This window comes from Geotrypetes seraphini, chromosome 1 (genome assembly GCF_902459505.1).
Source record: "Geotrypetes seraphini chromosome 1, aGeoSer1.1, whole genome shotgun sequence".
Classification (NCBI taxonomy): Eukaryota; Metazoa; Chordata; class Amphibia; order Gymnophiona; family Dermophiidae; genus Geotrypetes; species Geotrypetes seraphini.
Genome location: NC_047084.1, coordinates 217,450,720 through 217,739,077, shown reverse-complemented (window position 1 = coordinate 217,739,077; position 288,358 = coordinate 217,450,720). Strand labels below are relative to the sequence as shown.

General features: G+C 42.3%; 1 protein-coding gene across 2 annotated transcripts; it reads right to left on the bottom strand.

Moving 5' to 3' along the window:
* Window positions 1-125,566: 125,566 nt before the first annotated feature.
* Window positions 125,567-285,271, bottom strand: GABRA4 (gamma-aminobutyric acid type A receptor subunit alpha4). Of its 2 annotated transcripts, none has more exons than XM_033921157.1 (9): window positions 285,246-285,271; window positions 284,872-284,990; window positions 251,682-251,749; window positions 228,141-228,361; window positions 227,947-228,029; window positions 220,458-220,601; window positions 217,504-217,656; window positions 206,762-207,021; window positions 125,567-126,118 (listed from the first exon to the last, which is right to left on the bottom strand). In XM_033921157.1, exons 1-9 carry the CDS (start codon window positions 285,269-285,271, stop codon window positions 125,567-125,569), a joined length of 1,626 nt encoding a protein of 541 aa, XP_033777048.1. The 2 variants fall into 2 exon arrangements, with proteins under 2 accessions (XP_033777048.1, XP_033776218.1); XM_033920327.1 differs by having other exon boundaries at window positions 285,178-285,263.
* Window positions 285,272-288,358: the final 3,087 nt, after the last annotated feature.

The window sequence follows — 288,358 nt, the reverse complement described above, 5'->3', positions numbered from 1 at the left end:
CCTTGCGCCTTTCTTGAAGATGGGCGTGACATTTGCTATTTTCCAATCCTCCGGGATCTCTCCGGTTTTTAAGGATAGGTTGCATATCTGTCGAAGTGGCTCCGCTATTACGTCTTTTAGTTCCTTGAGTACCCTTGGGTGAATGCCATCCGGACCCGGCGATTTGTCGCTCTTTAGTCTGTCAATCTGCTTGAGTACATCCTCTTGGCTTACCTCTAAATCGACCAGCTTATCGTCTTGGTCTCCTATTACGATCTCCTCGGGTTCCGGAATGTTGGTTATATTCTCCATCGTGAAGACTGACGTGAAGAACTCATTTAACCTGTCAGCTATCTCTTTCTCTTCTTTTACAACTCCCTTTCGGTCTCCATCGTCCAATGGTCCCACTTCTTCTCTCGCCGGTTGCTTCCCCTTGACGTATCTGAAGAACGACTTGAAGTTTGTTGCTTCCTTTGCCAGTCTCTCTTCGTATTCTCTTTTTGCTTTTCTAACCACTCGGTGACACTCTTTCTGGTGTTCTTTGTGCCCTTTTTGGTTCTCCTCTGTTTGGTCCTTTTTCCATTTTCTGAACGATGCTTTCTTGTCGCTTATCGCCTTCTTCACTGCACTTGTTATCCACACTGGGTTTTTTGTTCTATTTTTTTTTGCACCCTTTTCTGAACTTGGGGATGCATATGCTTTGTGCTTCGTGCACAGTCTCCTTGAGTAAGGTCCAGGCTTTTTCTACGGATTCCGTCTTCCCTATGTTGCCTTTGAGCTTCTTTCCCACCATTTTTCTCATGGCATCATAATTTCCTTTTTTGAAGTTGAGTGCCGTCGTTGTGGTTCTTTTCCCCTTTGATGATCCAATTTCAAGCTTGCACTGGATCATGTTGTGATCGCTGTTACCTAGTGGGGGTAATACCGCCACCTCCTTTGCTGGCCCCCCTAGTCCATTGAAGATTAGGTCAAGAGTGGCATCGCCCTGTGTTGGTTCCGTGACCAGCTGCTCCATGAAACAGTCCCTCGTGACTTCTATGAATTTTGTCTCTCTTGCGCAGTTTGAGTGCCCAATACTCCAGTCTATCCCAGGATGGTAGAAGTCCCCCATCACCACCACATTTCCGCTTCTGCATACCTGTTTCAGTTCAGCCTCCATCTCCTGGTCGATTTCTTCCGGTTGTCCAGGTGGGCGGTAGTTCAGACCCAGTTTAATGTCTGCTCCTGCTCCTCCCTGTAGCTTAACCCATAGTGATTCCAGGCCATCTGCCCGTACTGTTGTTTCCGTCCTGGCTGATGGTATGGAGTCTTTTATGTACAGCGCTATTCCTCCACCCTTTTTATGTGTCCTGTCTCTCCTGTATAGTTTGTACCCTGGTATGGCCACATCCCATTGATTGTCCTCGGTCCACCACGTTTCTGTGACTCCAATTATGTCTAGGTCCTTATTGCTGGCTGTGATTTCCGGTTCTCCCATTTTGGCCCTCAGGCTCCTAGCATTTGTGTATAGGCAGTTTATGACCCAGTTTTTTGTCCTCTCTCTTTGTTTCCCTTGTGCTTTGGTATTCCTGCAGTTTCCCTCATGGTTTGCCAGCCCCTGAGCTTCGTCCTCCTCCTGTTGTGTGTGTGTGACGTCCCCTGCCTGTTTCCCCTGCGCCTCCTGCTCTCCTAATTCCCACTCAGTCCTGGGCTCTTTTTCACAATGACTTTGCCCCTCTGTTTCCTGTTGTTCTGTGTTGGTGCGGCTTACCTGGTCCATTTGTGCCCTCGATCCCTGCAATGCGTCTTTAGGTCCTTTTTCAACCCATACACCCTCAGACCCGAGTCCTCTTTTACAATGTCCCAGTTCAGTATCTTTGTCAGGTACTGATGTCGAATGTGTCGAGGTCAGGTCGACTATCGGCTTTCCCCTTCTTCTCAGTTTAAAGCCAAGTCTATGACGTTCTGGACGTTGCGTGCCAGCATCCTCGTCCCAGCTGTGCTAAGGTGCAGTCCATCTCTTCTGTAGAGCTTGTTCTTCCCCAAGAAGGTAGTCCAGTTCCTAACAAAGTGGAAGCCCTCCTCCTCGCACCATCTCCTCAGCCAAAAGTTAATTGATTGTAGTTCGCTCTGTCTCTTTGTGTCCGCTCTCGGTACTGGCAAGATCTCTGAGAAGGCTATCTTCCTTGTCCTTAGTCTCAGTTTCCTCCCCAGGGTCCTGAACTGGTCAGTTAGTGTAGTCCTGTTGAAGTTTCTCCTGCTGATGTCGTTGGTTCCGATGTGGATCACTACTGCTGTCTCCTCCGTCTCGGCTCCCTCCAGGATCCTCTCGATATTGTTGATGATGTCTTTTGTTCTTGCCCCCGGGAGACATGTTACCAGTCTGTCCTCTCTCCCTCCGGCTATGTGACTGTCTACTCCTCTCAGGATTGAGTCCCCGACCACGATAGCCGATCTCCCCTTCTTCAACTGTCTCTCTGGTCTCAGATCTGTGTCATATGTGTAGTCCGTTTGTCCGTCCTCTGGGCTCTGCTGTGTCTCCGCCCCTGGTCTCAGGTCTTCGTCATCTGCGCAGTTCGCTAGTCCTTTCTCCTGGCTCTGATGGATCTCCTCCTCCTCTGCCTGCCCAGGTCCTCCGCAAGGTCCTAGTTCCATGGTGTCTGGTGATTCCTGTCGTCCAACTGTCGGTTCCCTCCTGGTGTGTTGGTGGTCCTGTGCCTCTACCATCTTGCAGGCCTCCTCAATGAATTTCTCAAGCTCCCTAACTTGTTCTGCGATGTGGCTTTCTCTGGCGGTGTCCACGGTTGTCCAACACTGTTCTTCCAGGGTGCACAGTCCCTCCAGTTCTTGTACTCGAACCTGCAGTCTCCCGACCTCCTTCTTCAGGCTATCCAGTTCCTGACATCGATTGCAAATGTATACCTGCCTCCCGGAGGGGAGGTAGTCATACATATGGCACTCGATGCAGAAAACTGGGTAGCTCCCCTGGGTTCCTGTAGCCTCCATTCCTGTAGCCTCGGTGATTTGGGAGCGGTGCCTGACGTGCAGTTATCTGAAAAAGTAGAGAGAGAGAAAGAGTGATAAGAGGAGAATAGAATTTTTTTTTTTTTTTTTAGGTTAGAAGTTATTGAGGTTAGAAGTTAGAAGTTGGATTTAGATTTGCTGCTGGGCTGCCTGGGCTCCTTCTCAGGCTTCCTTCGCAAAGGCGCTCTCGATAAGGCGAGCGCCTTTGCCGCTCGCCTTCGCTGCGCGCCGAACGGCTGGGCGCCGTTGGCTCCCTTCTACTTAAAGGGGAGCCCGGGCGCCGATGCGACCTGTGATGCGACGGGGGGGGGGGGGCGGAGCTAACTCTCGCCGCGACCCCGGGTCTTTCTGCCTGCTTCCTGCCCTCGCTGTCTCTCCTGCTATCTCCGGCCCCTGCCCTGCAACAGCCGAACCTGCAGAAAAAAGAAAAAAGAAACGCAAGGCAAAAACCGCTGAGGTCTGCCTCGTACCCTGGCTTCCCTTCTACTTAAAGGGGAGCCCGGGCGCCGATGCGACCTGTGACGCGACGGGGGGGCGGAGCTAACTCTCGCCGCGACCCCGGATCTTTCTGCCTGCTTCCTGCCCTCGCTGTCTCTCCTGCTATCTCCGGCCCCTGCCCTGCAACAGCCGAACCTGCAGAAAAAAGAAAAAAGAAACGCAAGGCAAAAACCGCTGAGGTCTGCCTCGTGCCCTGGCTTCCCTTCTACTTAAAGGGGAGCCCGGGCGCCGATGCGACCTGTGACGTGACGGGGGGGCGGAGCTAACTCTCGCCGCGACCCCTGGTCTTTCTGCCTGCTTCCTGCCCTCGCTGTCTCTCCTGCTATCTCCGGCCCCTGCCCTGCAACAGCCGAACCTGCAGAAAAAAGAAAAAAGAAACGCAAGGCAAAAACCGCTGAGGTCTGCCTCGTGCCCTGGCTTCCCTTCTACTTAAAGGGGAGCCCGGGTGCCGATGTGACCTGTGACGCGATGGGGGGGGGGGCGGAGCTAACTCTCACCGCGACCCCGGGTCTTTCTGCCTGCTTCCTGCCCTCGCTGTCTCTCCTGCTATCTCCGGCCCCTGCCCTGCAACAGCCGAACCTGCAGAAAAAAGAAAAAAGATACGCAAGGCAAAAACCGCTGAGGTCTGCCTCATGCCCTGGCTTCCCTTCTACTTAAAGGGGAGCCCGGGCGCCGATACGACCTGTGACGCGACGGGGGGGGCGGAGCTAACTCTCGCCGCGACCCCGGGTCTTTCTGCCTGCTTCCTGCCCTCGCTGTCTCTCCTGCTATCTCCGGCCCCTGCCCTGCAACAGCCGAACCTGCAGAAAAAAGAAAAAAGAAACGCAAGGCAAAAACCGCTGAGGTCTGCCTCGTGCCCTGGCTTCCCTTCTACTTAAAGGGGAGCCCGGGCGCCGATGCGACCTGTGACGTGACGGGGGGGCGGAGCTAACTCTCGCCGCGACCCCGGGTCTTTCTGCCTGCTTCCTGCCCTCGCTGTCTCTCCTGCATACACTAAAGGAAAAAGAAAAACCTTTAGGCAACATTTAACCATTCTAGCCCACATAATTGGGACTTTCTTATGCCATATGAGCATTAGGAAACAATGCTTTCAAAAAAGGAACTTCAATCCAATAGGGCAGGGGTGCCCACACTTTTTGGGCTTGCGAGCTACTTTTAAAATGACCAAGTCAAAATAATCTACCAACAATAAAATTTTAAAAAACAGAAATCACACTGTACGCAGAGAAAATGTTAATTATCATTTGTATTTGTTTTTTGTTTTTTTTCAGAGGTTAAGGCAGATGACTTTAAAATATGCAATGTCACCTCAGTAACAACTACACAAAATTAGACAAATATGCCCCCTCCCCTTTTACTAAACCGGGATAGCGGTTTTTAGCACAGGGAGCTGCACAGAATGCCCTGCACTGCTCCTGACACTCATAGGCTCCCAGTGCTATAAACCGCTATTGCGATTTAGTAAAAGGGGGCCATAGTTCAAAATCTAAACAGCAGATATAAATTCGGACACATTTTGATCACTAAATTTAAAATAAAATCATTTTTTCTACCTTTGCTTTCTGGAGATATCATGAGTCTCAGGTTACACGTCCTTTTTCTGTAAATCTAATATTTCTTTCTCTCTGTCTTTCTTTCTCTCTCCCCCCTGCCCCCTCTTTATTTCTGTCTTTCTTTCTCTCTCCTCATGCCTGTCTTTCTTTCTCTCTTCCCCTGCCTATCTTTCTATCTCTCTGCCTCTGCCCCCCAAGCCGATTTGTGCCAATTTCTCCACTTCCCCAATTCTTTCTCTCTCCCTGCCACCACCACCCTCTCCCTCTAAGCCACCACGCCGATTTCTCCCTACTTCCCTGAGCCAGGCCTGGTACGTACAAGCGCCGGGCCCACAATCCTTCACCTCTGACGTCAATTCAGACGTCGGAGAGGAAGTTTTAGGCCAGTCAGGCAGCGATTGGCTGGCCCAGAACTTCCTCTCCGATGTCAGAATTGATGTCGGAGGTGAAGGCTTGTGGGTCCGGCACTTGTACGCACCTGGCCTGGCTTGGGGAAGCAGGGAGAAATCGGCGTGGTGACTTTGCGATCTACTGGTTGATCGCGATCGACCATTTGGGCACCCCTGCAATAGGGTATCTGCAAAACATGCAAAGATGCTTAAAGTCACATTTATCATCAACCACTATACATTTTCTGAAACTGTCTGAAGTATAGGTTTATTCTGAAGAAATAACTCCAAATGGGAGGGGTCCACAAAGATATATTTATTATTTACATATGAAGTCAAACATTTACAACAGAATCTAAGAAAAAAGAAGCTCCTACTGCCAAAGTCTTAGGGCTTTTATAAAGCCACGTTAGCGGCTTTATTGCACACACCTTTTTAGCGCGCACTAACCCCCGCACTAGGCGAAAAACTACCACCTGCTCAAGAGGAGGCGGTAGCGGCTAGCGTGGCCGGCAAATTAGCGCATGCTATTACACGTGTTAAACCGCTAACGAGGCTTTGTAAAAGGAGCCCTTAGACTTAAGCTGCAGGAAATTGCTTCTTATGAAATTGTGCCTGTTTGGCTACATCTGGAAATATTGTTAATTACTGGCCACAAAACAAAGCCTGATTCTTGGCAAAATACAATTTCCAAAATAGTTTTCTTTTCCACCTCTGTCTGAAAAGTAACCAATGAAGCTATATAATCTTTAGAAGATTTCAGAAATTGAGAAATATTAAAACTATCCAGAGACACTAATTGATCCATTCCTCCCTCTTCAGCTATACTTTTGAAGCCTCTAGAAACATAATAGATATAAATATCTGCCTGAGAATACTACTGCAACTATTATTTCTATAGTGCTACCAGACATATGCAGAGCTGAACAGAGTCACAAAGACAGTTCTGCTTGAAAGAGCTTACAATCTAAACAGACAAGACAGACAAACAGGATGTCGTGGATACATGAATATTGAATAACCTCTCTCATATACATTTTCATAAGCTCCAGTGGAGCTAAATAATGGGAGATAAGAAAATTTAAAAACCTGAGGTTTCTAGCCCTCATAAGGTTTTCTGTTTGTTTATTTTTTTCTAGTTGAAGATGTAATGATGTACTATCTTTAATATTTGAAACTGCTGACATTTGCAAATTAGAAATAGACTGGATAAATTAGATTCTTCTATCGTCAATTAAAGTTAATTGAGATTCATGTTCAGTCACTTTAGTTGTAAAGTCAGATGAAAACTGACATAACTTAGAAACGGTACCTTGCAACAAAACTTCTATGTGATTTGCCACTAGCCAAATATCTTGTATGGTGATTGCTTTATCCATAGAAATGGGACCAAAATCAGTCCCAGAATTCATCTGTACAGGCACAGGAAGTGGGGTGCCAGATAGTCCTTTGCTCTACTCCAAGAGCTCTGAAGTTGAACCCAAACCAGTTAATTGTTGGGGAGATTAGCCTTTCCCCTTCATGGTCTCACACTCATGCATCCCTATAAACGTTCCTGGTTGAGGAGACTGAGACAGTTCACCAGAGGATAAAGAAGCAGAGTGAATAGATGTACTCACATTACCAATATTAGAAGTTGTCACAAGGGGAACAAAATGTCGATCTACAGGGCCCTTTAAAGAAGTAGCTGGTACCACCTTTGCCTTTTTCTTCCCCATTCCAATTGGAAGCTATAATTCCCTGCCCCTGTCTTCTGCATTATATCATCTTTATGGGAGCAAGTTCATAATAGCAAGTGAAATATGAGAAAAACAAAAAAAATATATTTTGCTAAAAGCAACATAGATACTTATATGCCTTTATAAAAAAAAATAAAAACCATACAATCATGGGCAATAGAATGTTGTCATGTTTGGGGGCCCCAGGAGCTCTGTCCTGGCCCCAGCAGAATGCTGCAGCACCTCTCATGAACTTCTGACTCACCTACCCACCCTCCTCCCGGTACTGTAGTTTTAAATCTTTGGGCAGCCGCTACACAGTGTCAAGGAGCAGGCCTGCCCCGGAAGTAGAGTGAAGGGTTCTGTGACAGGCTTGCTCACTGGCGCTGCACAGCAGCTGCCTGAAGATTTAAGGTAGAATGCTGGGAGGTGGGCGGGCAGGTGAACACCAATTTGGGGGAGGCCATGGCCCCTGTGTCCTCCCCTGTTCTGATGCCTATACATACAGTGAGCCCCAGAATCACAAAAAAAAAAAAATGTACTCCCAGAAATGTAAACCTGCTCCAAAGTTATACATGCAAGTACTGAACGTATTCTATGGGAATAATTTTGTAACGGGGCACCTAGATTGATCAGGTAGGAAGGTTCCTATTATAGGAATGGGCAGCTATTTCAAATGAATTGTTGCTCTCTAGAAGAAGAGTATGCATTATAGGGAAAATTCTTTAAATGCTGTCAAAGATTAGGCACTGATATCCCCCCCCCCCCCTTTACAAAACCGCAATAGTGTTTTTTATTGCAGGTTGAATGCTTTGCGCTGCTCCCGATACTCATAGGATCTCTGAGTGTTGGGAGCAGTGCAGATCATTCAGCGCACTGGCCTGCACTAAAATCCACTATTGCGGTTTTATAAAAGGTGGATGGGGGAGGGGGGAGGCGTAATTTGGCACCAACACTTTTCTATAATGAGTGCTCTGGGATGAGAATTCTTTAGAGAATAGCCAGTGGCGTACCTAGGGTATGTGGCACCCGGGGCCCATCATTTTTTGACACCCCCCCCCCCCTCATGTAAAATTTTTTTTTTTTTTTTTTTGCAATAACCATGAAATGGAATAAATGGTCAGAATAGAAACAGGCAGTGAAAATTTTCTTTTTTTTTTTTTTTTTTTTTTCCAAAGTATTTTTATTGAGAATGGCAAAAGGTCCAGACAAGCAACCATGGTCTGTACAGAAACTTATACATTATCAAAAAGAACACAGAATGAGAGTAACAGCAACAACAAGCATGAACAAGCCTCTCCCAAGAGAAAATTGCCAATGAGAGGCATAGCAATACACAACAAAAGGCCAAAACTTGGGGCAAGCAAACAAATCCCACCCCAGAACCCACAAGAATAATAAGCCGGACTAGACCCTCAGCCATATTTTATAATGAAAAAAACCCCCACAAGCAACAACACCCAGACCGCTCACCAGACACACCAATCCGCACAACAAGCACCCAAGAAACACCCAGCCACCACCCAGACAAAACTACCAGACACACCTACCCCACCAAGCCCAGACCCAACCCCCCCTCCCCAGAGAGTGCAAGCGCAAAGTGGACCGTGAAAAGGGCAGCTGCAGAAGTGGAAAGCCCCAGATAAGTAGGTTAGCTAAAGAAAGCCCACAGATAGAAGAAATCAGGATAACAGAAGTTCCAACAAATGCTCCCACAGAAAATTTTCTTTTATTGAACCTCATTTATGTAACCATTATTCCAAACATAACATAACATAAATTATGTCTGAATTGTCATGACATCAGAAGTACATATGGAGTAGTTGCAGGTGATGCTTGGGACAGTTCTGATTATGTTAGTTTGGTTTTATGTGTTTTTTTAATAGAAGGGTTTTTATTTCTTTTTTTAAGGTTTTGTAGTTTGTGGTCGAGGTCAATAGGTTGTAGAGTTGGGGGTCAAGTGTTGCAGCTCGAATGGCTAGGAGGTTGTCGAACAGTTTTTTTCTTTTGACGTTTTTGGTTGGAGGGTGTGTGAATGGTGCGTGAGTTCTCCTATGTCTGTTTGAAGTGGATTGAATTATTTAGCTGAAGAAATTAGTTACCCCCCCCCATTCCACACACATTAATTCTCTTCCATTTTTGTTCCCATTATAAAAAAACACTGATAAGTTCCCAGGAAAAAAATACATTAAAATAAGAAGTGAAAACAAAGGCCCCTACAGATGAGAACATAACATAAGAATAGCCTAACTGGGTCACACCAATGGTCCATCATGCCCAGTAGCCCATTCTCATGGTAGCCAATAGTGCTGCCCGATTCAGAGAAAAATATTTCATTCGATCCGATTCACCCTGTTGAATCGATTTTTCGATTAGATTCACTGTTAATGACACCGCTTTTTAAGTTTAAACAAAGTATAACAATAAATTTCACAACAACAATAAATTTCACAAAGTACTTAAAAAAAAAAATCACATTTTTCCATTAAAGCAGTTCTGGAGACATTTGCTTGAACAGTCTTTTTTCCCAGTCCATAAGCAAGCAATATGAAAAAGATTTCCTTAATTATCTACTCAAACATTTTTGCTATTTACTTTCATTGTACCTATACTATTATTCAGTAGAAAAAATGGACTTAACTGTGCAGGAAATGAATCTCCTCATACACCCACCATATAGTGCAAAAATGTGCAAAGGTCTGTTTTTTTCTTTCGATCACTACATAGCCTAATGCCACACAAGCAGCGCTGTTACAAACATATTCTGAAGGTCAATGCTAAGGTTGACAAAGTTTCCTTCCTTGGACCAGAAGGAGATACTGACAAACCACTGGAAGAGATTCTAAAACAACTACCCAGAAATAACACCCAAAGACCCACTCAGTGTGTGAACCAGTTGAGTGGAGTGGACTAACTGGGGGTGGAAATGGGCCCAGAGTTTGCTCAGCAGAATTTCCCAGACTACCTCTTCCTCTCAACACACTGACATGCTACCACCACCACCAACACTAGGAACACCTCACCGAGTATGCCAGCAATGCTTATAAACTTTATAAAACACATTATTATATTTTCTTATAAAGCATATATTTTAACTGAACTCAGCCTTGCCATTCACAAAAATAGAAAAGTTCCCATTTCAAGCTGTCTCATGTACACTTTTCAAATCTAACATATTGTAATCACAAAACAGAAAATAAAATTATTTTTTCTACCTTTTGTTCTCTGATCAATATTCAAATCTTGTTGGTCCCAGGCTCTTGTTGTCTTGCTTGCCAGGGTCTCCTTTCTCCGTGCTAACCATCCGTCTGCCATCTCTGTTCTCCCCTTCCGTTTCCCTTCCCTCTCCCGGAGATCTGGCATCTTTCCTTTTTTTTGTCTCCATCCACAGATTCACCTTTTCTCAACTCCCCACCACCCCAGGATCCACCATCTCTCCCTTTCTGTTCCCAACTATCCTCCTATCCAGTATCTCTATCCCCCCTCCACACCATCCCCTGTTTCCAAGTTCTCTCCCTTTCTGTTCCTTCCCTCCCTAAATCCCATTATGCACCATCTCTCTCCCACTCCTCTGTTTTTAGACCCATTATTTCTAACCCCCAAAGTCTGGCATATGCATGTATCTTTGAACCCCCCCTTCCCTCTCTCCCTCTGTGTACTTTTACACCAGGACCCCCCTCCCCCGAAGGTCTGTCCCCCCTCCGAAGGGCTACACCCCACCCCTGAAGACCTGCACCCCCCCGAAGGACTTTCCCTCCCACCCGAAGGTCTGTCCCCCTCTGAAGGCCTAAACCCCACCCCTGAAGGACTGCACCCCCCCCCCCGAAGGCCTGCACTCCCTTGAAGGTCTGCACCCCCCCGAAGGCCTGTCCCCCCCTTGAAGGCCTGTCCCACCCCCTTGTAGGCCTGTCCCCCCTTTAAGGCCTGCCTGCCTGCCTTTCCCCCCCTTGAAGGCCTGTCTCCCCCTTGAAGGCCTGCACCCCCCTTGAAGGCCTGCCCCCCCCCTTGAAGGCCTGTCCCCCCCCCCCTTGTAGGCCTGTCCCCCCCCTTGTAGGCCTGTCCCCCCCCTTGTAGGCCTGTCCCCCCCCCTTGTAGGCCTGTCCCCCCCTTGAAGGCCTGCCTGCCTTTCCCCCCTTGAAGGTCTGCACCCCCCCAAAGGCCTACACCCCCCCCCGAAGGTCTGCACCCCCCTGAAGGCCTGCCTGCCCCCCTTGAAGGCCTGCACCCCTTGAATGTCTGCACCCCCCCCCGAAGGCCTGTCCCCCCTTGAAGGCCTGCCTGCCTGCCTGTCACCCCCCTCCCCCTTGAAAGCCTGCTTGCCTGCCCGCCCGCCCCACCCTGAAGGCCTGATGCCCCGACCCACCCCGAAGGACCGCTCGCCCCCCTGGCCTCCCCGCACCACCTATGAACAGCCGCAGCAGGATCGCGAAGTCAGCGTCGGGTACCAGCCCTAAGGGGGTGTTCCCGGCCTTGCCGTTCAGTCCCCCGCCACCCCCGAAGGACCGCTCGCCCCCCTGGCCTCCCCGCACCACCTATGAACAGCCGCAGCAGGATCGCGAAGTCAGCGTCAGCGATCCCTGCTGCTTCCTGCGCCACGGTCCCGCCCCTCCTCTGACGTCAGAGGAGGGGCGGGATCGCGTCGTAGGAAGCAGCGCAGGGATGCTGACGCTGACTTCGCGATCCTGCTGCGGCTGTTCATAGGTGGTGCGGGGAGGCCAGGGGGGCGAGCGGTCCTTCGGGGGTGGCAGGGGACTGAACGGCAAGGCCGGGAACACCCCCTTAGGGCTGGTACCCGGGGCGGCCCGCCCCCCCCGCCCCCCCCTAGGTACGCCGCTGAGAATAGCATTGGGAGCTGATTCTGCACTGAGTTTTGGGCACAAGTACTTATGCTAGCTGAAACCTGATATAAATCGAGGCATGTATGTTGGGCACAGATCTCCACACCATTCTGTAAACACTGCACAAATGTTTTGTGAATGCCCCTGACCTGCCTATGCCTCTCCCATGGCCATACCCTCTTCTGGGTTGCATGCAATACAGTTTAGAAAACCATTGTTGCAAAATAGCATGCAGCCAGATAAGCACCCAATTCATAATTTGCACCAATTAAGTGCTTGTTAACTCCAATAATTAAACCATTGGAGCTTATTAACTAATTATTTTGGGTGCCCATCTGGCATATCCATCCAAATTTGAGTGCTTTATAGAATTCAGGCGTATGTACACACCAGGATCCCATATACTAAAGGGAGCTAAAATTTGCTGTTAACACAGATTAGCAGTCAAAAGTTGCAAAATTAGCAAGCCAATGTGTGCAGGATCTGACTGAAACAGCCTAAAGAATGGCAAGTCAAATACAAAGCACTGATAAGGAAGGCAAAAAGAGACCTTGAAAAGAAGATTGCACTGGAGACAAAAACATACAATAACATTTTTTTTAAGCTATATTGGAAGCAAGAAGACAGCAAAAGAATCAGTTGGACCGCTAGGTGACCGAGGGATTAAAGGGGCACTCAGGGAAGACAAGGTCATTGCAGAGAGATTAAATTATTTTTTTGCTTCAGTTTTCACAGAGGAAATTGTGTGGGAGATAATGGTGCCGGTTTTCAATGCTGGTGAGTTAAAGAAACTGAAACATATCTCTAACACTGGAAGATTAAATTGGGCAGTTTGACAAATTGAAGAGTAGAAAATGGTCTGGACCAGATGGTATACATCCCAGAGTACTGATAGAATTGAAAACTGAAATCACAGACCTATTAATAGTAATTTGTAATGTATCTTTAAATTCCATCATGGTACCAAAAGACTGGATGATGGCCAATATAACACCAATTTTTTAAAAGGACTCCAGAGGTGATCCAGGAAATTATAGGCTGGTGAGTTTGGTGCTGGGCAAAAATAAAGAACAAAATTACAGAGCATATACAGTACATAAGCATGGATTAATTAGACAAATTTGACATTAATTTAGTCAAGGGAAATCTTGCCTCACCAATCTACTGCATTTCTTTGAATGAATGAATAAAAATGTGGATAAAGGTGACCCAGTCAATATTGTGTATCTGGGTTTTCAAAAAGTATTTGACAAAGTATCTAATGAAAGACTTCTGAGGAATCTAGAAAGTAATGGGAAAGGAGGTAATCTCCTATTATGGATTAAGCACTGGTTCAAAGAGAGAAAACAGAATAGGGTTAAATGATCAATTCTCAATGGAGAAGGGTAAATAGTGGAGTTCCCCTGGAGTTTGTTCTGGGACCACTACCTTTTACATATTTATAAACGATCTAGAGATGGGAATAACTAGTGAGGTAATTAAATTTGCTGATGACACAAAATTGTTCAAAGTTGTTAAATTGCAAGAGGATTGTGAATAATTGCAAGAGGACTTTGGGAGACTGGGCATCAAAGTGGTAGATGATGTTTAATGTGAGTAGGTGCAAAGTGATGCATGAGGTAAAGAGGAACCCAAACTATACAGTAGCTTTGTGATGTGGGGTTCTACTTTAAGAGTCGCCGCCCAGGAAGAGGATCTAGGTGTCCTTGTTGAGGATACAATACATTGAAACCCTCAGCTCAGTGTGTGGTGGTGGCTAAGAAAGCAAATAAAATGTTAAGAATTATCAGGAAAGGAATGGAAAACAAAGATGAAAATGTTATTATTGCCTTGTATCACTCCATGGTGTGGCTGAACCTCAAATACTATGTGCAATTCTGGTTGCCACTTCTCAAAAATTAAATAGCAGAAGTAGAAAAGGTACAGAAAAAGGTGACAAAAATGAGGAGAGGCAAAGCAGCTAAGGCTCTTCAGCCTGGAGATGAGACAGCTCAGGGAAGATATGATAGAAGTCTATAAAGAGTGCAGTGGAATGAGTAGATGTTAATCGCTTGTTTAACTCTTTCCCCAAAAATACTCGGACTAGGTGACATGTGATGAAGATACTAAGTAGGATATTTAAATCAAACCAGGGAAAATATTTCTTCACTCAGTATTTAATTAAACTCTGGAATTCATTGCTAGAGAATATGGTGAAAGCAGTTAGCTTAGCAGGGTTTAAGAAAGGTTTGGATAATTTCCTAAAAGCAAAAGTCCATAGGTCCTTATTAAGATAGACTTGGAAAAAGTATCTGCTTATTCCTAGGATAAGCAGCATAAAATTGATTTTATTCTTTGGAATCATGCCAGAAATGTGTTACCTGTGTTGGCTACTGTTCAAAATAGGATACTGGGCTTGATAGACCTTCAGTCTGTCCCATTATGTTGGTTGTTCAGTTGTGGGCTAACATTACAATTAGAGATAGTAATCAGAAATGGAGGGGAAGGGGGGAGAGAAGGAGGAGATGGTGCTCAAGGATGGGTGGGGAAGGGAAATGATGGAAGAAATGCTGTTTGGGATAGATGGGAATATGGGAGAAGAAAGAGGGAGGAGATAGTATATATGTATGGAGGGGGGAGTGGAAGGGAAGAAGTAGGAAGGAGATGGTACATATGGATGGATGGGAAGGGAAAGTAGATAGATTTGAGAAGAAAGCAGAAAAATGAAAGAAAGTTGAATGTTAAAAGTGAATGACAAAGATTGATGTAGGGCAGAAAGTGAAGCAGTTAAACACAGTTAAAAGCCCAAACAGAATGAAGTACAACCAGAGATTGGGATAAGATGATTAGAAAAATAAAATCACAGTGTATACGGGCAAGGGGTCTTGGCTATGGCCCTTGGTGGCCAAACATCTGGGCTCAGACACCAGACAATAAAGATAGGAAAATGATTTCATTTTCAATTTAATGATTGAAATGCATCAGTTTTGAGAATTTACATCTGCTGTCTATATTTTGCACTTTTCAGGAAAAAAATCATTTCTTTCTATTTCTCTGGTGTTGTACTGCATGCAGAGCCTGACATCTTAGGGTTTAATTTTGTGTATATTAGTAGTTTTAGTTTGTGGTCCTATATTTGCATAAGGTAGCAGTCTATCCAAAAAAGCACTTTCATTACTACCCTCCCTGTTTCTAGAAGAAAATGCATAATACAGTGAGACCTTAATTACCATCAATAACATTTCCTGGATGTCCTCAGCAGTTTGAAATTGAAGGTAATTTCTGGGCAAAGAAATCAAGTGGTTCTAAAATGATGTACAAATCTTGGAAGCCACTTTGAAATTTGCTTGAAAAGAAACCAAGTAAAATGTAAAGACTTCAGAGGTACAAATCATGTTTTATGAAGATCTGAAATTATGCACATATAATTGCACTGGAAAACTGCTTCCTTTGGTCTTGTTTTAGTTATACCTCCATATGTGAAATTTATACTTAAATTGGTCCTGAAAGGATGGTACATTTGATTGCTGAAATCTGATTCGAAATTCATCTTTATTGCATGTCCTTCATCAATGTCCACTTTACTAATCTGAACTGAACCAATAACCTGTAGCAATGTTCCCTCTAAGCCAGGAAAGCAGATGTGCAAGTCATGATGTGTTCTGAGCAGCAGGTGATTTGGTCTGGGCTGACGCATTGTGGTGGTGGTGGGAGTGCAAGACAAGCAATTTTTGAAAATTGTGCTACATTTTATATTAAAAAATCAAGAAGTTAGATTTCTATTGAACAGGAAAGAAAATATAAAGCTGTACATAAATATATGTATACTCATATACATATTAAAACAATATTAAAAAGTAACAAATAGCGTTCTCAGCCATTGGTTGACCTTGCCTGGGTTATAGTGCCCAGGCAAGGCCAACCAATGGCTGAGAATGCTGTCTGGTAGCATCACAAAGGGGGCGGGATAGAGCCAGATCGGGAGGGTGTTTCTTAAAAGATGCTGTCGCCGTTCCCGCTGGCTTCTTAGCTTTTTTCTTGGCCGTGGGAGTGGACCAGCAGCCGCGCTGAAGTGAAGATCCCAGGAGGTTCCGGACCTGGCCAGCTGTGCACCCCCTAGGGTATGCACCTGGGGTGGTCCACCCCCCTCCCTGCCCCATCCTTGGTATGCCACTGCACTGGAGGAAAGAGATTCATGGTTGCCAGAGGATGTGGTAAGAATGGTTAATGAGGTTGTTTTTTAAAAAAAGTTTGTAGAAGTTCCTGGAGGAAAAAGCCACTGCTTGCCCTGGTTCGGTAGCATGGAATGTTGCTATTCCTTAGGTTTATGCCAGATACTGGGGACTTGGATTGGCAACTGTGCTAATGGGCTACTGGGCTTGATGGAGTATTAGTTTGACCCAGTAAAGCTATTCTTATGTTCTTATATTCTTTGTCAGTTCCTCTCAACCCATTTCTGGCCTGAAATAGTTAGCAGAAAAGGAAGGTCTTTACTGCCTTCCGGAAGGTTGTCAGGGAGTTCAGGGATTTGATTTGCATAGGCAGATGATTCCACAGCTTAGGGAGGAAATGGCTATTGGAGCATGTATGTGTAGTTTCCAGTTCAAGGGATCTTCCTGGGGGACATGCTGAGCCGTTTTTCCAATTCAGAGTGGAGGGGACAGTTGGGCATTTAGGGGTTTAATTTGGCAGCTACGTAGTAGGGTGCTTTGTGGTGAAGGTTTTTATGGGCTAATACAAGGCCCTTGAAGGCACAGCGCTTGTTGATAGGTAGTCGGGGCACTGCACATAGTGCAGGTGAGGCAAGGTCGTGGAAGCTGAGGTTTTTTAAGAGGCAGATCACCACATTCTGTACTCACTGTAGATGGTTCAGGTTTTATGCAGTGAGGCCATTGAAGAGTGTATTGCGATATTCCAAACGCAACAGCACATAGACGTAGAGGAGCTGGGCAAAGTCTGTTTCAGAGTGATAAGGGCAGATCTTCCATATTTGGCACAGGTAACAGATGAGGTGGGATGATATGGGCAGAGAGAAATGGCTGTCCAGTATCATACCAAAGCTGCGGACATGATCTTTGGCTGTTATAGTAGTTGATTCCCAGGATAGTGATGAATGGGTGAAACTTGAGCTCTGCTTCCTAACCCAGAGGAAGTGTTGAGTTGAAGTTTATTGTGAGTCATCCAGTCTTTCATGTTTGTGTAGCCTGGTGAGTTGGGTAGCCCTATCCCTATCCAGAGGAAGGAGCAATTGGATATCATCAGCATACTTCCACAAGTCACAGAAGCACCTACCTATGAAAAGACAGTACCAAAAACACTGAAGTGACCATTAGAACATCAATAAACCTATTGGAAAACAAAATAAAACAGATTAAAACCGATCAATCCTATAGTCAAGGCTAACAGAAAATCATTTCTCTTTCAGACATGCAGAACGCAGATCTTCACTCAGTTTAGAATAACTAACCACAATATAAAAATAGAAATAACAATTAAACTGAACCCTTAAAAAGCTAGACTCTTCATACAGTGTAACACCAGAGAAAGACCAACATATTCCAAGCACTACATTACAAATTAACAAATGCAAATAAAACAAAACATATAAAATGATTCCATTTTATTGGACACTATGGGGCTCATAATTGACAGAGAAAAACGTCCAAAAACCGACCTAAGTCGGCACTTGGACGAACATTTTTCAAAAACGTCCAAGTGCCGATAATAAAAATGGGTTTTAGACGTATTTCTAAACAACCTAGGCCTTCATTTGGGAGGCATGTCGAGGGTGGGAGTTGGGCGGGACATGGGCCGGCTTAGACTTAGTCGTACAGCATGTATAACCGAAAAGTTTACAACAGAGCCTAGACGTAACTTGGACGCTGTGACTTAGACCATGTAAAACATGGTCTAAGTCACAAAAACCCACCTAAAGTCACCAGATAAGCACTGAAAACACATAAAACAGATCCCCACACACTACTCCAGTGATCACCAACCCCCCCCAACCCCCATAAAATTTTAATCATAACTTTAAAATTCAGCCTCCTGACCATCATCACCTGGCCACCTGGCATAGGAAAGCCTAGTCGTCCAGCCCAGAGGCAGCTTAAGTCGTCTTGGAAGTGGGTTAAGGACCCATAGAGAGGAGGACCCATTCCCATAAGCCCCTGTAATCACTGCATTGATACTTAAACATGTGCACTCCCCTATACACCCCCAAAACCCTTTTGTATTGGCATATAAGTGGCTCCTACAGCCATAAGGGCTATTGGGGTGGTAGATAAGTGGGTCTAGGGGATTCTGGAGGTGGTTTGGGGGGCTCACCGTAACCTATAAGGGAGCTGTAGAGAGAAGAAGACATGGCACCCTTTTTGTGAAGTTCACAGCAGTGCCCTGTAAGGTACCCCACTATTTAGGTGGCATGTCTGGGTGTGCAGTCCATCACTTGGCAGAATCCTCCCACGTCCAAAGGGTAATAGTAAACAGTCCCCCTCCAAAACGTCAGCAGTGACGAGTGGAGTACCTCAGGGCTCCGTCTTAGGGCCGATTCTATTCAATTTATTCATAGGAGATTTGACCCAAGGGCTTAGAGGAAAAGTATCACTGTTTGCCGACGACGCCAAACTATGCAACATAGTAGACAAAAGCAGTGTGCCTGACTTTAAGACGCAGGACCTACGGCAGCTGGAACAGTGGTCATCAACTTGGCAGCTAGGCTTCAATGCTAAAAAATGTAAAGTAATGCACCTAGGCAAAAAAAATCCACACAGAACTTACACACTAAATGGTGAAACCTTGACCAGGACCACGGTGGAACGGGATTTAGGAGTGATCATTAGCAATGATATGAAGGCTGCCAATCATGTGGAGAAGGCTTCGTCCAAGGCAAGACAAATGATGGGCTGCATCCGTAGGGGTTTTGTCAGCAGAAAACCTGAAGTCATAATGTCACTATACAGATCCATGGTGAGACCTCATCTCAAGTATTGTGTTCAATTCTGGAGACCACACTACCGGAAAGATGTGTTGAGAATTGAGTCGGTTCAGCGAATGGCTACCAGGATGGTCTTGGGGCTCAGGGATCTCACGTATGAAGAAAGGCTAAAAAAACTGTGGATGTACTCACTGGAGGAGCGAAGAGAGAGGGGGGACATGATTGAGACCTTTAAGTATATCACGGGGCGTATAGAGGTGAAAGATGATATCTTCAGTCTTACAGGGCCCTCGGTAACCAGAGGACACTCGCTGAAAATCAGGGGAGTGAAATTTCAAGGTGATGCTAGAAAGTACTTCTTCACCGAAAGGGTGGTCGATCATTGGAACGAGCTGCCTCAGCAGGTGATTGAGGCCAACAGCGTGTCAGATTTTAAGAGAAAATGGGATATTCACGTGGGATCTATAGGGGAGTAAAAGTCGGGGAGTGAGTCATTGGTATGGGCAGACTCGATGGGCTATGGCCCTTTTCTGCCGTCAATTTCTATGTTTCTATGTCCAACAGGGCTTGTTCTAGACATTTTGGACTTGGACGGAAAGTTGGACGAAAATGTGGTATAAAGATAGATGATTTAGTGGCTTGGACGATCAGATCGGCAGGACATATAATTAGACGATTTTCAAAACGAAAAAAAAGTTGGATGTATCTTTCGAAAATATGTCTTAAGCTTTTTATTTACTTTGGATGACTTGCAAGATGGACGTAAATGGACTTAGACGTCCCTTTCGATTATGCCCCTCCACACTGCTATTATGATATGTTGTCCTGACTTAAGGAAGGATGTTTTAGTCTCTAAAGTTAGTCAAAAAGGTATTAAGATTAATCCAATAAAAAGTTAATACCTTATTTCCATTGTCTACATATTTTCACTTATTGTTTATTAACAAAGCTATCACACTACTTTATTTTAAACTAAAATTTAAATTATTTTTCTCTATCTTTATTGTCTGGCTATTTACTTTTTTCAATTGTGTTGGTACCAGTCTCTGGTTTCCAGCATCTCCCTTCTCACTTTTCCCCCTTTCGATCATTTCTCTCCTGTCTCCTCCCCCTCCCCCCCCCCCAACATCAACCCTCTCTCCCCTGTTCTATCTAGAATCTGTCTTCCCTACTTCCATACATTTGTCCACCTCTCTCTCTCTCCCCCATCCATATCTTCCTTATGTCTGTCTACCATCCAGTGTCAGCAACCACTCTTGTCTCTTCCCCACTTCCCACTTCTATACAGCATCTTTTGTGCCTCCTTTCTCCCTTCTCTGTGTTCTTTTTTCCAAAGATTGTAATTCTTGCCCATTTTCCCATTTGTTTGAAGTAAGTCTGTATGTCATATCATTTGTTGTACTAATATATCCTGGTATTGTTTAGCATTACTAATTTTTAATTTGATTTTATGATATTATCATTGTACATCGCCTAGAAGTTTGATTAGATGGTATAAGAAATTTTAAAGAAACTTGAAACTTTCCATCCAGCATCCACCCTTCCCCTTCCATCATCTCCCACCTCTTGTCTCTTCCCCACACCTCTATCTCTCTACACTCTCTGTCTCTCTAACCCCTTCTATAAAGCATCTGCTCCCTCTCTCTGTTTCCGTCAGTATCTCCTCGTGTCTCCCCCTTCCATACAGCATCAGCCCCTCTCTCTTGCCATCCAGTGTCTTCCTCTCTCTCACCTTCTCCCCCTTTCATCAGATCTTCCTCCTGCCTCTTTCCTAACTGACACCCCAGCTACTGCTGCTTCTTGTGCTGCACACCAAGAGCAACATTTCCCTTCCCATCTCCCATGGCCACCCCAGAACAGCCTACCTCATTCTCCTGTAGGGTCACGCCCCTCCAACATCCTCTTCAGGTTCCGAGTCAGAGCCAGCAGCTGATCATACTGAGGCTGCGAGTGTGGCCTGGCAGGATAACGAGTCAGCCTATTTTGCCACTGCTGCTGCTCATTTAGAGAAGCAGTGCTGGTGGGAGGGAGGGAGGGAGGAAAATACTGTTCCTGCTGCGAGGCTGTGCAGGGTCTTCAAAAGAGGTGCATGGCCATGCAGCTGTGCAGCTTAGAGCGAACATTGACCTGTAGGTAATCTATTTTATTCAAATTTGGGAGGCACCAGAAGAAAATTTGTTCTCACCTTAGTAGTATTCTATGTTTGAAGTTAGGTTATGCAACAACCGAGATTTCCCAGTACAGATCACGTGCACTCTACCATGTCTAGCAAGGTATTCTGATTATGTAGAATACAGATGGTTTGTAAAGTTAATGGATTCGCTTCTTTTTTTTTTTCTTTCAATTGAAATGACTAATGCTGAATTCAGAACTATAATCGAATTTCTGGTAACACTTTAAAATCAGGGTCATTAAATGCTTATAACAAAGGCTAGCCTGCCAGAAGCAGATCTTTTGTAAAAGAGCACTTGAAGAAACCCTGGTGTGTTTTTGATAGCAATAAACAACTGAGACAATTCATATTCTAGGATCCTCTGGAACTGGAACTGTGACAACAAAAATGGATGCCATTTACTGCAATACACATTTTTCCATTAGCAACTGAAAATTATGATCTTGTGTTTGACAGGCGGTATATCAAGCCTAATAAACCAAACTAAATAAAAACCTTAAACACCCATTCATAAAAACTACAAAATGATTCACTGAATTGCTGAGGGGTCAATATTCTGCCAACTTGGTCATTGAATTAAGTTAAACACTGGTACCGGCATATAACTTAAGCTCCATATTCTATGTTATTATGGAGGCTACTTACAGAATAGTGTATAAATGCCTCCTGCTGGCACTTATGCAGGTAAGTTTATACGTACTTGTGTAAGTGCTATGAGGGGCTGCTGAAAAGTTCTCAGCCCAACTAAGAAGAAAATGATATGGAGCCGTTAAACTTACAAGTCATTCTACACTTTCCTTGACACTTTTCATTTAAACCATAAATCAAAACTTCCCAAATAAATGTTATAAAAAGAGAGAGAAAAGACCTTGGTACCTGCTACTGTCTTTCAAAGAACAATCTATGGCTTTAGAACAGTGTTTTTCAACCGCTGTTCCGCGGCACACTAGTGTGCCGCGAGATGTTGCCTGGTGTGCCGCAGGGCCGCCGGGCCCGGAGCTGACAGGGGGCCCGAGGCAGGGGCGCCAGTAGCTCGCCAAGGCAAAGTGAGTCGATCACCCAGGACTCACTTTGTCTTGGCGATCTAATCTATCGAGCCGATAAGTCTTCTTCTCCCCGACGTCAATTCTGCAGTCGGAGAGGAAGTTCGGGCCAGCCAATCGCTGCCTGGCTGGGCGGAACTTCCTCTCCGATTGCAGAATTGACGTCAGGGAGAGCATGCGTCGGCGTCGGCTTTGGGCCCTGTTATCCATTGGTGGGTCCTGTTCCCCGATGGCAGCGGCAGTGGCAGTGGCTTGGGGAACGGCAGGGAGAAAGAAAGAAAGGGGGCAGGCAGGGAAACAGAAGGAAAGAAGAGAAACAGAAAAAAAGAAAGAAAGGTCAGGGAGAGAGGAAGAAAAAGTTGGGGGAGGTGTGGAGGAGAGAAAGCATACAGGCTGATAGAAGGGAAGAAAGATGCACAGTCAGAAGAAGAAAGTGCAACCAGAAATCACCAGACAAGGTAGGAAAAATGATTTTATTTTAAATTTAGCAAAGTGGAGGCAGTATTACCACAGTTTTCAAAGGAATTTGCCCAAATAACTTAATAGTTAACTGGGTAAATTCCCAGAGATGAAAACTTCCCTTCACTTACTATGCACAGTTCTGAATTTATATCTGCTGTCTATATTTTACAATATGGTCACCTTTTACTAAACCGCAATAGTGGTTTTTAGCGCAGGGAGCCTATGAGCGTCAAGAGCAGCGCTGGGCATTCAGCGCAGCTCCCTGCGCTAAAAACTGCTATTGTGGTTTAATAAAAAGGATGGAGGGTATATTTGTCTATTTTTGTATGCTATAAAAACCAAATACAGAGAGAGACTGAGAGCTGTTGACGAAGAGCTACGTGTGTGTCTTTCTTCGATTCCAGCCAGAATATCAGCTTTGTGTTCAGCCAAACAGGCCCAGGTTTCGCACTGAATAAAGTATTTTATAATTTTTCACTATTCTGTTTACTTAATATTTCATAATAAAGTAATTATAAAATACTTTATTTGTGTTTATTTGATTCCTATTCAAGAGAATTACTTTATATATAGTCAATATAGGCACAGAGTTAAATTTTTTAACATTTTCTAATGGTGGTGTGCCTCGTGATTTTTTTCATGAAACAAGTGTGCCTTTGCCCAAAAAAGGTTGAAAAACACTGCTTTAGAACATCTTATATAGCCAAAGAAGATAAGCAGGAGGCTATGTGCTAAGTTATTATACACATTATTATATAGATTGTTCTGGATCAAACTTGTTGAAAAAGAATCCACATAACATGATTCTGTTTGGTGCAGGTTTCTTTTTTTTATGACCACTAATGTTCTGAAGCCACAAATTCTTTCACAGCGGGGGATGATACTGAAGACTTTTTCCTCTGTTTTTCACTATTTGGGATGTTTTCTATACCATTCTCCCAAGGGAGCTCAACACAGCTTATATTGATTTATTCAGGTACTCAATCATTTTTCCCTGTCTGTCCTGGTGGGCTCACAATCTATGTGGGGGTAATGAAGGGATTAAGTGACTTGCCCAGAATCACAAGTAGCAGAATGGACTTGAACCTACAACCTCAGGGTGTTGAGGCTATGAGGGGCATAATCAAAAAGAACGTCTAAGTCCCCTTTTGGCCTAAGTCAGTACACGCTGAAGTTGGCAGCAGGGAAATTTCCATTATCAATAAAATTGTACAAATTGAGGGTTTTTTCTGAGAATGGCCTACCTCCACATTCGGTAATCTACTCACCCAGACTGCCACAACATCTATATGTACAACACATTGCCAAACATAAAATTGCCCAAGTCTCAAATGCCCAAATGCTGACCTTTTAGGCGAAGGAGGGGCTAATCCTTCGCCTAAAAGCAGGATTCTGTAACCGGCATCTGTCAAAAACCAAGTCTGGTTACAGTAACTGTGTCCCCCCCCCCCTATACCGTATTGATCGTGGCAGGAGAGATGCCTAATCTCTCCTGCTACGATCACGATCCCACCCCCCCGAACGGCTGCAAACTGTCAGGAGGGATCCCAAGCCTTCCTGCTGACACCCCACCCCCCCATGAATACTGGCAGGAGGGAGGCCAGGCTTACACCCCGACACCCCCCTGAACCCCGATCTGGCAGGAGGGAATCCAAGCCTTCCTGCAAGAAGGTAAACCCCCAAACTCCCTGAACCCCAAACCGGCAGGATGGATCCCAAGCCCTCTTTCCAGAAGGCGCAACTCCCAGACTCCCCAACGTGTCCCGGACCCCCTCCCCCAACTAACCTTATCAGCCACTGACCAACTATATTGCATATATGGGCCCATGTGCCTAAGGCCCTGCCCAGAGGAGGGGTCTTAGGCAACTGGCCCAATTCTCATTGGCCCAGTTGGCTAAGTCCACTCCTATAGGGGGCCTTAGATGCCTAGGCCGGTCAAGCTCTAGGTCCCTCCCCGGTTCATACCGGTACCACCCCGCTGCCAGTTGGAAGACGGCGGGCCTGACGGACGACCAAAGGACCCATTCGGCTGGCCATCTGATAAGGTTAGTTGGGGAGGGGGGTCCGGGGTGCGTTGGAGGTTCAGAGGGGTGCACCTTCTGGCAGGAGGGCTTGGACTCCCTCCTGCCAGATCGGGGTTCAGGGGGGTGTCAGGGTGTAAGCCTGCCGGTTTGGGGTTTGGGGGGCTGTCGGGGGTGCACCTTCGGTAAGAGGGCCTGGCCTCCCTCCTGCTGGTATTTGCGGGGGTGGGGTGTTGGCAGGAGGACTTGGGATCCCGCCTGCCAGTTTGCTGCAGTTCGGGGGGGGGAAGGCGATCGCAGCCGGAAAGACTAGGTCTCTATTCTGCCGTGATCATTGCGGTGGGGGGGGGGGGGGGCAGGTTGCCAGGGCTGCTGAGCTGATTATGGCAGCCACGATCAGCTCAACGGCCCCTATTCGGAATTTATTCCTGTTTGGACTTGGTCTAAGACAAAACATATAAGTTTAGACTAAGCAATCTCATTAAACTTTTGGTTATACTTGCAGTACAACTAAGTCTAAGTCGGCCCACCTCCTGCCCACCTCCCACCCTTTACCCTCCTCCAAAAACTCCTCTTTTCGCTCTAGGCGTTCAGAGGCAGGGTAAAGGCCTAAGTTGGTTTTAGATGTGTCTAAAACCAGCTTTGATTATCGGTACTTGGATGATCTGTCTTTCTGATCGTCCAAGTACTAATTTAGGCCACTTTTTGAATGTTTATTATTATTATTATTATTATGAGCCCCTATAGCTTTAACCACTGCACCACATTTTCTGGTTTGGTACTCATTATTTATGCCTAGATGACTTTGGTCAGTGGCTAGCCATTGTGGATATCCATTGGGAGATAGCCGGTTATCTCCCACTAAATATCTGCAGTTAGGCAGTACAATGTTATTTAACCCGGCAGAGGCTGTTACAATAATTTTGACTACTGACCAGTATGTGTTTATTTAGTGAGATTTTTTTAACTGCCTTTATGAAGAGATTCACCTAAGGTGGCTTACATTGAATAGTAGTCACATACTCTAAGCATTTTCCCTATCTGTTCTTGTGGGATCACAATTTAACTATGGTACATGGGGCAAAGGAGGGTTAAGTGACTTACCAGGGTCACAAAGATAAGCACTGGAATTGAACCCACAATCTCAGGGTACTGAGGCAGCAGTTCTAACCACTAGGCCACTCTTGTACTTACATTTACATTTACTTTTGAATATCACTGGATTTATCCCTCTACCCTCCCCTGCCTTCCCTCTTCACCCCCGCAACCCCCTCTGAAAATTCTTAAGATTTATTTTAAGTGTGAGTGTTTCTTTCCTCTTGAAATTACTGTAGTTCCTTTCTTATTTTTTATGGGGCTCATAATGGAAATGGAAATACGTCTAAAAACCGGCCTAAAGCGGCACTTGGACAATCAGTAAAGCAAGTCGTCCTAGTGCCGATAATCAAACTGGGTTTTAGACGTATTTAAAAACACCTTAGGCCTCTTCAGTGCATTTTAGGAGGAGTGGTGAGGGTGGGATGTGTGTGGGACATGGGCCGACTTAGACTTAGTTGTACTGCAAGTATCACCGAAAGTTTAACGAGGCTGCCTAGACAGAACTTAAACGTAGCAATTTAGGCGAATGAAAACCAGGTCTAAGTGCACAGAATTTACCCAAAGTGACCGGATAACCACTGTATAGACAAAGTACAGACCCACACACACTCCCCTAGTGATCACTGACCCCCCCTCCCCCCACAGAGCCATAAAAATTGGAATAAAAACTTTAACCTGCCTCCAGAACATCAGCACCTGGTATAGGAAAGCCTAGTAGAGCTGCACACAAGTGTCTTAAATAGCCGGGGGGGGGGCTAGTGAACCATAGAGAGGAGGGCCAAGCCCATAAGCCACTCTAACCCCTGCATTCATGGTAAAGCATGTACACCCCCCAAAAAAAACCCTACTGTACTGCCATATAGGTGGTACCTGCAGCCATAAGGGCTATTGGGGTAATAGACAGGTGGGTCTAGTAAGTTTTGGAGGTGACTTGGGGGGTGCTCACCATGACCTATAAGGGAGTTGTGGTGAGATGTTTATGTGGCACCCTTTTGGTGAAGTTTGCTGCAGTGCTGTGTAAGGTGCCCTACTACAGTGTTGCCATGTCTGGGTGTCCACTGCATCACTTTGCTGGTCCTTCCCACATCCAAAAGGTCTTTTTCTAGGCATTTTAGACTTGGATTAATTTTTGGACGAGAATGGGGTATAAAGATAGACGACTTAGCGGTCTGGCCGATCAAATGGCTGGACGTATAGTTAGACAATTTTCTTTCTTTTTTTTGTTAATCTTTATTCATTTCTAAAACTCACAATAAGTGTAATATATAATAAAATCATTTATACTTTAACTTCACTTAATATATCATCAAATTCTAACTCGTATCAAATATCCCCCCTCCCTTATACCCAACAGTTATTCATAAGCAAAAGAAATTATAAATTATTCCCACCCCCCCGCCCCACCCTGGACGTGTATGAACAAAAGGGAAAAAATTAATATTTATTCTATGCAGTAATTTCAATCTTTACAGTATCTTGTTAATGGCTCCCAAATAACCTGAAATGTCTTAAAATTTCCCTGCTGCATGGCAATTATCCTTTCCATTTTGAATATGTGAAACAAAGAGTTCCACCAAAAGCTATAATTCAGCCTATCCCAATTTTTCCAATTATTCATAATCTGTTGTATGGCAACCCCTGTCATAATGAGTAGAAGCTTATTGTTATTTAAGGGGGGAGGGGGTGGGCATTTTAGATTATAATTGAAACAAATCATTTTCATAAATAAATAAGGGAGGGGGATAATATTTTATATTATGATGATCAATTATAGGATTTCAAGTATATTTAAATGCTTAATTGATAAATGTCAATATTGTACTTGATTTAAGATTTGAAATGAATAAAGATTTAAAAAAAAAAAAAAAGATGTTATGGAGAGATTTATTGCAATACAGCGGGGATGTTTCAGGAAATTTCAAGATGTGTGGAAGCCATTAACAAAATATTGTACTGTTTAGATGAAATTGTTTCCCTTAAATTTACAAGTTCAATAGTGAGGGGGGGAGGGGGGTTATTTTACTATTACATATTCTGTAAGATATTTGATTATATGGTAGGAAAGGGTGGGAAGAGGGGGGGGGGTGATAAGAGTTTATGTTTTGTACCAATGATGATTATTAAGTGATATTAAGTGATGTTAATTTGTTAATTTGTTTGAACATATGTCACACTTATTGTAAGTTTGAAAATGAATAAAGAATTAAAAAAAAAGAAGATGTTATTGGATGAAAGCGGTAAACGTACTTTGGATGATGTTATTTCAAATGATAAGCTGCTTGATTTTTCACAATTGCAACATGAACTTGGTCTTAATAAATCACAAAATTATAAGATGGTTGCAGTTGAAGCAGGCCATTCAGGTTGGGTTCCCTGAATGGAAAAATCTCAGTAATCAGTATAGTTTGCCGCTCTTAGTTAGACAATTTAAAAAAATATATATATATTTTGGACGTAATTTTTGAGAATGGACTTAAGACACTGCTGACTTTGGGCGACTAGCGACTTAGTCCCAAAATGGAGTTAGACGTTTCTTTTGATTATGCACCTCCACTTGTTTTAGGGCTCCTTTTACTAAGCTGCAATAGCGGTTTTAGCGCGCGCTGAATTGCCGCACGTGCTAGACCTTAACGCCAGCATTGAGCTGGCGTTAGTTCTGGCTGTGGCGTGCAGGTTTAGTGCGCGCTAAAATCCTGTGTGCGCTAAAAATGCAATCGTGGCTTAGTAAAAGGAGCCCTTAGTGCTGAAAAGCGCTTTGATCTGCCATTAAGAAAAGGCAGTCTAATAATAATAATTTAGGCAAGCACATTTTCAGCATGTCAAATGAAGGTATTAGTGGGCATGTCAAAATGCAGCAATTTGGTATGTAATTTACAGTACCGTATTTTCGCGGATATAACTCGCGCGTTATACGCGTTTTTACCTACCGCGCATACCCCTCGCGCGTTATACGCGTGAGCGCGGTATACAAAAGTTTTTCTACATAGTTCCCACCCCGCCCGACGCCCGATTCACCCCCCCCCCAGCAGGACCGCTCGCACCCCCACCCCGAACGACCGCTCGCACGCGCTCCCACCCGCACCCGCGATCGGAGCAAGAGGGAGCCCAAGCCCTCTTGCCCGGCCGACTCCCCGACAATATCGGGCCAGGAGGGAGCCCAAACCCTCCTGGCCACGGCGACCCCCTACCCCCACCCCGCACTACATTACGGGCAGGAGGGATCCCAGGCCCTCCTGCCCTCGACGCAAACCCCCCTCCCTCCCTCCAACGACCGCCCCCCCCAAGAACCTCCGACCGCCCCCCCAGCCGACCCGCGACCCCCCAGGCCGACCCCCACGACACCCCCACCCCCCTTCCCCGTACCTTTGCTAGTTGGCCGGACAGACGGGAGCCAAACCCGCCTGTCCGGCAGGCAGCCAACGACGGAATGAGGCCGGATTGGCCCATCCGTCCCAAAGCTCCGCCTACTGGTGGGGCCTAAGGCGCGTGGGCCAATCAGAATAGGCCCTGGAGCCTTAGGTCCCACCTGGGGGTGTGGCCTGAGGCACATGGGCCCAACCCGACCATGTGCCTCAGGCCGCGCCCCCAGGTGGGACCTAAGGCTCCAGGGCCTATTCTGATTGGCCCACGCGCCTTAGGCCCCACCAGTAGGCGGAGCTTTGGGACGGATGGGCCAATCCGGCCTCATTCCGTCGTTGGCTGCCTGCCGGACAGGCGGGTTTGGCTCCCGTCTGTCCGGCCAACTAGCAAAGGTACGGGGAAGGGGGGTGGGGGTGTCGTGGGGGTCGGCCAGGGGGGTCGCGGGTCGGCTGGGGGGGCGGTCGGAGGTTCTTGGGGGGGGCGGTCGTTGGAGGGAGGGAGGGGGGTTTGCGTCGAGGGCAGGAGGGCCTGGGATCCCTCCTGCCCGTAATGTAGTGCGGGGTGGGGGTAGGGGGTCGCCGTGGCCAGGAGGGTTTGGGCTCCCTCCTGGCCCGATATTGTCGGGGAGTCGGCCGGGCAAGAGGGCTTGGGCTCCCTCTTGCTCCGATCGCGGGTGCGGGTGGGAGCGCGTGCGAGCGGTCATTCGGGGTGGGGGTGCGAGCGGTCCTGCTGGGGGGGTGAATCGGGCGTCGGGCGTGGTGGGGGTAGGGGGTCGCCGTGGCCAGGAGGGTTTGGGCTCCCTTCTGGCCCGATATTGTCGGGGAGTCGGCGGTCCTTCGGGGTGGGGGTGCGAGTGGTCCTGCCGGGGGGGGGGGGCAGGGCAGGGCGGGTAAACGGAGAGTCGGGACAGCGCACGGAGAGTCGGGGAGGGCGAAAGGAGAGTCGGGGTGGCCAGAGGAGAGTCGGGGCGGGCGAAAGGAGAGTCGGGGTGGCCAGAGGAGAGTCGGGGCGGGCGAAAGGACAGTCGGGCAGCATGCGCGTTATACCCGTGAGCGCGGTATACAAAAGTTTTTATACATAATATTGTGGTTTCTGCGCGCTATACCCGTGTGCGCGTTTTACACGGGTGCGCGTTATATCCGCGAAAATACGGTAATCAGTCAGTGTTGGTCTCACCCAGGCTTTGCCCATGGTTTTCCCCTCATGTGGACATCCTCTCTACATTTATGCAATAAGGGAGCAGCACATGTCATCAGGTAGCACTTATGTGCATAAATATACACTTATCTTCATAAGTGCTAGTATTCTATAAATGTATGTGCACAAACCCACATATAAATGTAGGCACCACATTATAGAATGAGAGGGTTAGGGGACTTTGTTATTTGTATAAAATAGTCATATTAAATAGGTGTTTTTCTAGACTCATCATATCAAGGCCCTACTCAAAAAATAATAATCCCTACAGTTACATAGGACACAGGACAGCTATCCTTTCTCCTACATTCGGTAGTTTAAAACGTTGCTGAAATAATCATTTACCATGTTTTGTTTTTTGTTTTTTTTAAATAAACTTTGTAAAGGGACTTTTCCTTTTCCTTTTTAAGAATCATGGGACTTCATGAAGACCTAACCGAAGGGGGAGTTTTCAACATGGGCTACTGTAAATCAGGTTATTTAACCACAAGTTGAATTATTTTAGCATAGGGTCCCATTTATAACCAGACTTAATAATAATAATAACTTTATTTTTGTATACCGCCATACCCCGAAGAGTTCTAGGCGGTTCACATTAGTTAGACAGAGATTACAAGTGGCCCAAACTGATCATTTTCCCCTCATTTTAAATATATATATTGGAAAAAATAACTGTACATTTAATAAGAATTAAAGCATGGGCTTGATATGCCGCCAGAGCTTGCGTGGATATGATAAACTGAAAGCTATGCCATTGGTAGTTTCGCTACCAGCAGAGTCTCCCAAGGTGGTCAAGTTTCAGTGGAGATGTCAGACTAACTATGTACCATCCATCTGGGCATCAACAGATGGGCAGTATTGGAGGCGGAAGATCTCATTTGATGCGACAGCGGCAAATTTATACTGCATAGAAGAAAGGCCTGACAATCTACTGTATTATTACTTTTACTACTAATAATAATTTCTATAGTGATACCAGGCATATAGAAACTAGAAACATGATGGCAGATAAAGGCCATATGCCCATCAGCAGTAACCATTATCTCTTCTTCTCTCTAAAACATTCCACTTGCCTATCCCATTCTTTCTTAAATTCAGACAGTCTCTGTCTCCACCACCTCTTCCCAGAGACTGTTCCACACATTTACCACCCTTTTCTGTAAAAAAGTATTTTCTTAGATTACTCCATATGTAGCACGGTATACCATACATGGAAGAGACAGTCTCTGCTCAAAAGAGATGACAGACAAACTAGACAAAAAGGTGCATCTATAAACAGTACTCAGGTGGGAAATTACAGAGGGAGTGATAAGACAGATAGGGTGCTTATGGTGGGCTGGAGTTAGGAATTGAAAACAGCATAAAAAGTGGGCTTTGAGCATAGATTTGAATATTGCCAGAGAAAGATCCTGACGTACCAAATCAGGCAGTTTGTTCCAGGTGTATGGTGCAGCAAGGGAGAAGGGATGGAGTCTGGAGTTGGCCCTAGAATAGAATGGAATTAATAACTCAGAAATAGTCAACTTCCCACTAATAATTTACAATAAACACATTCACAAAGGTCATGTAGAAGGTATGAAAAACTAAAACAGAGTCAGAAGGGGTTCTACCGGAAGGAAAATCCTCAGACAAAACCCTAGAATAGAATGTTATAGATAAGAGGGACCCAATGAGCTGAGTTCCCAAGGAGGAGTATAGGAAGAGAGGAGAGATTCTAAGGAGCTGCAGGTTAGTAGGTTAGCTGTAGGTTAGCTATAGGTTAGTAAGAGGAATTTGAATTGTATGTGGAAATGGATAGGGAGCCAATGAAGTGACTTGAGAGGGGTTGTGTGGGAATAGCGGCATTGGCAGAATATGAGGCATGTAGCAGAGTTCTGGATGGATTGAAGGGGAGAGAGATGGTTTAGCAGAAGACCAGTGAGAAGCAGGTTGCAATAGTCTAGGCAAGAAGTGATGAGAGGTTTTTTTGGGGGGTTTAAAATCTCATTTCAGAAACAGATTGAGCACTAGAGTGTACAGCAAAATACATAGTATTGATTTTCACTGGAAGACAACCATTTAGAACCCCTGAGGAAGGCTATATTAGGTCTCTTGTCATCTTATACTTGTGAAGTACAGTACATATACCCCCCTCTCTTTTACAAAACTGCAATAACGTTTTTTAACACAGGCTGGCATGCTCAATGCTCTGCACCGATCCAGACACTCATAGAGTTCCTATGAGTGTCGGAAGCAGCGTAGAGCATTCAGCGCACATGCCTCAGCTAAAAAACACCATTGTGTTTTTGTAAAAGGGGAGGGAGGGGCTAGTGAGGATTGTAGATTTTTACCATATTTTTAATAAAGATATTTTTGCCCAGATTATCCTGTTCCACTTTTTATTTTGTTTTATCTCTGTTTTTTTATGAAACATTGTGGTTTCTTTATTGTTTGTACCAGGAAGTAAATTGATCAGGAAAGAAAAATCTTACATATCCTTACCTTCCAGTATATTCTGTTTCACTTTAAGCTGTAGAATCTACCGATATTATTCTGCAAACATTGAACATAATGCTCTATTAATGCTTTTATTTATGCAATTTTCAAATATTACAAGTTAACAAGTCTGACCTCGATTCCGGGGAAAATGGTGGAAGCGCTGATAAAAGACAGCATCGATGAGAATTTTGAAAGAAATAAACTTCTAACCACAAGTCAACATGGCTTCTGCAAGGGGAGATTGTGCCTAATGAACTTACTGCACTTCTTTGAAGGAATTAACAAACGGATAGACAAAGGGGACCCCATAGACATCGTATATTTAGATTTCCAGAAAGCCTTTGACAAGGTACCCCATGAACGCCTACTTCGGAAACTGAAGAACCATGGGGTGGAAGGAGACGTACACAGATGGATCAGAAATTGGTTGGCGGGGAGGAAGCAGAGGGTAGGAGTGAAAGGCCACTACTTAGACTGGAGGAGGGTCACGAGTGGTGTTCCCCAGGGGTCGGTGCTCGGACCGCTGCTATTCAATATATTCATAAATGATATAGAAACAGGGATGAAGTGCAAAATAATAAAATTTGCAGACAACACCAAACTATTTAGTGCTGCTCGGACTAAAGAGGACTGCAAAGAATTACAAAGGGACCTGAACAAGCTAGGGGAATGGGTGACGAGATGGCAGATGAAGTTCAATGTAGAGAAATGTAAAGTATTGCATGTGGGAAGCAGAAACCCGAGGTACAGCTATACGATAGGAGGGATGTTATTGACTGAGAGTACCCAAGAACGGGACTTGGGGGTAATAGTGGACAAGACAATGAAGCGTGTGAAGCACAGTGCGTAGCGGCCACTAAGAGAGCGAATAGAATGCTGGTAATAATCAAGAAAGGTATTACAACCAGAACAAAAGAAGTTATCCTGCCATTGTATCGGATGATGGTGCGTCCGCATTGGAGTACTGTGTCCAATACTGGTCGCCGTACCTTAAGAAGGATATGGCGATACTCGAGAGGGTTCAGAGGAGAGCGACATGTTTGATAAAGGGTATGGAAAACCTTTCATACACTGGGAGACTGGAGAAACTGGGGCTCTTTTCCCTGGAGAAGAGGAGAATTAGAGGGGATATGATAGAGACTTACAAGATCATGAAGGGCATAGAGAGAGTGGAGAGGGACAGATTCTTCAAACTTTCGAAAACTACAAGAACAAGAGGGCATTCAGAAAAGTTGAAAGGGGACAGATTCAAAATGAATGCTAGGAAGTTCTTCTTTACCCAACGTGTGGTGGACACCTGGAATGAGCTTCCAGAGGGCGTGATAGGACAGAATACGGTATTAGGGTTTAAGAAGGAATTGGATAATTTTCTGAAGGAAAAGGGGATAGAGGGGTATAGATAGAGGATTACTACAGGTCCTGGACCTGTTGGGCCACCGCGCGAGTGGACTGCTGGGCACGATGGACCTCTGGTCTGACCTAGCAGAGGCACTTCTTATGTTCTTATGTACTTGTTGAAGAAAATAAAGTTACACTTAGGGCTCCTGCCAGCTGTGCTAGCTGCTACCGCCTCCTCTTGAGCAGGCGGTAGTTTTTAGGCTAGCGCGGGGGTTAGCGTGTGATGAAACATCGCACGCGCTGAAGCCGCTAATGTGGCTTCGTAAAAGGAGCCCTTGTCCGTCAGCAATCAAGACAGGAAAACAGATAGCAATAACTCAACAGTCAGCAGCAGCAAAACAATGAGATTGTAGAAAAGGCGTCAGCCACAAAATAGCCCTTAATTGACAACATGGAATAAATTAGGTAAATAAACCAAATCATAACTCTATTTAAACCCCAATTCAAGGAAAATTAAATAAAGAGAGGCAAGATTACAGAAATCATGGAGGACTAAAATTATAAAGTAAAAAGAAGATAAAATTATTATATCGGACTAAACAGGATTTACTTTTCTATGCAACATTCATATCACCATCTGAGGAAATGGATATTTCTATAGGAGCTGATAGTTGCCTCAAGGAAATTCTTTAAATATTCTGGGTCTAGAAATATATAAGTTCTGTCAGACATTTTAACATCTTAAAAATTTAATAAAGCCTGCACCTTGATCATCTTCTCCACAGTGTCTTTGGTTTTATCAGACATTTTAACAATACATTTACATGGTAATTGCAGGAAAAAAAGTCCCTTTGATGTCCAACACATAAGATTTAAAGGCCAAAAAAGCCTTTCTTCGCAGTTGTGTGATTCTACAAAGGTCAGGAAAAATCATCACTGAATGTCCCAGAAACTGAACATCTTTAAATAAAAAATGCATCCGAAGAATCCAATTCCTATCATATTCCAACGCAAAAGATGCAATGAGGGTAGCTGTAGTCACTACCGATCTAGAATCTTCAAGGAAGACAATAAGATCAAAACTGATTCCCTTGTCTGTTCTTGTGCTAAATTAACCAGAGGACTTCCTGAGTTCACATAAAAGGTTTTTGTAATTGGAGGTATTGACACCAACTGTATTTGCAAAATTTCCCTTAGATACTTCTTTAGCATTGCAGTTGTTGAATTTTCCATAGTCCCCTAAGTTTAACCTATGTTCATAATTTCCCAGTCTCTCCAATTTTTTGATGAATATTTATATTATTCTTGACCAACTCCAATTGGTTAGATTGTACTGTCTCAAATATTCCCTCCATATGTCGAATGCTCTATTAAGGTTTAAAAAATAAACCATAGAGTAAAGCCCAGTGTTTAAATAATAGCCTTACCTTCTAGAATATGAATCTTTCCTGGAAATAAAAATGACAAAATGTGTACAACAGTAGAAAGCTATATATTTATAGAAGGCATGAGCAGTGCATTTTTTAAAATTGTTTATGGTACATCACAGCATTTTCAGCAGAAATGTATTCAACATTATTTTTAGCACATGCCAATCTAGCAAGAACAAATTCACTGGGAAGAACTGAAATTTCAGCTCTGTGATAGCAAGCTTGGGTCTTGGCTTGTTTTGTTCTGTTTTGCTTCTGACAGAAATGTCATTCTTAAGAAATAACAGTGTTTGTAGCTATTATAGGATAATGTTAGTTTTATTCTTAGCTTACGCTTTTATTGAACACTGTGCAAGAGAAAAGTTGGTCTTTATGGCTTGCAGTTATATGTTTAGAAAAAAAAAATTAAGGCCTCCTGTTACAAAACTGCGATAGCAGTTTCTAGCACAGGGAGCTATGCTGAATGGCCCACGTTGCTCCTGACGCTCATTGAGTTCTTATGAGCGTCGGGAGCAGCGCAGGCCATTCAGCGCAGCTCCCCATGCTAGAAACTGCTATCGCAGTTTCTTAAAAGAGGGAGTAAGTTTCACATAATAATGTTTTTCTTTTAAAGAAGATCCAGCTTGATTTTCAGCCAGTGGTGTGCTTTTACCATGTAGCCCACCACTGGCGCTGAACCAGAATATTCAATGCTGAACCATTTCTGGCAAACGACATTGAATATCCAGTTTTATGTCTGGCTGCTAGCTGAAAACCAGTTAAACCAATATTCGGTGCTAACCTGCTATCGGCTAGCACATAAAGATAGGACAGCTATTTATGTGGTCCTAATTATGCACTAACCTTGCCCAGCTGACACTGAATATCAGCTCCTAAGTGTGACACACTTCTAAAAGAGAGCCAGATCCAGGTTATGTGCTAACCACAAATATTCAGCAAGGATAACTTATTATTTGTGATTTAACCAGTCACTGGCCATGGCTAACTGGTTATATTGCTTTGAATATTGAGCCCATAATTTTTGTGGGGGGTTTTAAAATCTAAAAATAGAGGCAACTCTGATAAGAACATAAGAAAAGCTATACTGTGTCAGACCAATGGTCCATCTAACTCAGTATCCTGTCTTTATTGTGGCCAATCCAGGTCATAAGTAGCTGACAAAAATCCAAATAGAAGCAACATTCCATGCTACCAATCCAGGGCAAGCAGTGGCATCCCCCATAGTCACTCTCAATAGCAGACTATGGATTTTTTTTCTCCAGGAACGTGTCCAAACCTTTTTTAAAACCAGCTATATTAACCACTCTTACCACAACCGCTGGCAAAGCATTCATGACCATAACTATTCTCTGAGTGAAAAAATATTTCCCTGTAACTGAGTGTAATTTTTGATAGAGTAAAAATTTGATCCACTTATACTCGTTCTACACCACTCAGGATTTTGTAAACTTCAATCACATCTCCCTTCAGCTGTCTCTTTTCCAAGCTGAAGAGCCCTAACCTCATTAGTTTTTCCTCATATGAAAGGAGGTTCATCCTCTTTATCATCTTGGTTGCTCTTCTTTGATCCTTTTCTAGTTCTATAATCTTTTTTGAGATATGGCAACCAAAACTTAACACATTACTTAAGGTGAGGTCGCACCATGGAACAATACAGAGATATTATAATATTCTTAGTCAAGTTTACCATCCCTTTTCTAATTCATACATCTTATTTGCTTTTTTTGGCCACCATCACACATTGGGCGGAAGGTTTCATTGTATTGTCTACAATTACACCCAGATCTTTCACTTGGGCACAGACCCTCTGTTTTCTGTTCGATAACAAATGAACATTGCCTCCTGTCCCATGGCTCTTTAATTTTCTCAAAAGCCTCTCATGAGGAACATTGTCAAAAGCTTTCTGAAAATCTAGATACACTACATCAACCAGCTCATATTTATCCACATGTTTATTTACACCTTTAAAGAAGTTAAGCAAATTGGTGAGGCAAGACCTCCCTTGGCTGAACCCAGGCTGACTCTGTCCTGTTAAATCATGTTTATCTGTATTCCACAATTTTATTTTTTATAATTGTTTCCACTATTTTGCCCAACACTGAAGTCAAACTTACCAGTCTGTAATTTCCCAGATCTACCCTGGAACTTTTTATTTATGTATTTATTTATTTAACAATTTTATAACATTTCCATTTACACATAGGAAACAGGATAGACAGTTCAAAGGGAAAATATATTGATATTCTTATAGCAATAGATAATGCCTACTAGCTCACATCTTAAATTTATCAATGGAGGGTATGCTTAGAAATGTAATATCTCAGACATCTAGGCCCAGATTCTCTAAAAGTGCGTCCCGATTTTAGGCAGCTGTAGGCGTCCAACAGCTGTCTAATCAGCCAATCGGGATGCACGTTTTTAAAAAAAACAAAATGCTCCCCCAGGCAGGCCGCCTATATTGAAGGCGAGGCCCTGATTCTGTATAGGACGCCCGGGAGAGGCGTCCTATTCAGAATCGGCCTAAACTAAACCCCGATTCTGTAACCGGCGTCCATGTTACAGACGCGGGTTAGAGAATCGGGTTAGATTAGACACGGCCCGCTACACTTATCGCGGCAAGGAATCTCTCTGCCGCTATAAGTATAGCGGGCCGCGGCCTGTCCGATCGGATGCCCCTCCCCCCCCGACCGACCGCCCCCCCCGACACTACCGACCGCCCCCCCCCGACACTACCGACCGCCCCCCCCCCCGACACTACTGCCCCCCCCCGACACTACTGATGCTGGCAGGAGAGTGTCCAATCCCTCCTGCCCGAAGACGGCACATCCCCCCCCCTCCTGCCCGAAGATGGCACATCCCCCCCCTCCTGCCCGAAGACTGAACACCACCCCCCGGCGCTACCGATGCTGGCAGGAGAGTGCCCAATCCCTCCTGCCCGAAGACGGCACACCCCCCCCTCCTGCCCGAAGACTGCACACCACCCCCCGGCGCTAACAACCCCCAAACTAACCTGTTCTTCGGGCCAGACGGTTCTTTCCCGTCTAGCCGGTAAGCCCGCCTCGTCGAAATGAGGCGGGCTCGCCCCTTCCCGGCCCATCCCTCCGAAGCCTAAGGCCTGATTGGCCCAGGCTCTAGAAGCCTGGACCAATCAGGCCTTAGGCATAGCGGGTCCGCCCATCCCCACTTGGCCAATCAGACCTTAGATTTAGTGGGGATGGGCGGACCCGCTATGCCTAAGGCCTGATTGGTCCAGGCTTCTAGAGCCTGGGCCAATCAGGCCTTAGGCTTCGGCGGGATGGGCCGGGAAGGGGCGAGCCCGCCTCATTTCGACGAGGCGGGCTTACCGGTTAGACGGGAAAGAACCGTCTGGCCCGAAGAACAGGTTAGTTTGGGGGTTGTTAGCGCCGGGGGGTGGTGTGCAGTCTTCGGGCAGGAGGGGGGGGGTGCGCCGTCTTCGGGCAGGAGGGGGGTGCGCTGTCTTCGGGCAGGAGGGATTGGGCACTCTCCTGCCAGCATCGGTAGTGTCGGGGTGGGAGGGAGATCGGTAATGTCGGGGGGGGGGAGGGGGGATCCGATCGGACAGGCCGCGGCCCGCTATACTTATAGCGGCAGAGAGATCCCTTGCCGCGATAAGTATAGCAGCTGCGTCTACTTACAATGTAGACCAGCATTTTGCTGGCCTACATTTTTAAGGTTTCTTCCTCTACTAGGGAGACGCGTAGGGCCACCTAGGTTCGCCTAAGGCCCTTAGGCGAGCTTAGGCGTCTTGCGGGTCTCCCTAGGCTCCCGGAGGTGCCTTCAGGCCTGCCTGGGGAGCATTTTTTTTTTTTAAACGTGCATCCCGATTGGCTGATTAGACAGCTGTAAGACGCCTACAGCTGCCTAAAATCGGGACGCACTTTTTGAGAATCTGGGCCCTACTGTCTCTAAGCAAGTATGGGAAAAATTTGAAAATGTGGACTCAAATTTACCCCCCTTTTACAAAACTGCGGAAGCAAATTTGATCCTGTTATGATCCTGTTTCCCTATAGAAAAAGATATGGGTAACACGATGTTCAAAATTAAGTTTGTATGGCAGAACTATTCCTTTTAAGTGCTAGAAATAGCTATTGCTTTAACTACATTTCAAACATTCTAGCAAAACTATCAAAAAAATCTTTATTTCAATTTTAGAGTTTCCATCAAAAATTATATATACATATACCGGTATATAATCAGATCATAGGACCTCTAATGATCTATATATTATTCCAGGTCTGTATCCTGAATTGAGTGTTGTAATCATATATGCTCAAATCCTCCTACCAACCTCTTAAATCAATTATCCACAAGTGCTGAAACTTACTGCAAAAAAACCCTTTCAAAATAATTCAATATATATAACAAAAGCAGAACATGCCAGACGACCGTGGTGTTATTTAATAAACACTTTTAGGGAAAAAAGGCATCACTTATCTTGGGTGGAACCAACCACCACCAATGCTAGTATGTTGGATACAAACTCCCAACGCCTGCCGGTGTGGGCATTTAAATCCTAAATGGATCTTCTAATTGCTCATTTAAAGGCTTCAATATTGCAACCATCAGAGCTGCTGATGTAGTCTGTACTCCACCCAACACCATGCTATTGATATACTCTGCATTTGATAAGACAATGGAATGGGAGTATATTTACAATACTGGGGGGGGGTAATTATAGGAGCCTATTTTATAAAGGTACCTAGGTATTTCTTTTTTGACTTTTCATATAGGTGTCCTGTTATAAAACCTCTTTAAATTATTCAACTTATAATTCTGTGAAATAGGTGCTAACATTTTTATGTTAGTTACAAATGTAAATGTTAGAATATTATCATATAGGTGAAGGTTATCATGCCGCTGTACCGGGCCGTAGTGCGCCCCCCTCCTGGAGTACTATGTCCAACACTGGTCGCCGTACATGAAAAAGGACATAGTACTACTCGAAAGGGTCTAGAGAAGAGCAACAAAAATGGTTAAGGGCCTGGAGGAGTTGCTGTACAATGAGAGGCTAGAGAAACTGGGCCTTTTCTCCCTTGAAAAGAGGAGACTGAAAGGGGATATGATCAAAACATTCAAGATATTGAAGGGAATTGACTTAGAGAAAGAGAGATTGTTCACCCTCTCCAAGGGGGAGAGAATGAGAGGGCACTCTCTAAAGTTAAAAGGGAACAGACTCCGTACAAACGTAAGGAAGTTCTTTTTCACCCAGAGAGTGGTAGAAATCTGGAACACTCTTCCAGAGGCTGTTATAGGGGAAAGCACCCTTCAGGGATTCAAGAAAGGGTTAGATAAGTTCCTGCTGGACCAGAATATATGTAGATAAGAATAGACTCAAATAGGGCACTGGTCTTTTACCAAGGGCCACCGAGTAAGTGGACTGCTGGGCACGATGGACCACTGGTTTGACCCAGCAGTGGTAAATCTTATGTTCTTATGTGTGTGCCCATAGTTTCTCATACATGCTGGATATGCACCTATAGGTATGTGCTGTTCTGTAAATACATCAATATCTGCAAGAGTTCATAGTCCACTTTTATTTGATATATTGCCCATCAATTTAAATATATAAACAGTATACAATTATAATAAAAGAAGGGAGAGAGGTAAGTTGACCTTTCTCAGCAGACTCTAAACAAGCATTGTTAACGACAGGAGGTTCAACAACTCTGACAACTGTGCTGACGTTTGTCAGTAGGTTTCACTACAGTAGAATTGCACACAAGGATGCACATTGTCTTCTATGAAAGACATCAGCAAATAGACATGAGCTTTGATGCTCAGTTTGACTCTTCACATAAAATTCTAATGGTGAGGTTGGCAGCAAATTTTGAAGCCACTGAAATGATGTCAACATACCAAAAGTTGGAATTAGGATGGTCTTGCCATGACTTCTGTTATGCAGCTAAAGTTGAGAAAGAACTACACTGCCAATGTGGGAGGTGTTGATTAGCATGACTGGCATGCTGGAAAATACAGAATTCAAATCCGGGCTGTGCCCATTCATTCTCTCAATATGACAGTGATGAATGCTTGATGCTTATGTAGGATCATACATAAAAAGAATCCCACGAACCAGAAGGATTTCAAGAAGCATAGTGACATCATACCTCAGTGTAAGCTTATCAAATAAATGTGAGAAACTCTCAATTACCAGATCACCAATAATGTTCAATGACATTAGATTTGATAGATTTTTGTCATCTGATATGTCAGCATGATAACATAAAACATAATCTAAAACTCACTTCTATACTGCAAATACCGCTAAGTTCTACGTGGTTCACATAAGATAGAGAATACAGATGAATACAGCAACAAGATATCTAATTTCCAAAAGATTAAATGAAAAGATGTGTTTTAAAGCACATCGAAACTGTTGGTAAGAGTTAGAAGATATAAATAAGTAATTCAGATCCTTAACCCATAAAGCCGCTTGAAAAGACAACAGATGTTCCTGAAATTTTTTTAATTTACAGCCCTTAACAGATGGAAAAGAGAATAGCACATGAGATTTCCTAGAATGTTTGGAGTAGGTGATGATAAAGGATTTCATGAGATGTTCTGGGATGAGACCTGCCAATACCTTAGAACAAATACATCCAAACTTAAACTTAAGCTGCGCATCGAACGTCAACCAATGAAATTGATGATAGAAAAAGGTAACATGATCCTACTTCTTCAAGTCATAAATCAATCTAGCCGCTGTGTTCGTTGAAGGTTTTCTGGGGCTCCAGCAAGGTGCACAATATTGCTAAGTTGGCTAAAAAGATGCCAGTGTGAATTTTGAAATGGAAGATCTTTTGTTTTTCTGTTTTAAAATGCAATCTCACTTTCTGCCCATCTTGCATCTATTCCTACCACATACTGAAACCTTGAACTGGCCAATTGTCAAAAGGCCTCATATATGACATATTATAATTCAATAACTTGACATCTTGAAAGTTGCATGACTGGTTCTTGGTGATACTGTTGTCATAGTTAATAAAAGCATGAATACATTTAATTTTTCTTCAGTATACAATTTAGTACTTAATGGGTTAAGCAGAAATCTTTGTAAAATCCAGGTAGGAAAAAAAGAAGATTTTTAGATATAATATAATACAGTAGCATTAACTACTTTGTAAACAGCATCTGTTGTGCAATAGTTGAAAAAAGATTTTCCTGACAAACACACTTTTTATCATGGAAAAGAATTATTGGAAGGTGATGTTTGTACCAGCATTTGCACAAGCTTACTATGTACTGTGCATGCTAATTTCTTGCCCCAAGGACATCTATGAATTCCCAGAACAGCTGGTGCCACTGTTTTACGGTAGACTGCAGAACAAGAATAATCCCTTCAAATGTGAATCACTCACTTCAATAAACCATTTAGAATTTAGTTTGAATGTGATTCCTGCGGTTAATGGTTTTACTGGAATTCAACTACTTACTACTAGTAGTTGAAAGACATGGGGGAAGCCACTGCTTGCCTTGGATCAGTAGCATGGAATGTTGCTACTGTGTGGGTTTGGCCAGGTACTAGTGACCTAGATTGGCCACCGTGAGAACTGGCTACTGGGCTTGATGGACCATTGGTATGACCCAGTAAGGCTATTTTTATGTTCTTATTATTTCTTTCTTCAATACACACATTATCCGGTCTTTTTATATGATCCTCAGAGGGCTTAAAAGACCCTTATGGTTTATGTGAATCAAGTCACAAAACCCAATCGTCATAGGATCAATAATTTCTACTATTTTATATTTTTATATGTTTTTTGTGACTTTTGTAGTTTTTTAACTTGTAATAACTTTTTTCATATTTATATAAGTTAGCTTAGTATTAGCAGCCAATATTAGGGAGTGCCTCCACCAACACGCACATGTTTCAAGATAACTTTTCATCAGGTTTGAGGCTCTCGTATTAAATCTAAAAACAAATACAAAAATATTTCATCTTAGCCAGTGATAATAACTATAATTTAATTTTAACTATGTTTCATACATACTAACAAGGAACTCTCACCTATTATTTATCGTGTATTAACTTAAATTATAGTAAACTTACTATCATGCTTCAAAGAAACCGCTCCTCTCCATGAAGTATCATGTTATAATGGCGTCTGTTGACAGTTCTGGTTAAAACAAAAACTTCAAACCAAAACTAAGGGCTCCTTTTATCAAGCTGCGGTAGGCGATTAACCGCCTGCCGCACTAGTCGCTAACGCCTCCATTGACGAGGCGTTAGTTTTTTGGTGTGCCGCGGGGGTTAGCGTGTGATGAAATGTCCGACACGCTAACTCCCGCGCACCTTGATAAAAGGAGCCCTAATTGTCTGATAGGAGCGGTTACCCCCTGAAGGACAGATGGGAACTGACCAATACGGTCATAAATACAATTAGACTACTCACTATTTTAATTTGTGGAAACCCAATATTCAAAACGGCTATTCCTGTTTATTGCCAAAGAAACCTAACTCAAACCAAAGACATCCAATCAATTTCTTCATTCAGATCATTAAGAGCCAAAGTATTCAAGGAATAAATCCATTTTTGTTCTTTAGTATTTAAAGCTTTTTTGTAATTTCCATCCATTCATTTCTACAGCACTGCTAGCCTTATTTATATATATATTTATTTATTTATTTAAGGTATTTATATACTGCTTATCAAAATTATCTAAGAGATTTACTGTTAGGTGCTCAAGCATTACATATGCAGCACTGTACATTAAAAAATTCAAGAGACAGTCCCTGCTCAGTAGAGCTTACAAGTAGGTGGTTAAGGAGCTTCTCAGGCATGGGCACTTTATAAGCGAGTAGAGGTTTGGAGTTAAAAACAACCTTGAAAATGTGGAGTAGCCTGGATTTGAATACTACCAGGGATGGAGCTTGATTTACTGACTCAGGCAATCTGTTCCAGGCATATGGTGCAACAAGAAAGAATAAACGTAGCCTGGAGTTGGTAGTAGAGGAGAAGGGTACAGATAAGAGAGACTTGCCTGATGAGCTGAGTTCCCGGGGAGTACTTGTGACCTGGAAGCATGCTGTAGCCATGTTTGATTCACACGCTTTCTGCTTGTGTCCACACAAGCATTTATAAGAAGACTGAACAGCTATTATAGACTCTTGATGAAGGCAGGATTGCCGAAACACTACCAGTGTTGAGTCCACTTGTTTGATACAATGCTATTCTCCAATAAAGTATACTTTGGATTAACCCATCACTGAATGTTCAACATCCTTTGCCTCACGACTTCCCTTTTTCTGGATTTGCCTTTGCCGTCATTAAGATCTATACCTGGCTCTCTTTTTAAGATTTTTGTTTTGGCCTGTGTTATCGGCAGTTGGACGTCATGTCGATTTAGGATGTCCAAGTGCTGAATTAGGTGGGATTTGGACATCTGGATGTTTTGATTATGAGCCCCATAGTTTCTGGAGTGTTTTAAAAGAGAAATATTGCTCCCTTTCCATCCATCATGTGTCCCAACCATTTAAGTCTTAGAGCAGATTCAATTCCAGGCTGGAAGTCTACATGAGTTATCCACAAAGGCAAAAAGGATGACATTAAAGGGTTACCACTTATCCTATGACATAAACTCCTCCAACTACCCCTCAAATATTTCCACTCTATCCCCCTAATTCTATATATGGCAATCACTCCCAAATTGCATGTACAGATTGATTGCTTAATGAGCCAATTAGCACTGATATTTAGGCACTAGCAATCAATTATTGGAGCTAATTGGCAGTAATTGAAATTTATTTGCACATCTTTATAGTCATTATTCTATAAAGACGTGCATGTCAATTTTTCTGTGTGGATCTGATGAGGGGGCGTGGCCATGGGATGACATTCCTGGAATTTGCACACACTGTTACAGAATAAGGCTGATCCATGCCTAATTTAGGCATGAAGATTAACATTGGGTTTCACTTGGTATAAATCTTTGTGCCTAAAATTTGGCATGGATCCTAGTGCCGAATGCTATCCTATATATAGAACCCAACTCAGAGTGCGCTTTATAGAATAGTACTTACTGCTGATTTTTTCAGCACCATATACAGAATCTAGCCCTATAGGTCCATTAAAGTGGTCTCCAAAATATAATGCTTTTGCTTGCAGTATGTAGGATCCAGCCAATGGAACTAAAATGAGTGTTCCAGCTCATTCGATGTAAAAACAGAAATGTGTCTGAACCAGCCTCTAAGAAAAGGACAAGCACCCCACCCTATAGGGGGCAGCAGCGACAAAAGGGCAGAGGCCGTTGCCAGGGGGGGGGGGGGACAGAAAAGGGCAGGGCTGGTGAGATGTTCGAGGGTGAGTCGGCATCTTCCTTTGCTACCTGTTCCGGATGGGGAGTCAGGGCTCAGGCCGTGGAGTTGGGCTGCACGACAGAGAGTGTAGGGAGCCACATGGTTGGGATATCAGAGGAGAGAGGATGCGCTCAGTGCTGAAGCACTGGGGATCCAGTGAGTGCACAGGGTGTGCAAGGCAAGAGTGCTGCAGTGAGACCGGAGGCAGGTGAGAGAAACAGCACTCTGGAGGATAGACAGGGAGGTCCAGGCCTCGGAATTGGCTTCAGTGGCTGGGGAAAGGCTCTGCGGTACCCTGGTTTGAAATGACTTCTTGGGACCTGTTATGGGTTTTGACATACATTCAGGTTTTGAAATACAATCAGACTGGGTTCAGCCTTCATTGGAGTTGCTTATTGGGAGGGAAGGAACAGAAATGTTTTAAATGAATCGTATCCTTATTTCCAATAAGAAAGAGTGGTCAGTTGAGTTTTCCCTATGGAATCCAAATGAATTGTTTTAAGTAAAGCATGGGATGTGCTCATAAGAATGGCAGTCTTCCATTTTACTGCTGAATGAATAGTGGGCACTGTGCTTGGGAGTCGGTGCTTTTGGGGAAAGGGAGTAAAGATAGGTCTGATTAACCTGATTTGGGCATGGGGGGGGGAGGGGTGATGGCTAGAAAGGGATGGAACAAATCTGAGAGAACGAATGAAGCCTGCAAGGGATGTACTTTTAGACCAGTGTAGCTCAGACAATGTGCTATGGTGCGATCTTGCCACGAGCAATGGAGATTGGTTAGGACCACATGGGATCTTTAGGAAGAATGGATAAGGGTTTAAGTGGATGGGCCTGTAGGCCGTTATCTGCCAACATGTTTCTATGGAGGTGCCAGAGTACATAGTTGGAGTGGTTAACGCCGTTGGTGTAAGGAAGGTTTGGACAAGTTCCTGGAGGAAAAGTCCATAGTTTGCTATGGGGGAACCTACTGCTTGCCCTAGATCATGGAACATTGCTACTCCTTGGCTATTGGCCAGGAACTAATGACCTGGACTGTTCACTGTAAGAATGGGCTACTGAGCTGGATGAACTATTGATCTGACCCAGTAAGGCTATTCTTATGTTCTGGGGTGGAGACAGATTGTGTGGAATCTCCTTTGGGAGAGGAACAGATAATGGTGGATAATGGTTACAGCAATGGGCAGACTGGAGAAACCATTTGCTTTAGCAGCCATCATGTTGCCATATGGTGATAGCAGGCTTCTCTGTGGGCTCTGCATCGGGGTTTGGGCAGCCACGTGCATTGGCTCGGAGTATGCTGCACAGCTCACGTTCGCCAAAAACTTGGTGCTATTAGGACTTCAGGTAGGCTCTGGTACCCATAGGACTTACGGTAGTCAATAGGCTCCATAGTTTTCTAGCTACGCTATTGAGCAATTATTGTGTGTTAGCAGCATAGCTGGATTACAGTAGCTATCTTACAAATAGGATGGTTGGGATTGCACCTTTAACATGGGGGACATAAAGATGGTAACTTTAATATTGGGAATATAAGCCGGTACCAGGCTTTACATTTGAATCACATATTGTAATGGTATAACACTGGAGAAACAGGATAGACCGCTGTGTAATTAGATGCCGTTATTTCCTATTTACTATATGGGAAATAATTTTCTGGTATTTATTATTGCGGATTAACAGTTGTGCAGTCGAAAGGATGAGTGATTTCACTGATGGGCAGGTAGACTCACCATGGCTAATAACTGAGTTACCATAGAGGTGGATTAGGTTGCTTAGCGTCTTTCTGAAGTCCAAACCACATCTACCTAAAACCCAAATAATGCTCACCAGCTACTCTTGACACTGCTCATAGGAACTAATCTGACAATTACTATGCAGCTTCATATGATTACAGGTCCCAGGCTCACAGCAGTTCAAGGGGCTATTCGGCTGGCAATTTTACGGACAGTCCATGGATCATACACTGCAATACAGCTCAGGTAAGTGGCAAAACTAATAAAGAAATGTGTTAGCATGGGAACCCATGGCATCTTTCTTGGTAGGGGAGAGTCCAGACTGTTGGGATGATGATTTTGCCTGTGGTTTGTTGCCAAATGGGTATGCTGCCAGTTTATTTTCAGGGGTCTTTTATAAAAAGTTAAGTGGGATTCTTGTAGGATTGCTTTGGCTAGGTAAAACTGATAGAATTGCCTTAGTATCTACAAAACCCACAATCATCAAGCCTTCATCTTGCGTCGGGGTGTGTATTGAATCCTTTCTGAGCTCAAGAAAATCTGCCAGATTGGCTGATATTGGGGGGTCATCTCATGTCCCCATTGGGTCTGGGCTGTATTTCGAGTGTTGGGGTGACTATAATAGATAAAGAATGGCATTCTTTTCTACCTGGAATACGTTAAAATTTGTGTCGGTCCCTGTGGCAGGGCTCTAGGATGCAAGTTGGCAGCTAGGGCATACCTTTTGGTCAGCTGGCGGCCATATACGTCCCATTATGCCTCACTGCCAGGTCATGACAGGCTTCACTGCAAAATGGCACTTACCATGTGAAGGAAGGTATAGGAGGTTTTCTTCTTCTGGCTCACTGATGGCAGAAGTGTGACCCCCTTTTCGTTTCTTGTCAGAGGCCAGCCCAAACCCCTGCAGGCTGTCAAGGCACAATCTGCTTGGGGATGCCTTCAACATTAGATGACTGGTGTCAGGACAAACTCCAATCGCTGTTATGTAGTTGGTTTAATATATAGCGCCCTGCTTCAGCATCAGTTGGCCCAGTTTGGCACCTGTCGGTTAGCCTTCTGGATCAGGTTTTAATAGATATCCATTGGGTATCATTCAGGGTGATGACTTCAACTGCAGGATAGGGGTAGTTAATATCAAGGGCAGCAGTTGGTTTGGGTTCTGCTCTTGGTTGAAGATCAGGAGTTAGGGGAATTTGATTCTGTTCGCTCAGGAGGTCCAGAGAACACTATTCAAGCTGAGGTTCCGCTCTTGGTGGAAGATCAAGGGAGTAGTGGAATTTGATTCTGTTCAATCAGGAGGTACAAAGAACACTATTTTGGGTGGGGACTGGGTCCTGTGCAACCTACCTGGGGACACTTGCTCCTCTTCCATCTCCATCCCTCTGGTAGTGGCAGGTGTTCTCGGGACGTTGGACTTGCTTTTGCTGGAAGTTAAGCATGGGTTTGGTCAGGGGTCCTCAGGAAGTTTGACTTGCTCTTGCAGGAGGTTAAGCACAGGCTAGCATACTTCATGTGTCTTAACAGTTTTACCTCGCAAGGTTTTTCTTTTCTCCACGACCCCTTATCAAGCCCTTATGGGATGCGTCTCTGGTCTCACAGGTAATTGACTTTGGCTCCCATTTTCTTCATGGCATGCTGAACGACCATTCCTCCAGACCTCGTGGCTCACTCTCATCTTATGTGGCCTCGCTACCTTTCAAGCGATTCAGGTCTCAACCAATTTTCTCTTGCCGGGGGTGTGTTTCGCTATAGCTGTTAATTCGCCCAATGTCTTTCCCCCTCTGCTAACATCAAGTGGCATTTGTGAGTTCTGTTTGTTTACTTGCGGCATACGTCAGGTCTCAACCGTTTGTCCTTTTCCTTGCAGGTTTTTTCTTTCTTCATCCTCGATGTCAGCTACATTTCATTACCACCTTGATGGGCGATGCAATTGTAGTTGTTTGATACCTGAAACGTGCCATTAAGTGAGACCCTCGGTGTCCATGGGAAATTTATTTTCTTTTCCCTACACTTAGACTTGGTTGTACCAGCTTAATCTCTCAGTTTCAGCCTGCAGGAAAGGTAAGAGGTTGGGTCCATTACTCAGCAGCGTCTCAGAGGTAAGAATAAGATTATGAGGTGAGGGTTCAGGCAACTGGGGGGGGGGCGCCCTAATATGGGGGTTGGCATGGACAAGGGGTGGACATTAAAGGGATAGATGTGTGGACAAGGGGTGGACATGGATAAGGGGGGACATCAAAGGGGTAGATGTGTGAGTTTGGATATGCTATCAGTACTTGTCTCCAAGGCCAAACTGTGTAGTAGGGGCCGCAGCCGTATGCCTGGTGGGGCCCGAGATAAGCAAGGTTTCGTTATCTCGTGTTGTGGCGGAAGAAATCATAGTGGGGTCATAGGCACAGTATACAGATAAGAAAGAACTCTGCGTTACAGTTGTTGATAGCAAAAGATGTGGGGGCATTATAGCCTTGTAGAAGCAAGTGAGGTAAACACTCAGAAGCTTGCTTGTCTCCCGGCTTGGACGGCGGGGAGGCCGTGTGACATGACTTCAACAACCGACAGGTGGATGGCCCCTCCTTGAACGGGAGGGGGAGAAGGCGGGGCAGCTTGAATGGCTCTCCCACAAGAACAACGAGGCTGAGCAGGACACGGATTGGGTGTAAGGACTGACATGTAGCAATATGATGTGCTTATGGTATATATGTAAAATGTTCAGGCGAATCAATATGATGATATTATACATTTGTATCTAAATTGTGCATGGTGAAAGTTTGGTATGTTGGTATTTGCTGTTTGTAGATGATGTTGTAGTAGGCATTTATGGCTGCGGCCATTAATAAATCCACATATTGTCGAAGAACAGCGTGTCTGGGTAGTACTTGCAAGGTATTAGGAGTGGGGTGGGAGGCAACAAGTGCTGAGTGCCAATTTTGATGCATCCCACAGCTAAATTATATATCCTCAAAAGTTTTAGTCTCCAACCTCCCTTTAATTTAGGTAGCATCAATGTCTGCCCACAGGAATTTTCAAAGGGTACTATAAAGTGACAAAATCCCTGTATCGTACATAAAGTGATAAAGACTGAAAGAGACAGAACCAGTGAGGGACAATCAGGGTATAATATTCTGCCTGAGAGAGGTATCAGAAGAGTCTCCCTGTTCAATCATTGTTTTTCAATAAAGGCTTTTGGTTATCCTAATAGAGATCACTAGGGTCAGCTCTCAGTTAACTTCCAAATAGTGAATTGCTTCTTTCGCCTCCTGCAGTGAAAAATACTCCATTCATTCTCTATGCATATATGCAAAGGCAAGGCTTCAGTTTTAAATATATTCAATGTGAGTCCTGGTATGAACTCAGATTCATAGAAGATTGTAACACCTGTGCCTTTGTAGGATTTGTAAGTAAAAGTAAGATATTGCCCACAAATCTAAGGCCTTAATAGGCCATCTCACCATTGCACTCCTGTGGTGGTGACATCCTCCTTCAATCTAGCTAAAAATGACTCCAGAAACAAAAGGTATAATAGTGGGGATAAGGGACAATCTTGTCTTGTTCTCCTGCACAAACAAAAAGGAAGCATTGCTACCTCATTCACCAATACAGCCACAGTTTGGCCATTGTATAAAGTCCGAATGGCTGCCATGCAGAAACCCTGAAAACATCAATTCTTCCATGACGGGGACAAGATAAGACCACTCAACTTGGTCAAAAGCATTTTATGAATCAAAGCTGATAGCTAAGGCTGGTAATGATTTCTGATGCCAGCTCTCAGAGCTAAGAATAGCTTTTGTATTTTAACTACAGCCTGGCAGCCTTTGACAAATTCCACCTGTTCTTCTCCACTAAAGTTCTAGCCAACAATTTCAAATCAACATTAATCAGCAAAATAGGCCTGTGAAGTTCTAGTATAAGAAGATCTTTGCCAGGGTTTTGGTAATAAGGGGTTTAGAGCATGATTAGAGTGCAAAGGAAATGACCCTCTGTAATGGCCTGAGTGTAATAAGCTCAAGTTGGCCAATTTGTGATTGTAACAATTTGAAAAATCTGCTGCTAAGCCCGTTTAGGCCTGGGAATTTGCACAGTTTTAAATATGCTAAGGTTTGTTGGACTTCCTCACCAGAAATGGGCTCATTCAATTGCGCACACTCCTCATAAGAACATAAGAGTTGCCAACCTGGGACAGCCCGAAGGTTCATCAAGCCCAGTATCCTGTTTACAAATGTAGCCAACCCAAGTCAAAAGTAACTGGCAAGATCCCAAAGAGTAAAACATTTTATATGCTGCTTATTCTATAAATAAGCAGTGGATTTCCCAAAGTCAATAATGGCTTATGGCCCTTTTTGTTTTAGGAAATTATCTAAACCTTTTTTAAACACTGCTAAGCTAACTGCTTTCATCACATTCTCTGGCAATGAATTCCAAAGTTTAATTACACTCTGATTGAAGAAATATTTTCTTTAATTTCTTTTTTTTATTTTTAAATAAATCTTCATTCATTTTTAAAACTTTCAACAAGTGTAACATAAGATACAATCATTACATCCTTTAACATCACTTCATTTACCATCAAATTCTAACTCACATCAAATATCACCCTCCCTTATACCCAACAATTGTTCTTAAGCATAAGAAATCATAAATTATTCCCTCCCCCCTCCCCACCCTGGACGTGTATGAACAAAGGAAGAAAATAATATTAATTCTGTACAATATTTTGTTTATGGCTCCCAAACATCCCTAAATTTCTTAAAATGCTCCTGCTGTATAGCTATTACCCATTCCATTTTAAAGATTTGGCATAACGAATTCCACCAAAAATTATAATTAAGCCGATCCCAATTTTTCCAATTTTTCAGAATTTGCTGTATGGCAACTCCTGTCATGATGAGCAAAAGTTTATTATTATTAGATGATATTTTGACTCTTGGCTCTCATGGACATACCAAACAATCAGTGGCGTACCAAGGGGGGAGGTCAGGGGGGCGGTCCGCCCCGGGTGCACACTCCAAGGGGGTGCACAGCTGGCTGGGTCCGGAAGCTCCTGCGCTGCTGAAAACGGCACCTCAGCGCGACTACCGTATTTATTCCAGAGCAGAGTCAGCAGCCGCACTGAAAGGCACGAAGGTCCCGCGATGATTACTTTTGCTGCCACTGCTTTGGAAAAGGTAAGTGACATCAGAGGGGGGTGGACCAGCAGCCGCAGTCATTGCGGGACCTTGCCTCTGCCGGCCCAGCCCCCCTCCGATGTCATTCACCTCTTCCGAAGCAGCAGCAGTAAAAGTAATCATTGCGGGACCTTGCTGATTTCGATGGAGAGAGAAAGAAGTATAGCAGAGTGGTGGAAGGAGAAAAAGGGAGTCAGGGTGGTATGGAAGCATGGTGAAGGGTAAGAAAGGGAGTCAGGGTGGTATGGAAGCATGGTGAAGGGTGAGAAAGGTGGTCAGGGTAGTATGGAAGCATGGTGAAGGGTGAGAAAGGGGGTTAGGGTGGTATGGAAGCATGTGAAGGGTAAGAAAGGTGGTCAGGGTGGTATGGAAGTGTGGTAAAGGGTGAGAAAGGTGGGAAAGGTGGTTTGGAAGCATGGTGAAGGGTGAGAAAGGGGTCAGGGTGGTATGGAAGCATTGTGAAGGGTGAGAAAGGGGGTCAGGGTGGTATGGAAGCATGGTGAAGGGTGAGAAAGGGGGGCTGTGTAGTATGGAAGCATGGTGAAGGGTGAGAAAGGGGAGCAGAGTGGTATGGAAGCACGGTGAAGGGTGAGAAAGGAGGTCAGAGTGGTATTGAAGCGTGGTGAAAGGTGAGAAAGGGGGTCAGGGTGGTATGGAAGCATGGTGAAGGGTGAGAAAGGTGGGAAAGGTGGTTTGGAAGCATGGTGAAGGGTGAGAAAGGGGTCAGGGTGGTATGGAAGCATTGTGAAGGGTGAGAAAGGGGGCAGATGCTGATGGAAGTGGAGGGAAGGGAGAGGAGAGAATGAAATGCCAGACCATGGAGGTATGGGAGAGATGGAAGGAGGAAGCATAAAGTTTCTGGAAAGTGAACAGGAGAGAAAATGCCATATAGAAGGGGCAGAGAGAGGGTAGACCGTGGATGAAAGGAAGAGAATGACAAGAAGATGAGGAAAGCAGAAACCAGAGAAGACAAGGTAGAAAAAAAATAATATTTTTTTTTTGCTTTAGGGGAGATGCATTGCTGTTTTTGTGGTGTTACATTGTATCAAGTTTTATTCAAGTTTTATTTATATTTGATTAATCGCTTAATTAAAATTATTTCTAAGCAAATTACAATGTATGAGTAAACATAATACTAAAATAGTAAATAACATGAAATAATATAAAATTAACAATTTATACAGTAAGTAAAAAAACAACATGATACTAAATAGGAAATAACATATGAAATATTATAAAATTATAAAATAATAAAATTGAGAAATTTACTTAACAAATATATAGTAGACTAATAAGTTATAAGTAATGTAAAAGATATTTACATGTAAGAGGAGCTCATAAGTAATTCAGAAGTTAAACATTAAAGGCATCCTTGAATAAAAAACATTTTAGATTCTTTTTAAAGTCCCTTAAATTATTTACTTCTCTTAACTGTAAGGGTAAAGAGTTCCAAAGTTGCGGCGCTGATACAGAGAACATATCTTGACTGCGGGTTCCAATAATTTTTAAAGAGGGAATCGTTAGAAGTTTATGGTTATTTGAACGTAATGGACATGAGGTATTATATGGAATAAGTAGTTTATTTATAAATTGAGGTTCATTAGTGCTGAGGGTTTTGAATGTTAATAATAGGATTTTATAAGTAATCCGATGATTTATGGGGAGCCAGTGTGATTTAATCAGAAAGGGAGTGACATGATCATATTTTTTTCCTTTGTATGCAGCGTTCAGCTTCTTGGTGCTTCAGTTTAATCTTTGTCTATGTATTTTTATTCTCTCTCCCCATTTACAAAACAGTAGAGCATTTTTTAGCGTTGGCATCTGAGCTGTTACCACCATGGCTAAAAACCACACTACAGTTTTGTAAAAGGGGGAGGGGTTAGTTTGTGATTACATACTAGGTGAAGGTGTTTTCTGTGTTCTGTGTGTTTGAAAAGACATGGTTTCCTGTTAGGATTGACTGTGTAGGATTGATCTGTACTAGTCTGGCTTGTTTAGTTTTACAATGGGTTTATTGACGTACTGCTCACTGCAGTATGTAAGATGCCGCCTTTTCCTAGGTACACTCTTGTGTGATGTGTGTGGATTGTTACTAAAAATCATGTTTTTCATACAGATGGGGGGAGGGGGTTGTCAAAAAATGATGGGCCCCGAGGTGCCACATATGCTAGGTACACCACTGCAAACAATACAGTGTCATATGATAATGCCACCGGTTTTTACAGTAGACTAATCACTTGGCTCCAAATGGATTTCCAAAAACTAAGTATAAATGTCCCAGCTTCGAGATTACAGTGCCAACATCTATTAGACTTAGAGTTATCTTATTTCTGTAAACAAACTGGGGTCCAGACTGCTCTATGTAACAAAAAAAACAAGTTTGTCTCATAAATGCCGACGCCGTACATTTCATCCTCCAAGCCCAAATTTGTGGCCATTGAGACACAGTAATTTAATGCTTTATCTCAATGTTCCAAATGTCATGCAGACCAGTCTTTGGTTTCTTATTTAAAAATCCAGATATTAATTTATGCCACTGAATGGCCTGGTGTCACAGGAAGTCCACCTGAAAAGATAAGACCGGTAAACTATGCTGATTAGTTAGATTTTTCCATTCAGGGAACCCTTTCTGAATGACCTGCTTCAATTGTAACCATCTATAATTTTGTGATTTGTTAAGACCAAATTTGTGTTGCAATTGTGAAAAGTCAAGCAGCTTACCATCTGATATAACATCTTCCAAAGTACGTATACCTGCCTTCATCCAGTGTTTCCAGAAGACCTTAAACCCACCAATTTGAATCTTGGAGTTCAGCCAGAGGGACTGACATGTGGATTTATGGATTGGAATAGTTGTTAAATTATTGCCATGTGTCTAATAAAATTCTATTGTCATTGTACAATCTACTACTTAGCAGCTTCATTGCATGCCTCCTAGACCTAATATTTTTGGAACAAGTAAACAAGTGATTCACATCTAACCATTCCACTCCACTCAGTATTTTATAGACCTCTATCATCTCTTCCTTGAGCTGTCTCTTGTCCAGGCTAGCCACCTTAGCCTTTCCTCATAGGGAAGTCATCCCATCCCTTTTATCATTTTTGCTGCCCTTCTCTGTACCTTTTCAAATACTGCTATATGTTTTTGAGATGTGGTGACCAGGATTATATACAGTATGTGAGATGTGACTGCATCATAGAGCAATGGAAGAGCATTATAATGTTCTTATCTTTATTTTCCATTCCATTCCTGATAATTCCCAACATTCTATTTGCTTTCTTACCTTCGGTTGCACACTGAGCTGAGAGTTTCAACTTATCCTAAACAATGACACTTAAATCCTTTTTCTGGACAGTGATTCCTAATATGGAGCCCTTTATCATGTAACTGCAGTTCAGGTTCCTCTTTCCCACAGATATTACTGTGCACTTGTTCACATTAAACATCACCTGCCATTTTGATGCCCAGTCTCCCAGACACGCAAGGTCCTCTTGCAATTTTTCACAGTCTTCTTGCGATTTAACAACTTTAAACAGTCATCAGCAAATTTAATATCCTAGTAGTTATTCCCATCTCAAGATCATTTACAAGGGTGTCTTCAAAAAGTTTCAGTACTTTTATTTAATTATTTTTATTTATCCCTCCCCCCCTTTTACAAAACCGTGGAAGCAGTTTTTAGCTCAGGCCAGCATGCTGAATGTTCTGCGTTGCTCCCAACCCTCAAAGAGTACCTATGAGCATTGGGAGCAGCGCAGAGCATTTCGCGTTCTGGCCTGCACTACAAAACGCTTCCACGGTTTTGTAAAATGGGGTGGGGGGTGTTAGTAATTTCAATTATATATATCTAGTAAAGATATAGAAGAAATAAATAACATTGGTGAAACATATTTTACAAGAAATATTATAAATAGAAAGAAACTAATTCTAAAGTCCACTTCAAGGAGAGATTTGCGAGGATAAACTAAAAGTAAATAATTGCTGATGGAAATCCAGTTGGCATTCTAACTATAAACATTGAGATCCATTTTCTGTTTTAATTACACTTTTTTTTTCATATTCCAATAGAAATTTCTCCAAATGAGAATGATCAAAAAATATGAATTGTTTACCCTGATAATATAAAATACATCTACAGGGAAAATGCAGGAAAAAAGTTGTTCCAATAGCCAAAACCCTGGATTTCAGGGCCAAGAACTGTTTCCTACATTCCTGAGTAGCTTTTGTTACATTTGGAAAAATGTGAATTGGCAGCCGGCAAAAAACCAAGGGCTCCTTTTACGAACGTGTGCTAGCATTTTTAGCGTACGCACCAGATTAGCGTGTGCTATAGCGTGTGCTAGCCGAAAAACTACCGCCTGCTCAAGAGGAGGCGGTAGTGGCTAGCGCATGCGATATTTTAGCGTGTGCTATTCCACGCATTAAGGCCCTAATGCACCTTTGTAAAAGGAGCCCCAAGTTTTTTTTTATTTTAAAATAATTCTTTAAAACTAGCAATTTATCTCTTTCTGACAAGAGAGTTACCAACAAAGTTGAATGAGCGGAAATTATATCTTGAGTATCCTCTAAGAAGGCAGTGCTAATGCTAGGGTTACATCCACCGCTCCTCTAGCTGACATTGCTAGTGAGATGACAGGTACATAATCTTCTGAAATACAATGACGCAGATATTTTCCAGTTTTAAAATTTCCCTAAAATATTTTCTAAGCAATATTTCAGCTGAAAATAAAGGTGAACAAGGAAACCAACCAGCAACACAGGACAACCAATACTCCAGGCGAAAAGAGACAACTTTCCTATTTAGTCAGGGTTTGTAGCAAGTGAACAAGTGGGTGTGTTTTTTTGGCATCATCCATGTGCCTAACGCTTACAAAATGCATCATAAGAACATAAGAACATTAGCATTACCTGACCTGTAAGTTCTCCACCACCTAAATTGTTTATGCCCTAATCCTGAAGTACCCTGTATAGTAACCCTCTATCTATACTCTGTAATCCCTTTCTCCTTCAGGAAGTCATCCAATCCCTTTTTGAAACCCAATATTGTACTCTGTCCTATCACCTCTCCTGAAAGCGCATTCCAGGTGTCCATGTGATTTCTGGTTCCTCCCAGTGCATACCTATTTTCCACCTTGAGCATGGTCTTTTTTTCTGCTGTGTTTCTGTGCGTGTCATACTGCAAATGTGCATTTCCATTTTCCCTTTACAGAATACCACTTAGCATTCCCAGTTTTTGGTGCCCAGATGGTGTTTTGGGGAGCAGCATTAGTGGCTAAAATTATCCCTTAAAGTGGTTCAAATTAAAAGTACTTATGTTTTTATTATCCTGTTGTTGCCCACATAAGTGCTTCTGAATATTGTACTCCATCTTATTTCAGTTTTTCAAATGTTCTAATATGCTGTTTAAAGTGTATGGTATTTTGTCATATTATTATTATTACTATAATTTGCTTATCCCCAAGTTTATTTCACTGTTCTAATTGTGTGCATATGTTATGATAATAGTTGTCCTTGGGTAACTATCTTCATAAAGGCAATTAAAAGATCTTAAAATAAAATATGGCATATGTGACATTTAAAAAAAAAACACATTTTAGGGGAAAAAAATCACTTACAAAAGAATAAGGTGCTGGGTTACAAGAATTCTGTTGAAAACATATTCAGTTGAATATGAGATAAGATGCAAATAAGCCAAAGTGAGCATGGTTTATATATAACAGAATAAATGTGAAATAATTCATTGACCCAAAATCACTTTAGAAGTGTTTAGTTGAAGCAGAGGAATAGAATAGTAAAATAATTGAATTTTCTATATTTCTTTTGGAGAGCATGGTAAAAAAGATGGGTGACTTTGTTAGATTAAAGTATACTATACCCCATAGAAAGTGAGCTTATATGCTGCTAGTGGTATGCAAATGCTTTTATTTGTTGTACAAGTTAAAAGGTTGAACTTCAGACTGTGCAAACATTATTTTGCATATGGTCAGCTGATTAGGGTTTTATATGTTGTTCCTAAGAGTATGTCAGTATTATGTACATTCTTATTTTTTCCACACTATATTTGCCTTACTAATGTCTACCATGTTACAATTTCTTATGCTCTGTCTGCTACACAATATTTGTCGTTCCATGTGCTAGGTTTTATCATGCTACGTGTCATGCTTGTAATACTATGTTTGCCATGGTGTGTTTTGCTATACTATGCTCACCATGCCGTGTTTTGTCATATTATGTTTTACCATGCTTTGTTAATTATGTTTTGCCATCCCAAGACTTGGCAGATCACTTTATCCAGAAAATTGCCTTGATATAATAATAATAATTTTATTTTTGTATACCGCCATACCCAGGGAGTTCTAGGCGGTTCACAGCATTTAATCAAAAAAATACAAACACTGAGATCATTGTGGTTAGCAGGTTAGGGTGTACAATATAAGAAGAGGAATAGGAAGTGGTTACAGGTCATAAGTGGAAGGGTATAACAGTAGTAAAGAGGAGAGGAAGAAAAAGATAGTAGTAGTAGTAGTAAGATGCATTAAGAGTTCAATCTGTGGAATAATTGTGTTTTGAGCTGCTTTCTGAAGTCAAGATAGGAGGGGGCATTAAGCACAATGCGGGCGAGCCATGGATTCAGTTTAGCTGCCTGAAAAGAGAAGGTTTTGTCAAGGAACCTTTTGAAGTGACATAGTTTTTTTTAATGAGGGAAAGGCAAACAGGTGAATTATGCGGGAGCTCTTATTGTTGTAGTTTAGATTGAAATGTGGGTTAAGATAACTCAGTGACATACTAAATAATGTTTTGTAGCAGATGCATGAGAACTTGAGCAGGACTCTGGATTCAAATGGTAACCAGTGTAGTTTAAGGTAGAAAGGGGTGACGTGTTCCCATTTGTTCAAGCCAGAGATGAGGCAGAACAGCGGTATTCTGAACCAGCTTCAGTTTCCTGATGGTTTTCTTAAAGGCACCCAGGTATATAATATTACAGTAGTCCAGGATGCTAAGAATGGAGGATTGTACTAACAGACGAAAAGAGGTGTCGTCGAAGTATTTTTTTATGGTGCGGAGTTTCCAGAGCACCAAGATGCTTTTCTTAAATACTAGATCAGAGTGTTTCTCCAGAGTAAGATGTTTGTTATTAAACTTCTTTTAATATTTAAAACCTTCTCACTTACTATTATTTTTTAATTTTTTTTAATCAGCAATTTTAAATAATCCCCATTTCTTTTTTCTCAACTTCTCTCAATATGACTTTCTAAACCCCCAACCCTAATGTTTTTTCCTCTGTCATATTTTCACTTTCTTCTCCTCTGAGAAACGCAATATGTAACTTTAACCTACTTTATCCCTTCCCATTGTTTCTCAAGTTTGTCAGTATTGTCTGTCCGAAATTTTTATGTACCTCTTTTAAAACTATGTATAGCATTTCTTTTTAATTGTTGCTCGCTTAGTACAAAATAGGCGATTTATCAAAATCAATAAAACTTGAAACTTGAACTTGAAACTTTGTCTAAAGTGACTCCTAGAATTTTTAATGTTTGTTCCAGACAATAGTCCGACCCATTAATATGTATTGTGGTGTCCTTGATTTTTTTGTTGGGTGTTGCCAGGAAGAATTTAGTTTTTTTCTGAGTTTAACTTTAATCTAAAAGCTAGCATTCAGAGTTCTATCTGATTAAGGGTAATTGATAGAGAGTTTAGAAATTCTGGTGTAAAGCAAGTTAGCGGGATGACTATAGTAATGTCTTCAGCGTAAATGAAGAATTTGAGCTTTAAACTCTGCAAAAGATTACCCAAGGAGACAAGATAGATATTGAACAGGGTGGGGGACAGGGGGGGAGCTCTGTGGAACCCCACAAGAGTTGTCCCAGCTATAAGAGAAAGTGTCGTTCTTAAACACCTTATATGATCTATTTCCCAGAAACCCACGGAACCAGTTGAGGATGTAGCCTGAGATACCGATGTCTGCCAGACAGTCCAGGAGAATAGTGTGGTCAACCAGATCAAATGCACTACTCAGGTCAAGTTGCAAGATCAGAGTACTTGAGCCCTGGCTAAAGAGTGAGTGCAAGTAGTCGAGCAATGAGGCTATAATGGTTTCGGTACTGTGGCCTGAGCAAAAGCCCGATTGATTGTCATGTAAAATGTTGAATTTTTCCAAATATGTGGTGAGTTCAGCATTTACCACCCCGTCTGCTATTTTGGTAACCAGTGGGATACTAGCGATAAGCCTGTAATTAGATGGGACATTGGATGGTTCTTTTGCAATTTTTTAAATTGGAGTAATCATAGTGTGACCTTGTTCTGCCGGGAACTTTCCTGAGGATAATAAAAAGTTAACCCATGTCGACAATTTGACTTTAAAGTTGATCGGGGCACTCTAATCCTAAAAAATATGCCTTGTAGTGATAGCTCACCAGAGAGCTCAAATTTCATCTCTTTCAGCTCCTTCACTAACTTTAGTGTTCCATCCCTAACTGAAATCCAAACTATCCAAACTCTAAACATGTCAGATTTCATACCGCCTTTTCTGATAAAAAGGTACTTCACTATCTTTGGTCCTTTCATCCAAAGTTTGATATCAATGATTTTCTACAGGGACATTGCCAAGAGCATGGAAATCAGCTTACATTAGACCCGTCAAGAAGGACTCTTCAGCAAATTCAGATGATTGCTCCAATTATCACCCAATTGCCAACATTCCATTTCTAGCAAAATTAATTGAAAAGATAGTGTTCAATCAACTAACTCCCTTCTTTGAGCAGACTAATGCCATGCGTCCCAACCAAATCGATTTCAGACCACACCATTCCACTGAGTTCTCGCTCTTAGTTCTTGTAACCTCTATTAGGAATTTTTTGAATCAAAGGAAATCAATCCTTCTAATATCAATGGACTTGACAGCTGCATTCGACACAATTGAACATTCATTACTTTTACAAAGACTCAAAGCTTTAGGAATCACAAGTACAGCTCTTGATTGGTTTAAGTCATACTTTTCTAATAGGTAATACAAGGTTTATGTTCCAAACTCGGCATCAGATTCCTATATATAGGACTTAGAGGTTCCATAAGGCTTCATTCTGTCTCCAGTGTTGTTCAACATTTTCCTTGCCCCCATTCTGACAATTAACATAGTAAATGATAACATAGTAAATGACAGCAGATAAAGACCTGTATGGTCCATCCAGTCTACCCATAAGTTATACCCATTAAAAAATACACGATTAGATTAACTTGTCTCTTCTTTGATATTTCTGGGCTATAGACTGTAAAGTCTGGTATTGTCCTAGGTTCCAAATGCTGAAGTTGCCATGCAAGCTCACTCCAGCCTATCCAACCATCCTGTTGTTTGCAGGATATATACTGTAAAGTCTGGCCAGTAACAACTTCATGTTCCAAATTAGTGGAGTTCCCATTGATGCCCACCCCAGCCCATCTTACATTGAATCACCATATATGGGACACACGCTCATAGGAATTCTATGAGCATCAGAGTTGTTACCACCATGGCTGATGCTAAAGACTATGCTACGTTTTTGTAAAAGAAGTGTGTGTGTGTGGGGGGGAGGGGTTAGGCAACTAATACAGAATCCAGAAAACAATTTTTTTGGGTAATACAATCCAAAAATCATTTAAATAATTACCTATAAATTCTTATATATCCAAGTTTCCAAGTTTATTATACACTTGATATACCACAATCAGAAAACATCTATGTGGTTTACATAAAATCACTATATATAAAAATAATTAAGATAGAACTACAATTTCAAAAGTAAAAGAAAGAGAAAAAAATACAATAAAATTATAAACAAAAACTGATTATATGCTTGTTATATTTTATTTTTTATCAAAGTCCGATCTGTCTCTTGTAACCTTAAGATTTCATTGGTCATATGCATTTGTGAAGAGGAAAGTTGTTAGTAATGTTTTAAAGCGTTCAAGATTGTAATGTATTTGAACGTGATTTGGAAGAGCATTCCAAAGTTGAGGAATGATAGCTGAAAAACGATCGATCTCTAGTAGATGAGTAAACTATTTGTCTAATTGATGGAATTACTAAAAGATTTTCCTTTGATGAATGTAATGAACATGTTGTCGAGTAAGGTGCTAGGTATTTGTCCAAATATAGTGGTGATCATGTATGGCGATATGGCATGTTTTAAAAGCTAAAAACTTGATTTTATATGTTAAGAAATGTTTTATCGGTAGCCAATATGCCAATTCCAACAACAGTGTTACATTACATGATCAAATTTCTTTATTAGCAACTTCCCAGCTTTGGCTTTAGGGAAATAATCTTGCCTCAAAATTTCCCTTTTTTGATTCTTTGTTTACTGGTAGTCCTTCAGGGAAGCAAAACTCAGAAAGTTTGAAAACTGGCACTTCTCCATTAGTTCCAGAGGCAGAACCAGATGAGGAACATGAGATTAACCCTCCCTTCCCGAGATTACTCTCTGTTCCCACCATTTATCAGCAGTCCAACATAGACCTAAGAGATTTCCCAGATCTTATAGGCTTGAGCACCCCAACCTTGGGTTCTACTATGTTTCCAGAACAAAAGATGAATGAGAAAGATCATGAAACAAAATTGGTTCATAATTATTGTTTAATGTCATGGTACTGGAAACACCTCACAGGTGAGAGTGTCTAAGAACTACTGACATATCATTCTCTCTGATTACATCATCTAGTGGTTCAAGGTCAGTAACCACCTGGAAAATTCCTACCCATCAATTCACACTTGAAAAATTATCATCTAGGCCAATTCCACCCCTCCCCTCCCCTAACTAGTTCCCAACCATCCATGATGGACAGTTCCCCTCCATGACAGTATTATCCATTAAATCAAATATCCAATAATAATAATAAAAAGATTCCACAAAAGAAAAATTAACTTACCACTCAGGGTCTTCCTCTAACCATTACACTTGGGTGTCACATATATTTGGGGTCTCCCCTCCAACATTCTGGGGTTGTGTAGGGAACAGTGTGGTCACATGACAAGGAGTCCCTGATGCATCTAGAGCAGTAGGGAGCAGAACAGGAGTTGGGTTTTTTTTTTTTGTTTTTTGGGGGGCGGGGGTCTGTCTGGGAGGAAAATGTTCAGGTGGGAATTGACCTAGATAATTATCCAGGTGCAAATTTGTGGGTGGAAATTTTCTGTTGAGAATTTTCCAGGTGGTCTACTGACCTGATACCCCACTGATATGCAGTGGCAGTGAGCAGTGCCACTGAATATGGGAGCTAACTACACTATCCAAGTCCTGACAGTAGAAGGACAGAACAGGGACTGAGCTGGGGAGGAGCAGGGAGCTGTGCTGGTATTGGCAATATTCAGTATTGATGCCCATCTGCTACATGCCCTGACAGAAGTGCACAAAATGTTCTTCCCTCCCTTTGTGTAGTTAATTATGTGGGTGCCAGGACTGAATGTTAGCTGGCACCTGCATAACTTCCAGATAGTTGCATGCATCTCGCACTGTTTTTCTCTCCCTCCAATATGACCCAGTTCCCCTCCCCAACAAGACAAGGTCTCCCCACCCCCACTCACCTCATCGCCACAAGCTCTGTCTCCGACCCCACTCCATCCATGCAAGCTCAGTCCCCAACCTGTCTGATCCCATCCACACAAGCCTCAAATAGTTATGATTTTATGTTGAACTTTTATTTTATTAAAGTATAAAAAGAAACAATATTCTGTACAATTGTCATTTTATAAATCACAAAAAATACAGAGCAAGGATCAACAAAATCCTTGTCTACCCTCCCCCTCACAAATATCCTCCACTATAGAGAAAACTGAACAAGCTAAATTACTACATAGAATACTACACAGAATGCTACATAGAAAAATCAAGCTGACCAAATTCTTCAGTCACACATGACAGGAATAGTGCTAGGGGAGTGCAACTAGGGCAACTGCCTCCTTGTCAGAGAGAGCCATAAGCTAGTTGGAAGCTAAAGAAGCACAGCCTGGGCTTTGCGGTCCCCAGTTATGTCTAACTCTAGCAGGATACATATTTGAAATCTGATATATTCTAATCACAAAATAGAAAATAAAATTATTTTTTCTACCTCGTGTTGTCTCATTGTTTTGTTGTCTTTTTGTTGTTCTTCAAATCATGTTGATCTCAGGCTCTGGTCTCTGTTTTCTTTTGATTTCTCTTAACTCACTTGCCAGGATCTCCTGACCAATTGACATTTCTTCTTTTTCCATGTTCACCATGTATCTTCTATCTCTGTGTATGTACAGTATTGTTCCCTATGTTCAGCTTCTCCCTTCTCTGTCTCCTATATGTCCCTTTCTAGTATTTCCCCTGTGTCCATTTCCCTGCCTTCATCATCAAGTTTCAAGTTTTAATAAAATTTGATGGATCGCTTAATTGTAATACAAAATGATGAACAAATCTAAAAACACGTAGTACATTTCTCAGTACGGGGAGACAACATTATTAACATAAGTCAGACAATAAAACAAAACAGATCAAAAAGGAAAATGGGTGAGGAACTACAATATTTGACAGTAAAGAAGACGAATAGGGGTAAAACGATAGGGGGGGTGGGAAGACCACAAGTAGGTCTTGTAAAAATTAAAATAGTAATAAAATTCCAAAAGAAAAATTAGCAATTAAAAGCATCTTTAAAAAGAAAGCATTTCAATTTGCTTTTGAATCTGTCTATAAGACATTCTTCCCTTATATATATGGAGAGGGAATTCCACAGTTGTGGAGCAATGACAGAGAAAATGTATTGCCTACGGTATTAATGGATTTCAAAGAAGGGATTACCGGCAAGTGTTGGCTTTCAGATCTAAGTGATCTAACAGGAGTATAAGGTATTAAAACTCACTCAATAAAGGCCAGGGTTTTATGGAGAATTGATTTGAAGGTTAATAGACAGATCTTGTAGGTTATTCGGTGAGCTATTGAGAGTCAGTGAGATTTCTCGAGAAGTTGAGTAACGTGATCAAATTTCTTTGCTTTCCATAAGGGTTTAATTGAGGTGTTTTGAATGAGCTGTCACCGTCTGATCTCCTTCAGGAGGATTCCTATGAACAAGGCATTGCAGTGAACAAGGCATTGCAGGATTCTTGAAACAACCAACGAGTGAATTAATATATTAAGGGATTTGGGTTCCAACCATTTAGATACTGATCGAATATGTCTCAGTCTGAAAAATGTGGATTTAATTACACTGCTAATGTGTTCATGAAAAGATAATTTCTGATTGAAAATGACCCCCAGTATCTTGATGGAGGTAACAGTTTGAAGAGTGGTACCAACTAAAGTAATAGGATTGACGAGATTAATTCCATCTTTCCAAGGAAAAAGCATTGCGTTAGTTTTCTTGACATTGAGTGCTAACCTATTAGTGTCAAAGCAATGATGATTTTGACTGAGTTTTTCGTTAATGGAATGGATTTCTTCGGGGTTATTGGGATCGAGAGGATGAAGAAGTTGTATGTCACCTGCATAGGCAAATGCACTGAAACCTATGGACTGACAGAGGGGCATCAGAGGGGCAAGGAAATTATTAAATAAGAGGGATGAAAGAATCGAGCCTTGGGGGATGCTGAAATTAGTAAAGAAAGTTTCTGAGATAGAATTATTATATGAGACTGTGGAAGAATGGTCGGTGAAATACGAGCGGAACCATGCCAGCACTTGATCTGTAATCCCGATTGCCTCAAGTCGTCCAAGAAGAAGTTTGTGATCTATAGTGTCAAATGCAGATGAGAGATCGAGTGATATTAAGAGGATGGAATTGTGATGATCTAAAAGATAGTGAATGACTGTTGTCATGCCTATTAATGAGTGCTCCATCGAGTGATGTTGTCTGAAGCCTGTCTGGTTAGGATGTAGAATGTTTGTTTTTCAATAAATTCAGAAATTTGGGAGAAAATTATTTTTTCTGTTAATTTAGCCAAAAATGGAATATTGGTTATGGGCCTGTAGTTTGATTTGTCCTTTGAGCTGATTTTATGATTTTTGATAATTGGCCTGATGGTAGAAACTGATCCCTTCCCCCTGTGTTATCATTCCTTTATATCCCTATGCCCCCTAAGTCCAGCATCTTCCTTCTGTGTTTTTATCCTCCCTATTTCTAGATATATTCTCTCTGTGTCCATATATCCTCTCTTGTCTGGCATTACCCCTCTTTGTCCATGGTGATCATGGATGGGAGCATAGGAACGGTGATAAAAAGGGGAATGCTGCATGTGTGTGATACCCATGCAGTATTCCCCTTTTTGTCCCTGTTCCTATGCTCCAATCCATGACCATCATCTTCCCTCTTTTTGTATATCTCCCTATGTCCAGCTTCTCCCCTCTCTTACTCCCTGACATCAATGTGTCTCTCACTCTCTCTTTCCTCCCTCCCTCAGCTATGTTCAATATTTCACTCACTCTTCCATCATCCCCTTGGTTCAACTTTTCTTTTACCCTTCTCTCTCCTCCCTGCAGGTCCTGCACCTCTCTCCTTTTCCTCTAGCCCCCTTCCCATTGGTCCAACACCTCTACTTTCTCCCTTAAGTGCCCAGGTGTTGGTCTTACACCTGTCTCTTCCCTCCAGCTCCAGTCCCCCCACCACATGGGCCCAGCACCTCTTTCCCTTCCCCCCAATCCCCAGACAAGATCCAACACCTATCTCCCATCACTTCAGCTCCAGATCTGGAGCCAGCCAGTCCAAGCCAGTCCAAGCTCCAGCAGTCCAAGCAACCCTCTCCCCCCTTCATGGGTACAGCAGCAGCCCCCACACAATCAGGGATGCAACAACCTCCACCCTCTCAATCTCAGGTCCAGCAGCCTCCTTCTTTCCCTTGCATTCTTGGGTCCTGCAATAGCAGCGAACCCTGCCCCCTTTAAAAGTGACCAAAAACTCCCCTGTGACTCCCCTACCGGGTTGGCCACTTTGTGCCTCCCGTCCCAGGCCTTCCAGTGTTTAAGAAGCTTCAGTGATCGAAGAAGCAATGTCACAGGCCTGCTCCTGGGCCCGTTTTTATTTTTAGCACTGATCAGTTAAGTGCCACTGAAAATTAGAGGTTAGACCTGAATAGGCTATTTAATTGACCAGGAACTATTTCTAGCCAGTTAAACTACTTTGAATATCAACCTCTTAGTCATTCATCCTTAGTAAATTTTCAGAGGTCAATTTACAAGTGTAACTCTAAAGTGAATCTTAGTGGGATGATTCTCTAAATGGCGCCGGTAGGTGCCCAAACTCAGCAAAAAATGCCATTGAAACAACATTTTTAACTGGCGCCTATAAAATCAGCACCAGAATCACACCACCATAGGCTCTTTAGGCCGCTTAATGCCACTGTGGGCGTGGCTAATGCTGAAAGTGGCAGTAGCCTAAAGCACCTACAGAGGTGCAGGAGTGTGACTGGCAGAGCAACAACAGAGCATGCTGGAAAATGGCTCCACATGCTTCCCCTTTGTTTTTACTGCTAATACCGCTGCTGCTCTGCTGCTGAACATGAAATGCTGTAAGAAGATGATTGGGAGAGAAGGGGGAAGAAAGAAAAGGGGTGACACTGGATGTTGGGGGGAAGAGACAGAGACAAAGGAGACAAAAGAGGGAGAGAGATAAGAGAGATTGAGAAATGAGATGGTGCTGGTTGGGGGAAAAGAGACTGTTGATGGGGGTGATAGAGACAGCAGGATACTGGATGGGATAGCAGAGAGAGAGAGAGAGAGAGACGGATTAATGCTGGATGGGGAGAAAGAGAGTGATGCTTGGAGAGAGATACAAAGTGATGCAGACAACAGCTTAATTATTATTTGTTTCCTCACACTGGGCACTATATATTACTTTCTTGTGCTAGTCTGTGTTATGTTTTGCTGCTAACAATGCCTTCTATGCCTTAATAGCGCGCTAATGTGCTTTTCTCCTTGGAGATAACATTAAGGGCAATAAAAATGAGAAAGAATTAGATTTAAAGTACTACCTGGATAAATCAAAAGGAGCATTACACTGTTAACTTTCAGGTAGATAGGTAAGCAAGTTTGTGCATTTGTTGACACAATTAAAGGGTCTAAGGAATAAAATCTCCATAGCAAGAAGTTTATATATGTATACTCTTTCCAGATCTCACAAGGGATGGGCTCCCTCTACTGGGGCATGCTCAGTACAAGCCTGGCTAGATCATTGAATGCCTTCAGTACAAGAAAGTTGTCAGGGTGACCAGTGGCAGGGGTTAGTTCAGCATTTTTAATATAAACAAAGCATGAAACAGACTGTTTATTCACACCTTCAGTGACTGACATAAAATTCATATTGCATTTTTCTCTAGATACAGCCTTTAAAAAGAACGAGGCAGATAAGGATTTTTTAATATCCAGTATAGTACGAGAGGCATTACAGATAATTCCCTTACATGTTCTGCATTTTTAGCAAATTGTCTTATGTAAATCTCACAGATTACTGTGAATGGAAATAAGGAATAGGACTATGCAACTCACAAATGATGGGGAAAGGAAAGGTAATATGAAAGACCTAATTTTCCTGACAATGCAGTAGTTTTTTAAGATACCCACTTGCTTCTGAAGATTAACAGAAACATCTAAAATTCCATTTCATGCCAAAAATTTGGAAGACTAAGGCCTCCTTTTACGAAACTACAATAGCAGTTAGTAGCGTAGGGAGCCACGCTGAATGGCTCGTGTTGCTCCCGAAGCTCATTTGAGTTCCTATGAGCATCGGGAGCAGCGCGGGCCATTCAGCGCAGCTCCCCACGCTAGAAACTGCTATTGAAGTTTTGTAAAAGAGGGGGTGAGCCTTTCAAGCTATGGTGTGGACCTGTGGTAGGATGTTGTGCAGCAGAGTGTATGCATTCCCACCTGTAACAAAGTCCTAGGCAACGTGTCCACAAAATCTCTGAGGAATACTATGCTTTAAAGTTTGGTTATTACATGAAAGGAGAAAATATAATAACAATGTTTGAGCTGGGTGAATATATGTATTGTGCATCAAAAATGTCCACTTCCTCTGAGCAACAGACATTATACATGGGCATTGTCATTATGCAGTTCTTGGTGGTCTGGTGCTGGCTGCTGCTCCAAATCATAAATAGGTATGCTGTATCATCATCTGGGTATCACAACATCGTCCACATCCAGGAGGAGTGGGAGATTGAAGGGCCATTACTCAGAAATCAAGCTTAGTAAGATTGGGAAGGCACTGTCACTACTACCCTTAATCTAATATGACATCAGCTTCAATAGGACTCATGATATCAGAATAAACCATATAAAACAAAATGTGCATAACAATAATACATAAAAGCAAAAGAAAATAAACAAAAACATCAATCATAGATATATCTGAAAAAAATTCATTTAGCTATACTACATATGATGTTTAATTGATTTATGCTGTTAGGTAGCTTCCTCTCTAGGGGAATAAATTAATAGAACTATTGTTCATTAATGCTAAATGTACAGTAACTAAAATAAAGAAATAAAACAATCCTCATTCCCTATATTCCATATAACCGAAGAATCTAAAGATTGCGTAAGGTTGCAGGAGAAAGGCAAACAAAGCAAGTAATATAAACCTTAACACTGACACAATAATGTCTAAACAAACAAAAAAAAAGAATAATAAAAACTCTTAACTAAAACAAGTGTTAATGTAGTGTGTTTGGAAATATACCTTATCAGAAATGCATAACCTACTTATAGATGTCTAAACTAAAAAAAAGGAATAACAACACTCTCAACTAAAGCTAACCTACTATTGAAAAAATGTCAAACATGAAAAAATTGAACAAAATGCATTGAGTATAATGAGATTCAGTCCGTCATAAATCATTCATTAAAAATTTCTATAGGAGCAGGCTTAAAGTCTCTATGGTGCCACAAGACTGCAGTATTTCAGGCTTAGAACGGTGCAGACCTGGTTGACTGCAAACATTATCAGGTCATGCTCATAGGCTAAAATGGAAGTCCAGAGAAACACATTATATATTTTGCATTGCACTGTCCATTTCAGAAACCTCCAGATGGCTGGGTTAAAGCTCTGGTATTGGAACTCTTCCTTCAGAGCACTTCCCTTTACTTCAGCCAGGCAACAAGAAATGGATGGAAAGAATCCATGGAGATTAGAGATAGTCAGGGTGCAAAAACAGGAGTCCAAAAAGGATGAAAGATGCAGTCAGGCAAAGCATAAACTAACATTGCATAAGTCCATAACGAGGCTAAAATGCAAATCAACAAGTTCACATTTGCAAAGGAAAAAAAACCAGAAAACAAATCAAACCAAAACTTGTAAAGTCCAGTCTCTTGAATTTTATAGCAGGCCGACAATCACGGTGGCAATAATAAATCAGGCAATCAGTCTTTTAATGCTGGCAAACGTAGAAAAGCCAAGGTGCGTTGAGCCAATCCTCGTTAGGCTGCAGGACTCAGCCATGGACAGGCATTCCAGAAATCAAGCACTTGTTAAGTCTCTTTCTTCACAGTACAGGTTTCTTTATGTGGAGAAACTCATCTTCCGCCTACATTTTCTTGCAGGTCTTACTCCTGATTCTCCTCTGATTCGTCCTCACACTCCACTGTTTACTCTTCTCCATTGAGAAAAATGACCATTTAACCCTACCCTCTGTTTTCTATCTGATAACCAAATCTTAATCCACAACTGAACTTTGCACCTATCCCATGACTCTTTAATTTTCTCAGGAGTCTCTCATGAGGAACTTTATCAAAAGCTTTCTGAGAATCTAGATACACTATATCAACCAGTTCACCTTTTTCCACATGTTTGTTCACACCTAAATGCTATTTTATAAGTACACACTAAACTGTTATAGTGCATAATTGTGAGGGGTGGAGTCATAGATGGGGCACCCACTTTTCTCCATTATCTGGCATAAATGTCTGTGCCCACATTTAGGTATGCCACCATCAACTTCGAGGGACATGGAAACTTTTGATGGCCTTTGCTTATTTTTATATGACCAAGGTTTTTGATACTTATTTGGTCTCTGGACATCAAAAAAATGCTACAAAGGAAAACAGGTTTGAGGTAAAAATTTCCTAACGCTTCCAACACTTGCATCCACTGAATGTGTAACAAATAAATAATTAAATATTAACTAATAAATAGTGAAAGCAGGGCCCCCAGTGTGAGGCAATAAGCGCTACAGAATGGGTCAAAAAAAACCCATGCAATAGCTTAAACAAGCCAAGGCGAAGACCCCGTATTTTCAGCCGCGCACCATCATTGGAGCTCTGCTTATGTGCTCATAAAGTGTAATAATCCTTGTGGTAACATCTTTACCTGGAACTTTTAATGTGAAACTCATTGTAGTAACTCTTAGGGCTCCTTTTACTAAGCTGTAGTGGTTTTAGCACGCGCTAGACCTTAACACCAGTATTGAGCTGGCGTTAGTTCTAGCTGCATAGCACGGGTTTAGCACATGCTAAAATCCTGCGTGCATTAAAAACACTATCGCAGCTTAGTAAAAGGAGCCCTTAGAGTACCCCTCTGCTCTCTGGGCTAAAATGTCTGTGTTAACATCTGAAGCTGCTTTCTTTTTAAAGATGCTTTTGATTGCTAGTTTTTTTTAGTCAGAACACACTTTTTAATTCCAGCTAGATTTCTCCCTATTGTTTTATCCATATTTGTCTCATTTACTATCATATATTGTATTTCCTCCCTCACTTCCCTTTCAGTTATGTTTATGTTTGGTGATTTGTCTATGTTATTGATACTGTCTCCCCGAATTTGGTGATGTATTTTTTAAAATTATTATTTGTTCATCACTTTGTATTAAGATTAAGCGAGTCATTTATGATCACCTCAACTTTCCTTTTTGGTGGGCGAATTTATGCTCCAGCTATAGGTATGAAAAAATGAATGCTGATATGTTGGGGCATAGTAATTCGTTTGCAGATCATCCAGAACGCATCAATTAAACTTAGTATGAAAGCCAAGAAATTTGATCATGTGACTCCTCTACTTAAAAAAGCACACTGGCTTCCTGTCGTACATCGCATAATGTACAAATTAAGTTTGCTTACCTTTAAATCTCTGATATATAAAACCCCGGCTTTCATTTACAAATTTTTGATTCCTTATACTTCATCCAGATTACTGAGGTCTAATGACCAACATTTATTAATCATCCCCTCCCTTAAAATTATTAATACATGACGGCACTTCATCTTTTCCGTTACAGCTTTTCAGACTTGGAATTCCCTTCCAATTTATTTAAGAGAGGAAAAAAATTTGGAGATATTTAAGAGCAAACTCAAAAGCTTTCTTTTTAAAGATGCATTTAATGACTAAAAGAACTATCTAGGAGTTTCATTTTATCTTTATATCTTTTGAGATTCTTTGTTCTTTCCCTTTCTATTGTTTTTAACCTTAAATGTCTTTTCTTTTATTAAGCAGATTGTATTTCTTTTCCCATTCTTTCCTCATGTTTTATTATGTGTATAAAATTAGTCTTTATTATAAGATTTAGATTTTTGTTAGTTATGTTTGTCCCCCCAAGTTTGTGATTTTATTGATTTGTTCATCACTTAGAATTTGGAATAAGCGATTAATCAAATTTTATAATAAACTTGATAAACTGGTTTGGGGCCCATTGACATCTTTTATTACTTCACTATAGTCGGGTTTTTTTTGTCTTTAATTTTTGGTTTATTCCTATTCACATCCAGAGTGGGTGGGAGTAGGATGGGATTACATTACTATTTTAAATAAGGGAAGATTATTGAAAGAATATATGTATTGGTGTTTTTATTAATTAATCAGTGGGTGGGTGGGTGGGATGTTTACCTGTAAGATGAATGTACTTTTCTTGATTTATTATATGTTTATAAATCTGTGTATTGCACTGTTAATATTTGGAAAATCAATAAAGAATAAAAAAAAAAGATTAAGCGAGTCATCAAATTGTAGAGCTCCTTTTACAAAGCTGCGTTAGGGCTTTAACGCGCGGAATAGCATGCACTACAATGCCGTGCACGCTAGACGCTAATGCCAGCATTGAGCTGGCATTAGTTCTAGCTATGTAGCGCGGGCTTAGCGTGCACTCATCTGCTGCATGCGCTAAAAACGCTAGCGCACCTTAGTAAAAGGAACCCTTAATAAAACTTGAAACTTTTCAGCACCCTCTCCTAATACAGGCTAGAATGTACTCGGGTTTTTTCTAACATCTTTGGGTGCTGGGATTGGGCAGTGTTCACTGGGGGAGTAAGGGTCTCAGAAATATGGTGGGCATTCTAAAGAAGACTAGGAAGAGAGTGACAGAGTAGTAAGAGAAGTGGTACATTCCAGCGTTTAACTTATCGTAATTTTTGTTCCACGGGGAGTGTTTTATTAGAGTTTATTGGATAAAACCGAAAAATCATCAGCTTGGCTATGCTCCCAAACAGTAAGGGAGAGTCATAGTGGAGAAAAGCCTTATAGCCTTCTTAAAGGTAGTGTCCAATGTCAATTGTGAAATCTGACCAATGTCTGGCGTAACTCTGCATCAGAACCCTGGAAGTGTGTAGCATAGTAGTTAGAGCTACAGCCTCAATACCCTGAGGTTGTGGGTTCAAATCTCATGCTGCTCCTTGTGAATCTGGGCAAGTCACTTAGAGCTCCTTTTATCAAGCTGAAGTAGGCGTTTAATGCGCGGAATACCGCGCGTTCAACCGCCTGTCGTGCTAGTCGCTAACGCCTCCATTGATAAGGCGTTAGTTTTTTGGTGTGCTTCGGGGGTTAGCGCGTGATGAAATGTCCGACACGCTAACCCCCATAGTGCACCTTGATAAAAGGAGCCCTTAATCCCCCATTGCCCCAGGTACATTTGAATGTGGCCCTATCACAACATATAGGGGAAAATGCTTAAGCACCTGAATGTAAACCACTTAACCCCCTCTTTTACTAAACTGTGCTAGCAGTTTTTAGCACAGAGAGCCATGTTGAATGGCCCGCACTGCTCCCTAGCGTCTCTATGAGAGTTGGGAGCAGCGTGGGCCATTTAGTGCGGCTCACCGCGCTAAAAACTGAAGAGGCCCTTAGGCTATAAGTGATATATAAATAAATGAACCTATTATTCTAATATTTATATATAATACAAGCTGAATATCTTCAAATAAACAGTGCTGCAATCCTGTGATAGTAGCGGGGTTATCTATGCCATTAGTTGTCCCTGTAATTTACTCTACATAGGGCAGACTTCTAGACAAATTAAAACTAGAGTTATTGAACACAGGTCTTGTTTGACCCGTGCTAAAATTGAGGCACCAATGGTGCAGCACTGTTTAGACACCAACCATAAATTTGCTGAAATGCGCTGCTGGATTATAGAAAAGTTATATCCTTCAAATAAGGGGGGTGATTTTAAAACGTACCTCCGACAAAGAGAACAAAAATGGATATTCAGATTGAAAACATACACTCCATACGGTCTGAATGTCAGGATTGAATGGCGCGCGTTTTTTTGAAAGAAACCCGGAAGTCATACTGATTGGTTATGTCTCTGTGCGTCTGGGTTGTTGATTGGTGTGGTGCTATCCGGTGTTCTCTTTATAACCCCAGTAGTACGCCGAGCCGCCATTTCGCTGAAAGAAAATCATTGAAGCAGTGGCTCACAAGTAAAAGTAAGGAATGCTTACATTTTAGGTTTGCATGAAATGTTTCTGTAAACCAATGGATATATTTTTTGTCCTTTTTTTAGATAATCCCCTGATGCAGCCGTAGGGCGAAACAGGGCCTGTTGGGATTTCTACGTGAATCAGTTTGAAGCGGAATTATGGGATTTCTACGTGAATCAGTTTGAAGCAGAATTATTCACGATACCGCACTAGAACCTTTGAATGACTCCTGCGGTGATTTTGCACTATAAAAATAAGATAAGTGCTCACTTTTCTAAGAAACTTATAAAATCCTTTAAAAAAATGATAATAAATAGGTAAAAAGTATAGTGAAATTATAAAAAAATAAACGGTAGAATATAAGACCAAGGATGTATTTCTCTATGACAGTATTTTTACTGGCATAGTTAGTTTCTCAGTTTTGAGAAACACTGAGGTCTTTTACCGTTTACAGAAAGTGAAAAGAGTACTATACTTGTTTTTTGACAGTATAATTATTTGAATACCTATTATTCTAATAACATACTTTAGGACATCTGTATATATAGTCCAGCTTAAGTGGACAGATCTGAATATTTGTACTTTCTGCTTCTATTTTAACCCCATGTCTTGATTGTCTCTCAGAATGCCTCTTCCTAAATAAATTAAGATGCCTGACAAGAAGTTATGTGTTCACCACTTATCTCTGATGTTTTTTGTAGAAGTCAGTTCAAATATCAACCTTTCTTTTTTCTTTAATTGCTATACAACTTGACCTTCCAGTTTTGACCTTTTTTTTATTCCTTTCAGACTTACGCATTCACGTGATAGAGAAGCTTTCAGACTGTCTGGAAGATGGTATAAATTCACTTTTAAAAATAAATTTCTACAAGCTGAATATCTTACAAAATATATATAAATTCACTTTTAACATATGAAAAGATATAAATTTATCAAGTAAGCATAATGCACCCTTGTATTATGTGAGCTAGCAGTTTGTTTTAAAAGGACAATTTTTAAAGCAATTTACTTGGGTAAAGAACATATTACCAGGGCAAATTAATTGTCAGAAAACTGCCTCTCCTCAGTATGGCTGATGCCATGCACATTGTTTTATAATATTTGTAATTGATGGTGGTGGTGCTGATGGTGGTGGTTATATAGTTATATGTCAGATATCAGTAGCATTCAGTCAGGGTCTTCAGGGGATTCACCCCACCCCCTAAAGGTCCTGAGGGCACTGCTTTGAATTTTATTGGTTGAGCAGGCAACAGGCAGATATTGCTCAGCCATTCAAATTCAGATCACTACTATCAGGGCTTTGGAGGGTGGGGGGGGGGGGGGGAGGGGGAAGGGGTCAGAGAGTCCCCATCCAAAGAGTCCTGCTTTTTTATTTTTTTGTTTGATGTTGTTTGACTGCCTATTCAACAAACCTCACTGCATCAAGCAAAAAGTAAAAAAAAATAAAAGCAGGGCTGTAGAGATAGTAGGGACAGCGGGGCTCAGGGCGATGACACTGCTGCTACCGCCAGCGAATCCAGCAAGGGTGAGGCCCTAAAGCACCGCACCGGTGGGCCCCCTGACCATTTTGGGCCCTAGGCCTGTGCCTACTGGGCAGACCCTTTAATCTGGCCATGACCTCCAAAAGTCTCATTAATTTGATTGAAATACGGCCAGATTCTAGAACAAATGTTAAAAATAGAGTTGTTCTTTGCATAATAACACTGAGTGAGGACTCCAGGAACACTGTAAAATTTAACTGAGAGGCTTCTTTATGTTGGTCACTTTGGCCTTGATTCTCAAAATGGCACTGGAATTGGCCGGTATCTGAAAAAACAGCGCCAGTCACACATCACTCAAACTACAGTGTCATTTTGAGAATCGCGGTCTGCATCAAAGATAGGCACTGGAAATGTAGGCCTATATTTCCAATACCTATCTTCAATGTAGAATCAAGCTTAGTGATCCCGAATGTCAACCCCGCCCATAACCACATTTGGCATTGCTAAGCATCTGTGTAGACACGATTCAGGCGCCTTTTTTTGTAGGCACCTCACGGCACCTACTTTTTTTTCTTAATTAATTTTTAATTGTGTTTTAATGGCATGGTCAATTAACCTCAACAAACAAAAATTGACCCTTAATACTCACAGACCCGAAAGTCAACCAAGACAGGAACAATTAAAACACTTAGGTGCCATCCAGGCACCTACCAACACCTTCCAAATGGCGCTGTTTTGAGAATCTGGGTCTTCCAGGATATCTCTGGTTATTAGATATCAAGTATTGTGCTCCATAAGGCTAGACCACCCTTATTGTGCTCTGAATAAGGGTGGTCTAGCCACAGTTGGAATCCTGAGAACCTGTAGGAAATATTTCTTTACAATTTCCATTGGTGTAATTAATGGAGATTTATGAAAATTTAAACACATAAAATTATTCTTCCATAGCTGATGTTCCATATATTCAGTTTTCTTATAAGTATGTACTTTTGTCCTTTAATAGAGATTTGTTAACCGTTTGCATCACTTTTTCCTCTAATGAGGCTAACCTACCTGGCTATCATGAGAACCTAATAATGAAGCTATATAAGAAGCAAAAGTGCTATTCAAGGCCTGTATCACTGCCCAAATGTAAATCATTGTCATGAAAGAAGGTTTTACTAATTCCTGCAATGCCAACTTTGGCTGCAAAAATTCCCCAGGCAAAGCATGGTGTAGATAGTGGCAGGGGAGAGCCCTCTGTCAGGGAAGATGTGGCCACAGCAAATCCCCTGTGGTGCAACCTGTTGATTGCAAAGGCGTCATCCTTTTAACAGAGCTCAGAGAGGAACCATTGCTGCTGCTGCCAGCATTAAACAGCTGGATTGAAGAAGGGAGAAAAAATTCACACTCTATTCTTTTCCCCCATTCAAGGACAAAATTGGATATCTTTAGCTAAAACTTGACTCTCAAGGGATAGAGCTACCGACGGGTGAATTCATGCACATGCCATCTTGGACCCAGCTCTCATAAACCATTTATAAGGTAGACTTGGGGAAAGTCACTGCTTAGTCTTGCTACATTTTGGTCCTGCCAGGTATTTGTAAATTTTGGTTTGGCCCAAGATGACTATTTTTATGTTCTTAATATAAATCTTTTGGCACTTTAATCTACAGAGACAGTCCTTTTATATAGTAAAGTGGCAGTAGTTACTTCCCAAAAGTTTCTTTATTATTATTAAGGATAACAGTTAAACAATTTTGTGCAAGCCAAGCACTTTACTGATCATATGGCAGAAACCCAATTGCCATGGACATCCCCAACTACAGATCATAGGAACAACACTATGGCCTACATATATAATACTTTGTCTCTGGTGAAACTGAGCTATTTTGGGAAAGAGATCATAGAAAATTATCATGTTTGATATCAAATGAAACAAAAAGTGTCAAGAAAAGTGGGGAATAACTTGTAAGTTTCATGGTTCCATATCATTCTCTTATTGGGTTTGGTTGAAAACTTTTCAGCTGCCCCCCATAGGAGTCTAACAGCTAATTAATTTTTTAATTGTTTTTTTAATTATGCTTTCAATTATTAGCACCATTTTAAAAAATTAAGTTAGGTGCTTAGATCAGTAAGCACTCTGATCTAGGTGCCTAACTTAATCAGTGCCTACATGCTTATCAGTTTGGAACCTGCTAGGAACCATCTCACATAGGTCCTTGAAATTCTCGATCTGCTTTAACTCTTGATACTTGTATTCTCCCCTTTAAACCAGCCTACATTTTTTACTATAAGAATCATTGGATAAGTGCTAAGTATAAAACTTACATTTAATGGTAATTAAAATCTGCTCTATCTTCCAGCACACCTTAATAAGAGTCTGCTATGTCAAATAAAAAAAAAAAATGCACATTATTAAATTAGTTTCTGCTTTATCCAGCAGCATTTGAAATCTTGCTATTTCCAAAGTATCATAGGTGACTAGGCAACAGAAGGAGATTATTGAAAAAATTTTGAGGAGAACCCTTAAGTCTTGCAGGGACCACATTTCTGCAAGCACCAGTCTGTAGAGGTTAATACCTTGCTGAAGTCCAGGTTTCATATTTAGGGCTCCTTTTAGCGCACGCACCGGATTAGCACACACTAACTGAAAAACTACCGCCTGCTCAAGAGGAGGCGGTAGCGGCTAGCACGTGCGGCATTTTAACGCACGCTATTCCGCGCGTTAAGGCCCTAACGCGCCTTCGTAAAAGAAGCCCTTGGTGTTCCATATATACTTTCAAGTAATAGGTATGTGAACATGACAGGGCTCATTTGATAATTACCCGTTACTATTTTAAAACCTACAGAAAGCAGAGCAGCCAGACCATAGAAGGCAGAGTATAGTCAGAGAATGGACACAGCAGAATGGGAAGCAGACAGAGAGTGGGCGTATATGTCTAAAAACCTGCCCAAATTGGCACTTGGATGACCTAAAAGACAGGTCATCGAATCAAAATGGGTTTTTAGATGTATACAGAGACTTTTAGGTCTCTGAATCCATTGTGCACCCAGAGCTGAAAGGAGCATTTTGAAGAAGTGGTTAGGGTGGGATGTGGGCAGGTTGTGAGCCGACCTAGATTTAATCGTACTGCAGGGATAATCGAATGTTTGACGAGACTGCCTAGAAGGAAATTATACGTTGTGACTTAGGTGATCTAAAAACAGGTCTAAATGCCCAGAAGGTATCCAAAGTGACCTTATAACCATTGCAGACACGAAGTACATACCCCCCCCACACACACTCTCCCAGTGATCACTGCCCCCCCCACCACCACCATAAAAATCAGAATAAAAATATACATACCTGCCTCCAGATCATCAGCACCTGGTATAGGAATGCCTAGTAAAGCTGCACAGAGGTGGATTAAATAGTCTGGGAGGTGGGGGTGGATCCAAGAGTTACCTGTTTAATGGTGATATTCAGTCCACTAACCAAGTAGCTACATAAAAGTTTTCATACTGAGATAGAGCTAGTATCCTTTTTCCAACGGTGACCAATCTAGGTCACAAGTACCTGGCAAGATCCCAAGAGTAAAATAGATTTTATGTTGCTTATCCTAGAAATAAGTAGTGGATTTTTCCATCTTCAAATTATCCAAACTTTTTTTAGACCCTGCTGTCTTAATTGTATCCAGTTGAAACTAGAAAGGCAAAATATCACAAAAGACAACAAAACAAAAAGTGAACTTTTAAGTAAAAAAAGTTTTTTAATCCCCTCCATTACAAAGCCACGCTAGCGTTTTTAGCGCCGGCTGCCACGGTAACAGCTCTGATGCTCAGTGAAACAATAATAATAAAAACTGTTTGGTTTACGAAACAAAGATGGAATAACCAATTGATGTTCAGAGTGACCAGAGATCTTGACCAGTGACTTTTTCTGGACCAGATGCATATTTTTGATAGAAGTACTTCCCTCTGCATTTAAAGGAATCATTTTGGAGAGATTTTTAGGTCAGGGAAGTAAAATGGAAAGCTTATGAGGTGTCACTGAAAAGTTCTTAGCCCATGCATCAACGTTATGGCAGTCTCCATTGAGGACTATACACCTTGTCCAGCAATTTTCTGCTTCTTTTGTTCTATATTTTTCCAAGAGAGCAAAAAAAAGTGTAAAATCACTGGATTTGAAGGGGCATAATCAAAAGAAACATCTAAGTCTGTTTTTGGCCTAAGTCACTAGTCACCCAAAGTCGGCTAAGTAAAATGTCCATTCCTGAAAAATGCATCCAAAATATATATATTTTTTTTAAATCATCTAGTTGGACGACCAGCCTTTGATCATCCAGACCACTAAGTCATCTATCGTTTTACCCCATTCTCATCCAAAAATTTGTCCAAGTCAAAAACGCCCCGAACAAGACCTTTTGGACATGGGCGGGGTCAGCAAAGTGATGGACTGGACTAGTGAGGTACCAGACAAGTGGGGTACCTTACAGGGCACTGCTGTGAACTTCACAAAAAGGGTACCACATAAACATCTCACCATAAACACCCCCAGAACCTACTAGACATAACTGTCTACCACCCCAAAAGCCACTTATATGGCAGTACAAAAGGGTTGGGGGGTACACATGTTTCACCATAAATGCAGTGATTAGAGTGGCTTATGGGCCTGGGTTCTCCTCTCCATGGTTCACTAACCCACTCCCAAGACCACTTAAGCCATCTCTGTGCAGCTCTACTAGGCTTTCCTATGCCAACTGCCAGGTTCTGGAGGCAGATATGTAAAGTTGTTATTATGATTTTTATGGGCGTTCAGTGATCACTGGGGCAGTGTGTGGGGGTCTGAACTTTGTGTCTGCAGTGGTTATCTGGTCACTTTGGATACTTTCTGTGGACTTAGACCTGGTTTTAGATGGCTTAAGTCACAACATCCAAGTTCCGTCTAGGCAGTGTTGTAAAACTTTTGGTTATACATGCAGTACGACTAAGTCTAGGACGGCCCACGTCCCGTCCAAATCCCGCCCTCAACACTCCTCCTGAAACACCCCTTTTAGCTCTGGGCGTTAAGCAGCACTTTGAAGCTTAAGTCATTTTTAGATACGTCTAAAACCCGGTTCAATTATCGTCACTTGGGACGACTTGTGTTACTGATCGTCCAAATGCTGATTTAGGCCAGTTTTTAGATGTATTTCTGTTTCAATTATGAGCCCCTAAGTATATAGCCCTCGATGGAGACTGCCGTAACTTTGTTGGTTAGGCTGAGAACCTTTCAGTGACTCCACTTAAATATTGAAAATGTGAAGTTTCAAATAGAAAGTATGCATTTGATGGAAATTTTTCAAGGAAAAAAATACCTGCAGACTTTGTTCCAATGTTGAGAGTTTCCAAATTGCCCCATAAAACACATGAATCGCTGATGACTGCCATCACCTATAAATATTATTGTAACCTCAAAAAGTCCAGGTTTTATAACAAACTGATATAGCAAGAGCTCTGTGAAAGCACCATTTGCAGTTTCTACATCTTTTATTGGGTTAAAATAAAAATAGTGCATGTGTATTGAAGTCACACCACTTCCATAGTCAAACTGGATTGCCTACTTGAGAAACAGTTCCATTCCGGTTAAACTCATTATTCTTATGATGGTTCAATAAAAGGTACAACAATCAACTACAATGTATTATAAGAAAAAATATTTTTAGAAACCTGCTTATAAAGAAAACCATTAGGCATTGAAATGTGACTTCTATCTACAACTGTCAGTCTCATTAGGTCAACAACATTAACACTGGTTTAGTATCTTCATTTGTATTTAAATGAAGAAGCAAGGGCTTTGGTTTTCTTTGTGTATGTATTCTTTCCCTGGTGCCTAGGCAACAAGTATTGTGTCGACTCATGCAAATATTGCTAAAATTTGCTGGAAGTTCATGCATAATCAAATGTGTGATGGGTGCATCATGTTCTTTTAACTGCCCTTCCACACTATGACAATACATATTTGCTTAAATAAGCTAGATAGGAAACATAAAAGATGTTTAGTTCTGTGCTTTATTTTTTGAAAATGAGTCCTAGATATAATGAGCATACCTTGATGCACAGCTGTATGCTCAAAATGTGAATGCATTGGTTGGTTGCTTCTGTATGGTGGATTTAATACAGAAATGGCAATTGGAACAAGATAAATTATTATTTTATTAAAATAATATGTATGCTGTCCTCCTGTGTTTATTAAGTAACCCCCTCCTTTATTAACGCGTAACACAGGTTTTAGCGCCCGCAGTGGTGGTAACTGCTCCAACACGCATAGAATTCCTATGAGCATCAGAGCAGTTACCACCACTGCTGGTGCTAAAACCCACGCTACGCAATAGTAAAGGGGGAGGGGGTAAATGATTACAGGACGGGGGATGATGATTAAATATTTGTAAGGCTAAGTTGAAAACTTGTGAAAATTATGTGCAGGCTTCTTGCCTTCTTTATAAATAACCCAAGAAAATTCCATTATAAGAATTTAAGCTCCATTGAGATTTTTTAATCAAATTAAGTTATCTGATTAGATTTGAGATCAATGGGATCGCCTTGAAGCATTGGATGTAGGCAGGAATTCGGACATTGGATGATGTTATATCTAATGAGAAACTGCTTGATTTTTCACAGCTGCAACAATCATTTGGTATTTTAAAGACTCAATATTATAGGTGGTTGCAGTTGAAGCTGGCTATTCAAAGTGGGTTCCCTGAATGGAAGAACTTGAAAACTTATTATAGCTTGCAGATCCTTTGTTACCAGACAGATTTAGTAGGGCATCAGGCCGCCTAGTGGTACAATTTGATTTCTGAATTTTTAAATAAGAAGCCAAAAAATAGTCTTAGAGATATTTGAAGTATCGAGATAAAACATAGTAACATAGTAACAGAGTAGATGACGGCAGATAAAGACCCAAATGGTCCATCCAGTCTGCCCAACCTGATTCAATTTAAATTTTTTTAAATTTTTCTTCTTTAGCTATTTCTGGGCAAGAATCCAAAGCTCTACCCGGTACTGTGCTTGGGTTCCTACTGCCAAAATCTCCGTTAAAACCTACTGCAGCCCATCTACACCCTACCAGCCATTGAAGCCCTCCCCACCCCATCCCCCACCAAATGGCCATATACAGACAAAGACCGTGAAAGTCTGCCCAGTACTGACCTTAGTTCAATTTTTAATATTATTTTCTGTGTTCATCCCACAATTATTAATACAATTGTATTGTATTAATAATTGAGATGAGGATGGGAGAAAATGATTGTTTAATGTAATAATTGTATAGTTAATAGTGTGTTTTATGTAATATTTCTGATTTATCAATTGTATTGCACTATCAAAGTTTGAAAATTAATAAAGATTTAAAAAAAGAATTGGTGTATGTTTTAACTTTGGCTTTTCCATTTAGATTAATCTTATGTTTTGGAAGACCACTATAATCATACTATTGCTGTCTGTGTAGCTTAATCCAATAGTTTCTAGAAGTCCAGTGCAGACTGCTGTTTTGGGCTAGTTTTTATTAACCATTCTTTTTGCAACTAGGGATTTTCTGTGCTTGCTAGGAATGTTATGTATGTAATGAATTCACATTAAATTGATTTTACACATGGAAAATTCCCACATTAATATGCATAAGATTGATTTATACACATTAAAACATTTTAATAGCTTTAATTGAATGTTACATTAATTTCTGAAACACACTGAAAATGATGTCAAAACATTGGCCTAGAAAATAACATCACAAAAACAATGAAACATAAACCAACATATTTTTAGGTGCACAATACCCCCCCCCCACACACACCCACCCACACACCCACCCATCCAGTTTGCATACCCCACTGTTAAATTCCATTAACATTTTTATCTCTACCATTACCTCCTTATCAGAGGTAATGGTAGAGATAAATGTTAAGATAAATGATTAGAGATAAATGATAGACATGGTACTCCTATATTTATCCTTTCTCCTTGGAACTTCATATCTCATTCTTTCCTGTGTAAAAGTATAATTTCTGTTGAATATAAATATTAAAAAGTTACTGATATGTGGTAATATAACGAACGTCAAAACATTTGTCTAAGTTTGATTGGGATGTACAGTGCTAGATGCCCAAAGTCAGCAGTGGAAAAATGCCCATTCTCGAAAAATATGTCTAAAATATACAGTAAAACCTTGGATTGCATGTAACTTGGAAGATCTCTCCACAGGCCTTTCTAACCTAATGGGAACCTTAAAACCCATTCTGAATCTGTTGACAAAACTGCTGTGGACTGGCACATTCAGGTAAAAATCCTATATGAAGGCCTAGTTCCAGTCAAAGAGATCAAATACTATTTCTACAAATATTCCTCCTCCTAGTTTACCAATGGCTTAGGAAGTTTTTTTTATTTAAAAAAAAAAAAAAGAGAACTAAGGAAAGTGGAAAGTATATGGTACAAATCCAGGCTTAACAATGACAGGTCCATATGGAAGGAATGGCATGAAGAATATAAAAATCTACCATGGAGTCTAAAAAGATATACTACTCCCGACAACTATTAAGACCCCAATAGATCAAAAAACCTTTTTAAACTAACAAAAAAGATAATCCTCTAGAGTAACAATATGGCATTGAGAAAGCAAACAAAATTGGAGACAGCCTTTGCTGCAGCTGGTGGAGGAGCAAAGAGACCCAAACAGGATCCACCGACTCCATCAAAAGTACCGTTACCGCTAGAGCAAGGAGAGAATAGTGATCTGGTTATGGTGGAGTTGAAGAAAATACAAGGCTTGATACAGGGGAATATAATAATAATAATAATAACTTTATTCTTATATACCGCCAACAATCTTGCGACTTCTAGGCGGTTTACAACGAAGAGAAACTGTACAGACAGCGACTTACAGAGTATAGCTGAGAACATCTGATAGTAACAACAGTGATAATAATAGCAACAGCTTTTATATAGAAAAACTTACCTCAATTCAAACAGAGGTTTACAACCTATCACATAAGTTATCGGTTTGCTGTACTCAAAAGGATCAACTTGAGCAGAGAGTGTCAGGAATTGAAGATGATTTGAATATCTCACCCTCTCCATGAGTCCAACACTTTCTGCCTCCTGCACACTTTCTCTCTCTGTGCTTGCCTCTTCCCTCGAGTGGCATCCATCCTTCCCACCCCCCCAACCGAACATTCTCTCTTCCCATGCACCATCTCACCCTCCCCTCCAGTGTATAGCACCTTTCTTTTCCCTCCCTGTCTGCCAGGTCCATCAGCACCTCTTCTCCCTTCCTTTTACCTCCCCCTATCCAGCAGTACCCCTTCCCTCCTCTCCCTATCTAGCAGTACCCCTTCTCCCTTCCCTGCTCCTCCTGTCCAGCAATACCCCTTCTCCCTTCCTCCCTCAGAGTACTTCTACACCAGGGCCCCCTCCCCCTCAGACCTTCCCCCTGAAGGCTTTCATAGTTTCATAGTTTATTTAAAATTTGATTCCCCCCTTGAAGGCCTGCATGTTCCCCCTTCTTTGCAGTATTCTCCAGCTTTTCCCCAGCCTTCCGCTCTTACCTTAAGATAGTTACAGTAGCCTGTAGAGAGGATCGCCGGTGCTGTAGAGATCATTGCAGGCTGCCATCAGCCTCTGCAGCACATTCCCTCTGCCATGCTCCCACTCCTCCTATGTCATCAGAGGCAGGATCACGGCAGAGGGAATGTGCTGCTGAGGATGATGGCAGCCTGCAAGGATCACTACAGCACCGGTGATCCTCTCTGCAGGCTGCCATAATCATCTTAAGGTAAGAGCAGGTCAGCGGGAGGCAAGGGGAGAAGCCAGAGGATCCTGAAAAGAGTAGGCAGCACTTGTACAGACCGCGGGCCACAAAATTGTACCTAGCAGGCCATGAGTTTGAGACCACTGCTGTAGAGGAATTATGAGAAGAAATTAATGTGGCAAATTCAGTAGGGATGTCAGAAGAGGTCCGGGATAACACAAGGGGATGTAAGGGTTATCAGGGGTATTGGTGTAGGGCTCATTGGCTCAGCTGATCCTGGTAAGGGGGAATCCCCATCAGCTGACATCCCCAACATCCCTGTGACATCCCAGACCTCTCCCGACATCCCCTTGACATTCCAGACCTCTCCCGATATCCCATAACATCCCCTTGACATCTAGAGGAAGGTTACTAAACTGCTTGGTGGTCTTCATCATAAGGCATATGGAGACAAACTTAAATATCTCAATATGCATGCTTTAGAGGACAGGCGGAAGAGGGGAGATATGATAGAGATGTTTAAATATCTACAGGTTGTTGTTTTAGTTTTTTGTTTTAGTTTTTTTTGCTCTTTGGGTGGTGGAAGATAGTCATGACCACTGGGGGAGTAAAGGGGGGTGGTGGTCATGCCTTAAATCCTCCAGTGGTCTTCTTATCAGTTTGGGCACCTTTGTGGAACTTAGACGCAGCTCAAACTAGTGTAACTGCCAGTGTCTAAGTTCCCTCTAGGAAAGCTTTGATTATGGATAGGGCATGTCCAGGTTGAAGTCCACCTGATTCCAACCCATAACACATCTTCCAACATGCCCCTTTGATCTCTGGATACACATCAGCTTAGAAGTGCTGATGCACGTCCAGAAAGTTGGTTTTGATTACCAGCATTTGGACGTCCCTGCTATTAGGACGTCCAAGTGATGACTTAGGCTGGTTTTTGGATGTTTTGAAATTTTGATTATGAGCCCCATAGCCTTCATACCCTGGATGGTACCAACACTCTTTTAACTCTTCCAGTACCATCCTCCATCCCCAGATGGTAATCAAATGAAAACATTAAAAGAAAACATGCAGACAATTTTTATTTTGTTAGCTTCTAACATCCTTCTGAAAATAGGTATCCAGTGCCTCTCTTTAAATGTACAGCCTTGCTGAATCATATACTCCACTTGCAAGACATTCCTTCTCAAAAGTTCTATAGGAAACATTTCTAAGCATGCTTCTTTTCCAACATTAACTCTGTGTAATAGGCAGTTTCTTCCACACCTTCCCCTCCTTGGGGGATTTACTTTTATATGCTGACTAGCAAGGTTTTGGAAAGTGTCTGCCCTGTGACACACCCACTGATAACCCAGGTTTCCCTACTCTAGGCTTTCCCATACACTGAGAGGTATTGGAACTCCCTTGTCTCCTCCCTCCCTATGGGATTCCAGCCAAGGATTTCCTCCCTTCCCATGACTTCAAAACAATCTTAAACTTCCTTGGTCGGCCTTTAGCTGATTCCACTTATGAAATCCTTGCCAGATTTTCCACCCCAAAGTTTCCATTAAAGGCCACTGTTTATCCTGTCTATCAGTAAGAACATAAGAACAACCATACTGGGTTAAACCAATGGCCCATCTAGCCAAGACTCCTACTTCCAACAGTGGCCAATCCAGGTCACAATATCTGGCAGAAATCCAAATAGTAGAATCATTCCAAGCTACTGATCCAAGCTAAGTAAAGGCTTCCCTCATGTCTATCTCTATAGCAGACTATGGCCTTTTCCTTCAGTAACGTGCCCAAACCTTTCTTAAACCCAGTTACACTAACTGATGTTACCCAGTGGCATAGTAAGGGGGTGCAAGGGGACGGTCGACCCCAAGCGCAGTCCTGGTAGGGACGCCAGTACCTGTCCTCCTTACCCCCCCCCACCATGTGCATATGCCCCTTCCCTTCCCTCATATCTCTTTAATTTTCCCACAACGAGCAGCATTATGAACTTTCTGCCCACGTTGGTGTCGCCTCTTTCTGATATCACTTCTGGGTCCCATGCCTAGAAAGTGACATCAGAGGGATAGCCGACATGACACAGACGGCAAGTTTGTGAGGTTGTTTGTGCCTGGAAAATTAAAGAGGTATGGGGAAGGGAAGGGCAGCGTGCACGTGGCGGGGATCAGGAAGGAGGGGGGAATGGAGAAGGGCCACTTGCCCTTGCTATGCCATTACTGTTACCACATCTTCTAGCAATGAGCTCCAGAGCTTAACTATTTTTTAGAGTAAAAAAATATTTCCTTCTATTTGTTTCAAAAGTTTTCCCATATAATTTCATTGAGTGTCCCCTGGTTTTTGTTCTTTTGGAAAGGGTAAAAAATTGATTCACTCTTACCCATTATACACTACTCAGAATTCTGTAGACCTCAATCATATCCCCCTCAGACAGCTCGCTCATCACAGTATCTATATATTTCTCTCTCTCTGAATCTATGCTTATATCATTCTGTTTTAGTAATAAGGCAAGCACAATTGTAGCAAAGTCTAATTTATGTTAGAATTCTAGCCAGGGAACTAAATAAGAGGAACATCATTCCCTTTATTTGAGTATTAGTAGTACCATAAATAGAATAATTGAGGTTTGTACACTGAGGGCTGTTGTTCCTTAGGTGAACTCCCCTACCCTCAACTGCTGATATATTATAAATACATTAGCCCAAAATAGGATTTAAAAAAAATGGTGGGCTTCTTTGCTAGAATGTACTGCATTTCAGACTGATCTAATCTCTGTCATGTCCTTTTAGAATGGGTTCAATAGGAAAAAAAAAGTTCAGCTGTTGCAAGATCACCATTCTTCATAAAACCCCTAGGCACTGGTGCTTTTATGGTAAATAAAGTTGATTATGTTCAGGTCTATCAATCTTATTCACAGCTGCAGTGCTCGGCAATATTTCCCAGTTGTAAGATAATGCAACAGTGATTGATAATGGTTATAACCACGGTCATTCATTTGAAACAAAGAGAAACCAACAAATACACAGAAGAAACAGTAGAAAATGGTAATGGTTTAAGAACATAAGCAATGCCTCCGCTGGGTCAGACCTGAGGTCCATCGTGCCCAGCAGTCCGTTCAAGCGGTGGCCCAACAGGTCCAGGACCTGTGCAGTAATCCTTTATCTATACCCTTCTATCCCCTTTTCCAGCAGGAAATTGTCCAATCCTTTCTTGAACCCCAGTACCGTACTCTGCCCTATTACGTCCTCTGGAAGCGCATTCTAGGTGTCCATCACACGTTGGGTAAAGAAGAACTTCCGTTTATTTACCAAAACAAGATTTTAGATGTTGTTTGAAGAGGAGGAGCCTAGTGGTTAAAGCACCAGGCTGACAAAAAGGGGAGAGCAGTTCAAACCCCACTGCTGCTCCTTATGATTTTAGGCAAATCATTTAACCCCCTAATACATGTTTACTAAGTTTTTTGTTTAAAAACAACAACAAAAAAAAAAAACAGGTTGTGCAGTACAAACCTTGCACTAGCTGCATAGGGACAGATTCTGTATAGGATGCCCAGTCTCAGTAGCCACCTAAGTGGCTTTTGTAAATCACACACGTGTGTCCTATAGAGAATCTTGTCTGTCCTCATGGACAGACACCTAAGCCCACCTAATAACCCTATTCTCTAACTGGCATCCATGTCACAGGTGCCAGTTAGAGAACTGGGTTACCGCTGAGTTTATCGTGGCAAGGGATCTCCCTGCCACGATATGTATAGCAGTAATCCTTCCCCTCCCCTATGAAGACTACTTGCAGGAGGGATTCCCAGTTCCTCCTGCCAGAGCCCTCCCCCCCCCCCCCCCCCCCGAACATCACTGGCTACTGCCGGAACACCCCTCTCCTCTGTACATTATAACAGTATCAAGACTTTACTAAGTGCCTTGAAGTATGATTATGGCTGGGAGGTGATCGGAGACTTCAAAATGGGGGCATTCCTAATGGGTCTCCAGGGCGATTTACCAAATTTCCCTGCTATCTCTGCCTTTTGGACAGTAGGGACACAAAGGCACGCTACCAAAGGCAGGACTGGCTTCAGTGAACTGAGTTATTTGTGGGGAGAAACTACATCAAATGGGAACCACCGGTGGATCCTAATAAAGTGCTGAATAAACCACTGTACATCAAATTAGGCCTAAAGAAACAATTTGTGAGAGTTACATTACATTACAGATTTCTATTCCGCCATTACCTTTTGGTTCAAAGAGGATTACAAAAAGAGTCATGGAAGAAGGGTTACAACGTTAGATCAGAGAAGGTTTCCAAGAGAGGGAAAAGTAGGATCTGGGGTTAGGGAGGGGATGGTAAGAGGAGGGTTAAGCTTTATCATGGTATTAAGCTTTATTAAGGGATTTCTAGAAGAGTATAGTTTTTATTTCCTTTCTGAACATCTTGTAGTCTGGGGTTGTTGTCAATAGGTTGGAGACTTGGTTGTCTATCTTCGCTGCCTGAGTGGCCAGTAGTCCGTTGTATAGTTTTTTCCGTTTTACTTCTTTGATTGGGAGGTAAGTGAATGGGGTGTGTGTTTTTCTATGCCTGGTAGAGGTGGTTTGGATGAGGCGGTCATTTAGGTAGGTTGGGCTGTCTTCATTTATAGTTTTAAATAGTATTCAGTAGAATTTAAATTGTATTCTTTCCTGGATTGGAAGCCAATGAGAATTGATGAATGCCTCAGTAATGTGATCATGTTTTTTCAATGAATAGAGTTCTAGATAAAGAGTTGGCAGCCTTCAAGTACCTTCAAGACACCTTCTCTAATCTGTCTGAGGTACAAGTCAAAGCTTGTGTCTTCATCAGAGCACACATAAAGAAGATCCTGGAGTGCAAGGAATTGTCCAAGAAGCTAACAAGGAAGGAGAAAGTGGCTTGGAACAGCCTTGTTGCAGTTGGTCAGAGCTTCCTGGGCAATCACAAGGCCAAAAACTGGTTGAGAATCTGGTAAAGAATTGTAGTAAAATGGGCTGTAGGAGGTCTCTCAAAGCCCATATCTTTGATACTTATCTTGAGACATTCAAGGAGAACATGGGAACATACTCAGAGGAGTAAGGTGAGTGCTGCCACCAATATATACTGAACTTCAAACACCACTACCAAGAACAATATAATGAGAGCAAGATGGGAGACTACATCTGGGGGATGATTTGTGAAAGTGACGTACAATATAATTGCAAATCTTGAAAAACTACTTGCTTCTAAATCTTCTGTGGTCATCTTTATATAACTTCAATATAAATACATGTTAATTATTACATTACATTACTTTAGTGATTTCTATTCCACCATTACCTTGCGGTTTAAGGCGGATTACATCCAAACTAAAACAAAAATTACATTCAAAATTTGAAGGAAAAGAATAAGTGATGACATAGAATTTTTAAGGTAATATATATTGGGTAAAGAGTTACCAAAGGGAAGTGGAGGTCTTTAGGAGATAAGAATAGGTTGAAATTATGGATTTTTGATAACGTTTGGTAGATAAAAGTGTATTAGAGAGATCTAAGGGTAAATAGAGTGTTGGATATTGGGTTAGGATTGGTTGTACTGGATAGGTTTTATGTGTTTTTTGAAGAGTATGGTTTTAATATCTCTCCTGAAGGCTTTGTAGTCTGTAGTCAAAGATAACAGAGTGGTGATTTGTCTGTCCAGTTTAGCTGCTTTGGAGGCTATTAGGTTATCATAAAGTTTTTTTCATTTGACATCTTTGGATGATGGGTGAGTGAATAGTGAGTGGGATCTTCTGTGTCTGATTGAGGAGGATTGATTTAGTTGGTTATTCCAGTAGGTTGGGCTTTCTCCGGTGAGAGCCTTGTAAAGTAAGCAGTAGAATTTGAAGTGCACTCTCGCTTCTATTGGAAGCCAGTGCGAGTCATGGTTATGCCTCTGTGATATGGTCATATTTTTTTAGGAAATAGACAAGTCTCAGGGCTGTATTCTGTATTGTCTGCAATTGCTTCATCATGGTCGCAGGACAAGGTAGGTATAGTATGTTGCAGTGGTCTATCATCCCAAGGATAAGAGATTGTACCAATAGAAGAAATTGCTTCTTTTCGAAGAATGTTCGGATTTTTCTTAGATTTCTCATGGTCATAAACGATGCTTATGATTCATATGTTGCTTTTTATGACTTTATAAGAATGAAAAATTTGCATTTTCACATTTTAAATAAGGTAAATTGCAAAATTTGATCATCCTGGTCACAAAAGCAAAGTTTTATGGAAATAACAGACATTTTCTATACTTTATAGGCATGAGCCATTAGGAAATTACACTTACTTCCCAGGAACAAAAATCATGTTGCATAGTGTAATCTTCTGATTCCATATGAGCTATCTCATTCTTTGAAATCAGCCAATTTAAACCCATTGACAAGCTTTCTCTGTTTAGTTAAAGCACATTCAAAAATGTCTGCAGAACTGTATTTAGTTGCTAGGCTCCAACTCTGTGGAATTCTCTGATGACTAAGTTGCTAGCAAATTTGACATAATTTGTTTTCTGTGCCAAGGTAAAAGCTTGGCTATTTATGCAGGCTTTTAATACATAGCAAGATGTGTGTTTCTTGCCAAAATAAAACTTGGCTATCTATGTATGATTTTATGCATAGTGAGACCACTTGCAGTTGTTGAGGCAAATTGTTTTCTCCATTTGTATAACTTATTTAAGAATTTATAAACCACACTATCCTACAAAATCTAGGTGGTATTCAATGTCAATATACATAAAATAAAACATAAATGGATAGTTATGGATAGTTTCTTGTAGGTATTTATTTTTTTCAGAATATTTGGTGGTGGGGGAATAATTGCTCATTAATGTTTGTAAGTTTAAGTGCTTTCTTGTGCACACTTATAGTTTGGAAATTTGATAAAGATTTTTTTTTAAAAAAACCCAACAAACCAACAACTATACAAAATCAAACAAAATATATAGTAAATCATGGCAATATTTCTAATAACCTTTATAGAAACATAGCAAGAGTGACAAATGAAGGCAAATAAAGGCCTTATGGCCTATCTAGTCAGCCTAACCATGCCATTTACTATCCCCTTCTCTCTCTTAGAGATCCAACTTACTTGCCCCAAGCTGTTTTCAGAGCTCTAGGCTTGTTACACTTCCAAAAGCTTGCATAAAGAGATGTGCTTTCAACAATTTTCTAAACTTCCCCACAGCGGTGTGCTGGTTTGAAAGACATTTTTTCGAGAGGCTCCTCACTTAATACTTCTGGTGTTTCTACACTTATTTATCATAATAGTGCCAAAACATAGCCGTGTTGAGTCTTTATATTTGTGTCATGTAAAGAAATAAACATTATCAATGATGACTTTGCCCACTATTAACTTAGTCAGCCAATACTGAATGTTTGTTTAGCTGGTTAACGGCCTCTTTTACGAATCCTAATAGCATGGGACGATGCGGTAAATGTTCCGACACCCATAGGAATTGAATGGGTGTTGAAGTATTTGCCGCATGGCACTCCCTAAAGGCACTTTGTAAAAGGGAGGGGGGGGGGCTCTAATTTAGCACCAGCAAAACAAACAAACAAACAATTAAAAAAACCAGATATTCAATGCTGGTCACTGGAAATGGCCAGGCATTGAATATACATGCTTGTCAGCATCAACTGTGACACTTATGTGGGCTGCTTTCTGCTAACTGAATATCAATCCCATTCCATCTGCTATTCCGGGGGCAAGAAAAATTGGGGGCAAGGAAAATTGTGTGTACTTTAAAAATGTCATGAATACATGCAGATTTTTTTTTTTTTTAATTTAAACATGTTCTCAGGAACTAGGGAAGAGCAAGGAAAAACATTTTGGTTATTTCTTTTCAGATTTTTTTCCCAAGGTTTTGGATTTTTTTAAAAAAACTTTGTTGTATATATTCATTTTAGCAATTTTAGGATACCCATCACACAGGGGATACTTAATAACTAGACTTGTCATCAAGGACAATGCAATACAATGTAACAAACCAAAGAAAGCCCTCAGTGTTTCTTAATTCAAATACAATGTAGCATGTAGCACTAAAAAAACACAATGTATTTGAATACATTGTATTAGAATTATGTATTTGAATACATTGTATTAGAATACATTGTATTTGAATACATTGTATTAGAATTAAGAATCACTGAGGGCTTTCTTTGGTTTGTTACATTGTATTGCATTGTCCTTGATGACAAGTCTAGTTATTAAGTATCCCCTGTGTGTTGGGTATCCTAAAAAATTTTTAGTTTGTTACAAATGTGATTTTAGCCAGAGACAGGAGGAAAATTGACATCAAGACTTTTTTAATATATATAAATCTTTATTAATTTTCTATACTTACAATTGACTTCAAGACAGCACTCACAATCGATCAAAGAAATGCTAGAAAAAATTTCTCCCACCCTAATTCAAGAATAAAAACAAAGTGCATTACTTAATACATACAATTAAAATCATAAACAGCACTTTCATTTGGTCAATGAATACAATGAAATATAATTCCCCCCTCCCTCCCACCCACACTCCCTGGATGTGTGAATCAAATAGGGAAAAAAGGGGGGAATAATCCAGCTAATCAGTGTTAATAAAATTTGTCAATGGACCACACATTAATTTAAATAGCTTATTATTACACTAAATTTCTGAATTCATTTTCTCATATTTATAACATAAACAAAGAATCCCACCAAAAGGAGAAATTAAGTCTATCCCAATCTTTCCAGTTCTTGGTAACCAGTCATTATGGAAATCTGAATAGAGATATTATTTTTATGCAAGAAACATGATGGAAAAACTAACAAAAATATAAGTACCTGATTCAAAGACATTGACTAATGGCTGTGCAGTAACTTTTGTCAATGCCACAGATGAAAACCAATTTCTTTAGCTTTCAGCTGACTAATATACTAAACAGCAACTTGTCAATAATATTATTATACAGGTAGTCTTTTGGGCTTTTATGTAATGAATCAGAAAACCTATTTGTCATTCATCAAAATAGAAATGGAATTATCTCTTGTCACATAAAGTTGCCTGTTGGTAGATCACCTAGAAGCTGATGTGCTAACACTTGAAAAAAAATTGTTGATTAGTGATCTTTTTGCAAGAAATCTGGCTCCAAAGTTCGAATGACTACTTGCTCACCTGAAAGCTGTATCTACATTTTGCCTCAATTTTCTCACATGCTCTAAGCTGTAAGATGACCATCTATTAAAGAAAATGTCAGTCCTAATGGTGAAAATTCTTCCAATCAATAAACACTTAAATAACTCTTGTGTTATATGGGAGTTCATATTCCACCATTTCAAATGAAATTGGTAGGAGTGGTACTCTTCATTATTCCCTTCACATCTCTTATACTAGGGGTGTCCAATGTCGGTCCTCGAGGGCCGCAATCCAGTTGGGTTTTCAGGATTTCCCCAATGAATATGCATTGAAAGCAGTGCATGCACACAGATCTCATGCATATTCATTGGGGAAATCCTGAAAACCCGACTGGATTGCGGCCCTCGAGGACCGACATTGGACACCCCTGTCTTATACCATAACTTAATTTTATTTATAGCTTATTTATAATTTTTCAATTATTTTTTTATCTTATCAAGTCTTTTAAAATTGAACGTATCTTTAATCCTTATGGGTTACCCTTCCCGACACGTTTCGTTTGTCTTTATCAAGGTCGGGGGAACTAAGGATAAGTGAAAGCTTGTTCCATTTCCTACTGCCAGAATCTAGGAGTTTGTGTGTATAATACACCCTCTTTGTTCACAGTTCACACTCTTTTCTCCCTAAGCCATGTACACAAACTGCTGGACATGCTTAAACTATTTTGCAAATGTACTCTGTTAGGAAAGGGTGCATATTATGTACACATAGCATGAACTTTTTAAGAAGAGGGTATATTATTAACCATATTTGTTGGAAACAAAACAATGAAAATCCACATGAAATACCACAAAAATACCCTTGGTCCCATCCCTATTGTATACCTAGTGGAACATGTAACAAGGTGCCCTGGTTATAGAGCACCAGTTATGTTAGGAGTTTGCTCTCTGCCTCAGTTAAGTTTTTCTCTCTCATGGCTGCCATACATTAAATTTCATCTGACATTTGGATGCTCAGTCTTCCAATTTCCTAAGGTCTGTCTGCTTCTACTCTCTCTGGAAGTTACACTCCTTATGCTCATAATTTGACCACTCTGCTTTCAGACTGGCACAATCTCTGCTTCTTAGCTTCTTGATTACTGTAACATCATTTTTATACTGGTCTAAAAGGTAATGTACAAAGATTGTGATTGATTCAGAACACAGCTCTCAGGTTAATTTTTAACCTGAAAAAAAAAAATCAGATTATATAACTCCATTTTATAGGAAACTAGCTGATGCCCCGGCGTTGCACGGGTATTTAATTATAGCAATAACACAGTAAATGGATTCAAAAAAAGATACTTTATAGTGGTGAATGAAATTATTTTTTTACAGCTTTATAAAAAGTACAATATTCAAATTATAAAGTGAAATATTTGACAAAATGAGTAAAATACAACTAACACAAAACTTGATTATAAACAACATTTTTAGTTTCACCTCCAGGAGCAAGAATATATAAATTCTTGGGTGAACCCACCCTTGACCAAGCAACATAGAGTTGTCCATGGGAAAAACAGGGGGATCTTAAATCCACTCCACAGTATGTAATAGTCTGTCCCTGTGATTTGTTGATTGTGATAGAGAATGCAAGTCTCACTGGAATTTGCAATCTCTTAAACTGAAAAGGAAGATATGTTGGAATAAGTGGAAAAGTTGCAGTATTGATTTAAACAACTCAATATGTGGAAACTCAGGTTGAAAAGAAACTCCATGCAGTTTTTTCCCGGTTCAGAATGGAACCTGTGTTCCTAGTTCAGCATATGTGAGTACTCATGTAATGTAATAACATTATGAACTGGGGTGCATGAAGGAAACAGTTACAAACACAGTTAGAACATACAAACTCTATATGTATGGTGTCCGTGGTAGAATAGAAACGATGTCCCTAATGGTTATAGTTTCATAGAAAGTGTTTTATAGTTGGAATTACTGTGAGAATGGCAGCTTTTTACATCCTTTCCATTGACATGAATGGGTGAAATCTCATTTTCTGTTTGTAGCTCCGCACACGTGTGCAGGTGGGCCGCGAGACCCCCAGAACATATCACCCCAGGTAGTTGGAATTACTGTGAGAATGGCAGCTTTTTACATTTTTTCCATTGACATGAATGGGTGAAATCTGATTTTATGTTTGTAGCTCCGCCCATGTGTGCAGGTGGGCCGTGAGACCCCCAGAACATATCACCCCAGGTAGTGAGGGATCAGCATACCAAGTTTCGTTCAAATCGGTCAAGCCGTTTTTGAATTACTGTGAGAATGGCAGCTTTTTACATTTTTTCCATTGACATGAATGGGTGAAATCTAATGTTCTGTTTGTAGCTCCACCCAGGTGTGCAGGAGGGCCGCGAGACCCCCAGAACATATCACCCCAGGTAGTTGGAATTACTGTGAGAATGGCAGCTTTTTACATTTTTTCCATTGACATAAATGGGAGAAATCTGATTTTCTGTTTTTAGCTCCGCCCACGTGTGCAGGTGGGCCACGAGACCCCCAGAACATATCACCCCAGGTAGTGAGGGATCTGCATACCAAGTTTCGTTCAAATCGGTCAAGCCGTTTTTGAATTACAGTGAGAATGGCAGCTTTTTACATTTTTTCCATTGACATGAATGGGTGAAATCTGATGTTCTGTTTGTAGCTCCGCCCATGTGTGCAGGTGGGCCGCGAGACCCCCAGAACATATCACCCCAGGTAGTGAGGGATCTGCATACCAAGTTTCGTTCAAATCGGTCAAGCCGTTTTTGAATTACTGTGAGAATGGCAGCTTTTTACATTTTTTCCATTGACATGAATGGGTGAAATCTGATTTTATGTTTGTATCTCCGCCCACGTGTGCAGGTGGGCCGCGAGACCCCCAGAACATATCACCCCAGGTAGTGAGGGATCTGCATACCAAGTTTCGTTCAAATCGGTCAAGCCGTTTTTGCGTGATCGCGGCACATACATACATACACACATACATACCTCCGATTTAATATATATAGATTACATTGGCTTCCGATAGAGGCTAGGGTTATATTTAAGTTTGGATTACTTTGTTACAAGGTGTTTGGTCTTACAGCAAATTACATAAAAGACTATTTTGAATTGGTAATATCAAAACGGTCCCATTTTCTATCTTATTTCATGTTCCCTGCTGTAAAGGACTATCGATATAAAAATTATTTTTGATAGATTACTTTCAAATCAGGCTGTAATCAGGGACAAGGAATTTAGTCAACTATTAGCTAATGCTACATTCAAAACAACTAACAGATTTCTGAACCAACTTAAAAGTTGTAATTCAGTTGAGAGAAAGGGTCTCAGAGATCCTGCAACGTTCAATAATTGAACGCCTGGAAGGTAAAGCAGGTAGGATTTTCTTTCATTGACCCTGTACTCTCACTCATAATTCACGTCATCGCCCTGAAGAGGCACTTTTCTTCATAAAATTAAAAGATAAGTGCTCCATTCATTCATTCTTTCAAGTGCTCTATTTTTGCATCTATTTTAGTCATAATCAATAAGCCTTAAATTATGAGTGAGAGTACAGGGTCGATGAAAGAAAATCCTACCTGCATTACCTTCCAGGCGTTCAATTATTGAACGTTTGCAGGATCTCTGAGACCCTTTCTCTCAACTGAATTACAACTTTTAAGTTGGTTCAGAAACCTGTTCGTTGTTTTGAATGTTTATTCACTGAGGTTTCTGTAAGCCTTAGTTAGTATTAAGCCTTAGTTAGTATTAGCCTTAGTTAGTATTAGCTAATGCTACATCATACAAACATTTCAGGAAATTTCTATAATACACAATTATGACATATTAATTTGCTTTTCTAGTTCCTGAGATTGTTTCAGAATCTTAAAGCTGTGAACCGCCTTGAACTTTATTAGGTTACTAGTGTTTTAGCCCGTTACATTTGTTACAGTAACGGGTGCTAGAATAGCTCCACCTATACCCTGACCCTGACTCTGACCCCACCCATGCCCCACCTTTATCTTGCCCAGACCCTGCCTCCCATTGATCCCAGTCCCACCACCTCACCTTTCACCATTTCCTTTGTACCCTTTTGACCCTCCTGACAGGGTCTTTACTTATCCAAGGCGGCAGCAGCAGTCCTGACGTACCAACCTTTCCTCCCTCAGTGCCCCAAAGCAGCAGTGGTCCTACCATTTCCATCTCTCCCTTTCCCCCTTTCACACCCTTTACCATCTCTCTCTGACCCTGTTTCACCTCTTTTGTCATCTTTCCCTTTCCTGTCCCCCTCTGTCCTTCCCCAAGACCATCTCTCTCTCCTGCCCCCTCCACACTCTCTGAAGTCTATCTCTCCCTATCCCCTACCATCTCTCCTGATCCCCCTAGTAGCCCCTCTGTCCTTCTCATCCATCTGTTTCTGTCTCTCTCTCTCCTCACCTCCTGCCTCTGCAGAGCTCTCGCAGCTCCTCCTCATCCTCCTCCAGCCAGGCTTCAGCCATCTTCCACCGCAGCCTGCAGCCGCTGACAGCCGCCATGGCTTTCAGCTGCTGACAGATGCCGCTGTGGCCTGCAGCTGCCGACAGCTGCCGCGGCCGACATCTGCCTCGGGGGATTCTCGCGCATGCGCACTCCTACCTGCAGTGCCCTACAGCGCACGGAAAATGGGAGCACGCAGGTGGGAATGCGCATGCGCACTTAGGGCTTTATTATATTAGATTGTTTGGCCGTGCAGTCTAGTGAAGATGCAGTTTTGCATGGAATTTAAAATAAAAATACTGAAGATACAAAGATGTTTGTTTGTTAGGTCTTCTCACCAGTCAGCATTCACTCATGTGAAATTTGATTATTTTGCAGTTCAAAGCATTCATCTGTTAATGATTTGTTGGTCTACAGATAGCCTGATCTAAGGTTTGCAGTTGAACTGCATCGCAGCTCCTCCTCGTCCTCCTCCAGCCAGGCTTCAGCCATCTTCCACCAAGGCCTGCAGCCGCTGACAGCCGCAGACAGCTGCGGCGGCCGACATCTGCCTCGGGGGATTCTCGCACATGTGCACGCCTACCTGTGGTGCCCTACAGTGCATGGAAAATGGGAACACGCAGGTGGGAGTGCGCATGCGCGCTTAGGGCTTTATTATATTAGATGCGGTATACAAATGATAATGTAATGCAATGTTTTTGCAACTTTGAACAGTTTAGTGTTATCTGCAAATTTAATCACCTAACTTGCTGTTTCAATTTCCCGATCATATAAATTTATTTGTTCAATTTTCTGTATTGTTCTCCCCAGGGCACTCAGAATGGTTTACATGAATTTATTCAGATACTCAAGCATTTTTCCCTGTCTCTCCTGGTGGACTCACAATCTATCTAATGCACTTGGGGTAATAAGGGGGATTAAGTGATTTGCCCAAAGTCACTAAGAGCAGCATGGGCTTGAACCCACAACCTCAGGATGCTGAGGCTGTAGCTTTAACCGCTGTGCCACACACTGCACCACACTTGTGACTTTGGAAGAGACAGGAAATAGGATTTGATATACTGCCTTTCTATGGTTATGACCAAAGTGGTTTGCATATTATCTGCAGGGCTTTGCCCAGAGTCAGAAGGAGCTACAATGGAAATTGAACCTTGTTCCCTGGTCTCTGGACTAACCTTTAAACTACTCCTCCAGTGTAGAGACACTGTTCTGCCAAAAATCTGCTCACAAACACGTCACGCATGCTATATGTGAAATAAGTTTTATAACAGCTGAGTCAGCAGATTAACCATTCCCCTTAACTGTATCCATGTCATCCTGTTTATCTTGTCTGTTTAAATTGTAAGCTCTTTCGAGCAGGAACTGTCTTCTATGTGACTGTATAGTGCTGCATATGTCTGGTAGCACTATAGAAATAATTAATAGTAGTAGTAGTAGTAGTAGTATAACAAACACTGTTATGCATATAATCTAACATACACAACCGGAATTCTCTTTACAAAATTACCTCCAGAGACTCAGCATCACATGGAAGCCCATTAGAACATACTTTGATGCAAGGCATTAGCAGGTCTAATACATAAATATATTTTGGACTAATTTACTAGTTCAAAATATTTTAGACAATCCCATGCGCTATTCACTTTTCTATCCATTAATGGCAAGTGGCATCTTGGGACAAGGAATTGAATTGCTTATTTATGTCTTCTGACACCTATCAACAATTTAGGGGTACAGATAAGAGTAGACGTGGGTTATAGGGATAGGAATAGAGGTAGGTTATAGAAATAGTCAGGGACCACTGCTCAGGCAATGGGCCTGATGGGCCGCCACGGGAGAGGACCACTGGACGAGATGGACCTCTGGTCTGCCTCAGCGGAGGCAACTTCTTATGTTCTTATATCATTTGGATAATAGACACATTCCATCCATTTTTTTGCCTTTCTGTAAACCACATAGAACTTAATGGTATTGCGGTATAGAAGTGAGTTTTTATGTTATGTTATGTCATTGTCTAAAGCCTTATTCAGAAGAATGGTTTCTTATAATTCTCCTAGTGCTAGTAAACCTTATGGTGAACTGTTTAAATAAGGCTGATAAAGAAACCATTCAACAATATTTGATTCTCTTGCCTACATACAATATCTGCCTGAAGCTGTTACATTTGAACATGTGTGTTTTTTTCAAATCAGCCTGGTGTGTTTTATATGATCTAAATGCCTCTTCTATCAAACTGCGCTAGCATGTTTTAGCACAGAGAGCCGCGCTGAATGGCCTGCGCTGCTCCCGAACCTCATAGGAACTCTATGAGCTTTGGAAGCAGTGTGGGCCATTCACCGCGGCTCACCGTGCTACAAACTACTAGCTCAGTTTGATAGAAAAGGCCCTAAGTATTATTAAAATATATGGTACACATGCACAGTCAAATATTTCAAAGTGACACAGCTCTAACAATTGAAGACGCCATGAAGAATTTGCTGAGAAAATGTGACAGTAATAGCATTTAATGCATTATTTGTTAAATTAATACTTTATGTCCTTAGGCTACTAAAATATTATATTTCCAAAGCTGAAAAATGTATTCAAGTTTGATTTAATATAGCTGTAATAACTGCATGCCTAGAGGCTGCCCCCAAATCAGTAAACAGTTTTGGTATGAGATTGTTCACAGTAGCATAAGAACATAAGAATAGCCTTACTGGGTCAGACCAATGGTCCATCAATGCCCAGTAGCCCATTCTCATGGTGGCCAATCCAGGTCACTAGTACCTGGCCAAAACCCAAGGTGTAGCAATATTCCATGCTACCAATACAGGGCAAGAAATGGCTTCTCCCATGTCTTTCTCAATAACAGACTATGGACTTTTCCTCAAGGAACTTGTCCAAATCTTTCTTAAAACCAGCTACATGAAGGATCCAAGATGGCTGCTGCATAGATATGCTGAGAAGTACGCACCTGAACTGCTCTATTCTTGGTTCATTTTTTCCTCGATAGTGGCTTGTGTAGCTTGAAATTTTCTCAGGGATGCTGAAAAGAAGAGGCAGGAGTGCTGCTGGTGCCTCGCGGCACTCCAGAGTGCCAACTTTTGGCAACATCAAAGAATTAGTTAGCACAGTGGATGCAGGGAGTTGCAGCGATGACGTTGGAGGTCAGTCCGTTGAGGGTACCGGGGCTTGGTGAGACTGGAGCTGCTCCTCTTGGGCCAAATACCATCTTAGCCCTGAAGTGTGAGCGCCATCCCTTCAGCCTCAGATTACTAGTTCTCCAAGGGGTGAGGAAACCCTGGATTTTAGGGAGGTCTTTTCTCCTGAGACAGCCAGCATTACAATGAAGAGCATGGAGGCAGAGCTCCCTATTCAGGGAATCTCTGCAGCAGAATCAGGGATTCGTTCAGTGACGGGAGGTAGAATAGGCCAGACGGAGCAATCCCAAGAAACTTCTCCTGAGGGTGAGCATTTCTACACTCAACAAAAACAGAATTTTGGGAAAAACCCTCTCAAGTGACCCTGGAGTCCTTATGGGATTTGGTGGCAAATTTTGCTAAGACCATTAGCCCCAATTTCCAATATATAGAAGGTAAATTGATTCAACATACTAAGGAGCTTAAAGATTTAAAGGACGACCTGACTGTTTCTAAATCTTCAGTTCAAAAGCTTGACCAAGACTTATTATCTTCTAAACAATTTCAAGAGTCCATAATTAAAGACAACGTGAACCTTAGAAGGAAAGTAGAAATGCTTGAGAATAACTCATGAAATAACTCCTAGGGAGATGCTTAGGAGATACTTTCTGCAAGTCCCGGAGGATACTTTGCTTCCATTTTATCAAGTGTTCTACCTACCAAATAAGAATGGGGCTCAGCAACAGTTAAAAGTATCTGATCGAGCATCATTGAACATATCAGAAATTTTGGAAACGTCAGACAAGGATATAGTAACAGCTTCCACATTGATTTTAACTGTAGATCTTTCAATTGTTAAAGTATGGTTATTGAGACTTTTCTTTAAAAATAAACAGAAAGTTTCTTGGATGTAAAATTCAAATGTTCCCTGATCTCTCAAGAGAGGCACAAAAATGTCATCGAGAATTTCTTCTTCTCAGACCAGGGGTCATTTCATTGGAAGCTACATTCTATTTAAGACATCCTTGTAAGTGCATTATTTGCTATCGCTCAGTTAAATATATTTTATTTGAACCTCAACAGTTAACTGCTTTTTTGGCCTTGTCCCAACTGGATGGGGAGAAATCAAGTGATCTATAGTTTAATATGCACTCCTACCTCAGTCCTATGGTTTATAGCATATCTTAAATATATAGATTTATATTTTCTTTTGTCTTGCTTATGTGAAGACTTGGATCCTAATATAGAGGACTTGAGCTGAGTTAGTCAATTAGGATTGTTAAGGTGTAATAAGCTTTATACTTTAACGAAAGTAATATCTTGTCTAACCAACTTTCTGTACAAGTGTATACTTGGTTATGTAATTTAAAAACTAATAAATAAATAATAAAAATAAAAAACAGCTACACTATCCGCTCTTACCACATCCTCTGGCAACGTGTTCAAGAGCTTAACTATTCTCTGAGTGAAAAAAAATTCCTCCTATTGGTTTTAAAAGTATTTCCCGCCAGTTTCATCGAGTGTCCTCTAGTCTTTGTAATTTTGGATGGAGTGAAAAATTGATCCACTTGTACCAGTTCTACTCCACTCAGGATTTTGTAGACTTCAATCATATTTCCCCTCAGCTGTCTCTTTTCCAAGCTGAAGAGCCTTAATCATTTTAGTCTTTCCTCATATGAGAGGAGTTCCATCTCTTTACCATCTTGGTTGCTCTGTCCATCATAAAATACAGTAAAACCTTTGTTTGCGAGCATAATTCATTCCGGAAGCATGCTTGTAATCCAAAGCACTCATATATCAAAGCGAATTTCCCCATAGGAAATAATGGAAATTCAGACGATTCGTTCCACAACCCAAAAACTTTAATACAAAAAATACTATACGACCTTGCTCATTTAACGTCATTGCAACGTCAAAGAGAGATGAACTATCAGCTCAGTTGTGATGATGTGACGCATGTATACTGTATGTACTCGTATTGCAAGACCTTGCTTGTATATCAAGTTAAAATTTAATAAATTTTTTGCATGTCTTGCAAAACATTTGCAAACCAAGTTACCTCAAATCCAAGGTTTTATTGTAATTAGGATTTGATCTCTTTTGAAAAATAGTTGAATATTAAGTCAACATGAAGGTCCCTAAATTAAAATCATTTCAGGGTTGTTGTTGTTGTTTTTTAGCTCAGGTTGCATCAAAATGAATTGAAAGATATTCATTGAAATGTAATTCCATTACAATGAAAATCATATCACAAGTTTGGCTACATTGTACATATGGATCTCTCCTGATGGTAGTATAAAAACAAGGCCTAGCAGTAAGAGACGCAGGGAATGTTAAGACTTCAAACGAAAATGTTTATAAGCCTCAATAAAATAGTTTAAGCAACTGTTTTGGGTTTGTTTTATTTTTGGTGGTGGTGGTGGGAGGGTCATTGTACAAAGGAGTTCAATTACAGTACATGGCTCAATTGACTTCCCTACAATTGAGCTCGACATGCATTCTATTTCAGATTAAAGCCCATTGGAGAAAATGTCTGAAATGTAAATAGAACGTTGGTTAACCACTTTTTTTCTGAAGGCTTGAATGATAAATGTTCTCTTGGTAAGAGTTCTGCTTTCAAGTAATGAAAGTTTGCTCTCATTTATGACCACTTTAGAAGTCCAATTGTCATTCTGACTCCAGAGAATACTGAAAAAGGTATAATTTCACTGAAAGCTTTCCATTCAAACTTTTAAACTTATAGGCCAAGACCTGAATTTTGCTTTTTGAAAAACCCCTCATCGTCCTTTAGTATAAATGCAAGTTGATTACTTTGAAACTGTGGAGCTCTAATGAGGATAGTGACCTTGTTAAACGTAATGTTCCTTGAGGCTGAAAAATAAAGTCATAATTCCAAATTAAATCAGAAATAAATTGCATGAAGAAGCATAAAATGGGTAATGAGAATCCATTTGTCTAGTGTACACATTTTCAGTAGTTGAATCATATGCAGCTGATATAAGCATATATGGAGAATGATTTTCAAAATACTTATATTTGAAATTTTATTTCCCAGAGGAAGTGCAACTTACTGTTTTTACTTATGTCAGGGCTCCTTTTACAAAGCTATATTAGGCTTTTTTGATCACCAGCCGTGCTCCAGTGCTCATAGAATTCCTATGAGGGTTGGAGCTAATACCATCATGGCCGGCGATAAAAAAAAGTCTAACGCAGCTTTGTTAAAGGGGGGGTGGGGGTGGTAATTTTTATATATGAATTTTATATTTTGTATTTATTTTTAATTGTTTTACAGTATATTGGTAATTCATCTTGAATGACTTCTGCCAAGAGGGTATATAATGTTTGTTTTTTGGGGGGAGGAGTTTACATATAAATAAATATTGATGAAAATGCATTCAACCACATGTTCTGAGTCTCTGACCAAATTCCTTGGCAGAGAGGAGATATGATAGAAATGTTTAAATACCTATGTCGCATAAATATACATGAGGTGAGTTTCAATTCAAAGGAAACTCCAGAGTGAGAGGATATAGAATGAAGTTAAGAGGTTATAGACTCAGGAGTAATCTATATAAGGAAATACTTTTTTTATAGAAAGGGTGGTAGATGCATGGAATAGTCTTCTGGTGGAGGTGGTAGAGAAAAAGACTATGTCTGAATTCAAGAAAGCATGGGACAGGTACATGGGATCTCTTAGTGAGAGGAGGAGATAGTGGATGATGTGCATGAGCAGACTAGAAGGGACATTTGGCCTTTATCTGTCATCATGTTTAAATGCCTCCCCTCTTATTAATGCCCAATCCTTTCTATACAAATGCCTGCGTAATATAAAGTATCCCAGTGGTGAGCCTCACTGAACCACATCTCCATGCTTCCAGCAGAGATGTTAAGGTATTTGTGCCCTACCATGTAAATCGGGAAAGGCTGGATACCAGGAAAAACAATAGTTCTGTTGTTGTTTCTTCAGTGTTAAACTAGTCTCTCTCTTCTTGGGACTTTTCTGTACCCTGTTTGACCTCTTCCCCTGAGCATCACAGATTAAGAATCCCTGCTCCACTTTTCATTGGCTACTGATACAGGTTACGATTACCATTCTGGATATTAAAGGGCCCAATATCATGTTGCCAAAGCCAAATAAAGATCCCATGTTGGTTTCAAATTACAGGCCTATTTCTTTGATCAATGTAGATGGCACACTTATGGCTAAGTTCTTGGCTTTGCGCTTGGCTAAGGCTCTCCCTTATGCTATCGGTATACCAAACAGGGTTCGTTGCTCAAAGACATTCTTCAAATAACTCCAGACTTGCTTTTCATATGTTAAATTTAACAAAAGCCATGGAAGATCTGGCCTTCTCTGTATCTTTGGATGCAGAGAAGGCCTTTGATCGTGTTAAGTGGACCTTCATGTATCAAGCAATGGATTGGTTTGGTATTGGTTCTGGATTTATACATATGATTCAAACCTTGTATAGTTCCCCTTCTGCCAGATTATATATTAATAATACTTTTTCAGAAGTTAGACGAGGGTGTCCATTATCTCCTTTACTGTTTGATATTGTTCTGGAATCCTTGCTATTGGCTATTCAACTAGGCAAAGGAGATTCAAGGTATTCCTTATACAGGTCATGAATATAAGGTCTCTGCATATGCAGATGATATTTTGCTTCATTTGAGGAATCCTTGAACTACCATTTCACATTTACTTGATTTGATTGACAGATTTGAGAAATTTTCTGGATATAAAATAAATTGGAGTAAATCGGAGGTTCTTCCGCTAAATGTACACTGTCCAAAAGGATTATTTGATACATTCCCTTTTCTTTGGAAAGAATAGGGTATAAAATATTTAGGTATTTGGATTCAAAAAAACTCTGGAAGAAATGATGAAAGTAAATGAAAAATCTTTACTGCTGAAGGTCACAGAAATCTATGAGCAATGGAAACTTTTACATCTGTCTTGGTGGGGGAGAGTTCAAACGGTTAAGATGATGATTTTGCCTATGGTTTCCTACCAAATGGGTATGTTACCAGTTTATTTAAAGGGGTATTTTTATAAGAAGTTAAATAGTATTTTTACTAAATTTATTTGGCTGGGTAAAACTGTTTGAATTGCTTTAGTATCTTTACAAAAACCAATTGCGGCAGGTGGGGTAAATTTCCCAAATTTTTATAGGTAACGTCAGGCCTATATACTGTGTCAGGGTATGTATTGAATCCTTCCTGAGCTCATGGAACAACTCCCTGATTGGTTGTATTTAGAGTGGAAACTTATGTCCCCATTACAATTGTTTCATGTGTTGAGTATCAAGTTACCCAGATATGTTAAGGACAATAGTATTTTATTGGACACCTGGAAAACCTTGAAATTTATTAACAAATTAACAGATATTCCAATAGAGAAATCCACTTATCAACCCTTATGGCTAAACTCCAAGATTTAAATTGGCGAGTCTGGGATCTTCTGGAAGCAATGGATGCAGGCAGGTATACGTACATTGGATGATGTTTTATCAAATGGGAAAATGCTTGATTTTTCACGACTGCAACAATCTTTCGGTATTTCAAAGTCTCAAAATTATAAGTGGTTGCAGTTGAAGTAGGCCATTCAGAAGGGGTTCCCTGATCGGCGATATCTAAAAAATCATTATAGCTTGCAGGTCCTATGCTTCCAAACAGATTTGCTAGGACAGGCCGCCCAGTGGTATAAATTAATATCTGAATTCTTGAATAAAAAACCATAATCTAGGGCTTCTTTTACTAAGCTGCGCTAGCATTTTTATGGCACGCTGCAGATTAGCACGCGCTGCCCCCACGCTACGCGAAAAATCTAACACCAGCTCAATGGAGGCATTAGCATTTAGCGCACGCGGCATTGCTGTGCACGCTAAGCATGCGCTAAAATCACTAGTGCAGCCCCTAATCTTAGAGACATTTGGAGCATTGAGATAAAGCAGAATATTTCTGCATCTCAATGGCTACAAATTTGGACTTGGAGGATGAGATGTACAACGTCAGCATCTATGAGACAAACATGTATTTTTTTTTTGTTACATAGAAGTTTCTGGACCCCTGTTAGTTTACAAAATGTAGATAGTTCTAAATCTAATAGATGCTGGCACTATCATCTGGACATAGGGACATTGGATCATTTGTTGTTCTATTGTCCTTTGATACTCAACTTTTGGTAGTCAATATGGGGACAGATTAATAACATACTGGAATCATCAATCCCATTGACATATGAGGTAGTCATATGTGGAACATTATTGATATTAAGCCTCCCTTGGAACACTATAAATGCTGGCTTTTCCTAATTATGACCGGGATAGCCATGCAGATGGTAACTCGTAATTTTCCTTTTTGGTGGGCGAATTTATACTCAAGCTATAGGTATGAGAAAATGAATGCTGAGATGTTGGGGCATAGCAATTTATTTAAATGGTCTGGGGCCCATTGATGTCTTTTATTACTTCATTATAGTTGTCTTTTGCCTTTAATGTTTGTTTATTTCCACATACATCCAGGACAGGGTGGGAGGGTGGAAGGGGGGATTATCTCTTTTGTTTATTCTTTGATTGAATGTATTGGAAGTAGAGAATGACACGGTGACAAAATTCATCACAGTTCCCATCCCCAGGAATAACCAAGGGAAATAATCCCATGTCATTTTCTAGTGTCTGTTTCAACCTCAGTCCTTCTACACCAGCATTCTTCAAAGCAAAGCTTGCGGGTCGGTGGTTGTGGCCATTCATACTCTGATTCTTCCCTCTCTCCTTAAAGAATGACATGAAAATGGTTTCCCGCGGTTATCCACGGGGACGGGAACGGTGATGAATTTTGTCACCATGTCATTCTCTAATTAGAAGGGTGGGAGGGTTACTATTTCTGCATTGTTATTGATTGACTATAAGTTCTTAATTTGATTATTAATGTATGTATAATTTCCTGCACTTTGTATTAGCCTTGAAAACTTTAATAATTATTTTTTTTAAGTTTTATTTTTCGATATAGTCCCCTGATAGTTCCATACACTTCAACCACTTTTCCTGCAATGACTTTATCCCCTGTTTAACCTTCAAACCAGGACATCACAGCTTCCTTGATGTCTATATCACTTGAAAACTGCTGTCCACGGAGAGATTTCTTCAAAACTCAGAACAGGAAATAATCTGAGGGGGGCCAGATCAGGACTGTAGGGTGGATAGTTCAGTTGCTGAAACCCACATTCTGTGATTGTTGTGACATGTATACCGGCGCATTGTCGTGAAAAAGCAACACACCTACTGTGAGTTTTCCTCATCTTTTCTCACTGATTTACTCACACAAAGCAATCATTATATTGGCGTAACTTTCCCCAATTGTAGTTGTCTTGTGTGGCACAAACTCCAGAAGCAAAAGTCCATCATCCCAGAAGACAGTTGCCATGACTTTGCCTTCATATTTTTTTTTCTTGAGCTTTTTATGGGTGGGAAATGACTTGTGCTTCCACTGCATTGATGCCATTCTGGACTCGGGATCTCTGTGATAGACTCAAGTCTCATCTCCAGTCACCAAATGATAATAAAATTAACTTGGTCTTCATAGAACATCTCCAAGTTCTCCTGAAAGCACTGGGTCTCATGCTCTTCTGATATGGCATCGTTATTCTTGGAACCCATCTTGCACTAACCTTGGACATGCGCAGCTTTTCATTAATTATTTTCTAAACTGCCTGCCAAGATGCCCATTTCTTCAGCTATTCAGAAAACCTTAATTCATCTGACAAAATTAAATCCTCAACTTTCTTGCACATTTCTGTGGAAGTTGCTTCCACAGGCTATCTAGTGTGAAGCCCATCTTCAATGGACTCTCTACTCCAGGGCCGCCATCAGGGCAGTACCACCAGTCCTGCATTCAGGGGCCCGGAGCTGACAGGGGGCCCGGGCTCCCCCAGGGTTCTAGGCCACAGTCTAGGGGGAGGGGCGGTCCGCCCCACGTGGACAGGAGAGAGCTGGAAGGGGGACCCGCGGAGTTCAATACATCTCGAGCCGCGAGGCTCGTCTTCTGTTCCTGCCTGCCCTGCCGCTCACATATAGCCGAGCGCAAGTGTTCCCTGATGTCAGTACTAACGTCGGAGGGAGGGCTTAAGCAAAGTTTGCCCTCCGACGTCAGCGCTGACATCTGAGAATACTTCCGGTCGGCTATTTGTGCTCGGTAGGGCAAGCAGGAAACAGAAGACAAGCCTCGCGGCTTGAGCTTCGTTTTGCTGAGAAAGTTGCAAAGATGGGCTGGGAGGCAAACGCGGAACACAAAAGGGGGGAGGGAGTGCGTTTTGGACACAAGGCATGAACTTGGGAGACAGGAAGGGAGGGAAAGAGATGCTGAGGTGGGGGAGGGAATGGGTTTTTGGACACAGAAGGCATGGACTTGGGAGAGAGGAAGGGAGGGAAAGAGATGCTGAGGTGGGGGAGGGAATGGGTTTTTGGACACAGAAGGCATGGACTTGGGAGACAGGAAGGGAGGGAAAGAGATGCTGAGGTGGGGGAGAGAATGGGTTTTTGGACACAGAAGGCATGGACTTGGGAGAGAGGAAGGGAGGGAAAGAGATGCTGAGGTGGGGGAGGGAATGAGTTTTTGGACACAGAAGGCATGGACTTGGGAGAGAGGAAGGGAGGGAAAGAGATGGTTGTGTACACGGGGAATAGAAGAAAGGAGAATTTTTGGTCATAGGGAGGGAGTGAGGTACAGATAGTGGCATACCAGGGTGGGGGGGGGGGCGGTCCACCCCAGCTGGCCACCCTCCAGTTTTCTCCCTAGGCCGGCAAACTGCGGCTCTTTAGCCACTTGAGTGCCACCGCCGCCATCGGGAACAGGCCGGCACCAAGTTCTCCCTGCTTTTCCCTGTGGGGCTGGCCAACTCTCACCACTCTCGTCAATTCTGACATCGGAGAGGACGTTCTGGGCCAGCCAATCGCTGCCTGGCTGGCATAGAACGTCCTCTCCGACGTTAAAATTGACGTCGGGTGGTGAGAGTTGGTCGGCCCCGTGGGGAAGAGAAGCAGGGCGAACTCGGCGCCGGCCTGTTCCCGATTGGAGCAGTGGCAGCCTATTCCCCAGTGGCGATGGCAGCATTTTCCCAATGGTGGTGGCATAGGGGAGGGCAGGGAGAAAGAAAGAAAGGAGGGACAGGAAGCCAGAAAGAAAGAAAGGGGGCAGGGTGAAACAAAGAAAAAGGGGGCTCGGAAAGAGAGAGAGAGAAAGACAGACATACAGAACGAAAGAGGGTGTGGAGAGAGAAAGAAGGGGGCAGGATGAGAGAGAGAAAAACAGACATATAGAAAGAAAGGAGGTACGGAGAGCGAGAAAAAGAAAGAAGGGGCAGGGTGAAACAAAGAAAAAGTTTGGGGAGGGAATGAGGTTTGAAGGAGAGGAAGCATACAGGAGGCTGAAAGAAGGGAAGAAATATAAGAAATATTGGATGCACAGTCAGAAGAATAAAGTGCAACCAGAGACTGATGAAATTACCAAAGGTAGGAAAAATGGTTTTATTTTCAATTTAGTGATCAAAATGTGTCTGCTTTGAGAATTTATATATGCTGTCTATATTTTGCACTATGGCCCCCTTTTACTAAACTGCAATAGCGTTTTTTAACGCAGGGAGCCTATGAGCGTTGAGAGCAGCGTTGGGCATTCAGCGCAGCTCCCTGCGCTAAAAACCGCTATCACGTTTTAGTAAAAATGGAGGGGGAATATTTGTCTATTTTTGTATAGTTGTTACTGAGGTGACATTGTATAAAGTCATCTGCCTTGACCTCTTTGAAAACCCGCGGAATATAAATGATAATTAACATTTTCTCTGCGTACAGCGTGCTTTGTGTTTTTAAAATTTTATTGTTGGTAGATCATTTTGACTTGGCCACAAAGGTAAGGGGGGAGGGAGGGAGGGGAACTGCTGAAAGACATCTAGTAATCCTTGAAGGCTTGACTGTGCAGGGAATTATTTTTGTAAAATTATGTTTTGTTATGTGACTGGCATTATTTAGACTTTAATTTATTTGAATGAATAGAATGAAAATGATATAAATTACTTGCTTGTTTTTATGTGCGTGTGCTGAAGGAAAGTGGAGAGAGAGTGGGCTGAGGACGCTGAAGGGAAATGGGGAAGAGAGAATGGGGAGAAGACGCTGATTTATAAATTGACAATTGTACAGAATATTGTTTCTTTTTAATATTCATCCATAGCTGCATGTTAATGATGTGCTCATATGCACTTTCATCATAACATATACATCATCATTAACATGCAGCTGTGGATGTGTAAGGACAGGCCGAGGAGGATGGATGGGAAGGAAGGAAGGTGCACATATCAACATATCGTACATTTTTAACATGCATGATGCAGCTATAGGCAAGCAGAGGAGGATGGGATCATACAGATGTGTATGTTCAGATATGCGCTCAGATGTGTAGTTTTTTCTGATATATTTATTAAGCTTACAGTATTTATAAAAACACATTTAATACTTGTTACAAAAAATATTGTGCAATTGTGATCTACTTCTGGCCTACAAAGGTCAAAAGAAATCCTTAACTGAGATTTTACATTCAAAAGTGAATTATAGCTACTAGCACTATTATTTATTAGTTATTTATTATGCAGATGTTTGTTAGTTTGTTATTAGTTCAGTATTAGACATATGTTAGTTTAGAATAGATAGGTATAGATTAGTTTAGTTTAGGTTAGGTTAGTGCCCTGCTGAAAGAGTCTACCTTGACGTGGTTGCAGGCTTACAAATCTTTTGGTCAAAGAGTGCGTCAACAGTGAAAAGTATGTGTGCATTCGGCCCATGGAAAAAGGGGGGGGGGGGGGGGGGGAAGGGGTGCGTGGGGGGCCCAATAGGATTGCTCAGTAAGGGGCCCAGAAATTTCTGATGGCGGCCCTGCTCTACCCCACTTAAACTGCTTCCTCCAAAATTTTACTTTTGTATGATGATGGGACAGACGCACCATAAACTTTAGTCATGTGTTCATGGATCTCCTTTGGCTTTTTCCTTTCTTTTGTGAGAAATTTTATCACTAAATGGTGCTCTAAATCTAGTAGTTTCTTGATTTGCATGAGGACTCTCCTGACATCCTTTCTCTTGAAATGGTAGATTTGCACTGAGCAGCAACTGTGCATGAATAACATTAAGATATGTCACAACATGCACAGACTTGTTTCAACACACTTGCTACTTTCTTTCATACTTAGGTAGGTAAATTATTGAACAAGAATAAGCATAGCACAAAGATGTTCAACACTACAATCCCACCACTAAGGAATTGGCTAACACGCCTGATCCCTGGGATAAGGAGACTGATAGAGTAAAAAAGGCTTTTAAATAATGGACATCAATATGAGCCCTTGATGAATCAACGTAAACCTCTGGCTCAGGCGATATCTCAAAGGTGACCAGCACCAGACCGTAGTCTAAATGAGAATTGCCTCATACATCATGTAGTCCATAAATAAACTGATAAACGTGTGGGTAAAATCACACTCCCAATGAAAAATCAGACTTATACACCAAGGAAAAGGGGTGGTAAAGGCACAATACATACATACACTCCCTGAAGATCAACCTAATGAATAAATAATTAGATAAATAAACTAATACAATATCAGTTTATTTATGGACTACATGATGTATGAGGCAATTCTCATTTAGACTATGGTCTGGTGCTGGTCACCTTTGAGATATCGCCTGAGCCAGAGGTTTACGTTGATTCATCAAGGGCTCATACTGATGTCCACTATTTAAAAGCCTTTTTTACTCTATCAGACTCCTTATCCTAGGGATCAGGCGTGTTAGCCAATTCATTAGTGTTGTTATTTCTAGGATAGTATTGGCTAGTATCCAAAAGGGTTACATTATTGTGCTGCAACACTACAATCAACATTTCTTCAGATGTCAAGTGATATATGCTCTTGTGCTCTGTCAAGCTATTTTAGATCTGTTTTCAGATGCTAGCTTTATCATTGTATTTCATCTCCTGTCAACAAATTACAATTTTTTTTAAATGTGAACATGTTTTTTTTTCAATCAGCCGTGGACAGCAGCAGACGCTGTTCATCAGAGCTGCAGTTCATTAGAGCATGTGTTGAAAGGTTCATGGAAATTGCAAATATTGATTTATAACAAGACTCCTGAGGCAGGCCCTAATGGGCCGAAACACGATCGTGTCAAGTCCATCACAATAAAAGAGACTGAACACAAATTGGTCACCTTTGTTGTTGTATTTGCTGTCAATTATATTTGGCCATGTGTCAACTGGCTATTATTTCTGATTGGGCCAGGTCAGGGCCTTAGGTGCCTGGCCCAATCAAGCACTAAGGCCCACCATTCGGAGGATGGTAGGCCTGCCGGGTAGATGGGCTTGGGACCCGTCTGTCCATCCAACTGACTGCTACTTTCAGCGATTAAGGCTTTAGGTCCAAAGGGGACTTAGACCTTTTTTTATTATTATTATGCTCCTCCAGGGATCTTCAAATTGGAAAAGAGACAGCTGAGGGGAGATATGATTGAAGTCTATAAAATCCTAAGTGATGTGGAATGTGTACAAATGAATCAATTTTTTACTCCATCAAAAATTACAAAGACTAGGAGACACTCGATGAAGTTACAGAGAAATACTTTGAAAACAAAGAGGAGAAAGTTGTGTTTTTTTCTATTTCTGAATGAACAGTTAAGCTTTGGAACTCGTTGTCAGAGTATGTGGAAATAGCAGTAAGCATTTCTAGGATTGAAAAAGGGTTTGATAAGTTCCTGGAGAAAAAGTCCATTATCTGCTATTGAAATAGATATGGGGGAGCTGAGCTTGATAACATGGGATATTGCTACTATTTTGGTTTCTGCCAGGTACTTTTGACCTTATTTGGCCATTATAGAAACAGGACACCAGGCTAGATGGTCCACTGGTCTAACTCAGTATGGTTATTTTTATGATCTTACCAGCCAGCTTAAATATACTCCTATTTTTTTTTTTCCAACATCATTTCAGAATATTTGTTCAATCATTTGTTAACTATTGGATTGTTCATTGTTTTTGGAAATTTCTGTTAAATTGTTGAGATAACTTTGTCTAATATAAAATAGAGCAGTGAGACTATTTTTTACAAGTTCAAGTTTTGATCATGCCATGCCACTGTTTATAGAGCTTCACTGGCTCCCAGTGTTGTCTTCTGTTCAAAACATTGAATGGAGATATTCCTGAGAGTTTATTACAATATGTTAACATTTTAGGAGGGAGCTTGAGACATTGTAGTTCTGATCAACTGCTATTAACTTTCCCATCTATGGATGGGTGTGAGGTATAATCTGGTACATCAAAACTCCTATTATTACCAAGTAATGCAAAGATGGAATTCTCTCCCATTAGCTATTCAATAACTTCCCATGCTGTCTCTTGTAAAAGGCTAAAGTGTTGGTTATTTAAAAAAATTCTTTCAGAAGGTTAGCTTCAAGACTTTTTATGATATTTTTTGTTTAGTGAATTAATTTTGAATCATGGTTGTACATTTGAATTATGTATGAGCTGCTAGGTTTAATATTGTAACTTGCTATGAATTTCAGTTGGGAAGATTTGGCGGGATATAAAAACATAGCATAGCATTGCATCATACTGTGATTATTATGAGAAATAGCAGAGCTGATATTCAGTGGCCTGGCCACTACATAATAAATAAATAAATTATTTATTCATTATGTTCAGTATTCAGTGACCCTATCTGTTTAGATAGGACCACTAAATATGAGATCCTAAACATAAAAAGTCAAAGATCAGTATTTAGATAGAGAAATTAATATTTAGAAGCTCCTATGTAGTTACCAGGGAAAGCCAACCACAGAAGTGCTTCGTTGTTTTTTTTTCACACATAGAGGGCCAGATTACTGCTACTACTACTACTACTACTACTATTTATAATTTCTTTAGAGCTGAAAGACATACACAGTGCTGTGCATTTAACATACAATAAATGGTTCCTGCTCAGAAGAGCTTATAATCTAATTTGGACAGACAGGACATCTCAGGGTTGGGGAGATTCTGGTAGACGATATGATACAGTGGGTATAGGTATCTGACAGCAGTGAATGGTAGTTAAGAGTTGAAAACAGTTTCAAAAAAGTGGACTTTTAGCTTGGATTTGAGACAGAGCATGACGTGTTGATTCAGGCAGCCTGTTCCAGGCACCTGGCGCTGCAAGAAAGAAGGGGGGGCTTACCTGATAAACGGAATACATAAGGAGGGGCATAGGCGAAGATTATGTAAAACGTGCTCAAAAATGGGTGCAAGAAAAGATCAGTGCTGGGCACACTCACTTTAAAGAATCATATTTAGCACTGATTCCTCCAACCAAACTTTAAGTGCCATACTTACTCTTGCTGAAACCTGATGGAAATGCTGGCATCAAAGTTATGTGTGCTGAGACAGCATTTTGTAACAATGTGTGCAACTTTATTGAACACCTCTGTTAAGCCCTTGTGCCTTTCATGGATACACTCTGATTTAAGTTACACACTATGGGCTGGATTCTGTATAGGATGTCCAGTCTCAGAAGCCACCTAAGCGGCTTTTGGGAATCACACATGGACATCCTATATAGAATCACATCTGTCCTTACTGACAGACGCCTAAGCCCACCTAACCCCACAATACTCTAACCAGCATCCATGTGTCAAGCGCTGGTTAGAGAATCGGGTTGCCGCTGGGGGTGGGGGGGCATGAGGGATCTGGCCAATTGGAATCTTAGGCCACTCCCAACACATCCCAGAATGCACTGGGAAAGAGGCCTAAGATTCTGGTTCACACAGGTGCCTAAGACCCCTCCTATCATAATTGGCTTAGGGCTCCTTTTACTAAGCTGCGATAGCGGTTTTAGCGCACGCTAGATGCTAACGCCAGCATTGAGCTGGCATTAGTTCTAGCCGCATAGCGCGGGTTTAGCACGCGCTAAAATTCTGCACGCGCTAAAAACGTTATCACAGCTTAGTAAAAGGAGCCCTTAGACTAGGTGCCTATCTGAAAGCGGTAGACACCTACCGAGCCAAGTACCTACTACCCAATTAATTTTAATTTAAGCCAATTAGACTTGTAATCAAACCAATTAAATAATTAAGTTGTGCGCCTAGATCAGCTAGCGCTGGCTCCTATAGGGCAGGCCACTTTTTAGCACATCTTCTGTAAGAGTTGTGCACACATCGTTGTAAGTGTCCTACCATTCAAAATGTAGTTACAATTAAGCCCCGATGCATATTTTCGTTTTTAGGCTAAGCATGGACACGACTCTCTATACTTCATGTGCCACATCATTAAAGTGCCTCGACAATTGTCTTACTACTGTACTTAGATCGAATACATGTATAGAAACTGTCTCACTACCATATGAGGATTGTGCCCATCTAGTCACCAACCAGACAGGCCTCCTGCTAACCTGACATCTAGGGCTCCTTTTACAAAGGTGCGTTAGGGACTTAACGCACAGAATAGCGCGCGCTAAATTGCCACACGCGCTAGACCTTAACGCCAGCATTGAGCTGGCGTTAGTTCCAGAATCGTAGCCCGGGTTTAGCACACCCTAAAATGCTGTGTGCGCTAAAAACGCCAGCAAAAGGAGCCCCTAGCCTCTTCTGAGTGTAGCTATGTCTCATTATTATATGAAGAATGTGCCTACCTTGTCGCTAACCGCTATTATGTTAACTTTTATTATGTATGTAAACCTGTAACCCGTTCTAGGCTCTTTTGGGAGGATGGGCTAGAAAATCAATAAAATGAAATAAAAAGGCCCCTGTGACAGTCATGCATGCCGCTAACAGTAGTCATCTTCATACTTGCTTGCCTGACCTTTGGCCTGCCCATGTTCCTCCCTTGGGGAAACCCCTCTAACAGTTATGTGCTGCGCAATTTGAGTCTATAAATACTGAATAGGTGTGATCCTGCCATTTATTTATATATTTAGGTATTTATATACCGCCTATCAAGGTTATCTAGGCGGTTTACAATCAGGTACTCATGCATTTTTCCCTATCTGTCCCAGTGGACTCACAATCTATCTAACGTACCTGGAGCAATGGAGGATTGAGCGACTTTCCCAGGGTAAGTATACACTTAACCGTATGAATGGCAATATTCTATAAATTTACATGCACAATTGGTCGGTAAATTTAAGTGGCTTATTATAGAATGAGGACAATAATGCTTGTATCTTATAAAATTACCACTGCATAAAAGTACATGCAATGGCATGCACACACGTGAATACTTTTACTGTAGGCATTGTCATGGGCATTTGTTCTGGGATCGAGTTTTGGAGTGGAATGGATGGAGGTACAATTAATGTACGCACTTCATAAATGTAAGTAATCACACATATTATAAGTATGCACTTTTACACCTTCTTCCAAGCAGATGTAATAAATGTGTGCAACTATATTTTACCCATAATTTCTCAAGGATTTGTGTTAGTATATTATAAACTCTATACAACAAAGAAAAATCTCACATAAAAAAAATAATAATAATAAATATTTGAATAAATTGCTCAGTGTACTATACTTATTCAAATATTTATTATTATTTTTTTATTTTGATGTGAGATTTTTCTTTGTTGTATGGAGTATTTAAACTGAAAAATCTAAAATTATTGTGTAGATATTTTTTCTCCTATTTTTGTATTTTTTCAGTATATCATAAAGATACATTAGCTCAGTTGTTACCTCTAAGCTGAGAAGGAGCCCTCCACCTGCCAGTGTGTGTGTGTTGTGGGGAGGTGCTTCAATATTATGTTTTCAATTGTTAGGAAAATCCTCCAGAAACCCCAGTCCCAAAGAAAGCAGCCCTATTGTACAATCAAAGCATTCCCAGTTAGGGACCATCAATGAAAGGAATCCTCTAATAACAACAGACCAGGTCAATATATTCACAATGATAGTTTACCATGTAAGGAGATCCTGAGTCCCCATGTTCAGTGGCAGGAAGAATGTAAGGCACTTTGCTACTATCATGTATTGTGCCATCCTGAGTACTTAACTCCTTAATGCTTCTTCCATTCAAGGCTGATTCTTTCCCCTCAGCCTCTCCTTTCACAGATAAGTTGAGTTGGTGCTCATTCCATCTCAAGACATCCATCTCTCCGAAGAAAACAATAAGGGACTAAAAACTAAAATTAATGACTCTTTTCCTACTTTCTAGCTAAAACTCCCCCACTTAGAACTACTGTCTCCTCTCAGGCAGTTTCCCGCCACCTTGGAAAATAGTGAGCATCTGCCCAATTCTGAAAAAGCCATCACTTGATCCCTCAGACTCAGCCAATTACCATCCTGTCTCAAACTTGTTTCATGTCTAAAATCCTAGAAAAGATAGTCTTCACTCAACTCTCCTCCTTCTATGATAAATTATCTGCCCTGCACCTCAGACAGGATTCAGAACCTAACATAGCACAGTAACTTTGATAACATCCTGAGAGGTATATTCACACCTTGACATACCAATCATATTGCACTGGCAGTCTCACTTGACTTAAGTGCTACCTTTGATCTGATAGACCATCAATTTCTCCTGCATCATTTGCAAATATTGGGATTATCAGGGCTGTCCTAGATTGAATCTTTTCTCACTAACAGGGTCTTTAAGGTAAGCAGCTCCATCTCTGTCACCTAACCACCCATTAAACTGTGGATTACCACAAGGCTCCATTCTCTTTCCTCTCCTGTTCAACCTTTTCATAAGTCCCCTCTCATCACTAATCCAAGCACAAGAAATCTCAGCTCATTCTTTATGCAGATGACATTCTCCTGATCTTCTCATTGAACCCTTCAGTCCCATCAATGTTCACTTTACAAAATTGCTTAGACCTGGTTGCAAATTGGCTGTCACAAAACAGATTGATATTAAATAAAGAAAAGACGGTCACATGTTGGATCACTGAATTCCCCAAACCCCATGACCCTCTTCCTCTTTTTGGAAATAAGATCATTCCAGTCAACAGCTTCCATTACTTGAGTAATAATAATAATAATAACAGTTTATATACCGCAATACCATGAAGTTCTATACGGTTTACAAAAGATTAAGCAAGGTACAAATTGATTGAACTTAAAAGGGGAGGAAGAAAGAGAGTTGGTAACTTGAGAGTTGTGCTTGGATTAGTTCTGGACTCCCAACTTTCTTTTCGCCCTCAAATCTCAGCCCTTACCAAATTGAGTTTTCTGATCTTCTGCCAGCTCCTCTCTACTTGCCACCTATTCAATCATTACAATTTCTTGTTCTTTGTCTCTAAACTGGACTACTGTAATACCATTTACATGAGGCTCCCAGATTACATCATACAAAGACTACAAACTCTACAAAATGTGGCAATTAGATTGCTTTGTAAAGCTGATAGGCATGATAAAGTCTTCAGTCTTCTAAAATCTCACCGTTGGCTCCTGATTAAACAGAGAATCAAGTACAAGTTCTCCTTCTGATGTTCAAAGCTGATCGTTTCAGAACCCCAGAGTACCTAGTCTTGTCTCACCATCCCCCCCCCCCAATCCAGTCTGGCTCCTACCCTGCCTGAATGACTCCCACCTAATCCTACCTGGCTCACAACAAGCACAACTGAAGTGCACATTTCATTGAGCTTCATACTTTACCGAACCATCTGCCTGGAATAGTCTACCCTCACTATCCGCAACATATTCCTTCTCTCAAGGTATATACAAATGCTCTCAAGTATGGATATTCACTCAAGCCTTCTCATCCACATAACCAGTAGCATAGCGAGGGTGAGAGTCATCCAGGGTGGTGGCACCTCTCTCCCACCCTCTTCTCTGCCTCCTTATCTGCTCCTTCCTTGCCCCCTTCTGCCGTTCATGCACATGGATGCCCCTTCCCCTTACCTCTTTAACATTCACAGCACGAGCAGCAACCCTCAAGCTGCTGCTCACACCAGCATTGGCTCTTCCACTGATGTCACTTCTAGGCACGGGTCTAGGAAGTGACTTCAGAGGAAGAGCTGACACTAGCATGAGCAGCAGGTTGGGGTTGCTGCTCATTCCGCAAATGTTAAAAGGTAGTGGAGGATGGGTGCCGGCGCCCCAACTAAGACTGCGCCCGGGGCAGACTGCATCCCCCCTACTATGCCACTGCACATAACATAGGTAAGTGGAACATTGTTCCTTCTGAGCTGAGTGGGAGTTCTCCATTTACAGTCATGCCAGTGGGTAGTGCTGTTTCACCATTATATTTTCAGTAGTGAGGGACAGACAAGTTCTGCAGGACTCCAGGAACCTGCCTTTCCATAGAGATTGAAAACACAAAGAACCAACCCCTACTGGTAGCAATGCAGTTGAAAGATACCTGCTCAGCTTAGAGGGAACAGTGATTGTAGACACCTGCCTTACAAAGAAATATACGTTATCATTACTTCCAGGCCACCCATGAAGTTATTGTCCTCCTAATGTTTGTCTTTTACTCCACATTATGTGCTGAACAAATTGATATCCTCCTTTCTTAATGTCATACTGGCATCCATTCTTTGAATGTCCTCCAAATTTACTGTCTTTCACTCCACTTTAGATGCTGAGCAAGTGATACTCTACTTTTTCTATCTATATATTGTTGAAAGTTGTTAGATTGTAAACTGCTTAGATCTGTCAGGTACAGAAGTCGTTGCTATAGCAAAATGTTAAATAAATAAAATTGTGTCATTAAGGAGTCATTTTACTAAGCTGTGGTGATAGTTCACATTTACCACAGCTAAAACAGTCTTACATCACAACATGATCAGTTGTCCTTAGGTAAGTTCCCAATTGGTACAAGCTATTCATGTGCTAAATAATATGCTAAATTTATGCAAACATGGGTCATGTCTGGGGCAGAGAATGAGTGTTCTATTACTAATCAGTAAGTGCATCAGCATTGCTGCATGCTTTATTGTTGCAAATCTCAATGTGAGCCCTTTCCATCTATAAATAGAGATGTCGGTAAGTGCTCCCAGGTAATTTTTTTTTAAATGTTGACGTTAGTGTAAGGTCATTTATTCCAAAAAAAGATAAAATCATCCATTTTACAGCTGCAATTAAAAAAAAATGGCCTTAGCGTGTGGGATAAAGCCATGCAAGGGCACACTAACACCAATTTCTTCCACAGCTTTGTAGACAAACTTCTAAGTGTTGGTATCAGAAGAGCTTTTCTGTACAATCTGCTGTTTAATATTGGGGCTTAGGACCTTATGAAATATTAAAGCATCATCATTATGAAGGGGTCAAAGGGAATAGCTATACTGACTTGTTTGGAAGACCGGGTGTTGTCTTCATTGGTGAGTATGTATTAATTAGTTTATTGATTGATTTAGCTTACAATTTTATCAGTATTAGTTCACAGTGAGTTTCATTCAGGTACAGTAGGTATTTCCCTATCCCCACAGGGCTTAAAATCTATTTCTGTACCAGAAGCAATATATGCGGAGCCACTGAAAGTTCTCAGCCCATAAAACAAAGTTGGAGCAGTCTCCATAAAGGACTATATATTAATCGAGTGATTTTCCTTTTTTCTGAAAAATATGGAACAAAAAAAGTGGAAAATCTTGCCTTCCAGGGATAACTCTGGGTTTATATGATCAAAAACATCTTTGTTGGTGATCCTAGCTGTCCATGGGATTCATAGAAGTCTTCTACAGTACCACATCTGGAAGGCATCAATTTTTCTTCTATCTACTTTCGTGAGTGTCCATGTCTTACAGCCATATGTTGCTATTGGGAACACAATGGCAGTGATCAGTCTTTGATGGTGACCTTGCACTTCCATATTTGGTCCATGCTCACCATGGCTACACACCCCAGTGCTAATCAATGCTTTAGCTCTGCTGTCAATCTGCCAATGTGATCGGTGAGGGATTCAAGAAAAACAAAGCTGTCAACCACTTCTATTTCTTCATTGTTGATCTTTATGTGGACTTTCTTGTTGGCGGCAGTCATGATTTGGTCTTCTTGATGTTCAGGTAAAGTCCCATCTTCTCGCTTCTTCTTTCAGCTTCAGGATCAGCTTCTTGACGGCCTTCTCACTCTCTGCTAGCAGGGTCATATCATTTGCGTATCTTCTACCTATTTTCACCCCCAACACTCAAATTATCTAAGTCCAGCTTCCCTTCCTCATGATTACTTCTGCATAGAGGCTGAAAAGAAAAGGCGAGAGGATGCATCTTTGTCGTGTACCCTTTTTGATCTTGAACCATTCTAGATCTCCATACCTGGTTTGCACTGCAGCTTCTTGATCATAGTACAGCAATCTGATTAACATGATCATTAGTGCCCAACTATTGGCATTAATCAGCTCATTATTCAATTAACTTGCATGAGCAAAATGGGCATGTGCCCAAATTTGTTTGCACAATTTTGAGAACCATATAAAGAATTTGAGGGTTAATGTGTAGGAGCTTTAACAAATTGTATTATTTAAATTCTGATACATTGAAATATTACTGAATGAACAAAGCCTGGCATTTCAGAACAGTTTTAAAATGTTTTATGTTGGCTTTAGTATCACGGTTGTAACTTTCCTACTACCTGTTAATATAATGAAAGTGCCCCCTTCTGTTTTTCACTTTTATGTTTTATCAAGTTAAAAAAAATATTTAGCTATATTCTTTTTGTCAACTTGGTGATAATTTTTATTGCCATCAGTGGTGTAGTGAGGTTAGGAGGCACCCAGTGGCAACCCCTGCCCTCTTCTATACCCCCTTGCCATGCAAGTGCCTTCCCTTCCACGGTAACATAGAAACATAGAATATGACAGCAGAAAAGGGCTATAGCCCATCAAGTCTGCCCACTCTAATGACCCACCCCCCTGACTTTACTCCCTTAGAGATCCTTCGTTAACTCTTCACTGGCACAAGTAGCATCTCCAGCCAGCTGCTTGTATCAACCTCAGCTCTCCCTCTGATGTCTATTCCTGGTTTCATGACCAGGAAGTGATTTCAGAGGGAGAGCCGAAGCCAGCTCGAGCAGCAGGTTGGAGATGCTGCTCATGCCAGCGAAGGATACAGGAGGGCATAGAGAAGATGAGACGCTGGTGCTCCCACAAAGACGGTTCCTGGGGCAGTCTACCTCCCAGCCCCCCTCTTACTATGCCTCTAGTTTCCATGCACAGATATATTTGTCTATTCTACTTTGTGATGAGCAGAAAATAATACAACATTAATTGTGTGACATGAAAAATTAGCAGAAAGAACAGTCCATTTTTAGGCAAAGATAAATGGTTTCCTTTTAAAAATAGCTACAAAGAAACCTTTCATCAAAGCTTTTTGAGGATTTTAAACTACGATTACATAGCAGCAGGGCTACATTTGACTTTCAGATTTTTCCATGGTGTCTTTGGATAGGTAAACTACCCAGTAGACCATGTTAAATGCACCAAAGGTAACAGGAAAGAGAATTCGAGCATATTTGTCAATCTTACTTGTGCCAGAGCTAGAAGACAAAGGAGCAGGGGCAGGAGTAGGGATAACCACAGGGAGCTTTAGAGTGGATCCCAAAGCATTTCCTGTGGTTTGAATTTGTTCCAGTCTGGATCCAAGTGTGTTTTGCATGGACTGGGAGCCAGTTGCCTTAGGCTCGGGGACATACCCGGTCAGAATTGGGGTAGAGGGAGGGGCTGGAGGAGCACATTTTGCAGATGCAAGTGTTTCTAGCGCTCTAGCGCGAGTGAATGGGTTTGGACTGGACAATGAAAGAGACGGGGATGCAATAGTTGAAGACACTTGACCAAATGTGGCATGTCTGGTAGAACTACTCTTCATGCTGCATTCCATGTCAGTCTTGCTGTCACTGTCAACTTCTGACTGGAGCATAATATTTGTTCTCTTTCTCACATTCGAAGTGGAATCAGTGTTCTGAAAATAGAAAAATATAGATAAATAAATGATGACACATTTACCACCCTCCGTTAAAGTCATGAAAGCACTTTCAGTGAATGATTATCAGGAGCCCTCATTTTTATGAAATTGCACTTTTCCCAATGTGTAATTGTAAAACTGTTAGCAGAGCTTCGAATTTATTGGGATGTATTCACTACCTTTTTCATGAAGAGATTCGCCCAAAGCAGCTTACTATACTTTGAATAGTAACCAAATACTCTTAGGTATATTCCCTACCTGTCCCAGCAGGCTCACAAGCTAATTGTGGTACCTGGGATAATGGAATGCTAAGTGACTTGCCCAAAGATACAGGGAGCAGGCTGGGACTGAACTTGCAACCTCAGGGTGCCGAGGCAGCAGGTCTAACAACTAGATACAGATATCTGAACTGAAGATAATGCGCCTCTTTTATCAAGCTGCCCTAGAGGTTTTTAGTGTGAGCTAGTGCGGTAAATTCTCCAACGCTCATAGAATTCTTATGAGCATCAGTGCACCTACTTCGCCGGCCCATACTAAAAACCTCTAGTGCAGCTTGATAAAAGGGGGAGGGTGATATCCCAATGCTGGGAAAAAAATCCAGAAACAAAAGGAAAGTGCTTGATATGCACAAGCACTTGCCTGGTCAATATTCAGCTAGTGAAACACTGACTGTCGTCATCTAGATGAATCCTAAATATTCAGTGCCAAACCATATCTGAGCACTGGCACCAAATATTTGGAGCTAAGTAGAATTGTATTTAAAGTGCTGGTGTTGATCTTTCGAGCGGTCCGTTATGGAATACCATGGTATTTATCTCAAGTTATGACATGGTATTGTCCATAGCGTTCATTGAGATCTGAGGGGGTGATGCATTTATCAATGAACAGATTACACCCGATTAAATATACAGATACCAGAGCAAGAGCTATTTCTGTTGCAGAAGTGAAACTATGGAACCACTTATCTGGACAGTTAAGGGATGGTGAACAATAGGCAGCAATTCAAAAAAAAAATATTTAAAGACCTTTTTATTTGTAGAAGCTTTTTTGAATGGATGAAGATATTTAGGATTATAGGACATTGGTTACAGAATTTATTTAATTTGTTTGCTATCATGTTTTCCCCAAACAGCTCAGAACGGGTTACAAGTTAAACATACATAATATACAGTTAACAGGTTGTGATTTGCACTGGATTTTCCATAATTTCAGGACACTTGACACATACTATGGGTCTAATACTAATGCATAATATACAGGTTACAGGTTACAATTTGCCATAGTTATCCTTACAGTGCAAGTTCTCCAGTACAAGTTTTATCCTAACTTGACACACATAGATGGTTTACAAGTTAAATTTGCCATAGTTACAGTGCACAATTATTTTAATAGAAGTTTTCCTAACATGATATATACTGGGATCTGGTACCAATATAAGTTTCTTTGTAGGCCATCGGTCATGGGCAGGGGAGTTATGTGAACAGGTATGTTTTTATTGCTTTCCTAAAGTTGAGGAGTTTTTCAAAGGATCTGATCTATGGGGGGCAGTTGATTCCAGTGGCTCAGTATGAAGTAGGAGTAGGAACGTCGTTTGGTGGTTTGCAGTTGAAGGGCACAATCAGGGGCCATTTTGAGGTGTATTTCATTCTGGGAGTGGAAGGTAAGAATTGTCGCTGCTGGGTCAAACCAGTGGTCCATCCTGCTAGGCAGTCCGCTCATGCGGCGGCCCCCAGGTCAATGACCAGTGCTCTAAATGAGTCCAGCCTCACCTGCATATGTCCCAGTTTAGCAGGAACTTGTCCAGCTTAGTCTTGAAACCCTGGAGGGTGTTTTCCCCTACAACAGACTCCGGAAGAGCATTCCAGCTCTCCACCACTCTCTGGGTGAAGAAGAACTTCCTTATGTTTGTACAGAATCTATCCCCTTTCAACTTTAGAGAGTGCCTCTCATTCTCCCTACCTTGGAGACTGTGAACAGTCTGTCTTTATCTACTAAGTCTATTCCCTTCATGTCTCCTCTCAGTCTCCTCTATTCAAGGGAGAAGAGGACCAGTTTCTCCAATCTCTCACTGTATGGCAACTGCTCCAGCCCCTTAACCATTTTAGTCGCTCTTCTCTGGACCTTTTCGAGTAGTACCATGGCCTTCTTCATGTATGGCGACCAGTGCTGGATGCAATACTCCAAGTGAGGTCGCACCATGGCCCGGTACAGCGACATGATAACCTTTTCCAATCTATTCGTGATCCCCTTCTTTATCATTCCTAGCATTCTGTTCGCCCTTTATGCCGCTGCAGTGCATTGTGCAGACGGCTTCATTGACTTGTCGATCAGAGCTCCCAAGTCTCTTTCCTGGGAGGTCTCTCCAAGTACCGCCCCGGACATCCTGTATTCGTGCGTGAGATTTTTGTTACCGACATACATCACTTTGCACTTATCCATGTTGAACCTCATTTGCCATGTCGATGCCCATTTCTTGAGCTTGATTATGTCACTTTGTAGATCTTCACAATCCCCCTGTGTCTTCACTATTCTAAATAACTTCATATCGTCCGCAAATTTAATCACCTCGCTCATCGTACCAATGTCCAGATTGTTTATAAAGATGTTGAAGAGAACGGGTCCAAGCACCGAGCCCTGCAGGACACCGCTGGTGACACTCTTCCAGTCCAAGTATTGTCCATTTGCCCCCACTCTCTGTTTCCTGTGCTCCAACCAGTTTTTAATCCATGTGAGTATTTCACCCTCGATTCCATGGCTTGCAATTTTACGAAGTAGTCATTCATGTGGAACCTTGTTGAACGCCTTCTGAAAATCCAGATATACAATGTTGACTGGGTCGCCTTTGTCTATCCATCGGTTTACTCCCTCAAAGAAGTGCAGTAAGTTCGTCAGGCAAGATTTGCCTTTGCTGAAACCGTACTGGCCGGTCCTCATTAAACCGTGTCCGTCAAGGTGATCAATGATGCAGTCCTTTATCAACGCTTCTACCATCTTTCCCGGTACCAAGATCAGACTCACCGGTTGTAGTTTCCAGGATCTCCCCTCAAACCTTTTTTGTAGATTGGCGTAAGATTTGCCACTTTCCAGTCGATAATGTGTGTACTGGCCATGCCATATATATTTGAGATGAGACATCTGGTTGTATTATCTCATACATGTTATTGATATTTTTTTAAAAAGATATCATTCATGATTTGTACAGGTGGTTTGTTTCATGTTCTAGTTAATATTTGTATACTTTGTATATTTATCATACAAAATTAATAAAAATATTTGAACTAAAATATAGGTTTTAAGTGGGCTATGTCTTTAAAATAAATATATAATCTACACTGCTCTGGCCACCTGAGCTTATGTGGGTCCCCAGAGCCCTCATACGACAGTTATGCAGCTGCTAGCACTATATATCGGGCCAGCACCTGCATCACTAAAAAAAAAAAAGGAAAAAGCCTCTCCCCTAAGCACCCTCCTGCGATTTGCTGCAAGTGGTAGCAGTAGCCATATTGAAGGAGCTACTGCTAGGGGCAGGAGCAAGTGGTGTTTGCTCCTGCCTTCATCACCCCTCACTGAACCACCAGTGACAGAAGATAGGCCTGGGGGTGGGTGGGGGTGGGGGGCTATGGAGCCCTTGGCTTTGGGGAGCATCCTAAGAGGAGTGATAAATGCATAGGATGGGGGGTATGATGTTGGAAGGAGAGGGGCTTCTTTGAGGGGTAGGAGGCAGCTAGAGGCAGAGGAAATTTTTTTAAAAAAGTGTTTGAAGTGTCCTAAATATGGCCTCTTTGGCCCACATAACCTCAGGATCTTCCCTAATGCTACCCCCTATACCACCCCTAACCAGTCCACATTTTTGGCAGTGGTCAGAGGTGATATTCAGAGGCACTTACCATTATTCGGCATCATTTTCTAGTTATTATGTGTTTATTTATTAAGGCCTGATACCCCACTAATTGCTGCAAAGATAATGGTGACTTATAATGTTAAAAACAAACAATAAAATGAATAGGAATACCATTAGTCCATAGGAAAAGTCAGACCATACACACAGAATAACCCATCACACATTGCTAAAACATAGTTTAAATAAACTAAGTACTAACTAGCTATGTTAATCTGGGCAGGAGGAAGACAGTCTAGGGGTGGAGTTGAGGAGGAGCGAGTAGGTTTATGGGTGCTAGTGATATTCAGTGTCATTGCCAAATGGACAGATAACACCACACTTGTGCTCAAGTCCTAGTCCAATGTTAGATTACATTACATTAGTGATTTCTATTCTGCCGTTACCTTGCGGTTCAAGGCGGATTACACAAGAGTTGTCAGGTTACAAGAATTGTAACATTACATAAGAATTGTAAGAATTACATAAGAATTGCATAAGAGTTGTCGAGAAGTTAAAGAGATACATGTTGGGTAATTAAAAATTTTTTAGATTAGATATGGGTGGAGTGTGTGGTAGGTGGAATTTGAGAAGGAACTGTTCGTGTTAGATAGGTTTTATGTATTTTTTGAAGAGTATGGTTTTGGTTTCTTTTTTGAAGGTTTTGTAGTTTGTGGTTGAAGACAACAGATTAGTGATTTTGTCTGTCTAGTTTAGCTGCTTTGGTGGCCAATTAGGTTGTCATATAATTTTCCTCTTTTAACATTTTTGGTTGGTGGGTGTGTGAATAGTGAGTGGGTTCTCCTGTGCCTGGTTGAGGTGGATTGGGTTAGTCAGTTGTTCCAGTAGGTTGGGCTTTCTCCATTAATAGCTTTGGTAGTAGGGCTAGAGGGTACAGTGTACTTGAGTGCCTAGGGGCTCTCGAAGAATTAATCCTGCCCTGTGTATGTGTGTGTGTGTATGGGGGGAAAGGAGCAATTTAAACCTTTAGAAAGCAGTGAACACAAGTTCTAAAAAATAATATCTGAATCAGGAAATATTAGTAGTACAGGTTTAGTTTGGCCACAAATGTGTTTTACTTATATTGTATATGCAAATGTTTGTTATAAGAGTGTTTTAGCTGGACCAGTTGTCAACATTATAACATTATCTTGGTGATTTAAAGAGAATGGCAAGATTAAAGGAACAGAACTGTCAATGAATAAGTTAACACTGCTGGTCAACCACTGCATTCAGCTCCACTGCTTGTTTAGGTTGGCTATTAGGCACATTGAGAGTTATCGGGTTCTCCTTTCAGTATTTCATGCCAGTGATATTTTGTCCCTGGTGGCAATGGCTGGAATTTTGGCATGCAGAGCAGCTAGTGTTGCAGAAAATAGAAGTTATGTTCCAGCCAAGGAAAAATGAACAATCGGTGGCAGTATGGGATGAAAAACAGGTCTCATTGGGCACCCACATGAATGGAATGGTGATCTAGCAGCTATCAACAACATTGTGCATAGCCAATGTAAAAGGGAATGATGGAGGGAGTTAGATTTCTTATGTCCTTGTGCTGAATTTGAACCACTGCCCATGAATTGTCGTTTGCCTGCCTGTCTGCTCAGAGAAACAATTTGAAAAGTAATCATAGAATTAAATCCAAGAGGATCATTATTGTGAAACTGATATGGATAGGTTTATTTATTTATTTTTATTTATTTATTCATTTATCATTATTTCAACAAAATAAACTTATTGAACAAACAAAAGCTTTTCCAAATTAAAATATTCAAAGATATGGATAGGTTTAAATAAAGATTGAAATAATTTTTGTTTGAGCATGCTTATGGCAAAAATGGAGAAGGGAAGGCTGTGACACCTGGCATCACCATGCTGTATGCCCCCCACTCTCTTCCCTGCCACCCCCACCCCTGTATACCTCTTGAAGTATTCACAAGCGCAAGCAGCATCTTACACCTGCTGCTCGCACTGGCCTCAGCTCCCTACTGACATCATGTCCTGGTCCCACAACCAGGAAGTGATGTCAGAAGGGAGCCAAGGCTGGTGCAAGTAGCAAGTAGAAGATGCTGCTCATGCCAGTGAACATTTTAAAAGGTGCATAGGGGCAGAGAGGAGGAGAGGCATCGGCACCTCCCGCAAAGATAGTGCCCAGGGCAGTCTGTCACCTCCCCCCCCCCCCCACTATGCCATTGACCACAAGATTAGCACAGGCAACATTTATCATTTAGTCAAATTCTTACTATAATACCATTTGCTACTTATGTTTAAAATTTTATATGGATAGTGTTCTTTTGTAGTAACCTGATACTCAAGTACCAACTATTGCAGTGTTCTCAACTCCTAATGTAACTGGTCTACCATAACAGCCAGCTTTTCAGTCAAACTGCAAATTAAAAAGCCTAATCATCAACCTGAGATGGAGAATAAGGTGTTAAATTGCTTTGCAGGTATTATCATCTTCAGATAAGTAGGGCAATTTTGCACTTCAGTAATAGCAGATCATAAATTTTAGTAGAAGCCAGATCAATGTGCAGCTACTGTGTTGTGATTTATAGAATCACTTGATCATAAGTATCAGCATCAGAGCTAATGTGACAAACCTGAAATACATCATCACAAAATAACAGCTGAAAACTCTCATCCACAGACAAAAAGCTCACTTCTGGATTGCAACGGCTTAACTAATATAGTCTATGAGTTAAAAAGAAAAGAAAGAATCACCTCTTCAAATGATAGAATTAGGACTGTAGTTCTGAAGTGAAAATAGATTCAGTTGTACCCCCCCCAAAAAAAAGAAAGATAATAAAAATACTAAGACAAAATTGCAAAATCAGCACAAGCAAACTAATCAGTGCAGAAAGAAACCTCTGACTAGAGGAATAGCCTACTGGTCAGAGCAATGGACTGAGAACCAGGGAAACCCTATTTAAACCTAGTTGTACCTTCCTGTGATGTTGGATAAGACAAATAACCCTCCATTACCTCAGATATAAGCTTAGGGGCCCTTTCGTTAAACCACATTTGGAAAAGGGCTTAGTGTGTTTTAACGTGGAACTGTCCCAAACCACTAAACCCTTTTCTAACACCGCAGAATTTAAGGCATTTTCCAACTTATTTTAGGCTGTGTGCTAACATTCGTACTGGTGTACCTTTACCTGAAAAAAAGGTAATGCAGGTGTACAATGGGCATTGTTTCACCCGGAAGTGGCCTTGGGTGTGCATGAGACACATGCGAGCCTACATTTAAGGACCTGGTCAGCGAGGTAGACACAATTCTCTTTAGGATACCAATGTATAACTGACACACGATCAGAAGGCACCTTTTAGGTATCTCCCGAGATCAGCAACCTATAGAGAATCAGGCCCTAAGTGCTCCTGCATTAACTCTGCATTATCCAGTTAGCATGCACTAATGTGAACATGCTAGCTGGATAACACTTTGATGTTGATTCCTTGTCCTTAACACATCCCCTCCTGAACAAATTCTAAAATAAATATATAGCACACGTTGACAGGCAAATAAGCCCCTTTCCCCATGTTAAGCGTGTGTTAGCACTTAATACAATTTAGTAAAAGAGCCCCTTAGATTGTGAGTCCTCCAGGAACAGAAAAATACCCACTGTATCTGAATGTAAGCCACTGGGATAGCTTTCAGGCTCACAAACAGTATATACAAAATAGAAATAAAATAACATGGGTAGCAGATGAAAGGGCCTGATTTTTCAAGTTCTTTCTCCTATGTTGTCTCTCTGGAAAGGCCTTGCTAAGTCAAATGCTAAATCCAAAATACACTGGGCTTAATATTCAGTCAGAGGTGATCAGCATTTTGCTTACTGTTGCTGGCAGTGGTGTATCTAGGGAGGTTGGGCGCCTGGATCAGTAGCACCTTGCATCGCAGTGCCATGCACCCTTCTTCTCTTCCCCACCCTAACCCTAACTAATGTTCACCGGCATGAGCAGCATCATATGCCTGCTGCTTGTGATGGCCTCGGCTCCCTTCTGATCTCATGTCCTGGTCCCGCGACCAGGGACTTACATGAGAAGAGAACTTAGGCCAGCATGAGCAGCAGTTGGAAGATGCTGGTCGCGCAGATGAATATTTTAAGAGGTGCACAGGAAGGGGTAGAGAGGAGGAGGGGCACCAGTGTCCCCATGAAGATGGTGCCTTGAGTGCTCTGCCCCTCCCCCCTTCCTACACCACTGGCTGCTGGCACTGAACACAGAAATTCAATGCCTAGTCATGTCCGGGCACCAGTACTGAATTTCTGGGTTTGTGGAGCCAGCAATATTCAGTACTTAACCAGCTATGGGGCACCACACAAAGGTAAGATGGACTATTATGTGTTTCATTTATTTGGTTACTCTGACCAGTTAAGTGCCTACTCTGTACCCGCAATGCCCCCTCAAATAGCTGGTTTACAGTTTGGTGCTCACCGGTTATTTTCAGTGGCATTAACTGCCGTGGATAATTAGCGATCAGCCCCGAACAGGCAATTTAACTGGCCAAGAGCAATTTTGGGCCAGTTAAATTGCTTTGAATATCGACCTAACTCAGTTCTGCTCAACATGAATGAGTGGGTTTCCATATTGTGCATACTTTTCATAGGTATCTTCAGATGCAAGGTGAGGGTGAGTTAGAAAATCAGTGCATGTAAATTTAATTTACAGATCTACCAGCTTTGTTCTACCCTGGAGGACCTGGATTTCAGCTTTCTACCTGAGAACCTAAATTGGATTTCAGGATGTGCAGGAAGGTCTTGTGATGGCTAAAGTTAAAGTTTACTGCTGCTGCTACTGGTTCAGGAAATCAGCAGTGGAAGAGTAAGGTGGGAGGTCCCAGAACTTGTGTGCTGGCTGTGCACCCCCTTAGAGTATGCACTCGTGGTAGACTCCCCCCCCCCCCCATATTTAGATCCGTAGATATCTTGTCCTTAATGACAATACCATCTTATGAAAATGCCCCTGAAGAACCAGCAGGAGTAAAAGGAGATGAAGGGATGTATCTTTTGCCTTCCCTTAAAGAAGCACCAGAAATGGACTGTTCAGCTGAAACTGAGACAGGTAACTTCCATCTGAACATGTTTGTCCATAGGGTATATTGGTTTAGGAGTGCTTGTACCTTTAATCTTCCCCTAATGCTTAACCATAAGCAAAAAAAGTATCTCAGATAATATAACAGCACAAAACTTCCGGCTCCTTCTGTGCTCCCAAGTGACTAAATATGCCCCTTGTGGCATGCCTCATAGGGCACGCCTCATGGGTTCATGTCCTGTGGCCACACACCCCAGGAACTTCCTACTTTTTGACTGGTGTTCTGGTGGTGGTGGATGACTTCAGATGTGGCCGCCAAAGCTCTAATCTCACTACCGGTGGAGGAGGTATGAAGGAAAGCAGCTCTTCCACCAAGCCTTGAACACTTCCTTGTTTTTAATTGGTCTCCTCGTGGCGGTGAATGACATTAGGCACTGACACCAAAGCTCCAATCTCACTCCCAGGGGGGTCTAAAGGAAGGCAGCTCTTTCATCCATCATTTTAAGTTAAAAGCTGAACCCAGCACTTAACCTGATGGAGCAAATTTCAGCAATGGCAGTTAGCAGTTTTTAAAATGCTGGCTGTGGGATCATGCCTTGCTAGGTCATAGATATAGCATGAGCAAGTAGTAAGTTTTTAAGTTTCTTACAAGAACACAAATTATGAACAAACACCAAAAGTTCAATAGCATTCATCTGGAAGGTTATCCAAAAGGTCCTATTTTTCATTAGAGCCTAGAGGTAAGAAGTAGGGAAAGGCTTAGGAAGTGATCTACGAAGGTTGGTAACTGAAAGTACCAATAACATATTTCAAAGCAGATGATTTGTGAAGCAGTGGCCTCACTGTGGAGAATGCTGACATTTCATATGGAAGCAAATGAGATATAATTAGCTTTATTGGAATATTGTATCTGTATCTTTTCCATGTTCAGTGCTTTACAAATATCAAAATGAACCCCCTCTGCATAGAATCTAGTGCAGAGATCCCCATGGCTGCCAATATGGTTAGGAAATGGAGCAAAAAGATAATGGCTTCATCTTGGAATCTGCATCATGCACAACAGGAACACCTACATAGATAATCTCCTTGAAGAAAGACTGGCTTTTCTGAACAATCAGTTTTCCTTGCCAGGAAGGAAGTTGAGAGCCTTGAATTAAAGAATGACACGGTCGCGGTTACCCGCGGCTAGCTGCGTTTAACCATGGGTAACCCGCCGAAACGGGGAAGAAAAAATAGTGACCTCTGCGGGACGGGGACAAGGCCATTCACCATCCCGTGGAGTGGTGAATTGATTTGTCTCCGCAGTGAGGCAATCAAGGATCGCGCGGTCCCCATCCGCCTGATTGCAGCGTTCCGCCATCTCCCTCCCTCCACCTTACCTTAGATATAGAGCACTGTTCCTCAACCGCCGGTTGAATTTCTGCCGGTCCGTGTGAAAAAAAAAAAAAAAAGCCTCTCCTTTTCCCCTGCTCTCTGTTGCTAAAGCCGACAGGAAGTCTTTCCGACGTTAATTCTGACGTCGGAGAGGACGTTCTGGGCCAGCCAATCGCTGCCTGGCTGGCCCAGAACGTCATCTCCGACTTCAGAATTGAGTCGGAAAGAAGACTTCCAGCTTTATCAGCTGCAGCAGGGCGGTAAGAGAAGGGGAAAAGGAGGGAGGCTTTTTTTTTTTTTGAGCGGCAGGGAGGCAGCAGGCTGGCTTTGGCTAGGTTAGGGAGAAAGATAGACAGGCAGGTAGGCTTCAGTGGTGGGGGTGGGGATGGGACAAAGTGTGGAAGGCAGTGAGAGGGACATAGGAAGGAGACACTAGGGGCACTAAAGATATGGGAAGGAGGCACTGGGAACACTAAAGACTTGGGAAGGAGACACTGGGGCACTAAAGACAGAAAGGGGCACTAAGGACATGGGAAGGAGGTACTGGGGCACTAAAAACATGGGAAGGAGGCACTGGGGGCATTAAAGACAGAAAGGGGCACTAAGGACATGGAAAGGAGGTACTGGGGCACTAAAGACATGGGAAGGAGGCACCGGGGGCACTAAGGACATAGGAAGGAAAGAGGGAGGGAATAGAAAGGGACAATTGGGCCTGAGTGCAGAAAGAAAGGATACACAGACAGAAGGAAACACAACCAGAAACTCATGAAATCAATCACCAGACAGCAAAGATAAGAAAAATGATTTTATTTTCAATTTAGTGATCAAAATGTGTCAGTTTTGAGAATTTATATCTGCTGTCTATATTTTGCACTATATTTGTCTATTTTTCTATAACTGAGGTGACTGAGCTTGCGGAGATGGGGCAGAAACAGGGTTTTAAAATTTTAGTCCGCCAGGCCATGGGTGTAAAAAGGTTGAAAAACACTGATGTAGAGTATGCTGGCTTTGTTTTTTGCCCAGCCACACGCGCAGCTGCTCGAGTTGATCAATCTTCTCCTCTCTTGCAACTTCCTGTTTCCGGTTGCATCAGAGGAGAATAATGAACAAATGAGCAGCCGCACATGCGGCTGGGCGAAAAAGAAAGCCGGCATACTTTACATCTAAGGTGAGATGGAGGGAGGGAGATGGCGGAACACAGCAATCGGTCAGGTGTCTGCTGTTTTTGTATCACTGCCTGCCTGTGCTCACGTTCCAGATCCTCCTGCATTTTTAGTGTGCACAATTGACCTGATTCGAGCTATAGGTGAACATGGGGGACACATCATTGCAAGGGAGGACAAGTCAATTGATTTATTTTATGTTCTGTTTTTACTACAGGGTAGAGGCACTGAAACAGTTTCTCAGTGCAGTAGTAGTAGTGGCAGGACTCTCTTCTGTCTTCATGGTGTTTCGCAGAACTGAGGCTTATATGGATGCTGCGGGGACGGTGACGGGGCGGTGAATGGGATGGCAGTGGCGGTGACGGGGCGGTGAAAGGGATGGCGGTGATGGTGACAGGGCAGTGAAGGGAACGGCGGTGATGGGGTGGTGCAGAGGATGGTGGGCCGGGGACGGTGCAGTGATGGGGACAGATTTTTTCCCCATGTCATTCTCTACCTTGAATCTGAGGGTGGGTGAGGGGGAGGGGCACCATCATTTGAGGATTCCCTATATTATTAAGCATCTGAAATTTTCAGGAAAATATGCTGGACTCATTAAATATTATTTTGTTTTGTATCTGTAATTTTTAATATCAATAGATCCATCAATGATGTGTGCCAGTAAGCAGGATTATAAATAAATGCAGACTCATAAAATGAATTGAGTTTAGCTCCAGGAGAAATGAACCAGAACCTGTTGTTATATTTCATGTCAAATGCCATGGAAGTTAGATGTCAATGTACTAAATTGTAGTGACATATTTACCATGTGTTAAAAGGTTTTACTGCACAATAAATACATCTCATTATATATTAACTAGCTTGTTTGAGACTGAATAGTTGCAGTGAGCAGCTGTGCTCTTATTGTAATGATGGCGATAACTTTAGAAGTATTTAGGGGGCACAAAAGGATCATCAAAACAGCAATTTATTAATTTATTTATTAAAGCTTAGATAATGCCTTAATGATCAAATATATTCATGGTAGTTTACATTTATGAAAGTTTTAATACAGCAAACAATTACCCCTCCCCCGTTTATATAGCCACAAAAGTGGTTTTTATCGCAGGCCGGCATACTGAATGCTTTGCACTGCTCCCGACACTCATAGAGTTCCTCTCTGCTTCACTGGTTCCAACAAATATTATGTTACCACTTGTGCATCTCTACAACCATTGCATTCCTTCTACTCAAGTTTCACAAAAAAGACGCTTCCTCAGGAAGGATATAACAGTTGTATCGGCTACAAGACTGCTCAAACATAGAGACGCCAGTATATCCCTCCTGAGGAAGCGTCCTTTTTTTTTTTTTTTTTTTTTGCGAAACTCGATTACAGGGAATGCAATAGTTATAAAGATGCACAAGTGATATCATAATATTTGTTGGACCCAGTGAAGCAGAGAGTTGCATATGAAGGAACACCCGCTCCAGTGTACAGCTAAGCCAATTGTTTTCAATTCCATTGCTATTATTAAGAACAGTAGGAGCGGTCAGGGACTGATAAGAAGCTATGATGGTCCCTTGTTCAACCTCTGCTTAATATCACTATTAGATCACTTAGGTTGTGGGTCGGAGCACTTATCACTATAATTTATGTATTTTTAATTGTTTATGTGTTGAAAGTGGCTATGAGATCAAATACTAAATAAATAAATTTAACATATAATATGGTACTGTGTTATACTCAATGGCAGCATGAGAAAACATGTTTTATTTCCCAGTGCAGGTAACATAATAGAAGCCTAATCTATAAATAATAAATAAATACCAGCAAGCCACTACGATGCACCCTACCCCTTAAATGACATATTCTTTCCAATTTGATCCCATCAAGATCTGAACCCTCATCTTACCAACCTTCCTCACAGGCCTGACTCCCCCTATCATCCCTCCCATTCTGATCCCTCCTGACAGAACACCATCCTCACCTCCTGATAGTAAAACCCTGCCCCCTCACAGTAAGAACCCATCCTTTCTAGACAGACCCCCCAGACCTTACCCTCCCATATCCTAAAACCTCCTAGAACCATCTTCAGTGGTAATTCAGTAGTCCCAGGCAGCAACAATCCCCTTCTGTTGTCATTCTTTGTGGTGTCTTTATCCAAAATTATACCTCTTTTCCACAGAAGTTGTCTTGTAATACTAATGCTAGAGATCATTCTACCATATAATGAGGAATGACCCCTAGTGGGAATATTGCATATGCCCAGCACCAATTTAGTTAGTCTACTATCTATTAAAGAACAGAGATATATATTTTTAAAGGATATCTCCTCCCCAATCCCTTTTGGAAAAACAATGCCCTCTTTGAACCCACCCCAATCCTTATTGTATTTTCTGAGAATAGCACATCACACCCACCCCTACAGCCTGATTCATTTCACATTAAAGTCCCCCCTCACTCCCCTTCCCCCACATATAAATCAGCTTCCACCAGGGGTCTCCTCTGAAGCAGCATGGGGCCTAAGGGATCCCCAGGATCTCCTGCCTTGGCAGTTCCCACAATCAAAACATCAGCCTCAGCTTCCAAGTAGTAACACCAGCTGATATGTCACTGGAAAATGGATCAGGTTCAGTGTGATTTGCAGAAGAGACTGTTATTGGAAAAGCAATTGGGGTGGGAATGTATTTTTTTTTTAATTGCTGGTCCCTTTAAATGTTTCCCAGGATTACTGACGGTCTAATGCTCCTAGAAAGGAACGTTAACAACACCTTGGTAAGTGATATTAACATTCTGTGAATAGCATAGCTTGTGAGGCTTAACACAAGCGACGTTATTCATTTTGCATAATAATGAGCTGCTTTGCATGTACTTCCATGCTTTACAGCTCATTATTATTTAATGTGTGTTGCACTCAAAAATCCCTTGCCAAGCTGTTTTATTGGCAAATAACACATGTTGTTGACAATTAATGCATGATAATTGGTAAGTAATGCTCATTATTGCCTCAACACAGCTTACTTAATAGGGGTCTTAATTTTATATTCTCACAAATGATCCTTACCTCAACCTCCAAGGAAATCTTTTATATGCCAAATGATAACTATATAAAAGAAAACTGTGCATAAATGGAGGGGCATAATCAAAAAAAACGTCTAAGGCTGTTTTGGGCCTAAGTCGCTAGTCGCCCAAAGTCGGTAGTGTCTAAAGTCCATTCTTGAAAAACATGTCCAAAATATTTTGTTTTTTTGAGAGTCTAACTTTACATCCTGTTGTTTGATTGCTCAGACTGCTAAGTTGTCTATCTTTATACCCCATTCTTGTCCAAAAATTTGTCCAAGTCAAAAACGCCTGGAAAAGGGCCTTTTAGACATGGGAGGGGCCAGCAAAGTAATGGACTGGATACCTAAACATGGCAACAGAGTATTGGGGCACCTTACAGGGCACTGTTGCAAACTTCATAAAAAGGGTGAAACAAACATCTCACCATAACTCCCTTATAAGTCATGGTGAGTCCCCCAAAACTTACTAGACCCACCTGTCTACCACCACAATAATCCTCAAGGCTGCAGGTAGCACCTATATGACAGTACAGTAGGGTTTGGGGGTTTGGGGGAGCACATGTTCCACCATAAATGTAGTGGTTAGAGTGGCTTATGGGCCTGGATCCTCCTCTCTATGGTTCACTAGCTCACCCTCCACACTACTTAAGCCACCTCTGTACTGCTCTACTAGGCTTTGCTATGCCAGGTGCTGATGTTCTGGAGGCAGGTATGTACATTTTTATTCCAATTTTTATGGTGTTGTGGGGGGAGGGGTCAGTGATCACTGGGGCAGTGTGTGGGGGGTCTGTACTTTGTGTCTGCAGTGCTTATCTGGTCACTTTGGATACCTTTTTGGCACTTAGACCTGGTTTTACATGACCTAAGTCACAATGTATAAGTTCTGTCCAGGCAGCCTTGTTAAACTTTTGGTTATACTTGCAGTAAGGCTAAGTTTAGATCTCCACCCCTATCAGTCATCGTTGTCTCCCAGCTGTCTACTGGACACGCCGGACTCCGCCCCTATCAGTCATCGTTGTCTCCCAGCTGTCTACTGGACACGCCGGACTCCGCCCCTATCAGTCATCGTTGTCTCCCAGCTGTCTACTGGACACGCCGGACTCCGCCCCTATCAGTCATCGTTGTCTCCCAGCTGTCTTTGCCGCCGCACAGCGGCGGCGCGCCGGACTCCGCCCCTATCAGGTTTGCAAATGCTATATTTCCCTGGACTCTTTGCGGCGCACGTTTCTATCATCAGCACTCCAGCACTACAGCACTACTCTACTGGACACTTTAGCTGTTACTCTTAATTTATTTTATTTGTCTGTTTTACCCTTATTTACCTGCTTGTAACTTTTTTGTTTTAGTCATCGTTGTCTCCCAGCATACTCTGCTCCTTCGTGCGCTCCTTCGTGCGCAAACTGAGGGCGCCAATCTTTTTTTAGTATTGTTTTATTTTGTAATTTTAATTTTTTGCATTTTATCTTTTTTAAGTGTCTTAGTTAATTATTTCAACCTGACTTCAGAATCAATAATTACCTCTAATTCCATTAATACAAATATAAAAATGATTAACAGCTACAATATACCGGTTCATTGGGGCCACCGGCCTCCTCCAAAAAACTTTACCCTATCCAACCCAAAGACCTTAATAGAAATTCCTACCCTACCAAAACCCTTCAATACTTCTTCAAATAGTTCGTCACCCTCAACAGTTATTAATGATAATAGAAATACAACTCTAAAAATAGGTCTAATAAATTCCAGATCAATCAAAAATAAATATCACCTCCTGAAAGACACAATCTTAACTCAAGGATTTCATATTTTTTGTATTATAGAAACTTGGTTATCAGAAGGAGAAGAGGCTTATTTATCGTATTGATGCCCCCCAAATTATGATTTTCTCTGGAATCACCGCCACAATCGCAAGGGCGGTGGTTTAGCCATTATCTTTCGTAATGGTTTAATCGATCTCTGCGACCAATCATTAGGCAATGTTCTAATTGAATATTTACATGTAAAAATAAAAACTTATCCGAATCTTGAATTACTATTACTCTACGCTCCCCCTCCAATTGGACAAAACAACATAACATTATTACAAGATCTAATCTTTGACCACTGTACAACTTGTTTACATCCCTTAGTTATGGGAGATTTTAATATACATTTCGAAGAACAATCATCATCAATTACAAAGGACATGCTTACTTTTATACACATGATTAATCTTTCTCCAATTATCTATCAGCCAACTCATACGGCTAAACATACACTTGATATGATATTTACCTCTAGATCTTCTCCTTGTAAATATTCAGAACCTACAATATATCCTGTACCTTGGTCTGATCATTACCTTATATCTAGTAGTCTTACATTCCAACAAACCATACCTGATTTACTATCAACAAACCATAAAACAATTACTTATAGAGACTTTACCAAAATTGAACAATTAGATATAGCAACAGCTTTTAATTCTACCTCTTCAACTTTCAACTCCTTCTCCTTTGAAGAACAAATTCAAAACTGGGAATCCACATTAAGAGACCTAGTTGAAACTAAAGCTCCCTTAATATCTAAAACAATCTCAAGCCGCAAATCGCTAAATCCATGGTACACAGAGGAACTTACACTTCTAAAAAAACAGCAAAGATCACTAGAAAGAAAATGGAGAAATAACAAATCATTGATAAACTTACAACAATACAATGAACATGCAACTTTTTATAAACTAAAAATCAATCAAGCCAAAAACAAGTATTACAACAAAAAAATTATAGAAGCAAAAAATCCAGCAGCTTTATATTCATTGGTAAAATCATTATCTCCTTTATTAAAAAAGAACACTACCCAAAAATGCATCCTTACAGCACAAGAAATTGCCGATTATTTTTCTACCAAACTTAATAAGGTTCGAGAGACTGTACAATCTAGTGTACTCAATCAACCTATAGACAATACCAATTCCTCTTTCATTCCGTTATCTAAATGCTCTAAATTTAAAATTCCTACATTAAATGATATTGAACTTAGCATAGGCAAAATTAATCTAAAGGGAACTCGTGACGAAATTATACCACCATTCTATCTTAAAAAATATTTTAATTGTTTAGGTCCCTTCATTCTCTCATTAATACAAAACAGCTTTCTCACTGCATCACTTCCTCAGCCTTGGAAACAATCCATAATTACTCCTATTATAAAAGATCATAAAATTACGCCTGATGAAATTTCTAATTATCGACCTATAACAAATATCCCTTTCATGGCAAAACTTGCAGAGAGTCTTGTTTTTGAACAAATATCAGACTTCGTGGAATCCACTAATGTTCTCCATCCTTACCAAACCGGGTTCAGAAAATTTCATAACACTGAATACACCATGATGAGGTTTAATTAACAATATTCATTATTTCCTTGAGCACCATAGATCCGTAGTTCTAATTTCTTTAGACCTAACCGCCGCTTTTGATACCATTGATCACGACTTATTACTTAATAGACTAGAATCTATTGGAATCATAGATCAAGTTCTAGAATGGTTTACCTGCTTTTTATCAAGTCGTTCTTCCTTTGTTAGATTTAACGATAGTACATCCAATAGTTTCTCATTAGATTATGGTATCCCACAAGGCTCAATACTATCTCCTCTCCTTTTTAATATATTTCTTTCACCAATTTTTCAATTTTTCAAGTACCTTTCTTATTTCTAATCTTAATGTATATTTTCTGTAAACCGCTTAGAACCTAACGGATGTAGCGGTATATAAGAAATAAATTACATTACATTACATTACACTTCTAAACATAGCCCAATCTTTAGGTTTTACAACTTTCGTCTATGCTGATGATATTCAGCTAATTCATCCATTGGATCCAGATAGCGATGATGATATCGCAGCCATTAACATTAAACTTGCAACAATAAAAAATTGGTTAAATACAAATAAACTATCATTAAATATTAATAAAACAAAATCGATGCTTTTTCCTTGGAAAAAAGATATAACATTAAGATCTCCAATCTCTATCAATAATATTGATTTAGAACAGGTCACTTCTATAAAAATACTAGGAGTTTTGATAGATGATAAGCTCACATACCACGACTATATTAACAATATAGTTAAATCATGTTTTTATAAACTTCGATTGATTCGCTCTCTTGCAAAATTCTTACAACCAGAATCCATTAATATTCTCATTCATTCCCTAATAATGTCTAAAATAGATTACTGCAATTCTCTTCTTATAAACATAACACAAAAAGAATAAAGAAGGCTGCAACTTATACAAAATACCGCTGTGAAGCTAATTTACAAAGCTAAAAAATATGATCATGTTACCCCACTGCTGATTAAATCCCATTGGCTTCCGATAAGCCATCGCATCACCTTTAAATTACTGCTTTTGGTGTTTAAAGCTTTATACTTTAATGAACCCCAATTTATTAACAGATGGCTTATCCCTTATAGTATAACACGATCACTTCGTTCAACTTCATTTAATCTTCTTTCCGTGCCTTCAATTAAAATGATAGGAACTAGAAGACACGACATGTTCTCAGTTATGGCCCCACATTCATGGAATCTTTTACCACAATACATTAGAGAACTAAAAGATCTAACACTGTTTAAAAAAAACGTTAAAAACCTTTCTTTTTAAAGCTGCGTATGGATCTTAGGACACAAAAAAAAATCAATTATTTTTCAACTGCAACCTGGAGTTTTCTTTTTTTTTATTTCTTTTTTTTTTTTAAACAGCTATTATTACCCCTCTACTTGTTCTTCCCTTTTATGTTTTTTCTTCTCTTCTATCAAAAATTGTAACTATTCCCCTTCTTAACCACACATGTCTTTTAAGTTTTACCCACAAAATTATTTTAAAGTTATGTCTACACTCAGTTTGTTAAGTTTGTTAAATTTTAACTAACAACAAATTTGTTTTTATGTCAACATTAACATTTTATTTGTGTAATTTTATTAATTCATGTTATTATTATTGTACATCGCCTAGTAATTTAAATAGGCGATTCATCAAGAATAAATAAACTTGAAACTTGAAACTTTTAGCTCTAGTCATACAGCAGCACTGAAAAGGCCTAAGTCATTTTTAGATACATCAAAAACCCGGTTGATTATCGGCACTTGGACAACTTGTCTTACTGATCGTCCAAGTGCCGATTTAGGCCGGTTTTTAGACGTATTTGCGTTTTGATTATGAGCCCCTTAGTGTATAAGGAAGACCTTACTTTTCTCAGAATAGTTTAATTAATATTGGATTAATCCAGGGAGGGGAGGATGGAGGTAATAATATGGTGAATATAGTTCACTACTTCATAGTTCATACATGATTGGATTAAGCAGGATATGCAAAGGAAGTTTAATTGATGATATATTTAAATGACAACTAAAAGGTTTAGTATGTATATTTATAATGATATAAATAAGTATAATAAATAGGGTTATTGTATGCTTAACTGTTGTGTAGTCTTCGTTTTAAGGCGTATGAGAACAGACTTAAAGGTCTCAATATGTATATTTGAAGGAAAGGCGGGAGAAGGGAGATATGATAGAGACATTTAAATACCTACATAGCGTAAATGCACATGAGTCGATTCTCTTTCATTTGAAAGGAAGCTCTGGAATGAGAGGGCCTAGGATGAAGTTAAGAGGTGATAGGATCGGGAGTAATCTAAGGAAATATTTTTATACATAAAGGGTGGTAGATGCTTGGAACAGTCTCCTGGAAGAGGTGATGAAGACAGACTGTGTCTGAATTCAAGAAAGCCTGGGATAGGAATGTAGGATCTCTTAGAGAGAGGAAGAGATAATGGTTACTGTGGAAGGGCAGACTGGATGGACCTTATGGCCTTTATGTGCCATCATGTTTATATGTTTCTATCCACAGCAGCTTAGCAGAGCTGCCAACTTACCTATTTGCAAAAACATTATATGACCTGCAGCTTGGAATTCAATGGGTTGAATCAGAGGCTATAAATCCCATATTCATTTGGGGTGTAAATTCAGAACTAGGATTGTCCAGAATGTCTTCTTCCTGGTACTGAACAACTTAGCAGCTATTTTGCTGGATTGTTTCCATGCCATTCTCCAAAATCATTCCTCTTGTCATTCTGGTGTGCACTAGATGCTTACAGAGAAGAGAGAATAGAAGGTCATGGCGGTAGTAGGAGAGGGTGTCTATATTGGAAAGAAGAAGGGAGCATGGGACAGAGTAGAGCTAGGCAGAGTTGTGTGATTTTGGAATAGCAGGAATAAAGGAGTAAAAAAATGCATAGGAAGCAGTTCTACAACCAAAAGAACTTTATGTGAGAATCAGTGCAAAGGTATGCTCAAGGCTTGTCATAAATATTCTCATTGACAATCTGTTTTCTTCTTTTTCAGAATTTCTTCCAGGCACAGAAGCATATTCTCATGAAAGCACTGATTATAATCGGTACAGAATTTTCTTTGTCCTGTGAAGCCATTTAAAACCTTCTTTGGTGCCATCTAGTGTTTCATAAAACTAGACAAAATTTATAATCAAAGATGAAAGCAAGGTTTCTAGTTGAACCTGGGTTGTTTTCACAAAGTTTTGCAATTGGCAAGCATGACAAATATTGCAGTTCTCATTCTTTTAAGTGTGACTTTTCTATTACTACTACTACTATTAATTATTGGCATGGTTTCATAATTAAGGTAATTCTAGAAGCTAGAGATGTTCATTTATTTTTAAACAACTTCAAACATATTAGCCCTCCCCCCAGCACCATCCCCCACTCTCTAACTCTGCAGAAATAAAAAGTTGAACACAGTGTTAAATAATGGCATGTATTCCCTTTCATTCATTTGCAGAGTGAGGCTTGCCTGTGTGAGGAACCTTGGATGAAACAGCCATGGTAAAATGTTTCAGTAAAGTAGCCGAGAATGTGCATGTGGGTGCCTGGGTTAGTAGATGTGGAGGGTCATTTTTGATGCAACATCTAAATTTAAGCTTGTGTTTGTCCCCAGTGTGTCTATTTTTTGAACCATTTTTAAAAGAAAAAGCGTCCAAATAAAAGAATGCACAAAAAACAGCCATTGGTACATAGGAGTGGCTAGCATTCTTGATAGACTGGCCACACAGACATCCCAGCAGAGCAGTGGAGCACTCTAGAGCAGTGTTTTTCAACCTTTTTTGGGCAAAGGCACACTTGTTTCATGAAAAAAATCACGAGGCACACCACCATTAGAAAATGTTAAAAAATTTAACTCTGTGCCTATATTGACTATATATAAAGTAATTCTATTGAATTGGAATCAAATAAACACAAAGAAAGTATTTTATAATGCTGCCACCGCCAACAACACCGTTGGCGGCGGAGGCACTCAAGTGGCTAAAGAGCCGCAGTTTGCCAGCCTAGGGACAACACTGGAAGGTGGCCAGCTGTGCACCCCCTTGGGACGTAAACCCGGGGTGGGGCAGACCGCCCCCCCCCACCCTGGTATGCCACTATCTGTACCTCACTCCCTCCCTATGACCAAAAATTCTCCTTTCTTCTATTCCCCGTGTACACAACCATCTCTTTCCCTCCCTTCCTCTCTCCAAAGTCCATGCCTTCTGTGTCCAAACACTCATTCCCTCCCCCACCTCAGCATCTCTTTCCCTCCCTTCCTCTCTCCCAAGTCCATTTCTTCTGTGTCCAAAAACGCATTCCCTCCCCCACCTCAGCATCTCTTTCCCTCCCTTCCTCTCTCCCAAGTCCATTTCTTCTGTGTCCAAAAACGCATTCCCTCCCCCACCTCAGCATCTCTTTCCCTCCCTTCCTCTCTCCCAAGTCCATGCCTTCTGTGTCCAAAAACCCATTCCCTCCCCCACCTCAGCATCTCTTTCCCTCCCTTCCTCTCTCCCAAGTTCATGCCTTGTGTCCAAAACGCACTCTCTCCCCCCTTTTGTGTTCCGTGTTTGCCTCCCAGCCCATCTTTGCAACTTTCTCAGCAAAACGAAGCTCAAGCCGCGAGGCTTGTCTTCTGCTTCCTGCCTGCCCTGCCGCGCACAAATAGCCGAACGGAAGTATTCTCCGACGTCAGCGCTGACGTCGGAGGGCAGGCTTTGCTTAAGCCCTCCCTCCGACGTCAGCGCTGACATCGGGGAACGCTTGCGATCGGCTATATGTTAGCTGCAGGGCAGGCAGGAACAGAAGACGAGCCTCGCGGCTCGAGATGTATTAAACTCCGCGGGTCCCCCATCCAGCTCTCTCCTGTCCATGTGGGGCGGACCGCCCCTCTCCCTAGACTGGTGGTACTGCCCTGATGGCGGCCCTGATCGTACGGCACACCAGGCAACATCTCGCGGCACACTAGTGTGCCGCGGAACAGCGGTTGAAAAACACTGCTCTAGAGAACATAAGAACTCTAGAGAACTTCACACATGTCCTGGGTTCACATAACGTCACATAAGTTTTTATTTATATATCGTATAAGCCTTTTGGTTCTATGCGGTTTACAAAAGAGGTAAACCGACCAATTAATTGAGCTACAACTTAAGAGGTTTATAGAAGAAGTAAAGTTGATCAAAATCAAAGGACTACAACATAAGTAGAAAGAGTGGTTAGCATAATTACAAAGGTTATCAACTGGAGTGGGGGAAGGAGATAAAGTAGGTCTAGTTTCATTTTCATGTGGTGTTCACTGCAATCTTTGTCAGCTATTGTTTTGTTTTTTTCTAGTGTTTTTATTGTTATACTTGGACATTTGGCTTGACACACCTTTGGTTTTATCACTCAACACCAAGACTCCTGAGGCAGGCCCTCTTGGGCCGAAACACAATCGTGTCGAGTCTGTTTGATAATAATAGAAAGGACTATGCACCATCTGGTTTCCTTCGTTGTTATTTTCATGCCCCTCACTGTTGTGAAGGCAGTTTCTCCTGTTTGTCTTTTGAATCTTTTTTGAGTGTATCCTTTGAGGGGAAGGTTGAAAAGGATCATTGATGAGTAGGTTGGCCTGGATCAGTGAAGATGGATTGATTGGTAAGGTAATTGGGCAGTAAGCTGTGTAGTGCTTTATAGAAGAGACAGCTAAAATTGAAGAACACTCATCCCTCTATTGTCAGCCAGTACAGTTTCTGTTAAAATAAGGATACATGGTTTAATTTTTTTTAGATTGAAGATTAGTCTGACTGTGGTATTTTGGATGATGCTCAGTCTTCGGAAGTATTTGCATAATCCTAAATATATAATGTTGCAATAGTCAAGAATGATAAGGAATAGTGCTTGGACTAGGAGCTGGAATGATGCCAGTTCAAACTATTTTCTTATGGATCTGAGTTTCCATAGTGTGTTGAAGCCATTACACACAACATGATCCACTTGGGTTGACATGGAAAGTTGTTTGTCTATGTGAATGCCCAGGATTTTGATTGTAGGGATGATTGGAAATTTGGATCCTCTCAAGGTTATGGAGTCCACAGTGAAGTTGGTAGATTTGGCTATGAATAATTTTGTTTTATCAGTATTTAGTTTTAATTTGATGTGGGTCATCCAATCTTGTATGGTCGATAGGATTGAGTCTATTCTTTGTGTTTCTATGTGTGTCAGGTATGTATCAGGGAGGACAATGGTGATGACATCTGCATAGCTGTAGTGGGCCTTATTTAGACTGATTAGGTGGTCCCCTAGTGAGGCAAGGTATACATTGAAGAGGAGGAGTGATAATGGAGATCCCTGTGGGACACAACAACTGCTTGCCCATTTGTCAGATAACATGTCTTCAAGCTTAATTTTGTAACTGCAAGATTTAAAAAAGCCTTGGAACCAGCTTATCATATTTCCTGATATTCTGATGGAGTCTAGGCATAGTAGTAGTAAATTGTGGTCTACTAGGTCAAAGGCACTGCTGAGGTCCAGTTGGAGTATGAGTGCATTTTGGCCCTTGCACAATATACTATATAGGCTATTAAAGAGGGAGGCAATTACTGTTTCAGTGCTAAATGATGATCTGAAGCCTGATTGGGAAGCATGAAGGAGCTGAAATTGTTCTAAGTGGTTCATTAGTTGAATTTGTACTATTCCCTCCATTGGTTTTATTAAGAGGGAGGTTAATGCAATGGGTCTGTAGTTGTCAGATTGAGAGGTAGGTTTTTTCTTGTCCTTTATGATGAGTCTGATGATGATGTGGCCTCTTCATGTGGGGAATTCCCCTCTGTTTAGTGTGTCTACTATCCAGGTGTATAGATTAGCTAGGAGCCTGTCTGGGGCTTTAGACATTAAAGCCAGGGGACAGGAATCAATGGGAGAGTACTTTTGTGCATATTTTTTAAATAGATGGTTGAATTGTGTCCAGGAAGGTGGAGTAAAGAAACTCCATGTCATGTTTGCTTGGTGTGTTTGTCCCTTAAGATTTGGATGGTTTATGTGATAGACAGATTTTGTAGCATTGAGAGAGTCTCTTGCAGTTTGTATGTTTGAGCAAAAATAGTGAGCAAGGGCGTCTACAGTTGGGGAGAAGTCATGCGAAGCATGTGCTCATAGGGTTTTCAAGTTAGTGACTAGTATTAATAGCTCTTTTGTTTCTAGTCCGTTTTGGTTTATTAGGTTGGAGTAGTAGTTTTTTTCATTTCTATTTCAGTCTGAGTCTGTATTCTCTTGATTTCTCTTGCCATTTCAGTTTGGCATCTTCTCATTTAGTCTTGTTCCAGGCGCGTTCCAGGCATCTTACTTGTCACTTTAATGTTTGTAATTCTTGGTCAAACCATTTTTCTGATTTCTTCTGATGTTTGACTTTTAGACGTTTTGGTGCAATGCAATTTAGTGTGTTATTGCTGAAGGAATCTTCTCAGGTTTTCTGCAAAGTTGGTATCATAGCTGCCCAGAAGTCTGCCTTGTCTATTGGGCATCTGGTGAGGACTGTAGTTGGGTAATAACATAGTAACATAGTAAATGACGGCAGATAAATGGTCCATTCAGTCTTCCCAACCATATATGCTCCATAAATTAATCAATGAATTTAAATGGTCCTTTTTCTTAGATATTTCTGGGCCAGAAACCCAGATCCCTGCCCGGTAGTGTGCTTAGGTTCCATTTACTGGAGTATCCATAAAAGCTCACTCCAGCCCATCTCAATCATCCCAACCCAACCTCAACTGAATGTCCATATACGGGACACAAACCATGCAAGCCTGCCCAGTACTGGCCTTAGTTCCTTCAATGAATACCCAATATTTTCTAATTAGTGAGCCTTGTGGTTTCTTGTTAGTTGCCAGTTTATTCTGAACTTGCATGTGTAATGGTCTGACCAGAGAGGTTGCTGCCATTTACCTTCTGTATAGGATATTAAGGTGAACATGAGGTCCATGGTAGAGGTAGTGACTAGGTCTGGGTGGTGACCTTTTATGTGTATGGAGCTGATAGGAGACCATATGTAGTCTAGGTCCTGTAAAAAGGTGAGTAGTTCTGCGCTAGGGAGACAGAATTCCTGGAAACTACAAAAGATTGCTTCATGGAACAGCTTGTTAGAAAACCAACGAGAGGAAATGCCACTCTGGATCTAATCCTAAATGGGTTAAGGGGACCTGCAAAGGAAGTGGAAGTAGTGGGACCATTGGGAAACAGCGATCATAATATGATCAAGTTCAAGTTTGAGGTAGGAGTACCGAAAGGAAAAAGAATCATAGCGACAACTTATAACTTCAGAAAAGGAAACTATGAAGCAATGAGGGAAATGGTAAGGAAGAAACTTAAGAACACTTCCAAAAAATGGCAAACAGTAAATCGTGTCTGGTCTTTTTTCAAGGACACGGTGAGCGAGGCGCAAAATCTATATATCCCCAGATTCAGAAAGGGGTGCAAAGAGAGTCGAACAAAAGACCCGGCGTGGATAACCAAAATAGTGAAAGAAGCGATAGGCAATAAGAAAAATTCATTCAGGAAATGGAAAAAGGACAAAACTGAGGGGAACTGGAAAGAGCACAGGATGTTTTAAAAAGAATATCACCGTGTGGTTCGAAAAGCCAAAAGAGAGTATGAAGAGAAGCTAGCTAGGGAAGCACAAAATTTCAAAACCGTTCTTTAGATATGTTAAAGGGAAGCAGCCGGCTAGGGAGGAGGTGGGACCGCTGGACGATGGAGACAAGAAGGGAGTGGTGAAAGAGGAGAAAGTAGTGGCGGAAAGGCTTAACATGTTCTTTTCATCTGTATTTACAAACGAAGACACATCCAACATACCGGAACCTGAGCAATTCTTCAATGGAAGTCAACCAGAAAAATTAACATCCATGGAAGTGAGCCTTGAGGAAGTGAGCAGGCAGATTGAAAAACTAAAAACTGACAAATCCCCGGGTCCGGACGGCATACATCCAAAGGTTCTGAAGGAATTAAAGGAGGAGATAGCGGAACTACTGCAGCAAATTTGCAACTTATCCCTGAAAACAAGCGTGATCCCGGAGGATTGGAAGATAGCCAACGTTACGCCCATCCTTAAAAAGGGATCAAGAGGTGACCCGGAAAACTACAGAACGGTGAGCCTGACCTCAGTTCCGGGGAAAATGGCGGAAGCACTGATAAAAGAAAACATCGATGAACATTTTGAAAGAAACAAACTTCTGATAACCAGCCAACATGATTTCTGCAAGGGGAGATCGTGCCTAACGAACTTATTGCACTTCTTCGAAGGGATTAACAAACGGAAGGACAAAGGAGACTCCATAGACATCATATATCTAGATTTCCAAAAAGCCTTTGACAAGGTGCCCCTGAACGTCTACTCCAGAAACTGAAGAACCATGGGGTGGAAGGAGACATACATAGATGGATCAGAAACTGTTTGGAGGGTAGGAAGCAGAGGGTAGGAGTGAAGGGCCACTACTCGGACTGGAGGAGGGTCACGAGTGGTGTCCTGGAGGGCTCAGTGCTGGGGCCACTGCTATTTAATATCTTCATAAATGATCTAGAAACGGGGACGAAATGTGAGATAATAAAATTTGCGGACGACACCAAACTATTTAATGGAGCTCAGACTAAAGAGGACTGCGAAGAATTGCAAAGGGACTTGAACAAACTAGGGGAATGGGCGACGAGATGGCAGATGAAGTTCAATGTTGAGAAATGTAAAGTATTACATGTGGGAATCAGAAACTTGAGGTACAACTATACGATGGGAGGGATATTATTGAACGAGAGTACCCAAGAAAGGGACTTGGGGTAATGGTGGACATGACAATGATGCCGACGGCACAGTGCGCTGCTGCCGCTATGAAAGCGAATAGAATGCTAGGTATAATCAAAAAGGGTATTACAACCAGAACGAAAAAAGTTATCCTGCCGTTGTATCGGGCGATGGTGCGCCCACATCTGGAGTACTGCATCCAATATTGGTCGCCGTACCTTAGGAAGGATATGGCGTTACTCGAGAGGGTTCAGAGGAGAGCGACATGTCTGATAAAAGGTATGGAAAACCTTTCATACGCTGAGAGATTGGAGAAGCTGGGTATCCTTTCCCTGGAGAAGAGGAGACTTAGAGGGGATATGATAGAGACTAACAAGATCATGAAGGGCATAGAGAGAGTGGAGAGGAACAGATTCTTCAAACTTTCACAAAATAAAAAAACAAGAGGCCACTCGGAAAAGTTGAAAGGGGACAGATTCAAAATGAATGCTAGGAAGTTCTTCTTTACCCAACGTGTGGTGGACACCTGGAATGCGCTTCCAGAAGATGTAATAGGGCAGAGTACGGTACTGAGGTTTAAGAAAGGATTGGACAATTTCCTGCTGGAAAAGGGGATAGAGGGGTATAGATAGAGGAGTACTAAACAGGTCCTGGACCTATTGGGCCGCCGCTTGAGCGGACTGCTGGACACGATGGACCTCAGGTCTGACCCAGCGGAGGCATTGCTTATGCTCTTATGACCATGTTGTCTCTTTCTTGTAAGTGGAGATTTAGGTCTTCTAGCAGTGTGCAGTTTGACGAGGATAGCAAGTTTTTGAACACGAAGTAATAGAGCGTGTCCCTTGCTTTGGACCAGCTTGTGGGAGACACATAAAAGAGGATGTAAGTAGGGGGTCTTTTAAAGTTGGGCTGGACAGTTGACACAATAAGATGTCAATGTTTTCATTTTGGTAAAACTATAGTATGTTGAACTCAAGGTATTCTTTCACTAAAAGTGCAAGGCCACCTCCTTTTTTCTTCTTTCTGCATAGCAGTATTATTTTGTTGCCTGAGGGACAAAGATCTTTAATGAGCAGCCATGCTGAGGGTAGCCATATTTCTTTTAGGAATGAACAGTTCAATTTTTCCTCTTTGAGCCAGTCCCTGAAGAGATTGGTTTTGTTCCTGATAGATCTTATGTTGGCATACACACATGGGATGATAAGATAATTGGTTTCCTGGTAACCTGATGATCGTGGCAAAGTGTTTAAGGTTCTGCCTTTCCTGTGCTTGTGGAGTGTGGCTTTGTTTCACTGGTTGTGTATAGTTTTTATTGGTTGTGTGATGGCTTCTCTACAATCTGTTATGATTCTGAATGCTGGTGGGGGTTTGAGATTAGGTCTGGTGATCGTAAAGTGGACAGGGATTTGCTTAGGACTAACTGTGGTCCATCCCATGCCACCACACCATGTGAGGTAGAGCAGGAGAATAATCAGCCCTCGCATGTTGGATGGTGGTTAGATTCTGCCTGAAGAATGCCCTGATTAGTGGTTAGCTAATAGGGGTGTTGGGAGTAGGGCAGTCTGGGAAACAAGATCCTAGATTTGGAGACAGAAATGAGGAATGCCGACCTGGATGTGGTGGCGATATCTGAGACCTGGCTCACAGACTCCCACGCGTGGGACATGGTCATACCAGGTTACAACTTGCTTCGTCGGGACAGGGAGGGCAAAATGGGAGGTGGGGTAGCATTATATACTAAAGATGACATTAAGGTCACCAGAATCACAGATGTACAGTACACTGGGGAATCCCTTTGGGTAAATTTGGCCAGAGGGAAGGACAAATGCCTATATCTTGGCGTGGTATACAGACCCCCAAAAAATCAAGAAGACCTAGATTTGGAATTAATCGGAGATATAGAGAATATCACCTTGCGGGGGGACACAGTATTGGTAGGTGACTTCAACATGCCCGATGTGGATTGGGTCACGCTTTCCTCTGCTTCCGGCAGCAGCAGGAAGCTATTAAACTCTTTGAATGGAGCAGGACTCAGGCAACTGGTAATTGAGCCAACAAGGGATCAGGCAATTTTGGACCTGGTACTTACCAACGGAGAAAGTATCACAGAGGTCTCGGTGGGTGAAACTTTGGCCTCCAGTGACCACAATATGATTTGGTTCAATCTCAGGAAAGGTTTCACGAAATCTACCACATTGACCAAGGTTCTCAAGTTCAAGGACACAAATTTCCAGGACATGGGAGACTTCGTTCACCAGGCGCTACAAACCCAAGCAGATACCGACAGCGTGGAAGAAATGTGGTCAACTTTGAAAACCACCATACAGGAAGCAACAAACCGCTATGTTAAATCAGTAAGCAAACGAAGTAGGAACAACAAGCCACAGTGGTTCTCTATGGAGATCTCAGAACTCATCAAAGAGAAGAAAAAAGCATTCATCTCTTACAAACAATCAGGGACACAGGACTCCAGAGTAGATTATCTGACCAAATCAAGAGCCGTCAAAGCGGCAGTTAGAGAGGCCAAATTCCGCATGGAGGAGTCTCTAGCAAAGAATATCCAGAAGGGAGATAAATCCTTCTTCAGGTATATTAGTGACAGGAAAAAGAACTCAGGCGGGATAGTACGACTCAGAAAACCAGACGGAGACCATGTGGAGACGGACTCGGAAAAGGCCCAACTGTTAAATGAATACTTCTGTTCAGTCTTCACCCGCGAGATGCCGGGAATCGGCCCTCAACCACATACAAGGATTAAATCAGTAGACCCGTTTAGTAATTTCAAATTTACACCCAGCAGCGTCTACTGCGAGCTGTCAAAAATCAAGGTCAACAAGGCAATGGGGCCTGACAACCTACACCCTAGGGTACTCAGGGAGTTGGGAGATGTCTTGGCGGAACCACTATCCGCGCTCTTTAATCTCTCCCTTAGTACAGGTAACGTCCCGATGGACTGGAAGACGGCTAACGTCATTCCACTACACAAGAAAGGCTCCAGGGTGGATATGGCAAACTACAGACCAGTGAGTCTCACTTCAATAGTGAGCAAACTAATGGAAACCCTAATCAAACACCAAATGGATAGGATCATGGACGAGGAGAATCTGCGGGATCCCCGCCAACATGGATTTACTAAAGGGAGATCGTGCCAATCCAACCTGATCGGCTTCTTTGACTGGGTGACGAGGAAGCTGGATGTTGGTGAGTCCCTGGACATAGTCTATCTGGATTTCAGCAAAGCATTTGATAGCGTGCCACACCGCAGGTTGCTGAATAAGATGAGTTCTTTAGGTTTGGGCGACACTTTAACAAAATGGGTTGGGAACTGGCTTGGAGGTAGGCTTCAGAGGGTGATGGTGAATGGCACTCCCTCCGAGATGTCGGAGGTGATAAGTGGAGTGCCACAGGGCTCCGTCCTAGGCCCGATCTTGTTCAACATCTATATAAGAGACCTGACAGAAGGGCTTCGAGGTAAAATAACATTGTTTGCCGATGATGCCAAACTGTGCAATGTAGTGAGCAAAAGCACAACAGACAAAAAAGCAATGACAGACGATATGGTGCATGACTTACTTCTGCTGGAGCACTGGTCTAGGTCCTGGCAACTCAGTTTCAATGCCAAAAAATGCAAAGTCATGCACCTGGGAAGCCAGAATCCATGCAAGATCTACACCCTAAATGGCGAGATCCTGACAAGAACTGTAGCAGAAAGAGACTTGGGAGTGATTGTCAGGGAAGACATGAAGTCGGCAAACCAAGTGGAGCAAGCTTCATCCAAAGCAAGGCAAATCATAGGTTGCATACGCAGGAGTTTCATCAGCCGTAAACCTGAAGTCATTATGCCACTATATAGATCCATGGTGAGACCGCACCTGGAGTACTGTGTGCAATTCTGGAGGCCGCATTACCGCAAGGATGTGCTGAGACTGGAGTCGGTCCAGAGAATGGCCACCAGGATGGTCTCGGGACTCAGGGAGCTCCCGTACGAGGAGCGGTTGGGGAATTTGCAGCTCTACTCACTCGAGGAGCGTCGAGAGAGGGGAGACATGATCGAGACATTCAAATATCTCACGGGCCGCATCAAGGTGGAAGAAGACATCTTCTTCTTCAAGGGTCCCGCGGCAACAAGGGGGCATTCGTGGAAAATCAGGGGCGGGAAACTGCACAGTGACACTAGGAAGTTCTTCTTCACTGAAAGGGTGGTTGATCGCTGGAATAGTCTTCCACTTCGGGTTATTGAGGCCACCAGTGTGGCGGATTTTAAGGCCAGATGGGATAGACATGTGGGATCTATCCGCAAAGATAGATAGTGAGGATCACTGGGGTGGGCAGACTTGATGGGCCTTGGCCCTTATCTGCCATCTATTTCTATGTTTCTATGTTTCTATGTTACCCGTATCTCTAGCAGTCAGTTCTGTTTTAGGCTTAGACTTCCTCCTTGGTCTCTTTAAACGGAGTCTGCTGCTACAAATTTGCAGATTCTTGATTTAAACAATCTCTTCTAATGGAGTCTATTGCTATAAAGTTATAGATTCCTAATCAGATGGTTTAAACAATCTTTACTAGTGGATTATATTGCTACAATAGAAAGTATACAAATTCTTAATCAGTTAATCCAAGCAGTCAATTGAGTACACGTGGAGGGGCATAATAAAAAAACATCTAAGTCCCCTTTTGGCCTAGGCCCTAAACGCTGAAAGTAGAAGCAGGGAAAATGTCCATTCTCAAAAAAAAAACATCCAAAAGGAGGTTTTTATTTTATAATGGCCTGCCTTAATGTTCAGCTGTTTAAATGCCCTTACCACTACTACGTCTACACTAATAACATATAATCAACCAAAAAAAAGCCTAAGTCCCAAACGTCCATAACAAGAGCTTTTAGGCGAAGGAGGAGCCAGTCCTTCGCCTAAAAGCTAGATTCTGTAACCGGTGTCTATCAAAAAGAACACCGGTTACAGAATCCACACACCCCCCCCCCTCCAGCAATGATCGCGGTAGGAGCGATAGCCAATCTCTCTTGCCGCGATCCACCCCCCCCAATCGGATCAGGCAGGAAGGAGCCCAAGCCCTCCTGCCCAAACAACCCCCACCCCCCGACACAATCAGGGCAGGTGGGAGCCCAATCCCTCCTGCCCCTGCGACCCCCTACCCCCACTAAAATACGGGCAGGAGGGATCCCAGGCCCTCCTGCCCCGATGCAGCCCCCCATGTCTGGCCCCCTGCACCCCCATTCAGCCCCCTGAACACCCCCACCCGCTGACCCGTAAGACACCCTACCAACAATTCGACGCCACCCCCACCCCCGTACCTCAAGAACATTGGTCGGATGGACGAGTCCCAAGCCCATCCAGAATGGAGGGCCTTAGGGCCTGATTGGCCCAGGTGCATCAAGCCCCACCCACAGGTGGGGCCTGAGGCGCATGGGCCAATCGGAATAGGCCCAGACTGGGGGATGGAAATTACTTGTATGTGCCACTCCAGCAGAACTTAATATGCTTTTTGATTTGTGTTGCCACCATTTTAAATGTGGTGGCAGATAATGTGAATGTTCCTATGATATCTGCCACTGCATGTAATATACAATAAATGTAGGATGCTGGGCATTGCTCCTTTATATACCACACAAGCTCTGCAGGTGCAGGTCTTTGCACTTAACATGTGATAAGTAATGTGTGTACTTAAGAAAAGAATCCCAATATTCTTGTAAATTAGACACAAATATGTGAATCCTGAACATGTCCTTCCAAGACTCTGCCTATGCATACACAAACTTGGATAATATGCACTGTAGAAGATAGATACCTATTTACATAAAAACAATTTCAACATTTATAATATGCACACTGAGATACAATTATAGCAATTAGTCACACCCACAGACTATAAGGAACCAACTTCTGAGCATGAGCCAACTCAGATACAATTACAGCATCTAACCAAACTTACCTGCTATAGGACACTAATCTCTGAATGTGAGTTAATTTAAATAAATCTCCAACACCCAACCAATCTATCCGCTACAATGAACTAACCAAAATGAGTTGGTATCATAACAATTATCTACCTACCAGATGAACCAAAGCCTATCACACACTTCCCTACAATAGATCAGATAACCCCTCAGAACACACAGTCCCATCATGGAGTCACCCTATTATATACTATGCTGACCACATGCAATGGGCAATCCCAATGCTGGTTGGACCACACAGACATAAAAAACCACACCACAATCACATCACTAAACCAAACTTGGACAATATAAAAATAATCCAAACCATTTACCCTAATGAAGTCATACTTACCTCAGTCCAGTGTGGATATGTTAATACTAAATCGGTGGTCAACAAGAATGAAATTTAAAAAAAAATCTGTTCAGTGAATTACAGCCTGAGTTTCTATTCCTAGCCACAACATGGTTACCAATGCAAGATGACCCAAGATTACAACTACTCTGCCCAATAGGCAGGGCCGCCATCAGGGCAGTACTACCAGTCCTGCATTAAGGGGCCCGGAGCTGTCAGGGGGCCCTGGCTCCCCCAGGGTCCTAGGCCACAGTTCTTCAACCGCCGGTCCGCGGACTGATGCCAGTCCGCAGGAAATTTTTGCCGGTCCGTGCAGGGCCGGCAAGATTGACTCCATTCAATTTCCTGCCAGTCTGCGCAGGGCCAGAAAGATCAACAGCTGAAGTCTGCGCTGGGCCGGAGAGATCTTGGGGAGCCTCCGACAGTGGCTTTCTCCCCTCTCTGCAGCTCTCCTTCACTTACCAGCGCAGCGATTCACGAAGGCAGCCTCGGGGCTTTTGCTGAGTCGCGGCTGCCTCTGATGATGCAACTTCCTCTTTCCTCAGAGGCGGCGCGACCCAACAAAGGACCCGAGACTGCCTTCCTGAATCGCTGCGCTGGGAAGTAAGGAGAGCTGCTGGGAGGGGAGAAAGCCACTATTGGAGTCTGGGAAGCTGCTGGGCAAGGGGAAACATGGACAGCTGCTACTGGAGAGGGAGAAGGAAAGATGCTGCTGGGAGGGGAGGAGGGAAAGAAATCTGGGAAGCTGCTAGGCAAGTGAAAAAAAGGGACAGCTGCTACTGGACCTGGAGGGAAGGAGAAGGAGAGATGCTGCTGGGAGGGGAGGAGGGAAAGGAGTCTGGGAAGCTGCTGGGCAAGGGAAAAAAAGGGACAGCTGCTACTGGACCTGGAGGGAAGCTTGTGGGCAAGAGAAAAAAAAGGGACAGCTGCTACTGGAGAGGGAGAAGGAGAGATGCTGCTGGGAGGGGAGGAAGGGAAGAGAGTTACTGCTGGACAGGAGGAGGAGGGAAGGGAGAATGAAAAAAGGAAGGAAACAGCTGGCAGAGAGATTAGAGGAGGGGAAGGGGAGACACAGGCATGAGAAAGTAGAGAGATTGATGATAGGAAGGGGTCAGCAGAAAAATAAGCAGAGAGGGACAACGATGATAGATCTGATGTAGGAGAGATAAAAATGAAGAGAGCAATGAAGCTGGAATGAATCATGTTAAAAGGAGAGAGGGGGCACAAGCTGAATGGAAAGGGGAGAGGGGCATAGAAAGAAGACAGATACCATATGGAAGGGGGAGAGGACAGACAGTGGATGGAAAGGACAGATGCTGGATTGAAGAGACAGAGGGCAGGGGCTGGAAGGAAGAGAGTGAAAAGAAGATTGAAAGCAGAAACCAGAGACGACAAAAGGTAGAAAAAAATAATTTTATTTCTATTTTGTGATTAGAATATATCAGATTTGAAATATATATCCTGCTAGAGCTGGTGTTAGACATAACTGGGGACTGCAAAACCCAGGCAGTGCTTCTTTAGCTTCCAGCTGGCTTACGGCGCTCTCTGACCAGGGGTCAGTTGCCCTAGTTGCACTCCCCTAAAACTATTCCTGTCATGTATGACTGCTGTATTCTGTTAGCATGATATTTTTCTGTGTAGCATTCTGTAATAATTTGGCTTGTTCAGTTTTCTTGATAGTAAAGGGGATATATGTGAAGGGGAGGGGAGACAGGGGTTTTGTTGATCCTTGCTCTGAATTATTTGTATTTATAAAATGACAATTGTACAGAATATTGTTTCTTTTTATACTTTAATAAAATACATTCAATATAAAATCATAACTGAGGCTTGTGTGGATGGGATCAGATGATTTGTGGGGACCAAGCTCGCAGAGATGGGGCGGAAACGGGGTTTTTAAATTTTAGTCCTAGTAATTTGCCGGTCCACAAAATAATTCTTTTTTTTCTGCCAGTCCACAGGTGTAAAAAGGTTGAAGAACACTGTCCTAGGCCACCATAGCACAAATTCCTGTATTATGCTTCTGCTGTGCACAACAATAAACAATAAACACTGCTGTCATACTTTTTTTTGTCCCCTGCCGATTTCCTGATAGCACCCCCCCACCCCCCGGACAAAAGTGGATCGGTCTACCTGGCTTGCGGCCGCAGCCGGCGATATACTAGGTGCGTGCCTCTCGTCTCCTGACTCCTTCACCAAGGCCCGCCCTGTCTTCACTCCGATTGGCTTGGGCTTAGGGTGCCTAGCAAATCAGGAGACACATCACTTGCCTGCCACTGAATCTGCGAGAGCGGGTCAGCCGGATGATGTCACCACGTCTCTAGGAGGACAGGACGAGAGGAGCAGCACGAGGAGCTGCAGAACTAGTAAGGCAGTGATCAATTTAAACATGCACCTTTCTTCCTCCATCCCATGCACCTTTCTTCCTCCATCCCATAACACACACAGCCTGGTGGTGATGATTATCAGATTGATTCATGAATATATAATGATGTTATGAGTGTGCACCTCTTCCTTCCCATCCTCCTTAGCATGTCACATACAGCATGTTACATTACACAAAGTCTGTGTAATGTAACATGCTGTATGTGACATGCTGAGGAGGATGGGAAGGAAGAGGTGCACACTCATAACATCATTATATATTCATCCATAGCTGCATGTTAATAATGTGCTCATATGCACTTATTTATCATCATAACATATACATCATCATTAACATGCAGCTGTGGATGTGTAAGGACAGGCTGAAGAGGATGGATGGGAAGGAAGGAAGGTGCACATATCAACATATCGTACATTTTTAACATGCATGATGCAGCTATAGGCAAGCTGAGGAGGATGGGATCATACAGATGTGTATGTTCAGATATGCGCTCAGATGTGTAGTTTTTTCTGATATATTTATTAAGCTTACAGTATTTATAAAAACACATTTAATACTTGTTACAAAAAATATTGTGCAATTGTGATCTACTTCTGGCCTACAAAGGTCAAAAGAAATCCTTAACTGAGATTTTACATTCAAAAGTGAATTATAGTTACTAGCACTATTATTTATTAGTTATTTATTATGCAGATGTTTGTTAGTTTGTTATTAGTTCAGTATTAGACATATGTTAGTTTAGAATAGATAGGTATAGATTAGTTTAGTTTAGGTTAGGTTAGGGCCCTGCTGAAAGAGTTTACCTTGACGTGGTTGCAGGCTTACAAATCTTTTGGTCAAAGAGTGCGGCAACAGAGAAAAGTATGTGTGTATTCGGCCCATGGAAGAAGGGGGGGTCGGGGGGGGAAGGGGTGCGTGGGGGGCCCAATAGGATTGCTCAGTAAGGGGCCCAGAAATTTCTGATGGCGGCCCTGCCAATAGGCTACAAAATCACCCACCTATCAAGAACTGGTCATACAGGTGGAAGTCTAGTAATACTGCAAAAACCTTTTCACATCAAAATCATGGAATCTATAATGCAAACCTCACTAGAATTATTAATGGTAGAAATAAACACCGATGCTTCCCAATGCCCAATCTGCTGCATACTATTCTACATCACTTCTAAAAAGTGGCTAGAAGCTGAACCACAGTTCTTAGAGATCATCTCAAGAACCATGGAAAAATATGATTCCACTTTCATCATAGGATACTTCACCCTCCACCTAGACTCAACCTCAGACTCTCAAAGCCTGAAATTAATTGACCTCATAAATGAGCTAGACCTCAAACCCTTGTTTCAACATCCCACAAACAAAAAAGGCCATCATTTAGATCTACTCATCTCCTCCATTTTAGCAAACAGCACAAACTACCTAGAATTTAATTCCCTATCCAAAATACCTTGGTCAAACCACCTACTCCTAAAATACACCATATTCTGGAAAGAGAAATCAATAATCAAACTGACCACCCTCCCCGCCTCCCCCGAGTAGCTTCTTATTATAGAAATAAATAACTCCTGAATCATACTGGAATGAAATAGACAACTCATTATTATTCCTTCCGATTCCTTACCAAGACTTCCTGGACCATTGGAAAATAATCAGTGAACAAATCCTAAACAAATTAGCCCCAAACAAATCAAGTTTAAGTTTCAAGTTTATTAAAATTTGTTATACCACCAAATCAGATTCTAAGGCCTTGTACATCAAACAATTAAAAAGTACGCAAATTTAAAAATACAACGTACAAGTGGGGGTTTGTCGTACATAGACAGACAAACTGGAACAGGAGGGAAATTGGTAGAGCTACATTGTTTACAAAGAAAGCACACGTGGAAAGAACATTAGGACAGGGAGCTGGTGGCAGGTAAATCAGCAAAGTTTAGAAAGGTTGCGTCCTTAACAGGATGGTTAAACATTAAAAGTGTCTTTAAACAGGTAGGTTTTTAATTTGGACTTAAAGTCAGATACTGACATGTCTTCTTTTAAGTAATTTGGAGTGGCATTCCAGAGGGTGGGAGCTGTAATCGAGAAAATGTATGAGCGCATTGTGTTAATGTGTCTCAGGGAAGGTATGGCGAGAAGATTTTGAGATATGGAGCGGAGGATTCTTTGAGGGGCATATGGAATATGCAGTCTAATTTATTTATTTTTTATTTGTATACCACTTATATCCTAAGTGGTTTTACGTTCAGCTACTTTATCATATTTCCCTATATATCCCGGTGGGCTCAAACTCTATCTAGTGTACCTGGAGCAATGAGGGGATTAAGTGACCTGCCAGAGTCACAAGGAGCAGTGAGGGATTTGAACCCACAACCTCAGGGTGATAAGGCTGTAGCTCTAACCGCTGTGCCACACATCTGTCTGTATGCCTACTTTATATAATTCCCTTCTTGGCGGCCTCTTTGGTCTCAAAAGAGCAAAGTTGACAACATCACAAAATCTGCACTGACAGCTAGTCCTCTCATCTTGTTTATAAGGAATCTACTACAAGAATCTCTCCAGCTGTCCTACAATTCCCATGGCACTCTGCAGCTCTAGTTATATTCAAAGAGGAGATAAATAGTACTCAGCCCCCTGGGTGTCACTAAATATATGAAAGCATTTTTGGTCTGTAAGGAGTCAAGAACGTAAATGAACAGCACATCACGTTACTGCTCTAAAAGAAGCAGGAGTCAGTATCTGTCCAATTGTTTTACTTTGCTCAGCTCAAGATCTACCACAATTTCTCTCTTCCCTACTGCATTTCACTGCTGTTACCTAGCAACCGATACTGCTGCATTTTCTTGCACCAGAAATATGATTAGAAAAAGGGATTGAAAAAAAATGTCATCAGATTGGCTAAATCGGGTTATTGTAGTTATGCTAGATAACCATCCAATACCTTTGAGATCAGAACAGCTACCATAGCTAGGCAGCTTTAGCAATTCTTATCACACAGCAATCCGAGATGATCTGGCATAGAAGCAGACTGAGCACGTTGGACTTTCAGACCAGCCTGTATGAATGTACTCATTCTAAATCAAATATTAAAAAGCACAATATCTTCAGTCATAATACATATTAAATAAATAAATAACCTATAGCTACTAAGTTCTGATATATCTAAACAATTTCAGATTATATTCAACTTAATTGTACAGTTGCAGGGTTAAAGATGCATCATTCTCACTGAAGTGTGATCTACGCTTAGCTGCTCTCTCACCAATAGAGTAAAAAAAAAATAAAAGCTATATGCAAATCCTCAACAGCCAGTGATGGGTATGTTGCAAATTGACATGAATTCTATTACAATTCACTGCATGTTTGTTATCATGCAACCCCATACACTGTGTGAATGACCTCAGAATGCCTACATCGTACTGTTCATATTTTAGGCTTTGCAAAATGAGGAACCTTTATGTAGAAGGATGCTGGCAATATGTAAAGTATATACTCGTATTCAATATTGGCTTATACGTACAAAAGAAGCAACAATTTTGACAAGCTAATCATGGAAATTAAGAGCTGCTTCTATATATCAGTGCCAGCACTTGGGCCATTTTGTAACCTTTATGTAGAAGTGCTGGTACTTATATGTATAAGTACCAGCACTTCTACATGCTCCCCCATGCTCCCCCTGCTCTCAGGAAACTGCTCATATGAGTTGAAGCAATTAATATTAGAGGCCACCAACATTTTTTTTCCACATTTGAAGCTGAAATTTAAAAAAAGATAGGATTCAAGACAATGACTCCCATAATCCCTTGCCTAAACTCCTGGCTGAAACAAACACTTTTTACAATTCTATGTGTACCTCTGACCTGATGCAAAGACCAATTGAGAAATACCATTACAATGCTTATAGCTTATGACTGTAATCGTGTAACCCGTTCTGAGCTCTTCTGGGAGGACGGGATATAAATCTAAATAAATAAATATCCTTAATCAGCTCCATGTACCGTATTTTCACGCATATAACGCACGCGTTATACGCGTTTTTACCTACCGCGCATACCCCTCGCACGTTATACGCGTGAGCGCGGTATACAAAAGTTTTTCTACATAGTTCCCACCCCGCCCGACGCCCGATTCACCCCCCCCAGCAGGACCGCTCGCACCCTCACCCCGAACGACCGCTCGCACGCGCTCCCACCCGCACCCACATCCACGATCGGAGCAAGAGGGAGCCCAAGCCCTCTTGCCCGGCCGACTCCCCAACTCCCCGACAATATCGGGCCAGGAGGGAGCCCAAACCCTCCTGGCCACGGCGACCCCCTACCCCCACCCCGCACTACATTACGGGCAGGAGGGATCCCAACCCGACCATGTGCCTCAGGCCGCGCCCCCAGGTGGGACCTAAGGCTCCAGGGCCTATTCTGATTGGCCCACGCGCCTTAGGCCCCACCAGTAGGCGGAGCTTTGGGACGGATGGGCCAATCCGGCCTCATTCCGTCGTTGGCTGCCTGCCGGACAGGCGGGTTTGGCTCCCGTCTGTCCGGCCAACTACCAAAGGTACGGGGAAGGGGGGTGGGGGTGTCGTGGGGGTCGGCTGGGGGGGTCGCGGGTCAGCTGGGGGGGCGGTAGGAGGTTCTTGGGGGGGGCGGTCGTTGGAGGGAGGGGGGTTTGCGTCGAGGGCAGGAGGGCCTGGGATCCCTCCTGCCCGTAATGTAGTGCGGGGTGGGGGTAGGGGGTCGCCGTGGCCAGGAGGGTTTGGGCTCCCTTCTGGCCCGATATTGTCGGGGAGTCGGCGGTCCTTCGGGGTGGGGGTGCGAGTGGTCCTGCCGGGGGGGTGGATGTATCGGATGTCGGGGGGGGGGCATCAGGCTTTCAGGATGGGGACAGACCTTCAAGGGGGACAGGCAGACCTTCAAGGGGGGACAGGACTTCAAGGGGGACAGGCAGACCAAAGGGAGTGAAAAAGCTATAAAATAAACCCACTAGCGTGTCAATGTGTTGAGAGGAAGAGGTGGTCTGGGAAATTCTGCTGAGAAAACTCCGGGGGAGTCGGGGAGGGCGAAAGGAGAGTCGGGGAGGGCAAAAGGAGAGTCGGGGTGGCCAGAGGAGAGTCGGGGCGGGCGAAAGGACAGTCGGACTGCATGCGCGTTATACCGGTGAGCGCGGTATACAAAAGTTTTTATACATAAAATCATGGTTTCTGCGCGCTATACCCGTGTGCGCGTTATACACGGGTGCGCGTTATCTGTGTGAAAATACGGTAGATAACAAGGAAAAAAAAAAAGAAAACCTAGGCATATCTATGGAAGATACACAATAATAATCATAATAAAAACTCTCATATGAAAATTTTTGGAATAGCTGAGTTCTAAAGTGTTTTCTAAACTGTAAATAACCAGTGAATGTTCTAATTTCTATAGGAAGATCATTCCATGTGTTTCGAGTTTGATAAGTTAAAGTAGACATAAAAATCCCACCAAAATTCAAAAATTCAAATCTCTCCCTTCACAATTCAAATTTGTGACCAGCAAACTTTCCTGACAAAATTCAAATTCATGACCCATGGACTTTCCTGCCTCAATCACCTCAGCACAGCCAATCAGGTTAGAGGAGGTTAAAGACAAACTGCAGACCTCATAGCATACCCTGAAGAACCCTGAAGCATACCCTGAAGAAAGCCACAGCATGATGGCTGAAACGTTGCTTCTATTTACCCAGAAATGGCAAGATCCAAACAACTGTGACAATCATGATGCCAGCCATGGAAGCCTAAGAAACCATCTAGAAAAGATTTGTAACATTAGTTTTCTGAATGTGCTAACCTGATGAACCATAGGTTGAATGACCAAAGTTAAGATTTTTTTTTTTTTTCTGTATTTATTCTATGGGGTCCTTTTACTAAGCTGCAGTAAGCACTATGGGCCTGATTCTGTATAAGACACTGGTCTCATCAGCAGCCTAAGTAGTGGCTGAGAATCACATACCGGCATCCTATACTGAATTGTGTCTTTCCTAAGAGACAGATGCCTAACACTGCCTAACCTGATTGATTCTGTAACTGGCACCCATGTCACAGGTGCAGGTTAGACAATCGCGTTGCGCTGAGCTGATAGCCTTGGGCACCTGGGCCAACTGGAGTCTTAGGCCACTACCACTGCATCCTTCCTATGGGAGGATACACTGGGAAGGGGAAGGCCCACCATTCTATAGAGGCAGGCCTTGATGAAAAAGTTATGGGGTGTACAGGTAGGCTTTCAGGGGTGGGGGGTCAGAGTTTGTGGTGTCAGGGTTGGGGATTGGAGAGTTTGGAAGGTCATGTGTTTGAAGAGGTGCTGGCAGGAGGGAGTGGGCATCCCTCCTATTGGGGATTTAGTTATTTAAAACATTTCTATACTGCCAAAAATCTCAGCAGTTTCCAGAGTTACATATATAAAAACATAAAATTACATATACACTAAGGCATTGCAGTTCAAAATCATCACACATCTGGTTAATATGAAAATACCCTTGGCTGTAATTAAGGGAAAGCAAAAACATTTTCAGAGGAATAATTATATCATAAATAAGCATCCACAAACAACTTGGTCTTAAGCATTTTTTTTAAAGATGGAGTGTTCCACACATACTCTGATTTGACTAGTCAAATTATTCCACAAAGACATCCTAGCAATTGTAAACACTTTTGTTTTTTTTAGACATATATTTTATATTCATAAGTGACTGACATATTAACTTCATACTACCAACTGATCACAGGGCTTTACCGGGTCTATACATCTCCGAAAGACACTGAAACCAATGCGGCTCCGTTCAATGCAAAGATTGATGTACCAGAGATAATATTTTAAAGTAAATCCTCTGTTCAATTGGTAACCAGTGTAAACTTTTTAATACAGGGGTAATATGAGATGTCCTAGCTGCCCCACTAATCAATCTGGCTGCAGAATTCATCATAACTTGTAGAGCTCTCAGCTTTGTTTTGGCTAATCCCAATAGCGGCGAGTTACAATAATCTAGCCTACTCAAAAACAACGATTGCACCACTGTTCTAAAGTTTTTTTGTTGTTAAAAGAGGTTTCAATCTATATAATAGCCGAAGTTGAGCATAACCCTTTTGAGCCATGTTCAAGACTTGTTGTTCCATATTCAACAACATATCTAGACAAACTTCCATGATGTTCATCTCCTTTGTTACCTGTATCAATTTGCCTATAATATCCAGTCATGTCATCACAGCCCTTTCACTGTCTCTCCATTCATTCACATACTTTTGTTATGCAGTGATTCAATCATATCTCAGCTTCTCTCTGTGGACCCTCAATTGGAAAGAAGAAGAGGATATAATCTGCATAGATCCTATAATGAACCCCGAAGTACTGAAAGACCAGCCCAAGAGATGCTATGTAAATGTTAAATAACACAACATACAGGGCAGAACCTGGGGGACTCCCCTATTAATCATTTTTTTAATCAGAAACTCTCCATTCCCCTCTCACACAAAAAGACCTACCCAATAAATAGGATGAAAACCAAACACATCCCCTTTCATTCCTAACTTTTTTAATTTTGAGAGCAGCACTTCATGATTAACTGTGTCAAAGGCCCCAGATACATTAATGGAGACCACACAATAGGAGCAGCTCTTATTCATGCCTTCCCTCAAAGTATCAACCATTGAAAGTACTAACATTTCTATACTATGAGCCTTGCAAAATCCATACTGAAATGGATCCAAGCAACCATAAGAACATAAGAAACGCCTCTGCTGGGTCAGACCCGAGGTCCATCGTGCCCAGCAGTCCGCTCACGCGGCGGCCCAACAGGTCCAGGACCTGTGCAGTAATCTTCTATCTATACCCCTCTATCCCCATTTCCAGTAGGAATTTGTCCAATCCTTTCTTGAACCCCAGTACCGTACTCTGCCTTATAACGTCCTCTGGAAGCGCATTCCAGGTGTCCACCACACGTTGGGTAAAGAAGAACTTCCTAGCATTTGTTTTGAATCTGTCCCCTTTCAACTTTTCCGAATGCCCTCTTGTTCTCTTATTTTTCGAAAGTTCGAAGAATCAGTCCCTCTATACTCTCTCTATGCCCTTCATGATCTTGTAAGTCTCTATCATATCCCCTCTAAGTCTCCTCTTCTCCAGGGAAAAGAGACCCAGCTTCTCCAATCTCTCAGAATATGACAGGTTTTCCATACCTATTATCAGACGTGTTGCTCTTCTTTGAACCCTCTCGACTAATGCTATATCCTTCTTAAGATACTGCGACCAATATTGGACGCAGTACTCAAAATGCGGGCGCACCATCGCCCGATACAACGGCAGGATAACTTCTTTCGTTCTGGCTGTAATACCCTTTTTGATTATACCAAGCATTCTATTCGCTCTCTTAGCGGCCGCTGCACACTGTGCCGATGGCTTCATTGTCATGTCCACCATTACCCCCAAGTCCCTTTCCTGGGTACTCTTATTCAATAACATCCCTCCCATTGTATAGTTGTACCTCGAGTTTCTGCTCCCCACATGTAATACTTTACATTTTTCAATGTTGAACTTCATCTGCCATTTCGCCGCCCATTCTTTTTTTTTTTTAAGTTCAAATGTTTTTATTGATTATAATAGAAAAACAATATCAGATAGAAAGATGTACATATAATCACAGTTATCTCTTGAACAACCCAGACATGCGTGTGCTCAAAAATGTATACATAACAGTATTGCTTACAGTGCTCCATTAATATGTGTATCACAGGTGACATGCATATGACAAAAAACACAAAAGGTCATTCAGAGCAATAATCTATTAAAGGTTTCCATATATCATAATATCTATGCAGTAAATGAGATCTTTCAGCAATAATTTTCTCATATTTACCAGTGAGACAAAGTGCATTCCACCACATGTGGAAATCGACTTTAGTTAAATCTTTCCAGCAATACAATATCGTTTGCATAGCTAGTGCTATCATTATGGTGAATAAACGTTCTGAATGTGTAGTTAAGGGAGTTGATAATGTTTGACTCATACCTACAAGTGTGGCAAGTGACATTTTTTCATGAATCTGAAGGACCTCACAAATGATATTCCAAACTCGTTCCCAGAAGGACTGAATTTGCGGACAAAAGAATAGTAAATGTTCTAAGGAACCCTCACATGTCTCACAAGACCAGCATTTGGGAGATTTACGTGAATCAATTTTATGTGATAATAGCGGGGTCCATACTGCTCTGTGCAAGACAAAGAAAATAGATTGCAAAAGTGAGGCAGAGTGAATGGATTTGAAAAATATTTTCCAGAGTTCCTCCCAGTCAATGGCATCAGAAGGAAGGCTAAGCTTGTAATTCCATTTCTGTTCTAATTCTGCTGAGCCATGAAAAGCCATCATCTGTAAGTGTTTGTACCATATTGAGGCAGTGAGCACTTGCCCAGTATTTCTATGCATAAAATCACGCAATCCAGAGTCAGCGTTGCAGTTAAGGATTGTAGGTAAGGAATCACGAATACAATGTACAAGTTGTAGCCATCTATAATGTTGATTGGCAGGGAGTCCTTTATTCTCCACAAGTATAGTAAACGGCGTCCAGTTAGTTAAGGTTATGAGGTCTTGTACTGTCCAGATTCCACAATCTTGCCATATTTTCCAGGATATGATTGAGTTTTGAATTTTAAATCGTTCATTTCTCCATAAAGGAATCAGTGTCGACATCTCCCATCTACTCTTGAAAGTTAAATCAAGGTTAAGAATGGTTGATTTATAGGCCTGAAGGATAGGATCCGTGATGTCTACTTTGGGTAGAAGCAGACCTGGTAGAAACTGTACCCGTTGATCACCATACAATGCTCGTTCAATCTGTATCCATATTGGAGGATTGGGATCTCTAGTCATAAGGTAGTGCCCCAACGACCATTGTCGCATGATGAATGCGTTATGATAATGCGAGAATGAAGGGAAGTTGACCCCACCAGCTTTACGTGGAGCTTTCAGTTTGCTTAAAGCAATGCGAGGCTGCTTAGAATTCCACAAGAACTTCGTGAGGATAGAGTCCATCTGTTTGTAAAAGTGAGATGGCAGCTGAAACGGTAACATGTACAGTATGTAATTTATTTTGGGGGTCATCATCATTTTGATGGTTTCCAGTCTCCCCCACCAGGTCAAGGTCAATGGGGACCATTTGGTCGTTAGTGATTTAATGGTATCAATGAGGTAATCACAATTTAGTTGTATAGATTCTGATATAGTGGGACCAAAAAGAACCCCTAAATATTTCATAGAGGATGGAGACCATTTGACCCCAAATGAAGTTATATCAAATTCGGCAGCAGGGCAAGTAATCGACATCACCTCCGTCTTATTTGTATTTAATCTGTAGCCCGAAACTGCTGCGTATTCTTTGATGGTGTACAGTAGATGAGGGAATGAAGCAGGCGTTATATACAGTAAAACATCATCTGCGTATGCAGATAGTTTGAGTTCGTGATTCTCGATTTTAAGACCAGTGATTCTAGGGTTGTTTCTTATATTTTGTAACAAAGGTTCAAGCGCCATATTAAATAAAAGAGGCGAGAGGGGACAACCCTGTCTAGTCCCTCTCGTTGGTTGAAAAGGCGCTGAGAGGTGTCCATTGACATATGTTCTAGTAGAAGGACTGGTATATAACACCTTTAATTTGTCAATATAGTTCTCAGAAATTCCATACCAGTCCAATGTATTGAAAAGAAAAGGCCATTCGATACGGTCAAATGCCTTTTCAGCATCTAAGCCCACTGCGATGATGTCCTGATGCTGAGCATGTGCCTGTGTGAGTACATGAGAGAAAGTACGCGTATTTTCACAAGAGTAACGACCATTGATGAATCCAGTTTGGTCTGACGAAATGATTTTAGTGATGACTTGTTGCAGCCGTGTAGATAGTAGTTTGGCGTAAATCTTTGCATCAACATTTATTAATGACAGAGGTCTGTAGTTAGATATAGTTCTCTTATCTTTATTCGGCTTCGGAATTACGATGATTGTCGCTTCTGTAAATGACCCCGAGACTTCACCTGTGTCGATAAGATGTTCAATAAATTGCAAGTAGTGAGGAGTTAAAACATCCTGAAATGCTCTATAATATTCCACGGTCAGACCATCAGGACCTGGAGTTTTTTTGAGTGCCATGGATTGAATTACTGAAGTGATTTCAGTAAGAGTTATTGGTTCATCCAAAATTTTATTGTCCTCTGAAGAAAGACGGTTGTGAGGAATGTGTTCCAAAAAGTCCTGAGATTTGTGTGGACCTCGAATCTCTGAGGTGTATAGAGTGCGGTAAAATCCCATAAAAGCTTGAGATATATCTGATGGGTCGGATATGTCTTCACCCGTATCTGTTTTGATACAAGCAATAGTGGATTTTTCTCTACGCTTTTTAAGATACTTGGCCAATAAAGCCCCACTTTTGTTATTTCCTGCAAAATAGGATGCAGATTGTTGCAATATCTCCTGCGACGCTCTTTGGCTTAACAGGGAGTTATAGCGGAATCTCGCTTTATTTAGTTGTACTAATATGGAAATATCCGAAGGCATGGTCTGATGACGACTTTCCAGGGATGATATTTCATTTAATAGTATATTCATCTTCTCCTTCATTTGTTTGTGTTTATGTGCTGTGTAAGTAATGGTAATACCCCTAACATAAGCCTTAAAGGCATCCCACCAGCACGTCCATGTAGTGTGTTCTGGTTTGTTGTGTTGAAAGTATTCTTCAATCTGTGTCTTCATCAGTGAGCAGAAATTAGTGTCTTGCAGTAGCGAGTTGTTAAAACGCCACTGTTTGGGCAGGGATGAAGGTAAACAGCATTTAATCGTGATAGTGATGGCTGCATGATCTGAGACACAGATAGGAGATATCTCAGTTTTAACAACTGAGTTTGTAAGTGAGTCACTAATTAAAAACATATCAATGCGGGAATATGATGAATGGGGAGGTGAGAAAAAAGTAAAAGAATTTTCATTAGTATGCATATGTCTCCAAATATCCAGGAGCGAAGAATCAGTGATTAAATCATGTAATGCAAACCATGCTTTTGTCTTTTTATAAGCACAATTAGATTTTCTATCTTTTGTCGGATTTAATACCATGTTGAAGTCTCCTGCCAGAATCAACTGTGAATCTATATCTTCCAAAATCGATGCTTTAATTTCATGGAAAAATTCTGGTTTATCTAAATTGGGGCCGTAAACGTTTATCAAGCAATAATTCTCCCCTGCTATTTTAAGTTTGACTTTGACCCATCTTCCATTAAGGTCTGAAGTTGAAGAAATTATAGTGATATCTGACCTATTACGAATCAGGGTGAGTACTCCTCCCTTACGGTCACATGCAGGAGAATAATATGTGTTAATAGTCCATGGAAAAAGGACACGTGAGGAGGCTTCTTTATTTAGGTGTGTTTCTTGAAGCATAACTATATCAGGATTAAAACTTTCAACATATGTCTGGATTTTTTTCATTTTGACTTTGTTATTAAGGCCTTTTGTGTTCAAAGATATAATCTTAAGAGACATTCTGATTGCAATGTAAAGTAACAGTCATAGACAAGTAGGCAAATGTACATATCAATAACAAGATACAGTTAGTATTATGCCATACAATTATACATGTCTTGAGCAGTGCAAGATAGATCCATATTATTATAATCTGTACTGTGTACATCCAGTTAACTATGGTGCAAAAACAAGCACCTCTATAACACAGCGTGAGTGCAGCTAAGGTAACAGAGAGGCAGAGTGGAAGTGAGACCCAGACTCCCAAACTTGTCAGTACTTTTAAACAGGCAAACATTTAGTATCTTGCTCTATGTATAAATATATCTGAGCAACAGAACAACAGAAATAGTGTGAGTGTAATAGGCATGCTTCAGATAAGTTCAAACCAATAAAAGGAATAAGAAACAGGTATGAAGTATTATTAATAAAGTCACATAAGACCCTTAAAGACACTGAAGCTTTCCTAGGTATTTTTATATACCCTATCAAACCTGGTTTATCGGCGTTGGAGAGTGGAGCTCAATATATGTAGCCAGCTCTTCCGGGACAGTAAAGTCTTTAGTCTGGTTATTTAAAGTCACTCTGAGACGTGCTGGGTACATCATACCATATCTGGCATTCAGAGCTTTAAGTTGTGGCCGGTATGAGAGGAGTTGTTTACGTTTAGAGGATGTGATCTTGCTCAGGTCTGGGAAGAATAGTATTGTGGCACCCTCATGTTGAATCGGTGCTTTTATCTTCGCCTTTTGTAGAATATCCAGCACTTGCTGATATCTCAGCAATTTGAGAACAATTGGTCTAGGTCTGCGATCAGCAGGCATGCGAGAAGAGGGTACCCTGTGAGCACGTTCTATTTCAAAATCCTTCTGGAAGTTAATATCAAGTAGCTTGGGGATTAGTGTTTCAAGGTGTTTTATCAGGTCACAGTCACGTACATTTTCAGAAATACCTAGTACCCTCAGATTACAGCGTCTAGATCTATTGTTGCTATCCTCCATTTCTTGTTCTAGCAGCTTTATTCTGTTTGTTTGCCTGTGGAGCTCAGCTATTTGTGACGAGGACGACTCCATCTTGGTTTCTAAGGAGGAGACACGTGCTTGCATTTGTGAGAAATCTGCAGTTAAAGCTGATAGTTTTTCGTTTATTTCATCAGTACTTGCTTTTGTATCTGCAGCAAGTTCTTTCAATTCGCGTAGTTCATTCAGAATCTCGCGATTGGTGTCCTCCGCAGCGGCGGGAAGCGGTGTCTTAGATGGTGAGACTGGGTCCGGCTTGTGTCGCTTCCCCACCTTTTTGTCCGCCATCGTCAGGTTCGGGTTTTAAAGCTGATGCCGATTAACAAAGTTGTGCCCCACACTATGTTTGTTCAGCGACGCTCGTTTGTTCCGGGAATCGCTCAGTTGATGCGCCGTTTGCCGTTATTTTAAACGGGAGTCTGTGGGAGCTCAGATCCTATGCTGCCATCTCATGTGGGCTCAGCAGCGCCCCCCCTCGCCGCCCATTCTTCTAATTTGTTCAAGTCCCTTTGCAACTTTTCGCAGTCCTCTGTAGTCCGAGCTCCATTAAATAGTTTGGTGTCGGCCGCAAATTTTATTATCTCGCACTTCGTTCCTGTTTCTAGATCATTTATGAAGATATTAAATAGCAGCGGCCCGAGCACCGAGCCCTGCAGGACACCACTCGTGACCCTCCTCCAGTCGGAGTAGTGACCCTTCACTCCTACCCTTTGTTTTCTACCCTCCAACCAGTTTCTGATCCATCTATGTACGTCTCCTTCCACCCCATGGTTCTTCAGTTTCCGGAGTAGACGTTCATGGGGCACCTTGTCAAAGGCTTTTTGGAAATCTAGATATATGATGGGAGTAGGCATCCCTCTGGTCGGCCTTGCTGAAAAAGGTATGGAGGTGATTTAGCACCAATTTTTCGAGAACTTTTACAACAAAAGGAACAACAGATAACTTCACATCTGTTTTGGGGATGTTGGGGGGAGGGGGAGGGGAATTGCATGTAGGAGGGATAGGGCATCTCTCCTGCCAGGGATTGTTTTGAGGGTAATGGCAGGAAGAATTGGGCAACCATCCTGCCAGGGATTGTTTTGGGGGTGCCGGCAGGAGAGAGTGAGCATCCCTCCTGCCAGGGATGTTGGGGGTTGGTAACAGGAGCGATTGAGCATCCCTCCTGCAGGGGATTGTTTTGGGGGTTCCAGTAGGAGGGAGTATGTATCCCTCCTGTCATGGACAGTGTCTGGGGGTTCAGAGGCGGAAGAAAGAGGGAGTGGACACCCCTCCTGTCGGCTGATTTTTGGTGGGGTTTAGGTGTTCTCTGCCATGGTCACTCGGCTGATCGCAGCAGGGAGATTTCCTTGCCATAATCAGTTTGGTGACCATGTCTATTTGAAATGTAGGCCAGCATTACAATGGCCTACATTTCAGGCACCTATCGCGGCCCTAGGGAGATGCCTAGGGCCGCTTAAACTCACCTAGTGCCACTTCTGGGCGAAACCTTGCCCACATCCAACCTTGGGTGAGCTTAAGCATCCATAGGCCCCTCCCTGCACCCATGACAGATGCCTACAGTGTAGGCAGCCCGCTTCATTTTTTTAATGTGCGTCTTGATTAGCTGTTTAGACAGCGATAGGACACCTACCGCTGCCTACAATCAGGACGCAGTTTATAGAATTTGCCCCTGTGTGCTTACCACAGGATAAAAAGCTCTACAAAAGAGCACACTCAAGCATCCCACAATAGTTTTTTGATCAGTGCATACTTCCCACACACTGAAAAATACGTTTTATTCTTTAGCAGTTGGGGCATGTTTGGAGACACACAGTAGGTGTGTTTTGTACTAATTGATTAGTGCTGCTACCTTACCACACAATTAACACAAGAACCCTTACCACTTAGAAAATAGGTGTCAGTAAGTGCTCCCATGATAATGGTCATACACTAATGGGAAAATTAGCATGTGGTCATTTTACAGTCATGCTAAAAGTATTCTCAGCATGCAGGAAAGCCCTGAGCTAATACTAGCTTTGCCCACTTTTTAGCACAGCTTAGTAAAAGGACCCCATACGACCTATTGTAAACTGCATTGATACATGTGGAAAGGGGCTATAGAAAAAAAAATCCATTAACCGGAGGCAACATGGATTCACTAGGGGCAGGTCTTGTCAGCCAAATCTAATCAATTTCTTTGGGTGACCAGAGAATTGGATAGAGGATGTGCGTTAGATGTGGTGTATTTAGATTTTAACAAAGCCTTTGACAGTGTTCCACACAGACGTCTAATAAATAAACTGAGTGCCCTAGGGATGGGTCCTAAGGTGACAGACTGGGTCAAGAACTGGTTGAGTGGAAGGCAACAGAGGGTAGTGATCAATGGAGATCACTCTAAGGAAAGGGATGTTACTGATGGAGTGCCTCAAGGTTTCTTTTCTTGGGACTGTTCTTTTTAACATTAACGATATTGCTGAAGGTTTCACGGGTAAGATTTGCCTCTGTGGATGATACCAAAATCTGCAATAGAGTAGACATACCAGATGGTGTGAATAACATGAAGAAGACCTGGTGAAGCTTGAAGAATGGTCTGAAATTTGACAGCTAAAATTTAATGCTAAGAAATGCAAGGTCATGCATTTGGGCTGCAAAAACCGGAGGGAACGGTACAGTTTAGGGGGTGATTGTATTTCTCCCCCCTTCCCATATGTATCTAAGACCTATGGGTCAATATTTACCCAGTTTGTACGGTTGGTAGTCCTGTAATTTTTATAGGAAAGTATGTTCAATTGTTATTTTTGTTTTAATGTTAATGTTTTTACTTTGTACAACGCTTTGTAGATTCGAAAGAGCGTTTAATCAAAAACTGAATAAACTATAAACTATAAAAACTTATGTGCACGACAGAAGAGGAAGACTTAGGTGTGTTTGTATGTGATGATCTTAAGGTGGCCAAACAGGTTGAAAAGGTGATGGTGAAAGCTAGAAAAATGCTAGGTTGCATAGGGAGAGGTATGGCCAGTAGGTAAAAGGAGGTATTGATGCCCCTGTGTGAGACCTCATTTAGAATATTGTGTACAATTCTGGAGGCCGCACCTTCAAAAAGTTATAAAAAGGATGGAGTTGGTCCAAAGGAAGGCTACTAAAATGGTATGTGGTCTTCATCATAAGGTGTATGGGGACATACTTAAAGATTTCAATCTGTATACTTTGGAGGAAAGGCGGGAGAGGGGAGATATGATAGAGACATTTAAATATCTACGTAATGTAAATGTTCATTTCTATTGAAATGAAATTCTGCAATGAGAGGAGATAGGATGAAGTTAAGAGGTGATACACTTAGGAGTAATCTAAGGAAATACTTTTTCACAGAAAGGGTGATAGATGCATGGAATAATCTCCCAGAAGGGGTGGTGGAGACAGAGACAGAGACTGGGAGACTTCGTCCATCAGGCGCTACAAAACCAAGCTGAAACCAATAATGTAGAGGCTATGTGGTCAATCCTGAAATGCACCTTACATGAGTCAACAAACCGCTATACAAAAACAGTAAGCAAACGACGGAGGAAGAACAAGCCCCAGTGGTTCTCTGCAGAGATCTCGGATCTTGTTAAGGAAAAGAAAAAAGCTTTTATTTCCTACAAGCATACAGGAAACAGGGTGGCAAAAGAAGACTACCGGCCAGGTCTAAAGCAGTCAAAGCGGCAGTCAGAGAAGCCAAGATTCAAACAGAAGAACATCTAGCGAAAAACATTAAAAAAGGGGATAAATCCTTCTTCAGATACATTAGCGACAGGAAACGTAACACAGATGGGATAGTACGCCTCAGGAAAACAGACGGGAACTATGCAGAAATGGATTATGATAAAGCCAAACTACTAAATGAATACTTTTGCTCAGTCTTTACCTGTGAGGCGCCGGGGACCGGTCCACAACTGCAGGCAAGGCAAACCTTGGAAGACCCGTTTCAAAATTTCAAGTTTACACCCAGCAGCGTCCATGACGAACTATCAAAACTCAACATGAACAAAGCCATGGGACCGAACAATCTACACCCCAGGATTCTTAGGGAGTTGTGTGATGTCCTGGCAGAACCGCTATCCATGCTGTTCAGTCTTTCCCTAAGTACCGGAAAAGTCCCCATGGACTGGAAAACAGCTAACGTCATTCCATTACACAAAAAAGGTTGCAGAACGGAGGCTGCGAATTACAGACTGGTGAGTCTCACCTCAATAGTGTGCAAACTTATGGAAAGACTTATTAAACAAGAATTAGATACGATCCTGACCGAGGAGAATCTACAGGATCCCCACCAGCATGGATTCATAAAGGGAAGGTCCTGTCAATCCAATCTGATCAGCTTCTTTGACTGGGTTACAAGGAAACTGGATATGGAGAAGTCTCTGGACATCGTGTACTTAGACTTCAGCAAAGCTTTTGATAGCGTCCCGCACTGCAGATTGTTGAGCAAGATGACTTCGATGGGATTGGGAGCGACATTGACGACATGGGTCAATGACTGGTTAAGCGGTAGACTCCAGAGGGTAGTGGTTAACGGTACCCCCTCCAATACATCGGAAGTAACCAGTGGAGTGCCATAGGGATCGGTCTTGGGACCGATCCTTTTCAACATATACATAAGAGACCTGACTCAAGGGCTTCAAGGTAAAATAACACTATTCGCCGACGACGCCAAACTATGCAACATAGTAGATAACAGCACCTTGCCCGACAGTATGGAACAAGACCTGCTCTTATTGGAACATTGGTCCTCGACTTGGCAGCTAGGCTTCAATGCTAAAAAATGTAAGGTCATGCACCTTGGCAGCAGAAACCCGTGCAGAACTTACACTCTAAATGGTGAGACCTTAGCTAGGACTAGGGCAGAACGTGATTTGGGAGTAATCATTAGTGAAGACATGAAAACTGCCAAGCAGGTGGAGAAAGCTGCATCCAAGGCTAGACAAATGGTGGGATGCATCCGTAGAGGTTTCGTCAGCCGGAGGCCCGAAGTCATAATGCCCCTGTACAGATCCATGGTGAGACCTCATCTTGAGTATTGTGTTCAATTCTGGAGACCACATTATCAAAAAGATGTGCGGAGAATTGAGTCGGATCAGCGTATGACCACCAGGATGGTCTCGGGACTCAAGAACCTCCCATATGAGGAAAGACCGAATAAACTGCAGCTATACTCGCTCGAGGAGAGTAGAGAGAGGGGGGACATGATTGAGACTTTTAAATATATCACGGGCCGCATCGAGGTGGAAGACGATATCTTCTTTCTTAAAGGACCTTTGACCACAAGAGGTCATCCGCTGAAAATCAAAGGCGGGCAGTTTCATGGTGACGTCAGGAAGTATTTCTTCACCGAAAGGGTGGTCGATCATTGGAATAAACTTCCATTGCAGGTGATTAACGCCAGCAACGTGCTCGATTTTAAAAAGAAATGGGATATGTATGTGGGATCTCTAGCCGGGTGAAGTCTGGGGGTGGGTCATTAGTGTGGGCAGACTTGATGGGCTACAGCCCTTTTCTGCCGTCATATTCTATGTTTCTATGAATTCAAAAGGGCCTGGGATAGGCATGTGGAATCTCTCAGAGAGGGCATGATGGACCACTGGTCTGATCCAGCAGCAGCAATTCTTATGTTCTTATGGTTACTACAGATGGGTAGACTAGATGGGCCATTTGGCCTTTATCTGCCATCATGTTTCTATGAATCACCTAATATATTAAAAAGCAGCTATCATTTGTTTGCAAATGCTTGACTGAGTTCAGAACTATGTTGCTTGCTAATTAAGAGGCATTCATTAATCGCTTTGTTCTTCAAATACAAGATATCTGTAGCTAGACAGATGAAAATATGGGTGCAAATTTAAAAGTACACAAAATATCCACCAGGCAGGTCCTGATACATTATGGAGAATGTCATCTAAAATCTCTCCATTTTGAGATTCTGGTTACATCTCAAACATTAATGCTTTTTAGATCATAGCCTTCTCAGTTATGATCATGTCCACTGTAACAAATTTAGTGAAATCTCTATTGAGTGTCTTGATTAGATTGCAATCACCATGGAGCAGTTAATATCTCATTTGTATCTAAGAGCTCAATAGAGATGGTACTATAGGTCATAGCAAAAGTTAGGAACTGTCCAAAACACTTCAACACACAAATGTCACAGTGTTCTGTGGCAATTGCTATACTGTTCTTTTAGAAGTAGCAAGAAATTACTCTTACATAAGTCTGTTTAAAATCTCTTTCTGAATCGTGATGGTAGAATAAGCTAACAACTTGTCTTTTTGGCAGGCAATAATTATAATAATAACCAGAAATCTTAGTGGAACTGCTGGTGCTCAGGTATACTGTGCAAAGGACCTAGAAGGTCACATGTTCAGGCAATAGCTATGCAGGTATCATAATTAGACATGGAAAGAAAGAATTATCGTTGTGGATTAATTAAAGGATTTTGGAGGTTTTTTTTAACTAAAATGCACTAAGCACTTAGGGGTAGATTCAATAAAGTGCACGTAAAGTTAGGTGCTAGGATACAGGCAGGGCCGCCATCAGGGCAGTACCACCAGTCCTGCATTCAGGGGCCCGGAGCTGACAGGGGGCCCAGGCTCCCCCAGGGTCCTAGGCCACAGTCTAGAGGGAGGGGCGGTCCGCCCCACGTGAACAGGAGAGAGCTGGACGGGGGACCCGCGGAGTTCAATACATCTCGAGCCGCGACGCTCGTCTTCTGTTCCTGCCTGCCCTGCCGCTCCCATATAGCCGATCGCAAGTGTTCCCCGATGTCAGCACTGACGTCGGAGGGAGGGCTTAAGCAAAGCCTGCCATCCAACGTCAGCGCTGACGTCGGAGAATACTTCCGGTCGGCTATTTGTGTGCGGCTGTGCAGGCAGGAAACAGAAGACAAGCCTCGCGGCTTGAGCTTCGTTTTGCTGAGAAAGTTGCAAAGATGAGCTGGGAGGCAAACGCGGAACACAAAAGGGGGGGGCGAGTGCGTTTTGGACACAAGGCATGAACTTGGGAGAGAGGAAGGGAGGGAAAGAGATGCTGAGGTGGGGGAGGGAATGGGTTTTTGGACACAGAAGGCAGGAACTTGGGAGAGAAGAAGGGAGGGAAAGAGATGCTGAGGTGGGGGAGGGAATGAGTTTTTGGACACAGAAGGCATGGACTTGGGAGAGAGGAAGGGAGGGAAAGAGATGGTTGTGTACACGGGGAATAGAAGAAAGGAGAATTTTTGGTCATAGGGAGGGAGTGAGGTACAGATAGTGGCATACCAGGGTGGGGGGGGGCAGTCCACCCTGCCCCGGGTTTACATCCCAAGGGGATGCACAGCTGGCCACCCTCCAGTGTTCTCCCTAGGCCGGCAAACTGCGGCTCTTTAGCCACTTGAGTGCCACCGCCACCATCGGGAACAGGCCGGCGCCAAGTTCTCCCTGCTTTTCCCTGTGGGGCCGGCCAACTCTCGCCACTTGCGTCAATTCTGACGTCGGAGAGGACGTTCTGGGCCAGCCAATCGCTGCCTGGCTGGCCTAGAATGTCCTCTCCAACGTTAGAATTGACGTCGAGGGGCGAGAGTTGGTCGGCCCCCATGGGGACGAGAAGCAGGGCGAACTCGGCGCCGGCCTGTTCCCGATGGCGGCAGTGGCAGCCTATTCCCCAATGGTGGTGGCATAGGGGAGGGTAGGGAGAAAGAAAGAAAGGGGGGACAGGAAACCAGAAAGAAAGAAAGGGGGCAGGGTGAAACAAAGAAAAATGTAGCACGGAAAGAGAGAGAGAGAAAGACAGACATACAGAAAGAAAGAGGGTGTGGAGAGAGAAAGAAGGGGGCAGGGTGAGAGAGAGAAAAACAGACATACAGAAAGAAAGGGGGTATGGAGAGAGAGAAAAAGAAAGAAGGGGCAGGGTGTAACAAAGAAAAAGTTTGGGGAGGGAATGAGGTCTGGAGGAGAGGAAGCTTACAGGAGGCTGAAAGAAGGGAAGAAATATTGGATGCACAGTCAGAAGAATAAAGTGCAACCAGAGACTGATGAAATTACCAAAGGTAGGAAAAATGGTTTTATTTTCAATTTAGTGATCAAAATGTGTCTGCTTTGAGAATTTATATATGCTGTCTATATTTTGCACTATGGCCCCCTTTTACTAAACTGCAATAGCGTTTTTTAGCGCAGGGAGCCTATGAGGGTTGAGAGCAGCGTGGGGCATTCAGCGCAGCTCCCTGCGCTAAAAACCGCTATCGCGTTTTAGTAAAAAGGGAGGGGGAATATTTGTCTATTTTTGTATAGTTGTTACTGAGGTGACATTGCATAAAGTCATCTGCCTTGACCTCTTTGAAAACCCGCGGAATATAAATGATAATTAACATTTTCTCTGCGTACAGTGTGCTTTGTGTTTTTAAAATTTTATAGTTGGTAGATCATTCTGACTTGGCCACAAAGGTAAGGGGGAGGGAGGGAGGGGAACTGCTGAAAGACATCTAGTAATCCTTGAAGGCTTGACTGTGCAGGGAATTATTTTTGTAAAATCATGTTTTGTTATGTGACTGGCATTATTTAGACTTTAATTTCTATGAATGAATAGAATGAAAATGATATAAATTACTTGCTTGTTTTTATGTGCGTGTGCTGAAGGAAAGTGGAGAGAGAGTGGGCTGAGGACGCTGAAGGGAAATGGGGAAGAGAGAATGGGGAGAAGATGCTGATTTATAAATTGACAATTGTACAGAATATTGTTTCTTTTTTATATTCATCCATAGCTGCATGTTAATGATGTGCTCATATGCACTTATTTATCATCATAACATATACATCATCATTAACATGCAGCTGTGGATGTGTAAGGACAGGCTGAGGAGGATGGATGGGAAGGAAGGAAGGTGCACATATCAACATATCTTACATTTTTAACATGCATGATGCAGCTATAGGCAAGCAGAGGAGGATGGGATCATACAGATGTGAATGTTCAGATATGCGCTCAGATGTGTAGTTTTTTCTGATATATTTATTAAGCTTTCAGTATTTATAAAAACACATTTAATACTTGTTACAAAAAATATTGTGCAATTGTGATCTACTTCTGGCCTACAAAGGTCAAAAGAAATCCTTAACTGAGATTTTACATTCAAAAGTGAATTATAGCTACTAGCACTATTATTTATTAGTTATTTATTATGCAGATGTTTGTTAGTTTGTTATTAGTTCAGTATTAGACATATGTTAGATTAGAATAGATAGGTATAGATTAGTTTAGTTTAGGTTAGGTTAGGGCCCTGCTGAAAGAGTCTACCTTGACGTGGTTGCAGGCTTACAAATCTTTTGGTCAAAGAGTGCGGCGACAGAGAAAAGTATGTGTGTATTCGGCCCATGGAAGTAGGGGGGGGTCGGGGGGGGGAAGGGGTGCGTGGGGGGCCCAATAGAATTGCTCAGTAAGGGGCCCAGAAATTTCTGATGGCGATCCTATAGCTGCAGTTCTATGCAGAAATGCTATTATAAAATACTATCTTAAGTCTGTGTGATTGCAAGTATTTTATAAAATTGCATCTAAATGCGGGTATAGCCCTGACCCACTCATATACCTTCCTTGTCCATTCCACCTTTGGAGTCGCAAGTTATGGAAATTAGGTATGCTGTTTATAGGAGTACTCATAGAACAGTTACTTGTGAAATGAATATCTGATTATCTTATTTTTAAAAAGATGGTTAAAACAATTATTTTTATAGATATTTTGTGGTTATGAATTTATAAGAGTGATGCTGTTTTATATACAGTATGTCTAGTTCCTGGATATTACCAGGCTCTTGTTACGTTACCCACATTGAGCTATTGAGGTAGTATGCAGGTTCCAAGAATTAAAATGTATTGTGTAAGTACTATTCAGTGCCAATTGGCACTTGTTAAAGTTATCACCAATTAAGCACCAATTGAGCCAATTAGCTCATGTGCATAAATGACTCTATTCTATAACTACATGCCCAATTGCATGCCTATCTTAAGGCATCATTTATAGAATGAGGAAGTTAATGTTCAGAAAGAGGCTACCATGCAATCTTGTTAAATAATTTTATAATATTTTGCCTGTTACTACATGTTAAACTGTGCATTACTTAATTTTTCTATCTGGCAAATGGGTAGAGAGTGGGCATGGAAGTGTTATAATTAGATGTGTTATGGTTATTGTGTCTCATGAATGACAAGAGGGTTTTGAAAGCCTGAAATGGGCTTCAGTGGCAACTCCAGCAGAAGGAACCTAAGGATAGTGCCAGACAGACTTCTTAGTTTCTGTCCCAGAAATGTCAAAGAAGACAATTTAATCATGAATTAGTAATGAGTATGAGTGTTGATTACACTGGATGGACCGTTAGCCAGCTAGCATGTTGCACTTACTGTGCGTTACTTGGCAAAACCAAAGTTAATGCATGAGCACTTAGGCCATGATTCTATAAAGACACCTAAAGGTAGGCTCCTAGATGGGTGTGCCTAGCTGATCTACAGTAGGTGCCTAATTTTATTTTAAAAAAAGCTAAATTGGTGTCAATAACAATTAGCACCTCATAATTGATTAAATTAAAATTAATTTGATTCTAGGCACCTAGAGCCATATTCTATAAATGGCACTCTATTTAGACACAATTAAGCACACTAATCACAGCCACCTAGCAACACCTAAGTTCAGGATCCACACAGAACTTAATTTTTTTACTTGGCTTAATCGGTATGGTAATTAACTATGCTTTTTTCAGCCAATACCTCCCCCCCCCAAAAAAAAAAAAATTAAGCAATTGAAAAGTTTGTCACCAAACTCTTAGGATGCCTAAGTGGAGGTGCCATCCAATGCTTAGGGATGCCTTAGTGAGGAGCTGCAGCGTCTCAGAGCTTTTCCGTTGATTTTGACAAAATCATTGTTGCGGGGTTCCTGGGAAAGGGGCTTGTTTGGCATGAAACCAAGCCTGGTCAAACCCACGAATATTGCAGTGAGACCTGGAAAATAGAGAATGACACGGTGGCGGTTTACCCGCGGCCACCGCATTTTAGCCGCGGGTCACCGCCGAAAACGGGGAAGAAAACTAGCAGTCGCTGCGGTGACGGGGACAAGGCCATTCACCGCCCGTGGGGCGGTGAATGGGTCTTGTCCCCGCAGTGAGGCATGAAGGATCGCGCGGTCCCCGCAGCTCACACCCGCCTGCCCAATCGATTCTAGTGTTTAGCCAGCTCTCTCCCTTCTCCTCACCTTAGTTTGTAGATTTTCTTTTTCGGCGACCCGCACGCTATCAAAGAGCCGCTGCTGCTCAGTTTCGATCTTCTGCTCTGACGCAACCGGAAACAGGAAGTTGCAGCAGAGCAGAAGATTGAACACTGAGCAGCCGCGCGTGTGCGGCTCTTTGGGAAAGCGTGCAGGTCGCTGAAAAAGAAAGCCTGCAAACTAAGGTGAGGAGAAGGGAGAGAGCTGGCTAATCACTACAATCGATTAGGCAGGCGGGTGGGGGCTGCGAGGACCGTGCGATCACCCGTGTTCCCGGCTCAGACTGTAAGGAGGGAGTGAAAGGGAAAAGGATTCTGGGCCAAGGTGATGAAAACGGAAAGAAAAACCCACAGCAGGAAAGAAAGGGAAGGACAGGCAGGTGAGCCAGATGCTAGAAGCAGGGGGGAGGGGGAAGAAAGAGGGAAAAAGCTAGATGGGGTTGAAAAGAAGAGACACACTGGTATGGAAGAGGAAGATAGGGGAAATCTGGACACAGGAAGGTAACAGAAAGAGGGGAAATTATGTGCATGGGGCATAGGGACAGAGACAAAAAGGGGACATGCCATGGGGATGGTATATGGACACAGGGGGGGCAATGGCAGATACATAGGGGAGATATTAGAAAAGTATATAAAATCGTACCCGTTTGAGGCTTTTATGTATGCAGCGGTGACGGTGACGGGGCGGTGAATGGGGTTGCAGTGGCGGTGACGGGGCGGTGAATGGGGTGGCAGTGGCGGTGACGGGGCGGTGAAGGGAATGACGGTGACGGGGCGGTGCAGAGGATGGTGAGACGGGGACAGGGCGGTGACGGGGACCAATTTTTTCACCGTGTCATTCTCTACTGGAAAACTGCATCAACCACGAATATCTTCTCAGTAACGAATACAAAACAATTTTAGCTTCAGTGTTCGAATGGACTATCGAAGACAGTTGGGGTGAATCAAAGACGCATTCCTCTATATAAACTAAGTGCAATATTTTTTTCTCGGGGTGCTGTGTTTGTGAACATTATAATTATTATTGTTTATGATACATTAGACATCACATTATTTAATCACGTTTTGTTTATGCACATATGGTGACTGCTTATGATGGCGTGCGGCTGAAATCGTGAGTTAATTCTCATGCCAGTAGGAAGTCCAGAGCTAAGTGGAGCACTGGAGTTTTTGTCTCTTTTGGGACTTGCTTCTTATAGCTCATTATCCCATACTGAGGCTTCACATCACTATTTAATATTATATTGTAGTTTTTTATACTGTTTTTTTCTCCTCAAACACAGCCTCCCGTTGATATACTGTATATTGCCATTCTGCTTATTATTTGTATATACTAAAAAGTAGGCATGGTTAAAGGCGGAGAATAGGCATGATTGACTTAGGCATCATTAGGCTTCCAACATAGGCACCGCCTAATTAGGTGAATGAAAAGCTGGCCTAATGATGTGATGCCTATGTCTGGGATGCCTAGTGATGCTTAACTCCGCTTGGCATGATTTTATAAATGACACTGATTTTGATTGACAATCATCCTGAGTGGTGCCATTTATAGAAGTGTAGAGGATGAGCCTTAAAAAGTCTTGGAGAAAGTTCAAATGTGAACAAGCAAAGAGACTACAAAGGAAAGAAGCTAATTGTTTTGATGATACTCAAATAAGGGCAGCCTTTCCAGCTTCATTTGAAAGGACATCAAATAGGCATTGTTTGAGTCCAGTTGAAAAGTAAGTCCTGAAAGGCTGGGGGGGGGGGAAACGAGTCAAATGATTTCAGGTGGGCATGTGTCTAATGTGCATCATCCATGCATGTATTTGGCATAGAGTTTATGGAACAGGTTGAAGCAAATACATGCATGGATGATGCCCATTAGACACATGGTCAACTGGACTCAAACATTACTTAACAACAGCACATTCCCAAAGAACAAAGGGCATATCATGATAACACCCATTACCAAGAACAACAAGGAACCAATTTCTTCTGTCTCTAACTACTGACCCATTGCCTCCATCCCTTTCTTTGTTAAACTACTGGAAAGACTAGTGTATCACCAATTGCTCAACTACCTAGAAGAGCACGATATACTTCATGAATCCCAATCTGGCATTCAGCCACTATTCAGCATAGAGACAGATCTAGCCTTGCTAACAAACAACATCTACCAACTCTTCAACAGAGGACAGAGTGCTCTTATACTACAATTTGACCTAAGCAGCGCCTTTAACTTAGTAGGCCACCACATACTTCTTTCATGCCTGGACACTTTTAGCATCACAGGAACTGTTCTAAATTGGCTTAGGGACTTACTAACAAATCGCTCATACTAAGTCTTACACAATAACAAACTTTCCCCAGTCTGGACCATTCCCTGAGGAGTTCTTCAATGCAAAGAAATTTGATCACGTTATGCCCTTATTTATCGATGCTCATTGGCTTCCTATAAGCCACCGTATTTTATACAAGGTATTGCTGCTTATATTTAAAAAACTTTACTTTATAATGAGCCTCAGTTTATATCAAGAATGTTAATTCCTTACACTCCCATTCGCTCACTAAGATCATCCTCCCAAAATTTATTAGTCATACCCTCCCTGAAAACAATAGGAATAAGAAGAGCAGACATGTTCTCTGTCATGGGCCCACAATGGTGGAATTCTCTTCCACAATATATTACAATCGAAAGAGATTTATCTTCATTTAAAAAATCTTTGAAAACACACCTTTTTAAAGACGCTTTTAATTCTTAATATTATTTAATCTTTTCTTAGCATTTTAACTTTTAATCAAACCCTTTCCCTTATGTTTTTTCTCATATTTGTTTTCCTAACTAAGACAGATGTAATCTTTTCCCTTTCTTTCCCTCCATCTCAAGTTTGTCTTGTCTTAAATTTATGTTATTGCGTTTTAATTTTGTATCTCTATATTTTATGTTTTATTTTGTACATCGCTTTCTAAACAGATTTAGCGATAAATCAAATGTTAATAAACCTTGAACCTTAATAAACCTTCTCCGATCCTGTTTAACATATACTTATGTTTGCTGGGGAACCACCAAGCCTCATTGGGAGTTAAGAGCTTTAGTTACGCTAATGACATAAGAACATAAGCAATGCCTCCGTTAGGTCAGACCTGAGGTCCATCGTGCCCAGCAGTCTGCTCACGCAGCGGCCCAACAGGTACAGGACCTGTGCAGTAATCCGCTATCTATACCCCTCTATCCCCTTTTCCAGCAGGAAATTGTCCAATCCTTTCTTGAACCCCAGTACCGTACTCTGCCCTATTACGTCCTCTGGAAGCGCATTCCAGGTGTCCACCAAACGTTGGGTAAAGAAGAACTTCCTAGCATTCATTCTGAATCTGTCTCCTCCCAATACCCACTCTGCCTTCATAGGAATCAAAGCAAATTGAAGGGGTTATCCAAACAATGGAAGACTGGATGATAAAACACAGACTGAAACTAAACCCTGGAAAAAACAAGTTCTTCCTCGCAAGCCCTTTGAACCTCAGTGAGGAATACACCATGATCAGTAGTATATACCCTACCACTACAATCCACTATCAAACTCCTAAGAGTGACTCTAGACCAAAAGATGACTATGGAAAACCAAATCGCTACTCTGGAAACTATGATCTATCTGTTCCTACTTTGACACCCTTCCCTTCCAAATCCTATGATTAACTTTCAATCAAATTTTAATAAACTATAAAACTGTGAAACTGATCCTCAGCATGCTAGACTACTGCAACCTTATTTATATCTCATACCCCAAGAAATACTTCAACAGACTCTGGACAATTCAGCACATAGCTGTACGCCTTATCTTCAGTCTAAGGAAAACTGACCACGCCTTACTACAATCAACTGCACTGGCTCCTGATTGAGGCCCAATCACAATTCAAAATGGATTGCTTCATGTACAAGGCTCTTTATGGCCTCCTACCAAACTACATGACTGAAGTATTTGAGTTTATCCCCTGACCTACCTTTTGCGCTCCAACTCTATCTTCGCCTACCCATCCCTGCAAGGAAAACATAAAAAAATCTTACCTAACAAAATTACTATCCTATCAGGCAGCTCATTTCAGTCAGGAACTACTCCCCATTATTGGGTCTTCTTCGACATACATGCAATTCACGCGAGGATTAAAAACACACTTGTTCAACAAATTCTTAGTAGAGCACTAAACCCTGTGCCCTCCCTGCATGTCTCACATGTTCCTCAAGATGATGGAAAAAGTTCTATGCAAAGACTCATTCAACTCTAGACCTGACTTCTCTCACCTCCTTCTTTTGGGAATCCATATCTATATCCGTACTGTCATTCGATAGTTGTTCATCTAATTGAGCTCTTCTCATATTACCTTACAATAATTGTACTTGACTCTGACCTTGTCATGATCCTATGTTACTTGTACTTATTTCCACTCCAAGAGTTCTTTTCATATTACCTTATCATTACTGTATTTGACTCTGACCTTGCCATGTTCCTATGCTATTTGTTCTTTTATCCTCACCTCTTATGTACGGTCTTCTACTTAACTGCATCGAACTTCATGATGTATTGCGGTATACAAATATAATTTTATGTTATGTTATCCTTGGATAAAGCAGGTGTAAATCTCTGTGGATACTTTTTACTGTAGGCAACTCTCAGTGGGAAAGTAATAGGGATGGACATTCATTTACAATGATATGGGACATGTCAAAACATCATATCGTGTGCTATTGCATGCTGTTATCCAAGGAAAACAATCAGAAAAAAGAACACATATTATTGTTTTCTCATTTTCCAATAACACTGTACACTCTGTTGAGAAAGTATGCACTATTTAAAAAGAAGGCATCCATTGTGCATGTGCAAACCACTGTGCATGCATGCATAGTGTGCACTCCTTTAGAAACAGTGTGCCCTCTTTGCACATATGTCCTGATTCTATAAACAGCACCTACCGGTAAGTGCCTAGATTGGGATGCCTACCGATGTAGATGCCTAACTTATGACCCTCCTTTTATCAAGCCATGCTAGAGAATTTCTTTTATCACTGGCTGCTGCAGTAAAAGCTCCAATGCTCATAGAATTCCTATGAGCGTTGGAGTTTTTACTGCAGAGGCCAGCAATAAAAAAAACCCTAACACAGTTTGATAAAATGGGGCTTCAATTTTTTAAATTGCTTCAGTCAATGTTGTTAATTGAACAACACCATTATAAAATGATTACAAAATTAATTTTCTGGTAGGCTTCTACATCGGTAGGTGCCATGTAGGCATCTACACTGAGGTGCCTCTCAAAAAGCAAGTGTGGTTATGAGCAGAGTTTAGGCATGGATAGAGTTAGGAACTGATAGGTGTCTATCTTAAGTGCCAGTATTTTAGGCAACCCTGGCCTAATATACTGGCACCTAGGTTGTAGACACCTACAAGCGCCTAACCCAATTTAGTCACCACTAGGCATGATTCTACAAACGGTGCCTAACTTGAATAACATGTGGTTGGTACCATTTTCAACGGTGCCTACCAAGCTAGACGCCATTTATAGAATCTGGCCCATAATATGCTCTTTTTCAAAACAGTTCATATGCAACGACTTTGCACCTGGGATGAAAAATGGCCAACCAAAAATTAACAGAACAAATATTCTCAGAAACCACACAGGAAATGATACAAAAGAAACATTTTCTGGCTGCCCATCTCTAGAAAGTACCTGTATTCTCTTCCTTTGAGAATGGATGCTAAATCCATGGATTACAGTAGTGGTAGAGTTTGCAATTATCTGGATTGTTTTGCAAATCCTCTCATACTGCCAAACATAAACAATTTTTTTCTAGTTTGGAAATGAAATAAAACTATGCAGAATAATAGCACGTTTAACAAGTACATTTCAAGGAAGCCATTAATTTTTCCTTCATAAAAGTCAATCTGAGCAAGAATTATGACAGAAATAAACCATTGATGTAATATAGTTACATATGCACATGCATCTTTTCAAAAACTGAAGAGACCTACATGTACTTGTAGTCTGAAATAACCTTGATAAATTGTAACAAAATAAGTTATCATATTGAAATTTTTCTTCAGAGACACCATAAGAACTAATCTACAGGGACCCATTATGAAAAATTATTACAATAACCTTGAATAACTTGAAAAGAAAATTGTGTTTTTGATATCCTTTCTTAAATTTATGACTGTAATATGCCTCAATATAAACATTGCATTAAGTATAATGATGTTAAAATGTCCTTTTGGGGGCTTCAGCAACAATACTGAAAGGATGCAAAGGATCTGGGCTTGTTTTCTGGCACTGAGAGTACTATGGAGGTGGCATTCACAACCCATGCTTGGAAAGAACTCCAGAAATCATGCAATGGCAACAGCTAGTGGTTATGTCTAGTGCCCATAACAACAATGGATTGGACCTATATAAACATAGGACCTGGCCATGCCTAACTGAGCGACACATATCTGAGTACAAGTCACTCCTACTCAGATAGATGCCATTGAATAAAAGGGCTCAAATATAGAGCTTTTGTGTGCATGGGGGTTAGCCTACCTGGATGATTGTTACAACCAAAACCAGTTTATTCAATCTGGAGAAAAAATAGGCATAGATGAGTCATCCAAAGTACTGGGTGTCATACTAGATTCAACCCTATCCCTTGAACCACAAGTCTCAAACAGTACTAGATCTCCTGTTGTATTACTCCCCAAGGCTCTATTCTTTCTTCTATGTTGTTCAACCTCTTCCTTGTCCTCCTTCTGACCATCACACAGTCTCTTGGCTTTACAATTTTCGCCTACGCAGATGGTATTCAGTTGCTTCTCCCTGCTCAAATGCATAACCAGTCAGAAATCCAAGACATAAACCAAAATCTGAGTCTTATCAGTAATTGGCTCTCCAAGAATCTACTTTCCCTGAACGTCAGTAAATCAAAGGCCATGATATTTCCATCCAAAGAATATGAACCTCTTCTATCCCTAATCTGTATTTCATCTGTATTTCAACTGATGCCCACGATTAAACTCTTTGGGGTAATTCTGGCCATTAAACTTTCCTTTAACATACAAATTTGCTCGGTAGTGCAGAAATGTTTCTTTAAACTAAAGATGATTTGGTCTCTCACATCAATTTTGGACACTAAAACCCAAATTCTGTATAGGACGCGTGGTCTATAGAGAATCCTGCTTAAGCCCACCTAAGAACCCGATTCTCTAACCGATGTCCATGTTACAAATGTGGGTTAGAGAATCGGGTTGCCGCTGAGCTTATCACAGCAAGGGATCTCCCTGCCATGATAAGTTTAGCGGAAACCTGTCCCCACCCCATCCCTCCTGCCAGAACCCCACCCCCACCCAAACATTACATGGCAGGATGGATGCCCAGTCCCTCCTGCATGATGTTCAGGGGAGGGTTCAGGGATGCCGGGCAGGAGTGACTGGGAATCCTTCCTGCTGCGATCATTCGGGGGGGGGGGGGGTCACGGAGAGTATTGGCAGCAGGGACTGGGCATCCCTCCTGCCGGCCATGTACCAGGGGGGACAGGCGGCTTTGGCCGCTAAACTTATCACAGCAGGGAGATCCCTTGTTGCAATAAGCTCAGCGGCTATGACTGCTTACAATGTAGAACAACATTTTGCTGGCCTATACTGGCCATATACTGCTGCCTAGGTCCACCTAAGGCTACTTCCGGGCCAAGCCATGCCCACGCCTAGCCTTAGGCAAACTTAGGTGGTTTTGCGAGCCTCCCTAGGCTCCCTGAGGTGCCTCCAGTGTAGGCAGCCTGACTCGGGAGGTTTTTTTTTTTAGAAAATGTGCATCCCGATTGGCTGGTTAGGCAGCCACCCACAATCAGGCCACCCACAATCAGGATGCCGTTTATAGAATCTGGGCCTAAATCCCTCAATATCCTTATCCATTCATTGGTTATTTCCAATTTAGACTACTGCAATTCTCTCTATCATGGAATTACTCAAAAAGAGATCAGGAGGCTCCAAAGTATTCAAAATACAGCAGTAAAAATGATCTTTAGTGCTAAGAAATTTAACCACATAACTCCTCTTCTAAAAAAGGCTTACTGGTTGCCAATATCCCACAGACTTACATTCAAAATTCTCTGTCTCACATTCAAAGTCCAAGTCAACCATTCTCCCTCATTTATTGATAGACTTTTGATCCTATACAATACTACAAGACCGCATTGATCAACACAACAACATCTCACAATTCCCTCTGTTCGACAGTTATTTTATGACACAACTCGTAAAACCATTTACTCAGTGATAGTGCCTACATTATGAAATTCTCTCCCGATAACCCTGAGACAGGAAAGTATTTCTAACTAGCTGATGCCCCGGCCTTGCATGGGTATTTAATTATAGCAATAACACTGTAAATGGATTCAAATAAAGATACTTTATAGTGGTGAATGAAAATATTTTTGTACAGCTTTATAAAAAGTACAATATTCAAATTATAATGTGAAATATTTGACAAAATGAATACAATACAACTAACACAAAACTTGATTATAAACAACATTTTTAGTTTCACCTCCAGGAGCAAGAACATATACATTCTTGGGTGAACCCACCCTTCCCACGTGTGCAGGTGGTCCGCGAGACCCCCAGAACATATCACCCCAGGTAGTGAGGAATCTGCATACCAAGTTTCGTTCAAATCGGTCCCACAGCGTTTTACATTTTTTCCATTGACTTGAATGGGTGAAATCTGATTTTCTGTTTGTAGCTCCACCCACGTGTGCAGGTGGGCCGCGAGACCCCCAGAACATATCACCCCAGGTAGTGAGGGATCTGCATACTAAGTTTCGTTCAAATCGGTCCCACAGCGTTTTACATTTTTTCCATTGACTTGAATGGGTGAAATCTGATTTTCTGTTTGTAGCTCTGCCAACGTGTGCATGTGGGCCGCGAGACCCCCAGAACATATCACCCCCGGTAGTGAGGGATCTGCATACCAATTTTCGTTCAAATCGGTCCCACAGCTTTTTACATTTTTTCCATTGACTTGAATGGGTGAAATCTGATTTTCTGTTTGTAGCTCCGCCCATGTGTGCAGGTGGGCCGCGAGACCCCCAGAACATATCACCCCAGGTAGTGAGGGATCTGCATACCAAGTTTTGTTCAAATCGGTCAAGCCGTTTTTGAATTAATGTAAGAATGGCATCTTTTTACATTTTTTCCATTGACATGAATGGGTGTAATGTGATTTTCTGTTTGTAGCTCCGCCCACGTGTGCAGGTGGGCCGTGAGACCCCCAGAACATATCACCCCAGGTAGTGAGGGATCTGCATACCAAGTTTCGTTCAAATCGGTTAAGCCGTTTTTGCGTGATCGCTACACATACACACATACATACACACATACCTCCGATTTTATATATATATAGATAATTTCAAGTCTAATTTCAAAATCTTTCTTTTTAAAGATGCATATGAGATCTAGTCCAAGAGCTCTACCCAGATTACTTCTCCTTTCCTAATGTTTTTTCCTTTACCATCTCATGTTTATTTTAAGCAATGTTACCACACCCAGTTACCTTTTGTATTATGTCTAGTCCATTAAGAATTTTTAAACTTGTATGTTTTTACCCCATTGTTTTAAAGTTTTTTAGATTTTCCATATTGTAAGCCACTTTGGATGTTAAAGTGGTATCAACATATCAAGAGAATTTCCTAAATAATATATTAATGAAATAAATTGTGCTTAATGAAATAAACACCAAATGATACCGCTGGAAGGCGAAATTGGAGATGTTTATGTATTACAGATCATAGCACAAGCCCTCCCTACCTCCTCAATCATATCACAGAGTGGGTGCTGAAAAGTTCTTAGTCCAACCAAGAAGAGAAAGACATGGATATGGCAGTGGCGTACCAAGGGGAGGCCAGAGGGGGGGGGAGCAGTCCACCCCGGGTGCACGTCCTAGGGGGGTGCATAGCGGTCGGGTTCGGAACGTCCTGCCCTACTGTTGAGAAAGACCTGTATTTATACCAGAATAGCAAATTCTTAATAAACATAAATATGTAATAGAGATACTTATTGAATACAATATCTTCCCTTGCTTACTCCCACTAAGAATATAATTGTATTGACATATGAGTTTAACCAGCTGCTTCAAAATTTTGTTATCCCAGTGGTACATTAAAGACTATTCTAATTGGTGCAATTCTATCTGGCATTACTAGTTTTTCCTAGGACTATAGTAAACCATCCCCCTAACTGTATCCCCAATCTTTGCATCCTTTTTGACTGTCTTGGTTTAGATTGTAAGCACTTTTGAGCAGGGACTGTCTCCTTTGTGACTCTCTACAGTGTTGCATATGTCTAGTAGCGCTCTAGAAATAATTAATAGTAATAATTATTGTTCCAAGTTCCAAGTTTATTGTAAATTTGATTGAATGCTTATCAAATACTAAGGGGCTCATAATCGAAAGAGAAAAACGTCCAAAAAACGGCCTAAGTCGGCACTTGGAAGATCATAAATGAAAGACATCTAAGTCCCGATAAGCAAACCGGGTTTTGGATGTATTTCTAAATGATCTAGGCCTCCATAGTACCGCTGAATGACCAAAGCTAAACAGGGCGTTTCGGGAGGAGTGAAGACGTGGGCCGGCTTAGACTTAGTCATATAGCATGTATAACCGAAATACAGCCCAGGATCGACAGAACTTGGACGTTGTGATTTAGACCATTTAAAACATGGTCTAAGTCACAAAAAAACCACCTATAGTCACCAAATAAGCACTGCAAATACATAATACAGATCCCCATACATTACCCCAATGATCATCAACCCCATAACCCCATTAAAATTGTAATCACAACTTTAAAATTCAGCCTCCAGACCATCATCACCTGGCAGCCTGGCATAGGAAAGCCTAGTCGTCCAGCACAGAGGCGGCTTAAGCCATCTTGGGGGAGGATTAAGAACTCATGAAGAGGAGGACCAATGCACATAAGCCCTTGTAATCCCTTCATTGATACTGAAGCATGTGCACTCCCCTATACACCCCCAAAACCCTTTTTTACTGGCATATAAGTAGCTCCTGCAGCCATAAGTGCTATTGGGGTGGTAGATAAGGAGTCTAGGGCAGGGGTAGGGAACTCCGGCTCTCTAGAGCCGTATTCCAGTCGGGTTTTCAGGATTTCCCCAATGAATATGCATTGAAAGCAATGCATGCAAATAGATCTCATGCATATTCATTGGTGAAATCCTGAAAACCGGACTGGAATACGGCTCTCGAGAACCGGAGTTCCCTACCCCTGGCCTAGGGGATTCTGGAGGTGGTTTGGGGGCTCACCATGACCTTGCGTGGGGACACAGTATTGTTAGGTGACTTCAACATGCCTGATGTGGATTGGGACACGCTTTCCTCTGCTTCCGGCAGCAGCAGGAGGCTATTAAACTCTATGAAGGGAGCAAGACTCAGGCAACTGGTGTTGGAACCAACAAGGGATCAGGCAATACTGGACCTGATACTTACCATTGGAGAAAGTGTCACAGAGGTCTTGGTGGGCGACACATTGGCCTCCAGTGACCACAACATGGTATGGTTCAATCTCAGGAAAGGTTTCACTAAATCTACCACACTGATCAAGGTCCTCAAATTCAAGGACACAAACTTCAAAGAAATGGGAGACTTCATTCACCAGGCGCTACAAAGCCAAGCAGAAACCGATAACGTGGAAGAAATGTGGTCAACTTTGAAAGCCACCATATAAGAAGCAACAAACCGCTATGTTAAATCAGTAAGTAAACGGCGAAGGAACAATAAGCCACAGTGGTTCTCTGCGGAGATTTCAGACCTCATCAAGGAGAAGAAAAAAGCATTCATCTCCTACAAACAATCAGGGAAACAGGACTCTAGGGAAATCTATCTGGTCAAGTCAAAAGCCGTCAAAACAGCAGTTAGGGAGGCCAAATTCCGCATGGAGGAGTCTCTAGCGAAGAACATCCAGAAAGGAGATAAATCCTTCTTCAGGTATATCAGTGACAGAAATAAGAACTCAGGCGGGATAGTACGTCTTAGGAAACCAGATGGAGACTATGTAGAAGCGGACTCGGAAAAGCCCAACTGTTAAATGAATACTTCTGCTCAGTCTTCACCCGCGAGGCACCAGGACTCGGCCCTCAGCTACAGACAAGGGTTGACGCAGATGACCCGTTTAGTAATTTCGAGTTTACACCCATTGGTGTCTACTGCGAGCTGTCAAAGCTTAAGGTTAACAAGGCAATGGGGCCCGACAACCTACACCCCAGGGTGCTCAGGGAGTTGTGTGATGTCTTGGCGCAGCCGCTATCCGCGATCTTCAATCTCTCCCTTAGTACGGGTAATGTCCCGTTGGACTGGAAGATGGCTAACGTCATTCCACTCCACAAGAAAGGCTCCAAGATGGAGACAGCAAACTACAGACCAGTGAGTCTTACATCTCGGGTCTCGGGACTCAAGGATCTCCCGTACGAGGAACGGCTGGATAAGTTGCAGCTGTACTCACTCGAGGAACGCAGAGAGAGGGGTGACATGATCGAGACATTCAAGTATCTCACGGGCCGCATCGAGGTGGAAGAAGATATCTTCTTTTTCAAGGGTCCCGCGGCAACAAGGGGGCATCCGTGGAAAATCAGGGGCGGGAAACTGCACGGGGACACCAGGAAATTCTTTTTCACTGAAAGGGTGGTTGATCACTGGAATAGTCTTCCACTTCAGGTTATTGAGGCCAGCAGCATGCCTGATTTTAAGGCCAAATGGGATAGACACATGGAATCTATTCACAGAGAAAGGTAGGGGAGGGTAATTGGGGTGGGCAGACTAGATGGGCCATGGCCCTTATCTGCCATCTATTTCTATGTTTCTATGTTTATAAGGGAGCTGTAGTGAGGAGAAGACATGGCACCCTTTTTGTTAAGTTCACAGCAGTGCCCTGTAAGGTACCCCACTATTTAGATGCCATGTCTGGGTGTTCAGTCCATCACTTTGCAGACCCCTCCCACATCCAACATGGTCTAAGTCACAAAAAAAACACATTTTTGACTTGGACGAAAAGTTGGATGAAAATGTGGTATAAAGATGGACAATTTAGCGGATTGGACAATCAGATCAGCAGGACGTATAGTTAGACGATTTTCGAAATGAAAAAAAATATGGACGTATTATTCGAAAATGTGTCCTAGGCTGTTTATTTACTTTGGACGACTTGTGACTTAGACGAAAACAGGATTAGACGTTCCTTTTGATTATGCCCCTCCATGCGTTTTACAACAGTAAAATAAGGGGAAGAACAAATTTAAGACATCAACGTTAAACAAACTAATTTTAACTCAAACACAAAACACAAAATAAATTAACTAAGAACAAGCAGGAGAGGGGGGAGAACTACAATAAATACAGAAAAGAGAATGAATAAAGGAGAAGAACAAAAGGACTGAGGGGGTCAATAAGAAAATAATAACGGGTTCATTTGATGGCGGTATTTTGTATTAACTGAATGCGTCTAATATCTTTCTGATTCCTTTATATAAAGAGTGACAATAATCTATTTTTGAGATGATAAGGGAATGAATCAAAATATTTAATGACAAAGGTTCCAGGATTTTTGCCAGAGATCTGATCATTCTGAGTCTGTAAAAGCAGCTTCTTGCCACAGTTCTACTTTATCTTTTCTGACAACAAAACTTAGGGACTTTTTAATGAAAATTTATCCTCCCCTCCTCCCCACCACCCCCGTTTTACAAAACTGCACAAGAGGTTTTCAGCATCGACTGACATGCTGAATGCTTTGTGCAGCTCCAACAGTCACAGAATTCCTATGAGTATCAGAGCAGTGAAGAGCATTCAGCATGCCGGCCGGCGCTAAAAACCTCTTGTGCAGTTTTGTAAAGGGGGTGGGTTAGTGTGATCTAATGGATATTAACATATGTTAAGTTCTACATGGGACATAGTTATAACATAGGATGTACAGCATTTAGCAGCATTAATATCAATTGTTATTCATGTGGAGGGGCATAATCGAAAGGGACGTCTAAGTCGGTTTACGTCCATCTTGCAAGTCGTCCAAAGTAAAAAACAGCTTAAGACACATTTTCAAAAGATACGTCCAACTTTTTTTTTCGTTTCGAAAATCGTCTAAATATACGTCCTGCCGATCTGATCGTCCAAGCCGCTAAATCATCCATCTTTATACCACATTTCCGTCCAACTTTCCGTCCCAAGTCCAAAATGCCTAGAACAAGCCCTGTTGGATGTGGGAGGGGTCTGTAAAGTGATGGACTGCACACCCAGACATGCCACCTAAATAGTGGGGTACCTTACAGGGCACTGCTGTGACCTTCACAAAAAGGGTGCCATGGCTTCTCCTCACTACAGCTCCCTTATAGGTCATGGTGAGCCCCCAAACCACCTCCAGAATCCCCTAGACCCACTTATCTACCACCCCAATAGCCCTTATTGCTGCAGGAGCCACTTATATGCCAGTACAAAAGGGTTTTGGGGGTGTATAGGGCAGTGCACATGTTTAAGTTTCAATGCAGTGATTACAGGGGCTTATGGGCATGGGTCCTCCTCTCTATGGGTCTCTAACCCACCCCAAGATGACTTAAGCTGCCGCTGGGCTGGATGACTAGGCTTTCCTATGCCAGGCTGCCAGGTGATGATGGTCTGGAGGCTGAATTTTCAAGTTATGATTAAAATTTTTATGGGGGTGGGGGGCGGTTGTTGATCACTGGGGTAGTGTGGGGGGGTCTGTTTCATGTGTTTTCAGTGCTTATCTGGTGAGTTTAAGTGGTTTTTTGTGACTTAGACCATGTTTTACATGGTCTAAGTCACAACGTCCAAATTCCGTCTAGGCTCTGTTGTAAAACATTCGGTTATACATGCTGTACGACTAAGTCTAAGCCTGCCCACATCTCGCCCAACTTCCGCCCTCAACACTCCTCCCGAAATGCCCCATTTAAATTTGGTCATTCAGCAGCACTATGAAGGCCTAGGTCGTTTAGAAATACGTCCAAAACCCGGTTTTATTATCGGCACTTGGACGTCTTTCATTTATGATCATCCAAATGCCGACTTAGGCCGGTTTTTGGACGTTTTTCTCTTTTGATTATGAGCCCCTTAGTATTTGATAAGCATTCAATTAAATTTACAATAAACTTGGAACTTAGAACAATAATTACTACTATTAATTATTTCTAGAGCGCTACTGGACATATGCAGCACTGTAGAGAGTCACAAAGGAGTCAATCCCTGCTCAAAAGAGCCAACAATCTGTACTACACAAATTTCAATAAAGTGTTTGAATTAAAAAAAAAGCTGAGAAAGGCCAACTTCATTTCATGGGTCCAAAAGCAGTCATATGCTTGAAAGTTTGTAACTTTGTAATTTTTTTCACACAAATTGTTTGTCCTAAAAAAATGCATTAAGGGCTCATTTTACAAAGGTATACTAGGGCCTTAACGCGCACAATAGTGCGCGTTAAATTCCCGAGCGCTCTAGCGTGGTAATTTTGTGCATGCACTAAAAACTCTAGCGCACCTTTGTAAAAGGATCCCTAAATCTGTGATCAAAATATTTTTCCCCAAATTAGGTAAGTAAACTGACTTGTAGGATTTGATATGTTTTTGCTTTACCGTATATTTTCTTAAAAAGTCAATCTGATCCTATCGATTAACTGAAAACATAAAATGAATGTACCCTCAGGGGTTGATTCGCCAACTTTTTGGCCAGAAAGAAAGCTGAGAGAAATAGCTTTTTGGGAAGACTGATGAATATAAATTATTGCTATTCAAACCTGGAGCTGATGCTGTATGGGATGCTGAATAGCAGAAAATTGAGCAATAATAAGCATATAATGAAACATTTGGGATCACCAAGCTCTGAGTTCTGGAAGGAATTAGCTGCCTCATTTCCTATGTATGAGTCTGATTATCCCTTTTCAGACATGCACTCGCTCTGGTGATGTCAGATCTTTATTGAAAAAAATGTAGGGAATCTGTACTAACAATATGGAACCAAGGATCTGGATAAAAGCAAGTTTTTTCAGCAAACAGTATAAACAGTCCCAAATGAAATGTGGTGTAATCAGAGAAGGACCCATGTTTTCATTTACCGTATTTTCACGCAGATAACGCGCACCCGTGTAAAACGCGCTCACGGGTATAGCGCGCAGAAACCACGATTTTATGTACAAAAACTTTTGTATACCGCGCTCACGGGTATACCGCGCATGCTGCCCGACTGTCCTTTCGCCTGCCCCGACTCTCCTCTGGCCACCCCGAGTCTCCTTTCGCCCTCCCCGACTCTCCGTGCGCTGTCCCGAGTGGAGTGGACTAGGGTAACTGGGGGGTGGAAATGGACCCGGAGTTTTCTCAGCAGAATTTCCCAGACCACCTCTTCCTCTCAACACATTGACACGCTACTGGGTTTATTTTATAGCTTTTTCACTCCCTTCGGTCTGCCTGTCCCCCTTGAAGGTCTGCCTGTCCCCCTTGAAGGTCTGTCCCCATCCTGAAAGCCTGATGCCCCCCCCGACGTCCGATACATCCCCCCCCCGGCAGGACCACTCGCACCCCCACCCCGAAGGACCGCCGACTCCCCGACAATATCGGACCAGAAGGGAGCCCAAACCCTCCTGGCCACGGCGATCCCCTACCCCCACCCCGCACTACATTACGGGCAGGAGGGATCCCAGGCCCTCCTGCCCTCGACGCAAACCCCCTCCCTCCAACGACCGCCCCCCCCAAGAGCCTCCGACCGCCCCCCCAGCCGACCCGTGACCCCCCTGGCCGACCCCCACGACACCCCCACCCGCCTTCCCCGTACCTTTGTGTAGTTGGGACAGACGGGAGCCAAACCCACCTGTCCGGCAGGCAGCCAACGACGGAATGAGGCCGGATTGGCCCATCCGTCCCAAAGCCCGCCTACTGGTGGGGCCTAAGGCGCGTGGGCCAATCAGAATAGGCCCTGGAGCCTTAGGTCCCACCTGGGGGCGCGGCCTGAGGCACATGGTCGGGTTGGGCCCATGTGCCTCAGGCCGCGCCCCCAGGTGGGACCTAAGGCTCCAGGGCCTATTCTGATTGGCCCACGCGCCTTAGGCCTCACCAGTAGGCGGAGCTTTGGGACGGATGGGCCAATCCGGCCTCATTCCGTCGTTGGCTGCCTGCCGGACAGGCGGGTTTGGCTCCCGTCTGTCCGGCCAACTACCAAAGGTACGGGGAAGGGGGGTGGGGGTTTCGTGGGGGTCGGCCAGGGGGGTCGCGGGTCGGCTGGGGGGGGCGGTCGGAGGTTCTTGGGGGGGCGGTCGTTGGAGGGAGGGGGGTTTGCGTCGAGGGCAGGAGGGCCTGGGATCCCTCCTGCCCGTAATGTAGTGCGGGGTGGGGGTAGGGGGTCGCCGTGGCCAGGAGGGTTTGGGCTCCCTCCTGGCCCGATATTGTCGGGGAGTTGGGTTGTCGGCCGGGCAAGAGGGCTTGGGCTCCCTCTTGCTCCGATCGTGGATGCGGGTGCGGGTGGGAGCGCGTGCGAGCGGTCGTTCGGGGTGGGGGTGCGAGCGGTCCTGCTGGGGGGGTGAATCGGGCATCGGGCGGGGTGGGAACTATGTAAAAAAAATTTTTGTATACCGCGCTCACGCATACAACGCGCGAGGGGTATGCGCGGTAGGTAAAAACGCATATAACGCGCGCGTTATATGCGTGAAAATACGGTATATGCAATCTTAATTCTCCTTTTCTTTTCTTTTTTCTCTACACACACTATGCAAGCCTCAATCCCTACATGACTGTCATGATTGCAAAATCTCCCAAACCTATTCCACACAGTCCATTTTGAGCCAATCAGGGCCTTAGGTCCCTCCCACTGCTTCCAAGATGCATTGGGAGGGGGGAAGGCTCATTATTTGTATCACACAGTCCTGTAGTAAGGAGGGAGTAAGCTTCTCTTCTGCCAATTTTACATTGGAAGGTACGGGGGTGTCGGGTGATGTCGAGGGCAGCGTTGCCTGATGTTGCGTGGTGTCGGGTGATGTGTGTGTGTGTGTGTGTGTGGGGGGGGGTGTTGCCTGATGTTGGGTGGTGTGGGTGATGTGGGGGGATGTTGCCTCATGTCAGGGATGTTGGGTGATGGGGGGGGGCAGGATTTTGGGGGGAGGGCCCAGCCTATCCTGACTGATGAAATCCCCTTCAGCTGAGCCAGCAGGAATCCCTGAAACTGGCATAACTGATGGGGATTTCTCTGCCGTGATCAGCTGATGGCAAGCCATTCAATGTGCTGTTTCCCCCCCTCCCCCCCCATCTCTGGGTGGTGTGAAGGGAGGTCATGCCTTAAACACTCCAGTGGTCATCTTGTCAGTTTGGACACCTTTGGGGCACTTAGTCATGTTTTAATTTGGTCTAAGTCCCAGTGTGTAAGTTTCACCTAGGACAGACATGGGCAACTCCAGTCCTCGAGGGCCGGAATCCAATCAGGTTTTCAGGATTACCTCAATAAATATGCATGAGATCTATTTAAATGCACTGCTTTCAATGCATATTCATTGGGGAAATCCTGAAAACATGACTGGATTCCGGCCCTCGAGGACCGGAGTTGCCCATGTCTGACCTAGGATGTCCTGAAAAAGCTTTGATTATTGCTTCAGGAAAATCCAGGTGGAAGCCCACCCAATACCTACCCATAACACACCTCCCACCATACCCCTTTGAGCTCTGGATGCACAGCAGCTTAAAAGTACTACTGAACGTCCAGAAAGTTTATTTTGATTATCGGCACTTGGACATCCCTGCTATTAGGACATCCAAGTGCTGCCATGTGCAGGTTTTTGAACTTTTTAAAGTTTTGATTATGCCCCCCCTCCCCCAGTGTTTACCGTGGTTCACATTGTGCCATACCTAAAGTGACAGTTGACATCATAACTCTACAGAGGCTCATTACTAAGGAGCTTATCACCCCAAACTTTCACTTAAATTCTTGTTGAAATTTTGGATCAAAAGCATTTATTTGGCGCACTATATTTACCATATAAACTATTATGAAAGATCATGACTTGATTGTTTGCAATTTCCGTACAAAAAAATAAAAAAGAATACCTATGATGGCGCTTTTTGTGAGATTGGAATTTTAAGTATGATCCATCTAACTTGGTTTAGGAGTCATCGAATGTACAAATCTAACTCGTCTGAGGCCTACACCCCCTCCTCCTTTCCCAGATTGTAACAGCATAGTCTCCATCCCCCTTCCCCTAAGACTATCTTACAATCCCTAAAATGCCCTAAAATGTCTAGTGGTATAGTCAGGAGAGGAGCAATGCCCCAGTTATGGCAGCCATTTTGAGAGCAGAGCCAGAGCACCAGCTTTCTGAAATTGACATTGCCACACACAGCCAATCTACATCCATAAATGTTGTTTGATGTTGCCACACGCAGCCAATCTACATCCATAAATGTTGTTTGTTATATGTTAGAAGCTTCTAATATGAACTCTATTATTACTTATCAATGATATTAATAAATAGGTGATGTTATCACACTGTAAATCAGTAACGGGTTTTCACAGAATAATAATAATACTTATACCAGATGTGGTTCTCCTGAACATTTTTCTTTCTGTGCAGGACTAGATGAAAATGCAGGAAGGGACTTCACTTTTTTCCTTTTGGCTTTTTCCACTTGAGCATTTGTAAAATAGTTGACAGCAGCAAACTCAATCAGAGCAGAGAAGACGAAAGCGAAGCAAACAGCTATGAACCAGTCCATGGCAGTGGCATAGGACACTTTTGGCAAGGAATGTCTCGCACTGATACTTAACGTTGTCATTGTTAATACTGTGGTTATTCCTTCAAAGCAAAAAGTAAACCACAATTAATTCCTTTATTTAACTTTATCACAAGAAGATAATAACCAAGTAGCTTGAGGCAAAATACATCTACAATTTCATTTTTCCTTTTTATGACTGCAAAACCAAATAATGCTATCAACAACAACAAAAAAAATGCAATTAAAACCGCTGACTGCCAAACAATAGTCATTAATTGTACATGGCACTTAAATCATGCAATTAGTGAATAATGAAGAAAAAGGAACTCAATTTACAATTTAGAAAAATGAGTACTCAGGGATCCTTACAATTCTAAAATAACAATGCCAACTGCAATGTGTGGCATCAATTAAAAAGAGTATCATGTGTTAAATGTTCCAGTAAAGAAATGGCCTCTTATTAAGAAAAGAACATTTTTTTCCATTAATATAATAGTTTGGTAGAGGTGAAACTCTATATGATAGATAGATAGATAGATATGAGGGTTCTTCATAAAGTTTCCATACTTTCATACCTTGATTAATATACCCACATTCCTATGCCTGAGCACTTCACAACTGCTCGCAGAGACATGTCCACAAAAGCAGTCAGTGAATAGTAGTGTCTTCAGCTTTCTTTTGAACTGCCCGACATCTTTTTCTTCTCATAATTCCTTAGGTAGGGCATTCCAGAACATCGGGGCCATTACTGAGAACATTCTCAAACTGATGCATTCATATTTAATGTATTTGTGAGAGGGGATCTTGCAGGTGATCGTGTCCAGAGCATAGTGCCCTTGATGGTGCCTATCTGTGGAGTCTAGTGAGCAATTATTGAGGTTCCAATGAATGCAAGACCTTGAATGAGAGCAGTAGGGTGTTGAATTTCACCCTGCTCTCAATTGGGAGCCAGTATAATTTTTTGTTTGTTTGTTTGTTTTAACCAGTGGTGTAGAGCTCCTCTGCCGTGATTCTCCCAGCAGGAATCTTGCTGCAACATTTTGTACTGTCTGAATTTGTCTGGTCAGATACTTTGGTAGTCCTAACAGGATGGCATTGCAGTAATCAGAGTCTGACCATACAAATGAAACCACTACATTAGTCAATACAGGAAAGGTGAGGTATGGTTCCAGACCTCATATCCAATATAGTTTCCCATAGACATTTTTACTATTTGCTGAACCTGTATGGTCATATCAAACTTTAAGCCCAGCTATACTCCCAGATCTCTCTCCCCTCCCACATTTGGCTCTATTAGAGAGTCGTTCAGTATCAGCTGGAATTTATCTTTCTCTCCTCCCCATTTATTGATCAGCAATAGCTCTGTTTTCTCTTTATGTGCTGCTAAACCATTGGCCTGAAACCATTCAAACATTTTTTCCAGACCTAAATTGATTGTCTGTTTCATCACAGCATCTGATAAACTTCCCTAATGGTTTCAGGAAAACATTGAATAGCATGGGGGACAAAGCGGACCCATGTGGAGCCCCTATATCTGTTTTTTGTCAGTTGCTATTATTTCCATGCCATTCCACTCTTACAATACTGTTGGAGAGGAAGGATTAGATCCATGTTAGTACCCTTCCTCCCAGCCCTACTTCCTTGCAGCGTGAACCCAGTAGGCCATGTTGGACCAGATCGAATGCTGTAGAGAGGTTAAAGAACACCAGTAACACATCTTTCCCCCCTCCCTGGTATGTATGGACTGTGTCTCATACTTCTACTAAAACTGTCTCTGTACTCAGATGCCGTCTGAATCCTGTTTGTGCCTGATCAAGTTCAGTAAATTGGAACACAGACGTTTATGCAAAATAAACATTTAAGTGTTTTTTTGTTTTTTTAAATTTCTATACCTTCTGAATCCTACACGTGATTTACAATATATCAACATGCATAGTATTTAAAAGCAATACAAAAGAGAGAATTTATATTCACAGTTAATCTTCGATCAAGACAAGTCAGACCCTATAAAAAAAAAAGCATTGACAAACAATTGTGTTTTAAGGAGTTTCCTGAAAGTTCCTGTCAGCACATTTCCTTGGTACAAATAGGTACAAATAGGTTTGTAAAATGAAGGTTTTAAGTTTATAGGAATGCCTAAAGAGGAAAGATTTTGTTGTTGGAGTATTTTTTTTACTGTTGCCCCTTCTCATGAAAGCATCTAGCCACATCCTGAATGTCGATGGTTTGTTGTATAAAGATTCAGTGATACATTTTCTCAAGATTGGATAACACTGGTTAACACTCATTTTGGTGCCTCAAATGTAAGACCTATTTCTGGGTATATTTGATCTACTGATTCCAAAAATGGCACCAGTTTTCTCCTATCAGCTCTAGTTTTTGAGATACAAAATATGTGCCATATATCACTCTTCACTCTGCTCGTCCATTAAATAAGCAGGATATTTTAATGTAGTGTTTAAATTGATATATTTTAAGCATGAAGGAAACATATTAAAAATTAAAAGTGTACATCATGAAAATCTATTTATTGCATACCAAAAGCACAAGTTTATGATACAAACTTTCCAGTCATTCGACACGCAAGAAGCTCCTTTTGTAAGAATTCCGAGAATTGAATCTGCTAGGACAATCCCACATAAGATTACAATAGTACCATCATGTGTGCATCCTATCTTCCTCGGTATCTGGCTTTCATTGTTTTTATGTCTTGGTGAAATCTTTCACCTTGTTCTTCGCTTAAGTCACCAAGGTTCTCTGAAAAATTATCTAAGTGACTGTGCAGATAATGAACTTTAACACTCATGCTACAGCGAAGCCTGATGAAATGAAAGAGCATATCCTCTACTAATTGTATGTAGTTGCCGCCCAAAAATTTTTTCACAACAAGATTAAATGAACCAGGCACATGATTCAATTTCATTCATTGAAGATATGAAATATGGGTCATTTGTAAGTTGTCTGATCTGTTGACCATTGAAAATTCCTGCCTTCGGTTTTTCCATGATAAGCCCAGGTAACATACGCACACGTATTCAATGCACAAACTGTCTTTATTCAAAGCCTTTACAAATTGTTTTAATCAGGCCTTGCTTTAAATGTAGTGGTGGCAGTATGATTCTTTCTCATGCTACCAAAGGTTCATTGATTACATTTTGTCCTCCAACCACCAGAGGCCAATCTTTTTTTTTTTTGCCCAACGTTCATGTTTGGCTCTACTATCCCAAAAGCATAAAAAGCAAGGATGCTTTGTGTATTTACTTTGTTGACCAAGAAGAAAATTAACCATCTTCAAGTCTACACAAATCATAAGAACATAAGAAGTTGCCTCCGCTGGGTCAGACCAGAGATCCATCGCGCCCAGCAGTCCGCCCCGCGGCGGCCCATCAGGCCCATGGCCTGTAATGTGATCCTTCTCTAAGCCCTTGATCCCTTTTATCCTTCTATCCATACTCTGTCTAAAACCTATCTCTATCTCTATCTGTATCCCTCAATCCCCCTATCGTTCAGGAATTTATCCAATCCTTCCTTGAACCCCCCATAGTGTACTCTTTCCTATCACAACCTCCGGAAGCGTATTCCAGGTGTGTAAAAAAGAACTTTCTAGCAATGGTTCTAAAATTGTCCCCTTTCAGTTTCTCTGAGTGCCCTCTTGTGCTTGTGGTTCCCAATAATCTGAAGAATCTGTCCCTTTCTACCTTCTCTATGCCCTTCATGATCTTGAAAGTCTCTATCATGTCTCCTCTGAATCTCCTCTTTTCAAGGGAGAAGAGCCCCAGCCTTCCCAACCTGTCTGCGTATGAAAGGTTTTCCATACCTTTTATAATTTTCGTCACTCTTCTCTGGACCCTTTCAAGTATCGCCATGTCCTTCTTGAGGTACGGTGACCAATACTGGACACAGTACTCCAGATGCGGGCACACCATCGCACGATACAGCGGCATGATGACTTCCTTCGTCCTGGTTGTAATGCCCTTCTTAATAATACCCAACATTCTGTTTGCTTTCTTTGAGGCCGCTGCACATTGTGCCATTGATTTAATTGTAGTATCTACCAGCACACCCAAGTCTTTTTCAAGGTTACTATCCCCTAGCACTGATCCCCCCATTTTGTATCTGAACATCGGATTTTTTTTCCTAAATGCATGACCTTGTATTTCTCTATATTAAAGCGCATTTGCCATTTACTTGCCCACTCTTCCAGCTTGTTTAGGCCCCTTTGTAGGTCTTCCCATTCTTCAATGGTTCTAACCCTGCTGCAGAGTTTGGTGTCATCCACAAATTTTATAACTTCACACTTCGTCCCCGCTTCTAGGTCATTTATAAATACATTGAACAGCAGCGGTCCGAGCACCTGGGGAACACCGCTTATGACCTTCCGCCAGTCCGAGTAGTGGCCCTTCACTCCAACCTGTTGCTTTCTGCCTGCCAACCAGTCTTTAATCCACCTGTGTACGTCCCTTTCCACCCCGTGGCTCCACAGCTTCCTAAGAAGCCGCTCATGGGATACCGTGTCAAAGGCTTTTTGGAAGTCGAGATAGATGATGTCTATGGGTTCTCCTTTGTCCATCTGGCTGTTTATCCCTTCAAAGAAATGCAGTAGGTTCGTTTGGCATGATCTTCCCTTGCAGAAGCCATGCTGGCTCACTTTCAGTTGTCCATTTTTTTCTATGTGTTCACAGATGGTGTCCTTTATCAGTGCCTCCATCATCTTGCCTGGGACTGAAGTCAGGCTTACTGGCCTGTAGTTCCCTGGGTCACCCCTTGATCCCTTTTTAAAGATAGGTGTGACATTTTCTATTTTCCAGTCCTCCGGGATCTCCCCAGTTTTCAAGGACAAGTTACAAATTTGTCGGAGAGTTTCCGCTATTTCGTTCCTTAGCTCTTTTAGAACCCTTGGGTGGATTCCGTCCGGGCCTGGTGATTTGTCGCTTTTTAGTCTGTCTATCTGTTAGAGCAGTGTTCTTCAACCTTTTTACACCCGTGGACCGGCAGAAAAAAAATAATTATTTTGTGGACCGGCAAACTACTAAGACTAAAATTTAAAAATCCCGTTTCCGCCCCATCTCCGCGAGCTCGGTCCCCACAAATCATCTGATCCCATCCACACAAGCCTCAGTTATGATTTTATATTGAATGTATTTTATTAAAGTATAAAAAGAAACAATATTCTGTAGAATTGTCATTTTATAAATACAAATAATTCAGAGCAAGGATCAACAAAACCCCTGTCTCCCCTCCCCTTCACATATATCCCCTCTACTATCAAGAAAACTGAACAAGCCAAATTATTACAGAATGCTACACAGAAATATCATGCTAACAGAATACTGAAGTAACACATGACAGGAATAGTTTTAGGGGAGTGCAACTAGGGCAACTGCCCCCTGTTCAGAGAGCGCCCTAAGCCAGCTGAAAGCTAAATAAGCACTGCCTGGGTTTTGCAGTCCCCAGTTATGTCTAACACCAGCTCTAGCAGGATATATATATTTCAAATCTGATATATTCTAATCACAAAATAGAAATAAAATTATTTTTTTCTACCTTTTGTCGTCTCTGGTTTCTGCTTTCAATCTTTTTTTCACTCTCTTCCTTCCAGCGTATGCCCTCTCTGTCTCTTCAATCCAGCATCTGCCCCTTCCATCCACTATCTGTCCTCCATATGGTATCTGTCTTCTTTCTATGTCCCTCTCCCCTTTCCATCCAGCTTGTGCCCCTCTCTCCTATTTACATGATTCATTCCAGCTTCACTGCTCTCTTCATTTTTATCTCTCCTACACCAGATCTATCATCGTTGTCCCTCTGCTTATTTTTCTGCTGACCCCTTCCTATCATCAATCTCTCTACTTTCTCATGCCTGTGTCTCCCCTTCCCCTCCTCTAATCTCTCTGCCAGCTGTTTCCTTCCTTTTTTCCTTCTCCCTTCCCTCCTCCTCCTGTCCAGCAGTAACTCTCTTCCCTTCCTCCCCTCCCAGCAGCATCTCTCCGTCTCCCTCTCCAGTAGCAGCTGTCCCTTTTTTTTCCTTGCCCAGCAGCTTCCCAGATTCCTTTCCCTCCTCCCCTCCCAGAAGCATCTCTCCTTCTCCCTCTCCAGTAGCAGCTGTACCTTTTTTTCCTTGCCCAGCAGCTTCCCAGATTCCTTTCCCTCCTCCCCTCCCAGAAGCATCTCTCCTTCTTCTCCCTCTCCAGTAGCAGCTGTCCCTTTTTTTATCTTGCCCAGCAGCTTCCCAGATTCCTTTCCCTCCTCCCCTCCCAGAAGCATCTCTCCGTCTCCTTCTCCCTCTCCAGTAGCAGCTGTCCCTTTTTTTATCTTGCCCAGCAGCTTCCCAGATTCCTTTCCCTCCTCCCCTCCCAGAAGCATCTCTCCTTCTTCTCCCTCTCCAGTAGCAGCTGTCCTTTTTTTTCCTGGCCCAGCAGCTTACCAGATTCCTTTCCCTCCTCCCCTCCCAGATGCATCTCTCCTTCTCCTTCTCCCTCTCCAGTAGCAGCTGTCCCTTTTTTTTCCTGGCCCAGCAGCTTCCCAGATTCCTTTCCCTCCTCCCCTCCCAGATGCATCTCTCCTTCTCCTTCTCCCTCTCCAGTAGCAGCTGTCCCTTTTTTTATCTTGCCCAGCAGCTTCCCAGATTCCTTTCCCTCCTCCCCTCCCAGAAGCATCTCTCCTTCTTCTCCCTCTCCAGTAGCAGCTGTCCTTTTTTTTCCTGGCCCAGCAGCTTCCCAGATTCCTTTCCCTCCTCCCCTCCCAGATGCATCTCTCCTTCTCCTTCTCCCTCTCCAGTAGCAGCTGTCCCTTTTTTTTTCCTGGCCCAGCAGCTTCCCAGATTCCTTTCCCTCCTCCCCTCCCAGATGCATCTCTCCTTCTCCTTCTCCCTCTCCAGTAGCAGCTGTCCCTTTTTTTTCCTGGCCCAGCAGCTTCCCAGATTCCTTTCCCTCTTCCCCTCCCAGATGCATCTCTCCTTCTCCCTCTCCAGTAGCAGCTGCCCCTTTTTTTTCCTGGCCCAGCAGCTTCCCAGATTCCTTTCCCTCCTCCCCTCCCAGAAGCATCTCTCCTTCTCCCTTTCCAGTAGCAGCTGTCCCTTTTTTCCCCTGCCCAGCAGCTTCCCAGACTGATAGTGGTTTTCTCCCCTCCCAGCAGCTCTTCTTACTTCCCAGCGCAGCGATTCACGAAGGTAGCCTCGGGTCCTTTGTTGGGTTGCGCCGCCTCTGAGGAAAGAGGAAGTTGCATCATCAGAGGCAGCCGCGACTCAGCAAAAGCCCCGAGGCTGCCTTCGTGAATCGCTGCGCTGGGAAGTAAAGGAGAGCTGCAGAGAGGGGAGAAAGCCACTGTCGGAGGCTCCCCAAGATCTCTCCGGCCCAGCGCACGCTTCCGATGCTGATATTGCCGGTCCTGCGCGGACCGGCAGGAAGTTCAAATGAGTCAATCTTGCCGGTCCTGCGCGGACCGGCAAAAATTTCCTGCGGACCGCTACCGGTCCGCGGACCGGCGGTTGAAGAACTGTGTGTTAGAGGATATCCTCATGGCTTATCTCTATATGCACCAGTTTTTCTTCTTGATCTCCACTTATGATCACTTCGGGTTCTGATACATTTGATGGGTCCTCGCTCGTGAAGACCGACGAGAAGAACTTGTTTAACCTGTCGGCTACCTCTTTTTCCTCCTTTACCACCCCCATTTCTGTCTCCATCATCCAACGGTCCTACTTCCTCCCTCGCCGGTTGCTTCCCCTTGACGTATCTGAAGAACAATTAGAAGTTTCTGGATTCCTCAGCCATCATCCATTAATATTCTTGGTAATTTATCTTTTCCAAGACTAAATAGATGTCCTTGTACTCTTCTTTTATCCTGGTGGAGTGACCGATTGGAATAGAACCATATTTGTTGCTTATTTAAAAGAACACATTTCAATCTACATTTTTAACTGTTGATGAAAAGATGCTACTCACTTGGGTTACATTCTGAAAGATCCATTTTCTTTAGAAAGTTTCTAATGTCATTGCAGAATACTAAGTTGTTGTCTTCAGTAAAGAATGACAGCAAGTCCTTTTCTATCCTTCAATAAAATGTAATTTTTGTTCCAGGCTGTAGTACATTCTTTTCCTTTAGTCTGGAGGCAAGCAATTCAGAAGAATCCTTGGAAAGATTTAAGTCCCTGATCAGATCACTCAATTCATTTTGGTCAAAGCATTCACATTGTGAAGATGTTTGGGAACCATTGTCACTGCCCCCACTTTCTTTACCTTGTGCGATATTAGACATGCAAGACTCATCCTCTGAGAGCTGTAATAGTTCATAGAAAGGTGAAACAGGTACAAGATCTGAGTGCGGAACAGGTCTCCTGACTGAAGGTAGATTAGGATAACATCATTTATCATGATTATTTTGATTGTTGCCTATGATATTAACAATGCAATAATAACAGTTCCCTCCAAACCATTGGTACTCCAAATTTCAGGCAGCTTCTCTTTCCATTTGTCCACTGGCGCAAATGCTCCATACAAGTTTTGCATACAATATGAGGAGCCCATGGTTTATTTTGATCTCAAAGTATGATGCCAAAATAACCTACATATGCTCTTTTTACAAATTAAATATAGATTTCCTACTTGCTTTCAGTGTGTACTCCACACAAATATAGCAAAATTTGTTGGGACGATTCAAGCAGCTTCATCTTGAAGTAGCCATAGCCTCTACAATAGTTGATTTACAAAAAATGAAATGATATGAATGTGAATATACACACACCTCCTATACATTCATAACTATTATACAGTTAAGTTACTTACCTTTTTTCAATCCAATGTTTTGGATGTAATACTACAGTTGGAAATATGTAAACACTCTCACTATATCTGCTAACTTGAACACAAAATCACAAACCAGGTAACAGGTGACAAAGTTGAAAAACCAATTAGAATTGAAATCTATGTGCAACTGTTTTAAACAGATCAGCTGAGAAGCCTTTGAAATGCAAATTTGTGTAGTCTAAGAAAACCATGTTTACCATCTAAATTTTTTGCACATAATTATGTAATATAACAGAACAAAGGTGATTTTGTCATTTGAGCTTTACATTTTTATACCAGTGTACATTATAGGAAAGGAAGTAGATAAATGGTTGTGAAACAAAGGTCAGTATACTGTACACTCAAAAAATGTGGGTAATTTAAATACATAAATTTCCCATTCAAAAAAGAAAGCTTGTTATGACATCCCAATTCTGCAGAAGAGATCTTTTAAATAGCAGTAAAAAAAGTTAATAAATTCAACCATATCAAAAAACCTAGAATTGTTGCAGTCTATCCAATGCAATTTTCTGATTTAGTGCCCCAAATAACCCTAGGAACAGGTGAAAAATCCAAGGCACCAAGAAAATTTTGTTGTTGATCTGTGTAATTATTCACTCAATCTCGTCTTTCAAGGATTTTTGCTTTTGATTGACCCCTAAAGAAAGCTCTGCATAGCCGAAACACGGACCATGACAGGTCACTGGGTCACTTCAATAAAGTTTTGATTTTAAGAACAAAGACTTTTTTTTTCAAGCCAATCATTACAAATCTTTAGAACTCTCGACTAGCACACTTGAAGTACTACTCCATTTTTGTGCGTTTTCTCTGTTGCTCCTGTGGAGATTTTGTTCTTCTTTGTGGTTATTAGTTGTCATATTTATCTCAGCTTAAACCTATTTCAATAGTAGCTCAAACTTAGTTACATTTAAGTACATTAGGTATATCCCTGTTCCCAGAGGTCTTATAATATAAGTTGTCAACGCAGAAGTCAGAGTGGCGCCTAGTGATGCCTAAGTCAAGGTACCCTCTGGTAGGTGGGGTTAGGGACATAGAATAGGTGTGGTTCACTTAGATGTCGCTAAGCATCTGAGTTAGATGCCAGTAGATTAGGCCAAGTAAAACCTGGTGCCTGTTCTAGGACACCTAGGGCTCCTTTTACGAAGGTGCACTAGGGCTTTAACGCGTGCAATAGCACGCGTTAAATTCCCGAGTGCGCTAGCCGCTACCACCTCCTTTTCAGCAGACGGTAGATTTTCAGCTACCGCATGCCATAGCGCGTGGTAATTTTGTGCATGTGCTAAAAACCCTAGTGTACCTTCATAAAAGGAGCTCCTAGATATGCCTAAGCATGTCTAGGCACTGCTAGGTGGGATTCTATAAAGGATACCTAGTGGTTGATTGACAACCATGTGGAGCAGTGCCTTCAATATAGGTGTGCTTAGGTGCTGTTTATAAAATCTGTTCATACTGTTTAGAATACTACACTATAAATTATGTGAATCACTTTGCACACCTAGACATGCCTATTTATGCCAGCCATGTTGGCATTAGAGGATGCACCTATAATGGGTGCACGAATGCTGACTTAAGTCAGTCACTTTCTATAAACAAAATCTTGGTGTCAGGATGTTATTAAAGAATTGGTGCTAAGAACACAGCATTGGAGCATCTCGGCTGAGATGGCAATTTGTAGAATCAGCTTGTATATATATATTTTAGGTTGCAGTAGCTACACTAATATAACAATAGCATTGTTAGTAAGCAGTAAAATAGAATTACCAAATACAGTGCGGGCTGGAACAGATTCCTTGTTTATCCAAAATGACACTTGCGAGAGTATGACTGTCATAATACAAGGGATATAAGTCTGAATCACAAAATAACCCATCTTTCGCCTGAGGTGGAAATAAACCGTCATAACAATGTATTCACCTAAAAATAAAGAGAAACAAAGGTCTCAAACCATAATTCTTCCCATTCATCTTTGCATGATTGCAGTTTTTAATTTCAATATGAATCAATTGATCTTCAGTGCTCAGCAAAGTTATAATCATGTTTCTATATATTCCTCATGGAGCATGGAATTTATGAATATGTAGCATGTTTCATAGGTTGAAGAAACACATTGTCTGACATAGTGGCCATGACATGATTTTTTGTGCTTGTCTCCAGTCAGTTCCTACTACATGCTTAAAGACTAGTAAACTGTTTTTAGTCCATTTCTCTGTGCATTTGACATCAAATGGACCCCTGATGAAGGCGTGTTGGGCCGCCGCGTGAGCGGACTGCTGGGCACGATGGACCTCAGTTCTGACCCGGCAGAGGCATTGCTTATGTTCTTATGGTCTTATGAAACACAGACCGTGTAGGGTCCGGTTGAACTTTTTCATATGTATTTTTATGTTGTTATGATTTTATTGTGAAAGGACGTATAATAAATCATTTTCAGAACATCAGCATCCACAGGTTTTTGTTTTTTATGTTGTTGGATTGATTCTTCTGTGGATTTTGGGGTCTTCTTTTTTCTTTTGTTGTGTTGCATTCAGTGCCAGAAGGCTACATCTCCCCTTAAATCGACAGCTGGCATTAACAACCATTGGCCAAGTACTCTCTTGAAAGATAAAAAGGAGAAATCCAAGAGAAGATAAAGTAGCCCAACCTAACACTGCTATGGCTCCAATCAAGTTGATGATGGCAATTTGGTGATGGCCGCCTACCCTTCAAGAAGATTATAGGTACCTAAAGGCCATATATTTCAGGAACAACTTCAGTAGTTTCAGTAGCTGTTCAGGGAAAGAAAAACTAAATGTTGGAACAAGAAAGTAATTTATATGTTCATCTACTTGGGCTACTAGATAACCAAAGAAAGCAACAAAAGACTGACTTCAGGCCTTTTACTAAAGCGTGTTAATCAATTAAACATAGAAACATGATGGCAGATAAAGGCCAAATGGCCTATCTAGTCTGCCCCAGTAACCATTATCTCTTTCTCTCTCCGAGAGATCCCATGTGCCTATCCCAGGACCTTTTGAATTCAAACACAGTCAATATTTCTACCACCTCTTCTGGGAGACTGTTTCATACATCTACCACCCTTATAGAGTTAGTGTAGGTTGTTACCACATAAGCATGGTAATCGTTACTACAGTGATATGACAACATGTGCATGTCGGATAAAGGGTGGAAACTGGGCAGGTTACAGAAGGAGAATGGGTGTGAACTTCACAATGCATTTAGGGCTAGATGCACTAAAGATACCGACGATCACTGTTGGCTGATTCTCCAGCAGCGATCAATGTGCTATCAAGTTTGAATGCAAACGATTTGCATGGAGGTGCAAATCATTTGCTTGCAAATGCGACTGATCAATTGCTCATTGAGCGACTGACACATGCACAAATCCCTAACAGCAGTGATATAGGAAGCAGCCTCCTGTCACTGCTGTTAGGGCTTCTTTTTTTAATGGAGCATATGTTATCTGTATGTGTTACACATGCACAATTTGTTCCATTAAAAAAAAAAGAAAAAAGCTCCTCCCTAGCCATGCCCCCCTGCATCAGGCACCCTGCACCATCACCCCCTCCCAACCTCCCCTCCAAAATGGCAGGAGAGATGCCCACCCTCTCCTGCCACCAGATGCCCCAAACCCCCCACTCCCGAACTTCTTCTGTACCTTTTTGAAAAGTTGGAAGCAAGAAGCCTGCAATGAGGCTCCTGCTTCAGGCTGCCAGTCCTAAATGATGGGACTTCCCCTCCCAGGTGCATCATGTGATGCATTGGGAGGGGGTCAAAGACCCTGTCTGGTTCATTCACCTAAGGCCTCCCAAGGAGGGGCCTTAGGTGTCTGAGTCAATCAGGCCTTAGGTACCTCCCTCTATATCCTGGTGGCAGGAGGGAGTGGGCATCCCTCCTTATATTTTATTTAGGTTTGGGGGAAACAGTGATCAGGGCTGCCTGGCGTGGGGGGAGGAGTGGATTATGGTGCATGAGTGTTCTGTGTGGCAGGAGGGAGTGGGCATCCATCCTGTCATTTTTTGAGGGTTCAGGTGGAGAAAATGGCTCAGGGGTGCCTGGTGCAGGGAAGGTAATTTTTTCTTGTGCCAAATTTGTAGGGGGTCATTGGGGAAGGCATCATCAGCTGCCGGACAGAAACCCCCCAAACCCCCTACACCCACGATCATCATTCTCTTCCTGGTTGGACTGAGAACTTTTCAGTGGCCCCTCATATGTCCTTGCAGAATGGGCAGGAAAAATTAGGTAGCCAGGATAGACCAATTGATCTTTTTCTTCCATCATCAACTATACAATGGGTGTATTGATGTTTTAGTGTTCACTGGAGTGTGCTGCCTTTTCCTAGGTACACTCTTGTTGCGGGAGTTCTGGATTATTACTAAAAATCATATTTTTTAAATAGTGGGGGAGGGTTTTAAAAACTGATCAAACCTGGGTATCACTTATCCTAGGTACACCACTGAGAATACATTAGGGCTCAGCAACCTTTTGTAGACATACTCCATGGTTTAGAGAAGATATTGCATAAATTAATATACCAATGTAAAGAAACAAATAGTTTAGGGAAGGAAAAACAAAATGATGTATGGGGAAGGTTAAGAAATAAAAAGACAGATCAATATTCTCAGATTACTGGGTTTATTAAGGTTTTTAAAACATATCTAGAAAATGTATGTCTGCTAAATCACAGCTAACATTAATCTTAATTTAAACATTCTTACCCGTAATAGATTTAATGGTTTCACTCGATACAGTTTGCCCAACCAGGTCATACTGAACTAAACTAGAAGATTCTTTAGGTACTTCCACTGATTTTTCAGGTCCTTTTGTCCAAGTATAGATCATTTCACTCTTTGGGTATGCATCTGTAAGGAAAAAATAAATAAAAGTAAAAACAGAAAGTCACTTTGGTTCTCAAAAGTAGTTGGTGAAAAGATAATGAAAAAGAGATCAACCTTTTTTAAATAACAAGAGATTGCAAAAAGAAAGGAAGGCAGGCAACAATATCTGAAAAAGCTAAGAGAATCTGCTAAAGTAGTCAGGAAAGAAAAATGCAAATGGAAGAAAAATAGTCAATATAGTAAAAATGGGAAGACAAAACATTTTTTAGATAAGTTAGGGCTCCTTTTACAAAGCCAAGGTAGCGAGTCCTGGCTCGGCAAATGCACCACAGCCCATATGGCAGAAATCACTGCCATGGCTTTGTAAAAGGGGTCCTTAATGATAGGAGAAAATAGAAAGGTGGCATTGTGATGCCTTTTGCTGCAGTGAATACAGATCTCCTTACTGCATTCTTGCTGCAGTGGTTGAATCAGATGCACAAACGTTTGATAATGGGGCACTTGGTAGAGGATACAGGCTGCAAGTCTAAGATACAGTTTGTAAAAATTTGGACTCCTTATTTGAACAAATTAACCATGAGAGTTCTATCAGCATTGCTTAATAAATTAGAATTATATCAACATTACTGTATGGGATATGGGACTGGAGTGGGGGAAACCTGGGATAGGGCAGGGGTGCCCAAAAGGTCGATCATGATCAACCAGTAGATCGCGAAGGCAACATGAGTCAATTACGGAGCACATCTCGGGTTCCATAATAGACTCGTGTTGCCTTCCGTTTTACCTGCTTCCCGACCATGTAAAGAGGACGCTGAAGCGAAGGGCCCACCAACCTTCTTCACCGACATCAATTCTGATGTTGGAGAGGAAGTTCCTGACCAGCCAGCCAGTGATTGGCTGGCTGGAACTTCCTCTCCGAAGTTAGAATTGATGTCGGGTGGGGAAGGTTGTTCAGCCCGGTGCTTTAGCGTCCTCTTTACGGCATCAGCCTGTTCCCCAATGGCGGCAGTGGTAGTGGCTTGGGGGAGGGCAGGAAGGGAGAAAGAAAGGCAGGGAGACACACAGAAAGAGGGCATGGAGATAGCGTTGGTCTGTACAGAGGTCTGTTCTGGTTTTTCGACGCAGCGTGAATGAATGTGTTGGTGAGGGGTTTTGGCTTAGAATGCCTAAGATCAAAGAGAATTTGAGCTCATCCAGATCCTGCAGTGACTAAGATAATAGACGTGAGAGGAAGAAGAGAAAGAAAGAACCTCCTCCAGCTAAAACTAAGAGAGAGAAACAGAAGGTTGCAAAGGAAATAAAAGCTTCCGCTAAGAATCCACAGGAAGACAGTACTGAAGGGAACATGTTTAAGGAATTGCTTTATTTCCTGATCAGTGGAACCAGCTGAAGGAGCAGATTCCAGATACTGATGCAGCAATCAAGAAACTGTGACGAGTAGGATCCCTCAAAAAGGTCAGAGGAAACCATACACAAGATTGTTTTGTTGTATACATCCTTTTAAACTATTAAAATATTGTTTACATCTAAAAAAAAAGAAAAGAAAAAGAAAGGAAGCATGGAGAAAGAAAGACAGGGAGACAGAAAGAAAGAAAGGGGGCACGAAGAGAGAAAGACAGGGAGATGGAAAGAAAGAAAGGGGGCATGGAGAGAGAAAGACAGGAAGAAAGAAAGGGAAGGAAGGCAGGGAGAGAGGAAGGAAAAGTGGGGGAGGGAATGAGGTCTGGAGGAGAGGAAGCATACAGGAGGCTAAAAGAAGGGAAGAAATATTGGATGCAGTCAGAAGAAGAAAGTGCAATCAGAGACTCATGAAATCACCAGACAACAAAGGTAGGAAAAATGATTTTATTTTCAATTTAGTGATCAAAATGTGTTCTCTTTGAGAATTTATATCTGATGTCTATATTTTGCACTATGGCAGTGGCGTACCTAGCATATGTGACAGCCGGGGCCCATCATTTTTTTACACCCCCCCCCCCATCTGTAAAGAAAACATGATTTTTAGTAACAAGCCACACGTCACACATGAGTACCTAAGAAAAGGCAGCATCTTACATACTGCAGTGAGCAGTACAACATCAATACACCCATTGTAAAACTAAACAAGCCAGACTAGTACAGATCAATCCTGCAATCAAGCCTAACAAAAAACCATGTCTTTCGAACACACAGAACACAGATAGCACCTTCGCCTAGTACGGAATATGTAATCACAAACTAACCCCTCCCTCTTTTACAAAACTGTAGTGTGGATTTTAGCCACAGTGGTAACAGCTCTGACGCTCATAGAATTCTGAGCATCAGAGCTGCTACTACCATGGCTGGCGCTAAAAAACGCTCCATAGTTTTGTAAAAGGGGCGATAAAATAGAAATACATAGACAAAGGTTAAATTGAACCAGTAAGAAGCTGGACTCTGCATACAATGCAACACCACAGAAACAGTGACACGTCTCCTAAAGCAATAAATAAATAGAAATTTTTTTTCTACCTTTGTCTTCTGTGGTTTCTGCTTTCCTCATCTTCTTGTAACTCTCTTCCTTCCATCCACTGTCTGCCGTCTCTCTTCCCCTATATGGCATCTTCTCTCCTTCTATGCCCCTTCCAGAAACTGTATGCCTCCTCCTTCCATCTCTCCTTTCACCCCCATTGGTCTGGCATCTCTCTCCTCTCCTTCCCTCTCCCACAGCTCTCCTCTGCAATCCCTTTCCCTTTTTTCCCTCATTTTCCTTTTCAATTTATTTTCTGCATCTGTCTAGATTACATTCTTACTACCCTCTCATCAATGTCCTTTTTTACTGTCTACCTAAAGCTTGCCACCTCTTTCCCTCACTCCTTCCAGTATCTAACTCTATCCTCATCCCTTCCAAATTTCATTAAAAACGAAACTGACCTTGTTGTGTTTAAGAAAATTTTAAAAACTTACCTATTTCAAGACGCGTTTGACATATGAAATATCACCTTTTAAGGTCCAATATTCTTCCCATTTCATCCTAACCCATTATTACCCGATGTGTTTTCCCTTTGATGTCAATTTCTAACAAAGAACAACATTGTAACTTTTCCCCTTTCCTCCCACCCCCTCCTGTTCGTCTAATTTTGTCTGTCTTATGAGTGACTACTGTAAACTAAATGTATTACCACATTCTGATGGTTTTTAACACTGTACATCGCTTAGATATTATTATAAGCGATTCATCAAATAAAGGTCAAACTTGAAACTTGAAACTTGAAACTCATCCCTCAATCCAGTATGTGCCCTTTTTTCTTTCTCCTCCCCACTTCCTTCCAGCGTCTGCTCCCCCTCTCCCTCACACTTCCATTCAGTAGCTGTCCCTACTCTCCCCCACACTTGCATTCAGTGTCTGTCCTTCTCTCCACCCCTTCCATCTACTGTTCACCTTCTGTCTCGCCCCTTCCAGTCACTGCCCTCTCTGCCCTTTCCATCCAATGTCTGCCTTCTCTCTCTTCCATACAACATCTTCCTTCTTTCTATGCTCCTTTCATAACTATCTATCCTGTTCCCCTTCTCTCCTTTGTACATGATTTATTTCAGCTCTGCCACCTCTTCATTTTTTTCTCTTTGTCACTAACCCATCCCTATGCTCTGGCATCTCTCTCTTCTCCTTTCTTTCCTTCGCACCCCACAGTCTGGTATCTGACCTTCCCTGATTCTCTGACATTTCTCTCCTTTCCTTCCATCTATCCCTCCCCCTCCATGCTCTGAGATCTCCCCCTTCCTTTTCCCTTAGTCTGGCATACATTCCTCCTTCCCTCCAAGCTCTGGCTTCTCCTTTCATTCCCTCCTCATCTTCCTTCTCCCTCCAGCTGGGTACAGCAACACTCTCCCCTGCAGCTCTGGACTTCCCCACACCTGCTCCCCTCAAATTGCCAATGCTTTGGTTACTCTTCTTTCTTCCTCCCTCCTCCCAACACGGGACCCTGCGGCACCATCATCTCTTAATCCCTCTAACGCTGGCCCTGCAGCTCCGGATTTCCTCACACCTGCTTCCCCCCCCCCCCCCGCCCCCAATCGCTATTATTTTAAATGTTATGGCAGCTGCGGCGCTGTATCCATCGGATGAGACTTCTAACCCCGGCCTGCCCTGGAACTCTTCCTGCAACAGCAGCTTCCTGTTCCCGCCTAGGCGGGTGGTGGCTGCAGGAAGAGTTCTGGAGCAGGCCAAGGTTAGAAGTCTCCTCCGATGGATACAGCGCCGCGGCTGCCATAACATTTAAAATAATAGCGATCGGGGGGGAGCAGGTGTGGTGAAGTCCAGAGCTGCAGGGCTAGAGTTAGAGGCAGTGAGAACAGCCGGCTGTATACCCCCCAAGGTGTGCACCCAGGGCGGACCGCCCCCTCCCTTGGTACGCCACTGCACTATGTCCCCCTTTTACTAAACCTCAATAGTGGTTTTTAGCACAGGGAGCCTATGAGCATCGAGAGCAGCACAGGGCATTTAGCACAGCTCCCTGCACTAAAAACCGTTATCGTGGTTTTGTAAAAAGGGAGGGGGGTATATTTGTCTATTTTTGTGTACTTGTTACTGAGGTGACATTGCATAAAGTCATCTGCCTTGACCTCTTTGAAAATCTGCAGAATATAAATGATAATATTTTCTCTGCGTACAGTGTGCTTTGTGTTTTTTTAAATTTTATTGTTGGTAGATCATTTTGACTTGGTCATTTTAAAAGTAGCTTGCAAACCCAAAAAGTGTGGGCACTCTTGGGATAGGGATTGGTTATAATGTAAAACATCACTGATGATGTTGCAGTAGTCATGTAGTATACTTTATAGGTTATATTTGTGTTCATTATATGGTTTATCACTATATGCTTCAATGACAATAAAGATATCTAAATATAAAAGATAACATTGTCAAGTTTTTAGCCTATGCCAGGCTCAGAAAAACACAAGATAAAATTAACATAATAAATTATTTTCCTTGTGCCCAGTAAAGCAGAACTTACATCTGCCAATCCATCATTTACATGCAAGGTTACAGTAATTTTAGCACAACTTCATTAACATTATAAGTAAATGTCTTAACATGCACATTAAGGCCTTATTGTTTCAAGTTTCAAGTTTCAAGTTTATTAATTGGCTTGTTCAATCGCTTAATCGGATTTCTAAGCGATGTACAATAAAATATACATCCATAAGGAAACAAAAACAATACATACACTTAATTAATTATAATATAAACAAAAGGTAAGAGGGGATGAAATACATTTTTTATAGTAAAGAAAGAACATACAGGGAAAATACAAAAGGAAGTTGAAAATACAAAAAAAAAAAAAAAAAGCAGAATAATTCACTAAAATAACACTTTATAATAAAATTTAATTAATTTGCAAATGCATCTTTAAACAGAAAGGTTTTTAATTCGCTTTTAAATTTCCCAAACACCTTCTCCTCCCGTAAAAACATGGGAAGCGCATTCCAGATCTGGGGAGCTGTACATGAGAAGATAAATTGTCTTCTTGTACTAATAATTTTCAACGAAGGAATTGATAAAAGGTTCCGTTCACTAGATCTTAAGGTTCTTTTAACTGAGTATGGGATAAGTAACCTAAATAAAAATGCTGGAGTCTTATTTTCTAATGTTTTAAAAATAATTGTACATAATTTATGCGTAATTCTATGAATGACTGGAAGCCAATGAGCCTTTTTAAGGAGTGGTGTATACAAGCTTTTTTTTAACCATGCACAAGAGGGATTTAATACACACAATACTGTTTATAGCATCCTCCCCTTGAGGGAGGAGAGTGTGGCGTAGTGCTTAGAGCTGTAGCCTAAGGTTGTGGGTTCAAACCCCATGTTGCTCCTTTTGACCCTGGGCAAGTCACTTAATCCTCCACTGCCCCTGGTGCATTACATAGATTGTGAGCCTACTGGGATAGATAGGGAAAATGCTTTAGTACCTGATTTGTAACCTGTACTGAGCTCCTTTAGGAGGATGAGCTAAAAAATTAAATAAATAAATACAATTTTTGGCTTTTCCTATGGGTTGATATCAATGTGAATGATAGCTATGAGTATATGTAGTTGAACAGTTATTATGATAGAAGGGGATATGGATATACTGAGATGCTTATATAGTAAGTAGGGATGGTCCATGGGATTTTTCAACAGAGAGGAGTCACAATGTGGTCTGGGGCCTCAACTTTTAGTGCACCTGGGTGAATAAAAATGTTTTATTTCTCTTTCTCATTTTTTTTCTTCCTGAAAGAAACACAGATCATACTATACTGTCACTTCCTTTCTACCTTTTTTTTATGAACATGTCATTCACTTTCTCTCCCAGGAGCACCACAAAATTTAAAGAAGGGAAAATAAAGCAGAATAGAGGTTGTGAATTCATATGTGTATATTTTTTCACAGTTCTTTTTCCAACAGCAAGGACGTTTTCATGTCAAACGTTAAATTAGATGGTTCGAGCAAAAATGTGTCATTTAGGCCCTGAATGATTGATGGCTTTGTTTTTCTTATATTATGTCTATGGGGCAAAAAGTTTCATATATCATGCCACAATCTATTTTTGCAATTGTGCTGTATTTTTCCTTCCTGCAAGATATATATATTTTTCTTACTAGACAATAGTACAAGTGACCACACCATCGCGCTTGATGGCTAAAAATTATTTTGTGGCCAATTTCTCACTTCTACTGCTAATTACCCACCAGACACCCATTCACAATTTCAGCTAATCCCTAGTAGAATAGCAGGGAAATTCTAAAACCCTTCCAGTGCCTAAGTTAATTGAAGAACACTGTTAGAAACGGCACAAAAATGGTGAGGTTGAAGTGCCTATCAGTGCCTAAATATAATACTCTAGAATTGCACAAACATAGGTGCTTTAGGTCACCAAACACCAAAGTAGGAGTGGCCAATGCTGGAGCTGGTATTAGGTGACCTAAAGCACCGACGTAGGCACAATTCATGTAAAGTTAGGTGCTCAGAAAATCCTGACCTACATTTCTGGTACCTATCTTTGCTGTGTGAACACAAAAAAAGTCCACAGCTTGCCATCAGCCCCTTAATGTCTTAGATACCTAAGGAGGAGGGGGGTCCAAAACTTGTTAGACATTTCACTTGCAACAGAATCTCTTCATTTGCAGATTTTAGATGCATTCATTCTATATCATTTTAAATAATGTAGTCCCTAATGTATAAGGTTGGGATTCGGCAGTATATATTTCCTAGATACATATCACTGTAGATCTATATAATTAGAACAATTTACCTTTTCTGAGTCTGTCATTTGACTAATTCAAGTTGGTGTAATATAAAAACATCACGTGTTAAAAATGTAATAATTTCTACTGTACTGTCTTGCAGTAATAAAAGTGTCAAGTCTGTAACTCACAGCTCCCAAATTTGAGAGGACAAGCATGGCCGTCCATTGGGAAATCCACCAATCTCATGGGACACTCTGCTCGTATGGTAAGCCTACAGTAAGTAAAAAAAAAAGATCCAGCATAGCATTAATATTGCAATATTTCATTCCAGAGCAGCCATAATTAATTAGGATTTCAAGGTAGAATAAAAATAATGGAATACCTCATCGTGTATAAGATAGTGCCATTCCTCATTATCCTAAAAAGTTTATTTGGGGCTGTCATGTTGTGCGAGACTGATTTTTTGCCATTCCTGAAGAAAGTGTCAGGCGTCCATACTTTTGTAACCATCAGATTATTAAGTCTTAAAATTTCAATTGGCCCATCATATCTTAACCGTCTGTCAACCCATGTTTGACGGAAGAAGACATCCATTGTGTATTCCTAAATAGTGGTAAGAAAGTCAATTTTCTGCTCAAGTTTTGCTGTAAATCCTGAAAGCAAAAATGGGAGTGTTAATATTCATATGTCAAAAGAAGAAAGATTTTCCAACCTATTATTGTAAGTTGTGTACTTTTTAATTCCTTATTTTACTGCATTAGTCATATAATAAATAAGCACACTTTTAATAATCATTCAAGAATAATTACTATAATTTCATGAAATTGCCGGAAGCAGGCAATTAAGTTTGTGCTCTGGCATACAGCTTGCTAAATATATTGCTAGGAAGACAACAAATGCAGTCAGATATAGTCAACGAAATGGAAAGAATCTTTGAAAATGACAAATAAAAGCCAAATGACTATCTAGTCTGCCCATCCATACCATCATCTGTCACTTCATAAGAGATCCTATGTGCTTGCCCCTTGCTCTCTTGAACTCATTTATAGTCTTCGTTTCCACCACCTCTAAAAGGAAGCCGTCCCTTGCACCCTTTCCATAAAGAAGCATTATCTTAAATTACTCCTGAATCTATACCTTTTCACTTTCATTTTATGCTCATTTCAGAGTCTCCTTTCAGTTGGAAGAGACTTGTCTCCTGTGCATTTATGCCACAGAGGCATTTAAATGACTATCATAGTTCCTTTCTTCCACCTTTTTTCCTAAAGTATACATATTGAGATCTTTAATTCTGCTCTCATATACTTTCCACCAGATTCTATAAAGGATGCCCAAATTTGTGCATGATCCTGATTCCAATGCTACTAATCCTAAAGCAAGCAGTGGCTTCCCCAAAATCTATCTGAATAGCAGACTCTAGACTTTTCCTCCAAGAACTTGTCCAAACTTTTCTTAAATTCAGCTATGCTAACCACCGTTACTATATCTTCTGGAAACAAGTTCTAAAGTGATTTATTGAGTGAAAAACTAGTTCCTCCTATTCATTTTAAAAGAAATACCATGTAACTTAATTGAGTGTTCCCTTGATTTTGTACTTTATGAAAAATTTAAATTGATTGATTTTTACCAATTCTACACCATTCAGGATTTTGTAGACCTCTATCATAGTCCCCCTCCCCCTCAGTCATTTCTTTTCCAATCTGAAGAAACCTACCTTCTTATGAGAGTTCCATCCACTTAATCAGTTTGGTTACCCTTTTTTGAACTTAGAAGTAACATTAGGAAATACTTTTTCACAGAAAAGGTAGTAGACACCTGGGACACCCTTCCAGGAGAGGTGGTAGAGCCAAAAATAGTGAGCAATTTTAAAATGCATGTGATAGGCACAAGGGATACCTAAATTGAAAGAGGATTGAAACAAAATGTGGCTTTTGAGGTGTTATCTTGGGAAACAGTAGTGGGAACTGAGGCTGATGCTGGACAGACATACAATCTGTGTTCCACAGATGGCAAAAGGCTGAGGGCCTCTTTCACAAAGTCGTGGTAGTGATGGTGCCACAGTAAATGCACCAAAACTTATTCCTTTCCTATGAGCTTCGTTATAGAGAACGACACAGGGACAAATTTTTCCTCATTCCCGCGGGAACTCATTTTCCCATCCCAGCGAGTTCTTGTCCTGTCCCTGCCCCATTCCTGCAAGCTCTGTCCTCATCTGCACAAGCCTCAAACACTTTAAAATCATTTCCTCAAATTGACTAATAGTGTATGATAATGTAAAGTATTTTTGAGTGCAATAAAAATGATTTATGTCAATAAAAAAAGGAATCTTAGTGTTGACATGGGGATTATGGTCTCTATGGAAGTAATTAGATCCATGATATAAATATTCTTGTGTTTGTAGTATGGGGAAAGAACCACACCTTTTCATAATTTCCCTTTTATTATTTCCCCTTTCTTTTCTCCTTGTCTCTCCTTCCTTCCTCATTTCTCTTTGGGATGTGATGTACAATTTGTTTTGCATATAAGATTGTGGGGCTTATTTTCAAAAGAGAAAAAGTCAAAAAAATTGCACAAAGTGGCATTTGGATGTTTTCCCCCTCCTTTACAAAGCCGTGCTAGCGTTTTTAGTGCCAGCCACAACGGTAACAGCTCGGATGCTCATAAAATTCCTATGAACATCTGAGCTGTTACCACCATGGCTGGCGCTAAAAACGCTAGCACAGCTTTGTAAAAGAAGGGGTTTGTTTGCTAAAACATCAACATTGCCATTTTCAAAACACATTGCTAGATGGTTTGCTATGCTGTTTGACTGTAATCCATCTAAATCTCATAGGAGCATGTTGGGGGCATGTTTGGCTCAGATTAGGGTGGACTTAAAGATGTGGCCATTTTTCTGCATTAATGGAACTTTACAGAAAATGTCCAGGGCAAAACTTGGGCGTTTGAGACTGGATCTGTTTCAATAATAAATAAGTAACAAAAGGTGACTAAATGACTACTGGAGATATAAAAGCATGGTCCTACTTACTGGCCCTTTCCCACCCCCCAAAGTTATGAATGAAACAGAACGTATCAGCCAGTATGGTAGCTTCAGATATTATGACCAGTTCTATTAAAGCAAGCAGGGCTCAGGAGTAGCCTAGTGCTCAGTGCAGTGGACTACAGAGATGGGAACCCAGGCCCATATCCCACTATAAGTAGTACACTTGTGGTGGAATGTGTAAGCCCTCTAAAACCCACCTAAAACCTACTGTACCAACATATAGGTGACACCAGCAGGCATAAGGGCTATTGGGATGGTATACATTTGGAGGTTATGGTGAGATGTCTACCTGAGACCTTTCATGTAAAGTTCACTGCAGTGTCCCAAAGGGTGCCCCACTGCTCTACTGGGATGTCTATGTGGCCAGCGTGGCCTCTTCTATGTCCCAATGGCTGTTTTTTTGTGCATTTTTCATTTGAATGTTTTTTTTTTTTTAATGGTTTAAAAAGATAGATACACTGAGGCAAACACACTAGAAAATGGCCACTATTTGCTACTGGATCTTTATTTATTTATTTATTATTTCGATTTCTATCCCATTGTCCCCGAAGAGCTCAGAACGGGTTACAGGTTTAACATACACATGCATATAGTTAATAGGTTACAATTTACACTAGATTAGCCATAATTTCAGTACATGTTTCCGATACAAGTTTTTTTTCTAGCTAGACACATATTTAGGGTCTAATACTAATATACAGTTTGCTGGTTATAATTTACCCTGGTTATTCTACAGTGCAAGTTTTATCCTAATTGACAAACAGACAGTTTATAGTTTGGATTTGCTTTCCTTAGATGACACATAACAGGTTCTGGTACCAATGTGCATTTCTTTGTAGTCCATCAGTCAAGGGCAGGGGTTAGGTGAAGAGGTAAGTTTTTATTGCTTTCCTAAAGTTGAGGAGTCCTTCAAGGGATCTGATCTGCAGGGGCAGTCGATTCCAGTGGCTCGATATGTAGTGGGAGTAGGAAATTATTTGGCGGTTTGCAGTTGCAGGGCACTACCAGGGGGAGTTTTGAGGCATATTTCAGCCTGGGAGCGGAGAGACCGGTTCGGTACGTACAAAGGAAGCTTAGCCATCACATAGCCTGGTGCCATGTCGTGCAAGGATTTGAATGCTAGAATCAGGCCCTTGAAGACACAATGTTTAGCTACAGGTAGCCAGTGAGCAGACGCGGGCACGGAGGGTTTTTAAAAGCCTGATTGCCGCACTTTGGATGTTTTCCGCAAATCATCTAAACTTGGATTTAGATGTCACATTACAAATGCTCCTCCTCATTTCCTTTAGTTCTATTTAAGTTCCCACTTTGAGATATGTTTTCCAAAATGATGCACTTATAAAATGTAATTTAAAAATACCCAGCTAACTACTATGTAAAATTGAGCATGGGGCCAATTTTCTATCTGGTGATTTTATTGCATTTGTCTTAAGCAAAGCAGATACATTATTAGTCTGGTTTAGAGACTCAACCAAGCCGATACATTTTCAATTCCAAGTGGTTTTAGCCCTTTAAAGGGTATAGTTATCAACATGGGCTGCTATTGATGTAAGTTTATGACAAGTCTTTTATTTTAATGTATGTTTGTAGAATAGCATATTTTAAAATCTACATACATACCTGCAAACTCTCGGCCATGCTCTGCCAAGTTCCAGTTGGCATTTTATCAGAACCCTCAGTGTTTTGCTTGCATAAATGGTATATAAAATTACCTTTTTTAAACGTAGGAATATCGATTACTTCTTTTCTACTAGCTAAAAGGTAAAACAGTAAACTGTGGAGTCCTTTTATTATGCCGCAGTAAGGACTAGCGCATGCTTACCACACCTTAAGAGCTCACCACAGGACAAGGTCAGACACCCTGTGATAAAATTGCAATTTGCAGGTGCAAACCATGCACTAAAGAATTTCCTACATTTTTCTTAGTGGAGGCATGTCTGGGGTATAGTGTGGCCATGACAGTGTGAATCAGCGCAGTCGCATTATCGTGTGCTGACTGATTAGTGCAGGATTAGTACATGAGCTTTTACTACCTACAAAATGAGTGGATGCAAGGGCTTATGCATTCATTTTTTGTTGCTGGCTGCATGCTAATGGCACATGGCCATAATTGGAAAGACGGAAAATCAGTGATTTTACGGTTTGAGTAAATATGGTCTTGGCATATGGAAAAGACTCATGTAAGGGAAGTTTAGACCACTTTTTACATAGTAACATAGGGGTCCTTTTACTAAGGCGAGCTAGCCGTTATAGCATGTGTTAAATGCTAATGTGTCCATTATAGTCTATGGATGTGTTAGTGTTTAGCGTGCACTAAAACGGCAAGCATGCCTTAGTAAAAGGACCCCATAGTAACATAGTAAATGATGGCAGATAAAGACCTGAATGGTCCATTGAGTCTGCCCATTAGTTATACCCATTAAAAATACATGATTAATTTAACTTGTTTCTTCTTTGATATCTGGGTCCTAGATTGTAAAGTCCATCACATATGGAACACAGACCATGCAAGTCTGTCCAGTACCAGCCTTAGCTCTTTAATTTATATTCTTTGTTTTCTAATTAGAGATCCTCTATGTTTATCCCATGCTTTTTTGAATTCCATCACAGTTTTCCTCTCCACCACTTACCTCGGAAGGGCATTCCAGGCATCTACCACCCTCTCTGTGAAAAATAATTTCATAACATTGCTCCTGAGCCTTCCTTCCTCAAATTATGCTCTCTAGTTTTACCATTTTCTCTTCTCTGAAAATGATTTGGTTCTATATTAATACCTTTTAAATATTTGAACGTCTGTATCATATCTCCCCTGTCCCTCCTCTCCTCTAGAGTATACATATTTAGGTCTTCCAGTCTCTTCTCATACTTCTTTTGGTTCAAACCCTTTACAATTTTTGTCACCTTCCTCTGGACCATTTCAAGTCTTTTTATATCCTTCACCAGATGCGGCTTTCAAAACTGAACACAATACTCCAAGTGCGGCCTCACCAACGACCTATACAGGGGTATCAACACCTCCCTTCTTCTGCTGGTTATTCCTCCTTCTATACAGCCTAGCATCCTTCTAGCTACAGCCACCGCCTTATCACACTGTTTCTTCGCCTTTAGATCCTCAGACACAATCACCCCAAGATTCCTTTCTCCTTCAGTATTTATCAGCCTATCACCTCCCAGCACATATGGTTCCCTCAGATTTCTACCCCCCAAATGCATCTCTGCAATTTTTCACATTGAATTTTAGTTGCCAGACATTAGACCATTCTTCTAACTTTTGCAGATCTTTTTTCATGTTTTCCACTCCCTCTGGGGTCCACTCTGTTACAAATCTTGGTATCATCCACAAAAAGGCTAGCACTGAGCGACAAGTATGCTATATGCAATTTTATATTTTGATGTATGTTAGGGTTCGACCAGTTTTCTTGGATATAACGATGTTCATCGTTGAAGCGATGTGTATGTTACAGTAATTTGACTTTCCATATGTAAATGTGTAATTTGTTTTATAGTGTGTTTATTTATCGACGGACCGGGAGCAGCAGAGGATCCCCTCGGGCATGGGATCAAACTCCGCCCCCTCCCCGCAGCTCCACTCACTAAGGCAGTTGGAAGGCTCAGCGGGAAAACATTACCTTATTTTAAAAGTTCAGTTGGCCCTTCCTTTTCCGTTCTTTTTATCGCCGGATCGGGAGCAGCAGAAGATCCCCTCGGGCATGAGAGCACACTCTGCCCTTCCTTGCAGCTCCACTCACTGTTAAAAGGCCCAGTGCCCAACGGTTAAAAGGCCCAACGGTGCACAGCCGTTCGGCGCGCCTTCTAAGGCACATGTCAAAGGCATGCCCCTTAGCACACGCCTTTGCGAAGCGACTGAGAAGCGACCACACGAACACCCTCACCTCTGCTGATAGCCTCTCAAGACACAACTACTACCCTATCATGGCAGAACAATTGCAACACTTTCATCGGTCAGCTGTTTTGACCTAACATTCAAAACTTTGTTGTCTAATTGACCCACTATCATTAATTTAAGCCACTGAAGTCTATCCAACCTACGGTCACTACCTCTATCCCTACCAGCTCCACCTCATCCACAAATTAGCGTCTCAAGGGCTTATACCCTTCTCCAATTATAACGCCTAATTTTGGAAACACTGTGTAATCTCCTCTAAGTTATTACTCCCAATCTTATAAGTACTGTTTAGTTGCCCTCATTCCCCTCCCCACCCTTCCCCCCTCCATCTACAATCCTCCCCACAAAGGAATCATGAAACCCACAAAAAATATCCTCCTTCCCTATGCTATCTTATAGCTTATCTGCCTCAGACTCTGGTCCCACAGGGTTTCCTCCTTTGAATCAGTCCCGCCTACCACCTACCCAGCCTACAAACAATGCCGACACACCTATGACCACCCCTCACCCCTCACCCACCCTGACTGAACAGGACTAGGCCCTTTTCAAATCCAAGTACTTCATAACATCCACCACTCTACTAAATCCCATCCCAAAAAACAACGAGAACTTCGGAACATCACTCTCAACAATCCCATTCCAGCCCCAATCTCCTGCACTTTCTCCAGTGTCTACCTCAACATTCACTCCATTAGAAACAAAGCCCAATTTGTGAAAGACTGACTAACTACCTCCAAGCTAGACCTAGTATTCCTAACCGAGACATGGCTTATCTCAGACAATGACATAATCAATGATATCCCACCTAATGGCTACAAAATCATCCCCCTCCCCCAAAACTCTAAAAGAGGGGGTGGAATTGCCATCATTCTAAATCCACCGAAGACCTTGAAATCATCACCTGCACCCTCTTGAACCAAGACCTCATGAATCAACTGACCACTACATTGTTCTACATTCCGCCCAACAAATGGAACAATGCCAGCCAAGACTTCTCTGAATTCCTCCTCCTAAACACCTCCAAGGATAATTTTAATCTTCTACTAGGCAACATAAATCTCCACCTGGAATGCCCAGACTCCCCATCAGTCAAGGAAGTACTCTCCCTGCTAACCTTCCTAGGAATCCCCATACCCCCTCCTTACTGCCACCCATCAAAATGGCCACCACCTAGACTTAATCTCCTTCTCCTCCAATGACCCACCTCCTCTCCATCTCCCTTACAAAAGTATCCTGGACCAACACAATCTGGTCAGACCACCTTCTCGCCAGCTTCCAGCTACTTTGGAACAATACGAAGCCTAAAGTAACAGTCAACCATAGAAAGGATGCCTCAACTACAACCTTTAGACCCTCCCTTAACCCCACTGAATTCTGGTCACACTTCTCATTATTACCCACTCTCAACACCAATAAGGACTTCCCCGAATACTGGAACAACACCAGCACCATGATCCTCGATAAAATTGCTCCGTTAAAGAAAGGTAAAAGAAAGACGACAAATAATTGATGGATGGTACGACATGGAACTTACAACACTTAAACAAAAGGCACGCCAACTGGAAAGAATCTGGATCAAAACAAAAGATGAGAATGACAAAGCAATCTGGAAATCCAAAATATACGAATACAAAAGAATTTCAAAAGAAAAGAGACGCACCTATTATTCGACCAAAATAGGTTCCCCCACAACCAACAGCAAAGAACTCTTCAAACTTATTAACACGTTGTTCGATGTTAACCATCATAAAAGATCTCCCTCCACCTAACTACCGTGAAGTCCTTTTGCATCTCACTTCAAGGAAAAAATCTTCATGCTACACGCACCCTTCCAAAACACTCCCCCTACCCCACCTCTTTCCCCACCACTAACCCCCACTCCATCTCCATCCTAGCTGACATGCTCTGGGATCACTTTGAAAATCCCAATTGGTTCCAATTCCTCCAACTCTCCAACAAATACGTCAACTCCCACTGCCGTCTCGACAACTACCCACCCACCATCATGAAATCGGCTCCCATGCTTTTCAAAGCTCTGCTCTATGACTGGATCTCTCAAAGGATGGCCAACAGTGAATTCCCAATGGACTTTGGCCACATCCTCATCACTCCCATCATAAAGAACCAAAAGGACCCCTTATCATCAACCTCCAACTACAGACCAGTAGCCAACATCCCCTTCTTCACAAAACTGATGGAAGGCCTGATCAACACTGCCCTAACAAATTATCTGGATAAATTTTCTTTGCTACATGAATGCCAATCAGGATTCCGCAAACACCACAGCACTGAAACTGCACTAGCCTCCATTATAGATCACATTTCTCACATACTTAGTGCAGGGAGTCAAGCACTAATACTCCAATTTGACCTGGGTAGTGCCTTTGACTTGGTGGACCATGAAATCCTACTTAACTGTCTGGATGCTATTGGAATTACGGGCAAAATTCTAAACTGGTTCAAGGGTTTCCTGAAAAATCGATCTTATCAGGTCATCAATGAACAATCCTACTCACAATCATGAGTCAACCCCTGTGGAGTCCCACAAGGTTCCCCTCTCTCTCCCACCCTCTTTAACATATACATGTCCTCTCTAGGCCAAGCATTGTCAAAGCTGAACATCGAATCTTACTTACATACAGACGACATCACAATCATCATCCCCATCTCCACCCTATCGACCAAAACCAGATCCTTCATCTCTTCAGTCATCAATCAAGTATCTCAATGGACAAAAAACTTCATACTTAAACTCAACCCAGATAAAACCAAATTCTTCATTGCGACCCCGTCAAACAAAACCATTGACTCTTCAATCAATTTAAACGGTAGCATTTTCTCAATCAACCCTACCATAAAAATCCTAGGTGTCACCATAGGCCAACAACTCACCCTTGACACCTATACCAACATCTTGATCAATAAATGCTTTTGCCTACTATGGAAACTACGCACACTAAAACCTTACTTTGACTTCGCCGCATTTATGCTGCTAGTTCAATCTCTAATTCTAAGCTCACTGGACTACTGCAACATTATCTACCTAGGATCTCACAAAAAAACCATTAAGAGACCAAGAGCGATCCAAAACAAGGCAGTAAGACTGATCTTCGGCCTGAAAAAAAATCCAACCACATCTCCTCATATCTCAAAAATCTACAATGGCTACCGCTCAAAACCAGAATCATCTTCAAATTCGGATGCCTCTGTTATAAGACACTATTCGGCATCTCGCCCACCTACCTCATGAAGCATATTGTTCATCAGAACCACCCTGCCCCTCTTGCAATACTCTGCTATTCTCATTCCTCACACCTAAGGGATGTCGATACCAAAAATTCCTTGATAGGACACTATCCTTCTAGGCAGGCATCTGGAACAACACTTTAAGCACCCTCCTCTTGAATTCCCCATCATACCAATCCTTCAGAAAATCTCTGAAATACCACTTATTCAACAAGTATATCTGATCCTTCGAAACCCATCCTTCCCACCTAAAAATTCCAACATGCACCCCCCCATACCAATGCTATAATCTTCATTTTGCCACAATACCTGCGGTATCCATGCTATATTTCTACTTTACTGTATACCGTCTTGAACTGAATTGGTATGACAGGATATAAATAAAGCTATTATTATTATTTAAGTGATCTGAATGTTAAATGTACTGCCTTATTTTGTATGCAAAAGTGTAACTCACCCTGGATAACAAACAAACAAATCTTACCTTCTAACCGTTCAGCAATGTCGCTCACAAACATATTAAACAGAATCGGTCCAAGAACCGATCCCTGAGGCACTCCACTAGTCACCTTTTCCTCTTCTGAGTGAATTCCCTACTGCAGTTTAGCAAAAGGACCCCTTAATTTTTACCACATAACCAGCTGTTTTGTTAATCTGTACTCACAGAAAATAATTAACAGAATATCAGAAGCGGGAGCAAATTTGTTTTGCTTTGTTTCAGAGGATGAAGAAGAAAAGACCATGTCACATTCACCCCTGTGACTTACGTACAGTGGCAAGCCAGATCAGAAGTTAAAGAAGTTGCCCCAGTGGTTCAATTCTTATACCTAACTTCTGTTCCTTGAACCTCTGGAACTGGAAATCCTGCTCGGTTAACATTTCCAAGTTTTGAATGGCATCTACTCAGTATGTACCAGGACTGGTTTAAGAAGGAGTAAATTTATTTGGCTCACAGTAAATGGTTATACCTGTAAAGTACAGATGCAAAGGGTTTAAATAGGATGAAAAATTTGGCAGTCAATAATGAGGATGCCTAATATAAATAGCATCAACAGGAGCTGATTCTGACTGAGCTAAAAGTTCAAAGTGCAGCAGAAAAATATTGGACCTTCCAAAATCTATGCAAATAAACAGCTTTTGAACTCTTTGCCACAATATGTTGATACTGAGCTATGCTTTCTCAAATTTTTGAGGGAAGACACGACATGTTGCCAAGGTCAATTATTAGATATAAGTATGTAGGTTGATTGCAAGAGAGAAATGTAATTGTGCCCTAAAGTAGTTTTCCAGAATAGCCCTGAGATGTCCAGCCTGAAATTTCCCAATAAAATCATGTGGATGAAATACAAATTGTTAAAAAAAACAAAACAAAACACCTCACCCTTGATGAAGAGTTGTGATTCTTTATTTTCCCCTGTGTATGTGTGTGAAGATGAATTGAGCATTTATGGCCAGATGTACTAAAAAGGATATTATCATGCTAGATTTGATGGGAAAAATGCTTAGTACATCTGGAATTTAATGAGCCCAGCTGTGCCACAAAATTAAGATGCTTTCCTTTTTTTTCATCAGTTTTTACAATGGTTTTTAAATTGAGCATATTTTGTTAATCATGTACTGATGCAAGATTTCATCAATTAGATTTTTTTTCAGTATTAGACATAATTATTTAATTTTGTAAGCTTTTTTCCTCACTGATTATTTTCTTCGTGTTTACAGATGGTACGGTAGTTCATCTGTCCTGCACTTTGTTCAAATACTACTTAGCTTCGTATATATCTTGTGCTCCACTCCGCTTTCTTCATAAGAACCTAGCCAATGCTTTTATGAAATATTTGCAGATGTAGAGTTGCACTAAACAACAAGCAACAAAATCATTCAAAATATATGTATAGTCAAGTATGCCTTACATCCCTTGTATTTGTATAAGTTTTTTCTTTATTCCCAAAATTGTTTTTAAACAAATATAGTGTATCTTCTTGCCTGCACATCTCCATATATATCCTCTGTGTTGCTCATTCATATTCACATACTTAAATAGGTCTTAATTGCATTGGGATAATTTGAAAGCTGAGTCTCTTCATCAGTGGAAGCCTTAAACTGCTTGACATATAGGAGCCCTTTTACTGAGCAGCACTAAACATGGTCAGCACTATCCCCAGAGCTGGTCTTTTTCATGTACTGAATAGAAAGTTGCATAGGGACAGAAATTTCATCCATCCTCACTTTTACCCACTAAGATCAATTCTATCTATTTAATTAATCTACTTCATCTTCACCCATATCTACAGGAGTCAATGTCATTATTCACTACCATCCTCCATTTCCTCCCAACCCCATCAGCTTCCTGTGTTTTTTGGGCTGTATTCAACATTTAAACAATCAATGTTCCAAGCAACAGGCTGGTGTTCTGGCTGCCTCTCTGGGCATTCCAAGCCTCATTCTGGGACTCCGATTACCTCTCTCAATACATTCCATTCCTCACTCTGCATAAACTTCTTCCATCCTTTCGGAAATCATACAGCAACTCTTTCCATTCCTGTGGGAATCCCACAACTTCTTCCATCCCTGTAGGAATCCTGTGGGCTCCACAGGATTTCCATGATCTCCAATCCCTTGCAGCTCTCTAGCACTGAAGCCACTTTCAGCAAGGTGATAAAACGGCCCCATTTTCCATTATTCTTATTAATGGCCATATGCTAATTTCCTCATTAATGTCTGGCCATTAGTATGTGAGCACTTACCAACACCTACTATCTAGATGGAAAGGGCTCACACTTTAACTGATTAGTGTGCTGTGATGTAGCTGTGTTAACCATTCAGCACAGAACATGCCTACTTTCCACTGCCAGAAGCAAGCGCAGATCCTAAAACAACCACAAGGAAGCCTCAGCATGTGCCACAATAGTACATTTTTAACCTGCAGAAAGCACTCATTAGTGATTACTGCAGCTTAGTGAAAGGACCCCCATATAAATGTATTAATTTTTTTAAGCACAGATGTATTTTTGTGCATGCGCTAAAAACCCTAGCACACCTTCATATAAGGAGCCCTAAATATAACAAAGTGATACACCTGGCTCCTCTTTGAAGCAAGGAATATTTTTAAACAACTCAAATGTACACTGATCTTTTTAATCTTCCATGGTTAAACACCAGACTACGTGTTGATTTTTTTTTTTTAATAGAAGTAAGTTTATTGAAAATCAGGGGTAATGCAACAAAACAGAAATAAGATGCAACAAGACAGCAGAATAACATATTCGTATACAGCCAATAAAGCACTCCCAATAAAGGAAAAACTAACATTACCTTAGTAGAACTTCCAATGTTTGTACAATTTTTTAGTACATATATGAGTAACAACCCCCTCCCCCAAAAACAAAATTAACCATTGGCGACAAGGAATAATGCACCAAGAAAAAACCAACACAAAAAGTGATCCATAACAGAAGTGATAAATGCCATTGAACTCAAAAAGGACAGGCCAAAAGAAAAGGGGCCCAAATTGCCTCCCATTTGGCAAAAGTATGTCTATTAAGTGAAATAAGGCGTTCCATCTCGCAAATTTAATGAACCCAAAGAATCCAATCAGAAATAGATGGAACAGCCCGAGACTTCCAATATTTTGCCAAGTTCATACAAGCTGCTCGACAAGCCTGGCGAAGCAACAAGCATTGAAAGTTAGTAAGCCCCAACGGTTTAGAGCCAATTAGAAACACCGCCGGGTGCCATGAAACAGCACAACCCAACCATGCTTGTAAATGACTCTGAACGGAGCGCAATATGCTTGGGTTTTGCAACAAGTCCACCACAAGTGACCCATAGTACCAAGTGCACAACAACCTCCCCAACAAGTAGAAGACACAGAAGGAAACATGTGATGCAGCCTCACAGGAGTAAGATACCATCTATAGGCTAATTTGATAGCATTTTCTTTAAATCTCACTGCCACTGATGTCTTCAATAAATCACATTCAATCACAGACCAAGTTTTATCCCCCCAAACCACCCCCAATTCCCGTTCCCAATTGTTCCTATATAAAGTATAACCTGGAAAGGAGGACACCAAATATTGGTAAAGACAAGTAAAAAGACCCTTAGTATTAGTAGAGGTGGCACACAAAACCTCCAAAAAGGAAGGTTCCCGCTGTACAATCAGATGGATACGAGGTTGCAAAAGAAAATGTTTAAGTTGTAAGTAAGCATAGACATCCTGAGGGGGAAAATAATAGGTGTTCTGCAGAAAAGAAAAAGAAAGAAACTGTCCATCCTCAAATAGAGCCCCCCAGGTAGCCATTCCAGCCGCAGACCAATGGGTAAAAACCCCACCATGCATCCCCGGTGGGAACAAGGGATTAAAGACAATAGGCGAGTGGCTAGACAAATGCGACGGTTCTGAAGAACAAAGGGAGTCCCAATAGAAAAAAGTAGAAGAAATAGGAGGGTTCAAAGAAGAAGGAAGAGAATGAAGTTTAGGAGGAAGCCACAAAAAATGCCCAAGTAGATGAGGACCAACCAAAGATTGTTCTAAATGAATCCGAAATTTATGAGTGCATGCCTGAAACCATTCAAATGCAGCTTGTCACAAGTCCAGCACTACAGCCAGCCTTGTTTCAGCCAGAAAGCAGAGAAATTTAACTCTGAAGCTTAGGAGAGCCAATCAATGCAGCAGCTCTCCAACTAAGATGGAGCAAGACCCTGTTTCTGGAGAGATTTCCTAAGAGCAGGAGCCCTGGGAGGAGTGGGAGCAGGATGAAGACAAACACTCCTTTAAACCTAGAAAATGGAATGCTAACAAACAAGCTCTCGAAGAATTCATTTATCAGAATTCCCTAACATCACCTCATAACCTACTCCTTGGAGACATAAACCTCCACCTAGAAGATCACACCTCCAAACAAGTAGAAAATATACTCTCATACCTCAAAGCACTGAACTACCAGATCCTCAACCCCCAACCCACACACGAAAAAGGCCACCAACTAGATGTCGCTGCATACATGTCCCAACACACTCACAATCCCCAAATCCAAGTTTCAAGTTTCAAGTTTATTTTTGACTTATTGAATCGCTTAATTTAATTTGCTAAGCGATTTACAGATAAAAAAAGGTAAGTACATCAGATTAATTATAAAAGAATACATAGGTTTGACACACTATCATACAAAATAATAAATAATGCCTGGCACCCTTTCCTCTGGTCAGATCACTACAAATACACCTTTAACATCAATTGGGCTCAACGCAATAACAAGCAACCCCCTCCCAAAACCTCCTTCAAAACACGCCAAAAAATCGAACCCTCCACATTCTGGGACAAAGCAGACCCCGCAATCACCAATATAGCCCCCAACGAATTCATATCACAATGGCGTACTGTAAGCGAAACCATCCTGAATGAGCTAGCTCCTGAAAAATCAAAATCCAGAATCTGCAGACCATCAGACAAATAGTTCGACACTCAACTTCTCCAACTAAAAAAGCTCTGCAGACAACTAGAAAGAGAATGGAATAAAAAGAGCCTAGTACACACAAAAACAGTATGGAGAACTCAAATCAACCAATACAAGAACAAACTCAAGGAAAAACGGAAAGCCTACTACTCCAAAATGATAGGCACGGAAACCCCAGATACAAAAAAGCTATTCAATCTAGTAAAGAATCTCACCGACACCAAACCTCACCTAGCTACACAAGGAAACCACCCACCGACAGCTATCCAACTAGCAGACCATTTCAAAAATAAGATCACCAAGATCAGAACCGCATTCAATAATACTCACACCCACCTCGACAAGATAACAACAAACCCTTCAACAGGAGAAGCCATCGCCGCAGACAGAAGCTGGACAGTCTTCCCCGTATTACATTGGTCGGATATGAATCGACTCTACAAAAAATACAGCCAAGCTTCTTGCGACCTAAATAACTGCCCCACCTACCTGTTATCAAACTCCTCCACCACATTCAGAGCCAACCTCATGCTATGGATTCAAACTACATTAACAGAAGGTCAATTCCCTCAAGACCTTGGAGAGATCATAATCACCCCAATCATGAAAGACCACAAAGGCCCAATAGATAACCCCTCCAACTACAGACCAATCACTTCAATACCAATATACGTTAAAATAATAGTAGGTCTAGTTGCACAATATCTCACCAACTACCTGGAAGACCATAACCTACTTCACCCCTCACAATCAGGATTTCGAAACAACCACAGCACAGAAACACTACTTGTAACACTACTAGACACAGCTCGACAGCAAATTAGCAAAGGCAAAAAGATAATGCTAATCCAACTTGACCTCTCCGCAGCATTTGACCTGGTCGACCACTCCATACTGCTACAGATACTTGACGCCATTGGGATCTCAGCAAGGTCTACAATTGGTTCCAAGGATTCCTCAAATCAAGAACCTACAGGGTAAAGTCCAATAATATCAAATCAGAACCATGGTCCAACCCATGCGGAGTTCCACGAGGATCAGCTCTATCACCTACGCTCTTCAACCTCTTTATTTCCTCCCTTGGAGCCACTTTAGATAACTTAAATGTTACATCCTTCAGGTACGCAGACAACATCACCATACTCCTCCCCTTCGACCCATCAGAGCCTACCACTACAGCAAAACTGGAAATAATCCTAGATGCAGTGGAAAAATGGATGGTAGACCATAAACTGAAACTAAGCTCAGATAAAACAAAATTCCTTCTGCTCGAAAAGGCCAAAACTCCCACCATTACAGAACTGAAAATTAAAAACACCAAATACCCAATACAGCCCGAACTCAAACTCCTAGGAATAACGATAGACAGATGCTGCACAATGCAGTCCCAAATCAATAAAACATCCCAGAAAGCTTTTTTCATTATGAGAAATCTACGTAAAATAAGAAAATTCTTTGACCCAGCACAATTCAGGCTAATTGTCCAATCCCTAGTCTTAGGTCTACTGGACTATTGCAATTCCCTCTATCTACCTTGTCCTGCCAACATGATAAAACAACTTCAGACTATACAAAACACTGCCCTCAGATTGATCTACTCCCTGAGAAAATATGATCATATTACATCTGCCTTCCTAGACTCTCACTGGCTACCTATGCAAGCACAAATTCAATTCAAATTCTACTGTCTATTATTCAAAGCATTAAACGGCTCCGCCCCCCCCCCCCATCTAAACAACTGCCTAAACCAGATCCTCACCTCAAGACAAAGAAGAACTCCAAACCCTTTTGCCTTCCCTCCACTCAAGGGCACTCAGCGCAAAAAGATGTTTGATAACCTTCTGGCAACGCAAGCAGCAAAACTTAACCACTCCATCTCCAACCTGTTGACGGCAACGGGCGACTTCAAAACTTTTCGAAAAGAAATCAAAACCCTACTTTTCAAAAAATTTATCCAGATATCTTAACCCAACCCTTCCCCCTCCTCCTAGATAAATTCTCCCCCAAAACCTCCACTTAAATAATCTCTTCCTCCCCAAACCACCAACCAAGTATTCAGATCCCTGAAATGTAAACATAGAAACATAGAACATGACGGCAGAAAAGGGCCATAGCCCATCAAGTCTGCCCACTCCAATGACCCACCCCCCTGACTTTACTCCCTTAGAGATCCCACGTGAATGTCCCATTTTCTCTTAAAATCTGACACGCTGCTGGCCTTAATCACCTGTAGAGGTAGACTGTTCCAATGATCGACCACCCTTTCTGTGAAGAAGTATTTCCTGGAATCACCTCAAAATTTCCCTCCCCTGATTTTCAGCGGATGCCCTCTGGTGGTCGAATGACCTATAGGACAGAAGATATCATCTTCCACCTCGATACGGCCCGTGACATATTTGAACGTCTCAATCATGTCCCCCCTCTCTCTTCGTTCCTCTAGTGAGTACAGCTGCAATTTATTTAGCCTTTCTTCATACGTGAGATCCCTGAACCCCGAGACCATCCTGGTGGCCATTCACTAAACCGACTCAATTCGCCGCACATCTTTCCGGTAGTGTGGCCTCCAGAATTGAACACAATACTCCAAATGAGGTCTCACCATGGATCTGTACAGTGGCATTATCACTTCAGGTCTCCTGCTGACAAAACCCCTACGGATACAACCCATCATTTGTCTTGCCTTGGAGGAAGCCTTTTCCACTTGATTGGCAGCCTTCATGTCATCACTAATGATCACCCCTAAATCACGTTCCGCCGTGGTTCTAGCCAAGGTCTCACCATTTAGTGTGTAAGTTCTGCATGGATTTCCCTTACCCAGGTGCATTACTTTACACTTTTTAGCATTAAAGCATAGCTGCCAAGTCGATGACCACTGTTCCAGTAGTAGTAGGTCCTGCATCATACTGTCAGGCAAAATGCTTTTGCCTACTATGTTGCACAGTTTGCCTACTATGTTGCACAGTAATCTTATTTGTACTCTAACTGTAATCTATTTGTTATACCACACAGTAACGTACAGTCAATTTAATATCCAATTTGCAAGTTCTTCCGGAATTAATCCAGATACCTCTCCTCCCTTGTAACCAAAAAACAAGCAAACCCAAAACTGTTGTAACTTCACTGGAAATGTCCAGTTAGCTCTTTTGTAATCCGCCTTGAACTGCAAGATATAGGCGGAATAGAAGTCCCTAATGTAATGTAATGTAGTGTAATGTAATGACTAGGCACTAGTAAGACACAGCTTAGAAAACAGGCTCCCAGTCCTTTAGGCGCACACCTGCTGAAATTGATTGCAGAGCAGGAGAGAGCTCAGGGAAAGCTGAAGCCTGCCCATCCCCCACACAGGCTGGGGCGTGGCTCTCACAGAGCAAGTCAGGTGGAGCAGTGCAAGCCAGGGAAAGGGAGAGCTGAGCCAGCAGAGGAAGCAGACTTATGGCTGGGTGCTCCAGAGGTCAGGCAAGGTAATGAAGTGGAAATGCAAGATTCAGATGAATCTTTACTGGAAAATCAACCAGACTGCCTGAGGCCAGAGGAAGCCATGGACATTGTTCTGGATCCAGTTGATGACCGCATGGACGAAAGTTAAGTCTTCTTTTTGATTTCTTTTGCTTGAAAAGACTTTCCACTGCACTGAGTTGTGGAAGAAAGAACCTATATGTTTGCTGGCTGTTTGAGACTTTTAAAGCCCATTGTAGGGAAAGGCTACCTTACCAGGAAAGGACTTTGTATGGTGTTTTTTTCTCTCTGTTTTGAGAAGGTAAAGTCACTGGGAGCTACAGTGGGGATTGTGAGGGCAGAATCCACATAAGATCCACAGGGTTGGGATTGTGGGGCCAATTAGGCTATTTTTGAGAGTGGATTCAGCAATTCCCCACCCCCACCAACTGCCTAGGGTTAGTAGGGGGAAGCCTGACTAAGCTTAGGTAGGCACAGTGAACTTTACAAGGACAAGTTGGTGTTTGCAGGACTGTGCAAATACTTACCCAGTTTGCTTGAAAGAAGCCGGTGAGGAACTTCCAATACTTACCCTGAGGCAAGGGTGTGAACAGCCATGTGCTGACTTGGCAGTCAGAAGGACTGCAGGGCTAATGGCCAGAACAAGTATATTGTTTGAGTTTGCTTTCTTCTTATTATGGATATATTTTGAAAGTGGCTACACTACTAAATAAAGCCTTCCTTATTGCAACTGTGGCTGAACGTGAGCCTTATTGAGTTGAGAGATCTGTGACCATTCTGACTTTTATTCTCTCAGAACATTATTATCCCAGCAGGGCTTTCAACTTTTGAAGGCACGCCAGAGTCAGTGATTTGCGCTCTGAACCCAATACTGGGAGTGTGACAAGCTCGGGATTGCGCTTCTCTATAATACCAAAAGATATTAGGCCCCCCCAAGGCCCTCCTTAGCTTTATCCTTATAGAGAAATTGATGAGACAGACGAGGTCATTTACTCTGCCACACAAACTGAATAAAATAATTTTGCAAAGTAGAAAAGAATCGCTGAGGCAAATGAAGCGGAAGAACTTGAAACAGATAAAGTAAGTGAGGCATCACATTCATCTTTAAGGTGGCAATTTTTCCAAACCAGGATAAATCCGTAGATATCCAACATTCCAAATCCATATGAATTGCTTTAATCAAGGCAGGGTCATTAACTGAACCCCTAAATATCAAATGCTACATGAAGCCCATTTAATATGAAAAGAAGCAGAAAGAGAAGTGGACAGAGAAGGCAATAGCCCAATAGCTAAACCAGCAGTCTTGGCCATATTAACCTTAAAGCCAGAAACAGAAGCATACTCCGAAATTTCCTTCATAAGATTTGGGAGAGAAACCAAAGGATTGGTAAGTGAAAGTAAGACGTAGTCCGCAAATAAAGACAGTTTATATTCACGATCGCCAACCGAGATGCCCATGATGTCTTGGTTTGCTCGAATAGCAGCAGCAAAAGGTTCCATAATTAAGGCAAACAACAGTGGTGTCAAGGGACACCCCTGTCTGGTACCATGAGAGAGAGGAAATAAGGCAAAATTACCCCCATTAATCTGGACACAAGCAACTGGAGAAGCATAGAACACTTGAATCCATTGACAGAAAAGAGGTCCAAACCCAAATTTGCGTAATGTGCTATCAAGAAAAGGCCAATGAACCCAGTCCTTCCTCCCTGAGTGCACCTTTTACTCCTTGGTCATCTAACAGTCCCACGGATTCCCTCACAAGTTTTCTGCTTCTGATGTACCTAAAAAAAATATTATGAGTTTCTGCCTCTTTGAGGGATGTGGGGACAGGATGTTTGGGGGTCTGGGGGGTCCTATCGAAAATTCCCATCCATGTCAGATTCAGGGACTATAAACATTCCTAATTGCAATTCATTCAGATTTGAGGAATAGCTTAATCCTTAGTACTGAGGACTAAAAACCAAGGGAACCAGAGTCAAGGTCCACAAGCTCTTTATTTTTTGTTTTTCATTGTGAACTCTGTACATACACCACTTCAGGTGAAATCTGTAGGCAGGCACATCACTTCAGGTATTCTTCTATCCCTAGAAGGCTCTATGTCTTTTGTTTTTCTCCATTTCAGTTTTTAAAATGGATGTTTATGCTGGATGTCTCCAGTACACAGGCATCCGTTTCTCATGTATTTTAGAACAGACTGTATGCCAACAGTTCTTGTTCTAAAATACATGAGAAATGTAGGTCCATATGTGATATACAGACTTGGACATTCATATTCTGATTTGGATGTCCTTTCTAAAATCTGCCTCTAGGTGTGCCATCTGTTGTTACCTTTGCCAGGATATCATGGCAGATCTCTATAAAACTAATTTAAATTTCATTTCCCCAATCTTAAAGGAGAGAAATACAGTTTTTCTTGTATCAACTAGCAAAAGTTAGGAATATCTTCCCATCTGAGATTAAATTAATGATTATATTGTATGGGGCTCATAATTGAAACGGAGCTACGTCTAAAATCTGGCCTAAATCGGCACTTGGATGATCAGTAAGACAAGTCGTCCAAGTGCCGATAATCAAACCGGGTGTTAGACATATCTAAAAACTACTATACGACCAGAGCTAAAAGGGGTCAGGGTGGGATTTGGGTGGGACGTGAGCTGATCTAAACTTAGTCGTAACTGAAAGTTTAACAAGGCTGCCTGGACAGAACTTATACGTTGTGACTTCTCCCTCCCCTCCTCCCTCTATCCAACATTAACTCTCTTCCCATCCCTTTCCCTCCTCCCCTCCCAGCAGCATCTCTCCTTCTTCTCCCTTCCCTCCTCCCTCTATCCAACATTAACTCTCTTTTCTTCCCATCCCTTTCCCTCCTCCCCTCCCAGCAGCATCTCTCCTTCTAACTCTCTCCAAGTCCAGTAACAGCTCTCCCTTTATCCAGCAGCTTCCCTGCCTCCATTGTAATCTGCATTAAACTGAAAGGCATTTAGGCCCAGATTCTTTAACCAGCATCAATGTTTTAGGTGTCTAAGCTCAGTAAAAAACACCATTTAAACAATGTGTTTAAATGATTTTCAAGGCACCTACCAGCGCCTAAAAAATCAGCACTGGACACGCAATCGGCGACTGCATTTAAGGTGGTCACTGACAACAGCACTAGTTACAGAAGCTGGGCCTTAGCAGAATATAAGTGATATTATTGTATTGTATTGATTGATTTGCAATAGCAAAGAGTGGGAATGTCTCCAATAGCCACCACATGGAAAAATCCACTGTTAACCATGGTAGTTAAAACTTTTACCATGCTTTAGCAAAAGGGTCTGTAGGTTTTTGCATAAAATGGGACTGCATTAAATATTAGGAGTTTGTTATGGCAGAACATTAGGGGAAACTATGACAACAAATTGAAAATTCTAATATCTATAGTTTCTTGTTGTTCATCACTATTGGCTCCTTGTACAAAGGTGCGATAGGGTTTTCAGCGCACGCACAAAATTATCACGCGCTATAGCCAAAAATCTACTGCCTCCTAAAATGGAGGCGGTAGTGGCAAGCGCACTCGGGAATTTAATGCTCGCTATTGCGCGCGTTAAGGTCCTAGCACACCTTTGTAAAAGGAGCCCTATATCTAGCCTGATGGGAAAATTCAGAGGATATTTAAGGGGTGGTTTAACAGCATGGACTACCATTAAGACATATTAGGCTCCTTTTACGAAGGCACATTAGCGGTTTAACGCGCATAATAGTGTGTGCTAAACTCCTCTTGAGCAGGCGGTAGTTTTTTGGTTAGCGCAGGGGTTAGCACATGATTAAAAGTCGAGACATAGGGCTCCTTTTACGAAGGTACGCTAAGCGTTTTAGTGCACGTACCGGATTAGCATGCGCTATAGCATGCGCTAGCCGAAAATCTACCGCCTGCTCAAAAGGAGGCGGTAGCGGATAGCATGCGGGGCAATTTAGCGTGCGCTATTCCACGCGTTAAGACCCTAGCGTTGCTTTGTAAAAGGAGCCCATAGTAAATAACATCAGATAAAGGCCTGAATGATGTATCCAATCTGCCCAATAGTTGCATGCATTATAAATTGTCTTTTTTCTTTGATATTTCTGGGCCATAGACCATAGAAGTCCACTTGGTACTATCCTTAAGTTCCAACTACTGGAGTTGCCGTTGAAGTTCACTCCAACTTATCCAAGCCATTTTGTCATTTGCGGGATACAGACCACAAAAGTGTGCCCAGCACTGCCCTCATGTTCCAAATTACTGTAATTCCTGTCAAAGCCCTCCCCATCCCATCCTAAACCAAATTGTTATATACGGGATACAGACCATGTAAGTCTGTCCAGTACTGGCCTTTGTTCTTCATTTTATACTGTTTATTTTCTAATTAGAGATCCTTTGTGTGCATCCACATTTTTTAGAGCCCCATCACCATTTTCCTTTCCCCCCACCTCCCTCTGGAGGGCATTCCAGGCATCAACCACTCTCCCCCGATTTCCTTTCTCTGGAAAACATGTTTCCATATTAATATCTTTAAAGTATTTAAACATCTGTGTCATATCTCTTCTGTTGTTCCTCTCCTCTTCTGTTGTTCCTCTTCCAGTCTCTTCTTGTATGTCTTTTGTAATGTACCTTATTGCTTCTCTTATTCTCTTAGTTATAATTTGTGATAGGCTTTGTATATTAATAAAACAATATGTTCTAATTTCTATAATGCACAATACAATGGACGACAATTTTAATAAATAGTGATTCCTCTTACAGAATGATATATTTTCAGACAGGTAGCTTAGACAGAATTGTTCAGTTAGAAATATACATACCATTTCTACATCAGACACTGGTCCAAAACTGGTCACATATATATCTGTTTTCACTTCAGTAACAGGACCTAATTGTTCAAAGAAATTTCAAGAATGAGAAAAAAATATTTTGATAACACACCTGACAAAGAAACTAACAATGGGAGTAATTTCATGAGGACACCAATGATAAAGTTTGAAAAATATGCTTTTTCTATTTTATAAAAGCAATGTAGGCACTAATGTGATTTTATAATATGTTCACCCAGAGCTATCCGCAACATTATAAAAAAATGTTATGCACAAATTTATACCTGTTCTAAAAAGCAGAGCAGAGCAGAGTTCAAATGTGCATATGTGTTCACACATAAATAACACACACATATATATATGTTATTTATGTGTGAACACATATGCACATTTGAACTCTGCTCCAACTTCACACAAACAATGCCTCCAAAAAATACTTATGCCAAGAATGAGTAAGAAAATATTTTTAGTTCATTTTCAGAATTTTTTGAATGTTTTCCTGATTTTTGGTAATTTTCTTCATTTCAAACATTTGTTTTTAACAAAAATTGAAACTCATCATACACATCTTAATTCATAGGTTGATATGCATTAACCCCTGAATTCTATAAAATATGCTAAAACTGCAGTGGCACATCTATCAGTAGAAGTTAATTTTTCTTATATGCAGATATGACCCCCAGTGATTTTTGTGTGAGGTTACCACTAGGGTCACCATTTTGAATGTGCCACAGGCCGGGCAGGAGTGAAGAGGCACTGAAGGCCTCTCCAAATTCAGGGGAGCCTTGCATGAAAGATACTGCGGGGGGAGGGGAGCTGTAATCAGGAGGGAAAGATACTTCAGGGGGGTTGGAATTGGGAATTGCTGGAATTGGGAGGAAATGATGCTGGGGGCAGGGGGGAACAGGAATTGGGAGAGAAGGATGCTGCAGTGCGGACAACTGAATGAGGACCCTTACACGCTTCCCCTCTATCCTGTGAACATTGTGCCTGAAAGCTTTGGGTCATGACTTTTTGGCCCAATATTCCTGGGCACATTGATTAATGAATGCTGCATGCACAGTGGCTTTCAAGCAGCATTATTCTTTTACATAGGATTCAGTAGCCTGCAGTACCAGGATCCCACAGATTTCTGAATCCCATAGAGAACTAGTATGCGGTAAAAGGTGATTTTTTTTACTGAACCTTGATGAATTCCCTCCTAAAAGTCTGTATTCTTCGGATATCTTCCCCTTCCTCATTGTGATATGAGCAGCACCACTGGTCCTGTTGACGCCCCACAGGACTGCAGTCTTAAGTTAAGAGATATGGGAACAAGGGCTAAAGCCTGAAACACGAGCAATGGCTGCTGACAGATGGATTGAGTGGTTGTGTGCATATCCTGTGAGTCAGATTATGGCTTTAGGAGGCTAGGAGCCTAGTAGTCTCTCGATGGCTGCATTGATGTCGCCATCGGTGGCTATCAGGGCCTGCAGGTTGGCTTCCTGATTGATAAAGCCCATGGCGTTTAGCTGCTCCAGCTGCTGTTGGAAGCACACTTCTGGATTCTGCACCTGAGAATCACTATTAGCCAGCATACAAATTATCTGCTGCATGAGTTGCTGCTGCTGCTGAGAGCTGCTAGCCCCTTCTGGCATGGAGGTGGAAGATGGTGGACTCTCAGGATTCGTCTGCATCCTCCCGACTGCCACACATGAGCAGTGTTCAGAATTCAGCCCTAAAAGAAGGAGAGCCCCAGCATATAGAAAAAACACCACGGAGGCAAAATCTCTGTGAGCCAGGATCATCCAAATCCATGAAAATCTCCTGCAGAGGAGAGCAGAACACCAACCGATTTAGCAGCAGGACAAAAACAGTTTGAGGAATAGCAGAAGTAAGTGGTATAACCCTCCAGTGTTCCAAACCTCTTTCTGATAATCAGTCATTCTTTAGAGTGTTCAGAGAGTAAAAAGAACTTAATTCAAGTTGCAACTGACTAAGCTATTAAGACCAAAACAGCAAAAAAAAAAAACCCCAAAACAACTTTATATAATATAAAATAAAATAAACTTAAAATCAAAAAGAAGGAAAATAAGTAATTATTGAGTCACATTTCTGTTCTTATTCTTAGGACATTCCATCTTCATGTTGAGAAATGTATTCTTGTAACTTTAATGGATCCTCGTAGTATATTGTTTTATTGCAATGAGTGACCTTCATCTTTGCAGGGAAAAATAATCCATACATATGCCTCCATTTGTTTCAGCTGGGGGTGAAGTACCAAAAATTGTTTTCTTTTGTCAGCCGTGGCCTTGGCATAATCAGGAAAAAAAAAACAGTTTAAAAACATAAGAATTGCCGCTGCTGGGTAAGACCAGTGGACCATCGTGCCCAGCAGTCCTCTCACGCGGTGGCCCTCTGGTCAAAGACCAGTACCCTAACTGAGACTAGCCCTACCAGCGCACGTTCTTGTTCACAGGCTCCTCTCTACAGTTGGAGTTCTCTAGCAAAGTTCTGGGCATCACCATTGACTCCTCACTTTCCTTCAACGACCACCTCAACTCCCTGATAAAAAAATGCTTTTGTAGCCTTCACATGCTGAGGAAAGTGAGGTCCTGCTTCCATCAAAAACACTTTGCCGTCCTTGTACAATCCATCATCCTCTCCAGATTGGATTATTGCAATTCTATTTACATAAGCTTAACAAAGAAAAGCCTCCATAGACTCCAACTAATCCAGAACACCGCGGCTAAGCTTATCTTCTCAAAAAGTAAATTTGACCATGTCTCACCACTCCTGTCCAAGCTCCACTGGCTTCCTGTTATCTCCAGGGTCCACTTTAAATGTGCCTGCCTAACCTTCAAGATCCTTCACGGCATCCTTCCTCCTCTTATTCCTCTATCCTGGAATTCCTCAAATCCAATTTCCACTAGATCCACGCAAAAACTAAAATTATCCTACCCCTCCTTAAAAGGCATCTCCCTCATTGGTAAACTTGGGTCCTCCCTCCCCTTCAGAATCACTCAGCTCTGGAATAGTCTCACTTCCCCTCTTCGTAACTTGAGCTCCCTTCAACTTTTCTGTAAGCATCTGAAGACTTGGCTCTTCTCCAAAATGTAACCTCTTCCCCTCTCTGGTACTCTAAGCCCTAACCTCTCTTCATACTTACTTATATAATTCCATTGAAGTTCCGTAATATCCCAAACCCTGTAAACCGTGTCGAGCTCCATTTTGTGGAGATGATGCGGTATATAAACCCAAGATTTAGTTTAGTTTAGTTTAGTTTAGTTCAGCAGAAACTTGTCTAACTTTGGATTGAATCCCTGGAGGGTGTTTTCCCCTATGACAGACTCTGGAAGAGCGTTCCAGTTTTCTACCACTCTTTGGGTGAAGAAGAATTTCCTTATGTTTGTACGGAATCTATCCCCTTTCAAATTTTAGAGAGTGCCCTCTTGTTTTCTCTACCTTGGAGAGGGTGAACAACCTGTCCTTATCTACTAAGTCTATTCCCTTCAGTACCTTGAGGTATTCCCCTCTCAATCTCCTCTGCTCAAGGGAGAAGAGGCCCAGTCTCTCTAATCTTTCACTGTATGGCAACTCCTCCAGCCCCTTAACCATCTTAGTCGCTCTTCTCTGGACCCTTTCGAGTAGTACCATGTCCATCTTCATGTATGGTGACCAGTGCTGGACGCAGTACTCCAGGTGAGGACACACCACGGCCCGGTACAGTGGCAAGATAACCTTCTCTGATCTGTTCGTGATCCCCTTCTTTATCATTCCTAGCATTCTATTCACCCTTTTCGCAGCACATCAACTTATCAATCAGAACTCCCAAGTCTTTTTCCATCCTGTATTCATGCATGAGATTTTTGTTACCAACATGCATCACTTTACACTTATCCACGTTGAACCTCATTTGCCATGTTGATGCCCATTCCTCGAGCCTGATTATGTCACATTGCAGATCGTCGCAATCCCCCTGTGTCTTCACTACTCTGAATAACTTTATATTGTCTGCTAATTTAATCACCTCGCTAATCATACCTATGTCTAGAGCATTTATAAAGATGTTGAAGAGCACGGGTCCAAGCACTGAGCCCTGCGGCACCTCACTGGTGACGCTCTTCCAGTAAGAGTATTGTCCATTTACCTCCACTCTCTGTTTCCTTTGCTCCTGCCAGTTTTTAATCCACATGAGTATTTCAACCTCGATTCCATGGCTCGCAATTTTTTTAAGTAGTCGTTCATGCGGAACCTTGTCAAACGCCTTCTGAAAATCCAGATATACAATGTCGACCGGGTCGCCCTTGACTATTTGCTTGTTTACTCCCTCAAAGAAGTGCAGCAAGTTTGTCAAACAAGATCTGCCTTTGCTGTAACCGTGCTGGCTGGTCCTCATCAGACCGTGTCCGTCAAGGTGATCAATGATGTGGTCCTTTATCAGCACCTCTACTATCTTTCCCAGTACCGATGTCATACTCACCAGTCTGTAGTTTCCTGGTTCTCCCCTCAAACCTTTTTTGAAGATCGGCGTAATATTTGCCACCTTCCAGTCCTCCGGAATCTTTCCCAATTTGATCGACAGATTGGCTATTAGATGAAGCAGTTCAGCTATAGTCCCTTGATGATTCTCAGATGGATACCATCCGGTCCCATAGATTTATCGCTCTTAAGCCTATCAATCTGCATGCATACCTCTTCTAGACTGATCATTAACCCTGTCAGTTTCCCATTTTCGCTTCCAGCATATAGCCTGATGGGTTCTGGTATGCTGTGCATATTCTCTTCAGTAAATACAGACACAAAAAATATGTTCAGTCTGTCGGCGATTGCTTTTGTCCTCCTTTAGCGCTCCCTTCATTCCTTGGCCATCCAATGGTTCCACCGCTTCCTTTGCAGGTCGTTTCCCCTTAATATATTGAAAGAACAGATTGAAGTCTTTCACCTCCTTGGCTATATATAGATTTTGCACATTGGTGGCCATATCCTTAAAAAGGGACCAAGTTTGCTCTTGCGTTTTTACAGTGTTCATCCTCTTCTTAATCTTCTTCCACACTATGTGTAATTCCCTATTCGGAAGTTCAGTGCTGTGGCCATGGTGCTGGACTGATGTTTCGCCCCTGCGTCCAGGTCGATCATATTGTGATCACAGTTTCCCTGCATCCCTTCTACTTCTACACCTTGTGCCAGTCCTCATAGTCCATTTAGAATTAAGTCCAGAATTGAGTTTCCACTTGTATTTTCCTTGATAAGTTGTTCCAGGAAGCAATCGCCTATAGCATCCAAGATTTTGGTCTCTCTAGCACAGTTGGAGATGCCTAGATTCCAGTCTATCCCTGGATATTTGAAGTCGTCCATGATAACTGCATTGCCTCCCTTGCAGTTGCGTTTAATCTCATCCATCATTTCTCCATCAAGTTCCTCGGACTGCCCTGGGGGTTGGTAGTAGATGCCGATCCTCGTTTCTACCCCAAACTACCCCAAACAAATAACTTTACCCATTTCCTACTCCTTTTGAAAATGACCAATTTTTTTTTTTTGTAAGTTCTTGTTGTAATACATCTTGGATAATTCTTTTGTAATCCGCCTTGAACTGCAAGGTAATGGCGGAATATAAATCCCTAATGTAATGTAATGTTTCTAGTCCATTTGTTCCTGGAATTTTGACCTTTAGAGACTCTAACTTATCTGTCTGTTGTGGCATGTTCTCTCCAGTAGATTCAATTCCCTCTTTGATGTATATGGCAATGCCTCCCCCTTTTTGAATCACTCTGTCTTTGCGGTATAGTTTGTATCCTGGTAGCACTGTGTCCTGGTAGCACTATGTCCCAGACATTTTCCTCAGTCCACCATTTTTCCGTGAATCATACCGTGAATCATTCTGTGAATCATTTTCCTTAGTTCACCATGTTTCCGTGAATCATTTTCCACAGTCCACCATGTTTAGAATCCTGCCACTTTATGCTCTTTTTCTCCTTGGCTACTTTTAAAATTTCCATCACTTGTGTGAATCTCAGTAACTTAAAAATTATGGGTCTGGGGCCAGAAGCAGTGTTATTTTTCTTGTAAGGGATTCTATGAGCCCTCTAAAATTCTAGAGATGGAGAAAACTTCACAGACAGCACTTTGGGAATAAAGTCCTTCAGGAAACCTACCATATCTTGCCCCTCAATATTTTCAGGAAGTCCCAGAATTCTGATATTATTTCTTCTTTCCCAATTCTTCTAGTTTTGTTGTTAAGGTAATGATAGATTTATGATCCAGCTGAGACTGGACCAGCTGTGTCTCACAGGCTGAAATTCGCTACTTGCAACTATCCAATCTGGAATTGGATATTTGTATTTGATGAGTTAAATTTGTCAGTTCTTCCTGAAGAGAGTTATCCTGCAACATCATTTGCACATTTTTTATTCCTTCCACCAGTTCTTCAAGTACTTCCATAGAATCACCTGGTAAAGGCACTTTTGAAGGAGTCAGAGGAGTTAGTTTCAATCTTTTGCTTTTCCCCTGAGAAACAAATGCAGAGTCCAAGCTTTGTTGTTTTCCTGAGGCCATCACAGATCAAAACAAGTCAGTCTGAAGGGAATCAGAGTTTAATAAAGGTTCAGTTTGTATGCCCAAGGGAGGAGCTCAGCGGCTACACAGCCATTCCTGTTGCAGCCAAGTTCCAGAATCATATGTTAAAAAGCAGCGGCCCCAGCATAGACCACTGGGGAACCCCACTAGTTACCCTTCACCATTGAAAATATTAACCATTTAAACCTACTCTGTTTTCTATCTTTCAACCAGTTCTTAATCCATAATAGGACATTATCTGCTTTCCCATGACTTTCTAATTTCCTTAAATATCTTTCATTCAAAATATCTTCCATCATTCACCGCATACTTTATGAAAACTCAGCAGCCCCAGTCATCCAACTCTTCTCAATGGCGTGGTCTACTTCTAGCAGAACCCTCAACAGGATGCTACTAAGTCTCCCATCCACAAAAGATCTTCACTACAAACGCCTTTTGAAAATCCAAATGCACAATATCAACCAGCTCACCTTTATCCACATGTTCATTTACGCCTTCAAAGAAATGCTGTAGATTGGTGATGCAAGATTTCCTTTGATTAAATCCATGCTGGCTTTCTCTCATTAATCATCGCTTATGTATATCCAGCTGTGAGTACCTGCACTGAATATTGGCCATTACCCAGATATCTTCTGGGTGACACCCTCAAGGTTCCTGGTCCACCCTCTGTTCCCTCATCCTGAAGAATGTTGGTTCCCTCCTATGAGCAGTGATACCCTCTTTATCTCCTAACCCCCCAAAGAGCATTGTCCCTCCTCCTGAAGCCCACTCATTCCCCATTCCCAGAAGTATGCTCCAGGCCTACCTTAAAATTCTGTAGTGGTTTAGTCATCTCACAGGCAGGAGCAAATGCCCTGTTGCTCCAACCTACACTGGTTCCATCTTCAGAATGATTGCCATGACCTTTAGCGGCACAACCATGAGGCTGCCACTAGAGGCAATGGCAAAAATTTTGCAGATGGTACAAGCAAAGTCAGGAGTGATTGGGCATTGCTTCTGCCTATGAGGCCTCTAGACCAAATATTAAAATAGGTCTAGGCTTGATGGACCTTTGGTCTGACTCAATAAGGCTATTCTTATATTCTTATGATCTTTGTCTTTTCCATCCTCCTTTCCCTCCACACGTTGTGAGTCTGGTATCACTCCCTCCCTTCCTGCCTACCTCTGTCCCACCTGATACTGTTATAAATGGGTTGTCTTCCCAGCAGCGATTCAACCAGGCTCTCTCTGGCCAACCCCAGGGATATTTCCTTGGCAGCAAACCTCCTGTTACCGCATGGGAGGAACACTCAGAAGAAAGACCCCTGGGGCTGGCCAGAGAGAGCCTGGTTGAATCGCTGTTGGGAAGACAATTGTTTGAAAGACCATCTGGAAAATCTTGTTACCTTTCCCCCAGCAGTGCCTCTGCTGTGCTGGGCCTCTGCTCATGTCTGTTTTTCACAGTGTTAGAGGCCTGGCAGGTATAGTCATGCGCTCTTTACCTCCCTCATTCATTGGCCACAATCTTGTTGGGTTAGTCTAGCAACAGTTATGCATGCCACCCACGTTGTAGGTACTCGGTCATGTGTTCAACTCTAATCTAATCTTCTATTTGTGTGTCACTCATACCTATACAGGCTCAAGGTGACTTTAAAGAAAGGAGAGATGGGAGAGGATGAAGAGGGATGGGAGGAGAGGGAGAGAGTAGGTAAGAGGGGGAGAGAGGAAGTGGGAGAGGAAGGGGAAAGATAAGACGGGGAGAGGAGGTGGGAGGGGAAGAGGGAGTAGCAGAAGAGGAGAAGATAAACGAGATTAAGTATCGAACAGATGAGTTTTCAGTTTTCGGAAGATGATGTAGTTAGGTTCAGTTCTGGTCATTTCTGTAAGGTCATTCCAAGTTTTTACTCCTAGAAAGATAAGCATGGAGTGGAAAACTCGTTTGTAGTGAAGATCTTTTGTGGATGGGAGACTTAGTAGCATCCTGTTGAGGGTTCTGCTAGAAGTAGACCACGCCATTGAGAAGAGTTGGATGAGTGGGGCTGCTGAGTTTTCATAAAGTATCTGGTGAATGATGCAAGATATTTTGAATTTTATTCGTGATGCGATGGGTAGCTAGTGCAGTTGTTTGATGAAGGTTCTGACCGAATTGTATTTTCTCAGGTTGAAGATTAGTCATTGACTGAGATCTCACTGTTACCCTAACAGCACTCTAGGTCTTACCTTATCCCTCCAGAAAGCTGGCAGGTAATGGTGTGGCAGATGCTTGTGCAGTGGGCAGAGTTTTCTGAAAACTCAAAAGATGCAAAGAATGACTTGCATCCAATCCTCTGGCAATGGTGGATATGCACATGCTCATTTAGTGACTTAGGCAGAGAGAAGTCCCTGGAGAAGGCCTGTAGGAATCACTGTTGGCAAGGCAAAAATTAAAGCATCATGATGGGGGTTGAGGGAGGAAAATGGGGCACACAGGTTCCAGTCCTGCAATGGGGGGGGGGGGGGGGGGGATTGAGTAATGAGTGACGGTTTAATACGATTAATGGGTTAAAATCATTAAAGTACAGTGGAACCTTGGTTTACGAGCATAATTCATTCCAGAAGTATGCTCATAAACCAAAGTGCTCGTATATCAAAGCGAGTTTCCCCATAGGAATGAATGGAAACTCACTTGATTTGTTCCCCCCCAAGGCCACCGACGCTGCTCCATACTCCCCCTTCCGAGAACCAGCATCACCCCCGCCAGCGAAGGCCTCCCCCCGCGATCTGGCATCCCCCCTGCAATCCAGCATCCCCTCCGCCCCGTGATCCAGCATCCCCTGCCGATCACCTAAACAGCATCCCTTACCCCGATTTGGCACCAGCACCAATGCACAGGACATGCCGGTGCCAGTGCCCGAAGATCCTTCCTCTTGGATGGGCTGGGAGGATCTTCGGGCACCTGCACCGGCATGTCCTGTGCATTGGTGCTGGTGCCGGTGCCAAATCGGGTTAAGGGATGCTGTTTGGGTGCTCGGCGGGGGATGCCAGATCACAGGGGGGGGATGCTGAATTGCAGGGGGGATGCCAGATCGCGGGGGGAGGCCTTCGCTGGCGGGGGTGATGCTGGTTCTTGGGAGGGGGAGTATGGAGCAGCGTCGGTGGCCTTGGGGGGGAACAAATCAAGTAAGAAATATTCTTACTAGATCTAACAGGAAAAGCAGTTAAACACAGACACTTTAAGTGTTGTAGAGCTTAATGAGGAATGCAATCAAATTAGTGTGACTATCTTAGATGATATTACCTCTTTAAGGAAAAAAACTATGAGTTTGTAGGCCATCGATAAAATGTTTTTTTGGAGAAGCTGTTCTTGTTAGAAAGAAAGTGTTGGCAGGTAGAAAGGAAATGGAGAAAGAACTATTCATTAGAGAGCAGGAATAATTGGAGAAAATTAATCAGTGAATAGAAATTCAAGTTAAACTTGCAAGCAAAAACATATTACTTGAATTTGATTGGTTCTGGAAAGTTAGATTCTAAGAAACTTTTTGTTTTGATGAACACCTTAAATTCTGTGGATTATCTTACTTATATCCCCAACTTAACTTCTCCAAGTACTCTGGATTTAGCATTGCATTTTAGCAATAAAGTATTGATGATTAGGAATCAACTGTCTTTAAAGGACAAAGTAAGAGACAAGTGGCATTCTGAGGATCCCTTAATTCTAATAGATAGAATAAAGAAAAAAATAAAGAGATATGGAGACCCTTCTGAAAGACGAAGAGAAAGACTATCAGGAAAATCCGAATAATGTAGAAGCTTTGTGCCGATTACAAAAAGAAACTTATTCTTATAATCTTGCTCTCACTTGGGAGGCTAGTAAACATGGGAGGCTAGTAAGCATCAATTAGCACAGTATCTTAAAGCCAAAAAGACATCTACTTATATCCATGCTTTATAAGAAACAGTTTTTCAGCAGAGGTATATACGGAAAGTGTAGAGAAGTGAGCAAACAACATATGATATACAGAAAGAGGGACAGGAACATTCAGCAGGCCCCAAAGAAAGGAAGCCAGAGCCCCCCAAAAGCCCTGAATACTCTCATAACTCCAGATACCAAGAAAATAAGAATTCACTTCTGTTAGACAAGTAAGACAGTATTGGGTGTCTACACAGCCCATGTGGTAGGCCCGACTCTGGGAGGTATATGTTCTCAACAGGATTCTATAGTGGCTCTTACGAAGCTCGGCACTTTGTACCAGAACCGAGATCCGTTTGAGAGCGTGGAGCAGTGGCATACCAAGGGGGGGGGAGGGGGGCAGTCCACCCCGGGTGCACGCGTTGGGGAGGTGCAAAGCCGGCAGTTCTCACTGCCTCTAATGCCGGCCCTGCAGCTCCGGACTTCCCCCACCTGCTCTCCCCCAATTGCTATTATTTTAAATGTTATGGCAGTCGCGGCGCTGTATCCATTGGAGGAGACTTCTAACCTCGGCCTGCCCCGGAACTCTTCCTGCAGCCACCACCTGCCTAGGCGGGAACAGGAAGTTGCTGTTGCAGGAAGAGTTCTAGGGCAGGCCAAGGTTAGAAGTCTCCTCTGATGGATACAGCGCCGCGGCTGCCATAATATTTAAAATAATAGCGATTGGGGGGGGGAGCAAGTGTGGGGAAGTCCGGAGCTGCAGGGCCGGCGTTAGAGGAACTAAGAGATGATGGTGCCGCAGGGTCCCACTTTGGGGGGAGGGAGGAAGAAAGAAGAGTAACCAAAGCATTGGCAATTTGGGGGGAGCAGGTGTGGGGAAGTCCGGAGCTGCAGGGGAGAGTGTTGCTGTACTCAACTGGAGGGAGAAGGAAGATGAGGGAGGGAATGAAAGGAGATGCCATGGCTTGGAGGGAAGGAGGAAGGTATGCCAGACTAAGGGAAAAGGAAGGGGGACATCTCAGAGCATGGAGGGGGAGGGAAAAATGGAAGGAAAGGAGAGAAATGCCAGAGAATCAGGGAAGGGCAGATACCAGACTGTGGGGTGCAAAGGAAAGAAAGGAGAAGAGAGAGATGCCAGAGCATAGGGCATGGGTTGGTGACAGAGAGAAAAAAATGGAGAGGTGGCAGAGCTGAAATCAATCATGTACAAAGGAGAGAAGGGGCACAGGATAGATAGTTATGAAAGGAGCATAGAAAGAAGGAAGATGGAAGGGAGAGAAGGCAGACATTGGATGGAAAGGGCAGAGAGGGCAGTGACTGGAAGGGGCGAGACAGCAGGTGAACAGTAGATAGAAGGGGTAGAGAGAGGGACAGCCACTGAATGGAAGTGTGAGGGAAAGGGGGAGCAGACGCTGGAAGGTGGTAGTTTTTGGCCAGCGCAGGGGTTAGCTTGTGATGAAATGTCGCATGTGTTAATCTCGCTAGCGCGGCTTGATAAAAGGAGCCCTTTGAATGCCCTGTTGAAAGCTAAATACAAGTATAATGAAATTTCCTCACAATTGGCTAGGAAACATTTGTTTCATCAGCTTCCTAGAATATATAAGGACAATATTATTTTTCATTCAGCTTGGATGACATTAAAATTTATAGATGCTTTAACTCCTATTCCAATACAGCAAACCAACTGTCAATCCCTATGGTTGAACTCCAAGATACAAATCGGCGAGTCTAAAATCCTCTGGAAACATTGGTTGCAGGCAGGCATTCGTACTCTAAATGATTCTGAATGGGAAAATGGTAAATTTATTACAGTTTCAGCAATCATTTGGCATATCAAAGTCTCAAGGTTATAAATGGTTGCAGATGAAGCAGGCCATTCAGAAGGGGTTCCCTGACTGGCGCAACTTAAAAAATCAGTACAGCTTGCCAGGTCTATGTTTTCAGACAGATTTTCAAGGGCATCAGGCCGCTAAGTGGTACAAATTAATATCTGAATATTTGATGAAAAAAACCTAAAACAAGCTTAAAAGATATTTGGAGTTTAGATAAAAGTAGCATATTTCTGCTACGTATTGGCCATGGATTTGGAGAATAAGATGTATAGCATCTGCATCTATGAGACAAACTTGGGTTTGTTTGTTTTTTGCTAAATATAATTTTTTGGACACCTGTTCATTTACAGAAGTTGGATAATTTAAAGTCTAATAGATGCTGATACTGTCATCTTGATGTAGGGACATTGGATCATCTTTTATTCTATTGTCCGTTGATACTCAATTTTTGAAAATCAAATTGGGGCAAATTTAATAGGGTATTAGGTGTCTCTATTCCATTGTCTTATGATGTGGTTTTATTTGGGACATTGTTGTTAAGAGTCCAATTTGTTTGGGACATTGTTGTTAAGAGTCCAATTGATACACATAAAAATAGACTTATTCTTATTATGATGGGGGTGGCCATGTAGTTAATAACTAGAAATTGGAAGAATTGGAATAGGTTAAACTTTTCTTTTTGGTGGGAATAAAAAGCCCGAGAGCCTGTCTCGACGGGCGGCTCTAACGCGGAGCTGGGCGGCCCGCGTTGCCGTCCGTTGGGAAGATAGACAGGAGGAGGTGGGTAGGCAGGCAAAAACTTTAAATAAGGGAGGAGGTCTTTCCCACCGTGGGATGGACCTCCTATAGGTCAAATTGGGGCCGCAGGGTAGGGTGGGTGGGGGGGTATATAAGCTGGATGCTCGGAGGACCGTAACAGTTTCCGGTCCTCCGAGGCAGCTTTCGGCGGTATCGGCGGGGTCGGGCGGTCTGAGGCCTACCACGTGTCCAGTTTCATTTTCCCGACGGTGCAGTGTGGCTGGTATTCGCGGCGATGGCAACTCTGAGCGTCGATGACTCCTCTGATCCCGTCGAGCTGTCCCTTTTGGCCGGTGATTCCCTGGATGAGGCAGACCCAGAGCCGGTGAGTAATGCGGCGGGGAGGGGTAGATCTTTGCCTCCACGGCGCTCGCGTTCGGCAGCCCGAACTGCGATAGCTCTGGAGGTTGCAGGGGTGGTGCCGGCTCTGCATAGTGGTGCGGGGTCGACCCGCTGGGGCGGTGGCAGGAGGCCGGTTGTCAGGGGGAGGAGCCGTGGGGCGTCTCGGTGTGGGGCCGGGTTACGGGTAACTCCCGCTGGGGCCCTCGGTAGGGTTATGGGCCCTCCTGCTGCTGGGGTTACTTCAGCATCCAGCTTGCCTGTGGCTGCGCTGGGTGCCATCGGGATGGCCAGAGATGGACCGGGTTTAGGCCAGTTGGGGGAGGCGTCTTCTTCCACAAGGGTGGGAGAGTCTGTGGCGGGGGGGGGCGGTTGATCCTCCTGTCCTCCCGTCTACGTCGGGGTCGGGTCAGGGGTTCCCAGTCAGCTCCCCTGGTTGGTGGCCGCCTTGGTTGTCGGGGCCTTGGGGGGCTCCTTGGGGATCGGGTCCATGGGCAGCGGTTCCGCCTCCTTTTCCTGGAGCAGTTCTGCCTCCGCCTTGGGGCGCAGGAGCTGCGGTAGGTGGTGGTCCGCGGGGGTTCGAGGAGATGGGTGATCGGAAGCCGGGGGCATGGACTCCGGGGCTAACATACCCTCATACTGTGCAGGTTGCTGGCCCCTCTTTGGATTTTTTCCCCCAGGATGTCATCGCTGGACGGGACAGCAGTTCTGGCCCGTCTGCTGCGGATGTATCGACCAGAGGACTGGCTGCTGCTCATCAGCCGAGAGTCGAGGAGCCAGCGCGAGCAGATCATGGAGGTTCGGCGATGGTGGTTGCTTCGGAAGGCGCCACTCCTGGAGCGGAAGTTGCCGGACGCAGGACTGACAGCGACAGGACCACGGGTAACATGGCCCTTGTGGCTGGGACTGGGGGCAAAGGGAGGAGGGGGAGGGGAAAGGGGAAGGGGAAGGGTAAGAAGGGCCGTCGGACTAGGGCTTCTTCTTCGTCCTCTTCGTCTTCTTTAACCTCTTCTTCTTCTTCTTCGACGTCGTCTTCTTCGTCGGAGTCACCGCGGCGGGTAGCGGGTGATGGGCATGTGCAGGAAGGTGACGATCGGGGGGCCCCTGCCCTCGTGGCGCTCTCGGAATTGTGGGAAAAGGTTCCGCGGTCACTGCGTCGTAAGATTAAGAAGCGTGCTTGTATTGATGTTTTCCAGCTTTTAGAGGGTCGGGTGCGCGGACGTAAGAAGAAAACCAAGAAGGCGGCAGGGAAGCCGAAAGTGGGGTTGGTGTCTCGCAATGTCTTGAACTGGACGCGTGCGTTCTTGAGGTTAGCCAGTGTCTGGGGGCGAGAACGTCCACAGGACTATGGTCTTTTGCTGGCCTATGCGGACTCCATTCTGGATGCGTGTCAGCGGTTCGGTGGGTGGGCGTGGCTTAATTATGATGAAGCGTTTCGGGATAAGATGGAAGAGAACAGGCACATGTCTTGGGGCACGCAAGACATCAATTTGTGGTTGACGCATATGGCGAAACCCGGTGAGTCTGGTCCGAGTGCTTCTGGTAAGCCGGGGTCTCAATTCCCTGGGGGAGTTCGTTCCTTTCGTACCCCGGGAGGCCCTGGGGCGGGGGGTGGCCCAGGCGTCTGTTGGCTGTTTAATAAATCTTCCTGTTCCTTTCCTGAATGCCGCTTCCGTCATGCCTGTTCCTTGTGTGGGCAAGCGCACTCGGCGCTCAAATGCCCCAAGAGAGGAGTTGGGGTGCCTTCCGCCCCAGCCAAGTAACTTGGGGGATCATGGGTTGCCCACTCCGGTCCGGGTGGGTGTCATGCAGCCTTGGTTGGACCAATACAGGGATGTTCGGGCGGCGGGGGTCCTAGCTCGGGGATTTCGCGAGGGTTTTGTGATTCCTTGTTCAATGCCTCGGTCTAATGTACAGGCTTCTAACGCGTTTTCTGTGTCTCAGTTGCGGGAGGTAGTGCGTCGGAAGTTGCGTGAGGAACTCGACATGGGGCGGGTGGCGGGTCCCTTTGGGGTCCCGTTCCCGGTGATGGTGTTGTCTCCTTTAGCGATCATTCCTAAAAAGGAGCCTGGTAAATATCGTTTGATCCATAATTTATCCAGGCCTGTGGGGCACTCTGTGAACGATGGCATTCCTCGCGACCTCTGTTCGGTTCGATATGCTTCTTTTGATAGTGCTTTACAGTTGGTGCGCATTGCAGGCCGTGGAGCCTTGTTAGCCAAAGTTGACATTGAATCGGCCTTCCGGTTGCTACCGGTTCATCCGTCCTCATATCCTTTACTGGGGTTTCGGTTTGAAGGTGCATTTTATTTTGATAAGTGTCTGCCGATGGGTTGCTCGATATCATGTGCCTTTTTCGAGTTATTTAGTTCGTTCCTCCATTGGGTTACTGTGCGGCGAGCGGGGAAGGTGTCGGTAGTTCACTATTTAGATGATTTTCTTTTCGTGGGGGGGCAGGTTCGGATGATTGTGAACTGCTAAAGTCTACGTTTGAGCGCCTAGCAGTGGAATTTGGAGTGCCATTAGCTGCTGATAAATCTGAGGGGCCTACTTCCTCTCTCACCTTTTTAGGCATCGAGATCGACTCGCTGTCCATGGTGACTCGGCTTCCTCAGTGCAAGGTACGTCAGTTGCTGTCTTTGATCACCTTGGTACGGGGTACTCGAAAGCCTACTCTGCGGGTTGTTCAGTCTTTGTTGGGGTCCCTTAATTTTGCTTGTCGGGTCCTGCCTATGGGACGGGCCTTTTCCCGTCGTTTGGCGGCGGCGACGTCGGGTGTTCGTGATCGTCGTCACTTCGTTCGTATTACAGCCGGGATCCGGGCGGATTTGCAGATGTGGTCGTTGTTCCTCACTCATTTTAATGGGTCTCTCCCGATCCAGTTCCCGGATGTTTCCAGCTTAGATCTAGACCTGCAATCTGATGCGGCCGGTGGTGTGGGTTTCGGTCTTTATTGTCAAGGAGACTGGTGCGCTGCGGCATGGCCGGAGAGTTGGCGACGGGCTGGTGTTACCCGCAATGTGACCTTGCTAGAGCTTTTCCCCTTATTAGTGGCGTGCGACTTATGGCCGGAGAAGTTGCGGAATAGGCGAGTCGTTTTCTGGTGTGACAACATGGGTGTGGTTGAAGTTGTGAATCGGCAGGCTGCTAGATGTTTGCAGGTGAATGCTGTGATGCGAGAACTTATTCTGCGTTGTTTACGCCTTAACTTATACATTAGGGCTCGTCACATACCAGGCGTTCAGAACAGGCTTGCTGACGCTCTCTCTCGTTTTCAATTCTTGCAGTTTCGAGAGCTGGCTCCTGCAGCAAAGGCGGAGGGGTCGCCGATGCCGGAGCGTTTGTGGAACCTGGTGGTGAGCGGATCTGGCGAATGTTGCAGCAGTCGGTAGCTCCTTCCACTTGGACCCGGTACAATCGGGGTTTCTCGACCGTGTTCGGATTCCTGCGCGCTCGGGGTTGGGTCCCAGGCCCCGTATCTGAGGTTTTGCTGGCTGACTTCTTGGCCGGTTCTCATCTTGAGGGCTATTCCCATAGTGTGGCGGCTGGCCACTTAGCGGGCTTTGCTTTCTTTTGTAGGGCCTTTGGTTGGTCATGCCCTGCGTCAGGTTTTTTGCCCCGCCGGATGCTGGCGGCCTGGGGCAGGGTGGCTCCGAGGCTGCCTGACTCCCGGCTGCCTGTCACGCATGCCTTGCTATCCCATCTTATTGAGGTATTGCCGGTAGTGGCGAGTTCAGCCTTTGAAGCCTGTTTGTTCCGTGCTGCCTTTTCCTTGGCCTTTTTCGGAGCCTTGCGAGTGGGGGAGTTGCTAGTTCACCCGGCGGACGGCTCGGGTTCGAGGGGTCTCCTGTTTAGCCAAGTTCGGGTTGATCAGAGTTCAGTGCGCCTCTTCATCGCCCGTTCTAAGTCGGACCAGCTGGGCAGGGGACGCATGGTGGTTCTACACCGTGTGGCGGGTTGCGCTTCGTGCCCCGTCCTATCCCTGGCTGCCTATATGGCGGTTCGTCCTCATTTAGATCTGGCCTTGTTGATCCATTTGGATGGGGCTCGGCTCACGCGTTATCAATTTTTGGCGGTCTTGTGGCGGGCTCTGAGTCGGTGTGGTGAGGAGCCGGTGCGCTATGGCACTCACTCCTTCCGCATTGGTGCGGCTACTAGTGCTTTTGAAGCGGGTGTGCCTGCTGCGGCTATTCAACAGCTTGGCCATTGGTCGTCCGCAGCCTATCGTGGTTACATTCGTCCGTCGGGTTCTGGACTGACAGGTTCCCAGCTGGGGGGACTGAATCGATAGGTGATACAGCTAGTGGTGTTGGGGGGTGCTTGCATTGGGGTGGGTTGCACTGGTTCATTGCATGGCTTTCTGTTACTAACCCCTGGGTTTACGGGAACATGTGCTGTGCGTGACTGCTGAGTTTTGCCTTGCAGATGCTGTTCGGCGATTACTGTCGGTTTGGATCATTGGGCACTCCTTCGTCCATTGGGCGGGGGAGCGTGCGGTGATCAGACCGTGCGGTCAGCACTTGGGCCTTCGTCGGCGCGGAGTCTACGTCTCGTGGTGGGGTCAGCGAGGCATGCGTTGGCATCAGCTGCTGCCTCTTCTAGATGACCTTCGACATCGTGCTCGGCGTCCGGATCTGTTGCTGCTTCATCTTGGGGGCAACGATGTTGACTCGTTAAGCGGGAAATGTTTAATTGACACTGTAATTGATGATCTCGGGGTGATTCGGGGTTGGTTTCCTGCTACTCGGATTGTTTGGTCTGACATTATACCGCGCCCTAAGCGCTTGGTATCGCGTAGGTGGACCAGAGGGCTCATCAAGGTTAATCGTCAGATCGGTCGGTGGGTGGAATCTAGAGGGGGATTGCAGATTAGGCACTCTTGGGTTGATGTCTCTTGTTCAGGGTTGTTTTACAGGGATAGAGTGCATCTTTCAGACATTGGGTGGGATCTATTGTTAGATGATTTTGCTTCTTGTTGTGAACGAGTGCTGGACCTCTAACCGCAGCTCTGTTCATTGTTGGGGGGGCCTGTAACGAGTTTCAGGCCTGTGGCGGTATCCCGAGCTACTGGCGGCTGGTCTCATCATGGGATGAGTGGTAGGCCGGCTGGGAGCCGTGCCGGTGGGTCGGATAACCCTGGACAATGGGGCATGTGGGGACATGCCACCCCTCGGACCCTTGCTTAGACGGCAGGGTCGGGGGCCATTTTCATCTATGCCGGTAGCTCGGGATCAGGGGTCACAATGGTGGGTTCCATTGTGGCGGTTTAATTAGATAAAATGTTAGTTAAGGATGTTTATATGTGTTGTTTACTATATGTAAATTGTATTTAAATATGTTTTACAATAAACAGGGCTGCGGCCAGGTTTATCCACTCAGGTCTATGTGTCTTATTAGTAAGAGGGTTGGATTGGTATTTAATGTTGGAAAGGTATGCATTGGGGAAGCGGGCCGCTCCAGATTCCGCTGTTAACACTTTGTCTGTATTATAGATATGAAAGAATGATAGCAGAACAATCTGGAAATAATAAAAGGTTGAAAAAGATTTGGAATCCATTGGAGGAATTTGTCAAATAGTAGAATGACTGAATCCTTAATTCACAGATTTTCTTATATTTCTACACACATCCAGATAGGGAGGGAGGGAAAGGGGGGAGATGGAATAGGGTAATTTGTTTCATTGTATGTAAGAATACAAATGCTGTTATTTGATATATCTGAATGTATATTTGTTTGCACTTTGTATAAGTTTTAAAAATCAATAAAGAATTTTTAAAAAAGGAACCCTCTCATGAAGACATTCCAGTTACCCTGGCCCTGCACTCCACCCCGGCCTACCTTTATAATTCCCTGTGGTCTAGTGGGGTCTGGACAGGTGCAATCCCCAGTTGCTCCTGCCTTCATTGTGTCAGGTTCAAAATGGCACTACAACCTCTAGAAGTAGGAAGGGGAGATTGATTTATTTATTTAAAATATTCATATTCTGCTCTATCAAATCTTCTAGGCAGATAACAACCAATTCGTACACAATCATTACTCCTGTAATAACACAATGCAAAACAAATAGTTCACTAAAAACCTCAATAGAAACATAGATCTAGCATCAATCTCTGCATTTATAAATCTAGAGTATCTTTCAATCAATATCTTAGGCCTCTCCACATGCCTGCTGAATTAGCAAAGCATTCAATTTCTTTTTAACCCTTTATTTGGCTTTGCTGCTCAAAAGCAACATTGGTTTCTATGGATCTTATGGGAGATCTGCATCTCCAAATGCATGTTACCTAGGCACTTTTGCTCTCGTTCAACATCAAGTTACATAAAGCAGCCATTTCGCCATCTGCCAGTTAAAGGATTAAACATATCTATGCTCTTCATTGTTCTACGTTGGTGCAGTGAATTCCTCAATTTTGGGACAACTACAAAAAAGAGAGATGGTTGTGCTGTTCTAATCTCATCACATGTAAAGAGAGGGCTTCCAGTTTGGCCATACTTGTAATCCTAATCATTCTAGGTGTGTGTGTGGGGGCACTCAGAAGCACCTTGGTTGAACTGTGGCCAGCTCTTTTAAGCCATGCCCAGTAGCATCAGGCAGCAGCTTTGTGATCTAATGCTCCCAGGAAACTTGAATAACAGTGGTACTGAACTACCACCGGTTACTGACTTCAGTGGTATTTTAAAAAGGCCCAAATTTTACATCACCTTTATAACCACCTTCCTTTTTGATCTTATCAGAGATAAAGAAGCTGACAAGAAAAGGAAAGAGTCTCTGTCAAAAGGATCAGAAACAAAAGTGTGGCACAGTGGTTAGAGCTACAGCCTCAGCACCCTTAATCTCATGCTGCTCCTTGTGACCCTGGGCAAGTCATCTAATCCCTCATTGCCCCAGTTACATTAGACAGAGTGTGAGCCTACCAGGACAGATAGGTAAAAATGCTTGAGTACCTGAATGTAAACCACTTAGGCCAGGGATGTCCAACCTGCAGCCCCGTGAAGTATTTTGTACTGCCCCGGTCGAGGGTGATGCAGTGTTTTCCTCTGCTGCCCCTGGGTGTTTACCGTCTTGCCGGCTCCCTCCTCTGTCTTGCTGCAGCGTTTGCGCATTTGTGCGGACCCAGAAACATTTTTTTCACCAATGCGGCCCAGGGAAGCCAAAAGGTTGGACACCCCTGACTTAGGCTATAAGTGGTATATAAATAAATAAACTAATAAAAATAATAAAAGACCATGCACTTAAAATAAAATCTTAACTCTGGACCAGCAGACAATGAGGCTATATATGTATGATTCATTGCAAACAAGCAGAGAATGGGTATAACACAAGTGCATGAATCACTCAAAATAAGTCCAATAACACTGATCCCTAGCAACAGACTTTTCCTAGAACTCAGGAACCATCTCTGTGCTGTAAACAGAAACTACAAAATACTTCTTAGAACATAGAACATTAAATTTCAAAAATAACTATTGAAAACGTCAAAAATAATAGCTCTCTTTCACTTCAGCAATAACAACGACTATCTTTATTTGGGTATAAGTGTTTAAATATGAGGAGATGCTGAAAAGTTCTCAGCCCAAACAACCAACTTACTAAATTCTGAGGGTTATTGTGCCGCTTTAGCTGAAAAGAGTGTTTTTTCTTTACGTGCCAATTTGCAGAAACAAAATTTTCTATTTTGACATTTTTTTTCAGATCATTAATTGAACCATATCCACGTCATTCTTTGTTGGGCTGAGAATTTTCAGCACCCACTTGTGTAGTCCTGCATTTCTTAACATTTCATGATAAAAATTGAGAAATTTAATGGGAACATCATATCATGATTGCATACAAAAACAACTGATTGAAACAACTGACCCAAGCAGAATGAGGTTAAAGTCTACTGAGGATTTAGACTGGGAATATTGGCTAGGTGATGGGTTAAAAACAAACAAACCCAGAAAGCAAAACTCTAATTCATAGGTGTATTTAAAACAATTAACTGAATATTAGGACAGTTTTAAGGTTGAAAAGCCTGAATTACAGATAACAAATCAAGTGTATAAATACTACCCATGAAGAACAACGTTATTGAATAGATGAAGAGGACATTTTATTAAAGAGATAAACAGCATGTTGAAACTATGCATAAATAGCTATGATCATTATTTTGCACTTACAGTAAGATTCTCATTTAACTTTCCTTCAAATGAGGTGGAATGAATACCACTTCAAATTCAAATAAATTTACTCAAATCTATTTGAAACTCAAATGGAGTGTATCAAAACCTGTTTGAGAGAAAATGAAATGTAAACTGCACTGTATAGAGCAGACAAGGGCAACTCCGGTCCTCGAGGGCCAGAATCCAATCGGGTTCTCAGGATTTCCCCAATGAATATGCATTGAAAGCAGAGCACGCAAAGAGATCTCATGCATATTCATTGAGGAAATCCTGAAAATCCGATTGGATTCCGGCCCTCGAGGACCAGAGTTGCCCATGTCTGGTATAGAGTGATGAGCGTGTATGGAGCTCTAATTTGTAAACTTAGTAAAATCAAAAAATTGAATAAGATATACAGTATAATAACTGGGGAATTCTATAAATGACGCCAAAAGTTAGGTTTCTAAAGTTAGGCACCTAAATAGTTAGGTGCCTAACTTAATTAGTAAATTGGCTTCAATAATGAGCTTTATCAAGCTCATAATTGAAAAAAAAATTAATTGGGAGATAGGTGCCTATCTTCTAAGGTATGATTCTACAACTTCTACTATTTATAATTTCTAAAGCGCTGAAAGGTGTACGTAGCACTGTACACTTAACATTCAATAGACGGTCCCTGCTCAGAAGAGCATAAAGTTTAATTTGGACAGAAAAGACATCTTAGGATTGGGGAGTTTCTAGCAGAAGGAATGATATGATGGGTAAAGATATCTGGGAGTTAAGAGTTGAAAGCAGCTTCAAAAAAATGGGCTTTTAGTTAGGATTCGAATACTGCTAGAAACAGAGCATGACGTATTGACTCTGGCAGCCTGTTCCAGGCATACAACGTGGCAAGGAAGATGGGATAGAGTCTGGAGTTGGCGGTGAAGGAGAAGACTTATCCGATTAACAGAGTTCACGGGGGAGGGGCGGGGAGATAGCACCAAAGTATATATTTTTAGGCATGGAGAAAAACTTAGGTGTCGCTAGGCATGATTCTCTAAAGCAGTGTTCTTCAACCACTGGTCCATGGACCGGTGCCGGTCCACAGAAATTTCCTGCCGGTCCATAGGGCCGGCACATGCATCAGGCCCACAACAATGTTCTTTAACCGCCGGTCCACGGTGCGATCGATGTGGCGTTATCTTCGAGTCGGCTCCCTCTTCCTGATCTGACTCAGTGCACAAAGCCATGGGCAGCAGCTCCTAAGCGCGTCCTGCGCCTGAACCGGAAGCATTCTCTCTGACATCGCAACCAGCTTCCAGATGAGGCACGGGACATGCAAGGAGCCGCTGCCCGCGGCTTTGTGCACTGCGTCAGTGAGGAAGAGGGAGCCGGCCTGAAGATAACGCCGGGGGCGACATAAAATGGCCAGGCGGGAGTAGGCCAGAAGATAAGGCATAGCATGGAGGGAGAGAGACAACATAGGAAGGGGAGAGTGATTTATTTTTGAAATTAGTGATTGAATTATGTCAATTTTGAGAATTTACATCTCCTGTCAATGTGCTTTGTGTAGTTTAATTTTGTGGTTAACCATTATGTGTTGTTAATAAGATTATATTGTGAGTATCTATGAAAAATGAATGGAAAAAATAGTGTTACAATTAGTACTATTAAGGGGCGGGGTCCGGGGTGGAGATTGGGTAGAGATGAGTGGGGGTCTGGCCCACGACTTAGCCCAGTGTTCTTCAATCGCCGGTCCGTAGACCGATGCCGATCCACAAAATAATTATTTTATTTTTACCGGTCCATAGGTGTAAAAAGGTTGAAGAGCACTGCTCTAAAGAATGTAGGCACCTATAATGTAGGCATTTAAAACCATGGCCTACATTACAGGTACTTAAGTTTTAAGTTAGACGCAATTCTGTAATAGGCACCTAAGTGTGAATGATATGTTACAGGCACCTAAATTTAGGCAGCTATCATTTTTAGGCCCCAGCTGCAGAATCTGGCCCTAAGGGCAATATTCTATATATGGTGCCTAAAAATCAGTGCCAAGTAGAATGGTGTTAAGCATGATTTCACAAGGTACACATACTTTTTATAGAATTGTGCATAGCGCTTGTGTGTGATACATAACTTAGGCACAAGCATTTAGGTTAGCTAAAACCAGGTCTAAATGCCTGTGCCTAAGTTATGCATGGATTGGGCATACAGTATTTTTAGGAATGCCCCTGAACTGCCTCCAATTCACCCCTGGCCATGCCCTCTTTTCAAGTTTTTTGCTGGAGCATTGTTGGTTGCTGCATTGTGCTATTTTTTTTTTGGTGTCTCAGTGTATGGTCAGTTCTCACTCATCCCCAAACTATCATATCAACTCCTCTGCCCTTACTAAACCATCCACTGCCCCATTCTCACCCTCTCTGCTCCCTATTGTCTCTCCTTAATACTTTTACTACCATCAAAAATACCTGCTCCCAGACCCACTCTACAGCTCACATCGCTGCCCTCATCCTCTCACTCCCTATGCTAGGATCAGTGTATGTATGTGTGTGTCTGTGTGAGCATATGAACACCCATTAGAGTGTGTCATTATGCTACAACTGGTCTGCATTTCAAAATATCTTGCAGTGTCTGTGTTCCTGCGCTTTTGCTGCTGGCATGTGCTAGGTGTTGCTCATCGTGGTGACATGCATGATTCAAAAAGAGGTGTAGTTCCTCTGGGCATTTGCTTCTAGGAGACAGAGGCAACAGGAAAATAGGAGGACTCTGTCAAATGCAGAACCTCTTGCAAGATAGGTACAAGACAGTAGGTTGATGGCTCCTTATGTCTAGAGTGAGCCTCCAATTTAACATATGTAAGGGGAAAAAAAGAACAAAAGAAAAACAAGATCAAAATCAAAATAGCATGAAATGCTAATTGTGGACATCGATGAAGATAAGTGAACTGCATCTCTTCTTCTTTTTCCTTTGTTCCCTGTGCACAGTGGTGGGATTTTTCCCATTATGAAAAATTACATTTTGAAAATTTGTGGAGTTTTTTTTGCCTATGATACAGAATTAGAACGGCTAAAAACTCATTGGGTTGCCGTCTGCATATTATCAGTAGTTCAGGCTTTTTCTCCACTGAATTTAAATGATTTTTCAGGGAGTACCCCCACCACTTGGCTAATAACATTCTTATACAAATTTTGAATTTAAATGTCTCTATCATATCTTCCCTCTCCCGTCTTCAATATGTATACTTTGGAGGAAAGATGGGAGAGGTAAGTTATGATAAAGACGTTTAAATACTTATGTGGCATAAATACATAGGAGACAAGTCTCTTTCAACTGAAAGGAGACTCCAGAGTGAGAGGGCATAAAATGGGGCTTAGAGGTGATAGGCTCAGGAGTAATCAAAGGAAATACAGTACTCTTTTACAGAAAGAGTGGTAGATGCATGGAATAGTCTCACAGTAGAGGTGGTGGAGACAAAAACTGTGTCTATGAATTCAAGAAGTGGGACAGGCATATTGGATCTCTTAGGGAGAGGAGGAGACATTAAATGCTGCTGCTGGTCCTTTATCTGACTTCATGTTTCTATGTAACCCACCTGAGGCAAAAATACCATACAACTTTCCCACCACTTGAGTCCCCATCCCCCATCTCCCAATCTCTTCTTCTGGTCTCCGAGTCCATAGTGGGAGCAGGAGCTATCCTAACTCACTCCTGCTCATTCTGGCGGCAGGTTAAAAAATGATGCCTGCAACCCCTTGCTGTAATCTCACAGTATTACCACTAGGCGTCAGGCAAAATATCCTTATTTGGCAGCCTGATCCTTAGTTTTAGTACCACAAGGTTACTTAGAGGTCATGGCCTGGGAGCCTGAAGACAGGTATAAATGCCAATGTCTTGAACTTTTTAAAATAATGTGGATTCCCCTTTATAAGATGGAAAATTCATATCAATATATTAGGTACACCCAAATCACTCCCTCTCTCCACCCCTAGCACACTTCTTGCAAAACTAAATGCAGTATACATCACTAAGGCCTCCTTTTACGAAACTGCAACAGCAGTTTCTAGTGCAGGGAACCGTGCTGAATTGCCGGCGCTGCTCCCGACGCTCATTGAGTTCCTATGAGCGTTGGAAGCAGCGTGGGCCATTCAGCACGGCTCCCCGCGCTAGAAACTGCTATCGCAGTTTCGTAAAAGAGGGGGTAAGTATAAATAATCTTTTTCAAAACATGTATGTCAAATCTACATGTATAAGCACTGTTATGTACACATGAGGATGTTCCTAGAACAACCACCTAAATGTATTAATCCATTCTTAAAAATGACAAATCAAGATAAAAAGATTATTTTGTTGATAAGAATGTAGCTGTACAGTGCACAACTGAATGTCTGAGAGCCGAGACAATTAGCCATAATTTTCATACTTCTAACAGAATATTCCTTTCACAAAGGAACTACAGGCAACATTCTGATACAGTATTTATGTAAATGTTTCCTAGTCTAGACATTATCCTTCTCTGTACTATTCCTGCCCAATGTAATTCATGTTCTCCAAACTACTAACATGGAACAAAATATCTTACACCCCCCCCCCCTTCCCTACCTTCCTCTATTTCTCCTCCCTTTAAAGCATTATATTGCCTTGAGCAAGTATGATTCAGAAGAGCAGGAACTGAAGCAGCAAAACTTGATGGGAGTTAATACTTGTTATGGGACTTTCCTCACTAATGAACAATATTGTTTTCTGTTCAGGTCACTACTTTAATGATCAGTTGTTCTATTTCTCTAATGCACAATAATAAAACCCAAGGCTGAAAACAAGCCCATTTTCAAACGTGATCAAAACTAAAGACATTGAAACTCAGTGCACTTCCAACAGAGAGTTGCTATTTAATAACATATTTTAACTTCGTAGTAATTATTATTTTATAGCATACCAGCTGTAAAGCATAATAGAAATCTGTCAGGAGGACACCGGTATAGCAGATAAGTAAAAACATTTCAGCACATTAATAATGCAAGAGAATGCTTGCAGAATTGGAAGAGCTCTGGTAATATATTGGAATCTGAATCAGAATGGGAAGAATCATACAGAAAGATCAAAAAGAGAGGGTAAGGAGGCAGATAGGATGCAGGCAAGCCACGGGCCTTTAAACTTAGAGTGAAGCACACATTGAGGCCAAGATTTAGTAGGATTGGGCAATCAAAAATTTTCATGTTTTATTTTGGGTTCTTTTTTTCATTCTGGAATAAATCTCATCAAAAGTGTACATTCTATGTAAAAGAGTACATACCAGCAGGGAAATTCTATAAACAGCAGTCAAAAAACATGTACTGAAAAAAATAGGCTAGCCATTCCACCTGGACGCTCACTCACATCTGAAACAGCCCAGAAATTCTCTTATTCACATTACATACCCAGATTGTGGCACATCATCCCCGCATTTTTTTTTTTTTTTTAATTTTTTTAATTTATCATTTTAATTGATCATACAAGCATAATAAACATACTCGATCACAGATTTGTAATTTCCAAGAATAAAATAATCTAACGTGGAGACCCACAAAAGAAAAAACATTATTAAGTAATTTGGAGTCAAAGAATAGAAATAAAAAGAATGAAATAACAATCTATCATCTTAAGAGCATTCACAAAGGGCGCAGGAAGCTGCCAGTTCGCGCTACTCTTTTGGAAAGGCAACAGAATCAATTATGATTTCACTACCTTCTTTAGCCACAATAAATTCTAACAATTGTTTGGGCTCAAAAAAAAGAAATTTTTTCCCACCATAAGTAACACAACATTTTGACGGAAACTTCAAAATAAAGGTTGCACCTAGAGATATGACTCTCGGTCTATAAACCAAGAAGTCACTTCTTCTCTTCTGTGTCGCCTTTGAAAAATCAGGAAATATACGTATGGTTGAACCCAAAAATTGAACATTTATATTTCTGAAATAAGTCTTAAGTATTAAATCTCTATCAAACTCGAGAGCAAAAGTCACCAGAAGGGTAGTCCTTTCCATTACTACATCAAGAGAGCTTTCTAAGAAATTTGTTAAGTCAATTTGTGTACCAGGAACCGCAGTCTGTGTTGGTGTAGAACTAATTACATTAGTTTTAATAGACAAATATTGCGCTCTTACAATTGGTGGTAAATTTTCACTAGGTAGTTGCAAAACTTCACGCATATATTTGCGAATCATTTCAATAGCTGAGATTACTGGTGAGCGATCCCCGCATCTATATGATCGTTAAACAGTCAATGGAACTTCAGGAAGGCCGTGAAAACCTTCCTCTTTACAAACCCAACTCCTTAGCCTGCGTCTGCATCCCTGACTGGCCCTTAAGTCTTACCACCGGACCAAAAACCCACCATACTTCAATGATGCACAAACCTACAAAGCTATTTTACCTTTATGTTAGGCTATGTCCATACGGAGTACACAAATCAATTGTTGGGGATACGCACTGTGTGGGTTTCCCGCCCCTTCCTGCTTAATGGCTGCTGGGGATCCCATGCCCTCTTTCTTGCCTGCCGGCCTCCGCGCCAGCGATCCCATGCCCTCCTTCCTGCCCACTCCCCTCCGCTGATGCCGACACATAAGGCTTCCCTATGATGACAGAGCTGACATCAGAAGGAAGCCTTCCGGGTCAACGGGGGATCCCAGTTACCTCATTTCAGGTGGGCTGCTACTCTTTCCTGCCTTCAGCGGCACTTGTTGCAGGGACACGGGCAGATGCTGCATGTCCAATGTCAGAGCTGGACATCCCTGAAGGAAGCGAGTGCGGCCCTAGAACAAGCAAGTAGGGAGAGAGGGGACATGATCCCACCCAGTAACCCAGTAACCTGGGTGGGATGGTGGGAAAGATTTTAGAAGGTTGAATAAGCAGGAGCAGAGATACATTTTCAGGTTTGACACTGTGGAACCCAATGGTTTGAACGGGGAACTAGAATGAGTGTCCTTGTTTGATTGATTGATCTCCGGTCCAATTGGGTACAGGGGACGGTACTTCTACACTTAACTTCCTGTTATTTAAACACCGGGTCTGTACGCAGCTGTCAGCTTCCTTTCACATGATTTTTGGGAGTCGGATGACAGATACAGCCCCGGTAAGAGAATTTAGTTTTGTGGTATGGGTGAGTTAGAATTGGATGCATTTGAGTATGAAAGAGGGGAGTGTTGTATAAGGGTTTTGCACCTGTCCTTTTTCTATTTTAGGGAGCCCCTTGACAAAGCGCTATGTGTGCGAAACATGTTGGGGCACAACTCCCGTTCTAAGGCTGAGCTAAGTGCTTTATATTAATATTTATCAATATAAGTATATTTTGTTATACTATTTCATACTATTTATACTCTATAAATGACCTAAACAACAAAGCTATATTTACATGTTGAGACCAATGATGAAAGGCACCACGTGATTCTTCCCGCTTTTGAATGATCTACAGCGGTGGAGTGGTGGGGCTGAGGTCTCCTCATAGTGAGATATTGGATACTACTAGTGGTGATAAGATTACATTTGGAGCTTTGAGTTAGAGACATGCTACCCACATGCTAAAAGTAGAATGTATTTTTTAGTGTTGGGGACAGGTCTGGGGCAGAACGTAGCTAAGTTTTATACTATTGGCTAGCACAGGTACATTGTTGCATGTTAATTGATTAATGTATTGCAAGGATAGCATATGGGGCCATACCACCATGCAAAATAGGTGGCGGTATGGGCTCATGCACTAATGAGAAAATTAGCATGTGGACATTAAGAGAGAAAATAAAAAATGCCTTAGTTCCGTATTTTTCTGACAGAATGAAAAAAGTGGAAAACCATTGGACTAAGGGGCAAATTCTATAAAAGGAGTCCTGATTGTAGGCAGCGCTAGGTATCCTACCACTGTCTAACTAACCAATCAGGTGCACGTTTTCTATTTAAAAAACACAAAAAAAAACCCTGAGGCAGGTGCCTACACTGTAGGCATTTATTTTGGTTAAAGGAGACTTGACCAGGACACTTAAGCTTGCCCAAGGCTGGGCGTGGGCGATTTTCACCCAGAAGTGGCCTTGGGCGAACTTAAGTGGCCCTAGGTATCTCCCTAGAGCAGAAACCTGAAATGCAGGCCAGCAAAATGCTGACCTAATTTCTAATGAACATGGCCACTTAGCTGATCACTGCAAGGAAATCCCCCTGCCATGATTAGCTAAGTGGCTGTGGCAGGGAACCCCCCTCCCTTGCAACATCAGCCAGCAGGAGAGATGCCCATTCCCACCTGTCCCAAAACCCCTGGACCACTGCCAAAGCAGCAGGGCAGGAGGGATGCCCACTCCCACCTGCCCCCGAACTCCCGAACCCCACTCGCAGCAGCGGGGCAGAAGGGATTTCCACTTTATCCTGCCCCCAACACTCCCTCAAGAAGTCCCCCGGCAGGAGGGATGCTCACCCCCCCCTGCCATAACCCCCCCCCCTGGAGCCACCAACCCCCCCCCCCCTCCAGGAGGGATTTGGGAGTTTGAGTACAGGAGGGAGTGGGCATGCCTCATGCCCCACTGCTTTGGGAAGGGGTCGGGGGCAAGAGGGAGTGGCAGGAGAGTTCTCTGCCATGACCATTCAGTTGATCGCAGCAAGGGGATTTCCTTGTCACGATCAGCTGATGGCAACTTGATTCTCTAACCGCCGCCTGTGATATGGCGGGGATAGGCATCTGTTCATTAGGCAGATGCAGTTGTTTGGGTGGCTGCTGAGACTGGTGTCTTATATAGAATCTGTCCCTAAGTGTATAGCCCTCAATGGAGTCTGCCCTGACTTTGTTGGCTGGGCTGAGAACTTTTCAGCGAACTCTTGTAAGGGGCCTTTTATTAACAAAATAAAATGTGCTCTGTGGTAGATATGCATTTATTGTGAGTAAAAGAACTCCCCCACCTCAGTGCAACTAATTTTTTTTTTAATATTTTTATTAGCAATTGCAAAGGGACATACAACCAGAAGTGGAGAAAACAGAGATAGGCATAACAACCAGAGCGAGCAACGAGTGAAAAAAACATGACACCAGATGAGGCATAATACAGAAATCCGTCGGCTGAACGCCCTACACAATTGACATTTTTAAGTAGCAGAATAACCCCAAGCAAACACACACAAACTCCAAACACACGGCCTCAAGTCACAACAATCATGCAGCAAACACCCCACAGACATACAATAATATCAAAAAGAAATAACTAAAGTATTATCCAGCAAACATTTTTCTTCTTGGACATCTCTGTCTCTGATGTCTCTGCATGTATTAGGTCAGGGGTCAAGGGGAAAGGATGCACTAATGATCTTACAAATTTCAAGAAGAAACTATTCCGTCTGAAAGAATAAAGTTTCTTTGATTCATTCTTGAGTGAAAAATGAACACAAATTAATGGTTTCTGGGGTTATTTATACCTCTCGACATTTTCCCCTTAATTTTTATTTTGGCTTCAATGTATTATTTCCCTTACAATATAAACTCAAAATCAATCACAACTGAGGACTTTAAATTGCATGGAGAAGTAGTTGATGTACATTATTGATACATGTCACAAAGACTGCAAGATCACCATTTCTGACATAACAGCTATTCTGGAGCAGAACTAAAAAAAAATCTCCAAATATACTGACAAAGAGCATATACTTATTTTTTCTGGAATATGGTTTCTTAGAATTAGGTCACGTGCAAGAGTCCTAGTTGCTTTTTCCTGATGGAATACTAGTGCAGATACATCAGTATTTCTGATGCACAACACCAGGTTGCTAAGCAACAGCCCTTGAACAGAACTCACTTCTATCTGTTCCAAAGCACCGGAATACACAAATTTACACAAGGGACTAGTGGATTTTCTTTCCTCCTGTTTTATTTTAAATGGACTGATAAACAGCCAGATTCCTCGGCTTTTCATCTTGGTTTTGAAATAGTAGTTTCTGACCGTGGGCATTTTGTCACATTGTCAGTGACATTTCAGAATCTTTTAGTGCTGTGAGCTTACCAATGCTTCCTCTGCATAATATTACATTTTAGAAACAAGACCGATATTGTTCTAGGGTTTCATTTTAAACCGTGAAAAGGGCTTTATGGGTTCAGAAATGCAAGAGTTGAGCTAATTTAGGTTAGAATGAATACCAAGTATGTATCTGAAGTGAATAGTCAGCAGATCAGCTGGCTACCAACTAGTTGCATTGCCCATCTTATTATGTAATTATATATTTGAGGGGTGCCCTCTTACTGTGGAGGCACATACTTTAAGTGGTATTTTAATTATTAATGTTTGGATTTAGTAAATGGGGGAGAGTGTGGTGCAGTGGTTAGAGCTACAGTCTCAGCACTCTGGGGTTGTGGGTTTAAACCCATGCTGCTCCTGGTGACCCTGGGCAAGTCACTTAATCCCCCCATTGCCCCAGGTACATTAGCTAGATTGTGAGCCTACCGGGACAGACATGGAAAAATGCTTGAGTTCCTGAATAAACTCATGTAAATTGTTCTGAGCTCTCCTGGGAGAAAGGTATAGAAAATTGAATAAATAAATGACTGTCGGTAAATAACCTCTTTCAGAATATCAACTAGTTGGAAAATAAATATGTGCAGTGACTAGATGACATGCACCTTGTTGGTGGGCATGCCACATGAATGGAGTTCCAGTGATGCTTACAAGAACATGCATAGATTATAAAATACCATCATTTAAATATACACATGATCAATATTGGCATGGATGATGTTAGGTGCAAAACCCTGTGGCTGCCCTTACACTATTATTTCATATAGAAAAGTCGACATCTATCGTCTTACTCCCTCATCCTAGGCGCTCTGTTATTAAATTAACCTCTGTGTCTATTCAAGGATTTTTGTCCCAGGGAAGTGAAATGGGAATGCTTTTTTTTTTTTTGTTGGAGAGTAGAGCCCTTCGGTGACGCAAAACCACACGAATCAACAGCTGCAGCACGACATTAAAATGGCTCTTAAAGAAAGTCAGTAGAAAGGCTGCCTGCTTGACTATTACAGAGAAAAACAATCGGAGCTTAGGACAGCCCAAGTGCTGGGATTATCTGCTTGCCTTTGTCGATGCAATAATAGGCTACGCTTTATTAACTCCTTATGGTCATAAGAATAGTGAACAGCCTACTAAAAATATCTCATTGCAAGCGCTGAAAAGGAGCTATGGGAATGAGTTAATTCTGTCAATTTGCTCATCTACAGTAAAGTTCTGACTATACATGGGCATGTTTATTGAGTGAGTGGGCATTCTTATCGCTACCTATGTTTATTTCTACTAAGAATAAATATATATCCCTCTATCTAGCCATATGCACACAACTCACATATATCAACCTGTAGGTGTGTCACGTGTCAACTGACACAGACTTCGGAAAAGCAGAAAAGTACTTCTAAGAAAGCCACAACAGAGCATTTATTCAACTACCAAACAATATTCATTTCTATCAGCTAATGAAGAGCCTAAGAAAGTATCATTTGTGAAATCCATTAGAAGTCCCTCACTCAGGCATGGAATTTAAACAGATCAATAGCTGCTTCTTTTTTTATGCATGCCATGCTGTAGGGTAATGCAGTTACTTAAAATCACACAGACTGACGGACAGAAAGACAGGAGCACTGCACATTGAACACGGTATTTGGTCGCATGAAATCATACCCCCAAATCCAGGACGCAGCCTGTTGTCATAACCATCCAGCAGACTGTCCAGAATGCGTGTAAAATTTTCTGGATATAATTTTTCATCCCTTCTGATCTCTCCCGAGGAATCGGCTATACTGCAATAATAAGGGAAGAGAAGTGACTGAATAAAACCAAGCGAAAAGTCAGGATGGCTCGCCTGCAGCAGATTAGGAGTCAGCAGAGCAAGAATATAGTACAAAGCAGGCGACAATCAGTGGACATCTCTGAAATAAGAAGGTGACTTTGGACTGCTGGGTTCTTTTTTGTCTGAGTAGTACTCACCAAGCCATCAGGCAAAGAAAGTAGGTGAGAGTGGCAGAAACACTGGAGGACATCGCGATCGCTGGTGCCTTCTTGATAGAAACCATCTTTGCATGCCATACTTTAAGCCTGTTCACGTTTCTTGTCACTAAATGCCTTGTCCAGAGGAGAGATCACACACGCCAAGGAAAACCATACAGATCAGAGACAGATAGAGACACACGCCGGAAAAGTGAAGGGGCGGCCCCTTAGGTGCAGAATCAACTTTAAACTGGCATCTTCCTTATTGTTGTTTCCCTTTCATTCCTTACTTTGCACATGCCCGGTATGCAAATTTGTGGAGCCCTTTAACTCCCTAGGGGGCAACAGGTTTTCTTTCCCCCTCCATGCCCACTTCTCTTGACCCTCCTCTTCCAATTCCTCTACAGACAGTATAAAGATGTGTGGAACACAGACGGTTAGGGGGAAACAAAAGCTTTAAACCATTCTCGTTTTCAGAAAGGAGGGGTGGCGGTGGGGTTGTTAATGAAAGAAGTTAATCCCATGCTAGAGATACATAAAAAGCATTAGCTTTTAAATTTGCTTAACCATCACAACATTCTATCCAGTAAACTGATGGTGGGGGGCTGAAAGGGACCCTGCAACAAGGCTACATACCTGCATAAATTGGCTGGTCTCCAGGGAAACACTGGGAAGTTTTTGGCAAGGATATTGCTAGGCATACATTCGGATAAGTATTATGGGCATGAAAATTTTATACATATTGCCAAAGCAATATAATTAAAATAAAACCAAGAAGAAGGATTTACAAAATAGAAATAATAACAGCATACATAGAGGGCGGTTACAAGAATAATTCCTATGTTTTGGTGGGGACCTCTGGTCTGATTAAATAACTGACCCAGAGGCGGGGATGCTACTCAGTTGGCGATTCTGGCTGCTGTTTATCTATTTCCTCTGGGAATATACAAATTTTTCCTGTTTATTCCTTTGTTGGAAGTTTTGATTTTCTTCTGCCTTAGGAGATATGCATCTCTACTCTCTTTGTATTTTGTTCACTGCAGGAGGAAATTAATTTCTGTTTCTTTTTCTCCAGGGTTGCATTGCATAAAGTCTGATTTCTTGCAGTTTCTAGTTCAGATTTGTCTCCAATCACATATTGGTCTTGATTGCATATACGACTAAAGTGAGGTACTGTATTCTGCTAATATATGGTTTCCATGTAGAGTAGGGATGTGTAGCAGCAGTCTAGCTTGTTCTGTTTTCTAGGGATGTAAGTACAGTCATGTGAAAAAATTAGGACACCCCATGAAATATTCAGTTCTTTCTTAAGAAATGTTCACATATCGATGTCAAATCTTTTTTTTTTATTATTTATCTCTGGAAAAGAAAGTGATGTAATTGCAGGTAAACACCAAAACATTTCCTTGATTTACTCATGAAACAAATGATATCCACAAAAATGTGTATTCTAATTGAGGAATAAATTAGGACACCCCTATACCATAATATAGGCAGGTACTATCTAGAGAACCACAGACATACTTCTAGGAGTAAAAAGGCCACAACTTTGTTAATACATTATCATAATCAGGGCTGTATTAATGGATAGGCCCAGTAGGCACTTGCCTAGGGCCTGAAATTGTGAGGGGGGCCCACTCACCATCACCTTTCCAATTTTTTTTTTTTTTTAATGGCCATGAAAGCAAGATCGGGCCCCCCTCCGATGACAGCAAGATCGGGCCTCCCTTCCCCCAAGATGACAGCAAGAATGGGCCCCCCTCTGATGACAGCAAGATTGGGCCTCCCTCCCCCATGACAGCAAGATCGGGTCCCACCCCAGCATTGACAGCGGTGCTCAGCCCAAAGCTTCCCCTCTGACGCAGCTTCCTGTTTTCACCTGCGCAGTTCACGTCAGAGGGAAGCTTTGGGCTGAGCAATGCTTGCAGGTGCTGTGGATGATCTTGCTGCCCGCTGGCTGTACGAGCGTTCTTTGCCACGTGTATGGGATGGAAGCAGGATCCTCTGCAGCAGGTGAGCGCCTTGAGAGGGGTGGCTCCGGAATGCGTGAAAAGGGAGTTCCGGGGGGGAGGGAGTGTTTACTGCAGGTGTTGGGCACAGTGGGGAAGGAGGAAGAGGAGTAACTGATGGCGCGAAGGTTACCACAAACTGCAGCCCCTCTGGGGGTGCAGGGCCTGGACGCAGTGGGGAAGAAGGAGCTGGAGAGTAGTGTGGGCTGCAAGCACCCCGGGGAGCTGAGGGGGAGAAGTGGAGGAGCAGAGGGCAGAAACCATCGTAGGAACAGGAGAAGGTGGCGGTGGGGAGAGTTACAGGCCGCAGACCCTCCAAAGAATAATGAATAATGTGAGTAAGTGGTGACACAGGCGAAGGGCAGGGAGGGAGATGGGCCTGGGATGAAGGCTCGGAGTGGGAGAGAGAGAGAGAGAGAGAAAGGGGCAGTTGGGCAGATGATAGAAGTGGGGAAAAGGGAGAGAGAGAAGAGGGCAGATGGATGTCAGTTGAGAAGGGGAAAGCAGATGCTGAATGGAAGTGGAGAAAGAGAACACATACTGGATGGAAGGAGGGGATAAAGAAAATGGGCATATGCTAGATGGGGGGAAGATGAGAATTAGTGAGATAGTGGAGGGGTAAAGGAAAGGTGTGGCAATCTATGGGTAGGTACAGTGAAAAGAGGGAAACTGAGGACTGAATAGTAAGAGAGAATTAAATTTAGACAGAAGCAGAAAATAAAGAAGAGAGAGATGCCAGAGCAGGGGGGAAAGGGGGAAGGAGACAGAAATATCAGATCTGAGTGTCGGAACTGAGAAGAGAGAGGGAAATGGAAGGAGAGAGATGCCAGACCATGAGGGGAACAGAGGGAAGAAGATGGATGCCAGCCAAGGGGGCGGGGTGAGTGCAGGAGGAGAAATGGAAAGATGGAAGGGGGTTGGCAGACAGTTTCTGGAAGGGGCAGACAGTGGATGGAAGGAAGAAAATGACAAGATGAGGAAAGCAGAAACTGGGAGACAAAGGTTGTTAGGTGCCATCAACTCATGCTCGAGTCCTAGTCCAATGTTAGATGAATATTGGAGAAGAGCAAAGAACACCAAAACCCCCTATACCTTTGCTTCGACTACAACAAAGCTTTTGACTGTGTGGATTACAATAAACTATGGAGAACTCTAGTGCAAATGGGAATACC

Bases quoted from the DNA above. Each gene is read 5' to 3' on its own strand.
- GABRA4 (XM_033920327.1), bottom strand. From the start codon at position 285,263: ATGGTTTCTATCAAGAAGGCACCAGCGATCGCGATGTCCTCCAGTGTT. The intron at 251,750-284,871 runs GTATGATTTCAT...TTGAACAATTAG, and splicing joins GCTGCGTCCTGGATTTGGGG to GTCCTGTTACTGAAGTGAAA. The intron at 228,362-251,681 runs GTATGTATATTT...ACCACTATTTAG, and splicing joins CAGTGTCTGATGTAGAAATG to GAATACACAATGGATGTCTT.